This window comes from Cavia porcellus, unplaced genomic scaffold, assembly GCF_034190915.1.
Source record: "Cavia porcellus strain 051 isolate PalLab524CR breed Dunkin Hartley unplaced genomic scaffold, mCavPor4.1 scaffold_10, whole genome shotgun sequence".
Lineage (NCBI taxonomy): Eukaryota > Metazoa > Chordata > Mammalia > Rodentia > Caviidae > Cavia > Cavia porcellus.
Window position 1 is genome coordinate 65,874,876 of NW_026947493.1, and position 288,358 is coordinate 66,163,233.

Below are 288,358 nucleotides of genomic sequence, written 5' to 3' on the forward strand. Positions count from 1 at the left end.
AATGAAGGCACAGCTGGGGACTCTGGGAGAAAGGGGTGGGCAGCTTCTCCCTGGGCTCGGACTCTGAAGCCGCCCCTTGAACACCCAGTGATTCCCAAGGTTTAAAGCTAAGTGTACTTGATACTTAATCCGGTTAACTCTTCCCTCACTATGCAAGTTCTAATTATTTTTCCCTTGCAGTGCCTCTTCCCTCTCATTCCACAAGCACGATTCTGGTCCTCTTTGAGTATTCACAATCTAACTGCCACAACAAGCTTCCAGCCTCCTCTTGGCCTTTAGGCCTCTGGCACCAAGTGCATGTGGCCCAAGGCTTCCAAACCAAAGCTTCAATCAGACCTATGGTTTTCCCTAGCCTAGGCACAAATTTTTTCTTTCTTATTTAAAAGAAAATAAGTCTAACTAGAAATCTAATGATACTTTTTTTAAAAAAGCAATTTATTGTAAAAACAAAAGTATTCTAGTTTCTCAGTACTAAGAGGACAGATAAACAGCCCCACACTCAATCAGGGCACCTCTATGCCACTTCCCAACCCTGCGATGTCTCACAGGACACAGTTGGTAAAGTTTCTAATGTAAAAGATGAAACTTCAAAGCTGGGCATGGTGGCTGATACCTGTAATCCCAGCACTCATGAGGCTGAGGCAGGAGGACTGTTGCAAGTTTGAGACCAGCCTGAGTTACAAAGTGAGCTCAAAGGCCAGCCTGAACTGCATAGCAAGACCCTGTCCCAAAAAGGCCAAAATAAATAAATAAAATAAAAGATGAAACTGCAATCAAATGCCTGAGAGTCAAGACATTTATCTTTCTGCTCTAAGTTCCTACAATCACCTGAAAGTCTTTTCTTGCTGCTGCCACATTTATGAACATAGTCTCTGTCTGTCTGTCTCTCTCTCTCAATCCCCAACACACCCCCAAATACTCTATGTTTCCCACATCTGGGCTCTGGATGCCCCATCCCTATATTATGACTGCAATCCCAATACAATAGCTTTATCTTGATAAATCCCTTCCCAGGACAAATTGAAATTCTAATTCAGTCCCACGTCTAAGACTGACATTTACCATATCATTTAACTGGCAGCAATCAAGACAATCTCACCGACCATCCACCACACCACCATGCATCCCCCCATCCTCCCACCACACCCCCACCCCCGTCTTTGGAGCTATTTCCTTCCAATGGGCTTACTATTGCGTGGGAACTAAGTTATCTGCCCTGTATCTCTACTTAGCAATCCACTTTACACACAGTAGGAATATATTTATTAATCAGTTTACTTCAGATTCCCTTACAGGAATAAACATTTTACTTTTCTTTCAGACACTCAAAAAGATGTCTTTACTGGCTCTAAAAATGTAGCATGTGACTTCTTTAAAAGTCAAATTGGGTTTAATGGTTTGCTCATTTGTATCACTCATTTCTATTTCCCTCTAGTATTTTCATCCACTACTTCTCATCAGCTCAAAGCTTAACTTGGACGGGAGAATGGAAACTGATCACATTTCCTTCCCCTGTAGACCTGCCCTGACCTGCCCACCCTCATCTACACAAAAGAATGAGAAGTCATTGTCCAGGTTTGTTTCCCAGAGGTCAAATGTAGATCCCATTTCCAAATACATATAGTCAGAAGTGAGAATGAAAAGGTGTGACATACAGGCAAAGCAGCTGGGCAGGGAAGGGTACTACTGCCTAACACACAATAAAAGTTACAAATTGTAACCATCACTTAAAAAGAACACTTTCACAGGAAAGAAGGATTACTGTGTCAGGCTGGTGAACGCCATGGTTCCAGTCCCAGTATCATCTGCTGTTCTTCCCAGCTGTGTTTGCTCATCACTGTGTACATAACATATGCAGAGACTCAGAAAATAAACTCGCAGTCTTTCATGACCTGTCTTGAGGTTAGGTGAAGGAGGGCAGTGCTTCCAGATTTAACCAGCAGGATTAACCAACTTCCTAAGACTTTGTATGTAAATCACAATGTGTTTCACACCTCGCTTACAACCATGGGAGATAATTTCCCGATTTCTGATATTACTCTTGCCAAATCAAAAGGAAATGCATTAGAAATGTTCTCTGAAAAACTGTTGTGCTACTTCTCTGGCATCATTATCTGTGCAGACCCCTTTCAGGTATTATTACCCATTTTCCTTTTTTTTTAAACACAGGATCTTACTATAGAGCTCAGGCTGGCCTTGATCTTACAGCAATCCTCCTGCCTCAGCCTCCCAAATGCTGGGATTACAGGAATGTGCTAGCATGCCCAGCCCCATGACTTACTTTTCTAATATCATCAAGCTCTGATCTTCTACTGAGTGTTACTAATTCAATTCCCCCAAAAAGCCCAGAAGAGTTCTTGCAAATATTTTATAATAAAATCTCACAGCCAGTTCTACCTCCTGGTGCTCTGATTATGTTATCACCTGGCTACAATCTAGCTCACCACTGCTTAGGCAGGCAGACTTTCCTGATAATAATGGCCACCTATCTCTTTGAGTTTTCTTTTCCTTTCTTCTTTTTCTTCCTTTCAGAGCTGGGGATGGAGCCTAGAGCCTCATAGATGCTAGGTAAGTGCTCTGCCTCTTACGACATCTCCAGACCTCTCAAGCTTCTTCAGGCAAACTTCTATTCCAAAATATCACCAGTAATATTTCCTTTAGAATTTCTCTGATTTAAGTTGATCCAGTGGAGTCAAATTCACTACATATATACTTTGAGACTTGCCTTTATATAAATTTTAATTTGGCTTCTCACTGAACTTTGCATATCAATGCAAAAAAAAATGTCTACAACCTAGGAAGCAACAGTGATTCCCAGGCTTCCACTTTAACAACAGATGAAAATAACATTACTTCCAATCCCAGCCAAACAAAGATGTCCAGAGTAAAGAGCAGTTTCCTGAATGATGACAACGTGCTCGCCTTCCTCAAACCAGAAGAATGCAGCAGCTCCTAAGTCCCAAAGAAACCAAGCTTGGGTTCATTACAATGCTTTCATAAGTGAGCACCAAACTTCCAGTGATGTCTACATTTTATCCACTTATTGAAATTTTACAAAGTAAAGAAAATCAAAGTTGATAATTAAATTTTAAATATTTTCAGAAGCAACAGCAGACTTTCTTTAGACAAAGGAAAAGGACAATATTATAGTGTCTCCTAAGACCTGATTCCAGACAAATGACAATCTACCCTGATTCTTTTAATAAGCCCTTTACTAGGTTCTTTCCAAAAAGGGTTTCACAAGGTCATTTTCTAAATTTCCTAAGTAACTGAAACTGAGGTCCAAATTCTAAGACTGATGGTAATCGCAATGGACCTCACCCACTTCCGCCTCCCATCTGTGTGTGAGCGGAAAAGATAAAGACTACTTTCCTTGAACAAAATCTAAACTCTTTAGTTCCTCCTCACTGCATAAACACATTCATTCCTCCATCACTCACCTCTGAACAAATACAGTAACAACTAAAATGTTAGACAATCATCTCAGGTCTGGAGTGCCAGGAAAGGTTGGTTCCCTCTTCCAATGGAAAGACTGGGAAGACACTGATACCATATGTGGGTCCACCCAGGGCCCCTCTCCAACCCTCATCAAAAAATGTAATATGTTTCCACTCTCTTAACCACAAGAAATGTCCTCAAAACCCGCTCCCAGTGTCACAGACTCATCTACAAGATAGATTCCTCATGTTTCTCCTGAGGAATTTATCTGAGAGCTGTACATACCTCAAGCCACCCAGGAAGTCAGTGACTGAACTGAAGGGGAAACACTCTTGCCCACCAGGAGACTTCACACCCACACCAGGTCCTTAGTTTATACTACAGAGAGGGCCTCACACCACCAGCTACAAATCCTTTCTTTGCAGAGTAAATGATGGCGCAGTATCTAGAGAATCCTTCTTCCCTTACGAGGCTTCCAGGAAGTTGGGTCTGGCTAACAGAGATCAGAGATCAGGACACATAATAAATGACTGGGGCGGGACAAGCATGAAGATACTGGGTCTAAGATTGCTCCCATTGCTGGCTGGGTTCAAGATAGGGAACAGGTGGATCCTCATGGACTCAGGGCAGTGGGATGGAGGGTCTCTGACAAGGAAAAGGGGCATCGGGGTTAGAATACTCACTGACTCCTGCTTGGGGAGCATGCAAGAGTATGTTATCTAACCTTTGACTCTGATTCCTAGGTGGTTGGAAAAGAAGGAATAAGTAAAAGAAAACAATGGGTGCATAGCTCATGAATGCTAAAGAAATTACCACACTTGATGTTGACAGAATAAGGTACTAACTCTTAGAAGTGAGGCACAAGGTAGGTCATTAATATTGAGGACACAAAGAAACCTCCATTTTCTACATTGGGCCAAAGGGTTAAGCCAGAAAAGCAACTGTGCCCAGTCTTAAAGCTACAGATGACAGTTCTTTTACTAAAATTTGGATTAAAATGTATGGCTAACCCTAAAGTCAGACACATAGTGGGTCTCTACTAATGCTCAAATTCTCTCCTCTTCCCAAGACCAAACTGCCATGTGGCAGCCCATGAAAACCCACAACACACTTTGATGTGGAGCACAACCCAAGTCGGGGATATAGCTCAGCGGAATAAGCACTTGCCTGGCAAGCAAAAGGTCCTGAGTTCAAATTAAGGTACCAAAAAAAAATTCACTGAGCCAATCAATCATATTCCTCAAGACACTTAAGAGATGCTTACATTGTTGGAGACACAATGAAAAAAAAAGTACTTTACATTTGTGCCTTTTGCATTCCTCTTCCACAAAATCTGTATCTTAAAAGCTGTATTTACTCCAGTACTGGTCTATCTTAGAGACCCTGATCAGTACAAAATCTACAGACACAAATAACTGCTTTATACCTTCTTAAGTTATACTACATAACACATCACAGTGGGAACTACCCAAGCTAGGCATTTAATATGCTGGTCTCTCCTGGTCTCTGAAAATGTTAGTGGCTATACGCAGCACTGATGGTTTTAAACTTTTTCAAACCAGAACATCCTATGCGTCAAACCACCACCATACTCCATTATTTTATCAGAGGTGCTGATGTTAATAGCCTAGACATCACCTCATAAAGTATAAAGATTATGAAATCTCAGGAAGCCTTCCTTTATTGGGGCCATGTAAGGTATTGTGATTTCAAAAAAAAAAAAAAAATCCCAAATGATGGGGATTCTCTGTTTGTGTAAACTTTCTAACACTGATATGTGATTTCCTGGGAGTGACGGGGCACATGGTCCTCTATCAAGGAATACACCCACATGACGCCCAGATCTCTTCAGGCTGTGCCAGCACGACTTGTCACACTGGAATGCTGCTTGGCTTCAGCTTGGAAATTCAAACCTTAAGAGCACTATTTTTCTGCTGGGTATATACACGTAGTACATTTAATACCATTCTTTAAGCTACCTCTTATTTCTGAATCAGTGTTTCAGAAGAAATGTTGCATTTGTTAATATCAAAAGTTAACGTGTCACTATGTCTGTCTTTCCCTTTACCCATTCTTGGAATATTCTCAGTTTATTTGTAAAGACTATGTCTAACAATTCAAGTGTGAAGCCACAAGATACATAGCTAATTGATCCTAAGCAATGATCAGGTCTCACCCTGGATAAATTACTTTAGCCACAAGTCAACCCAAGTGCAATCAAGGATTGAATCAATATTGAACCTTATCCAGATTTCATCAGTCTTCCTTCTACCTAATTCTCTACGCCCATGCTTCATGGATAGTATTGCTATTCTCTTTATTACAGGGACGGAGTATTATTTTATGATTATTTAAGACATGTTAGCATTTGCTTTTCAACACCAGGTGATTTTCAAAGAACATGTCTTTCCCAGAAATGTCACTAGAAAAATGCATCCAATTTTTCTCTAATGTGGTGCTTTCCCTGTCCATAAAACTTATTTGATTAGCAGTACTATAGAAGCTAAAGCTTTTGTATGCAGGCACTCAAGCATAATTTAATCATTTTATTTAAGCATGAAAAAAATTATTCTGAAAGCCCTGTTAGGTAAAATATCCCTGATTAGTTTAAACTTACATTTGCAGGTATATTAAAGGTGAAATAAATCAAAGAATGCTCAGTATGCAATGGAATAGTGTTAACTTTGTTACAATAGTCAGCAGTATGTTAAAAATTGTAGTATTAGAGCATGTAAGGAATAACTATCTCATTTTAAATGAATGTATTTAAAAAGGTTATTTTAAAGTAAATTTTGTTTTGTGCAAACCCTTTTTACATTACCAGGATTTTCACCTATGGAAACCTCTTTTATAGTCAAACAAGATGAGGTCCTAATTGCATAATACCATTTATCTGCTGCAAATAAAAGTGCCAACAAATGAAAATGCACATGGGACAAGAGACTGTCAGAATAAAAAACTGGATTTTTCAAATGTTTTTTGTTTTTTTGTTTTTAAATAACCCACTCACATTAACAAAAGACTGCAGTAGCTTCCAAATTATAGGTTGTTATTTTTAGTAGAAGTAGTTCAATATTCATATTGGAGCAGATGTAGCAGTTTAACAAAACAGCTCTTCAAATCCTGCACAAATTGAAAACAGGAAAACTGATTGCATTTTCTCTTATCACTTTCCTTTTCTGAATTGACACTTTCGGCCTCCTGAAAATTTACACATGGCTTTCATCTCAACAGCACCTGCTGATCAAATAGAAACCTAACATTTTCATGAAAACTGTATAAAGGGCTAGTTTTGTTTTAAGCACGGTAAAGGGCATCAGTTGCCTGCTTGATGGCAACAATGTGTTTACAAGTCATATCCATAACATGTTCTACATTTTCACCAAACTTTAAAAGTGTGTGTTAGGTCCTTTCTGGCTTTTATCTATCTTCACTTCTCATATGGTTCATAGTTGACTCAATGTCTGCCTAATCCTTAATTTTATTATGTGAAGACTATGCAAAACATGTAGAATGCACTTAGAAGATAATGAATATTTAGTATTCTTCTCTACCTGTTTCAACACACACATATTTACACATATCACTGTCTACGCATGCACATGAGTATAAAACATATACACCCTCTTCATTGTGGAGTCCACCTGCCACAAGGATACTGGGAACAAGTGGAGTCAGGTCCTATTTTTGAAGGGACCCCATATTTTCCTTTAGCAAATGTAGATTTAACCGCTGCTTATCTTTTTGAATATCCCAAACTCCAGAAGAATAGATATCACCCAGATACCACCTGGTCACCTAAATGAGGTGACCCATGATGATGATGACTCACTATAATGCCTCCAGGGAAGAGTAAATCTTGAAAATGGGTATTCTCTTAAGTAAAACAAGACTGCAAAAGATTGTTAAGCAGGTCACTTCTCAGACTTTTAAATAAAAGTAGTAAGAAGCACTGTTCATATTCCTACATAACATCCAATTCTGGGTAAAATTAATGATGCTCCTAAGATACACTATCTGTCAGATTTTTATCCAGGAAAGTGCTGCCCCCTCTTCTAAAGGATTCCAGGCTGTCCTTTCCCATTCTGCCTGGGTGATAAGGTAACCCCGAAGGCAGAAACGACATACAGTAATATATGTGCCACTCTGGCCAGTTGGTCTGTGAATTTCAATGTTTCATCATGCTCACTGAGGCAACAGCAAACCTAAAATGTCAATATGTTCAGTCAATGGGAGTAAAATAATGGGACTCTATTGTCTTATTCAATCGATCCGATGCTGTCAACAAGGAAACATGCCCCTCTGGCTTTGAGAAAATTTTAATTAGGCTTTTAGTTACCGGATCATAGCTCTCTCTACCTATGAAAACACCTTTCTTGACAATGTGTAGGAAGCAAAAGTGATCATCCTATTTTTATTCATTTTAAGAACATTCTAAAATTGACACTAGACTGTTTTTAATAAACTCATGAGTCAAGAAAACAGTTTTTCTTAAACTAACTCCAAACCAAAAACAAAACAAACAAACAATCACGGTTCAAATCCTAAATACAAATCTGCCTAAGAGTTTTTTTGTCCCCTCTCTCTAGCAGAAATTGAATCACACGATACATCAGCTAATTCCACATTAAAAATAGTTTCCTTATCTCATTCAAGCACAGCCAGCAGCATCACTATATCACTCCTTCAAAATAAGTCACACAAAACCAAATATTAATGACGAGTCCCCAATGCCTAGAACCCTCTGCTCTCAGTTTGTCCTGAACAGGAAAAGTCAATGAAACTGCTTTAAAATAACACAGGCGCCTGGCGGGAAAGGAGCCCAAATAAGACCCTTGAAGACATTCAAACTGCACCTGAATTCTCTACCTTTCCTTCCTCCATCAGGACACTCGCCTTTAAAATTTTTTTTTTGAAAAAAATAATCAAGTTGTTAAACAGCTCTTTCTCTCTTCTTCATCTAAAGGCTTCCACATCCAGTCAATAAATAATCTATTGTTCCCCTTTATGGAGACTCTTTAAACCTATTCAGACTGGCAAAACTAAACCCAATTAAAGATTAGGCCCTCGGGTAATCTCACCTCGGTGAGTCCTGTCTGGATAGCAGAGGTGATGGGAGATAGCGTCAAGGCCAGGGCTGATGCCTCCTCCTCACCCCCGCACAACAAAGGCAGATTTCTCTTTCTCCCTCTGCTAATCTTTAAATGTAAATTCCCTCCGCCAGCTAAGAGGAGCGACAGATAACACGTTACATCTTCACTTCTCCTGGTCTTATCGACTTCTGAATCGCTGGGAGAGGGAGCGCGGGAGCGCGCGGGGCCGCCCCCCACCCTGCGTCCCCTCCCCTCCCCTCCCCACCCCTCCCCCTCCCCCTCCCCCCTCTCCCCTCCCCTCCCCTCCCCTCCCCCGCGCGGAGATTACCTTCTGGCAAAGGAGCGCAGCGCAGGCGGCCGCGGCCGAGGCGGCACCCAGACCGCGGCTTTGTATTCATTAAACACACATCGGAGCTTATCAGAAGTAAAAGGCTTGTCAGGATGGCACATTGTGTGTGAGTGAGTGTGTGAGCGCAGGAGGGAGAGGAGAGAAGCCAACGTGCATCAGGGTGATTACAATATCAGCAGGGCCCAGATGGAGGCAGGAAAATAAACAGAGGGTGCGTGTGAGACGGAGCGGGAGAGGGAGGAAGAGTGGGAGAGAGGGGGAGAGGGAAGGATGCGGGCAGGAGGGAAGAAATCAAAAGGGATGCAGGGGGCGGGGGCTCAGGCCCCGCCACAGGGCCACCCTAAGGCTGGCTGGAGGCGCAGGCCAGGGCTGGGGGTCGCCTGCGGGCCCTAACCTGTCCCTCTTCCAAGCCAGGGCGGGCCACCATGCCAGCACACTGCAGCCCTGCTCCAGGATCAGACTGCGGGATCACGTTAGAGGTCCTGTCAAGGTCAGAGAGGGACCACAAGCTGCCTCGGGCGGAGTGTGACTGGGAGACCTGCACCGTCTCACCTCCACCCAAAAAGCCACAATTTGCAAAACAAACCTAGTGGGTGCACACAGCTTCCAGCAGCCTTCCAGACCGAGCTCCAGCGGGACTCCTGGCCCCATTCTATGTCCACCGGAGACTCCGCCGTCCAGCCCCCTCCCACACACGCAACCCACACACAGGGAAACAGGCTCGGGCACATCTAAAATTCGCACCTCTGGGCTTTGATGGGTCCCAGCTGAAGACACAGGGAGCCGCATCACCGTGATGAGGACCACTTGTGATTGGTAGCTACAGGTGACTCCGAGACACCTGCTCCACCTCCAGAAATTGTGTGGGGGGAGGGGGCTCCGTGTGTGTACGTCTGAGAGTCTATTTTGAAGGTGGGAATCTGAAATTGAGGCAATCAATCTCGGCTTGAGCTGCCTCACAGCTCTTCAGCCACCCAGAGTCCGGGAATCAATCAGAGAACAAGCAGGAGCTAAGGCTCCACCGTCAGACCAGAGTTCAGCCTCCTCCCCTGCGGGTCAGAAGGGAGATACACCTGAGTAGTCCCTCGAGAGCCCCTTTTCACTTTTAAATGCACCCATCAGACAATCTGAACATCTGATCAGATCCTTAATGGAGTGCAGATAATGCAGCAAAGAAGTTTTTTTTTTTTAATTGGGGGAGGGGGAGTATCTGCTTGTGTTGTGTTTCAAGGCTGAAGCTTGGTTAAGGAGCTCAGAGTGCAGTAGGAAGAAGAGTTCAGAATGGAGGAGCTAATAAACTACCTAATTTTTCATGGCGCACACTGGAGCCCCAGCTGCTGTGAAACTTGGGGTCATAAAATATAGGATCTCAGTAGAAAGGGAAAAATATGGGGAGAGGGGAAATAGGGCTAATGAGTCCATAGATGCGCAAGAGAATCAGCAGTTGCCTTTTAACGGAGACGTTTTTAAGAGGCCCTGCAGAAAATAAGGAGGGGCATTGTTTAATCAAACATTCCTCCTCCAAATCACTTAGTCAAAAAAGTTTTATGTGCAGTGCAGCCCCCTTCCCCATCCCTCAAGCTCCCACCCCCAAGAAAAGAATCGAGGGAAATTTGATAGGTTACAACACAAAGTGAAGAAAGCTGGGCATGGTGGGGGAAGGGCATGTGTGAAAATCTTGTCATGCAATGAATGTCAGATAAAAAGGGGTCTGCTACAATCCTTCAGTAATCCAATAATGTGGAAAACCTCGTGGCATCACTGAGAAGAGAACAAGGTAACATTTCTCCATAAATCTTCAGAAAGTGACCAGGTTCAATGGCTAGAGAAGGGTGCAAGTGTAGGAAATAAACCACTTGACAGGCTACATTACAAAATCAGGTGAGCCCTAAATGGATAAGATTCTGTCACTCCTACATGTTTTAAATTTAATAGCAGATTTCTAGAGTATCATTTTAGCTCTCATAAAAGGTCCCCTTTCACCTTCTCTCTAGCTGTTACACAGAAAGCTGCACTCAGTAACCAGAAGCAACCACAACTACCATAACCCCTGTTATTACATTGAGGTTAGACCAATTTGGATACAGACTACATAGGAACACCCAAAAATCCAATGCAACTGCAGGAGAAAAAATTGCAACTTACAAATGCCCACTGATTTTTTCCCATTACATGCTCTTTCAAGAAATCCCCTAGGTTACAAAAAATTCCATAGTACTGTACTGCTTTTCAAACCCAGAACAGGCATCCAAACAGACATAAAGAAAAGACCAAAAGCTAATTTGCCAAGGTGCTTATTGTGTGAAGGTATAGTATTTCTACTACCTTGTTTGTTCATTGACTTTTGGCTCACAGTTACAGAAAAGATCAACTGATTCTCAAATGGGGCAAATCTATGACACGCTTCCAAAGCAAACACTTTGCTTCAAAGCTTTCAATTAAAAAAAGCAATACAATAATCAAGAAGCACAATCACAGAATAAGTGTATAATAGAAACTGGTGTCTATAATCACAGCTGTCTCAAAGTCCAGGCTAGAGACTAGAAATCTTAATTTGAACTGTTTCTTTTCTTAATAATAGGGTACCTTCCGATAAAAGCAAGAAGTCTATCTGTCCTAGGCAGATAAGTTTTGAAGCATTAATTCAGATAAAAATCTAGCATTTTCTTTCTTTCTTTGAGTATGTGAATTCTAGTGTGCTATAATGTGAGAATTCCAACATATGACCATTATGGCATAATATCTCATTGCTCAGCTTGTCATTATTTCATTTGTAATTCTTATGTTAATTATGTTCATAATTACTATAAACAGATGTGGTAGACATTCATGTGACCTTTTATTGCAGAATGCATTCCTCACTCATTTCGCTTTAATTTCTCATGTCTATGAAGCTGAAGCATAGAAAAAAGAAAAATGCTTTCTAATTTTCTGATGCTTTATATGCACAAGTTAAAACAGAGCTTACCTTCCACTTTATCTGAATTTGAGACTATCAAAATATTCTTACTGTTTAAGCTGCTTTCTAGCACATTTCTAAATTGCATCCTGAACCTCACTGCTGTGGGATGCCAAACAAAGGCTAGCATCCATGTGTAAGTTTTCTCTTTTTAATATCAAAGGTTAATGCAGCAGAATTGTGCTTCAAAACCAAGTAGCTAGCAGCTACATAGTGATTTATTCACTCATGACTGGACCATCATCCTCTTTACATAAAACACACTTACAATAAAATCAGTATGGATTTCATTAGCTGAAAACCTCCTCGAATTTCATTTCTTTGGCCCTAATCTATAATTAGTGTGGACAGACAGGTGCAAACCCTTCTCTTCTACAGATGGCTACTGGAAATGGTGCAAAGTAGCTCCTTCTGTTTAAACAACACGGAGATAACCTGCTCTGTCTTATCATTTACAATTACCTCCATTAAACTGAACTAATGTTTGCTTTAATAAAATGTTCACTGTTCTTTAAACATTATTTAGGAACTCTTATATTAATGGCTGTAAAAAAGTGAAGTTGAAAGGTGTCTTGTTAGATAATAATAAGTAACCTACACTGAATAAATGTCCCCACTGATGGGTCACAAAGGTTGTTAGTTAACTTAATACTTATTTGTTAGTTTGTATGAATAGGGTAAACTATAATTTTTCAAAGGACATTTAGGTGACAAACATAATTTAACAAGAAAAACGAGGGAAAATTAATATTTTCCTAAATTTGTAAGTACAAGAAGTTTAAATTTTTTTCTTATACATTGCATTGTTATTGAAATATAGAAGTCTTAAAACCCCAGATTGTTTTCAAAGGATTTTTGTGTTAACCAAATTTTATGTATTTTCTGATTATTCTCAAAGTTCCATGAATTCATTCAGTCACATTTTAAAAATTAATTGTGCCTCTAAGTGCATTCTGCAAGCACATGGTCAGAAAACAACTGCATTCCATAATAAATAACTTCTATAAAGTCAGAGCTCACTGCTCATTGCTTCTGCCATCAATAAAGTCTATGGATCACTATATGATGAATAAGGTGATCATAAAATAAAGAACCTTTAAACAATTAGCCTTTCTCACTGAACTTACATAACTTACAGTAATAGACTCCAGCAAAATGCAACTGACTTGGGTTTTTTTCACATGCAAATCCTGCAGGTGCCAATTTTTCAGACTGCTTTGCCATGAAGGGCTATGTTGCCTGCATAAAACCTCAATGAAGAAGGCTTTGCATTCAGTGCCTGTCAGCTGATGTTCATATCAAAGAAGTGAGAAACAGGATTTGACAGTGAAGAATGTCCTAAACTGACAACCACTGACCAGCATTCCTATTGGAAGCATTTCTTTCTGGTGATCCCTTTTCAATGTTTAAAAAATAGAGGGGAGAGATTAGCTAAGCTTCAATTTTACAATGAAATAAATTATAATAGCATCTTACATCTGTGTATTTCTTTGCAATTTATGAGATATTCTTTCATCTGAAAATATTTAGACTAACGTTTCAATGGGAGAGCTCCTCTATCAAAGACTAACACCAACAGCAATATTTTGCTTCTCTCAGAAAAGTAAAACTGTGAAAGTAATTTTTAAAAAAAACTATAGCCCTGTAACTGAAACATGACTGTCCTACTGTTCCCAGCAACTTGCTATAGTGGCATTTGCATTGTTCTGCAGGTCTAGGATTTATTAAGAATGTCTTTTAAAAGATCATTTTTAAAGTTAAATTATTAGCAAGTTTTAGTGGGTCAAAGACATTTAGTCTACCAAGGAAAATATCATTTCAAAGACTTCTGATTTGCTTTGAGTTGCCCAAGCATTGCAGAAAACATAGTTTTTTCCACTGCTTTTACTAAGTATAACCTGTACACTGGAGAAAATACATTCTGAAATTCTCCCACAATATTTAGCTTTTCAAATAAAATGACAGCTGTCTATAGGGTCTGTTATTAAATGACCAATGTTTTAACAAAGATGTTTAATATAAAGTTATTCTCTTAGCATAATAACCTCGATTCATTTTTATGTGCAAGCCTGACTGTGATTATTTTGTTGGAATTTTGTCTTTTGAAAAAGTAAACTAAATGAATATCAAATGCTGAATCTAACACAAGAAAGAATAGATTTCAACTTGTTCAACATCCATCCTTGCTAGAAAAAAAAAAAAAAGCCTGGCTCAAACTAAGATTGTTGGATTATATTAGGTGAGAGTTAGACTGCTTTGCAGAATGATAAAAAGAAAATTAAATCTCTCCACCACATCTCTATTATCTGACAGCTACCATACTGTTAAAGCTGGACTATAAGGATAAGCAAGGAGGAAATGCACAGAATTATAAATTTGCTTCTGTTTGTACATATCACAGCTGGCATAAACACCTAAATTGGGGCCATGCTGTTTTAAGAAACAATGGTATTTGTTGATCTTTTTCTAAGGCATCCTGTGACAGGAGAAACTGGACACAACAGAATACTCACACGGTGAAGGCAAACTGCTGCAATAAACTCAAAAGAGGCCCCAACACTAACAAACCGTTTATCACAGAGAAGCTGGTCAATTTGTATTCTAGGGAGTGTGGACTCACTTGGGCACAGACCCAGTTCCACTCCTGTTCTATGCAAACGAGGGGAATGATAATAAAAGCCACTGAGTGCACTTAAAAATGGTCCACATGTTTAAAAGGATACTAGGAGGGGGAAAACCCCTGTAAAACACATTTCAGTTCACACAGAAGGTAGAAAGAATGCTTTGGTCAGCAACCCGACCTTTATCAGGAGATAAATCAATTTGCAGCAGCTGTAGACAGCCATTTATATACAGGCCCTGGGCAGATTAATTAAGGGAAGCGAAGTTAAAAATTCAAGAGGGCTCAGAGTTACATTAAGCACAAGAAGTTGGTCTAGAGTGGCCTCTCCAGCTCTGCTGGTCCTCACTGCCTGGGTCCTGGCCTCCCGGGGTGCTGCAGGATCTCCTCCCAGGGAACACTAGCTACCCCGTAAGCGACCTGCTGCAGATTTCCCCAGGAAGCAGCAGCCAGGCTGGGACATACTAGGATTTGTGGTGTTCAATCCTGAAGGAAAACTAAACTCGAAAAAGATTTCTCCGCTATGCTGTGCAAGGATTAAGAGAGACCAAGGTTGAGGATATTTCTGCCAAGCCCTCCAAACTGAAAGGCCTGTTGGAGGAAGAGGACAGAAAACGGCTATTTTTAGTAACAGTCATGGGTCACAGCCTACTTTCCGGAATCCTAATACTCAAACTTTTCCAAGGGTCGACCACTCTTTTCCAAAAAACAAAACAAAAAAGTTTCCCCAAAAAACCGGATTTAAACGGCTTCTGCTGACACAATCCTACTGGTTTAAAGACCCCGGTCGGCACACAGTCCGCCCCGAGAGGGGTCTGGACGTGCCCATCAACCCGCGGTCCCTTTCGGTCGCCCTGGGAACGGTGAGCGGCCGGGTACGGCGCCGTCTCCACGAACCCCGGGACTTCACCGGAGAGGTGTCTGGAAAACGAAAGGAATTCTCAGAAGCGGCTTCGGGCTGGGATTCAGCTCTCCGGGTGGAGAGGCGGGCGCTGCCGACTGGGGCCGCGACGCGGACACCCAAGGGGGCCAAGGCTCCGGGGCCCGGGGCGCTCGGAGGTCTCGCAGCGGCGGCGCTGCCCTGGAGTCCAGGGCTGCCGGGCCCACGACTTGTCCCAAGCGGGAGCCGCCGGACGGCGCTCTGAGCGCAGCTGCCCGCCGTGTGTCCACGGGCTTTGCACTCGAGCACCCCAAATGCCCAGGAATAACAGAAAAGTTCGCAGGCAGCTGGGTGCCGCTGAGAAGACTTTCACCCTAGTGGCAGCAGGCCGGTGGCCAAGTCAAAATTCCGCCTCTCCTGCTCCTAGGGTTAAGTTTTCCACCATCAAAACCAGCCTTTCGCTTCCAGTTAAAAAGCACCACGATGAGGCTGAGGGCCACCTGCCAAACGCACCGCGGGCACCTCGACCAGCTGTTTTGTCGGTGTGGGGGGCGGCACACTTCTCTTCCTGCTCCCACGAGGCGATCACGGAGAGGAAAGAAAAAATATATTTAAAAGGTAATGCGGGAAACGTAATAGCAAAAATTGCATCCTTGGCCGACGCGCGAAGTTCAGTGTCACCGCAGAATGGAGCCACCCGCGCTGTTCCTCTACCCTGGCGCGTAGTCTACTCTAGTGGAGCGACAAGCACAGCCCGGAGCCTCTCGGTCGAATAATCCACGCGAAGATGACAGCCATCGGCACAGTAATTAATAGTAACAGCCCTGGCCCGTCCCCACCGCCCGCCTGCCCGCCCGCCCGCCCGCCGCCGGCCCAGTCTGTCCGCGGGCACTTACACTGCACAGGGTCGGAGAGTCCCACCATCCGCCACGGGCTCTGGGCTGCAAATAAAACTTCCTGTCGCCTGTGCCGGCCAGGGGGAGAGGGCGCAGCGCGGCTCCCCGCGAGAGGCCAGAGTGTCCGCGGCCACTAGCCACGCGCGCTCGCAGAAGGCCGCGGAGTCGCGCCGCCGAGCGCCTGCGGCTGCCCGGGCGCTGCGCACAGCGAGCCGCGGTGCAAAAAGCCCGGGGTCGGGGACGCCAGCCGCACGCAGCCTGCACGCAGAGCCCAAGACTTGCGGAGCTGCGCTCCCCTCCTCCCGCCTCCTTGCCTCCCTCCCCTCTGCCTCCCTCCCTCCGCTTTTCTGTTGTTGCTGCGGTAGCAGACAAATGTGATGTGGGGCGCAGGGAATTGCCACTGTCACAGGCGGCGTCTGCGTCTGCCTCGCCCGCCCTCGCTCACTCTCGAGGAAGGCGACGCATTTATCTGCAGGGCGGCCGGGCGTCCGCCGGGGAGCAGGAGCGCCGCGCGCTGTGCGCCGAGAGCGCCCGCGCCAGGCTGGCTCCGCGCGCGCCCGCTACCAGGTGCAGGGGGGAGGGCGCGGCGGGGAGGGGGTGCGGCGGAGGTGGGAGACATCTGTGTCGTGCGGGGGTCACGGAGGTCAAGTATATGTTAACAATAGGCAGGCCCGGCTCGCCGGGGCGCGCGGGCGGGCGGCCTCCCTCCTGGCCTCGCCCTCTCCGCGCAGACTGGACCCGGGGCTGGCTCCCTAATGATGCCTCCCCGGCCGCCTGCGCTCCGCCGGCCCTGCCCTGCAGTAACCCAAGACGACCACTTTCCCCGGCCATCTGGAGCGCTCCTAGCTGCCCTGCCTGTGTCTCATCACTAGCTGGAGAGACAGCTCTGCTAGGAATCAAGCCACTCTCAGATCTCCTCTCTAATCCCCTTCTGTTAGCTGATTTCCAGACTGACTATTTGCTTTCGCATTAGATAATAGCCTTAGAGAAAACAATTATCATTTTCTCTCTTTCCCCTTTGTTTTTCTACTTCTTCCATAGTATGCCATTAAGAGGGACCTCTTCCCGCGTTGGCTGCGTCCCCCTCCCCCAGACATTAATATCAATACTTTGGAGGAAGGGAGCGAGTCCCAGGAGGAAAAGATAGGGTGAAAGAATTCTAGATATTTCCAGAATAAATAAATAATATCTCAGCGAAGAGGGCTGACGATTTGTACAGAGCCTTTTAAAAAGGAGGGGCAGAGGGGCTTGAATGGTAATGAAAATATTAATATGTAGGTCAAATATGATCAGATAATGGCTTGCAATGATAAGTAAAATGAAATCTTTTTAAATTATTATGGACGGGTGCCATGACTGCAAATGTTATTCTATTTAGCGGAACAATTTGAAATCCTACTCTGAACCATGTTTTCTCCAGCCTATCTAAATCAATGTAAAATGTCCTGTGTGCGCGTGTTTTTAAAGCACATCTTTAGAAAGGAAAAAAAAAAAACACGTAAGAGAGACCCAGAGACCGTCTGATGCACTAAGAACGGATGAGACATTCGTGGTTTTGTTTTTTGAAGTGGTGTTTCAGATATTTAACAGTGAGTAAAAGCCCTTCCCCCATCCTTTTAAATCCAGCTGGAGCTCCCAATTCTCAAGTCTTTTCAGACTCTACTAATTTTTAGCAATTCATTTCCAGAAAACACTCATTGTACATTCTGCCCTCTCCTTGGGACATTTGTCTAATGAATTATAATGGATTAATGAACCGGAATGTTAAGTCTTGGTATTTGATATTATGATGCTCTTAATTTGAGTCTTCAGTTTTATCAAGGTGTTCTTTCTACATTAGCTGTTCTTTTCTGCTGAGCCAAATAGCATTAATAATCTTGAAATATGAAGTTTTATGTAAATCTACTATAACTCAATTGTGTAGAAAATTACGTCAAAGCACAGTTCTTAAAAGAATCAACAATATGTTGGCATTTTATTACTCAAATACTTGTATTATCTCTTCTGTGCCCCCCATTGAAAATGAATAATTTGGATTCTGGAATTATATATTCATCCTTATTGGAAAGTTAATAAACTTGTATGTGATTAGAAGTGATTATTAATTCTGAAATCATATTTTAAAATTTAGAATGAAAGTTAACAAGAGGTTGTTATGACGTATAAAAGTGGGGGAAGATAAAACATACATATTATGCCATACTTTTCTTCTTCCTGAAAATTGTGCCAATGTAAGTGTGAAATTATAATGGAAATTTTAAACTTCTAAATCAATGGAAAGTAAATTACAGGAAATCAAAATAGAGTTTTACACATTCAGCCTATACGCACACTAAGGCATATTTTGTAAGATTCTACAAATTTTATGAGATCTTCCCTTTTGCGAGTCATACTTGTAGAAAAATGATAGATTATTGTTTACTTATACTTCTGCTTAGAAAGTTTTTTATTTGGTTTTCTATCAGAATATATCATTAAATCAAAGAAGTTTTTTAAAAATTGTAATAGTAGCAACTGAAGAGCATACACCCTCGAGTTTATGTGGCAAGAATGACTCGTTGTATTCCTAAATCCCATTTGCCATTCCTTTGAAAGACCTGTTTTCTACAAAATGTAGAACATATTTTTGGTAGGGTTTATCCTCATATGATTTCCTAACTCCTTTATTTGGAGGAAATAGTAACTATAGGGGTCAACTCAAGCATGAGATGGTTCTTGAATTGAAAAAGCTAGGAAAATAAAACACATTAAATGAACAGAGAGAAGTTCATTGATGCTGTGCGGTGAGAGGGTGTGCGTTACCTGACAACAGTGCACGTCCATGAGCTATTTGGTTACCTCAGCCTTGGTGTGAGGCACAGGCACACGTATGACTTCACAGTCAAAACACAATATTAATTGATAGTTCTTTTTAGCCAGTCTAAGGAGATAGAGATGAATAAGCTTCCTGTGTACAATCGCAGGACAGATCAGATTTCTGTACCTTCAAGACTGGTTCGTAAGTATAAGAAGAAAAAAAAAAGATTTAAAAGAGAATGCTTAGAAATGTAGGCACTTAAAAGCAATAAATACACAATAAGGTGTTAAACTGCATAAACCACTTACTGGCAATTTTCTTCTCACACTTTAGATTTTTTTCCCCACACATCATTAAATTTTCATTATTGTAAGGGACCGAGTTCTTTCAATTTACAGGTTTAATTTTTCAGTAATGCAGCCTAAGGTTGCTTTTTGTTTTCCCTTAAACCAACTCTAAAAAAATAAATAAAAAAACAAAAAAGAGCAAAGCTTTCAATACAAATGTCAGATGAGTGCTTATTACCTTCTTTAGAGATGTGATTCACCTCTCACAAAAAGGAATTCCTCCACAAAATGTTAACAAGTACTTAATTAGCACATTTAAAATTCCCTCTTATAGATCTTAAAGTTTAAATGACTCCCAAGCTGTGATTTTCTATCCCTTGAAAAAGTCCTCCTGTTTGCCCAGGTTGAGAAAAATCCTTAATTACCACATTACTTACTTCTAACAAAAACTATTATTGTATTTGAGAAAAACAGAATATGATAAACATAAAGATTGGCAAGCCATAATTAAGTTTTCATAGATTTAGACTTACCCATTATTTTCAGTTTCTCTCCTTGTTATGCTGTAATTCTATGTAATTTTTTGAACATTGCATGAACACATTTTATTCCAAATCTTTCCAATTTTGTTTATTTGACTTGTTTAATGTTTTATATTAACAATGAATGCAAACCAAAAAGAAAAGAATAACTTTAAGACATCTTTTGTTCTATAATAGTTGAGCCACATATTCTTAGTATGCATTCAGTGTATACTGTTTGGATACTTTGACCCTAAACAACTTTTGAAAAATAAAGTGTGCATAAGTAAAACAGAAAATGCCTCTCAACATCCCCTCAAATGTAGTGATCCATGTGGCTTGGTTTACCTGAAGGTCTGCACACAGCGTTTTGTATGTATGACCCCTGCGTGCTCACACAGCCATGTGTGTTTTCCTGTGCTACTTCAAAATCAGTTTTTGAGCTGGGTGTGTGGCACATACATGTAACCAGCACTCAAGAGGCTGAGGCAGGGTCACCAACAGTTTGAGGCCAGACTGAGCTACATAGTAAGACTCTATTTCGAAAACAAACAAACAAATCAGTTTGCATCCAAACAGGCAAAGTTACAAAATTTCATTACTTCATTTTTTTATTTTAAAGAGAAAAGTAAAAAAAAAAAACAATAAAACTGTTTCAAAACAGTTTAGTAGGAGAGTTACATTGCATATTGTTGTCTTCATTGTAGTTATTCAGAGCATGATACCTTGTCCAAATTATATTAGCACAAAACTTTCCTTTCAAGGAACCAAAACAAACAAACTGTATAACTATCTTAACTATCATGTGTATAAATATATTTTTCCTTTCCTTCCTTTTCCCTTTCTCACAACATAGTCTTTTCTTTTGAACAGTTTTTTCCTAGTTCGCAATATCTAGGGTCCATTTTAGACCTTATTTACTTGTTCATTTTCTCACACTAGTGAGAAACGTGATTTTTTGCAGATATTAGTCTGATTTATTTCACTTAGAAGTATGGTCTCAAGTTACATCCATTTACCTATAAAAGTCTTTAGTTTATCCTTATTTATGGCCGAGTAGTACTCCATTATGTAAAAAACCCACATATTTTTTTTTTATCCATTCCTCATTTAATTGGCATTTGAGTTGTTTCCAAGATTTAGCTATTATAAATTATGGTGCTATAAACATGGGTTTACACATACCTCTGTGGTATGATTTTTTTATTCTTCTGGGGGAAAAGTCCACAAAAAAGTACTGGGTTGAATGGGACCTTTAATCCTAGCTTTTTGAAAAATCTCCACACTGATTTCCACAGCGGTTGTACTAGTCTACACTCCCATTAACAGTGGAGAAATGTTCCTTTTTCCTCACAACTCTGCCAGCATTTATTGTTGGTTGATTTTTTTTTTTTTTTTTTGATGATTGCCATTCTTTCTAGGGTGAAATGGGATCTCAGTGTTGTTTTAATTTGCATTTCTCAAATGACCAGTGATGTTGAACATTGTTTCATACATTTGTTTGCCATTTGTATTTCTTCATCTAACTATGTATTCATCTTAAATGCCCACTTTTTTGCATTGGGTATTTGAATTTGGAAGGCCTAGTTTTTTTCAGTTCTTTATATGTTCTAGACATAAGTCCTTTGTCTGATTAACAACTGGCTATAATTTTTTCCCACTCTGTGGGTTGTCTTTTCACATTGTAGGTGGGTTTTTTGTTGTGCAAAAGCTTTTCAATAAGGTAAGATTCAATTACTTCTTTAACTTACAAAAAAAAAAAATCTGGAAAGTTTTGGAAAATAATTCTTTTTAAATCACGGGCTACTCTTTAAACATTTAAATACTTACATTCATCAGCATTTAACACATTGATTTTTGCAAGAATACATTTATTGTGCAAAATAAAACCCTTGCATATTTGCCAAACGTATCAATGTGTCTATGTACATAATCTAGTAATTATTGCATCTGACCTTTTATAATTGTTCATGAAAAATAATGATTCCAAATATAATATCTTATTCATGCTTCTCACTTAAATTGAGTATTTCTTACCCCATTTTGGTGAGTTGATTTTTAAAGTACAAAAACAAGAATAAAATTATATAGTCTGCGTGTGTTGGCACTGCCTGTAATCCCAGCCCTCGGGAGGCAGAGGCAGCACAAGCCAGCCAAAGGTTAAAGTGTTTATACTTGGATGTGTTGTCTACTAGAGTAGAAATACCACCCAACTGGCTTCTTTTTGACTGAAGTGTTCAGAAACCTAAGATTTTGACATTTCCAAGATTTTAAACAATACACATGTGGCAAAAAGAGTTTTCTGTGTGGCTTATATGTGTTTATATTTTCTGATATGTGATGAATTTGGTGTGAAAAACATTCTGATTGTTTTTAAGTGTGTATAAAATTCCTTTAGATTGTACAATGAACCACATTTTTATCTAAAAATTTTATTTTCTACAGTGTTAGAAATTTTTAAAAATAGTGTGGAAAAGAAATTTAGTCCAGGGAACTCTCAGACATAATTCATTCCTTCTCCTCTTCAATGTAGTAGTTGAAACATATTCTTCAGGGCACACACCTAGATACAAGAAAAACTTGCAAACTGCTAAATTTGGGGCATACTTTCAGTCTTCCATTTAATTATTATGTCATTGAGAATTTATGTAACCTAGATTTTCTAAATAGTGTTCGTGTTTAGGAAGGGGGCATTTTTATTTGTAAATGTATGCCTTAATTATTATGCAGGATCAGTATCTATGGCCACATTAAATCTAGTCTTTAAAAGATGCATATGTTACAGGATTTAAATTCTCTCATTTGTCCTAATTCCCTCTAAATGTCACTGTACACCATGGAGCACTCCGGTCTGTGAAATCCCACATCCCCTCCTAGGAGCATGTTCACAGGGGAATCACCCCATCGCTGTAGCACACTCAATTGTGGGGAGGAAGACCACAGCCAACTAGCTCATGGCACAGTGGTAGGAAGAGAAGAAATTTTTGACCACAAATCTGAGGCAAATATAGGCTGCTGTTAATCACGTTCAGTCTGAAGTTGCTCTGCACAGTTCTGTCTTTCTTCTGGAGTGTCTGTCAGTAGCTTGCCACCAGCTGAGTGATCGGATTGTCCCTCGGGACGGGAAAACAGAAAGAAAGGCATGTCCACCAGCCTGGTACAACCCAATCCTCCTTCCTCAGCCAGCATCTCCCCAGTCTCCAGCTGGGCCTTTGGGGCAATCAGCTCTTCCGCATGCCCTGTAGGGTAAGCACCTATAAAACCACAAGAGCAATATGCCAACCACATGACTTGCTCTCCGTACAATTTGACCCAACTCCCTTGAAGGCAAAATTTTTCCCACAATTTTTACATGACACTGAATTTCAGTTATTCATATTCTCGGGGAAAAAGTCACAGAGTAAAATGTTTCTTTTATTTTTGATGACCATGTTCCTTCCCTATATATTTTCTCAAGATACACATATACGGCATACAATTGTCTGTGCTCTTAACCCATCTCAAAGAAGCTAGATACTCTTCTTTTTAATAGAGAACAAATATCTCAAACTTTAACCTAGATACTGTACCTGGGGATTGTGTTAAAATGCAAAGCCAACCGGGTGTTGTGGGGCATGCCTGTAATCTCAGCACTTGTGAAACTGAGGCAGGAGGATCTCCACAAGTTCAAGGCCAGCCTGGGCTATGTCGTGAGTTCAAGGCTGGTCTGAACTAGCAAGAAGACCTATTTCCGAAAACATAAATAAAATGTAAAACTTGGGTCAGGATTTGGGCTGAGTTGAGCACTGAGATTCTACATTTCTAACAAGCATTTGGAGACTGGTAGTGTGGCTGGTCCTCTTGGGTAGGAGTGAAGCAGCCGAGATCACTGTAGGGACCGAGAACATCCTGCCTTCCCAGCCTCCTTCAATACCCTGAGCTCCACGTCCACCACTGGCACAGAGCCCTCCTCACTCTTATGTTCCCAAAATGCACAGGACACCGTACAAGACCCTGTACCCGTGACTGGAGAAAAACACTGCTGACACATGAGTGAGGTCGCTAATGTCCCCACCTGCTGTCCAGGCACCTGCAATCAGCGATGGAGGTCCATTACCTGACAGGCATAAAGTAAACATCCACAGAGTTCATCCAAACAAGACTGGAAGCTCCCTAATGCTGAGCCTTGGATGGGTGATTACTGCAGAACGCTTAGGTCCCTTGTGACTTGTCCCCAGGGTCAGTGGTTGCTGTCCTTAGTCTGAGTCTATATTTGCCTAGTGTTTAGGAACATCTGTCATCTGTATTGAGTAACTGGGAGAAGGCCTTGCATACTAATGATTGCAAGGTGTGCTGTGTATTATGACTTCCTGATGCATGACCAAGGGCCACCCCATGCTCCATTGCGCAATCAAAGCGCTGAACAGAGGGTCTTCAGCTAGCCATTGAAGATTCCCCATCTTTTACAAAAGGCAGGGCTGGACGTCTGATCCCTCAGCTCACCTACTTATGAAATTAATGTGTTTCAACCTATTGACTAACAGAAAGACCCAGGGGTTAATAGTTTAATGATAGTTCAGGACTAAGAAGAATAGAGAAATTGATGTGTATTTTTTCATAAATGCAATCATGTAAACATTTTCATTTTTTAAACCCAGTGTGGTGATGCTTGCCTGTAATCCCAGCACTTGGGAGGCTAAAGTGGGAAGAACATCACAAGTACAAAGCCAGGGTATGTAGTGAGCTGGAGCCCAGCTCAAACTACAGGGCAAGATCCTCTCTCAAAAACAAAAACAACCTATTTTTGCCATGCATGGTGGCACATGCCTGTGACTCCAGCACTCAGGAGACTGAGGCAGGAGAATCACCATGAGTTCAAGGTCAGCCTGGCCTACATAGTGAGTTCAAGGCCAACCTGGATGATACAGTGAAATCGTGACTCTGAAAACCCACATTACGTTTAAGCAATCTACGGAGTCTCATAGAGGAGGCTGCAATATTGAGGGGAAGACCAAGCCAGATTTAATTTTTGCAATTGGTTTTTAGTCTTTTAAGCAGAGGAGCATCCTTTCAAAGCACTGGTGACTAGAAACAAAAAGCTCCTGTGATTTGACTGTGACTCTGACACACTCTCTTTCCATCAATAATTGGATATATTTTCATGCTATAAATCTCCATTGTTTTCACCTCACTGAGTACCTTAATACAAAAACAATTTTTGTCCAGTCTACCAAAATGCCACTTCTTTATCTTACAGCAAAAAAATTCCATAGCTAAAAACTCTTCATATTAATAACAATTCTATGCTTCTGCAATCTGATTGAATCCGCTCTTTCCCCACCTCTTGCTACTGTTTCTAATACTGGAGGAGGATTTATACTTTTTTCCTGAACAATAGATTTTAATTAAGAAGATTTATTAAAGACAGTTTTCATTCTTATGATTACATTTCCAGTTCCAGAGACATCTGCATTTCAAAATGTGCCACATATTTTCATAAATATTCCGTAATTCCCTGAGAGCTTTTTGGCATTGCAATTTTCTCCAACCTCTTCTTAACATCTTCACGTTCACTGTGGGCTCCATTAGAATCAGACGTTTCATACAGGTGTAAAATAAGATTGTATTAGGAAGCAGATTCAAAGCGATCCTGTTCTTTCAGTGGATCAAGACATTTAAAAGGAACAAAGGCAAATTAAGCCCAGTAACATATGTCTAACAGAAGATCTAGATACCTTACAGACATACTTAGAGTGGCAGGGTAAACAACTAGGCAGAGTTTACTTTGAAGTTTAAATCATTGTTATTTTAATGGAGTGGAAAATTCATTTAGATTGTGGAATCTGATAGTTACCCAATTAAAGCCCTTTTTGTCTATGTTAATGTAGTTTTATATTTTTAGTGTTTTGAAACCCAGTTTTGTCAGAGAATTATTTGAAGATAGCAGCAGCTTGAACAGTGTCTTCAGATGGACCCATGAGTGATGGTAAATTGCCGATTGTATCATTTAAGCATTTTGTGCAAAATTGTAAGCCGGTGTACTAAGCTTGTTCAAGATGCAAAGAGCAGAAATACACCTAGGTGATTTCACATAGTTCACCAAATATGTGCTTATATTTGTACATATATGAATTATCTTTCACGTGTTCTTAGTCTTTAAATAAAATTAGATTTGAACTGGGCTTCTCGACACATGCCTATAATCTCAGCACTCTGGAAGGCTGAGACAGAAGGATCACAACTTTAAACTCAGTCTGGACAACTCAGTGACTAAGCAAGATCCTGTCTCAAAATTTAAAAAAAAAAAAGGTTTTTGGTTATTGTTGTTGTTTGTTTGTGTTTTTTGAGATGGTCTCTTTATCAAGTGCAGGCTGGCCTCGGATTCATTAATAGCCAAGGATGACCTGGAACTCAGGATGATGCCCCTGTCTCAGCTTCCTGAATACTAGGATTATAGGGGTGAGCCACCACCTCCAGCTCAAAATGAAAATGGACCTAGCATGATGGTACATACCTGTAATGCTTGCCGTCAGGAGGCTGGGGTAGGAGGATCACTGCAAATTCAAGGACAGCCTGGCTATGTAGTTAATTCAAGACCAGCAAAAACTACATAGCAAGAGCATCTCTCAAAAATAAATGAATAATTAAATAAATAAACAAGCAAAAAAACCTTAAAAGTACTGGGGATGCAGCTCAGTGCAAAGGCTCTGGGTTAAATCCATAGCACTGAAAAGTTGTATCTGAGTCCTCGTCTCTATCTCGGCGGGTTGTCAGGAAATCCATTTGCGACAGATCCTACGCGAGAGGACAGAGTATGGATTCTGCAGAGTAAGTGTGCGAGCCTCACTGAGAAGAGGGTTGAGAAAGGCAGTGCATGCTTTCATTCACACAGAAGCATCTCTTGCCTGAATCTCACTGGCCTCTTGGACCCCACAGGCTATCCCAACCTTTTCTTGGCCAAAGTGGTGCTGCCCTTCTCGCCAGGATTTCTGCTGGGTGCTGGACTTTGTTCTAACCACCATTTTCCAAGTGTCACCTCATCCATTCCAAAAGCCCATCTGGAGAGAGGATGCCATTGTGTGCCCATGAGACAGAGCCCAGGACTGGAGTACCCTGCCTTCAGGCTGCAGTTTATAAAGGCCGAAACAAGTCTGCTGGCCTGGAGGTCTGGGTTAGGGTGAGTCCAGGCCAGGCTTAACCCTCATCCTGTGCAGCTCAGGTCTCTGGGATTGGAACTGTAAACATCCCTGGACATCTTATTCCTCCCTAAATTTCTCAGGGTAAGTGCAAAAGCAGAAAGACGTACAGAGGGTCTCCAAGCTCAGTTCCACTGATATTTAAGAGCAAAACCCGGCAGTCTGTGAAGCTGGGAGCTTTCTCTGTGAGGTCAAAACTTGCCCAGCATGGTGGTGCATACCTGTAATCCCAGCATTCAGAAACTGAGGCAGGAGAAGTGCCACTGTGAATTCACAGCCAGTTTGGGCTACATAGATTTTGTCTCAAACAGAAAAGAAAGAAATTTAACACCTGGACTCTCAAAAAATATTCTCAATCCCTCCCCCTCCCCTTCCCCCTCCCCCTCCCCCTTTTCTCTTCTACCTCCTTCATTTTTTGTGTGTGTTTTTTGTTTTTGTTTTTGTTTGGTACTAGGGGTTGAATCCTGGGCCTTTAAACAGAACTATGTTCTTTTTTATATTTTACTTTTGGACAGGTCTCACTAACCCTAAATTGTCTAGGATGGGCTCAAACCCACTATCTTTCTGCCTCAGCTTCTCAGAGTCCTGCGTTTATAGGAATGTGCTACCATGTCCAGCTAGATGCTGACTCAGTTTTTTAAAAGGGGGTTGGCAGAATGCCTCGAAAACAACTGTTCACTGATGGCTGCTAACCAGCAAAAGAAACACTTGGGGCTCTTCCAACAATGGAAGCGGTATCCTTCCTTTTCAGGGACTTTTAAGGAAAAGGATCACTGAGTTACGAGTTTTTAAAAATTACTTTTGCCAGGTATGGTAGCCCATGTCTGTCATCCCAGCACTCAGGAAGCTGACGCAGGAGGATCGCCATGGGTTTGAATGACAGCCTATGCTCCATAGAGAGTTCAACATCAGCCTCAATTACATAGCAGAGACTCTGTCTCAAAAATGCCGCTCTGTCGTGGTGGCCCATGCTTGTAATCCCAGCACTTGGGAGGCTGAAACAGGAGGATGTCTGAGAGCTTGAGGCCAACCCGAAGCGGATAGTGAGACTTGGTTCAAGAAGCAAAAGAAAAAAAGGAAGAAACAAACAGAGAGAGAAAGAGAGAGAGAGAGAGAGAGAGAGAGAGAGAGAGAGTCAAAAAACAGGCTCAGTGTAATGTAAATTCATGTACTGTGTTAACCCAGCCACCACATGGCCCAAGGTGATGAGTCTCACTCCTGATCCTGATCCTTCTCCGTAGAAGGTGACCCACCCTTCTCAGCACACCCTGTGGACAGGCTGACTTCTGTCTCCCTTTGTTTTCTGCTCACCTCCCTAGCAGCTGCTTGGGGATCAGGACCTTGTGATCTTCTCCATTTGCAGCCCTCATTCGCCCTCAGGGTTGGGCTTAGAGTCAGGGTTAGAGCCTTGGAAACATGTAGGAACTGGCAGCAGCGAGGAGCACAGAGGATGAGCACCCACATTTCCATATATTTTATTTATATATTTATCATTACTGTTATTATTAGCAGGAGTGGGGATTGGACCCAGGGCCTTTGCACTGAGGTATCCTCCAGCTTTTCTCAGGACCAGGTCTTGCTATATTTCTCAGGTTGGGTGTGAACTTGGAATCCTTCTACCCTGGCCTTTCAGGTAGCTATGATCACAAGCATGTTCCACCATGCCAGACTATACACATATATTTTAATTACTTATTTATTTATTCTTCAGACTGGCCTTGAACTCATGTAGCCCAGGCTGGTCTTAATTTCTAGTAATCCTCCTGCCTCAGCTACCCAAGTACCAGAATTACAGGTGTGTACCACCATGCCTGGCTCTACATATATTTTTAATGCAATTTCCTTTTTGTATTTTTATCATTTTCCATCCCTGCAATGTTACTTATTTTCCCTCAAAAGCCTGAGATACATAGCGAGTTCAAGGTCAGCCTCAACTGCATAGTAAGATTCTGCTTCAAACAGAAAACAAGTAACAAATATTTTCATTTTTTTCTAGAATACTATTCTAGCTAAAGGACCCTTTCTAGGAAAAAAAATAAGAGACAAAAAATATACTCAGAGATGTTACCTAGCATTTAGTCTCTTGAAAATGTACATGTTAGTAGTTAGAAACATATTTTTATAAAAGATTAACTGCCTAATTACAGATTTCACACATAATCTGTCAATTGGCTAAATATGTGCTGACTGTCACCAAGCTGTTCAGAGAAAGGGGTAGAGGTTTGGCCCGCTGCTTCTCCCAGAAGTATGAGGAGCTGTCCTCAAAAGGAAAAAAATTAAGAGTACAATTCATATTCTTATTTTTCAGAGCAGCTAAAATTAATCTACAATACAACTTCCTTTTGAGATACTAAAGTAAGTTATGTTAGCAACTGATTTCCTTAAAAAATGGCTTTAGCCTGGGTGGGATGGTGTATACCTGTAATTAATCACACCATGCTGGGGGTTAAGGCAGAGGAACCCCGCCTGGGCAATTTTTGACTTAGTGAGACCTTGTCTCAAAATAAGCAGAGTGTAATGCAGTGACCCCGCATTGTCTGGTGGTCATGCTGCAGCTGAGTACATTCCACCAGCTTTGATAGCTCACTGGGAGAAGGGCCTCTGGTCAAGGCGTGGGACTCTCAAAGATAACCTAGATTCAGGCAGGTAGTAAATCAACTAAATCAAGTCAAAAGAACAGGATCAGGGGAGGGGGCCTTTCATGCCACAACAATAGCATTTTTTGGTGGGAACAATGGAAATTTAAATAGTGCTCTTCAAGATTCAGCTGTAGCCAGGAGTGTTGGTCCTGTAATCCCAGCCCCGTGGGAGGCTGAAACAGGCGGATCCCATGTTACAGCTTAGCATATGGACTTTAGCAACATAGAGAGACCCTATCTCAAAATAGAAAAATAGAAAAAGGACTAGAGATATAGCTCAGTGCAAAGGCCCTAGGCTCACTTTTTTTGAGACAGGACCTCACTGTGTAGTTCAGACTGGCTTTGAGCTCACTGGTCACTCTGGCCTTAAATTTGTGCAGCCTTACTGTCTCAGCCTCCTGTTTGCCAGAATTATAAGCTTGTGCCACTGTGCACTGCTCCTATCATGGTTTGTGTTAGTGGCCCTCAAGTGTCATGCAATTATGGACTGGACCAAATCTAGCATTTGTGATTGGTTCATTGTCTAGCATTCGGATTGGTGGTGTGAGTGGTACACGCACCTAGGGGTGGAACCAATATATGATACAATGGCGGGAAAAAAATATTTCTGTCTCTTGCCTGTTCATGCTTGCTATTTGCAGCTGGTCATGAATGGCGGCCCCCTGTGTCACACTGCTGCTTGGAGCCAACTGAGTGTGGACTGAAACCTCCAAGAACTGTAAGAAATAAGCCTTTCTTTCTCTAACTTTGGGTGTCAGGTATCTTATCTCAGGGACCAGTAAAAAGTCACTAAGACAGCTCCAAAACTTTTTTTGACCCTTACAGGTTATTGTTAAATTGCAAAATCACCTATCGTTTCTGTCACTATGAAAATATTCCATATTCAAGTTTTCATCTTTCACAAGGTGGGCAAGGTAAAACTATGTACTCTACAAATGCTTCCTCAGTAAAATCAGATTAAGTCACTTTAAAACTGTGTTTATATTTATTTAAAAATAAATCTCTGATTAACACATCCTTTGGTGAATTTGACAGTATCTTTAAGTTGGTTAAAACTAACAGAAGCTGATTTCTATAACAAAACAGTTTTCATGTTGAAAGAAATAGAGGAACAACAGTTTCTTTCTGAAGCATGAAAGATAAAGGCATTTATGTCTGCAGAGATGTGAGGGAGGAGGACATTTTCCAGATTCTTCAGGAGGAAGGATCAGTTTCTACTCTGTCTTCCTGAGGCACAATCTCTCTCCAACAGAACTGCAGAAATCCTTAGGAGCACTATTCCATCCTGGTGGCAGGGGGAATCAGAGCTCCAGTGAGGGAAATAGCCTTACAGATCACTGACCAGAAAGAGTCCTTAGTAATTTTGTAGCTGGGCATCTTTGCATTGATGCCTGTGTTCATTTTGTGACCATCTCTGACTTCAGAAGTCCTGAAGATGTGATTTTTATAATCACTTATTGTTCTTTCTGGAATTATTTTGGTGGGGGGAGGGTATTGAGGATTTTACATAGGACCTTGAACTCAGGGCTGTCACACTGAGCTATTTTTTCTTTCTCTCTTTCTTTCTCTCTCTCTTTCTTTCTTTCTTTCTTTCTTCCTTTTTCTTTCTTTCTTCCTTCCTTCCTTCCTTCTTTCCTTCCTTCCTTCCTTCCTTCCTTCCTTCCTTCCTTCCTTCCTTCTTAGTAAGTCACTAAGTTGACTGGGCTCAAATTTGTGATCCTCTTGCCTCAGCCTCCCAGAGTGGTGGGATTATACGCCTGGGTTATCACACCTAATTCTTATCACTTCTTTATGTAGAGACAGTCTGAATTTGTGGACCACACAAAAACAGGTGCAAGGCCTGTTTTTTCCATGGTCCATATTTTACCAACTCCTGGTATAAAAGAAAAGACAGATATCAACATGAATCTTTTTAATAAATACATTAAAGAATAAGTAGAGGGTTTTTAAGTCCTCATATGTCAAGGTCATATATCAAGGACCTAGATTGGAAAGGAAAGGTGATAACCTAGTAACCTGACCTGAAGAATTAATGGAAATTGTTTCACTTTTTCAGCTCTCAGGGCTTTGGAGCATTTTCAAATGAACTTCTTGGCAATCTCCATCTCTTTTTGTTTTGTTTTTCTATAGTCCACTCTAACTCTTGGCCTTTGTCTGTGTTTCACAGAATTGGACTCTTTCTTCATGTTGTTTTCATTGCCAGAAAGCGGCATCTGTGTGTGAATAGCTGAATCGTAGTTAGGACTTCAGCAAAACCCACAACACAGCATTTCAGATTTCCATTGTTTTGATGGTGACTAGAAAATGAGGCTGGATTAGAATTTGTGCCCCAGTTAAATATCAAAAAGGATTAATCTGATCATTCCCCCCCCCTATAATTAGAGCACTGGGCTTGGTTTGTTGACTTTATTATTTCTTTTTTAACCTTTCTCCTCCTTTTATTTGGGTTAGCACTGGGGACTAAACCCAGGGCCTTCATACTGAGATGCATCCTTAACCCCTCCCTTTAAATTTTTTTTATTTTATTTTAAAGAGAATACAATAGAACAGAACCAATCAAAACAAACCAGTGTAGATTTAGGCCTCAACACATTACAAAATCAACAATAGTTACCGTAATATCTTTTGATGTCTTCAAACTAGCTGCAGATAACTTTGGATACAGTAAAAATCAAACAGAACAGAATAGAGTATAAATGATAAAAACAAGACAATGAGTGCAATAAAAGACTTTGAAACAAGCCAATAGTAAATCCAAAATTGCTACCATAATATATCTTGCTATCTTTGAATTAGCTGCTCCTGTCATCAGATTTGACATAATCAAACAAAACAAAAGAGAATAGAACCCAACCCAACAAAACAATGGAAACGGTATAGGACTTCCAAAACAGACGAAGATCCCCCATAGACGTCACACTGCATATCACTGTCCTCCGAACCTGTGAGCAGACCACTGATCCTTGACCTGCAGTGTTAGTGAAACACCAGAGCGCCACAGGCCTCCAATTGCATTTCACCTCCACAGCTATCATCACAGCCTGTGTTTCTTCAGATAAACAGGTGGCTTATGGGGTGGAGGGAGGGGGGCTATGAGATGGTACTTCTTGTCTGCCAGCCTGCACACTGGAAGGGGTTGGAGTCTGGCATGTTTGGTGAGCATCTGCACATGGCACTGGTTCCCACACTGGATTTCCTTGCAGATGTTCTCAACCCTTATTTTATTTTATTTTATTTTATTTTATTTTATTTTATTTTTATTTTGAGACAAGGTCTCGCTAAATTGCTGAACTGCCCAAGCTGGGTTTGAATTTGCGGTTCTCCTTTAACCTGCCAGAGTGCTTGCTGAGATTCTAGGCACGTGTTACTACAGCCCAAAATCCATTTGTTTTTTTTTTGAGGGAGTCATTTAGTGGATATGAACAAAAGCTAACATTCAAAATGGAGAATGACTACGTCTTAGTCACTTTTGCAGTGTCGAGACATGATACCCAGCACTCACATTTAAAAAATGAGAAGTTTTTATTTGGCTCACAGTTTGTAGAGGTTTCAGTCCATAGCTGATTCCATGTCAGAGGGGCCTGGTTGAAGACAAACAGTCCATGAAGGGCAAGCAGGAAGCAGAGAAAGAGAGATCAGGAAAGGAGACATAGAAGAAGATAAACCTTTCTTGGTCACACCCTATGATCCACCTCTTTCAAACAGACCACATTTTCTATCCATCAACCATGAGGTGGTGTTGTAGAGCCCAGGTTGAACTTTAACTCATTATGTAGCCCAGCTTGGCCTCAAACTTATGGCAATCCTCCTGCTTCTGCCTCTTGAGTGCTAGGATCACAAGTGTGCATCACTACATCCAGATAATTTCTAACTGCTTTAAGATCTGAACAGAATTACTGTCTGGAAGGGTAAAGAATGGGCTAACCTGGGATGGTTACAATGCCTCCGCCCTCTTCTCATGACAAGGCTGGCTGTTCTTTGGAGATGAGCACACTTCCAAGAGTCCACTGTTCTACCCAGCATGAGTCCCCACGCCAGCAGCCACAGCTGGGGCTCTCCCTTGGCATCTCCAGCAGTTGTCATGTATGCCTCTTGTTGTTGTTATTTTGGATCCTTTGAAATTGTGCTTTTATGCTGAAACTGTCACTGATTATTTTAGTTCTCAGATCATATAGACTAGTTATGTGTCCTGGAAATGTGTATGGCAATACGAGGGATCATTAGTAGCAGGTGGTGATATGCATCTTTACATGGATTAGCTAATCGGTCTTGAAATAAAGCATACTTTGAGAGTTATTGAAAAACAGGGACTAAAGACAGGGACTTTATTCTGGGCCACTGGATCCAAAGACTGGCTTTACCAACTGGTAGTTGCATGACTGTAAGTGGTGATATAATATTCTTTGCCTTAGTTTCCTGGCCTTATAATTTGGATAGTCCTCCTGGGCTGTGATGATTACAGCAGAGAAACAAAAAGTGCCTCATACAGAATCTGGTACAGGGAGCCAGCAATAAACACAGGATGACGACTATTATCCTCACTTAGATGAATAAGCTGAAGTGCAAAGTGTTTCCCTGACTCGCTCAGATTCACACAGACTGTAAGTGGAACTTTGCATGACTTAGTCCTTGCAGTTAACAACTACATTATTTACATTGTTGTCACTCTTGCTATTATAGTAAATGGTCTCAGCAACAGGCCAGAGGAAATCCTTAGCAGGCACAGACTGTGGGGTGTGTGAATGGGGTCACAGAGAAGAATTGTTTTTAGTTATAATTAAAAAACCAGGAAAAATCCCTCCTAGTAGATAAAATGTTACTAAGATCTATAACTTGCATTTATTTTGTTTTAACTTTTTGTTTTTGAGACAAGGTCTTACTATGTAGTTTAGGATGGCTTTGAACTCATATAGCCCGAGCTGGCTTCCATCTCTTGGCAATCCTCCTGCCTCAGCCTCCTGAGCTCTGGGATCATAGGTATATGCCACTGCACCTGGATAGACTGCACATTTTAAAATCAGAAATAAACCACAACTACCACATGGTCCTTATATCCTGGGAATAGCTGATTCAAATAGATCCATACTGAAATTTTTTTTCACGAGAATTAGGTACTGATGTGTGATCACAGTTTATGATAAAAAAGACAGCAAACACTTTGATGTGTAACTCCAACTTTCCTATACTATAGCCTTAAGACCTGTAGTTTATCTTTAAATGTGCTGTGGCTCATGAGCTCTGGAATTTGTGTGCAGCAGAGAGGGCTTTAAATTTCAGCAAATGTGTCTTAGGAGAGTGGCTATGATTATCATTAGATTCTCACAGGAGTCTGTGATACCCGAAAAGTTTAAGATCCACTGGTTTAAGCCGCGAGCTTTTCTTCTAGTCAGTGACAGTGGCAGTTCTCTAGAAAACCCGGTGAGCCATTGCACCAATTGAGGGTCTCATCCTCACCTCTACTTCCTGACATCACTCTTAAACCTGCTCAGTGCTAGAAACCCAGCACTGGGGAGCCCGAGGCAAGAAAATTCCTGCTTCCTGCAAATCCACTAAACAATTTTGGTCACTTCTCCACTGAAGATGCAAAGAGCAGGAAACCTTTAAGAGCCTCAGCTGGGCATGGCCCAGCAACAAGCAAACTCCAAGAATTTTCCTGTCCTCTTCTTAGACATCGGAAGGAGCAATGGGTGAGTCTGGCCCAAGTTGCCCGTAAATCTCTGAATTCGTGGTAAAACACAGTACTGTGATTAAGACATATACCACCTCTGAGGCTATAGCCAAAGGAAATAATGATTCTATTGACAAAAGAAGAGGATACAAACCCCCGAGAGGCCCAAGACATTTACAAAGATAACCCTAATTGCTTCCTTGAGTTGTTAGGGATAAAGGAAACAATATCTCTAAAATACATTTTGTACGAGTTGGGCGTGGTGGCACACACACACTGGTAACCCCAGCACTCAGGAGGCTGAGACAGGAGGATTGACTTAGGTTTGACTCCAGTCTGTGCTGCACAGAAAACTCAAGATCAGCCTGAACTACATAGGGAGACCCTCTCTCTCAAAAAAAAAAAAAAGTAAGAAAATAAATAAATACTAAAATAAAATATAGAATACAAAGACGTTTAGTTTAAAGGAGTAGGTGGAAAGGAAACTCAATCAGTTCTCTTGTAACCTGTAGAAATAAATAAAAGGTAGGAGGAAAAAGACTTCATCCCATTTCAATTCAAAGCATGGCTAAATTTTGTTGCATGAGTCACTAACTCAACACAGCTAAAAACCCAGGATTTGTCATGCCCGGTGTTTGCCCCGTGCCTACAGACCCATACTAGAAGGCAGGACCGCTGTCTCTCTCTGCCTTAGCTCTAGCAGCCCTGTAATTCCTGCATCCATTTAGAGGCAAGAAGGCCTCCAAAAACACTTTGGGCAAGTTTGCTGCACTTTGTCCCGTTGTTTGTTACATAAACAAGGCACTGCACTTATGGGAAAGCTCCAAAAGAATACTTGAAGCCCTACAATTAGAAATTACTGATTTTCTTTCAGTCCATCAGTTGATAGCATCAGAGAATCAGTCCACCAATGGGGCAGAAGAAAAGTACACCAGAATCCAGGATTTAGAGAGCATTAGCCCAGCCTGTACCCCAAACTGTTGAGGTGACTTGACCAACACACACAAGAAGGGGACCAGGCATCGCTTGATTTCTTTAGCATTTACTGGGTCTGAGAAGCTCTCCATTCAGTGTGTGCAAGGAGAGAGAAACATGAATAATACAGAAGCTGGTGCGGTGGCACACACCCCTAATTCCAGCACTCTGGGAGGCTGAGGCAGGAGGATTTTAAGCTTGAGTGCTGCCAGGGCAATTTAATGAGAGACTATTTTAAAACCACAAATTATGAAATGGGCTAACAATGTAGTTCAGTGGTAGAGCACCCCTTGAGTTTGATCTTCTGGTAATCCAAAAGAAATAAAGGCAGAGCAAAGCTCTGAAAACAACCTATTGAATAACCCAGAATTTATTTTAGGAAATGGCTTGACAGGAAAGCAAGCTCCATACACTGACATCTGTGGCAGTTTGTGCCACCTGCTCTGTTGCCTCTGACCCCTCTGTGGGTTCTTTCCACGGTTCCTGGATGAACACTTTAGGATCCCCGTGTCACCCATTTCCAGCCATCCTTAGCCCAGGGTCTGTGGAGGGTTTTATTGGGTTGACAACCAGCACCCCCTCAAGTGACTCCATATGCCAGCCCTGGCTTGGCTGCCTCTTTCCACCGATCCATTACCCGAGTTCCAAGTCTTCTTAGCCTTAATCTGTCTTCCTGTGGCTTTAACCCCCGGCTGCTGGTGGCCTAATAGCCTTTCTTCCTCCCATGGCTCTGTTTCATAGCCCTGCTCGAAAGCAGATGCCCTGGCTCCTTCTGCAGCAAACACTGCCAGTTTTGTGGCATTTTCTTGCTGATTTTGGCTGTACCACTCTACTTTCCAGGGCCTGATTGTAAGACACCATGTGGGACAAACCCGAGGGGAGGGGGGCAGCGGGAAAGGGAAGGGGAAATTGCGTAGAGGATGCAAAATGAGACAGGATTTATTCCGAAAGCCTAAGCAACATTTTCCTATCAGCTTGGTTTTCACACACTTCAGTGTCAGTCGGTTACAGGGTACACACTTCCTGTGGGACGGGAGGTATGTTTATTGGTGGAGATTGCCCTTTTAAGAATTGAAATTTGAGAAGCTTGCTCCTGGTCAAAGTTCTGCCTTTAATCTCTGCTCCTGTATGTCCTCGCATCCGTCCATTTGGGAGGATGCAGTCTGTCATCTCCCTGGGTATCATCTCCAGGTGTGCCCAGCAGTACCCATATCATTCAAAGTATGGACCATTTTATTCTTACCAGACCTGTAACATCTTTTAATAAGCTCTGTTCTGTGCTCTGTCCTCTATGCCCTATCCAGCCAGGCAACTGTCTCTTCTGTGAAGGCAGTGTGGCCCAGTAGGTGAGTCTGTAATTTTTAAAAAGTACACTGTCCCAGCCCATGCTAACTCTGAGAAATGATGGAGACCACCCACCGACTCTTTATGGGCAGCAAAGTGGAGATCATCATTGGTGGCCACAGGGACAGACAAGACAAAGAGTGGCACTTAGACTTCGTGCCGTTGGACAGACCCCTTTTTCCTGGTTTATAGCACTAATTCATGAGTAGAGACAGTTTTGCCTCTCAACAGTGATTTGGCAGTGTCTGGAGACATTTCTACTTGTTACAACAAGGAAGGGACATGTTACTGCTAGAGACCAGTAACACTGCCAGTGCCCTGTGGAACGCAGGACAGACCTCCATCATTGATTATCTGTCAATTATCTGGTACGTGTACCAGCTCCCCATGATTTGTGTAACAGGTACTGCAAATAGGTACTGACCAAATCAAAACAAAACAACAACAAAAGTACACAGAATTATCCAAACTCAAGTGTCATTAATAGCAATGTTGGCATCTTCTATACATACAGTTGTTTATAGACCTATTTAGGTCTTGAGAGACTTTGACCAAGAGACAGTCCTGCCAATTCTTTGGAGAACTTTTACTGCATAAATTGCATGAATTAACTCATTCATCATTCATGTTGTGAACACCAACCTCAAGTCAATTCTATAAAGCAAAACCCAAATCCTGTATCTTCTTGGTATTACTGTACTTGCCTGACTTTCTTTTCTAATACTTCCTGGAGCCTAGAGTGACTCTCATTAGCTTTCCAGAGCCAAAGGTGCCTCCTAAACTGCACTCTAACTCATCTGAACTAGCAAGTGCTGAGGTCTGGATGTGGCTTGAGTTCATCCTCCAGGTCATGTTCTGGAACCTGGTCCCAGTGCATGGGGTCACCGGATGGCGGATCTCTCAGAGACTTGCTGTAGTTTGCATGTTTAGTGACCCTTGAAGGCAAGAGCATACCTCCCCAGTGCCATTGGGAGTCAGCAGAACCTCTAAGAGGTGGGAGGTCTTTGGACCTGGGGCACATGCCCTCAAAGGGACTGTGGGGCCCTTGCCTCTTCCTGTTTGCGTCTGGACAGAGGATGAGAGCTTTGTTCCACTGTGTGCTCCTGCCTCGTCTTCATCCACAGATGCAAAGCAACGGGGCCAACAACCATGAACTAAATCCTCTAACACTGTGAGCCAAGCAAAACGTTGGTGTTTATGAGACGATAAACTGGGGTGATTGTTACAGGGGCCGAGGCATCTGACATAGGCCTGTTGGGAAGCAATATTGTCCTCAACTCACAACCCTGGGAAAGGATTCATCTGGTTCTCTCAGGACCATTCTCTCACAGTTTTCTACCATGTGATGATGTAGCAGGGTGGGAGTGGGGCTCTTGCTAAGTGCTGGCTCTGTGATGTTTAGATTTTCCAGTCACTTGAGTTGCGCACTAATAAACCTGTGTACATGCGTGTGTCCTGGGGATTGAACTAGGGCCTTACATTGAACTACATTTCCAGCCCTTTCTCATTTTCATTTTAAGACAGGATCTCATTAATTCCCTAAATTGCCCAGACTGGTCTCAAATTTGTGATCCTCCTGGATCAGCCTCCCAGAATGCTGGGATTGCTCCATGCCTGGCTACCTATCTTCTTTGCAGAATGTCTTGGCTCAGATAGTTTGTTATTGCAACACAAAGCATACTAGGAAAAGAAAAGAGAAATGTATATGTAGCTCATGGTTTTACAGTTCTTTTGGTGTTCTGTCTTGTACTCCCACTCTCCATTTTGTTTCCATCCAGTGGACCTCATCCCTCACCACTACCCAGTTCTGTTCCTCAATCCCAAATCCTGCAAAGTGGACAGAATTCTTCCCTGAGGCTGGAGAAAAGGAAGAAGTCATCCTTTCAAGGAGACAGCTCGTGTTATTCCGAGTAAGCCTGACATCATCTCAACTACAGAAAGGTCATTGGCTACGTGTTGGTGAGTATAACTGTAATTTCATTGTTTTGGTGTTTGGAATACCACAGTCAGTATTTTCCTGTTATCATCTCTAGTTCTTAGTTAAACAAAAATGCGGAAGATTAGGAGAAATATTGTTTAAAAATCCCACCGAGACAATTGCTCTTTGGACAATCGGTTTCTTCACAATTATGTTTTATCATTTCTACAAATAGGCCTGATTTTTTATGACATCACCTAAAAAGTTAGGGGGTAGGAGATTTGCTTTGAGTAAATGAAGATCCACCTACAAGGTGTCCCAGTTGATGACAGATGACTGACACAAGCATCATGTAGCAGGTTCTACTCCGGCCAGGACTCAGTCAGATGCTGTGACATGAGACAAGGTTTCATGTGTTCTCTGCAGCTTAGATGCCCTTCATTTATTCATTTGTGTCTAAGGAAATATTTAAAAAATAATGATGGTGTGGGTCTGATAACCTACATGTATGAATTTAGATTGAAATTATCATTTTAAACTCTAATTTGAGGAGAAGCCACATAGCTGCACTGAATGGTAAGCTGTTGGTGAGTCCTGTATCCTAGACTCACAGCATCTTCCCCTCTGTCCATCCCAAATTCCATTCATCCCATCCACAAGATCCTCTCTCACCATGCACCTGGTGTGTGAACACTTAACATTTGCCAAATGAATGAGACAAATCTCTGTAGCCACTAAACAAAACATGAAATTAATTTACATGTGCAGAAGCTCTGCGGTTTATGGTTATTATTTCGCATTTCTAGTACTCAAGATAAATCTGTTCCCTGCTGATAAATAATAACTAAATTGAGAGAGTGGACTACAATAGAAATAATATTGGATGCGGAGTTTAGAAATATGTTCCACGCTTCCATTACTTAGCTGTATGTCTGTGGACAAACCATTTCACTTTGTACCTTAATTTTCTCATCTGTAAAGTGAGGGGTGAGGGACGTATCCTAAAAAAAATTCTATAGAGATTTTTCAGACCATAACTTAAGAATGCTGTGACTTTATTTTGACTTTTATTTATTTATTTTTTTGAGCCAGGGTTTCATCATGTAGCCCAGCTGGCCTTCATCCCATGATCCTCCTGCCTCAGCCTCCTGGGATTAGAGGTGCACAGCCCACATCCTGCTAAATATACTATGACTTTATACTTGAAATACAAACTTCATAGGGATAGGACAGATATTTATAACGTTGGCTTTTGAGGAGAGAAAACTTAACAAACCCTCAATTACATAATGCATTTAATTGGTACACATAACATATCCAAACTTTGGGATAATTGGTTTCACTTAAATGTTCATCCATTTCCACATCCTCAGCCAACTCTACACCCGTATTATGTTTATGACTTAGTTTAAAGCTATTTTCTGTGTTTGCATCGGTGAAAATGGACAGAGGACAGTGCTTTCTCGAATCCACCCCTTTTGAATATAAAAATAAATTATTTTGTTGTATAAAACAAGAAAAAAAAAAGACGAGGTTTACCCAAGAAACTTCAACGTCTAATGGAAGAAGCAGGCAGGATGTGGTTCTATTTGTTTAAAATTGTTGAACTTTCTAGGTCCAGGGAGTGGTATGAATACCAAGAGGAATGATTTCCAGGAGGAGCAGAAACTTTTGATGGTTGGCCTAATAAAATAAAACTCCACATTAGCGAAACCGAACTCGGAGATGATTCCAAAGCTGCTGCTCGCAGATGAGCTCTCTCTGGCTCCCATCCAACCCCAACGGCTGCACACACTGTAGCCACCGTGTGTCATCTGCAAACCAGATAGTTTCTGTGCAGGAAAGACCAGCCAGCTTTCTTGGCCAAGCTGTTACCAGAAAACGCACAAGTGATTTGGATTTTCATGTTTTCTAAGGATATTTTACTTTGATGCACAAGATAGTTTAGTCCCAGACGGTCTGAAGCACTATCAGAAATGACTGGGTGATACATGTTTTAGCAAAATCAGGTCACATTTTGTCAAGTTGTTTTGTGTCGCTGCAAACTATTACTTTACCATTTAGATTCTTTTTTAAAAAAGTAACTTTGAATTCTAAGCAGAAGAATATAAAATGCAGTTAAACACTCTCAGACATTAGGAGTACTCTGTCTTTCACAACTTGCATGTATCAGCTGCCTTTTGAGATCATCTGCAAAAAGCAAAAAGCATCATGGGATCTCTTAAAAGAACTGGAAAACTAAATGTCAGAACTGCATTTTTACACTCTGCCAGGGAAATTCCTGCCTTGTGTAAAACACCTACGTTCCATCACCTCGTGTTTGCTTTGGAGACTTGCAAAGAGTTAATACAGCTTGTTTGGCATCAGATATCAGTATAATGGGCTTTTACTGAAGTAATTAAAATTTGTTTATAATTAATACAGATGAATTGGTTTCTGCACAATAATAGTTAGGAGATTAACAAAGGCCACATTTTGGCAACAGGACTACATTCTTTTCCAAGTGCTGTGGGACCTTATCCAATGAATGTCTGTCCAATCCGGCAAATTCTTCAGAGATGCCATATGGCACAGCTATGCATTATGACTTTTTTTTCTAAAAGGCAGCCATATGACATAACTGATCTTTAAAACGTTGTCAGAAGGCATTACCTGGGTAGGCTTCTAGCTGCCTTCCAAAACCTTAGCAAGCACGGGGGCTATTAATTATGAGCAAAAGAAATGTGCATGTGCACACTGGAAACTTGGCATTCTTTCCTCCCTAGTCACAGCTGATCATCTCTCAAGCCGTCTAGCTGGGAAAGCAGGAGGCTTTTTAGAAAAAAAATTCTCACAGTGAAAAAAGAACATATTCTGGTTTAAAACACGTACTTATCAATTTCATTATAAAGCGCCTGCACACTTGACCCCGGTATGCAAATATTTTGCCACCTGTATGTTCCTGAGGTCTACTGAGACAGAGACGGGGAAGAGAGAGAGTAAAAGAGAGTGAGAGAGGGAATACAATGCTGTTTACAATAAAAATTTTTCCAATGTTTAGAGTACTATTGCTGCAAGAAAAGTAATCATTCCGTTGTGGTGGTCGTTGATTTCTATTTGACATTTATACTCAATTTTAGATAGCAGAAAATGTAAATAGTTCAAATATTTTCTCTCTGATTTCCTCAGAAAATTAGATGGTGCAGGGAGAACACCCATTTTGAACTTCCCATTTTTGCATGCGCTTAGAGCACGTTGCATTCGTTTCTATTTTTAAATGCTCTGGACTGAAATTTGGAGAACCATCTGAGACCAAGAGAAAAAGAGTAGAGGGCAAACTTGTGCCATGGGGCACCCTGAGGAGAGCTGCCTGTGGGTTCCGTACCCACTCCTTGCGCCCACCTCGCCTCTGTCCCCTCCCATGCTGCCCATTGACCTCTCCATTTGGATTTCCGGGGAATCAAACCCCCTCAGACTCATCTCTCCCACAGTCTCCCTTTTCTTTGTTGATGTTTACTCCTACTCCATCCTTTTGGTAAATCAGTGCAAAATCTCTATAGTCATCTTCAGTTTTTTTCACCCTGGTGCTTATCTCATCCTCTAGAAGGTTCTGTGAGTGCCAAAGTCCTCCCTAATTTACCTGGCTCTGTGCTACCTGCACAGCTAGGATAGTAGTCCTAGGAGCAATCCTCCTCCTCCTCTGTTAGCAAAGCCTTCTTGTGGTCCTGGATCCGACTCCTCCTGGCCTATTGTGGGCTTCAAAGACAGCAGCCCAGAGATCTTGTCAAAGTAAAACTGAGATGGTGTCACTTTCCTGATCAAACTCCACCCACGGCTTCTGTGATGCTTAATCTGTTTGCTTTGGTTTGGGGTTTTTGTCTTTTGAGACAAGGTCTCACTCTGTAGTCCAGACTGGCCTGGAACTCACAGTGATCCTTCTGCCTCAGCCTCCCTGGTAATACAGGATGTGCCACCATGCTCAACTGTGATGGTTAATCTTGTTAAGAAAACCAAGCCTTCTAGATAGTGTTGAATTTTGCTTGAAGTTTTTTTTTTTTTTTTTCTTTTAAAATGAGGATTTAGTGGGGTGAGGTGGTATACACCTGTAATCCCAGCACTCGGGAGACTGAGGCAAAAAGATCACCATGAGATAGCCCAAGGCCAGCCTAGGCTAGTTCCAAAAGTCAAAAACTGTCCAGAAGTAAAGTTTTCAAAAGATTTCCTTCACCAGGAATATATTTCATTAATTTCTTTCTTGTTAAAGAAGATCATCTTGGCTATTGAGTGTGAGGGAGGAGGGAGACTCCTTTCAGCATGGTAATAATGGAGGCCAGGACTCAAGGCTGACGTTTAGGTCAGAGAAGAGAGCCGCATGGGCCTGGGAGGAGGCAGGAGAAGCTGATTTGAGGCACATTTGTGAAAGACAGAGTTTTCAGGACTTGCTAATGGAGGTAGTGGAGAGATATCAAAGATAACTCCTAGATTGTATCTTAATTTAGTCTGGGGAATGATATCATCACGCTCTTTTACAGGTCCTCAGAGATACAGCCCAGTTTAATAGCTTTATGTCATCACAATCTTTGTTAATTAGAGCCTTGCCAAATTACTTTATCCTTGCTAGATATAAAGGTTTTCACAAAAACAAGTGGGAGTACTGTGAGCAGAGAGAACTATGTGAAATCAGAGAAACTGATGAGAACACAATTTTCTTGAAAATGAGCTATGATGAAAACCAAACCAGCTCATAAGAACTCACTAATTAATTAATGCATCCTTTTTTCCACTCAGCCGGTGGGTATGGGCACATCTATCAGGCACTGTGTGGGTGTTAGGAGATATGCTGTAGAGCACAGTTGTGGGCTCTGTTCCTACAGAACTTACAGTCCAGAATGAAGACCAGTATTCACCACATCACATTCCAATGGAGTTCACGGCCAGCTGTAGGCACACACCAGGTTCCTTCTTTGATTATTTGAGATTGTTCTTTTCATGGCAAAAAAAAAAATCATGTAATCAACTATTTTATACTAATGTGTAAAGGACAATCTTTTCTTAGCTGGTGATATTTGTTTTAAAGGAGAATTGTTGAATTTTTAAGCGTCAATTGCCTTGAATGACTTCCCGTTTCTAAGTGTCCTTATAGAGATTAAAAGAACAAAATCCCTTATTGCAGAGTATATTTCATTTTCATTCCTTGTTCAAAATTTGGCCGAAAAGACCAAATTAAAATGATAATATATATTTTTAAATGACATTGTTGATGAGTTATAATCATTCCTGGTAAATTTTTAGAAAGACATTAGAATTAACCCTGCTGAGACAGGAGATTAGGGCGTGCCAGAACTGGTTGGGTACGTAATATGATCCGTTAATTACAAAATCCCAGACCGCATGCGCAGAGCTGTTCCGGAAGCCTTGAATGTGGACTGCTGGCGAGAACTGGAGCAGGATATGGCTAGCATGGCCCGGACTGACCTCAGCCTGAGGGTGGGTGATCCAAGAAGGGTGGTCCACGCTGAGATCTCCACTGCTGTGTTCTTTCATGACAGCCTGCTCTCTCCTTTGCTGTCATTTGCACTTAACAACTTCTTTAGCACAGAAAGAACCTGGAAACCCCCCTCCAGAAGGAGACTCCACAAAACGCGCTAACACTGCTGCCATGGAAAATATTTAGTGTGGTTTCAGTAACTGAAGATGGAAGCCAGGTCTCCTTACATACTTTGAATATAAATGTAAGAGCTCACTGATGCAGATGTTTACTCCCATGTGAACATCTGGACTGAATTAGATGCAGACCCATGCGTGGCCAAGCCGGTGTGTTTGCTGTACTAGCAGCATCAGTATTGTCTGACAACCTGTTAAAAGTGCAAACTGTGAGCTTTATCTCAGGTTTACTAAGTAGAAGCTTGGGGAAGGGAGATGGAAAGGCGTAGCAACCTGCGTCAAGACAAGTCGAGGTTATTCAGATGCTGGGTGAAGTTTGGAAAGCAATGGACTGAAGGATCTGTATTCCACCCATTCACACAGCACATTTTCATTGATAATATGTATCTGGTGCTCTTTTAAGTAAGCAAGGCAAGTTAGGTTCCTCTCTTAAAGGAGTAAGTATACAATGTCAGCTGGGTAAGACACAGACTGATTTACATACCCATCACAGGCTATGTGAGGTGATTGCTCGCCCATCATCCAGCTCTCTGGGAGGTGGAGGGATGCAGGAGGATCTGAGGTTTGAGCTCAGCTTTGTCAATTGAGTGACTGAATGAGAGATACCCTGTTTCAAAGTAAAAAAAAAATGCAAAAGGACTGGGGATGTAGCTCAGTGGGAAGGCTCTGGGTTCGATCCCATTAAAAATTTTTTTTTAACAAAGGGAATTAATACAGGAATTTATTACATACAACACAGGTGAAGACAACAGAAGAATTCATAGATTAGCAACAGCAAAATGTCACTTTTATCCTTAGATTTAAGGGCAAAGGGAGATGGTGTTGTCGCCAGTCAGGGACGAAAGCCATTGACAAGATTGCCAGTATTTTTTGTCTTTGTTTTGAGACAGGATTTTACTATGTAGTTCAGACTGGTCTTGAACTTTTTGCAGGGTGCAGGCTGGCTTTGAGCTCGCGCTGATCTTCCTAACTCTGCTTGCTGAGCACTGGTGTTACAGGTGTGCACCACCACGCCCAGGTGAGACTGCCTGTCGGTAGCTGGAGGGACAAAGGATTGGTAGTGCTTCTTGGCCATCTTCAGGCTACCTGGGCACAAAGGAATGGGGGCCATATCCTGGCTTCCTTCTTCTTCCTTCTGTCGGTACCTCTCACTAGTTACACCCAGGAGAAAGGCTGCTGTGAGGCCTGAGCGTGTAGCTTGCAGCTGAAGGACTATTCTGACACAGGGTGAAAAACCAAGAGGGGGCACCACCGGTAAGGGCACCTGCTCATCCTGGGGGATTCAAAGCAACACTCAAACTCTCTCCCCAGTGTGTTCTTCACATGTGTCATTTGCAGATAAAGCTAAGAAATATTTTATTTAGCCAGGTGTGGTAGTGCAGACCTATAATCCCAGCACATGGGAGGCTAAGGCAGGAGGATCGTTGCAAGTTTGAGCCCAGCCTGGGCTACAAAGTGAGCTCAAGGCCAGCCTGAACTGCTCTCTCAAGAAAGGCAACAAACAAACATTCTTTATTATTATTATTATTAGTCTTTTTGAGACAAAGTCTCACCATACAGTTCAGGCTGGCCTGGAATTCACTTTGTAGTATAGTTTGGTCTCGAATTTGCAACGTTCCTCCTGCCTCAGCCTCTTGAGTGCTGGGATTACAGGCATACAACACCATACCCAGCTAAACTGAGAAGTATTTTAAATTTGCACTCTCTTGAGAAATCTGGGAGCCTGGAGTGGTGGCACATACCTGTAATCCCAGCACTTGGGAAATTGAGGTAGGAGAATTGCCTTGAGTTCAAGGCTAGGCTGAGCTATGCAGTGAGACCTTGTCTCAAAAAAAAAAAAAAAAAAAAAAAAGAAAAAGGTCAAAAACTCAAAAAAGTAAAAAAGAGGTCTGGGTAAATTTAAAGCAAGAAATATTGCAAAGAAAATAAAGTTCCCCTTTTTTAAAAATTCTGTCATTGTAATAAATTTGTATTCTCTCCTAAATGAATGAGATATTTAGCATGAAAAGATGCTCATGTGCAAATAGAATAGGTGGATTAATTATACCACATTTACTATCAATTCATTTTTTAATACTGACTTCAGTGATTTAAGCTTTCGAAAAGCTAAGCACTCACACAAATCATGTCTCCAGAGACTGTGTACTTTGTGCTGATCAATAATTATTCTGTTAATTGTGGAGATATAGGGAAAATTAGGCCATTTATAATTCTGCATGCACAAGACAACTCTTTAAGGCTGAAAATACCTTTCTGTTTAGATTGGCTTAATGTTCTGGAAGATGATTAAACCACATCCTCAATTAATCTTTTTCAAATACTATTTTCTTATTTTCCTAATGGTATATTTTGATTTTGAAAAACTAAAAACTAAAAGCCACTGTTAACCAAAACACACTTTTTTCCTACTGGATTTACACTACCTTTTAAAAACATATCCTGTGGGGGCATTTTTCATTCATTCAACAAATACCTAGTGTGCACCAACCTAGTGCAACAAATGATCACATTATGAGGGATCAAAAGAACTTTAATAAGACTAAAGCTTGTATACAGAGAGTAAAACCAAGCCTGTGTACTGAGTAGTGTTCTGGTCTGAGAGGTTCCAGCTGTTAGATATGTGACTTCTTTCTTTCTGGGGAATGCTGAGCTACCTTTCCACCTTCCCTGTGTGTGTGTGTGTGTGTGTGTGTGTGTGTGTGTGTGTGTAATTTTGCCCAGGATGGGCTTGAAATTTCTACCCTCCTGATAGCCTCCTAGAGTGCTGGGATTGCAAATGTGTACCCCCACACAGGCTGTGATCTATTTTTAATTAGGTCTAAGTGTAATCACCGAGATGCAGGTGTGATGCCTTTCTTTCTCATCATAAGAATCACCACCTCCACTCTTAGAGTGAAAGACAGGCTAACCAGGGAGAAAAGCCCAACCAGCTCATTTAAGCTAAGTTTTATGTGACACAGAAGCCTTTAGAAATGAGACGTAAAGATGCAGGGAAAACTGACTATTGAGGTCATATTTAGGTTGGATGAGGAGGGGACAGCCGTATAAATGACGTGACCAAGAGGGCATCCAATAAGGCCTTTCTGCTTAGGTTCTTGGCTTCTGCCTGTCTTGCTCCTTTCTGTTGGGCATGGGGCCAGGCCTCTCTGGAATGAGAGGCTTCAGGGAGAGGGGACGCCGTGATCTTTCTAGGTTTTGTAACTTGCTGTGAGAGGAAGGGACTGTAGTTATGTAGCTTGAGAAAAAGGAGCTCTGGTCTCTCTGACTTCCTTCATGGGCAAGCGTAGGGCAGGAAGCCAGAGCAGGGAAGGTCAGAGGTTCTTTGCTTCTGAGGGCTTCCAGCTGCCTCTGGCTCAAAGCACTCAGCGTGCTCAAGGCCAGTGCTCTTCGGTTCCATTTTCCAAGCCCCAACAGTTAGGAGGTGCGAACTGACAGGCAGTAGGGCCCATAAGCATTGAGTCTAGAAGTCCAGGTAGGTACTCTATTTTTTGTTCTGTGTGTGACACAAAGTGAAAAGGTGACTTTTTTCTTTTGTTCTTTTTGTTTCATCTTTTGTGATGTAACTGTGGAACCCAGGACTGTGTGCATGCAAGGCGAGTGCTCTACCACTGAGCTATATCCCCAGCTCTGAAATAGTGTTTTTGACTTTATCTTCCAAAGGACCCATCAGGGGAAAAAGATCTGGAGGAGGAAGCAGGGATGGGAGCAGATACCAGGGCATAGAGCCGGTGATGGTGAACATGGGCAGGTTCTGGACAGGCTTTCAAGGTGGCACCCATCCCATGCTGATGATTACATATGGGAAGGGACAGGGCAGGCAAATGTGACTTCAAGGGTTTTGCTTTGAGAAACTGGAAAATTCTCTCATGGAATGTAAACGCTGGCAGGGAGAAAAGCAGCAAGAATATAATCCCAAATGAATTGTAGTTCCTGATTTAATGGGATTGGGAGAGTCAGGAATGCTTTCCCAAGAAATGAGAGCTAAACTGGAATCTGAAAAATGTCTGTGAGTTGGCCGGGTGAAGTGTGTGAGTGTTCAGGGGCGAGTTAGGGTGGAGGAGAAGGGGCTATGAATTTTTAACATTTGCAAAAATTCTACACAGGGAAGAGATTTATAATCATCTGACTTCAGAGTGAAGTCAGCAGGAGAATCCAGCTTACTTCGTTCACTTCTAACTCTTCTGCTGTGTTTTTTTTAAAACTAGGAATTGAACCTAGGGGTGCTCTATCACTGAACCGCATCTTGAACCCTTTTTACCTTTTTATTTTGAGGCAGGGTATCACTAAGTTGTCCAGGCTGGGCTTCAATTTAGGATCCTCCTGGTTGAGCTCCTGAGTATTACTGATTGCATGTGTATACTACCATGACTAGCTTTTTCTTTAATTTGGTACACAACTTTCTACTTCTCACTTAGCAGAATTCTAGTTATGAGTTCTTGTTATAGAGATCTTTCATTTAAAACTGATACTGTTTGCTTGGGGAAAAATTTTTAAAAAACCACTAAGATGCTCCTATGGTCACGTTCTAGAATTGATATTTATTAGTCATATCCATGTCCAGCCTTTTGAAAAATAGAAATAAACTAGGAATGATGGCTCATGCCTATAATCCCAGAATTTGGGAGGCTGAGGCTGGAGGACCAACCTGGGCTACAAAGTGAGCTCAAGGCCAGCCTGAACTGCATAGCAGGACCCTGTTTAAAAAAAAAAATTGAAGTAAGAAATCACATACAGAGCTGAGCTCTCTTTAACCACCTCCATATAATCCTGCCTCTTTGCTCTCAACACAAGAAGCCTTTCATGTTCATTTGCTGCTTTTTCTTTCATTTGATCATATATAATTTTATATATACACATATAGTTATGTCTGTTTATATAGACCATAGAGCATTTTTATTATATCTTTAAACAATTTACATAAATATTATCATACATGTATTATCCAGAATCTTATTTTTTATTTTACTTTATTTTTTTCAGACAGGGTCTTGCTGTGTAGCTCAGGCTGGTCTCAATCTCACAGTAATCTTCCTGTCTCAGCCTCGTGAGTGAAGGGATTACAGACACGAGCTACCACACCCCACCTTTATTTCTGATTTTAATTGGAGTAGGGAGATAGATCTTTCTCACATGGTAAAGAAATCAAGAGATGGAGGAAGGGAAAGGGGATGAAAAAGAATAAAGATGTGTTCTGTACATGTTATGTCTTCCCACAAAGAACCTAAAATTTGTGTACTGCAAACAGATGCTAATAAAAAGTTACTGTTTCTTTTTATCTCTTAGTTTGCTCTTTATTTATTGACTTCCTGCTGTAGAAACTGAAAATATTATGTTTTCTCTCTTCATCTTTGCCACATATGCATCTTTTCTGTTCCCCAACAGAAATTTATATTTGCTAAATCTATTGATAGTGAAATGTTATTTATAACCCATAACTATTGGCTACATCATATTTATTTTCCCCTGCCTTTCGACCACTTGCTTTTCCTGGAGTTAATAATTGCCTTTCGTTTTCTTGTGGGTATTTGTTACTAATCTAGCACCAATTTACTCAGTAATCTCAGGTTTCAGGCATTTAGGAGTTCATTCTGTTGGTTCTGTGGGAGTCACTTTGGAGACTTGACTGCTTCAGTGCTAGCTGACAGTCCGTGCACCCAGGAGAGAATAACATCCTGGAACCTTGATCTCTGTCACACTTAGGGATGCTTTTCATCTGCCTTGTTTCTCTGCTCCTGTAGTACACCTGCTTCTCCTTGCACATTGTGCCCCCTTCCTCTTCACCGCCTCATTTAAGTGACATTGTTACTCAGATGCACTGTGGGAAATGCACAGGAGGTATTTCCTGTGCTTCATTCTAGCTGTAAACTGGACCTGACCATTTGTGTATCTGTGTTCCTCAGCTGTGCTGGAACCTCTTTGAAAGCAAATCTTTTAATCATCCTTTTGGGTCTGCAAGGCAGAAAGTTAAGCAATTAAAAATGAGAACAAATAGGTAAAATATATAAAGTATACTTTTCACCTATCAATAGCCTATTTTTGGATAAAAATCATGACTCAAACTATCACAGAGATATTTGCAATTAAATACCTTCACAGATGGTGCAGTGGGTCAGCTCTAGTCTGTGTATCTGACAGGGATTTGAGTCATTCCTATGAGTGTTTATGTTATACAGATGGCTGGATATATAGTCAAATTCGACTTCAAGTTTGATAATTCTCACCGAGGTACACATAGTACATGTATTTCTATGCCATATTTTTCCTGAATTTTTAAAAATCATAAATTATTTTGCATGTATATAACCATATTTACATTCAGTAATATGCCAAGGATTTGTCCTTGGAAATCTAAGAATTTGTGGCAGTCAGTGTATGATCAGACTGATGAAGAATAAGACTCACAGGCCACCAGTTTCTCATGATAAATGTGATCATTATGTATTAGAAACATCACAATAAATTTTATAAATCAGTTACAAAAAAAATTCACAGGCAAAAAAGGAAAAAGAGCCAGGTGTTGTAGCACATGTCCATATCCCAGCACTCTAGGAGACTGAGGCTGGAGGATTTCAAGTTTGAGCCAGCCTGGGCAACACAGCCACTTACGGAGACTCTAACGCTAAGTCTCCGATTTAGAAATATTTGAGTTGAGCACTTTCCCAGATATAAACGGACCTGACATTATGATCACTCCTAAATGCGAACAAGTTGCCTAAGTAAGTCATGTGTCTACTTTACTATTTTTTGGTCAAAATAGTTACAATAGTCATAATGTGCCACCATTTTAAAGTAACTATGAAAATAAATTTTTTTTTTACAAAATGTGTGTGTGTGATTGTCTTTTATGTTTTACACGGCATATTTTTGTCAAAGATATATGACTGTCAACTTAAAAATGACTTCTGAACATTTTCCATGAACAGAAATCATTTGTAAGTCAAGGATTTGCTGTATCTCCAAATAAAAAATAACAAAAAAGACTGTAGCTATATCTCAGCACAAAGGCCCTGATTTCTATCCACAGAATAGGAAAAAGTTTTATTTGCTTTTAAAATAACAGGTATTTATTTTAATAGGAAGTAAATACAAATATGTGTTGCTATCAAATGATTGCAGAAAACTAATTTGAGTTACTATTAGATAAGCATTAAATAAATTAAACACAGCATATATTTTGCATATATCTTATATGCAGTAATTATAATTACAACAGAAAGTTACTGGGTTACTGGTATTTGCTGGCACTATTCTACATTAATGTTTTTTTTTGTTTGTTTTTCACAACAGGGTCTCACTTTGTGTTCAGGCTGGCCTTGAACTCATAGTGATCCTTTTAACTCAGTTACCTGAGTAGTAGGATTACAGACACGCACCAACATGTATGGTTATGTACATTAATTGCAATATGCAAAAAGAAAAATTTGCATAATACTTAGTGATCGACCCAGGCAGTCTGACTCTTGGATTCCTAACTGCTGGGCATCACAGACCATACTAGCATCAGTCTGTCAGTGCTTGTAGTGTTGGGATGACAAATTGATTGAGATTCAGATTTAGACTTGGGTTGAAATCTGAGCTGTGCTCCTCACTAACTTTGTAACTTTGACTTCAACTCACACCATCATCTCATTAATAAAATGTGTTTGTACCCAAAATACACTTGGGGATAAATGAAAATATATTTTTCATTATGACTCTGAAATTCATCTCACTAGAATAAAACTAATTGCCTTATATTTAAGCACTATATATATATATATATATTTTTAATTTTGAAGGTAGTAAAATACAACCAAACAAGACAGAGCAAAGCCAATCGAAATACTGCAGAGAAATTGGTACAGAACTTCAGGCAAGGATACTGAGATAACAGTAATAGGTTCCATAATATATCTTGTTATCTTCACAATAGTGGTCCATTCAATCAAACCAAAAACAGAACACTATAAAACCTATCAAAACAATATCAGATACAGCAAAACAATCAATCAGAACAAAGCAAAACAGTGCCTTCAAAGAGATGGTAGAAGGAATCCCTCATATTTGCTATATTGCACACTGTTGTCCTCCCAAGACATGCTCAGACTTCTGGCCCGGCCAGCATAATCAACACAACAGTACAAGCGTTTAGTTGCTTTATGTGCCCTGGTTGGGGTCAACTCCGGCTGTCCTTGACACCTTTCAACTGCTAAAGGTGGGGAGCAGATGGGACATTTGTGTCTCAGCTCTTGTGCAGTAGGCTCACGCGAGACACTGACGTGTTCTCTTCCGGGCTCGCACGCTGCTCTCTCGCACCTCCGCTTACCAGGAGGGAGGACTTGGTGCTTTCCTGTTCATCACCCTCAGCACTAGCATTTTAAAGTACTGATAAAAATTAGAAAACCAAGTTCTTTAGAACTAGTATATATTCACTTTTTGGAGGACCTAATCAACTGTCTAACAGGACAAGACAGTTATAAAATTAATTACATATGATTATCACACAAAAAGAGAGATTGTATTGCTTGGATGGCAAAGAAAACAGGTTTTTGTTTTTTTTTTTTAAGGCAAGGCCACACTATGTAGTGCTGCCTGGCTTTGAATTCGCTTATGTAGCACAAGCTGGACTCAAACTCACAGAGATCCTCCTGCATCAGTTTCCTGAGTGCTGGAATTAAAGGAAACGGTATTTAATGAAGACAAAAAGCACCAGTGTTGTAAACTAACAGGAAACAAGATTAACCCTGGGTAAATTAGTTTCTTTTCTTTTCTTTCTTTCTTTCTTTTTTTCTATCTATCTATCTATCTATCTATCTATCTATCTATCTATCTATCTATCTATCTTTCTTTCTTTCTTTTTGTGGTACTGGGAATCAGCATAGGGTCTTGGCATTGAGCTATGTTTCAAGTTCTTTTTATGTTTTATAATTTTTATAAAACATGAACTCATGGCCTTGAGCCACTGTATCCCTGGCCTTGTTTTTTTAAATTTTGAGACAGAATCTTGCTAAGTCCTTACGTTGCCCAGGTTGAGCTCAAATTTGCAATCCTCCTGCCTCAGCCTTCTAAAATGCTGAGATACCAGGCTTTTGCCACTACTGCTGCTAGGTTTGATTGCTGTTTGGATAGTGAAATTAAAACAGTGCAGTCCCATTTGTATCTTCTTTGTAGAAGCAACCTTCACTAGAGAAAAGAATCCAGTGTCTGGGAAGGTGGCACACACCAACGGCTGCGAGGTCCTGTGACAAGCATAATCTATACCATCCCCGCTCCTGCTCTCCGTTTCAGTTTAAATACAGTTTCCTCTCCACACACTGTCCAGCTTCCTAGGTTGCTAGCAACCACTAAGGAATCTGCTCTGGGAACACTCCATTCTTCCTATTTCACAGAACTTTGATCGACATCCATTTGCTCACGGAAAGGGTCGCTGTGAGATGACAGACTTGTTCCTCAATGCCTTGCTCAGGCCTTGCCCTGTGCCTTGTTTCAGAATGTTCTACAACTTCAGGCACTTGAGATGCCCTCCCAGTCTGGAGTATAATCTTTTCCTATTCTCTGTTTCCTGCCAATCTCCAGGTATCTAGTAGAGGGTTTTTCCTAACCTTCAAAAGAGCAGAAGAAAGAACATAAATCATGAAAAGATTTCATGTCTGAGCACTGCTTGTCCCACTGATATCTACCATCCTTAAGCCATTTGCATTCCTCGAGTTTACTAAAGTATCAGCCCTGGCAGAGAACTGTACCATTGCCATCAGCGGTTTAGGTTTCATTTCCTAAGTCTGGCACTCCACAGTTTTCTTCCTTAGTATTTTCTGTACAAATAAAATGCATTGCAGTGGCCCATGTGACTTGGTCATTGGCTCATTGGATATCTACTAGCATTAGAATCTAGCCAGATAGAGGTGAGTAAAGAGGGAAGTCAGCCAAGTGTTGGTGCACCGCTGTATTCCCAGCACTCTGAGAGGCTGAGCAGGAGCATCACAAGTTCCAAAAGCCTGTGCTACATAGTGACTTTGTAAGATCCTGTTTCAAAATAAAATATATAAAAAAGTGTTGGGGATGTAGCTCAGTACCAAGGCCGTGGGTTCAATGCCCAGTGCTGGAGGAACCGAAAGGGGAGAAGGGTTGTTGTGAAATCTTACAGAAAAAAGGAAGTAATAATAAAAATTGCAAAGCTAACGAAACAGGTATACATTTCTTTGCTTCCTACTTAGCAAAAGAGAAATAAAAGGACTATCTATACCTGCCCTCTCACCTTCTCCTTTCTCCCTCAGGCTTGCACTGATCCGGCTTTTATCTGTGTCACTGCAGTTAGAGACCTCTTACCAGGATCACAAATGACATCTCAAATAACCAAACCCAGCTGGCATTCTCAGCTGCCCCGAGCCCTCTTCAATTTTTTGTCTTCTGACACAAACAAACCCTGAAACGCTTCCTCAATTTGGGATCCGGGCCACACTGCCCAGGTGCATCTCGGACCGTCCACTGCTCAGCTCGGGCTCCTCCCTCTGTCAGGCTCCCCTGCAGGTTGTGGCCCTTGGTTTGTCTGCTGCTTACGACACCAGCCTTAGATTTGCTCTTTGCTCGTCTCATGGTTCACGTACCCTTGCCTAGAAAACACTCCGTGCCTGTCTGCAATGTATTTTAGGACACAATCTTCCATCGCCAGCCCCCCAAACTCCCCAGTCCTAGCCAAGTCCATCAGCTGCGTTTGGGCAGCAGCAGTAGCTTCCTCACCACCCTTAACCTGCCCACCTCCACGTCCCTCCACCTGGCGAATCTCAGGAGGAACCAGAAGGAGCCATAAAATCTAAGTCATATTTCATGCTCTGACCCAAAACCTTCCCTTGGTTCTCTTTGAAAACTCCACATTCTAACAATGGCCTAGAATGGTCGATGTGACCAGGTATCTGTCTTGTCTTCAGACCGTATTTCTTTTTTGTGTGTGTGTGGGAACTGGGAATCGAACTCAGGACCTTATGCTTGCCCAGCAAGCACTGTGTCACTGAGCTATATCCCCTGCCCCGACTAATTTCTGTGACTTTTTTTCCCCCTTGAGATGAAGTCTTACTATGCAGCTCAGGCTGTCCTTGAATTCACTGTGTAGCTCAGGCTAGCCTCAAACTCATGACAACCCTCCTGTCTCAGCCTCTGGAGTGCTGAGATTATGGGTATGTGCTACCATGTCAGCTTTAGGAATCTTTTAGGGCACTTTATTTCAGCTGCTACTCCTTAAACACACCATGCTCATTCATGTCTTGAGGCTTTTGCATTCGATGTTCTTTCGGCTGGAATGCTTTCCACTCAAATATTTGCAAGGCCACTTTCTCACATCATTTAGATCCCTGCTCAGACATCAGTTTCCTCTCCAAAACAGCATCCACTTACTGTCCCCTGTCCCTGTACCAGCTCTGTCTGCAGGGTACTCATGAATGCTTCACACGGTTTTAGACTTTCTAATATGTTTGTTTGACGGTTGTTTCTCCAGTAAAATATAAACTGAAGGATAGCGAGCATTTTGTCACTGTTTTCTCTGAATTCCGGCGCACGGAACGGGGTCTGGCAACAGTGTAGGTGCTAAGCAAGTTTTCAATGAATGAATAGATGAAGAACTTTGCAGAATGCTAGACATGGTGGCAGAAAAATATAATTATATTCGAAGTCCCAAAGAAAACATAAATGCCTTCATCCCACAAATCTATTTTGAGAGTCTGTAATGTGTCTGACATTGTGCTGAGTGCTTGGAATACAAAGTTGTATAAAAAAATTCCTGTCTTTAAAGTTCTTAGATTATAGAATGATAAATCTGAAAATGGACAGATCAGTCACCTAAGAGTGGGGACATAGTGCTTTCCCTGGGAATCTCCTCCCCTCCCCTCCCCTCCCCTCCCCTCCCCTCCCTTCCTCTCCTCTCCTCTCCTCTCCTCTCCTCTCATCTCTTCTTCTTTCCTGTCTTTTTTTTTTTTATTCTCTTTCATACAGGGTCTGACTATGTGGTCTAGGCTGGTCTTGAACTTAGAGCGATCCTCCTGCCTCAGCCTCTCTGGTGTTGGGAATACAGGTGTGTAGCACCACACGTCATAGCCCATTGGGATCTCTTACACTGCCCTTTCAGTTATACTTCTTTTTTTAAATACAGAATCATGTATCCACAATCAACCTGGATAAAACCAGGCATCTTATTTTATCCCCAAATTAAAGCAGTGGCCCTTGGGGCTGTAACTCTGCCTGCAGTCAGAGTAGAGGTAGAGTTTCAGTAGATGAAGTAGTTGGATCATTATCTGGGCTAACAGTTCAGACAATGTTTAACATGATTTCTTCATAGTAACTTTTCTTCCTTCTTCTCCTTTCCCACTTGTGCTGTCTCTCCTCCTGCTCTTCCTTCTCAGTTGGTTTTTTATATAGAACTTGAGAGACAGTTGAAATTGGTTTTAAACTCCTATGTAGTTTAGCCTCGCCTGGAATTCAGTATAGGACAAATTGGCCTTGGACTTGTAGCCATCCTTCTCAGTTACCCCAGAAAAAGTGTCTAATATCAAGAAGTCAACCAATAACAGATGCTGGAGGGGCTGTGGGGAAAAACGAACCCTTCTCCACTGTTGGTGGGAGTGCAGATTGGTGTATGTATAAATCAGTGTGGAGATTCCTCAAAATAGTAAGACTAGAGGTCCCATTAGACTTAGCTATCCTCATTCTGGGTATCTTCCCAAAAGAATTAAAAACATCATACCACAGCAATACTTGTGCACCTGTGTTCATAGCAGCCCAATTTATAATAGCTAAATCTTGGAAATAACCTAAATGCCCATCAATTGATGAATGAATAAAGAAGATGTGGTATTTTTATACAGTGAAGTACTACTTGGTTAGGAGATCTTTATAGGTAAATGGATGCAGCTTAAGACCATATTCATAAATGAAATAAATAAAATGTGTAAACATCATAGTATCTCACTAGTGTGAAGCTGAAGAAGCAACGTAAGTATATATGTATATATATATGTACTTACATATGTTATCTTAACACTATATAGGTATCTTAAGTACATGTGTGTGTGTGTGTGTGTGTGTGTGTGTAGCTTAGTTGAGTAGTTAAGATAGGTACACTACTGATGCCTCTGAGTTCACTGAAGTGAAGGATTTTTGCTGGTATTGTTCCAACAATCGAACACAGATGTCTTGCACTCTGGGTGAATGATTTGGGGAAGATAATGCACAATGTATGTACCATTGTTGCCCCCTGATTGATGTGTTTTGAAATTTAGTTTTAGTTTTTTTGTCTTTTTTTTTTCTTTTCTTTCTCCTTGAAATAAAATGGATTTTAAAAAAAAATCATCTCTTTCAGCCTCCAGAGTGCTGGGATTATAGGTATGTGCCACCACAAACAGGTCATAGTAATTTTCTTTAGAAAAACACTCATCCATGTCATTTGCTGATCAATGCATTTTTTGTTTGAAAAATTGGTAGATATCAGAGTCTATCTTAGTTAAAACAATGGTCAAAGAAAAGGCTTCACCCTACCATTGATGTGAGGAAGTTTTATATATAATATTTGGCGTACCCTTTACTGTTTTAAGGAGGGATTAGGTGTGCAGGTTTATCAGGAAAGGGATGGAAGACAGGACCTGGGCAGCCAGAATGAGTGTGAAAATAAAGACTGGTGGCTGGAATCCGCCCAGGCCTCCTACATTCAGAGTCCTGGGTAGGAATTCTGGCAGTAGTCTACATAGAAAGTCATAGTAAGTCCAAGTAACAAAAAATTCAGACAAAAAATATACTAGCATATATGCAAAATATATTAGCACTGCAATCTGTCACCTGCATCTTACTAGAATGTAAAAATGCCAGTTCTGTCAGTGGCCAGTTCATTTACTGAGAATAGAAGTTTATGAATCCTAAGTAGGACCTAGTCTTGAGTGAGGGTTTGGAAAGAAAAGTAATGGAAAAAAACAGGAAGCAACCTGATCTATAGCTGAGTAGAGTGTAACCTATGTGTTATGCTTTCAATCAACATTGGCCTTCAGCTGGATTTGCTGGCACATCCCTGTAATCCCCATTCCAGAGGTTGAGGCAGGAGATGCATGAGTTGGAGACTCGCCTGGGCTTACACAGCAAGACACTGTTTCAGTTGAAAAAAAAGCAACAAAACAAAACACCTATGCTTTAGTTTCCATCAGCACCTCAAATATCCCAGCCATTAACCCTGGGGCCAAAACTGTCTAACGAGGAGAAAATTGGTAGAGACCCAAGAACAAGAAGGAAAAGTCTTACGATACTTTGCCTTCTTTCTTATTTCTTTTGACTTATTATTGAACTGTAGAAAAAATTGTCTCATCTCTGTTTATTCTACAACTCCTGCAGATTAGGAATGTGGTTTTAAGCAACTATTAATTTTAACATAATTATATTTCAATAAAGCATTCTTGCTTTCCTATGGCGTTTATTACAGTAGGGGGTTGACTTGAATTAAAAATAGTTTTTTGGCACCATTTGTCACACTTTATAATAGCTTAAATTATATGATGGGATGCAAACAGTGAGAAAGATCTTCAAAGTAATTTATCCACCCCATGTTTGAATCTCCTTTGCAATATCTTTGTCATGCAAACACCCATTCTTGTGCTTGAACATCTTGGTAGTGGAGGACCCATTTAAAAGGCAATTCTTTCCATTTTTGGGACAATTCTAAATTTTATAAAATTCTTTTTGAAACTGAGCCAAAATTTATACAGAACTTTCAGCCAAATCTATACTGTAGGCAGAAAATGTTAGCAGAGGTAATAATATCACCTTAGAATTTTCTGGGATGTAACTTTGCTTCTTCCTGCAATTTTTATTTTCCCCTGGTTTTTGGTGCAATGGTGGCTTTCGAGTTAAAGAGAAAAACAAATTTGAAGTCTTAGACATTTAAAAATGAATGATAAATCAGAGACTATACATTATATAGTGTGTTATTCATGAAAAATGCTTTAAATTAATTTATTTTTAAAGATACCAGGAGTTAAAAATAAGGGAGTTATGCTTGTCACTCAAGAAACTATGTAAAGTCCAAAAAGTCTAGGTAAGTGAAAAGGCAAAAATGAAGATAAGATAAAACCATATATTACTGAAAAATAATGAAATTTCATCAGTAAATCTTCAAACATTTTTAAAAAGATACAATATCATAAAGAAAAGTTTTTATAAAACTTTTGTAAGATACTGAGAGCATGAAAAGAAAACCACAGAAACATTGCAATGTAGAAGGAAATTAAACTACAGATACATTTTGAAAATGAAATGATGGTATGTTATATATGCATATTTCACATGAATACTTGTTTGTGGTACAGGGCCTGTTCACTATCCCCAGCACCAGTTTTACACTTAGAGATATAGATAGAGATACATTAATACTTTTAATATTTAAACTTGTTTTTTAAACTGATGGGCAAAAACATAAACATTGTGCATATTTATAGCGTATCACGTGATGAGTTGAAAACAAATATACATTATGCAGTATCTAAATCAGGAAAATATATCAACTCAAAATATATCACATACACCTTAGCCTTGTATGGTGGGGCATATCTGTAATCCCAGATGTCTGGGAGGCTGAGACCATGAGTTCAATCTTAGTGTGGGCAACTTAACAATTTAAGAGACTATTTCAAAAATAAAAAAAGCTTATAAAAACGCTGAGGATATAGCACCGTGCAAAGCCAGTGGTTTATCCCCATTAGTGCAAAACGAATAAAAATCCTTAAAACAAAACAAAATGCTGACATGGTAGAACCATTCAAAATTCTTCCTTGAGCTTTGAAACCGCCCCTATCTCTGGTCATCCTGCTGTAGCATCCCGAGTGTCTTTCTCCTATCTGACTGTAGCTTAGTACCATCCATGCACTTCAACTTCTCCCCGCTTCTCTTTTCTCTACTCATCTCTCCAGCATCTGATGATCATTATTCTACTCTCAGCTTCTAGGAGAACAACACTTTTATTTTTTTGTGTTCCACATGTGATCGTGAAGTGCTTGTCTTTCTGTGCCTGGTTTATTTCATTTAACATAATGATCTCCTATTCCACCCTCGTTATCTCACAATTTCGTTCATTCTAATGACTAAATACTATTTTATGCTTTATGTATTTATCTCATTTTCTCGCTCTCTCTCTCTCTCTTTCTTTCTTTTTCTTTTATTTTCTTCTTTTGGCACTAGGAATCCAAGGATCGAACTCACAACCTTGCGAGACTTGCCAGGCAGATGCTCATGCCACGGAGAAAAATCCCCAGCGCCTCAATTTCCTTTCTTATCTGTTGATGTCACTTAGCTTGCCCCCGTCTCTTTGCTGCTGTGAATAGTGCTGCAGAAATATAGGAGAACATGTTCTCTGTTTGACAAAAGATTTTTTTCTTTTCTTTTTTAATTTAAAGGGAAAAAACAGTATAAGGGTAAAAGTAATACAGAATTACAAAAAAGAGGTAATAAATCACTAGTTAATAGATTACATATTGTCATCTTAGAAATAGTTGTTCAAGTTATAGGATTAAAGCATACAAAGTGGACATTTGAACAGTGAGACTGCAAACAGTTGTGTTCAATGATCCAACAAAAACTCAGTAATATGATCATCTATCTTAACACACCGAAACACACTTGCAGTTGTATCTTTTAGAGCACCTTTTTCCTCTCTTTTTTACAACAAAATTTACACATTTTGGGTTTTATTACTCCCTTAGTTCTGATTACTTTTTTTTTGAGGGGGGGAGAGAATAAAACCAAATGTGACAAACCAAAGAAGTCAGTCAAAACAAAGTATAGACATAGCACTTGATGTAAAAACAGAATACAAGGTTATCAACAGTGGTTACCATAATGCTTCTTGCTTCCTTAAAATGAATTGCCTATATCATTAGGTATAATAAAATTGAACAAAACAGTACAGAACAAGACCAACAAAACCTAAACATTGGAAACATTACAGGATTTCTAAAGAAGGTAATAGTCAAACCAGAATGGGCATCATAGTGAACCTTACTGCCTTCAAAGTAGTTGCCTATACCCTCAAACTTGATACTATCAAACAGAACGGAACAGAGTCTAATCAGTCAAAACAAGATAGTGGGAGTAATACAGGGCTTCAAATCAAGTTAATAGGAAATCAAAAAAGTTACTATGATATATCCTGCTAATTTTTTTTATTTTTTCCCTTAATTAAAAAAATAATAAATAAATAAATTTTTTATGAATAAGGGGGAGATTGAGATAAAAGAGGACATAACAACATAACAATACAGGTCACAGCATGACTGTTTCAGCAACCTAGTGCTTCACCACAAGATAACCCGATTTAATAGTAGTTACCATAGTGTCTCTTTCCTTGAAATACTTGAATATAACTTTGTATACATAGCATTAAACATATCAAGACAGTGTGAAACCATTCAAGTGGATGAAAGTATTACAGGGTATTTAGAACTAGCTAATGGAAAATGAACAATGGTTTCTATATTATCTCTTTGCCTATAAAATTTTTTGTTTATACTATCACATATAATAAAATCCAGTAAGATACAACATGGTAAAACCAATGGAGACAGAAGAGCAACAGTTTGGTGGGATTTCAAGACAAGATGATATTAAATCAGCACTAGTTATTATGATGCTTGTTTTCTTCAAAACAGCTGTTCATTTCATCACAGGCAATAATATCGAACAGCCCAGAATTAAGCCATTCCAATTAATGAGTGAAAACTTTATAAGGCTTCAAAGCCACATAATGTGGAGTCATGATTACCACATACTTTTATACAGTTGAATCATTTCTTATAATAGGGAAACTATTTGGTATTCATACATGTGAGTTTGATTTATTTCACTTATGATTATGGTCTCAAGCTGCGTTCATTTATTTATAAATATCTCAATGTGATCCTTCGTTATAGCTGAGTAGTACTCCATTGTATAAAAAATAACACAACCTTTTTTATGCATTCTTCAGTTGATGAACACTTAGGTTGTATCCAAGATCTAGCGATTACAAATTGTGCTGCTATAGGTATAGGTGCACATACATCACTGTGATGCTTTTAGTTCTTCTGGGAATATGCCTAGAAGTGTAACAGCTGGAACAAATGGGACTTCCAATCCCAGCTTTCTGAGAAAGCTCCAGACTGACCTCCACAATGGTTGCACCAGTCTACACTCCCACCTACAGTGTGGGAGAGTTCCTTTTTCCCCACAGCCTCTCCAGCATTTGTTGTTGGTGGTTTTCTTGATCCTGGCCATTCTTTCTGGAGTGAGATGGAATCTCAGTGTGGTTTTAATTTGCATTTCTCTAATGACTAATGATAATGAACGTTTTTTCATGTATTTATTTGCCATTTGTATTTCTTCATCTGAGACGTGTGTATTCATCTCAGATGCCCATTTTTGGATTGGATCTTTGAATTTTGGGGTCTGATTTTTTTTAACTCTTTATATGTTTTAGATAGAAGTCCTTTGTCTGAGGGAGAGTTCACTAAGATTTTTTCCCAGTTTGTGGGTTTTCTTTTCACTATGCTGGAGATTTCTTTTGACATGCAGAAACTTTTTAATAAGAGGTGGTCCCAGTTATTGATTCTGGGAGGTATTTCCCATGCAGTTTGAGTCCTGTTCGTGAATTCTCTACCTACTCCTATGTCTTCAAGGTTTGTACCCAATTTGCCTTTCAATAGATTTAGTGTTTCTGTTTTAATATTCAGATCTTTGATCCATTCAGATTTTTAATTTAATATATGGTGGTAATAGGCATGGGTCTAGTTTTAGTTTTCGGCAAATCGAGAGCCAGTTTTTCCAACACCATTTATTAAAGAGACGGTCATTCCTCCAGTGAACCTATTTGGCTCCTTTATCAAAGATAAGGTGGTTGAGTGTGTTTGTAGTTGTGGTTGTATCTTCTAATCTATTCCATTGATCTTTGGCTGTCTCTGTTTTGATTCCAGTACCATGTTGATTTTACTACGGTTGCTTTGTAGTATAACTTCAAGTCAGGGATTTTGATGCCTCCTGCCTTGCCTTTGTTGCTTAGAACTTTCTTTGCTATTCTAGGTCTCTTCTGGTTCCAGATAAATTTTAGGAGTGATTTCTCTAGATCTTTGAGGTATGTTGATGGTATTTTTATTGGTATTGCATTGAATGTGTATAAGAGTTTTGGGAGAATGGCCCATTTTCACAATATTTATTCTTCCTATCCATGAGCAAGGGATGTCTTTCCATTTTCTGAGAGCATCGTCAATTTCTTTTTTCAGTGTATTATAATTTTCCCTGTATAGGTCTTTCACTTCTTTTGTAAAAGTAATTCCTAAATATTTCATTTTTCGTTACTAGTGTGAAGGGTGTGGCTTCTCTTACTTCTCTCTCTGTGATTTTGTTGTTTTGTTAGTGTATAGGAATGCTATTGATTTTTGAGTATTGATTTTGCATCCAGCTACATTACTGAATTTATTTATTATATCTAAGAGTCTTTCAATGGAGTTTAGGGGGTCTTCTATATAGAATATTGTGTCACCTGCAAACAATGATAATTTAACTTCTTTTCCTATCTTTACGCCTTTTATTTCTCTCTCTTGTCTAATTGCTCTGGCTACAAAAGATTTTCTTTCCTGTGTGTTTATACTAAGTGATGCGATCATATGATAATTCTAGCTTTAATTTAACCTAATTTTTTACCTTTATAAACTATTGGACTATTCATTGAACCAGTGAATAGAGAAGAAAAATGGACAAAGAATGTAGCACACAATATCTTAATTGTTTTAGGAATCTCCATATTTTTACCCATAATAATACACACACATATACAGAAATACATCTATCTAGCTATCTACAGATAGGGTGTCAGCACCCAGTTCAGACTGGGCTTGAACTCACTGTGTTGCCCAGCAGGCCTCGAACTTGAGGCAGTTTTCTTGACTCAGCTTCCCAAACACTGGAATTACAGGAGTGCATCCTGGCTCCCCACTTGTACAAATTTACATTCCCAGCGACAGTGTCCAAGAATTCTATTTTTTCCACATTCTCACCAGCGTTTGTTATCTTTTTGTCATTTTAATAATTGTTATTATTACTGGGATGAGGTACTATCTCATTGCAGATTTCATTTATATTTTTCTGATGATTAGTGATGTTGGGCAGTTTTTCATGTACCTATTGATGGTTTGCAAGTCTTCTTTTGAAACATGCCCATTGTTTTTTAATGAGGTTGCATGTTTTTTGCTATTGAGTCTTCAGTGTTCTTCATATGTGTTAGATATTATTCCTTTCTCAGAAATATATTTTAAAATAATTTTTCCATCCCCTAGTTTATTTCTTTACTCCATCAATTTTGTTTGTTTGTTATCAGGAATTGAACCCAGGACTTCACACTTGCCAGGCAGGCGCTGTGCTGCTGAGCTGTATCTCTGTCAAGTGTTTCTTTTCCTGTGTAGGAGAAGCTTTTTGGTTTGATATAGTCCAATGTATCTATTTTTGTTTTTGTTTTCTTGCTTTTGGGATCTTATTCAAAAAGCCCTTTGCTCATTCCAATGTCTTAGGTATACACTAATAAATTTGAAAAACAAGATGAAATTGGTATTTTCTCTGGGAAATAGAAATGACCCTGACTAGTAAGACTTGGTAAGCAAAATGACTCAATAGACAATTATAGAATAATCTGCAAGGTTAGATAAATATTTAATTCTAAAATATATAAGAGAATTCATAATATATTCAATACTGACAGTGAAACATTTGATATTGATTTAGAAAAATAGATTTTTAAAGTATCTATATATTACACATATAAAATTCAAAGCAGAACAAAGAGCAATGTATAAAATAAACAAACTATATTCCCTTAAAGGTCCAACTATATACGATACAAAACCTATAATACATGGAGCCAATTTCATAAATGTAAATAAACACAATTAAAAATGCTTTCGAAAGATGTCTATTACATTATCAGCAAGCACTTTTTCTAGTCTGAATAACAAGCAAAGTTTATTATCCATAATATAGAAAGGTCACTCAAGGTTCAATAATAAAATGGTAACCTAAGTTTGTTAATTGGGAATTTATAGATGCACATAATAGATATGTCCAAATGAGAAGTTGTTCAAGCAAGGTGGAAATCAAGGAAATATACATTAAAGCAAGAACTTTATAAATACATTTGCATTCATTTTTATAAAGTTTACAATGTTTTAAGATGATTTACAGTTTTACATTGTAACAGAAAATGCCCGCCCCCAGCCAGTACACTTCAGTTTCTTAGCTTCCCAGGTAGCAGTCCCTGTTGCAGTTCGAGTTGCTTCTGTCTCGTAGAAACGCTGTAGCACAGCTGTCACTATGATGCATATTGTAAGAACCAATGCCCAACTGACAAGCCATTCTGCCTCTGTACTTCTTGCTTACTTATCCCATATAAGCCCTAGAGCACCAGAGATCAGGGCTTAATGTTTGGGAATGATCCTGATCAGTGCTTTCAAATCCGGGGTGTTGTTTTGGTGTTTCTGTTTGCTGTAGCAATATGCCATTGGTATGAAAATACTGGAACAACTTTAATGGCGGGTTATTTAGAACTATCCACTAACTTAAATGCTTACATACTATTGGCCTAGGAATTCCATTTCTACAAATTTATTCTTCAAAAATGTTTCCATGTAAATGTTTGGAGTAGATTCCATTGTGTAAATAAGCCTATGATTAATTTATTTGTTTATTTTTTAACAAATTTATTTTAGAGAGAATAAAATCAAGTGAAATAAAACAGAATAAAGCCAATCAAAACAAAACAATGAGAATGGCACAGGACTTCAAAGCAAAGTAATAGGAAATCCAAAAGGGCTATGTAATATATCTTATTATCTTTGAAATAGCTGCCCATGCCATCAGATATAGTAAAATCAAATGAGACAAAGCAGAATAAAATCTAACCAAACAAAACAATAAAAAAGATACGGGATTTTAAAACAAGATAATAAGGAATTAACAATGCCTTCCACCTTCAGAAGGAGATTCCCCATAGATGCTATGTTGCATATTATTCTCTAGATGATCAGACTGCTGACTTTAGGCCTGCAAAGCCAGTGAAACACTAAACACTACAAGCATTAAATTGTATTTTATTTCAGTAGCTCTAATATCAGCCTGTGTTTCTGCAGATCAGCTGCTCGCTTACTCTTCTGCTCGCTTAGGCTTTTCTGGTCTGCTAGTCCATGTACCAGAAGGGGCCGGCATCTCATTCTCCTCCCCATGGCCAATGAATGGTGCTGACTCACAGGAAAGGCTGGCATCTGGTTCTTCTCCCCATGATCTGCAATAAACCTATAATTTAAAGGATAATCCCTGCAGCACTGGTTACAGTAGTGAAAGCTGGCACAAAATAAAGAATACATAAGATGTGATTTGTCTATCTATGAAAAATGACGCAACCATTAAAAATAGTGAGGTTGGGTGTGGTGGTATGTGCCTGTAATCCTAGCACTTGGGAGGCTGATGCAGAAGGATCTGCAAGTTCGGGGCCAGCTGGACTACATAGCAAGGCCCTGTCTCAAACAATCAAAACCAACCAGCCAACCAAACAAACAGAACAAAAAAACTCATAAATTATGTAATCCTTATAACAATAGGAAGCCTAAGATAGTAGGTACACCATGATCACTTAAATGTTGATTATAGATGCAAATGTACACAAAATAACTGGAAGAATGGAAATTAATTAATTCAATGAATATTTGTAAACACCTACATGAGCTATTGATTGTTCTAGGTGTTGAATTTATGGCTCTGACAAAACAGGCAGACAAACACTGTTAATTTTACTTCTATGATGTTGGGTTGCGGTAAAGAAGGATTCTCACTATCATTATATATATTGTTGTGTTTTCAGAATATTTTGGGTAGTATACATTCTTGAACTTTTATGAATTCAAAATAAAATCACTTTTTATATATTTAAAATGAAGGCTAAAAAGAAGAGAAAATGTAAATCCATATGTAATTGTTGTCTTTTGGAAATTTAAGATTCCATTAGCATGGAATTGAATTTAACTAATCTGGATATTTATATATTTAGCTAACTTGTAGTCAGATTTGATGAGTTTACCAGCCAGGGACTCAAAGAGTGTTTATACATTCTGAGATATACATTATTAAAATGCAGTTTGCTTCCATACATTGTATTAGAGAAATGATTTCAGATGCATCCATAAATTGGTGTATGAGAGGCCACATGAATATTAGCAATTTTTAAAGAACTTCTCCATTTCCTTAGCTGGAGCATAAGAGGCAGGCAATGGGTGATAGTTCAATTTGAGGAAGAGAGAGCTCAGACTAGTAATTTGAAGTAAATCATTTTAAGTAGATGCATATTCATTCAAAATAAGTAATTATACTCATGTTTATACAACATTTATAATTTATCTAGTTTTCAGAGCGATGCGCTCTGTTACAGTACATAGTTAGTTTTATAGCCTATGTTCTGCAGAACATGGCACTAGAGAAAATAAGAGAATTTCATATGCTCTTCTTTTCTTTTTCTGGAGACAGAGCTCATGAACTCCAGGGACTTCAGGGGAAACTGGGCTCGCTTAGACTTGATTCCTTGATTCCAGGCAAATGCTTACTCCTCTGAGCTAAATCCCTGGCCCTCTTGTGCTTTTCTATTTTCTGTTGTACTTGTTATTAATATGAACTATTTAAGTATAAATAACTATCTAGGAAAAGCATAGCCCTTTTTTGTACATATTAATTCAAAGTATACAAGCTGCGTACCTTTTATTGGTACAGAGTTTGAGTTTACCTGGTTGATTTCAAATAGAAATATGGAGGAGTCATTTTGTGATAAGATTTAGGCTGGGTTTGGCAGGATGTACCTGTAATCCCAGCATTCTGGGTGGCTGAGACAGGAGGACTGCAGGGTAAAGCTCAGCCTGGGCAACTTAATGAGAAAATTAAAACAAATTTAAAAAAAGGCTGTAGCTGTAGCTCAGTGTGAGCATCCTGGGGTTCATCCTCAGTATAGTCGAGCAGTCAGTCAACAAAGTGAATGAGAACAGTGGAACACAAACCCAGAAGAGAAACCAGGACACGATGATGCTTTTTTGGGAATCTCTAGCACTGAAAAATCAGGTGCAGATGGGACCCGACTGAATGTAATCAAGAAAGGAAGGCTGTAGGGAGCAGAAGAGTTGGTGGTCGAGTCTTAGGAGACGACAAAGGTTACAGTTTGGAATGACTAAGGATATTCAGTGAAAGCCACCGAGTCTGGAGGCAGAGACAACAGCAAAGAGCCCTTTAAGTGGCAACTTGAAACCTGCTTTGAAGTAAGAAATAGTTATTTAAAAAAATTAATATCATCTTGACTTGCATTCAGTTTCAAGATCCATTTCTCAGCCTCAGAGTTATTTCTCAGATAAACATGAACTCAAAATATAACTGTATCCATCAGAAACCGAGTCTCCGGGCATGGTTCACTGGTTTTCCTTGGAAATGCTGCATCACTCAGGAGCTAGGAATTGGTTAGTGTTGTTGTACCTAAAGAGTTGAGAGGTTTAACTTGTCTATCAATTGAATGCCCTACTTTCTTGCAATTTTTTTCTTTTCAGGAGACATGATAACTTGTATCTATTATATTTGCTACCTAAGTCTATTTGTTGTACACAACTATCTTTTATTGATACACTTTTTGCATTTACTAGATTGATTTCAAAATTGATTTGCAGATCTGCTTTTTGACCATATTAAAAATGATATTTTTAAATATGTTTATATTCATGGAAATAAGTCACTAAAGCATTAATATTTCTTCTATACTATACTGGATTTTATGAATTAAAAGATTTAGAAATCCATTTTTAGATATAGTTCAGGATATTTACATTAACTTTTTTTGAGTTATTCCATTTTTATTGTAAGACCTTTTTAAAAGAAGGTTTACTTCATGTTTTTTATGGCTGATTTATATGGCTTCAGCAACAGAAGTGATCAAATTAATTCATGCTGCATAGATTCACTTGGTCTAAAAACATTGGTTGAATTTACATGAGTTTAGCAATGTGTGCGTTAAAACTGCATTTCCCCAGAATAAAGAGCTGATTTCTCAGACCTTAAAACACACCAGGAGTTAAATACCACTTATCCAGGCAAATAAGAAGTATTTTTGAACCACTACAAAAGCAAAGAATAGACAAATATTATGGTCCAGTGATTCTGATAAATACAAATGATCCAAACCTCCAACCCAGGAATCAAGTCTAAGCAAGGCCCAGCTTCCCCTGAAGTCCCTGGAGAAGAAATTATGGGAATAATTATAATGCCAGAGAAAAGCTTGGCAAGTCAGAGTCTAGGTAGCTTCTCTGGTACAATCTCTTGCAATGAAAAGAAAAAAAAAAAAAAGACTTTATAGCACCTCACACATAGTGTAGGTGAGCCCTGATTTCTTATCTGAACTCTCAAGCCTTTGGCTGCGTGCCCACCTTCAGGGCAGACCCTGACATTTTTTCCATGAAACAGAATGAGGTGATCTGAACCTAAGAGTCTATTTCTTCCCTAGATGCATGTGTACAGTTCCTATTAATTTTAATGAGAATTATGTTTGCACATTGAGGCAGGATAAATCCCTCTGGGAAGAATCTTGCCCTTGGATGCATACTCGTAATTTCCATTAAAGGGACAAAAGCCCAGGGGAGCCATACATGGGTGCCTGAGGGCAAAATCTGACCCTCTGCATAAAACACATGCACAAATCACCAGATCACTTTAGAACTTGTAGATGCTGAGAATGCAAGGGGTAGTGAGCATTTATCTCAGCCTGTGTTCAGATAATGTGGATTTCTCAGTTATGCTACCTTTAATTTAAGATTCTCATGAAGCAGAAATAACTACTAAGCAGTGGAATCCAGTCTTTTGGTTCAGATATTGCTGAAGAACATTAATACATGTGGGATGAACAGTATCATGTATTTTTAAAAGAGAAATAATGTAACATAAGTTGAATAAACAATTGCTGATAATTACACTCCTGAAGAAAGAGACCTACTTTCATACTGTTGCTTCCACAGGGGACATCAAAGATTATGGACAATTTAAGTCTTTTCATCAATGAATCCTGTGTGAAAACTTTTTTAAGTGGCCCCAATATATAATGAATAATCTCAGGGCAGAGATCTGTTTGAAGGAGATATGATTGATGGTCTATCATTCCTAATTCACTGTTTATACTGGTAGCCAGCCTACTGGGAAAATACCTCATTCATCAGGGTATTAGTGAATTCAACCAACGTATGGCACCTTCATTTTAACAAACTAAAGGAGAAAAGCTAAGTGGGGGAAATTGACAACCATCTCTGATTCTATGATAATGCAATTAGGCTGCTCCTCTCCAGAGCTTTTGCTAATTCACAAAACAGCTTCAGTCGGCAGGTCATAAATATATGATCATTTTTCACACTTTGAAAAGTAATGATGCCTTGACATGAATCAATAAATCTTGGTGAAGTCCTTTATACTTTTATGTTCAGCATGCAAGTCAGTTTTAAAACTCGTGTGTATTAAATCTGACTTGCTATCCAGCCTGTGTTTACATAATCTAATTTAACAAAGTCTCAAATAAACGTGTAAATGAAGTGTTTATAGTAAGCACAAGGAAAGTTTCCCTTTCATTGAGAAAGTGTGATATGGTGCATCAAACTATTTTAATTTGCACCCTGGAATACCCATATTTGCAAATGTGCCACATACAGAGAGCTGTTGCTCCTAAAATTTGGTAGTTTCTATATTGAGATTTGCATGTTATGCTCAATAGCTGAATAAAAAAAATTCTACTACATATGACACAGCGTGTGATGCACTATTTATCTACAATGAATCTGCTGCAAAACATCCAGAAAACATTAACCGCTGTCTCCTAGACTCTCCCCCAAAAGAGTCTGCGCATCTTTCTAAAACAATTGCAGGAAAATATGTAGCAAACATGTACGTGTATTAGGTAGCAAATATACACAGCAGCACAACATTTTTCTAGCAATCATAGTCCCACATACTCTACAGGGAATAGAAAGATGGACAGGCTAATGAATACAGCAGGTAGCAAGCAGTTGAGGTTTGCTTAAGAATGAATTATCAAACAGCTACAAATTGCCAATTTAAAGAGGTTATACTACACTGTACATAGCATTTTATTTTTTATTCCTGGAATGGTTGACAATTTTCCTGGATGAAAACTGAAATGATACTAAATCATAAACGTACCCGCTGTGCTGTCATTCCCATTAAACTCCCTCTTTGTTTTGTTTATTCACTGCTCATAGTTGCAAAAAATGATGTGCTTTATAACAGGGTGGACAAAGCAGCATTTTCATTGAAACCTAGGTGACAATATATCTTTATATTAAGAATAAAACAATCGTCGCTTGGCTCATGGGTCTTTCACAGTCATTTGAAATTGTTGATGGGAATAAATAGTGCATAGAAAATTGTTTTTGAAGTGTTTGTGCATTGTGCACAATCTCCATTATTTAATATTTGCTGTGATGAGTAATTGATATGATATACTATCTATAAATAGATTGTGTCTTCACAATACAACATCAAAGGGGATGGAACATCGATTCCGTTGATTGAAATTTCCATTTTGTCTCGAGCTCTGTAAATCTAGCCTTAAGCATACATATTCCCTACAGACATCATGATCCTGAGTGAAAGTAGGCAATGGTTAACACGTTGCAGGTTCACAGTAACTTTCATTCTTCAAAATCAATTATCAAATCACAGACCATCTCATAAAGCCTGGAAAGCCATTCTGAGAATGCTCTTCACATGTTCACAAAGAGACACCCATTGCTACTTGCCAACATACATTATATTCTTCAGATTCATGCCTAACACAATACATGCACCCGTTTTGGATTTCTTAGGGTAAAGGATCCTGGTTTGTTTCCAGGTAAAATTTGCAGTTTCCTCCAAAATCATATTTTCTTTAAAACAGAGTGTGAAAACTGATGTGAAACAGCCTCTCAAATTTACTGGACCAAATCCTGTGTGTTGGCCTATTCCTGACCGTGTGTACTGAAGGGCTGGCATCCCTTTTATGAAAGCTCCTGCAAGGAAAATATTTGGATTAATGATATAATTTAGTGACAATTTAGTGACAGTAGGTCTAACCTCAGCTGAGTGACAATAGAATTGAAAAAGTAAACCAGTGGGATAGACGACACAGTGGCCGTTGGGGCAGCAGCAGGAGGCTGCAGGGGTCACTCTGATTGGCATTGTCACTTTCCCCATTCATCAAGCAAGGCCAGACTTCCCGAATCATTGACCAGATGGGGCAGCTCGTCAGTTTAAACACCTGATATGAAGCCATCCGTCATCTGATAACATGATCGTTGGGCTGCAGCTGGCCAGGCGCTCTGCAGCCCGAGTGCACATGTGATGGACTCAAGCCAGAGAAGCAGGCTTCGCCGGGGTGCCCTCCCTTGATAGGATTTGCAGTCCTCCACTGGACCATGGAACAGGTGGAGGCTGAGGGAGAATGAAAAAATTACCATGTGTTGCAGGGATTAGAGCCTTACACACTCACCACTCCATTTGAATACCAATCAAAGCCGGGCAACTGACCTGAAGTCAGACCAACTTGAGATCTGACCAAAGAACAGAGAATTAGAAGAAATGCAGAAAAAACTGGGAAACCGTTTCCTGCACTAAAGAACAACTTTTCACATGTATAACTACCTACATTTTTTTTTCTCTGAAACCAAACTCTGGAAATATGTTTCTCTAAATCCCAACTTTCTTTTTTTTTTTTTCTTTTAAGAAATAAGCAAAGCAACTTGAGTATTTTTAAAAGAGGGAGGGGGGAAAAGTAATCTCCAAGGAATCATCACAAATCCTGTTATTTTATGCTCACCACGGAGAAAAACTAATGCAACAAAGAGAATCAGACAAAGAGACAAATTATGCGCACTTAAACTGAAAGTGTTTATTGCCATGTGAAATATAATTATGCTGATTTAAAATGTTCACTGCTCAGACAGTCTAGAGCTTATTGGAATAGGGCTAACCTTTCACAGCAAAACAAGGCTTTTGCTGAATTCCACAGGAGCACAAAAATGGGGCCATGCTGAAGGGTGGCTTCGTTTCTCTCTCGTGTGGACCGTTGTGCGAAACCAGCCTTTATTCATCAAAATTAAAATCCCTCAATTGCAGAGTCCATAACTGAGACAACAAGTTAACTAGGAAAGACTTAATCCTCTTATGTCCTTAGTGGAATAATATAAAGAAGTTTATTCTGCTTAGCATGTAACACTCTCATTGTCATAACTCCCAGGGAAGGTCTAGTCTAGCGTATTTGCCAGTCTTTCCCAACATTAAACAAGGTCTTTCTCTTTCTCATGCTCTGTCTCAGATGAGCGGTCTGGTGTCTCCACTCCAAGTGACATGAGTCTCCAGGGAATCCTGCTATGGATATGGCTCTGTGGCTGTGCGAGGGAGGCGTTGTGCTGCTCCAGATTCCACATCTAGTTTCCTGTTTTTTCCCTTGCATCTCTGTTTGGGGTTTTCTGTTCATCTCCCAGGGATGCGTATGGTGACACCTGTCTGCTCCTACTTGGATGGAAACTTTAAATGATTATGGAGCTATACATGAAAAACAAAAAGAGCAAAATTTCCAGCCATCTATATAGATAAGTGGCTTGGTCTTCCTCCTCTTTCTTCATCCTTGTTATTAGAATGTGTTTACATTCTGTGAGTGGAGTTGGTGCATGTACATGACCCATGCTAATTCCTTTTTCATCCCCTTTCCTTCCCTCTCTCCACCTCCTTTCATCTTTTGACCCCCTTCCCATTTGAGAAAGATGTACCCTCCTTTTTCTTATTATATTTTATTTTGCTCTTCATTTATACTTTGGGTTTCTCATGTAAAAGAAACCACCCAATATTCAAACTTGTGTGTCTGATACATTTCACTTAACATTATGGTCTCAAAGTGAATCCTCTTTCTTTCTTTCTTTTTTTCTTTTTTTTTTTTGTACCAGGATTGAGCTCATGACCTTGAGCTTGTTAGGCAAGCATCTGTGTCACTGAGCTAAACCCTTGTCCCTTATTTTCTTAGAAACAACTCAAGTTTATCTTTCTTCATGGCAGAGTAGTGCTCCATTCTGTCTTTATCCATTTTTATAATTAAGTTTTATGACTAAATAGTTAACATTTAAAACTATGAAGTTACTGAGAGGAAATGAGGGCAAAATGGGCAATTAAATAAAATTTAAAGAGTTATACATACAGCAGAGATTTAAGGTGGAGAAGGACTAGATTTTCTCATTTTAGTTCAGGGGCACCCATTGACTTATACCATGATAGTTGCCGTGCCAGGAATTAGAGAGAAAAATGTGTATAAGTCACAGTCCTTCTTTAGAAGTCAACGTAAAGTAACTAACACTGCACAACTTTTTTTTCAATGCCCAAGGGCCAGTGGTGGAAGTTAGGAAGTCTGTACTAGAAGGCTGAGAGATCTGTACTGGAAACCAGGAGACAGTGTCCAAGATGAAGACAAGCATTAAAGCTCTCTCAAAAGAAGACAGCAACCAAAGCTTTTTTGAAGAAAAATCATTGGTAAACAACTTCTTTATGAAAATCACTGCATATGGTCTTCTCCTCCTGGTCTCTTTTTATGCCATTCTGGGAACAATCCTCATGCAGACCTTCCACACAGAGAACCACAGTGATTCAGTTCAGCTGGATGTCCCCACTCTGGATGTTGACCATTAATTAGTCTGCCACAAGTATAGATAACTCCTGGAATGATGCGACAAAAAAATGTTTAACTTCACTGCTGGTGATCCGGAAATGGACATGAGTGGAAGAAAATGCAGTGACACATCTCAGGAACGGACAGATATAGAGGAATTACTGTAAGTATATGGATTTGGCTGGCTTTTGTCATCCATAAGAAGAAAGAAGAATGCTTGGTAGATCTTCTGGTGTTCTGCAGAAAGCAGATTTCACACTTCAGAATACTGCTCTGATCTGTTAATTTAGGGGCCCAGAGATGGGAGATCTAATGGCATTAAAGATAACTGTATTAGAGAATTCAGCAGTGAATCTGTCAGGGCCCGGGCTTTTTTTGTAGATAGTTTTAAACTTACATCTTCAATTTGATTGACTGATATTGGTTTATTTATAGTTTTTATATCTTCTTAGTTCTGCTTTGCTAACTCATGTGTATCTAGGACTCTGTCCATTTCTTCAAGGTTTTCCATTTTATACAGATCTTCAAAGTAGACACTGATGATTTGGATTTCTGCAGGATCTATTGTAATTTCACCCTTTTAATTCTCAATTGCATTCTCAATTGCTTTTCTTTTTTTTTTTTGATAAAGTTGACTAAAGGTTTGTCAATTTTATGTAATCTTTCAAAGACCCAATTCTTTAATTCATTGAGTCTTTGTATTGTTTTCTTAGTCTCCATTGCATTAATTTCTTCTCTGATATTTATAACTTGTTTCTTCGTACAAACTTTAGGCTTGATTTGCTCTTTTTTTTCTAGAAGTTTGAGATTCAACATCAGGTTTCTTATTTGAGCCCATTCTGTTTTCCTGACAGGGTATTACTCATTATCAGTTTCCCTTAGAATACTGCTGCTTTAATTTTGTAACTTGAACAAATATTTCTAAGATGACAATATGTAATCTATTAACTAGTGATTTCCTGTTGCTTATTATTTTTCTGAAATGCTGTATAACTTGTACCCTTTCTCTGCTTTTTTTCTTTTTCTCCTTAAATAAAATTTAAAAAAAAGAATACTGTTTTTTTTGATGTGTTACATTAGCTTTGTCATTTAATTATAGAAGCTAATTTCTTCTTTAATTTCATCTGTGACCCATTGGTTGTTCAGGAGAGTGTTAATTTCCATGTGTTTATGAAGTTCTTGTGGTTTCCTTTGGCATTTGTGGTTTCCAATTTCATTGAATTATGGTCAGATAATACACATGGGATAATTTGAAATTCCTTTTCATTTACTTACCATGTTCCATGAGCTGGTGTTGGTCTATTTTGGGGAATGTTTCATGTGCATCAGAGAAGAATATGCATTCTGATGTGGGGTAGAAAACTCTGCAGACATGTATTAAGTCCATTTTTTCAAAAGTTTGATTAAGTCCTAAGTCCTAATATTTCCTTGTTGATTTTGTTCATTTAATCTGTGACAGGGGTATATTGATCCCCCATTACAATTGTATTAGTGCTTATTTGATTTTTCATATGCATTAGTATTTGTTATATTTATTTGTGTGCATATATATTTATGATTGTTATCTGCCCCTTTTGGTGTGTTCCCTTTACAAGGATATAGTTACATCCTTTGCAGCGTATTGTTGGATCTTGCTTCTTGATCCATCTTTTTTTAAATTTTTTTTTTTTAGGTACAGTTTCTCAATATATTTCATGCTGGCCTTGAACTTACTATGGAGCCCAGACTATCCTTGAACTTATGACAGTCCTCTTGCCTCAGCCTCCTGAATTCTGGATTACAGGTGTGTGCTACCATGTCTAACTTTTAGATGTATGCTGCCAATCCATTTCTTTTGATCAGTGAATTGAGACCATTAACATTGATGGTTAATAACTGATATGTATTGACTTACGCTTGTTATATTATTTTACTATTGTGGGTTCTCTCCTTATTTAATTGCTTAGTTTGCCTGATGGATTCACTATATTGGGGTTCATGGAATTATAACCTTTGTTATATCTTTTTAAAATGTTCTTCACAATACTTTGGAGTGCTTGTATGATGGTTATGAATTTCCTTAAGTGGTTTTTGTCATGGAAGTTTCTTATTTCTCCATGGATTTTGAAAGATAGTTTTGTGGGACACATTAACCTGTGCTAGAAGTTATTTTTAGGGCTTGAAATATTTCTCTCCAAGCTCCCTTTGACTTGAAGGTTTCTGTTGATAAGTCTGCAGTGATGGGCTTCCTTTTATAAGTGATTTGTTTCTTTTCTCTATTTTTTTTTTTTTTTTTGTGGTACTGGGGATTGAACTCAGGGCTTTGCGCATGCTAGGCAAGCACTCTGTCACTGAGCTATATTCCCAGCTGTCTAACAGCTTTTAATATTCTGTTCTTTTGTTGAATTTTTGGAATCTTGATTATTATATATGTTGGTGTAGATTTTTTTTTATTATGCCTAATGAGATTTTATATGCCTCGTTTATTTGTATGTCAAATTCATTTTCCTCTCTTGGGAAGTTTTCTGCCATGACTTCTGTAAATAGGTTTTTGTTTGTTTGTTTTATTCTTTTGCTTTATTTTTTGTCTGTTTTATTCTAAAACCAAACAAAAGAAAACAGAATAAAGCCAATCAAAACAATACAGTGAAAGCAATATAGGAATTCAAAATAAGATAATAGGAAATCAACAATTACTACCATAATACATTTTATCTTTGGAATAGCTGCCCATGTCATCAGATATTGTGAACAGGTTTTTAATGTCATGTGTGGTGACTCCTGCTTTTTCATTGACTCTGCCAATCTTATGTTGTTCTCCTTGCATCATCTTTCAGCTGTTGGATTGATTTTTCATGGTCCTTTGCTATTTTTAAGAAATCTCTCTTTTCATCATTGCTAACCACAATCCTGTCTTATATATCTGATATTCTGTCTTCAAATTGGCTCATATTGCTGCATACACTTTCAATGCAATTTTGAATCTCTTGGATGTCTCTTTAAATGTTTCATGAATTCCATTTCTTTCTTACATTCAGCATTTATGGTTTCCATAATTTTCTTAAACTCCTCTGTTTTTTTAAATCTGTGTCTGCTCTAAAGTCACTATCCATGTCTTTCATTATGGTCATTCTAGAGATATCTGGGAGATTATTTCTGATTTTCTTTTTTTCTAGAGCCTCATCCATGTGCTTTGTTATTTCTGCTGTTACTACTTTTAAAAGTCCAGGTTGGTGGTTTTTGAATTGTCTCTCTTCATTGCCATTTGAGTTTAACTTTGGTGAGCTGAAACTTTACGGTTACATCTTGCTTAAGTGTCCTGTCATTTTGTAAACGTATATATTTTTAGTGTAGCTACTGGGTTGCTGCTTATAAATTGCTTAGGGCAGGTGGCTCTTTTGCTAGTATTCAGAACCCTTAGGAAATGACTACTTCTCAGAGATGTCTCCCAGGCTTTTGGAAGACTGTTGCAAGATCCTACCTCTTCAATTTACTGGGGAAGAGAAGTTGCTATGTAGCCTAGTCCCTGGTTCTTTGGCACTGTGTGTTCTGCTGGTTTGATTTTGGTTCACTGATCTCTTGTGGACTTTTACTTGTTTCTACCTCACTCTAACACTAAAAGTCACAAAATGGAGCCAACCCACAGTGCCTCAGAGTTCTGACCTCAACTGGCCCCTCTCCAAGATAGCAGCTGGCCAATCACCCTCTCCTGGGGGGTGTCTGAGCCCAAACACATAGTTAGTTTACTGGCCACCGCAGTCCTCTACATCCACTGCTCCTATGCTACTGCGCACTACATCCACATTGATAGATTTTTTTTGTGGAGGCCTCTGAGTTCATCAGTAATCACCACGCATCTGCAGGTTCACCACCCACACCCTCTTACCCGCCAGTGCAGTCAGCCAGGGCTCAGGGAGAAAATGCAGCTTGCCATTTTCTTCTATGTTAAGATCCCTCTCTTCACTCTCCCCATGGGCTTTAATTCCTAAATCCTCACTGGGTCCTGGGAACCTTCTTTCTTCCTTACCTTTTCCTCATGTTGCTGCATTTCAGTGTGTGGACATGAAACCTTGGAGACATTATTTCCCTGCTATTCACTGCTCTGGCCTGATTTAGTAACACAGAACGCTACAAAAATCACCTTGGGACAATGGGTCTGCTTTGTAACGAGGAAGTGTGGCTATGGCACAAGGGCAGGGTCCCATCACATGACTGTACCTCCAAGAAGGTGCTGGCCTGGTAGAGAGATAAGCAGTATTGCTGACTGCTTTTGCATTGGATTCTCATATTGTCTGTCTATAATATAGTGGGATTATCGCTAATATTTTAAAGTCTTACAAATAGAATTTCTATGAACTCTTCGATAAATGTCTTTGTGTAGACTTATGTTTTTGTTTCTCTTGGGTAAATTCCTGGAAGTGTAATTACTTAATTGAGTGGGTAGATAAATATTTAACTGTAAGAAACTTTTACAATACTTTCCAGTATCTCTGGATCATTTTGCATTCCTAAGAGCTCCATATAACAGTTGTGGTTGCTTCACAATCTTGCTAGAATTTTTATTGTTAATTTTTAGAAAAACTTAGTCATTCTAGAATATATGTAGCATAGTGGTATTTCACTGTTTTTAATTTGTACTTCTGCAGGTAATAATAATATTCAGCATCATTTCCCTCTGTGTGTGTGTGTGTGTGTGTGTGTGTAGTTTTTGGTAGGGGTACTGAGGAATGACTCCAAAGACTTTGTACAAAGAGACATCTCCAGCTCTTTTCATTTCATTTTTTCTTTTGAAACACAGTTTTGCTAAGCCATTAAATTACCCAGGCCAACCTTGACATTGTCATCTTGTTTCAGCTTTCCACAGTTTTGGCATTATGAATATAGACTATGTACCTGGGCATATTTGTTATTCTGCATACTTCTTGAGGGAAATATCTATATATTTTGATTACTTTAAATAATTTTTTTCCCTATTCGGTGAATTATAAGAATTTCTCACATAGCCTGGATTCAGGTCTTCAATTAGATATCTGTATTGCAAATATTTTCTTTGAGTTTGTGCTTTATTTTTTTGTATTTTAATATTGTGTTTTGAAGACTAAAAGCTTTAAACTTTGATGAAGTCTGATTTTCAATTTTTTAAAAACCTGTACTCTTTGTAAAAACTTTTTTTCTATCTCAATTTTTTGTCCATGTTTTTATTCAGAAATTTTACAGTTTTCATTATACATTTAGATCTGTAGTGCTTGAGAAATTAAGTATTTTTATTATATTGGTAAGGATTTCAATTCATGCTTTGAATATAGTTATCCTAACACCATTTGTTGAAAACAATATCATCTCTTATTGAATTTACCTGACACCTTTGTCAGAAACAAACCATATGTGTAGATTTGGGTTCATTAGAGGTATAACTTTAATATAAAATATATATAAAGTTATAAAAAGGAAATCCTGGGCAGTGGCCACCTTTGGAGTCAGGAGTGGAAAAATGCACAGTGGCTGTTGAGGTGCTAAAGAGCCAGAAAGTCCAGCTGAAGGGTAAAGCGTGGGCCAGCAGTCTGAAAGGTTGCACTGAAAGACTGAGGAGACTACGCTAAAACCCTGATGGGGTGGGGTTGCATTTGCCCAAAACAATGGCAAAGATAACAGCTCCTCTGAAGACGGAAAAAGGAAAAGGAAAAGTGAAGACTTGAAGATTTCATTTTCTTTCTCTCTTTTTTGACACAGGATTTCACTGTGTAGCCCAGGTTGGCCTTGAACATCTTCCATTCGATTGGATAATAAAAAGCCTAAACTCATGTCAATGACTGACTTTATGAAGAGCGAGAACTCAGAGGGCTTCAATTCTGTCACAACTGTGCAATTTAAATCAGAAGCAAAAACAGCCACAGTGAGTACTGAATGAGTTTCTGCTTTTTGGAAGACATTCTTCAGGTATTGAGCATACTGGGATGGGTCATGGTCTCTGCCTTCAAAATACCATCATTTCAAGGGATGGGCCATGAGTGTATCTCATGTAGACAATATAAGGAGTCTTAGTGATTCTTATTTGCGTTGCTACAAAGACAATTACACTAAATGCTCCATAAGTGTTGGTTGCTATTATTACTTTTATGGGAACTGAGTAACTCATATGGACATTACTAATATGATTACACATAGAACATCAAATGCTGCTTACATTAGGAGAAAAAATATAATCTTTCTAGTAAATCTGCTTCCCTATAAAAATATAGTGTTTTATTTGTTGGGCTCCTTGAGAACATTAATTCATAAATAATGAACTGTAGTATTCATGATTCCTCTCTCAGCTTTTAATATAGGCAAATAGCCTTAGTACTCAGTACAACTAGTTGCAATGGTAAAATCAAACTCTAATTGGTTTATTATGATACGGGTTGAGAAGCACAGGCTCAGAAAGTACGGCTAGGGCCTGGGAGCAGAATCCAGGAAATAGAGATACAGACAGTGTCAAAGGGCACTAAGCCCTGGGAAAGACTCCCCCAATTTCCAAGACTGAAAGTGAGAAAAAAAAATTGTGAACCTTTTCTTTATGTCATGTATAAGAAAATCTTCCTCTTTATTTGCTGAGACATTGATTCTTTTAATGGTTAAGTGTTACAATTTAAGTAAGATTCTTAGAAGTATTACAAAACACATTTAGATATTTTCCTATATATAAATGCCCTAAAAATCAATTTACAGTCCTTAAAATGATGGGTTACATTTACCTGTCCTGTTCTTTGCTTGTTTTTGTTTTTAAAATATTTCATTAAGAATAAGGTTAGGGGGCTGGAGATTTAGCTCAGCGGCATAAACGCCTGCCTTGCAATCAGGCAATCGTGAGTTTGATCCCAGGTACCAATAAAAAGGAAAAAGACAAAAAAAAAAAAAAAAAAAAAAAAAAAAAAAGAATAAGGTTTACGACAGTCACCCCTAAAGCACAGGGCTCTACTTCTGGGGGTGAGTGAAAAGCATTGGATTAAAAAGTGCAGCCACAGAGAACTTGGAGCACTATCCCTCTGCCCTGCATGCTACCCCATCTGCAGCTGGCACATAAATGAGAGGTGCTCAGGGGTGCCTGTGCTCCTCAAGTAAGAGGCTGATACTCCTCATTCTGGCCTCCTTCCTCACCATCAGGGAGGACTCTATCTTGCAGCTTATGAGCAGTAAAGGTTACCTCATTTTGGCCCTGGGCTGGTCCCCCAAAGTGCAGATCACAGTGGAAGGGATAGGACAGGGCATTGCCCCCTGGTCACTAGCTGGCTCCCAGAGTGTATGGAGGCTCCATCCACAGCTCTCTCTCCTGGGTCTTTCCATACCCGGGGGTGGCAGAAGCCCCACTGGATTCTGCATATCCTGTCAATGTTTTGAAGGGAATATAGGCAGTAAAGAAGAGTAGAGAAAAAACACCTCTTTTCCTTCGCAGTCACCTGGACCTTCCAGAGACTGGGCAGAGTGGCTCCCCCAAGCCTGGCTTTGTAATGGTCAAGGCTGAAGCTGAGAGAGAGAGACCTCTCCCAGTCCCTGAGGTTGTGGCTTTGCCTGCAAGCAGGTGGAAGGAGTCTCTAATCCATTACTTCCAAGAGAAGCTAGGAGGAAGGGCATTTCTTTTCTTTTTTTTTTTTTTCTTGTGTGTGTTATTAAACAGGGTCTTGCTATGAAGTTCAGGCTGGTTTTGAGGTCACTTTGTAGGCTAGGCTAGCCTTGAACTAGTGGCAAACCTCCGGCCTCAGCCTCCCAAGTGCTGGGATTACAGCTATGTGCCACCACACCTGGATGGAATTTCTAAAATTAGAACCCTGTATCTGCCTTGCTCTCCCCATCCTCTCCCGTGGTGGGGAACGGTTCCTTTACTTCCTTTTTCAGCCACCCCAATGCTCCAAACCTTTCATCTGGGGCATCTCTAAGCACCCGTAAGCTAGTCTATATCTTTTCTATGTACGTCAATGTTAAAAAAAAAAAAAAAAACTGTATAGATTCTCATGGGGTATTACAGAATTTAGGATGTTTGACCTGGAGTTTAGAAGAATGAAAGATTATTGTGAGAATATTTCCTATTTCCACTAAGAGCAAAGCAAAAGGAATAGAATTTAAATTGTATTAAAAGAGGCTGAGTCAACAAGGCTAACTTGAAGATCATTTTGACTGAGTTGACCAGTTTACAGGGTTCCACTTACATGACTGATTGGATCAATTCAGCAAACAATCCATCATCAGTTATTTTGGCAAAGGATATAAATGCAAAGCCTTTGATTAGAAGGAACTACTCTTTTAATTAAGACATGAATTCATGAAAGGTTATAGATTAACCCTAAGGGTCTTTCAAATTAGAGTAGACAGCTATGTAGATTGAATAGCTCAATCAGTCAGTGAATATTTATTTGGTACCTACTTTGTTGCTAACACTGAACTATTCAAAATAAGGGACTATATAAGAGAATCAATGAAAATAATCTGCAATCTGTTAAGGGTTGAATTGTGTCCCCAAAAAGGTTTTTTTTGAGACAAGGTCTTGCTGTGTAGCTCAGACTGGCCTCAAACTCCCAGCAATCCTGCCTCCGCCCCTGAGTGCTGGAGTTACAGGCATGAACTACCACGCTTAGCTCCCAAATGATTTGCTGAAGTCCTAATCCTCTGTGAATGTAATACTAATTGGAAGTAAGGATATGATCACATTATGCAGAGATCGTTAGGGTAGGCTTTAATCTGTTGTGCCTGGGATCCTTAAGAAGGGGAAACAGGGTCACATGAAGACGAAGAGGGAGAATCCCATGTGAAGGTGGGGACAGAGATCGCAGTACTGCATCTGTGCAGCTAAAGAAAGCTATGGATTGGCAGCAACCACCAGAAAGTAGGAGACAGGAATAGAACAGATTCTTTCAAACTCTCAGAAGGAAGCAACCATATTGATGATAAATTGATTTTGAACTTCTAGTCTCTAGAAATGAGATAATGCATTTATGTTATTTAGGGTCACCCAGGTTTTGATACTTTGTTATGGAATCCCTAGGAATTAACACAATATTTAAATTGTTTTTCTTATTTACTGTAAAATATAGAATGATTTATGTCATGAACTCTTTTTAACCAGAAATATAACAGGCTTTACTGAGCTATCATTCACATATTGTACAATCTACTAATTTAATGTATACAGTTAAATTGATTTTAGTATATTTATAGAATTATGCAATTTGTGCCACAGTTTAATTTTAGAATATTTCTAACATTCCATTTATTATTTACTCCCCTGTTCTCCAGTATTTTTCAGTCACTATTCTCTCTTTATTTGCTTCTGTGAATTTATTTTGATACATGGTATTTTGTGATTGTTTTAGTTTGATTAGCATGTTTCCAAGTTTTATCTACTTGATATTATACATTAATACTTCCTTTTTAAATCACCAAGTAATACACTACTATATGTTTATATTTGTTCACTCATTCATCAATGAGTGGATATGTTGTTTATATTCTTTGTCTAACCTAAATAATGCTTTATGAATATTTGCATGAGTTTCTGTATAGACACGTTTCCATTTCTCTCACATATGTATCTAAGAGGAGAACTGCTAGGTTGTATGGTAACGGTAGTTTAACATTTTGGGGAAACATCAAGTTATTTTCTGAAGTGATCACACTATGGTACATTCCCACCAGCAAAGTATGAAGTTCCCAATGTCTTCATATCTTTGCTAATACTTGTTACTATCTTTCCTATTATAATTATACTAGTGAGTATGATCCAATTTACACTTTCTTAATGATGAATTTCTAGTATCTTTTCATGTGCTTCTTGGAGATTTGGTTGTTTTTTTTCTTTTCTTTCTTTTTTTTTTTTTTGAGAAATGCCTATTCAAGTCTTTTGCTTACATTGGACTTAAGCTGTCTTTTTATTGTTGTTGAGTTGTGAGAGTTTTTGTATATTCTGGATTTGCAGAGATTTTTTTTCCAGTCTGTGGCATATCTTTTCACAGTTTTCATGGTATCATTTGACATAGAAGTTTTAAAATTTGATGAAGCCAATTTCTTTTGTTAATTGTATCTTTGATGTCATGTCCAAGACACCTTCCCTCAATTCTGAATGCATGTTGTATAGTAGTAGTTATTATATTTAGTTCTATGATTCATTTTTGTTTTGTTTATTTATGGTCAGAGGTAGTGGTCTTCATTCTTTTTCATATATATATATACATATATATATGTATATATATATATATATATATATATTTGTTCATTCAGCTACCTCAGTACTCTCTGAATTATACTGGTATCTTTGTCAAAAATCAACTTTTGTATATGCAAGGGCTTTTTCTTTTCTTCCCCCTCCAATGCTAGGGATTGAATTCAGAGATTTGTGCACGTTAAGTAACCACTATACAACTGAGCTAGACCCCCAGCCTATCGGTCCCTCTTTAGAGATTCTCAGTCCATTCTACTGATCCGTATGCCTATCCTTACATTAGTGCAACACAGTCTAGGGAACCTGCAGAGGTGCATAAGCAAAGCTTCAATGGGAAAGTTGAAGCAGATCTTGATGGCTCTGACAGCTGGGGCTGTTAACAAATTGTACTCTTTATAGTAGGAAACTTCATGACTGCCACACTCTATTTACAGATAAGCAATATGAGACTTAGAAAAGCACAAGCTGAATGTCATATGCAAATCATAGATTTAAATACAGGTCTGAGTCTAGAGCCTATATTCTGAGCTGTTATGGTAAAATACTGCCTTTTCATCAAGTATATGGCTGGTACATAGCAATTTCTTAATAAATAATCATTTATTAAACAGATAAATTCACTTCTGAATTACACCATCATTTTCTCAGTGGCTCAATCCAGGAACCCGAAGTCTTCTTTAAAATTCCCTTTCTTTACCTCCTTTTAATTGGTGACCAACGCCTGTCCATTCTAACACTATAATATCTTTATAGTTAATTCATCTTTTCATCTTCAATGCTGCAGTCTTCATTTGGAACATCTATCACCTAAACCACTGTAATGGTTTCCTAACTGGTCACTCTGCTTCTAACATGAAGATTACCTAATGTGAAAAAATTATCTATGTCCCCCTTATCTACATGAAAAAATTACAACATTATTCCTTTGTGTAAAATTTAAGATTGTCTCCTATTTTCTCATTTCTTCAATCAGAACTATGTTGTTAAAAACATTCCTTTACGCACAAAATGAAGCATTTATTAGCAGCAATGTTTTTTCCTTTCTTTTTGTCTAGTGCATAGCTTTGCTTCACATTCTGTATTCTCTAGGAATTATTTATAATTTATTACATATATCTGTGCTCAGATTAACTACTTAATTTGATTTTAAATAATTCATTTCCTATTGTGGTTTCAGTTATTATAAAATAATCCTTTTCTACTTTTACTATACATGAATGTTTCCATGTATATTTCGCAGCTAAGTGAATATTTGCTTGTATGTTTAAATAATTTAGCAAATAGGTTGGTGAAGTAGCTAAACAGAACCTTCAGACTAGCTAATAATTGTTTGGCATTATAGTAGATTTATGTTGAAGCAAGTGGTGACATATCTCACTAGACATTTGTGTAAAATAATAGTTAAAGCTTTAATGTTTAATGATAATTTATAAGTCAGAGTGAGCTCATAATAATGTAGTGCTCACATTCTAACCTTCAGATATACTTCTTAAATGGGAATGAAAGCTGGTGCATGCCAGTAATTCTAGGCTTCAGGAGGCTGAGTCAGGAGGATCACTGCATGTTTGAGGTCAGCTTGGGCTCCATAAAACCAAAACCAAAATAAAACTAAGTGTGAATGAAAATGCTGGAGTAGTGGCTACTAAATTGGGAATTATAACCATGAAAATGTATTCATGTGTATGTGTTGTGGTAGAAAAAAAAATAGTGAACAATGCAACCTACAAAGTTTGTCCCACAGTTCGCATTGTTGGGTAATCTACTGATGATTACATAAGAACACCTCCAGGCACTGCTGAATCTCCTGTGATTTCTCCTTCTGACATTTCCCTGTTTGACTAGGTTTATGTCTGGACTGGGGAAACCTTTGCCAGAAATCAGTGCAGCAGCTGTGAGAATAATGTTCAGTGCCAATTACATGAAGTCACTGACTCTGACCTGGCTCGCCCTGATTAGATTTCCTTTGAGGGCTGTGTGTTTGAGCCACACAGAAGTATAGTGGTCCCTACACAGATCCTCTCTCCTTAATCCTTAATCACTTCCTCTGCATGGATATGCTTGAAAGAAGCTAGATCGCTTGGGTAAAAAACAGGAAGTTGCCCAAGAGTCTCTGCCATTAAAATTGCAACAAATTCCTTTTTCATAGGCAGCCTGAATCTTCAACACTAAACATGCAAAGTCCTGCTTCACAAGTCTTCATCAGAGAGCCTTTAAGTGAATAGGTTTTTGAAAACCCCTCTGCACTTGGCCCACTATTCTCCAGAAAGCACAACCTCTCCTCCTCTGCTCATACTGCAGACATCTCAGCTGTTCAGTTTCTGCGTAGCCCTGGGAAATAGGACTCAGGGTAGGAGGGTACCAGTCTCACTGCAGGAGACTGGTATATTCAACATAGGAAGATAGTGAGGGGTTTGGACATGGAGAATTGAGATCCCAAATTGTTTTTATTCTCCTGTATTGATTTTGTTTTATTTGAACACTATGTAGGATCCAGAAGATAATTTATTTCTCAGAAACATTAAAGGTAACTTCTCAGGTCGAGGGAGGAAATTGTGTTTCCAATGGCGTAAGCAGGGTGCACAGCACTAAACTGATTACACTACGAGCTAAGAAATCTTTCTTAGGGATTTGTGTGGTTTGAAATAACAAAGGAAAAAAAAAGATTCATTTCAAAATCATGAAAGACAGGGTAAACTGGTTTTGTTTTCATCTTCAAAGACCAGTGAAAATGCAAGTGATACAATTTCCATCTGAAGTGAGATATCAGGATTGAAATATGAAGTCTCTTATGATTTCTTCTGCGGTATGTATTACCTCGTGTAAGCTTCGTGTAACAACCTATGACAAACCTGAGTGGCTAAAAACAATAGAACTGTATTCTCTCACAGGATGTCAAAAATCTGTTCTCAGCAGGACCACGCTGTCTCTCCTGGCTTTTACGGCTGTCAGTAATCTTGGCATTCTCTACTTGTGGTTGCATAACTGATCTCTGTCTCTAGTGTCCTGTGGTTTTCTTCACTCTGTGAGTCTGTTCTCTCCTTTCTGTATCTCTGTGCCTTCTCCTCTTCTAATATTGGATTAATGGCTCACCCTACTCCAGAATGACCTTGTCTTAATATACAATTTAATTATATCTACAAAGATAATTTCCAAATAAGTCCTCATTCACAGATACAAAAGGTTAGGGCTTATCTTTTTGGAGGACAGAATACCACCCACAACACAAAATACAGAGGTTCAGAAAGGACATTTCCATTGGTGTCAGTTTCCAATGTTCCTTTGGGGATTGTGGTATGATGAAAACAAAGTGCCAAGATTGAAGATACAGCTTAGTGGTAGAGTGGTTCCCAGCATGCTCGAGGCTCTGGGTTCAAATCACAGCACTCAAAAAGAAAAAGCAAAGAGTCAGATGTGATAAATGCTGAAAATTATAAATTCAAATTATAATTTCCCCTTTCAAATAACTATACAAGAAACCAAATTCTTATTCCATGAATGCTTTCATTACTTAATGTATTTTGGGGAATCTTTTTTTTTTTGTAAAATGATTTAAGAAACAGTGAATTAATTAAACTTCTCCAAATTGCACATATGCACATTCTTTGAAGGGAGAAAGAGTAGATAGACTAATTTGGACAGAATCTGGGTTTCAATTTACTGAGTGATGTTTAGCTCTAGTTACTTACCTCCAGCCACTGGAAAACTGGAGGATCTTTCCATGCCAAAGACTCATTGTTACAACACAGGAAACTGGTCACTTTACCCTTATTCTTTTGCTGTCCTGCCCCTCCGTCTGTGGTGTCCAGTGTCCCCAGCATAGGACACTGGTGGTCCCCACATAAAGGAATAGTTGATTGGCCTGGCCCCTTACAGAAGCTAGTGGGTTTTCTTGGGTCCAGGAGCAAAAGAAATTTTCTTTCTTGAGGTTTCTCAATTCTCATGGGTTCGTTTGCTACTGTAGTGTGTATTCAGACAAAAACATTACCAAGAAATGCAAATTGAATCCATAGTGAAATACAAATACATACCTATTAGAATGCTGAAGTGCAGAACACTGGTAACATCAAATGCTGACAAGGAAACTATAGTTTCTTATAAAACTAAATAAACTTTCAATCCAGCAGTTTTGCTACTTGTTACTTACTTCCCCAAAATACATCTATGTCCACAAAAAACTTGCATGTGGATATTTATGGAAGGTTTATTCATAGTTACCAGATCTTGGAAGAAACCAGAAACGTCCTTCATTAATTGAATGAATAAATAAATCATGGTACATTCAGACAATAGACTATTATTTAGTGCTACAAGGATGAAGTTTAAATGCGTATTACTAAATGAATGAAACCAAACCAAAACGTTACATATTGAACAATTCCAACTATATGACATTCTGGGAAGGCTAAAACGTAGAGACAGTGAACCAATCAGTGATTGTGAAGGCTAGCAGGTAAGCAGAGATAAATAGACAGAATGCAGAGGATGTTTGGGGTAATGAAGTTGTCCTGCTTACTGTTCTGATGGCTATATGGCACTATGCATTTGTTCAAAACAATAGAATGCACAATTGTAAGGAAAAGCAAGTATGTTAACAATGAGTTTGGTGGTGATGAGCCCATGTGGGTTCCTCAGTTATGAGAAATGCGTGAGTGTGATGCTGGAAGCTGATTATTAAGTAGGCTGTGTGCGTGTAGGGATGGTGGGATACAGGATACCTCTGTGGCTTCATCTCAGTCTTGTTGAGAACCTAAAATCACCTAACAATATTTTTTAAAATAATTTAAAATGCACATTATGTATTCAATTTCATAGCAAATAATTGCCTTAGTATATAACTTTCCCAATGTTTCAAATAAAAATGACCTATAATGATAATAGCAAATAAATGTTCAATTACTATTAGCTTTTTTAAATTTTTCTTCTTTTCAAAGACAAGGGAATTTGAGAAACAAATGTCATTCCAGCTCCTATAGATGGACATGCATAGAAAAAGTCTGAAATATACTCAAACCATTGGTAACATCCAGCGAGAAGGCAGGCTGGCAGCAGGAAGGTTTCATATTTTTGTTCTAGTTACTACGGTGACATTTATATATAAAAATGTTCACATATTACATGTGTGATTAAGAATAATGCAAGAATATAAGCAAGGAAATAAAATAATTCCATTTAAAAATAAATAAGAAAATGAGAAAATGAAAGAAATTTAAGACTAACATACAGCTAGTAGATAAGAAAGTGACTTTTGATAAGGCATTGATTTTCTTCTCTTTGATTCAAAGGTACACACTGTGTATGATATACTTAAAAAATTTTTGATCTCTTTTATGGTTGCAGTTTACTCAAAAAAAAATCTAACAATATAGCAGCTAGTTGTTTAGAGCATGTTATGATCCATAAAGGCCACGGTTAATTTATGTGTTTATTTTCGCTTATTAGAAAATTTAATGGTTTAAATTCAATTTCATAAAGAATATTCTCTAAATGACTATAATTTACAAGTAGAGGAAAATAATTTCCTGCATTTCTACAAATAAGTGTCTTACATTGTGTGTTTTAATATTTGTACTTGGATAAAAGCATGAAAGTAGAAAAGTGACCAGGGTATTAGGATTGTATTATTTTCTTGACTGTTTTATTTAATGTTATTATATTCCAGTATTTTCAGAAGGATCTGATTATTATACAAACATTTGAAGATTGATTTATTTTATGTTTCTGGTTTAGTTTTTCTTAGTTTTGTAGTGAAGCAATTTTTTGTTCTAAAAGAATTGAGAATAAACTACATACCCCACATAGTTTTGTCTTTATACTTTTTGGTTGTTCTTAATTTTTACAGTATTTTTATTTTTGCAAAGCAAATGTTCTTTTTTTCTTCACCTTTCTGCTAGAAATTATAAATTCAAAAAATAAAGATTGTTTCAGAAAGAAGAAAACATTTTAATTGTTTTTTTAGAATCAGCATTCTAATGAACATGAATAGTAAAAGCATGCCTATTCTTTTAGTGGAATACAATAATCCATGTAGAAGCCACATGGGGACAGATGCTCTGAGAAACTGCTATATTTATATGCAAGATTAGAATTTCTCACACTGTAAGAATAATTGATCTATGGTAAGCAATTCAAAATTAACAACACAGCAGAAATCATGCAATTAGTTATACCAAAAACACATAAAAGTTGTTCAATCCAAGAACAAAAAGATTCTGGTTAAAAATTAAAGAGAAAATATGATTAGTGAAGTTTAAATATATTATTCAGTCATTAACATTTATGTTTCCAAATTTCAAATTGCTAATAAAATTATTATGATGTAATTATTATGATGGTAAGTAATTATGAAATCCACAAACTTATACATTATAATTATTGAAAATATAAGTAATGAAGTAATTACTTTTGTTCATAAGAAAATCATAATGACTGCTGTTTTAATTTTGGCTACAGTAAATATTATGACTATCGGTAACAATGGCAGTTTTCTGTATAGTCTTGAAACCTGAAATGTGATCAATAAAACCACAAATAACCTTACATCATTCCCCATGAAGTGTCATCTAACATGAGAAATCAGTCATATTTAGAGCCTGCACTTACAATGAGGAATGAATAGATACTAAAATAAATGTCTACTACTATACTTATAAAACTATTTGCTGTGTAAAATCACAAATAATCTTACATTATTTTCAGTGAATTTCCAACATGAGAAAGTAGTCATATTTTCAGCCTACACTTATAACAAAGTGTGAACAGATATTAAAAATAAATGTTTACTATTGTAACTTCAAAAGTATTTGCTGCATATGGATGTTCAAATTGTTTCACCTTATGTAGTTTTATGTACAAAATCTTGTGATATCAATAGGGCAGATCCAATTAGTCGTGACTTCATAGAAGAGGTAAAACAGGGAGACTGTGAAGGATCTGTACAAGAAAATAGCTACTGAATAAAGAAGGAAGAACTAGACGCCAATGCATCTGACCTTCTGTGTAGGAAGTTCTGTTTCATTATTCCTGCAACCGAAGTTTGTTGGATGATACAAACCAAGGAATCTGTGTTTCAAAGTAAAATTGAAATAAAATTCACAATTGAGATAAATTGAATAAAGTGTACCTTTTTTGGTGGATAGTCTCAGGATGAGCTCTGACGATGTATACACGATAATCTTGGGCCCAGTCAAGATGTAGAAAAACATGTCATTTGTTTCCTTGTGGCCTTTTGCAGCTAATCCCTCAAGTTTCTAGCAAATACAGAGTTGTTGTTTGTTTCTACAGTTTTGGCTAATTGCATTAAAATGCAATGCAAATGAATCAGTCAGACAGCGCACCACCATTTGTGTCTGCTTCTTTAACTTGCAGGGGTATACTGAGACCTGAACTCAGAAGTGTTCTTTCTGAGCTACATATCTGTCCTCATTTTTTGAGTCGCAGTCCCAGGGTGGGATCGAACTCTCAGTCTTCAGGGTTCAGCCTCCCAGAGTGCTGCAACTGCAGGCGTGTGCCACCGTGCCACACAGGATAGCACTTTTGATCCTTATCCCTTTGCCTGTGTATAACAGTCCTTTGTGCCCTTACACTGTTGAGTACTAATCCATAGTGTGGATATAGCATAAATTGTTAATACATTCTCCAGTGTTGGACATTTGGGTTGCTTCAAGTTCTGGGCACTTTTCTATTGGAAGGACACATTTTTTTGTGTGTCTTGGATAGACATAGAAATTATTGAGTCATATGATAAATGTATGTTTCATTCTATAAGAAAATGTAAAGGTATTTGCCAATGAGGCTGTATTATTTTTTGCATTTCCAATAGCAGTAATGTGTGAAACTTCCAGTTACACAAAATCTCACCAATACTTGGCACAGTCTTTTTTATTTACTTACATTTGTTTGTTTATTTATCTTTGTCTCTTTTATTTTAGAATTTCTAATGAATATATACAGTGAACCCCACTGTTGTTTTAGTTTGTATTTCCCTAAAAACTAAGGACGATGGATGAGGAGTTTCATGGTTATCGCTTATTTGTTTATCTCTGTTGGTGGAATGTTCATACTAATATTTTGTTCATTTTGCAAACTGATTTTGTCCTACTATTGGGTTTTAAGACACTTGAATGTATTATGACCACAAATCCTTTATCAGACATTTTTTACAAATATTGTTTTCTACTCATAGATTGTTTCACATTATCTCTGTGTCTGTATTTGTGGCATTGAGTCTTGAACTCAGGGTCTTTACATTGAGCCAGTTCCTACACCTTTTTCTACAAATTTTTTTTTTGACAAAATAACATTAAGTTGCCCAGGCTGGGGTCAAACTTTGTTATCCTCCTGCTTAAGCCTCCCAGAGTACTATACCACGAGGACTGGCTGCTTTACGTTATTTTAACAATGTTTTTGGAAAAGCAAGAGTATTTAACTTTAATGAAGGCAAATTCTTCAGTTTCTTTCCTTTCAAGATTTATATATAGCTTTTTCCATTCAATTTAAGAAATTTTTACCTAATATAAATTTGCAAGAATTTTTCCATTGTCTTTTTTTCTTTTTTTATTATTTTTAATGTAATAAAATACAACAGAACAAGACAGAATAAAGACAATCAAGACAATGTGGTGAAACTGGTACAGAACTTCACAGCAGTTTACTGGGATAACAGTGAAAGGTACCATAGTATATCTCATTATCTTCACAATAGTTGTCCTTTCAATCAGGTGAAGAAGGGTTAAACCAAATATAGAACATCATAAAACCTATCAAAACAGAGTATTGAATAGAGCAATAAAATTAATCAAAACAAAGCAAAACAGTGATAACAATATTTGCCTTCAAAGAAATGGTAGAAGGAAATCCGCTGTATTTGCTATATTAGATACAGTCATTCTCTCAAGAGATGCTCAGACCTCTGGCTCCCATTTGCTAATAGCCCACGTGCCGGTAGGCTCCTGGCTGACCACCAAGGAGGCAAGCGGGTTCCTTTGTTGCCCAGTGCCCTAAGTTCCAACATGGCACAGATCTCGGGAGACACTGGCTGGCTGGTTTTCTCTCTGGGTTGCCCGCCACTTGCTTGAGCCATGACTGCTTACCAGGAGGCAAGCCCATTGTCTTCTTAAAGAATTAAAAAAATCAGTTTTAGCTCTTGTATTTAGTGCCATATTCATTTTGAATTCATTTTTGCATAAGGCTTGAAACATTTGTGAAGAGATTAGTTTTCTCATATAATTATTTTGATACTTTTGCTGAAAATCATATTACTATACAGATTTGAGTCTGTTTCAAAATTTTTATTTTCAATTGATTGAGTTTTCTATTGTCTAGAGATACTACATTTTCTTACATTTTTACAACAGTGTTATAGCTTTGGAGTAGGTCATGACATTGGAAAGTTTTAGTCTTTTAACTTTGTTATTTTTGAAAATTATTCTATTTATTCTATATCTTTTGCATATGCGCACAAATTTGAGAAATGGTTTGCCAGTTTCTTTAAAAGTATAGCTAGAATATTGATTGAAATTACATGAAATCTGTAGATCAATGGCAGGACAATTGATGACATTATTGAATTTTCTGACCCAGAAGGGTATCTTCTCATTTATGTAGATGTATCTTAACAATTTTTTTCCAATTTTCAATACATAGGTTCTAGGCATATTTTGCATAATATATGTAATTGTAAATGGTACACATTTTTAAAATAAATTTATTTCAAAATTATTTTATTTTATTTTGTATTTAGTATCTAAAAATACAACTGAGTTTTCTATATTGACTTTGAATTTTTCTTTCTTAAGTGTACTTTTAGTTATAATAGTTCCAGTAGTTATAAAAGTTATACTAGTTATGTAGTTACAAGAGTTACATGGATTTTGTAGGTAGATTTCTTAAGATTATATTTGTAGACAATTTTATCTCTGATAAAGATGGCTTTACTTCTCTGTTTCCAATCTATACTTTTTTCTTATCTTATTTTGGTACAGTAAATGCTGGCTAGAAATTGTGACAGAAGTATGCTTGCTTTGCTTCTTTACTTAGAGGGAAAGCAATTAGTTTTTCAACGCTACATATGATGTTCCTGCATCCTTATTCATGGATTCCTTTTATGTAGTTGAGAAACTTCTATTCCTATTTTGTGAACAGTTCTGATGTTAAACGAGCATTTAATTTTGTCAAATACTTTCAATACTTTTTCTTTTCTTTTTTTTTTTGGTCTTTTTCCTTTTTATCAGTACCAGGGATCGAACTCACGACTGCCTGCTTACCAGGCAGGTGCTTATGCCGCTGAGCTAAATCCCCAGCCCCACTTTTCCTTTTCTTACTGAAATGATCATATGCTATTCCAATGGTGAACTGTCTTTACATTCAGAAGAATTATACTTAATCATATGTATTAATTCTTTTTCTTTTAAATCAGTACCAGGGATCGAACTCATGACTGTACACTTGCAAGGCAGGTGCTTATGCTAAATCCCCAGCCCCATGTATTAATTCTTTAATGCATTATTAAATTTGTTAATGTTTTATTCTATTTTATTAAAGATATGCTTATGGGATTTATTTGGCTATTCTTTTCTTTTTATTTTAATGTCTTTGTTTTGTATCAACGTAATGCTGACCTCATAAAGTAGAAAATATTTACCTTTCATTTTTTGTGAAGTTTATATAGTAGTATGATTATTGTTTTATTTTATTTTATTTATTTATTTATTTATCTATTTATCTTTTTGAGACAGGATCTTGCTATGCCATTCAGGCTGGCCTTGAGCTTACTTCGTAACCCCAGGCTGATCTCGAACTTGTAACTATCCTTCTGCCTCAGCCTCTGGAGTGCTGGGATTACCAATATGCACCACCATGCCTGGCTAATTATTGTTTTATTAAGTGTATGCTTATAAAGACAAATCTTCATGAGCATTAAGTTCCCACTGTGTGTGCACATATGCGTGAGTGTATGCGGTGTGCCTTTGTGTGTGTCTGTGTTGCTGGGGATCGAACAGAGGGCCTTGCATGCACCAGGCAAGCTCTTGCCCACTGAACTAAACCCCAGTCTGAATTCTTTTTATAGAAAAGTATTTAATTAAATTTAATTTTCTATACTAGATTTCTTTAGGCTTTCTGCTCCTTTACTTCCTGGAACTGAGGTAATTTATTTATGTACTTGAACTGAGGTAATTTATATCATTTAGTGTATTGTCGATTCATTCATGACCTACAATTTGCAATCATACCGTGTTCCACAGTATTATCTTATCTCTTTATGGTCAAAAAAAACTGTAAAATTTACTCTTTTCCATTCTTTACATTGATAACTTAGATTTTCTCTTTTTTTTTGCATACCTGACTAATGTTTATTTATAATTTCTTAGTCCTAAAGAATCAAATTTTAGTTTCATTAAATATTCACCTTTTTTAGTTATTGGAAATAAATGATTTTTTCAAATAATTGTGTGCAATAAAGGATTGTAAAAAGTCATATCTATCTTCTCCAAATTGCAAAGATTTAGGTCTAAGTATAACTTACAAAAACAACTGCTTTCAAGTTTTTAGCTGTTTTTTCCATTAGCTACATTAAGACTTAACAGTATTTTTTAAAAAGCCATGCTAATACATGAGAAAACACTGTTAAATCTAAGACATTTCACTGACACAGAGCCAGTGACCAAGAATATTGTTATTTTTATAGATGTGTTTATCAATAAATTTTAATAAGATGTGGTATTGAACAACACAAACTTTTTGTACAGAATTTTTAATCAAATCTTCTTACTTTTACTGACAGCAAAATTTATCTCTATCATATCAGAATAATCAGAAAGAATTATGTACATATATACTGCAGTAGGATTATCTCAGCAGCACAACTGCCTTTTCCAAATCACATAATTTTTAAAAAATGTCAAATGAAGAACTTCATCTCAATAAAAACACTTCTCCAGCCATGCTGCCTAGTTATGAGCTTGAGACGATTAGAGACTTAGTAGACCCAGATCCTGATCTTTGTGGGTGAGACTGCATATTTCGTATTTTTTGTTCACAGAGAACTGTTCATTGTTAATGGGTACTCAAGAGACCCACTGGGCAGTGTGAGGAGGAAGTTCTTATACTGTGTTTGGCTTATGTCTTCTGCACACCATCTCTAAGTTGCATCTGGTGGGTAGAAACTCAGTTTCAAGGAGTAGGTTTTATCTTGTAGAAATCCTACTATTACTATGTCCCTTAAAGTCTCAAGAGGCTACTGTGAGACAGATAGAAAATGTTCAGGGTAAAGTGAAGGAAGGGAAAAGGAAGAAAAAAATAGAAGGAAAAATGGAAACAAGGCTTTTGTAAATAAGGAGAAGGGGCTGGGGATTTAGCTCAGCAGCAAAAGCACCTGCCTTGCAAGCAGGTGGTCGTGAGTTTGGTCCCCAGTACTGACAAAAAAAAAAAAAAAGCCAAGCAAATAAGGAGGAGAAGAGGAGTGGAAGGAAGGAGAGGGAAAGAGAAAACAAACGAATCAAGATGTATCATGTATAGGTACAAAATCCATATGATGAATGCTATGTTAACATACATCTAAAATGCACCAATAGAATTAATTTTTAAAAACCTCAAGAAGCAAGAAAGATGAAGCAGAGATCACTTACTATTTTTACAACCATGTATTAAAATGGATCATTAAGCCTCATCTTATACTCAAGATCATATGTTAGAAAATGGACTGTCAAGGTACCCAGAGATCACAAAACGTAAAGAAAACAGTAGCTTACATATAGGATGTTACTGTGATGCACACAAATTTGGCTTTATTAAAGTAGTGCAGAGAGAACTAGACTTGCTTAAACGATGCTGAAAAGACTGCTTAAATAATTGGCAGTGGCTGTCAGGAAGAAGGCCACAGAATACCAAAACTCAGTGGCTCTTAATCTGGGTTCAGTGATAAATGCCAGGCTCAGTTCACTCATTCTGTGCCCCTGTAAGGATATGCTAAAACATTAAAGTGGATTTCTTCTTTGTCTACAGTACACCATATATAGCTAAAGTGAGTGGCAGTTTCCCACTCTAAGTTACTTCTTAGAGTATTTTTTAGTAATTTTTATGTGAACTTGGTTGATAAAATTTGCTATGACTTTACACACTTTCAATTTTGAAAACGTTGTGGGACTAACAAGATTAGCCAGAATACTTAGGGTACCTGCCACTAACTAACATGTGAATTAGTTAATTAGTAGTCCCTCTAACACTCATTTTTCCTGATTGTGAATCTGTAATGAAAATATTTTTCTTATAGTAGACTGTGAGAATTAAATAGAATAGATTAGTACAGATATAACACATAGTATGTCCTCAGAAATGTCAGTCTAAGTATTAATGCCTTTAAGAAAACAATTAAAATGATTGTATGAAATTCATTTGAAATTTTTCTAAATGAATCAGACCAAACATTAAGAATTATTGATAGGCTGTGGGGTAACAAGATCACTCAGAATATTTTTATTTTATTACTTTGGAAACACTCTGATATTACTTAAAGAATGTGAAAAGAGATATCCTAAAGTCCAGTTGTCTTGATCTGAAGTTTATTTTTTAATGATAGAAATATTTGTCATTTGTACTTATGGGTATAATTCAAGCAAGATTTTAGTGCATTATAATAAAAACAAAACTAGAATAACCCAGATATCCAGCAGCAGAATGAATAAACAATATAATGAATAAGTGGTAAGAATAAATGACGTGTCTAACTCAAAGGAAACTCATAAACAGAATATTGAGCCAAAAGACAAGTTAGAAGAGTATAAAGTGTATACAATGTTCATTTTATAGAAAATACAAACAAGCAAAACCAATGTTTTAGATTATCATCTATCAGATATCTAAATATTTATTATTTATCTATCTATGATAAAGTAACAAGGTAAACGAAGGAACTGACAGAGATTTGACATGGATAATAGAGAAAGAGCCACATTGAAACTGCTCAGAGAAAATCAACTCAAAATACAAGTAATAGGAGGAAAAAGAGGGACACATATTCTGAGGCCCAAATCCATCTGAAATAAGAGATTAGAGATCAAACAGAACTTAGACATACGACCTCACAAAATGACAATTCAGCACACAGGGCTGCTGGTGGCACTGCTGCTTGTGTGCCGAGCAGGAGTCACTGTAGTGTGACATCTCCAACAAATGGATTATCATGGTTTATGTCAGTGGGCCCCAGGTGTCACGCATTTACATTACACATCTGTGATTGGTTCATTGTATAGTGCTTGGATTGATGCTGTCAGTGTTACACCCACATAGGGGTGGAGCCAGGATGTGATGTAATGGCAGGAAGAAGGTGTGTCTTGCTCTCTTGCCAGTTTCTACCTTGCTATTTGCAGCCTCTATGAACTGTGGCCCTGCCATGCCACCCTGCCTTGGAGCCAACTGAGTATGGACTGAAACCTCCCAACTGTAAGAAATAAACCTTTCCTTTCCCAACTTTGGTCATCAGGTACTTTGTCTCAGCAATGAGTAAAAGGTAAAAAGACATAGATGGACCATAAAAGTATGGCTAGCTTAAGCCAAATAAGACAGACTTGTAATACAAGACCCCCTTGCCTCTTGTGCTTCCTTCTACACACAGGATGCGACAGCCTGACAGTGAACTTTGCCAGCATTGTTCCCTCCCCAATGGGCTGCTAATATTGTTTTGGTCTTGTAGTGCATCCTAATAACTGGATCCTCTAATGACAACAAAGTTAGGGACTGCAACAGAGGCGATCCCTAACCACTCCTGCCCTGCAACCAGTAGGAAGGACAAAAAAACATAGGATTTAAAGAGCTGTGGTGGCTGTTGCCTTTGGGAATGATGTCTGCATCAGTCCACTGACATGACAAGTTTGCCGGCCTAAAGGTTAAAGGCTGCTTTCTTATGTCCTCAGTGCAAGAAATCCTCCTTTTGATTTGGGAATTTTTTCGCAACATTTCTGGTGTGCTGGCCAGGAAAGTTCCTTGATGACCACTTAGGTCACTGGTTTAGGCCCTGATGGCTGCTGCTGGGGTTTCCCCCATCTGACGATAAGACGCACCATCTGACTTTTTCTGAGTCTCCTCAGCAGTTGAGGGGAGAAAGCCCCTGCACAACAGTGAGGACCTTATTGGACCCATGGAGAAGTTATGCTGAAGAAATAATCATATAGCCATTCAGATTTTTACACATTCAATCCAGCATCATTAGTCCAGCATACAACGAAAACAACTTAGTTTTCCAAAATTAGGATAAATTAAGTATCTTTTTGGAGTTCCAGTTATCTACTGTTAGGTAATAAATTACCTCTGAAGTTTGTGTTTTAAAACAAAATGTATAATTACATCACATGAGTTCACATGTCAGGACACAGTGCGGATAGACTGTCTCAGTTGCATGATGCATGGACTCAGGAGCTGATCTCAAAAGCTGAGGGTGGATGACACTTCAGGAATGGCTGGCGGTCTGTCCTTTCCCTACCCCATTCCTTCTTGATGGGACATTTCACACAGTGACTCGGGTCCAAAGCTGAGTGGTACAGCGGAGGAGAAATTGTAACTAGTGATTTCTTGCAGCTGCTTCAATCCTGGCTTGGGGGCTTTCGCTTCCTCCATATTAGCAGAGTCACCCAAACTCGTAAAGAGGAGACTCAGACCTCATTTATAATGGAAGGTGTGTCAAAGGATTTGTGGAAATGTTTAAACTGCTATATTTCATAATGTAATGATAAATATTAAAAAATGTATCACACTGTTAATTATTGGAGAGTAAAGAGGTTGATCAGTCTGAGCAAGAATGGTTTGGCTGTGACTATGAGAAAATTAGCTGATTTTCAAGGAAATTCTAAAAGAGGAAAAATACTTTATAAAATGTAATTTTTGAACCAAAATAAAAATCTTCAATGGAAATTTCTTTGAAGATTGACAGGCATTTATATGCAATGTTTTGAAAGTTTACACAAACTGTTACCATTTTTATAGATTTATTTTTCTGAGCATGAGAGTAAACTGAACTTCAGATAGCATCAAAGAGAGAAATTAGTGACAGATATTAGTTGAGGACAGAAGGAAATGATGACAAGTCTCTAGGGAAACTACAGACTAAAGTGATGGGAAGCAATAAAGAGTTAGTGGAGAAAAATGCATGAAGACTTATCAAGAAAAAAAGAAAAGCTTCAAAAAATTTAAAACATACTTTAGGAAGAAAAATACGGTCATTTACTGAATATTACACAGCTTAGCTGAATGTTATGTTGTTGTATTTCCTTTGTTTGGAATTTAAGTAAATTAGTCAAATCTTTGCTATTCTCAGAGCTATATCTGGCTGTGAAATTTTAAGTATGAAAACAATTGATAAATGGAGCAATATTTGGAGTAATAGTCAAATAAATTATAGAATATCAATTTATTGGAATGTTATCATAAAATTTGAACCCTTAAAGAGAAATAATAAGAAAAACTACTTTTATAAAACAAGATTAATTGGAAAAGTAGAATATAAAGTATAAGCATATTAGAATTAATATTTTATACAAATACAATTAATAAAGATTGGTAGACAATTTAAACATGAAAATACAATGGAGGACCATGGGTTAATAATTTTAATAATTTTATTTCATGTCTCAAATTTTAGATTATGATGTAAGAAGGACTTAAACCAAGCTACTAAATACAGGCTGGCAAACCATGACAGTTAAAATTTAAAGACACTTTATGTTTTGGTTTTATAATCAACTGATTTATACTTTGGAGGATTATTTTAATATGTAAGGATTGGAAGATACAAAATCATATTCATCCAAAGTGGTCACTCTCATTCTTCACTAGTCACGGTTTTACAAACTACAATGTCATAATTGTGCAACAAAAGTGTCCTCTTTTTACAGATAGATAGTTCAGGTTAGTACCTTTCAACTACAAACTATAATTATTGCCGTTGCCTCAGAGAAAAAAGAGTAATTGTTTATATGTTTAATACAAAGCAAGAAAATCAGGTTAACAAGAATTACTTTTTAATCATGATAATTCATAAATAGAAAAACTATTTTGGAATCAATTTTTTCTCAAGTAACGGAAAACGAAAGTATTTGTTGCCCATCTTCAGGCCAGTGAAAACTAAACAAAAGCCAAATTTCTTCATCCATCCATCCATCCATCCATCCATCCATCCATCCATCCATCCGTCTGTCTCCTCTATCATCTTCTTTTTGCTCTTTTTCTCTGGAGAACCCTGATACACAGTCCCAGGAGCCCAGTAATAATATGTGATGTGCTCAGGGCCTCAAGTTATTCAGTAGGTCTAAGTTCAGAGTTTCTTGGTTGTACAGGCATCTCTTATATGCTACCTCAGATCATTGGAGCCTTCTCTTCTCTCAGAACACTGGCCATGTGTTCTGCTCAGCCACTTCCTTGAAAACTGTCATGTCTGCTTCTGAAAGTTAACACATTCAGAGTCATCTGAGAACCTGGCAAAGGAAATGCTGCCAGACCTCCACCATCATGATTTCCAATTCAGTAGGTTTAAGGTGAGTTTGAGTGTTTGTATTTCTTACAAGTTTTCCAATGATGCCCACCATTCAGGGATCCGATCCTTAGAACCATGGATGTTTAAAAAAAAAAAAAGTGGGTGTGAATGTGAGTATGTGACTGTGCTCAAGGAGTATTTTTTGGAATTAAAGTTATTCCTTATTTCTTTTGCATTCTTTCCCTGAATACTCAATGGACTTACAATACCCACTTGCAAGATGGCTGGTCAACCTTTACCTCATGGACTGGTAGAAAGCTTACTTTGCTAACTGAGCTAATAAATCCTCCTGTGACAGCACAGCACCTTTCCTGTTTAGGCTGAAAATTGCTCTTCTCTAGAGATTTCTTAGCCCAGTAGATTAGAAAATTCTTCACACAATGTCATGATCTAATGAGATTACTCCTTAACCTTCAATTTCCAGGAACACTCCAAATGATAAGAAACTATTATAACCACAGTACACTCATAAAATGGACACTAATGATCTTTCAGTGACAAATGTATTTGAAGTAGAAACCATTAGATAGAACAAGAATTTTTGATACATTATTCTGATTAGTTCTAAGAATGTGTGGTTTATCCCTCATATGTGTTTCTGCACTTGTGTTTCCATATATCATTTTTAAATGAAAAAAATCAATATGACAGCATTGGGCTTTCCAAAGAGGTTACAATGAAAACCAGAGACAATAACTTTAATGTTTGAGAACAGTAGAAGTCAACCAACAGGAAAAGGTAATGGCTGCAAAATTAGCTAAATAAGAGCTTTACCTGAATTACCATTATCATTTTCCATATTCTTGTCTCTGCTCTAAGATAGAAATCTAGATCAGAGAAGCATTATCCTGTGGCTGTATTGTAATGATGTAAACAGGCACATCATAGTACTTACTGGGACATCTGTAGCTTTTTTTTCTATAAACATTACTTGCTCTTGTGTTGAACAAAAGGTACAGGACAGAGAAAAGTTATTCATGCAGCCTACTTGATCACATACTTCCCACTGACTGGCTAGCTTAGAAAGGAGTCTAATTTGCTGATGATTACAATTAGGTCAGAATGATCCATTACATTAACTTTAATGAGCTACAGTAGGTCACTTGGTTACGGATGGTACCATGCAAAGGTTGCAGCTCAGGGTGATATAAAATCCATGACAGCATCCTCCTGACATTTGTGCAATGGCCATAACGAAGGAAGGCTGACTGGTTAGTAGTCATAGACATGGCTGAACTCTACTGCACCTTTCCATTTGGACAAGTTTTAGTGTTGCTATCTAACGTGCTTAATAATTTATAAACAGAGCTTATGTAACTGGAAGTTATGATGCACAGCATTAACTTAGAAGTGGTCTTGTAGTTGGAGGGATGATAAAGAGTTTCTACATTTATTCTATTTCCTCTTGCTTGATTTTAAGGGTACATTTAAACTTCAGCCAGTAAATCTAGGAGCTCTGAAAACCAATTAATGATTTAGTTAAAAAGTCTGCAGCAGAATATAATAGACCAACTTGTTTCAGAGCATCAGCAAGCCATTTCTATGTGGAAATTTCCATTTTAACATATGAATGTTTTAACCATAGATGTCCTTTCAAATGATAGGAGGGCAAAAGAGGAAGAGTTTTTCTTTTTCTTATATTGAAAGTATATTTTACTATGATTACAATAATTTGATCTTGTTGTATTTTTCTAGTTAAGCAATAAATAAGTAGAATATTAGGGCTTATGTGGCATTTAGTACAAATAAAAGAATATGCTTGAAAGACGTAATTTTTTGAGGGAAAGTTTTTATCAGAATCAAATGAAAATGAAATCTGAAAAGCGTGCCTTCTTTTCTAGAGCCTAACCTATGTCTTAAGAAAGACCTTTGGATTAACTGTGGGCACATTTGAACTTGTCACTAAAGAAGCTGACTTTCTCATGGCTAAGTAGAAACATCTGTATTTTCAAAATACATGGGTGAGGGGTGTCCCAAGGGAAAAGGCAGGGGTTAAAAAAATATGAGATCAAAGTCTAGAAAGGGAGTCCACTGGATGTCAGCTCACTGTAGATACAAACTCTCAGCTACCTCCCCATTCAAAAGGATAAACATATCATAGGTGAAGAGCAGTCACCTAATGATTTCAAGCTCGCAGCAATCTTCCCCACGCCATTATCATAAATTGCTACCTTGGCAAGGGAGACAGACATAAGGAAGAAATTCATTGTTTGAAGTAGCTCCTTTGACAGAGTTTCTTTTCTGGCACATATTTATACATGTATTGCTGCTCTTATGTGTATTGTTGGCAACATAACTTCTTCTTACATGGCCTTTATCATGATATGCCTAATTGTGCCCCCTCATTTCTGTTTATCTGCAAAAGGAAGAATAGAGAATGTAGAAAAAAAAGTTTCATACCTTTGAACAGAATCTCCTTACTATGGCCACAAATGATCTAGCCAGGGCTAATTGTGGGCCAGTCACATATCCTCAAATTTAAGTGTCTCATTGTTCCCACAATGGCTTAATTGTAGCTGCAAATGACAGCAAGTACAATGTGTGCACCTACACAACTAACAGAGGGACTAAATCTAGACTACTAACCTAGACTAAGTCATTGTGCTATTGACCTCTACCAACACTTGACATCAAAGATGCCACTTAGCAAGCATCCTACATTGTGGCTAGAACTCACTGTAGCCTGTCCTTTACCTTTGGTGCTAAATGCATATGATTTCTACACACTAGAATGGTATAAACCTGGACATTTATATTTTTTCTTAATTTGAACAAAATCTTTGTTGCACTCCTCAAAATTTCTCATTATCTTTCCTGGATGTAAAGCCTTAGTTTTGCAAATAGTGGATATGGGTGTGTGGAGGAAAGTTCAGAGGTTTTATCTTATGATCAAGAACCATGGTTTGGAGCTCAGTTATCTCAGGTACCTTGTTGTTATAGCCTGTTCACATAAAATTCAGCAAGTGGAAGTAAGTCTTGTGGTATTATACAAGCATCTGGCTAGCAACTGTACTATTTTGTTTATTTTAATGGCTCAGCTATATTTCCTAAGGCACTATTAGTACCTTAGTACTTAGTTCAACTCCTTTCACAGATTCTATGCTTACCTAACATCTTGCAGAAAAAGGTGGAGGGTACTAAAATGTCGTGGCTTGTATGTCACATATATTGTTTTAACTAAGTAGATTTGGCTTTTAAATTTTTTTATGCCTTACCCTCCTCAGTTTCATGTCTAGCTCTGAGAGTGCTAGGATATCTGGGTGGGAAGTGATATTGATGTGGTAGCCTTTCTGAAGCATCCAGCTGGTCAGTAACATCAGACAGAGTCCAAGGAGTATAACACGAAGTCGAAGAGAGACAGTACTTCCCTGAGTGCTGGGCTAACTGGAGGCGGCCGAGATCAACTTGTGGCCTAATTATTAGCTGGCACTGCCTTTTCTCCCCTTGGATCCATTTCACGGTCACTGAAGCTTGTATCAACTGACTTTGAAAGGTCGAAGACATGGATATTTCCTAATTATTTGACTTCTGACCTTCTGCATGAGCTGCATTTCACTAGCTGGCCACAGGCTAACAGGTCATAGCACAGCAGAGCCAGAGTTGGACAGCTTAAGGCCTTGCTGGGGTCTCTCAGCCTCTTAGTGGATCACAAACTAATGGATAAGGAAACATGATACAGACCTGAGGTTAGAGGTCAACAGTCAGGATTTTCACTTACAAGTTTATTAGGTAATTATTTATTTGGTGGTACTGGGTATTGAACATAAGGATGCTCTACCATGAACTACATCCCCAACCTCTTTCCCACTTTTAAAATTTTATTTTGAGACACGATCTTGCTAAATTGCTGAGGTTGGTCTTAAATTTGTGATCCTCGTGTCTCAACCTTCTGAGTGGCTGTGAGTGAAGGTTGGTAGTCATTGATTACTTTATTAAGAGAATACACATTGTCATTACAAGTTTAGCAGAGTGATCCATTTTTGATTTTTGGAACTTTTGTCATTAATGGTTTCCAAAAAATTATCTTAACATTCAGAAGGGACAACAATTTTTTGAGTCTTAAAAACTCCGAAATACACTTAAGTAGTAAAACTACTTTGAAATCTTGAGAAAAATGAATATAGTTTGATCCTAAATTATTGGTAAAAATTCATTCATTAGTTCAAGGAAAAAATTACAGCCCTTTTTATTTTTTTAGAGCAGTGTTTTACTTTCTTACTTATTTTTTTTAGCAGTGTCTTACTTTCCTTGAAAATTATATTGCATATACAACATAAAATTATAACTTTTTGTGCTAGGAAGTGTTATTATACATTCAGTGTGTAAATCTTAAAATCTGACTAACTCAACCTACTAAAAGCTCAGATGGTGTCTTATTACTACAAACTCTTATGAATCCTGAGTACTAATTCCAATTTCCTATGACTGAAGGAGTAATTTTACTAAAGAGATTTTTCTTCTTCATCTACAAAAGACCCTCTAAGGCATTTTGCTTTCTTTCCTGAAGGGACACCAGCAATTGTTGAAGCAATCTATGTTCAGTTGTAACTTATTTATATACACTTTTCTCAGTTTGACTAAGGTTGAGAAACTAGACACAATCATTGTTAACCATAAAACGATTATTAAAATAGCTTTTCCCTATCCAGTGATAGGATTGGTACATCATATTTAGTTTGGAATTCTTTGCTTAGGTAAAGACATTAAGAAGTTTAAGTCAATAGCTCTGACATTTCCAGAGAGGCTAATTTCCATCTAAAAATGTTTTCCTTATAGTTTGGAAGAGCACAGTTGTGGTATTTAGAGACAAAAGACATGCTTTTCAGTGGGCTATTATATGTAAGTATGTGTACCCCTAGAAATGCTAGATCTAGGATAACTCTGATTCATCGGCATTTTTCTTCTTCCAGAGCAAGGTGCTCATTTTCTTGGTTTCCCAGAACATTTGACTGCTGTCTCATTGGAGCACATGTCTCTGCCACAAGGACCTCCTTGCCCTTGCCCAAGCAAGGTCACACCCTTTCCAGGGGCCCCACACATTCAGGGAATGAGAATATACAGACAACATGTCAGATCCCTTTTCCTCAGCGTGGGGTAATCTAGTTAGTTCCACCTTTCCTCAAGATTGGTTGAGCTCTTTGCCACTCCACCCCTCCCCCTCTACCAAATCCTCCTCCTCAGCTCCTCAGGCTTCAGTTCTGGAGACTACTCCCATTAAAATCTTGACACTTCCATTATTAGGAGCTATTGTCAAAGAAAAACAACTCAAGAACACAAAGGGTAAGAGAGTATACTAAATGTTAGATGCTTCACGAAACTTTATTTGCAAACACTGCTCTTTCGTTCTTTCTTTCTCTGTGTATATATGTGTGTGTGTGTGCTTAAAAGCCCGCACATTCAGGCTCTGCAGATGGGCCATTTTAGTAGAACTTCTGCTAATATATTTGTAAATGTTTTAGTGCTAAGCCAAGCACCCAATACTAATTCTACTAGGCTATTGCCAGGCCATAAGATTATTGCCTAGAACAGACTTGGAAACAGCATGTGTTGAGAGTCGAGGAGTTAATGGAGAAGACCATCTTCGTGAGCACACACACTAGACCATCTGCAAGACTTCATGTCTCAGAATGTAAGTGACCGGGTGACTGCACTCTCTAAACACAAAAGGAAATGTTTCAAAAGTCAGGCGCCAAGAATGATTTGTTTTGCACTTAGTAAATCCCTTACAAAGCAGTCAGATGTATGGATTGATCTCCTGGAAGGTTAGCCCCTCTGTCATGCATGTACAGATATATGGCCCTGGAGGATTCTTCCATTTCCTGGGAAGGTAAATGGTATGTGCTATAACCAAAGTTTAGCATTTACATGGTCTTGGTTGATAATTTGAGGTGTTCTGTGGGGCAGCTTCAGAGATGTTATGAGGCAGAAATATGAAAGAGATGGGCAGAAGGCAGGAAGGCAACAGAAAGAAATCATGCCCCCGTCTTAGTCCACATCGGCTCTCTGATTCCATCATCTATTCATTCATTCATTCATCCATCCATCCATCCATCCATCCATCCATCTAGTTATGCCATACATCCTTGGCTGGGCTGGAAATATTGGACGTTGGTCCTCAGTTATTGTTGTGTGTGCTTAAAGTGCATAGTTTCACAACCTGACCAAAGTTCAGCAATCTACCTGACTGATTTTTAAAAACGTCTACCATACTTAGTAAGACATTGGAAAGGAGAAAATGAAATATTAATTTTGTGACAAGTTGTGGGAAGCTCTGGCAAGCTCTCCCCTGGTGATTTAGAGTGAGGATTCAATCAGGCAATATGACTCGCAAAACTCCAGGAGTGTGGTTTGCAGACTATGCTGGGGCCACAGGCTGCAGCACAGTGGGGAACTTACAGACTAGAGTATGCCCTGAGAATCTTCCTGCTCATGCACAACTGCAAACAATTATTATCTTCAGCAAAACTTTAGAAGACTTTTTGATTTATTGCTGTTGCCTTTCTTTCCCTGTCTTTTCTCTGCCAGCGTTCAGATACATTTCTATGCCAGCAGTGGTAGCAGCAGCTCTGGAAAGCCTAGAAATGTGTTCATTGATTGCAGCCACAGTGCCCACACGACTTTAAACAACGTGCACAGAGGGAGGAACAAGTCAGAGAAACAAAGTCCCTGCTTTCAGCCGGAGTAACATGCTGTTTTCTCAGAGAATTAGGTGGAACAAGACCACAAACCAGTGTATGACTGCGCACACTGGCCTGTGGAGTTTGTGTTAAGTATTGTGTGACCACTTAGGACAGCATTTGATAATATCAGGGTCTTGTATTTTTGAGTTACTGTAGTAGCTTTACAGAATGCATGAGAGGGCATGCCCGACAATGGTGTTCTCATATCGTAGTTAGAGAAAAGCGATTTGTATGAGCTTGTTGAAGTTTGTGGTTTAAAAACGTAGTGCTACTCAATTTTATTTTTAAAATTTTCTTTATAGGATATGTAATACAATCTATATATTAGTATTTGTGATACAATCACTGTGCAGAAATACATATCCATAGAATACCTTTTTAATTAATTAAGTTTATTGGTACATTTTGTGTTATTATAATGATCACATTCATCATAGACACTTTGTGCCTGTTCTTGATTCTACTTTTGTTCCCAAGAAATCATAAGATATTTAACCTTTTGTGTCCAATTTATTTCACTTTGCCTTACACCCTCAATGTACACCTGTTTTCTTATGGATTTACCTTTCTTGATGGCTGTGTAGTACTCCATTGTACATATATTCCACATTTCTTTATCCATTCATCTGTTACTATGTGATCAACTTAATAAGGGTCAATAAATGATTTTCCTATGTAATAGGTATATTAGGAATTTGTGTATTGTGAATACCATCATGTGAGAACTAGTTTAAGACTGTATGGAAACAGACTATAGGCCAGTTACTCTCAGCACCAGGGCTCTTGAAGTAGATTTCTGAGTGTACTCTCAAGAATACCCCTAGTTGGTGCCTCAAAATTGTCTGGAACCATGTTTTGACTGGAAGGCTCATTCTAAGGGTTAAGGAGGGAAGTCATCAATATCTGAGAAATTTGTTATTAAATGACTTGGTCCTGCAAAATCCTGTAAGAACACTTTGTAGGGTAGGACAGAGCAGCTTCCAGGGTTGGACTTTGCACTCAGACTGGAGAATGTTTACTGTATTATAATTGACCAATGCTATAGTCATCTTCCAAGACCAAGGTAATATTTCTGATAGAACTTTAGAACTGTACAAAACTACATAAACAACACAATGACTCCGATTAAGTTTTAAAACTTATACTTAAATTTTCTCAGTGTAAGAGTAAAATTTATTCACCATCTACCTATCACTTATCTTTACAATTTAACAGATTTGCATAAAACTGGCCTACAGATTTATGAAGGTCTTTTTTTCATATACTGAGTATTATTTGTTTTAGCAAATAATCGCAGGGGAACCTTGGTTTACAAAGCTTTTGAGCTACGTGAGACAGTGCATGCTACTTAAGATGTCAATTTGTGTTCTGTGATGAGGATGATGTTTGACTTTGATGGTCAGACACATAAATAGGAAGAGGTAGTATTATTATTAATCCTTGTCCCATAAGGATCCTTCTACCTGATGGTGTTTGATAATGGTTGTAGAGCTCTATGGAGAGACCTTAAAGAAACAGATGAGTGGCAAGATTGTAAGACATGAAGTTCAATGCAGGTCTTTTTTGCTAGCTAGTTAGACCTCAAAATGTCACATCACAAGAAATAAAAGAATGCCTGATAACTAGTATTTAACATGAGCTATTCTTCAGGAGAGTTACTAACTGATGAACTGAGGTCCAGAAAATATGTATTTCGGTTTTTTTTAGATCTGCATTATTTTTAGGCAGCAAATGAGGACATAAAGTACACCCAACATCCGTAAGAGGAGATAAACAATCATATTGGGTAGATATGGGCTGTGTACTTATAATGACATGCAACTCCTTAGATTTTAAGTATTTCTAGAGCATGATCAATACAGAGATAGAGAGCAATACTAATTTGAATTGGGAACTGAGCACGCAGTTTTTGAGAAACCTTCACATCTCAGATATTATTAGAATTTCATTTTCCCCAGAGAATTCCTTAAATTTTTCATGTTTATGAATATTATTTGCATCAATTATATTGCATGAATCAGAATTCTCAGTCAAGGCAGCAGTAAAAACCAAGTGAGTAGTCTCTTCTAGTTGGCCAGGAGTTATCTTGTGCCTTGATTTGCTTGTTTTAGGACTGGGCCAGATGATATCACCCTTGAACATTACAAATGCAATGTTTATGTTCAGTAAAAAAGGTCAGACACACACAAAAGCTTATGCCACTTAGTAGGACATGCTTACCTAGTTTACCTAAATATTTTAGCAAAATAATGATTCAAATGTCAGTTTTGGTAGAGATAGTATGACTCAGTGATTAAGATTATGGACTTTACAAAGTGCTCTAAAGGATATGACTGTATATATGTTTAAGTGTGTAAGATAGATGATCACATTAATAAGTTTTCATAAGGTCATTGAGGAGAATAGTTTGCACTGTCAATGTTTGAGTATCTGTCCACTTTTTATGCTTCGATTTTGTAACTTGAACAAGTAGTTCTAAGAGGACAATCTGTAACTTAGCAAGTAATAATTTCTTATCATTAATATTTTTCTTTGAAATTATGTATTGCTTCTGCCCTTTTAATCTATTTTGTCTTGTTTTTTTCTTTCTTTTTTCTTTAAATAAAAAAAAAGATTATGGACTTTACATCAGACACACTTGGATACCCCATGGATTTGGTTCAACTCTACTACTATCTATTGCTAGTCTCTGAACTTGGATACCCTTAAATCTGAATAGTGGTTGCACCACTTTCTAACAGAGTAACAGAAAATTATTTAATTCCGAAATAGTAGTATTGCTTCTATTACAGAGTTGCCAGTAAGACTGAATAAGATGTCAGTGAAGAGGGTGGCATAGTAGTTGGTGCACAAAGAAATTGCTATCTGCTGAATACAGTTGGTTTCATAGAAATCTTTTTTTCTGGAAACTAAAAGAATATTTTCCCTTGGGTTCTTTTTAAGTACCACAAAATGATTATTTGATAATGGAATGAAATATACATATATTTGACTACTGTCAGTTTGAGAGTGTTTAGAGGAGGGCCCAGGAACCTCCCACTCCACCCAGTCAATGTCCACATCCACCCAAGCCCCATGCAGAGCCAGGAGGACCTGAAAACATGCTCCTTATACACAGCCCCTGGGTTCTCTACAGCACAGGGCAACAGGGGTGACAGTGAGCAGGCTGACTTGACTGACGCAGAGGCCAACACCCAGAAGGAGAGTTTTGCTTCAGGGAAAAAATGATAGTCTACTAAAGTGATTGGCTAGGAGACAACCTTGGGCAATAGGCTTGGAGAAGGTGATAGGTAGGTAGGGATCTCCTGGAATTCCCTGGGAAGCCCAGGATCAAACCAGGAAGGGCACAGGGTCTGTATTCTGTTGTGGGAGGCCAGGTGCAGTTGGAGAAATGATCAGAGAGGGAGATCCTGAAAATGAATTAATTTAGTCTAGTAGTAGGTTTGAGCTGTGTCACTTCTGTCTACATCCAGCAGAAATCAGTGTTCTGAATACAATAGGTTAATATAAATGTGACCTAACTGTCTATATTAAAATCACAGTCCTATTCTCTTTGGTTAAGGGCTGTTCATGAGTGGTTCCCAGGGCTTGTCAGTATTCATTGCTATTTGATAGCTCTATTGTTGCTGAATTTACTACTGTAGTCAAAGTAACATGGTAGTGTCAAAAGACATAATTAGCAGAAGGTATCAAGAAATAAAATCCAACAGTGTGCTGTATACAAGAAGCACATTTAATACATAAAGAAATTCATAGACTAAAAGTCAAAGCAGTAGTCTATAAAACAGGAACCCATAAGCAAGCAGGAGCAGCTATCCTACTTTCGGACAAAGTGGACTTGCACTCAAGGTTGATCAAAAGATTCAAAGAAAGACATTTCAAGTTGGTTAACAAAACTATTCAACAGGAAGAAAGGACAGTTATAAACATACATACACTAAACCACAGTGTACCTAACTTCATAAAACAAACTCTAATCAATGTAAAAGATCACATAAATAAGCATACAATTATAGTGGGGGATCTCAGTATACTATCACAAACAGATCAACTAAACAGAAGAATCAACAAAAAAGTAGTAGAGTTGAACCAAATCTGTGAACAAATACATAATAAATTTGTACAGAGTGTTCCACCCGATAATAGGATACACATTCTTTTCAGTACTACATGGTACTTTCTTAAAAATAGGCCACATACTATGTAATAAGACCTTCCAAGTAAACGCGAAATTTTACTATGTATATTGTCAGATCACAGTGCAATGCAGGTTAATGGATGTCACCTAAGAACATAATGTTAAGTGAAATAGGTAGGACAAACAAATGAATATAGCTAGGAAATAGAGAAAAGTTCAAACATTACCCCAAATTACATATTCCTTTGTTTAAAAAATAATTCAATATACGTGATAATTTGTTTCATTTATACCACTGGCTTATCTTAGTTCATTGAGAAGAATGCTTTGTGGCTTTTTGTAAGAATTTATCAGTTTATATGTTGTATTCTGAGTAGCTACTTTGAAGATAATATAACACAGTGTATTAACTATGGTTGTTCTCATGTAGTTTTGAAATTTTGTTTTACTTTTCATAAAATATAAAAGATAAGTAATATATGTACTATTGTAAAGTCTTTAATACAATGGTACAATGGATTTCTGTGGGTAAAGTTGTTAAGAGAGCAAACTCATTTTCATGCTAGCTAAAATTTATTCCTTTTTACACACACCTAGTACTGTTTCTTTAAGTTGGTTCTCCCAATTTGGCTTCTCATCGTGGTTTGTCTTTGAATGATGACTTCCTGGTGTCAGCATTGATCTTCCAACTGCATGGAGGTCTCAGACTTACTGCTCTTAGTTTAGACATCAGAAGATAAATGGGTCTTTCTTTCAACCACATGGAGCTCATTGACAGATTTATCTTTCTATTTGCTTTAGCAAAAGTCTTTTGGGTACTAAGAAAAAATGACACATACTGTGATCCACTAAACTTTTCTCTTTATTTGTCTTTTCTTTTAGTGTTTTCTGGATTACTAATATGTCATAGGTCAGTGATGGAAAACTTGAGAGTTTTCAATGACAAATAGCTGGCTGTGGCATGTGTGCCACCATGTTGTCACCACTTTTCTAGGTACTATGTTAAGTCTGGGGAAGGAAATCTGACATCATCCCTCCATGGTAGCTTACCATTGGATAGAGAGGAGTCAATGGGTAATTAGAACATAGAATATAAGAAATTTCTCTCCCTCAGTCTTGAGGTGGAGTTAACACAGTTCTGAAAAATGTTCTAAATGACAGGATCTGAGGATGAGTTAATATACTTACAGGAATGAAGAGGTGTAGAAAAGTGTTCTTGTTGGGAGAATGGTCCATAGTAACATACCATACAAAATAAGATGGTTTGCTTTAGGAATTACAAGTAAAGAAATCTGGAGTGTAGTTTTAAGGGTGGGAGGATATAAGCAGGTGCTATATTGTTTTCTCTTGGGTAAACATATCATGAGAAAAATACCTTATGAGTGATTTTATTTCATTTATTATATTTATTTTAATTTAATTTTAAAGAGAGTAAAACCAGTCCCCCCCCCCAAAAAAAAACAGTGAAAGTGATACAGGACTTCAAAACAGAATAATAGGAAAGCAACAGGCTACAATAATGATTCTTATTTAATAGATACTCGGACAGTTGGCCTGAGGCCTGAAAAGTCAATCAAACAATACAAACATTAAGTTGTTTCATATCTCAATGGCTATCAACTCAGCCTGTTCTCCAAATCAACAGAATTGCTTACAGGTGTGTGTGTGTGTGTGTGTGTGTGTGTGTGTGTGTGTGTGTGTGTGTTTATCTCCCAGGCTGCATGCCAGTTGGTCCACAGAAAGGGCAAATTGGCTTGTTTCTCCTTCGAGGCCCGGCATGGCTTGTGCTGGCTCTGTTATGAATGCTTTTAAACTAAGATCTGACTACTTGAAAGCAAAATGTCCATCTGCTGGCTTTTTGATGTCCCATCCTGGCAGTTATGACACATGTGTACTCTCTTTTAACACAATTTACCCTTCTCTGTCCCACAGTTGCATCCACTACCTTTTCCACAACCTTCATTAGAGTCCAGGGAAACTTGCATCAACCCTATAGGCTTGTTCCTATCCCAGGGATCTTCACAGTGGGCTTGGCACTGTCCCTGCTGGATGCCAGCTTTTTACCAGGTTGGTGGGAAGTAGAATCCAAAATCATTTGCTAAAATCATGCCTGTTGATCATCCCACGATTGTGTATCTGTGGAGACACAAAAAAAGACCAATCCATGTAGCAACAAGCTCTATAGTTGCTATATATTATGCTATATACATGGCCTTTAGCCTCAGAGGAAAGATATTCAGCATAATTTTTTGTTTGCTTAGGGTTTCTCTTTCTCAGTACTCAGGATTGGAGCATTTTTTTAGGGTACAAGGCTGATGCAATTATGTAAATGATCACTATACTTGATTTTCCTCCAGCTTCAATTTAATATTTAGAATAATATGAACTCTTTCTAGCAGTAGCTCTTAGAACAGTGATGCTAGGACTATGATTATGAGAATGAATTCCAACCCTTTGAATTCCATCATCAGTCTATGAAAGGTCAAGCACCATATCAAGAACATTCTCAAAATATTTTCCCAATAGAAACAACAGGCATGCTGGCTTAGGTTAAAAACCAGCTGAAAAGTCTGAAGCAAAAGTTGTTTAATTGGCTTTTGCTATAGCCTAGATCTAACGCAGTACAATGCCATATGGGGAGACTGAGTGCATGGGAGTTTCCTAATGGCTTGGCATTTTCATCTGGAAGTCAGGAGATGAGCTGGGTAACAATGACTGTGAAATTGCTGAAAAGCAGAAAGCAAATGGAGAGGAGTTGGAGAAATTCCCTACCTGCTTTACAAGGGTCTTCAGCCCCTGCCATCAGTTTGATGGGCGATAGAGGAAAAACAGGGGTGAATATTTCAGCTGCTTTCTGTCAGTTCTGCTAAGTCTGATACCTCCTTCATAATCACTGTACGGACTCTCTCATCGTTAGGTCTAGTGACAATAGGAGGTGTACAAATGGATGGAATCATGTGTGAGAAGTATTCTGGTAAATTTTGCAATTCTGTACTAATAAGAATACAAAGAAATATGTGCAAAGTACTTAGTTCAGGGACTAGCAATAGATGCTTACTCTAATGAATATATTTGTTACTCAGACTCACTGTGGAAACAAACTCTTTCCCATGTTGTCCTTGACACCTGGGGTTAGCAGAACAAGACTTTTAATTCATAAGAGAGGGGGGAAAAGTGCTCTAAAGGATACAACTGCAAGTGTGTTTAGGTGCGTTAAGATACATAACCATATTACTGAGTTTTTGTTGGATCATTGAACACAACTCTTTGCAGTCTCACTGTTTGAATTTCCACTTTATATGCTTTAATCCTATAACTTGAACAACTATTTTTAAGATGACAATATGTAATCTATTAACTAGAGATTTCTTACCTTTTTTTGTAATTCTATATTACTTCTACTCTTATATTGTTTGTTTTTTTCCTTTAAATAAAAAAAAGACTTCCAATTCAAATTTGATAAGTATATTTTCACACTCACAAAGTCTTTGCTAACTGGAAATCGAAGACAGCAGTGCCTTTTGCTTGGCTCTATTATTGGAATGCTTGAGTTTCCCCAAATTCATATGTTGAAACGTGGCTACAAAGTGATGGTGTGAGGAAACTGAGCTTTTGGTGGGAGGATGATTAGATCTTGAAGGTTTCACCTTCATAAATTGGCTCAGTTCCTTTATAAAAGAGGCTAGAGGGCGTTTATCTTGCTCTTTGCCATGTGAGGAAATGTAGAAGTTTCCGTCTATGAGGAATGGGTTCTGACCAGATGACAAATCTTCTAGAGCCGTTGCCCTGAATTTTCTAGCTCCTAGAACTACGCGCAATGCTTTTCTGCTGTTTGTTCACTGCCCAGGCTAAGGTACTTTGCTATAGAAGCCTATAGAGTAAACACTTGCCGAGTTTATAAGACAGTACCCTGGAAAGGACATCTGCCTTTCATGTCTGGCATTGGCCAAGATGGCAGTGGGAAGCCAGGCATCACTGTGACCCCCTCTTATGCCTGATTTCCAGTTCCTTATCAAGTTATTGTCAATTATTGTTAATTCCTTCTGTTATTGTCAATTATTTTATGTGAAGAACAAATAAGACTGAGTTGAAAATAAGCAGATACTATGGCTTCTGGTAGTATTTTTAAGTTTCTTTTATTTAAATCTCTGCAGGTTGAAACTTTGGTAAAAGTACTTTTGTGACACTTGTGAGGTCATTATCGCTCAAATCACTCTCTGGGCTTTCAGGTAGGAAATAGACCACAGGATGACTCATTCATTTAATTGACAGATATTTACTCAGCACCTACTATATGCTGGGTCTTGTGCCAAGAAAAAGAAATACAGCAGTGACTACCAAGACAAAAATCTTGATCTTCCTGAAGGTTAAATTTTATGAGAAAGTGTATAAAGAAACTAAATATATATAATATATAATATATAATATATAATATATAATATATAATATATAATATATAATATATAATACATAATACATAATATATAATATATAATACATACCATATGTAAAAAATAGATGATATTAAGTGATGTGGAGAAAAAGAAAGAAAAGTGATGGAAAGTGGAGGTTGCATAATTTGTGGGGCTTTAAAACAAAAGCAAAAGCATTTGTCATTTTTTCTTTTGTTGCACATAGTTATGATGTGTGTTCTGTTTTGTTGTGCACAGTATGTGTGTCTTGGTTTATGCCTGTGGCCCCCAGGCCTCATGCGTTTGCATTATGCATTTGTGATTGGTTCATTGTCTAATGCTTGGATTGATGGTGTTAGTGTTCCACCCACATAGAGGTGGAGCCAGGATGTGATGTAATGGCAGGAAGAGGGTGTGTCTTGCTCTTTGCTGGTTCCTGCTTGCTGTTTGCAGCCGCCATGAACTGCGGCTCTGCCATGCCACCCTGCCTTGGAGCCAACTGAATATGGATTGAAACCTCACAAAACTTTAAGAAATAAAACTTTCCTTTCCCAAATTGGTACTTCAGGTATTTTGTCTCGGCAATGAGTGAAAAATAACTAAGACAATGTGTGTGCATGGTTGTGACGAGGAGAGTATTAACAGTAGACAGCATTCCAGGTCCCAGCAGTGTGATCCTCCTGCATGGTGAGAATTCTGTCTTCCAAATCTAAGACTGAGACTATCCTGCCTTCCTGGGATTCTGCCCTTGAAATGTGTTTCTTACTAAGTGTTAGAGATGCTTTTCTTCCAGTTCCTGTCCTGGCCCCCTAGTCATGGTCTCTCATCTTTATTCGATGTACTATCAGCTCCACTGCCATCTTAAATTTTTTTGGAAAGAAGCACATAGGTATATCATGACAAATACAAAGCCTTTCTGCATGACTACATCACACAATACCTGACTGACAGAGTCTAATTGCTATTATAGGACAATAGGAACAAATTCCTCGCAATGAGATAAACTGCAAATCCAGTTCAGCACAATATTTCAATATCATTTTTTTTATCCAGTGTATTAATGAGCATTGCTAGTCATTTTACTGATAAAAATTTTACTTTTAAAATGTTTACTTCCCTATCTCTCCATTTGGTGCTACTAAGCAGTGAAAAATAACCAAGTTTGGGTTTTTAAAAAGAGAAAGAATCCAAAAAAGGTAGGTATATTTCACTAAAGAACACTAGAATTTTAAATCATTAAGAGCTAATTACTTTTTTAAACTTATGACAATTACAGCAACACGGTCCGTTATATATTGCACTTCTTTTTAAACTGTCTGAATTTTATAAAGATGGTGTAATCTTTGGCTCTAATTGCCAGTACTTCCAGAAAAAATTATTGATATAAGAATATCATCTTTTCATTTTTTCCTAGTTACTCCATGCCTCAAATTATACACAAATGTAATGCAGGGTAAAGCACACACTGCAAACAATATTAAAAGCTTCCCACTACAGTGGCTGTGCATAGGACTAAAATTTACCTTCACTCGAAAATCATTTATGATCCTGTGGGACTGGATTTGGGGTGGGTCACAAAGGATTTAGCAACTAAAATAGTGGGACACACTCCCAACACATTTGGGAGATATTATTGAAATTTTTTATCATGGCCTTTTGCTAGTTTGTTTAACAAATGTTTCCTTCAGTGAAGAAAATAAAAATTAGAATTTGTTTAAATAGAATGAGTTCTTCACAAATTGCCTTTGAAATAAGAAAACATTCAGTTTTGTTGGCAAAATTCTATACTTTAATAGCTCAGTTTTTAAATTCACTTCATTTTCTGAGCCAATTGTTTTTTAGCTATTCAAAAATAGAATTCATCATATCATCTTTTATAAAGTTGTGAGCATTTAATACTAAGGGCTCACAATCTTGGAGTTTTTTCAGGAAAGTAGAGAAACTATAGAATACCTTCTTTGTTTTTATTAATTCATGTGAAATAAGAGAGTGTCAAATACCTTTCTAATTTCTTTTTTATAGTGTGGAAGATTAAAAGTAATCATTTGCAGTCTTGCAACAAAATTTAATTCTAATTTTTAAAACTATTGCTTTAAACATTTTCTAATTACAGAAAATAAAGTTGAAAATACTTTAATGCTTAAAGTTGATGTTAGTGTTTTTCACTTTAATAGATGCTTAATCAGTTCTCAGAGGTCAAGAATATACTCAGATTTGATACTCCACCAATATTAGTATGTTCTTTGTAGAGTTCAATACATGTGAGTGTGATCTGCTAAAGGACTTACTCAACCTCAGAGAGAATCAGAGTAGAGCCTGAGTGGAGAATAAGCACCATTTCACCGAAATGGAAGAGCACCAGACTGAGTGTATGTAAAGTTTGAAGATCTAGGTGCAGTGAACACAGTCCTCTCCTTAGTCAACTGTTTTCCTAGGACAATAAATTTGTTACCTTCCAGAGGAATGCGCACAATAATGATCTCCTATCTCATAGAGTTATTTTGGGAATCAAATGAGATGAAGGAATCCATATAAATATAAACCATGAACATTACTTAAGAATGTCTTATCCACATGTTGTAGAACTGGTTCTGTACTAAGACACTGGGAATTGTTGCTTTGGTTTTTTGAACCAGAGACTCATTGGGAAAATGAAGGAGCTAGGCTTATGCGACAAACTTCAGGGTCTTCTGAGGTACAATTGATCGTATGACCATTCGGAGTAAGTCAGAAAACAATCTCCCTTTAAAAAATGTAGTACGAATCAATTAGAAGAAGCGATTATGCAGCTGGTTTTAAAAGTTATTTTCCCTCCTAACTAAAATATTCTACTGGTTACATCTATACCTGGTTAATGAAGATAATTAATTGAGATAGTAGTTCTTTAAAGAGCATTAAAACAAAGATTTTCTGTTAGCTCCAGTTGTAGTATACACTTTAAAATCATTTATTAAAGATGTAAAAGATACATCTCAATAATAAATATTGCCATAGACCATTTGTGAAATTGTGATTTATTTATTTATGTATACAATTACGTATATTTTGAAGCATAACTTATAAATTAGAAAAAATACGTGAAAAATGATACATAACATCTCAGAGTGTGATATAAATTTAGGGCATATTTCCTCATTAGTAACATGGATTTATAGCGTACATTAACTAGTTCTGTTGGTAATTTTGAACACTTACCTCTTTTCATGTCTGTTTGATGATCATTATCTTTTATCTTCTCATGACGCACATAGTGGGCTCATGTCATAATAGAGAGAGTATTAAGTCTGCCTGTTTCTTGTTTTTTGTATCCACTTGGCAAAATACCAAGCCTGTCAATTTCTTGTCTTTCCTTGTACTTTCAGAAAGAAAGCTGCTCATCCATTCTTTTGGGGTAAACCAGGTCTTTCGAGCCAAATGACTGAGGACAGGCATCACAGGAAGATTCCACTGATAAAGACAAATAGGATAGAGTAAAATTAAATTGTTTCTTATTTATAGATTAAAAATAAATATTAAAAGACCTTAAAAAACTCTGAACCTAAGTGGTTTACAGTGTGTTTTCTTCTGCAAAGTTTGGGATCACATATCATATGTAAAAGTATTCTAAGCTAACCAGCCCTACCATGTTTGTGCTTTTAGTATACATGCACATATTATTTTTGACAAGTCATAGTAGCCACAATTTATCTGCATTCAAGAGCTCCAGTAGGTGCTTGAAATGGAGGACAATGTCCAGCCCGGTGATACTCTGCTTTTACTTACTCATTCTTACCAGAGATATAGCAACCCCATCATGCTGGGATTTTTTTTTGTCTCTTATTAAATTGGGGACTTTCACCTTTTCACTCAAAGGAGGTGCTTTGCAGCTTCTCTTTGGTATATCTGAAATTGCCAGCATCACTACTCTTGCATCTTGGGACCATTATTAAGTAAAACAAAAGTCACCTGAACACAGCAACTGTGATGCTGGGATAGTGGTTCTGATAACTGAGATGACTGCAAAAGACTAAACGGTGAGCAGTGTAAAAAGCAAGGAAACTCTGGAGGAGATGATTCATTCCCAGGCGGGATGTGATAGGATGGCACAACCTTTCATTAGCTTATTGAAGGTGACATGCAATTTAAAATGCATGAATTCTTTATTTCAGTAATTTTCCATTTATATTTTTGGATGGCTGTTGACTGAAACAATGAAAAACTGAACCCATGGAAAGGGAAACCATAGATTGGGAGGTGTCCGTGCATGCATATTTATTAAAAACACATGAAAATAAAATATTTGAATTGAAAGGACAATGTCAACACGTACTGGAGGAAGCTTTCAAATTTTATTTCCAGAACCTTTGTGAGTTGCTTTGTAGACACTTTGTTGTTTTGTTTCTTTGGGAATTACAGATTGCATTAAGGTCTTCACATGCTCTGCACAAATGTTCTATCGCTGAGCTACCCTCCAAGCCCTGTGTACATCAGAAAACAATTTTCTAGAGACTAAAACCCAATTGGTACAAATTTGCACTTTATTTTTCACGCAAGGGAGGAGAAATATGAATAATTCAGAAGAAGTAACCATGATAGGTGACCACGTTTCTGACTCCTTTTGTCCCACCTTCCCAGGAGCAGTCATGCAGAGAAACGTGGTGGGCGGGACCCTCAGATTCTCTGGGCTCCACTTTATCAGCCAAATTCTCAAGCCCCTGGTGTTCTCTTATCATTACCCAGGACCTCAACTTTTATTGACAAATCCTGGGGGGGGGGACACTTTGTCTTCAAATCTGTCACTGGAGAGGAAGAGCAGACCCCTGCGGAATGAGCTGAGGAATAGGGTCACTCTGTCAGCGATGGGTGGTGACTTGAGGGCAGGAGTGTTGCTGAGTGATGATGAGTTTGGTTTTCTGAAGCGTAGGTTGTGTTGGTAGCTGAGTAGGTGGTACTTTTCTATTGTTTCTGTACTTTTTTAATACTTCTCATATACAGAACATCTGTAGATTCATGTGTCCATTCAATAGTGTTTATGTGTTTAAACTTATTTTTTATGTGTTTAAACTACTAGATGATGAACTATTTCTCTTACAAATTTAACTTGCTTGCTATAGCCATTCCTACATTTGCTCCAAGAGCTTATATAAATTTAAAAGTTGAATATTATTTTCCTTATTCTGTTGTATAAATAAACTACTGAATACCTATGGTTTTTGGATGAGCATGGTCAAATGATAATTGCATTCCAATTTTGGTATTAATTTTCTGCTACTCTAATTTGTTCAAACACTTTTGTATGTGTGATAGTCTTTCATTAAATCAGGCATTCCTTAAAAGGTATTAATTAGCATGTATAAAATCTACCTTGAAAACTCATTTAATTTTACAAATTATACTACTCCATGCTAGTATCCCTGGAGCTTCAAGTCTCTGATTTCTAAATAATTTTGAAGTGAAAAGGATATTTAATAAAAAAATACACTAGACTTCTACCACAATTAGCAGAAAGACATTGCATTCAGACTTTCAAGTATCTCTTTAAGGTTTTATCTATGCAAGCTGCACTGTGCCTATGAAGCGCCAGGTATTGTGCTAGCACAGGGCCGTAGGACAAGATCTGTACTGCTAAAGAGGACAGATTTAAGCAGGGAATGCTAAGGTGCAAATAAGTTTAAGGTTGTTAATATAAAAATATTTAAACCTTATCAAAACCCAGAAGAGTCGAGTCTTGGGATAGAAGTAGAAGATATTAACAGGATCTTCACAGTGTATAAAATATTTTAGCCCTACTTTGAAATCAAGAGGTCTGCACAATGCATCAGAGGAAATTTCAGAGCTGTTCCTATGGTGAGCGAGGTTGAGGGAGGGAAAGTTGGTTCAGCGTGGCCAATTGGTGAGAGTCAGTGGGACACAGAGAAAAGGACAGAAAGTGAGACTCAATAGTTAACTGGGATCCCAGTATGAATTTGATGGTGGAGATAAATTTAGGAAATAACGCAGCATCTATTTCTGGCCTAGGAAAGAGATAATTTGTATTACTGAGACAGAATGCTTGAAAAAGACATATAAACACCCTTTGTATTCAGTAGGAAAACTTATGACTATGACCCATTATGAGAAAGATGAAAAAATAGTGGCTGTGATTTTGCAAATACTAATTTAAAGTTTCCACGCAAAGAAAGAAGAGAGATTAGAGAGAAAGGGAATTAAAGGCCAGTTTGAAGGTTATTGTAACAATGCTGATGTGCAGTGATAGAGTAGGACTTGACACAGGGATAGAGAAACCGGAAAGCAAGGAGGCACCGAAGACATCAGGGCAGTCTAATAAACGTGTGTTGATTGATTAGCTGTGGAGAATGAAAACAAACAAACAAAAAGACTCTAAGCCAGAATCTAGTTTGGGATTTTGAGCGGTTGTTGAGTCCATTATTACTGTGTATCAAATGACTGCAAAATTCAGTGACTTACTCATCATTTGATAACCGTGTGAATCTGTGTTTCAGCTGGAGATCTGGTGGAGGCTGGGCTTGGGTATGTGGTGATGCCTCAGGTTGGGGTTCATTCCTTGCACTGTCTTTTAGCCAGGTGTTATGATTTAGATCAAAAATGGTCTCCCAAACCTCACATATTTGGAAAGTGACTGGGTTATGATCAGTCGGTGGTTCACCTGCTGTTAGGAGGTGGGGTCTGGTTGGCAGAAGCCAGTCCCTGGTGGGTGACCTGGAAGAGTGATCCCCCTGATCCCAGCTCCTCTTTTCATTCTCTGCATCCTGGTCACCATGACGTGAGCAGCTTTCGTCTGCCTCCGCCCTTCACCACACAGCTGCTGACCATTCAAGGGCTGAAACTTCTACAATGTGAGCCGAAATAACTCTAAGTTGTGGGTGTTAGGTACCGTGTCCCAGTGCAGAGAAGTGACTAAGACACTAGGGATGGTCATTTCCTAACAACGACATGGGCATGAGCATCAGTTCCTGTGGCTGCATAGTGGGGAAAAGCACAACGTGAGGCTTGTTATATTCCAGCTGCAGAAATGGTATTGCAGCATTTCCTGCCACTCGCCACTCTTATATTATGTCACACAGCCAGACACAAATGAAAGCATGAGAAAATTCACCTCACCTATGACAAAGCAGTGACAAAGAGGTGGACACTGGGATGGTCAAAAATGGAACAATCATGCAGTCTGTGACGTGTGGGGTCAACATACTTTCAACTGAAAGAGGAGCTTTGGAAATAAATCTTTAAGCAACAGAAAATGTTTTATTTTATTGTGTTATACCTTGGGAACTGAGGAATGAATTTGGAGCCTGGAGGACCAGCCCAAGGATAATTAAACTTAAATAACCCATTCTAAATGAAGGACTATGGCTCTCTAGGTTGTTTGTCCTGGACCATTTCCAGGCACCCCCTCTGCAAATTATTTTCAGCCACTAAAACCAGGAAAGGAGGCATGGGAATTTATCCTGGAGTGAAAAAGCCATCAAGAGGAAATTATTAAGCTCTCCAAATGAAAATTTATTTATTTGATGAAATAACCGTTAAGTCATGGTTTATTTACATAGTTGCAAATTCTTGCTACCTTACACTTATTGAAATTTCAAGCTCTTTTTTGTAAAATATTGAAAACATTTAACATTTTTAAAATATAATGAGTGATATTTTGAGAAAAATGTAAAAATAGAAATAAGGAAAATAAAGTACGTAGAGCTTATATTGTATCTAATTGTATGACAAATATACAGCTTGACCCTTCATCTAAGAAGAACTCGAAAAATTCCTGAACTTCAATAATTTTGTGTTTGTCACTGGTTGTTGAACAGTTTACTTTCTACAAGGATTGGTTTTATGGTTGGTTAATAATCTCCCTAAAAGGGGGAACCATATTACAGGATAGTAAGTAAAAGGATATGGGGTACATATAAGCCAGATGAAAATGCCATTAAACTCCTTAACAGTATCTATCTATCTATCTATCTATCTATCTATCATCTTTGATAATGATAAAATAGAATATACAATAAGCAATTTGCATGAAGAAAACTACACAATGTAAAAGGAGATTTGAAGTAGCTGGAAGGTTCTATATCTTTAATGTGAGATTTAAAGACTACTGCTCAATGGAAATCTCAAATCTTATCGGTCCATATCATTTGACTACAAATTGATTTAGAAGACTATGAAGACAAGAACATCCAAGAAAACCTTTGAAAACAGGAGCAATGAGAGGAGCTATATTTTAGATCTTTCAGAATTAAAGTAGTGTATATTGTCTCATAAATTAAGAGCCAAATTAATGTAACATATTGTAAAATTTAGAAGTAGTTCCAACATTCTATATGCAAGTTGATATATAATAAAGTACTATTTCAAATTAGTCAGGAAAAGATGAAATTTTTATTAACTGATGGTAAGATGGTTATATAAGAAAATAAGATTAAATCTAATTTATATATCTGTTATGCTAAATTCCGTGTGAGTCAAGAGACAAAAATGTTAAGAATTAACTCACATACGTACTAAAAGAAAAATGATTTCTTCTGTGGTTAGATTCAAAACTCAAAGGCAATATCAAAAAATGATTGTATATATTGTAAAAAAATCTATCCAAAAATTTTTGTGTAGCATAAAAAATAAAAAGTAATCTATAAAGACCAGTGGCAAGACTGGGCATGGTGGTGCACATCTAGGAGACTGAAGCAGGAGGATTGCTGTAAGTTTGAACCAGCCTTGGCTACATAGTGAGGTCAAGTCCAGTGTGAACTATACAGAAGGACTATGGCTCAAAAACCAAAAGCCAAAGACCAAAGAACAACAAATAAAAAAGACAAAGGACAAACTGGATGAAAACAATTTGAAACTCACATCACAGTCAGAAATTTAATATTTCTAATATAATAAAAGTTCTGAAAAAATCAAGAAAGCATTTTATAGAGAAATAGACTAGAATTAGGAAGAAATAGTCTTTAGGAGTAGGAATAATCCTTAAACATGTACAAACATGTTCAACTTTACTCATTCTAAGAGAAATGTAAATTAAAACTTCACTGAGATATCAGCTCTAACTGGTCAAGGAGAAAAAGTCCAGAAATTGACAACAGAATCTTTGAGGGAGATAGTAGGGGTCGAAAAACTCAGATGTTATCGATGGGAATTTGAAACTATCTGGCAAACTCCAATACGAATTTATCACATGGCACAGATATCCTACTTCTAGAATAGGTTCTAAAGACACAGTAGCAAAAATATGAAAGACATAACATAACTATTGATTTTAGCTAATTTGTAACAGCAGTGGAAATAACTTAAAAGCTTATGATAACTGAGACCAGGTCAATAAATCATGGTTTTTCTACACAGTGAAGTACTAGTCATCTATTAAAAAATAAAGGATATCTCTATGTATTATCAGAAAGTGATTTTCAAGATATATTAAGTGTAAAAAAGGCAACTGAACAAAGATACTCATCATATTTTCATATTTATCTTGGAAAATATGAACATGTATTTTCTTAAAGTTGTAAGGATAAGCCATAAAATCAAGTCACTAGGTCTCTGAGGGGAGAGAGAGGTAACATGGGTAAGAGACTGGTGTAGGAGTTTGACTTCTAGGAATGTACTTTATCCGACTGATTCGATTTTGGAGTTGTGTTTTATGCAAATATATAACAAAGTCATATTAAAATGGAAACAAGGGGAATTTCTAAAAGTTAAAATTAATATTAAATGAATAAGTCAAACTATATGTTAGTCCATGACAAAATGAAGATCTGATCAATTTTTTCAAGTCAAATTCACTAATTTACCTATCTATTCTTATTCCTGGTAGAGTATAGTCTAAGGCTACCCTAAGGAGAAAAATTAAGTGGTTTTCAGTAATATTATGGTTGTTACTGTGAAATTATTATATATGTAATATAACACATAAGTGCACATTTACATGTGACATATCAACCTACTGAGCAATTAAAAATTTTCTGCAGTATTGAATTTGAACCCAGGGCTTTTGCACTGTGCTACAACCCTACCCTGTTATAATTAATTATTTATACTTTGAAACATAATCTTGTTGTTAAACTGGCCAGACTGGATCCAAATTTGTGATCTTACTGTCTCAGCATCCTAGATTAAAAAAAAAAAATTAAGCAAGATTTTTCTAAAGCTTCAGTTACTGAAAAGACCTAGAAGAAATTTCCAACCCTAGAAACATGAGCATTCTCCCCTTCCTCCCAGTAAACTGTGGCCTATGCTGCTTTTCATTTCAAAACAGACTTGAACAAAAAGCTGACTCTGGCCCAGGCGGTTTAGGATACACCGAAACATCTTGTGCCAGAAGATACACAAGAGGGGCTCTGAGACAGGGCTTACTCGCAGCCATGAAAGTTTACACTTGCAGGATGAAGAAGGGAAAATTTAATAGATAAAGAAAAGAAGAATAAACACAACTAAACGTTCTCTTCTTACAAAGTATGAAACAAAATAATCCGTGAAAGAAACACAAAGGGATCAAATCACATGCCTAGATTTGTCTACCAGGTTAGAGAAAACAGGAAGAACACAGGAGCATATTAGGTAATGCTGTGGAGATGCCATCAGCAAATTCTATAATGAATAAAATGGTATAGGCTAAGAGACTGAGTTTCACCATTTTTTTAAAATTTTATTTTAAAGAGGACAAACAAGGAAAATAAAGCAGAGAAAAACCAATCAAAACCAACCAGTGTAAATGATACAGGACTTCAAAATATTACAAAATCAACAATAGTTATCGTAATGTCCCTTGTCTTCAAAACAGCTCCAGATACCTTCAGATATAGTAAAAATCAAACAGAACAGCATAGAATAGAAACAATAAAAACAAAACAATAGATGCAATGAAGGACCTCAAAACAAGAAAATAGTAAATCCAAAATGCTTCCATAATATATTTTGCCATCTTTGAAACAGCTGCTCATGCCATTATATATAACAAAATCAAACAGAACAAAAGAGAATAAAACCCAACCCAATAAAACAATGAAACTGATACAGGACTTCAAAATCAGATGATAGGGAATCATCAATGGCTGCAACCCTCTGAAAGAGATCCCTGCTAGATGCTTCACTGTGTACCACTATTCTCTGAACAGATGGTTAGACCACTGGCCCTAGACCTATAAGGTCAGTGAAACGCCAAATCACCACAAGCATCAAATTGCATTTCATCTCAATGCCTGTCATCTCGGCCTGTGTTTCTCCAGATCAGCTGGCTGCTTACAGCTGGGGGATTGGTACTGCTTCTTTGCCAACCCATGTGCCAGAAGGGACTGGGGTCTGGCTGGTCCCCTTCCAATCAGCTCGCGCATCGCAATGGTTCACAGTGGGGCTTGCTTCTTGGTAAGGCCTGTTCTCTTCCTTAGCAGTCCGTGAATGGCACTGACTCCTCGGGAAAGGTTTGGGTCTGGCTATACCCATGCTGGCAGTCCGTGAATGGTGCTGACTCACCAAATTTTTTCTAATTGCAAAAAAAGGTAACATATAGATTCAAAGAGATTTAGAGGTACAATGAATCGAGTGAAAATTTTGGCCCTTTTTCAAGTACCAATTAAAAAAAAAGCAACTCTATGTGTATATGTATATGTGGAAAACTGAAGAAATTTGAGCACTGAATAATGTCAGTAAGGAATTACTATTAGTTTTTTAAGTGTAGATAACAGTATTTGAAGAGAGTTAATAGTATATTGTGAAATGTGTATGAATGAAATGATAGATCTAAGATTCTCTTCAGTGTAAGCCAATAGTGGGTCAAATGGAAAGTTACAGGTGGAGTGAGAACGAATGATTGCTACAGTCTGGGGATAATGCATGAGAGTTCATTGTTGTCTTTACTTTTATAAATATATGAAATTGTCACTAAAATATTTCTGATGCAGGTAGGTCAATTAAAATGGTGATTCTATTTTAGGATTTCTCCCAATATAATCAAGTTGACAAGATGACTCTAAACTCAAAATAACTGCATGAGAATGGTGTGATAATTCAAACATTGGTGAAAATCCAACGAGTTTTTGCTGTTGTTTTGAGACAAGATCTTGCTGTGTAGCCCAGGGTGGCCTCAAACTCCTGCCTCCATCTCCACAGTGCTGGAATCATAGGCATGCACCGCCATGGCCGTCTCCAACAAAATATTTTGCAAAATATCTTGAGGGTCTTATATGTGCTTTTCTTGGTCTTAAAAGTCAGTTACTACCCTGGGAGATTGAAGCAAGAGGAAAGCAAGTGAAGTGTGAACTCAGCCTGCAAAAAAATAAAAATTTAAAAATTTAATAAGGCACAAGTGATCAGAAACATGTGTTTACCCAGGGAGATAAATAGTTAATTGTTGATTCTGAGAAGCAGCACTACTGCTGTGGTTAGGAGCAAAAGCATTGAAGTTACTTCATTCACTATTTGCTATTTTCCAAGCAAGGGAATCCACTATCAGCTTCAGCTTCTGTAAGTCAGGGCTAAGAATGCTTGCCTATAGGATTCTTGTGATTAAAGTTCACAATCAGAAGCATTCTGCGAAAATTTCCTTCAGTTCCCATCAGATCAGGAACCTAATCATAGTCATCTTCCCCAGAATCCTAGAACAAGTAAGTTCATGAACCTAGGCACTACTGCATTCAATCAGTACAATACGGTTATTATTGGTGTTATTAGGTGGTAATGACTGTTGTCTGAGAAGCTAAAGTAGAATCCCAAATTCAAGAGGAAAGCAAAAAAAAAAAAAATAATTTTTTTTTCAAAAACTCTCTATAGGAGACATATAACTTGGGTCATCTCTAACAAATGACACTTTGTATTTTTTCCTTGTTGGAAAAAGTCCAAATCCCTTCTCCTCTAACCACTTTGTACTTTCCAAATAGGACACGTTAGCTGATGACTGTCTGCCTGACTTAATTCCGATGGAAATAGCTTGCCATGCGGTGCAGTACAGTGTGTTTGAAATAAGACTGACCGAGAAAGACCAATCACACCGTCAGATTTTCAACTGTGTATTCTGTGATTAAAAAATCCACTGGTTAAAAAAAAAAAAATCTGGCAACCTAGTATTTGTGTCACTTCATTTGCCTTGTAAATGGAAACACAGGCACACACAAAATGAAGTGTGCATAGAGGAAGGAAAGATCTGAAATTATCAGGGAACGTTTCACAGAGCAGATGACATTGAACCTTGTCTGGAAGAATGAGTAGGAGTTGTCAGGAAGACAAACCAGGACAGTGCTCTCTGCAGGGGCAAAGGAAGTGGGCGAGGATGTGGAGACAGGACCCTGGGGCCAGCTTCCTAGTTCTCCAGGACTGGATGGTGGCCTGGAATGTTGTAGGAAGGTGACAGAGTGTGACTCTTATAGGACTTCATTTCCTAGGTAACATTGGATGCATTTCAAGGTGAAAATTACCCATGATATGATAGTGACTGAGAGAGGCACCTGGTTTGTGGTAAAAGACACAAATTCTAGGAGGATAAAATCAGGGAAGTGAGTTAGAAAAAATTTTTAAAACATTCTAAAAAAAGATTTTATGAGCATCTGGTGAGTGAAGAGTTGCTGTGTGGAGGTAGTGACAAATTCAAATTCGAGAGCTTCTTGGGAAAGAGGATTGATAGGACTTGGGTACAATTCATAAGAGAATAAAGCTCGTAAATTGGAGGAGGGAAAATCACTTTACTGATCCCGATAGAGCAAGGATGGGGTAAACACACGCTTGATAGTGGACATGTTGGGTTTGAGCTCACATACTTTCTTTACCCAGAGTCATGGCCTCACTCCCAGGCAAACTGGACAAGGAAAATAGTGCGGAAGGGTTAGGCTGGAAATGTCCTATTGTCTCCTATAAGGACTGGGAAATATAAATTGGGGAAGGGCAATGGAAGCCTGGGATCTGAACCATACAGTATCATATCCAAGAGAAATTCCTAGAAAAAACTCAGGACAATAAAATTCTAAGAAGAAAGAAGGAGGCATACAAGCAAAGAGGCTGAGCCTGCTTCCTTTCCACTTGAGTTCCATCAGGAATGAGATGGAGGCCCTAGACCGAGGGACTGGTGGAGGGGTCACCAGTTCTCACCTGAGGGAACTGGTAGGGACACTACAGGACCATTGCACCATGGGTTCCTGGGCCTTGCTTTACCACAGGTTCTTAGATATACACACTGCTCACTTCCCAACGTTGCTGGCCAGTGTCAGAGAGCCACTAAGGTATCCTGGTAGGCTCCGTTTATAACCAGTGTTCATTTTGTTATTACTATTTTAAAGGAGTAAGGAATTCTGATTGATTGAAGGTGAGAATTGAAAGTAGAAAAAATTGAAGCCATAAATGGAAAGGGAGGCAGTTTCTAGGTCCTAGAGAATATCTAATGCTAGATTCAGAAATATGGATGATGAATTTTAGTCAATGAATACTGTTGAAGCATTGATCATGGGTTGCTTTGGTGTGTTTTAGAACGCTTGTTTAGGACAGTCATTGACTGCTGAAGGAACATGAGCTTGCCTGTAGGATAAACAGTAACTGAAAGAAGTATGTGAAGCGATGCAGTATACCAGTAGACCATTGAGAGCTCTATGTAGCCACAAATCAAGCTGGCAACAAAAGATCTGGACAAAACTGTTTGTGGAGCCAAAGGCAAAGATGCTATCAATGACAGGCCTTGGAAGCTGAGGCCAAGGGATGGAAATAACCTCTTGGTTGTAGCCTGATACTCTCAGTTCATTAAAAATCATTGCCTGGAGCTTCTAAATACAATATGAACTAAAGACACTATGCACCATGAAACCATTCTTTGGTGTAAGTTCATCAAAAAAGATTTTTTGATACTTAACTATATAATCTTGTTAGAACTGAAATCCCCCAGATTTTAGGAGACTTTTTCAGTAGAGTAAGCGACACTACACCATTAATACTTGGATATTTGATGCAGTTTTTGTACCTACATCCTCTTGAATATTAATAATCAGCGAAATAGAGCAAAAAGGAACCAATGCAAAGAATTCAAGTTTAGAAACATACCAAGTGATTGGTATGTTACTTCATGTGGATGGCCACAGATAGTTACTTTGAAGGGTATTTCTCTCCACACCATTTATTCTTTTGTAAATTGGACATCTGTCCATGTAACCATTAAATACAATCAAAAAAGGCCATTAATAGCAAGGGGAAAGTACTAGAAAGTTTTAGATTTGATAGTAGAATCAATCTTTTGACTTGAATAGCTCAGCCCCTCTATAAATAGCTTTGTAATTGCAATACACTTAGAACCCAGTGATGGCAATCTGAATGAGCAAAGGTGAGAAGGATGTACTCTGCAAATCCAGCCCAGAAAAGATGCACAGGAGCAACTTGGGCATTCTGCCAGTGTTCTGTAATGAGGAAAATGACTATGAGATGTGCATAGTTTTAAAAATTAGCAAATAACTGTTCACGAAGAAGAACATTATGTAGTCAATAAATAATTGAAATTGTACTTCCTCTGTGCTTGTACTGACCTTTTAGTCAGGAAAATGAAAATTCTTTAATTAAGTTTGTGATCTTTATCAGTTGTTTAATTACCTTAAGAGAACTTCTTAGGGCTAATGTGTCTAAAGCTCTCTTCTTCATTGGTGAACTATCTGCCAGTTTCAGGACAGAAAAAAATAAGATATGCAATTAGAGACAACCTTTATTGTTGAAAATTATGCCCAAATGTCTAATCATCTCTTTAAGGGTTTATATATGGATATGCTTCCAAAGTCAAAGAACCCAGCATCCTAATGCATCTCTAGCATTCTCATAAACAGGGCAAAATGTTTGATTTTTCAGTGTTTCAGCTCATCTGTAAAAAAGGATTAATGTTTGCATTACAGGATAGTTTATGAGGATTAAGTGAGATAGTATACATGACATACTTAGGATTATGTCTGGCTTATATGTTAGTTACTATAAATACTGCATAATGATAATATTAAATCTAAGTTGGAGTGGGCATGGGTGGAAGACTAGGTGAACAGGCTGGCCTACAAGATGTATTTGGCACATTCTTCACCAAGGGTGGCCAAGAAGGCATTTTTCTTTTATATAAGAGTAACCAAAGAGTAACACTTGATTTCACCAGTTTTGTTAAACACAGATCTTCCAGTGTCACAAACAGTAAAAAGTAAATCAATATGTGCATGTGAAAGAAATATAAAACAGAGGCAAGATTAATTACTAGGCAGTACAGTATGTCTCTTAAACAGATTGCTGTAGTGTAACTGAAGGATCACTCAACAGGAGTAAGAACATGTGACTATCTCCCACTAGTCTGGGCACTGTAGACTGTTGCGGATAGAATTCTCCATACCTACCCCAGTGATCAGTTTACACTAGGTGCTCAGCAATGGCTGAGAAAGTAAATGCATGGGCCCAATAGCTAATCTTACACAACTCACAGTTCATATGAATCCCAGTATGATGATACTTTGCTTCTTAAAGCAACAAAGTTGTACAGTAATTCTTAAAGTTGCACAAGATCTTCATATAATAAGTATCTCAATTAGAAAAAAATGAGGAATTTACTGAGAATTAGAATTGTCATATTGACCAGTGAGTCTCAAATGTTAATGTTCATTAGAATTGAAGATCTTGTTTAACGTGGATTCAGATTCAGCAGACCTGGGCAAGACTTAAAATTTCAAATTTCTTAATAGTTTCTATGTGCTATTGATGCTTCTGTTTCTTAGAGTACACATTTTGAATAGCAAGAATTTAGGGGTTGCAATGGAATTTTCTCTTCCATCATAAAATTTAAGAGAAAACTGTCCTAAGACATACACAAATACATTATCATTTCAATTCAGTGGAAGGAGGGAGGATTCTTGTTATTTAAAGACTTCATGAAAGAATGGCATTTGGCCTTCAGTTGAACTTAAAAAGTATTTCTCCTTTTGTATTTTAATGATTATTTACAGTGACTATATACACTAAAAAAAAAAGTCTCAGAATGTTATGACTTAAATCTATGTGTTCTCAAAACCTCATGTGGTCACAGATCAGGCTATTCAGAGGTGGATGGATCTAGGGTGTGTAACACTGGGATTAAGGGTGTGTGGTTACTAAATTAGTCCATTGATTGGTCTGGAATAGTTCTGGGTGATGAAAATGGGAAGGCCCTCCATGCATGCGGGCTGCTGCTGCTTGTTACTTAGCTGCTCTGCTGCCTTCTGCCTGCCATGAACTGTTTCTCCTGAGCTGTTTCCTCTCTGTTGTGCAATTGCCTTGGAGCCAGTCTACTATGAACTGAAACTTCAACAATCTGTAAGCTGAAATAAGTCTTCCTCCTTTAACTTTGGGCATTGGATATTTTGCCTGAGCAGCTCAAAAAACTGGATGTGGATTATAAGCTCCTTTTTTTCCACTAGAAGGAAAAAGACCTGTGGTGACTTTCCTAGCCAGTGAAAGCCATTCTGAACAACTAGACAGGTCTTTTGACTCGTAACCAGTGCTTTTGTTCAAGCCTATCAAATTTCCTTAAGCTTACAGTGCTATGCACCTGTCATTCATGAAATTTAACGTTGCCTGCCAGGACCTGAATTGTAAGAAAGCCCTAATAAACATCACCACCATATGATATGCAGAAGCTACAGGTAGTTACTAGCTATTTCTTTCCTTTTTATCTTTCCTACCTTCCTTCTTTCTTTCTTTTGTCTTTTTGAGACAGGCTCTTACTGTGCAGTTCAGGCTGGCCTTGGGCTCACTTTGTAGCCCAGGCTGGTCTGAAACTTGCAAACAATTCTCCTGCCTCAGCTTCCCATGTGCTGGGATTATAGCGGTGTGCATTGTGCCTGGCTTCACTAGCTATTTTCAAAATTCAAAGCATTAGCTTGAAAATTGCCAAATTAGGTTTTAAAAGGACAGAATCAACAGGTTCAGATATATCAATTTCTCATAGAGAAAGAAAGCCACGAAAAATATCAGTATGTTCAAGACCTAACAACCAAGAATTTGGCAACAGATTTATTCTCCAGTTCTTCCTCTATTAATCACACTCATGCCAAGGCAGTCATTCCAAAAATCTTGACAATATTTTGCATTTCACTGTAGTGTGTTTTTCCTTCTCAGCATTTATGAAGGTCAAAGACATAGAGATAAGTATGACTGATAATCGCACATTAACCATGTGTTAGTAAAGCATCCTACCTCAAGTTGTAGGCTTTACTAAAATTTTAATAAATGCTTTCTTCAAAACCTATTGTTCCACAGATTGATCTTAAACAGCTTTGACTAAAATGTAAATTTATATATATACTCACCCCCCCCCCCCCGTGGCTCCTGGCAAATTTCTGTGAGAAAACAAGAAAGATTGTACTAATTCTTACAGTTGCAAAACAGATCCCATGTTCCTTTGCTTAATTCTAATTTTGGTTTGTTGGTTGCCAATAGAAATCATCCCTGAATAATGATTTGTTCAGCATCATCTACACATGGGTATTGTCCAGGGCAGAAGTTCTAGGATTTCAGGCTCTTGGTTTCTGATACTCAGAAATACACATTCAATGTAAATTTCTAATTGCCTGATATTTTTCATTTGTACCAATTCCACTTTTGTGGGTTTGCATGTAAAAAAATAATCTGAGCAGCTTCTTCAGAAGTTGAGAAAAATCTTCTATCCTTACAAATGCTCTCTGAAGCAACAGGGATGGTACCACAGGCTTTGAGACAGATGGTAGCCAATCCAAATTCAGTATGGTAAGCAGGCACCACTCAATAAAACTTTAATTGCTGCATATGGTATCTGCTAACTTGTTTAGAAAATGGATATGCAGCATTAGCTCAAAGCATTTAAATGGCCTGATAGCACTGGACAGCATGTTGGGCTGCCACCTGGAAGACCCAAATTTCATAGCAGATGTAACACTAGAAGAATAAAGCTGGTGCTTGATAGTCCTGGAATGGAGATGACATAGTCAGCACCCAGCTGTTCCCCCCACGCGTGCTGACTCCTATTGCTTTGGTGTCACTTCCACCAAGTCCTGAAATCACTCATGTATTGTATTCAATTCTCAAGGAGAGGGGAAAAATAATGAAGCTATACCATAAGGCTGAATGGGAAAGGGTTTATGTCCCCACTATAGCCTGGGAAACGTGGAAGATGCTTTGAATGCAGTTTCAGGGAGGGAGGGAAGATAAAGATCTGGAGAGAGAATGCCCGACATATGTGCAAATTTGTGCCAAAAGATGGGAGCCAAGACAGAAGAGAAGGTTCCTTCTGAGCATGCTGAAGAGATCCTTGCAATTTATCATTTGCGTTTGTCTTGCCCTGGCAAACAATAACCCTCCACACAGACCAGGGAGGTCAGTTTATCATTCCCCTGGCTTCAGACACTGGGGAAGAGTGAAACTTAGCATTTCTTCAAACAGGGACGCTTTAATTCTCCCCCGTCAAGTTAGGTGGCAGTGTAAAGAGTAAAAAGAAAACAGAATCTCAGGATCTCAGTCTATTTAAAGACAGAGGATATTAAAGGAAGGAACAAAACTAATTGTTTTTCAGGAAGACTGTGGAGGAATATTCACTTTTGGATCTTAGTGCTCTGATCTACCCCATCCCAGTCTAAATTAAGAAAACCCACAAATGCACTTTCCAGACACACTATTGATTTTTGACCTGTAAATTACTCTCCATCAAAAAGGTTTTGGTGCAGACTAGGGGTTTGAAGTAGCCTGGGTACTTCTCAGCTGCAATCTGCATAATGTTTAGTATTCAGTGAGTTAAAGCAGGCAATGAAAGGGAACTGTCAACGCAATCTAGAAGATATAAAGAAATGAGGGGGGAGCCGTATGCTAATAATCCACTCAGTAATTAAGTGAAGATCGCTGCCAAGCGCCACTGCCACTTTCAAAGGGTAATTTGTACAGGAAATCATAGAGTCATTGTCAAATCATTTCAGGATAAAAGGAAAGTCATCAACTGAGATAAGATAAATGCTGGGTGTCTGGCAGCATGTGCCCTAGGAAATGCCTTTGCTTTTTAATTTTTTTTTCCTTTAAAAAAAAAAAAAAACCTTGCAAAAGTGGGGCTAGAAAAACTTGACAGGTTGAAATGTACATTTACTATTAATAATAGGGGCACTCTATGCATGGATGCATTTTTAAATAGGTTACTTGAACAAAAAAATCGTAAAATAAATCAATTAGGAGAACTTAACTCGTAACTAGTATCCTGAATGTGATTTTTCTGTTCCTCTTCCCCTCTTTTTGAGCCATGGAGAAGTGCTTGATCATTTCCATTTTGTTCCTTTGTTTTATCTGAATTATATTATTTTAAGAGTATTATTAAACATCCTGTTCTTTTAGAAAGACAATGCTTCTGTCTCTAGAAAATTAATTTTAAAAAAAATCCCAGGGGGAAGAAAATAACATTTCCCTATTATTTTTCCCTTTTATGCTCATAGACTGAGTATTTCAATGTCGAATGTTGCTTTGTCTCACAAAAATATTGCAAAATTAATGTTTGCAGTTTGTGAAGACTGTATCTTCCTTCCATAAAAATGGTGAGTACAGTAGTTTAAAAATATTATTCCTAGGGAACAATCTCTGCAAAATGAGCTGTGCCCTCTGCACTTGCCATTCAAATTCACACGCTACCTCATTGACTTATTCTGACTTAACCTGTGTTACACAAATGTCTCCAAAAGCATAAATTGATGCGTGCATTTGTGGGTAGCTATTTTTATGCAGCTAAATTGATTCCTTGGATGAAGTGTTTCACCCAAATATTTCCTTAAAACTGATGCCTTCTGTCATACTGAAAGAAAAGTTTGTTTGCTCTTGGGAGCAAAATGTCACCAATTTTGAGACTCACTATTAGAGGATTCTCCCTATAATGGCCCTGCTCCATCCAAGAAAGCATGATGGAGATAAAATCACGATAATAGTCCTTCATGGGATGACTGAGCATGGGAGATACGTAATGTTTGTTCTTTCAAAGTATTTTTTTTTGTTTGACTTTTGATTGCTTGGCAAATTTTGGGGGGAGCATAAGACCATGTATTTTATAATACATAATTTATGAAATTACTCACTTCATTGACGTACACTGAGCACCTGCCTTTGTACAGGCTCTAGGTTAAGTAGAATCTGTAAACAGTTTATGAGAACAGATCTTATGACACATGATGAAATGATCAGATACTTTGAAGAAAAAGAGACACTAAAATACCCAGTGCTGATGCTGGGTGTCGTAATGTGAAACCCAGCAACAGTATTATTCTTTGTTCAGAGGGATATTAGCCTGCTTGGGTTTATTCAATGTCAACATACTTGAAGATATGGATAACTGCATGTATGTTTAAGTGTATAGGATTGACAACCATATTTCTAAGTTTTTGTTGGATAGTTGAACAGAACTGGTTGCAATCTCCACTGTTTGAATCCCCACTTTATATGCTTCACTTTAGTATCTTGACTATTTGTAAGAAGACATTCTATAATCATCAACTAGTGATCTCTTACTGTTTATTTTTCTTTGAAATTATGTATCATTTTTACCCATTTTCTGTTTTGTTTAGTCTTTCTTTAAATTAAATAAGAAAAAAGACATTACATTTCCCAGCACTGATCACAGTGTCATGATGTGAAATCCAGCAATACTATTATTCTTTGTTCAGAATGATTTTAACCTGGGTTAGTTTGTTTAATCTAAACATAAATGAAGATATGGATAACTGCATGTATGTTTAAGTGTATAAGATTGACAACCATGTTACTAAGTTTTTGTTGGACAGTTCAACAGAACTGTTTGCAGTCTCGCTGTTTGAATTCCCACTTTACATGTTCCATGTTTGTACCTTGAACAACTATTTGTAAAACGACAATATGTAAACATCAACTTGTGATTTCATACTGTTTATTTTTTTCTCTGAACGTATGTATTATTTCTACCTATTTTCTGTTTAGTCTTTTTTTTAAACAAATTTTTTTTAAAAAAGACGCTGACTTTCCTAGCAGGGGGATTATTTTGATGACCGAAACACATAAGCAAGCAAATAATCAGTTTACTTAAACATTTTCATTTTCTAGACCTTTCCTTAATTGTATCCATTTGCATCATAGGATTTATTTGGTTCTTAATTTAAAAGGACATTTGACGAATTATTGTTGAGGTCTCTTCAGAACAATTATGAACTGTGAGTTTGTCCTTGTCTGTCCTTCGCTCTGTCCCTCTCTCTCCTTCCATCCTTCCTTCCCTCACTTCTCTTCTGAGTCTGTCATCCATTCAGCTAATCCCCTCCCTATCAGTTCAGTTTTACCCAGCAGCTACAGTGTAATAGAAATGGTGATGTCAGCACTTGTGTTTTTGAAATTATAACTTAAGAAATGAGTGGGAGGAAAAAGGATATGAAATTAAGAGAAAAAAAAGAAAAGACTGTCATAGAACTTAGTGTTCTAGTCTAAGGACTTAAGGAACTACCTTCAGGGCAGAGTTTGTAGGGTTCATTTAGGACCTCCAATTAAGTCTATTGATTGAACAAAATTGGTTATCTGACTCTCTAGGAAATCTTGCCCCTTTTGTTAAATTTCAGTAATGTCAGTGCAGTTGTACATCTAAAACCGATGTACAAAGAAGGTTTCTGAGCTGACAATGAAATAAAAAGTTTATCAACTATTAATACAGCATTGCCCGGATATTTTAGTCTAAGGAGAAAGAATTTTATCCTTTGTTTTCTCAATACAAAGACTGATGAGTTTAATAACGATCCTGAATTGTGATGAACCTTTAAAGATACATAAGAGTATTAGCTTTTTATTGAAAGGTGGAGTTTTTGAATATTCATATTTTCGTAGTGCTGTCTCCTCCATGAAAAAAAGAAAGCAGTGACAAAAAGTCCTTATTATATGTAGATTATTTAGTGAGTTTTCTTTGGTCCCATGTTTCAATTGAACAAATACATTTAGATTTTATTGAAGTTTGAGAAATGCTAAGCTAAATGATTTGAGAATTTTCTTAATTTTATCCATCATATATCAGAACCTTTAATGTATACTATGGTATTCTATAGCAGAAGTGAGAATACATAATATTTCTCAAATATATCTAACTAAAACACCTATTTAAAGAGCATTTTGAGTAATTATTGACTTATGAATGCATCATTTCCAATTAAAAATAAAATTAATCAAAATTAATTTTTTGAGATTTCAGAATGCTGAAACAGTCATCCTTTTACATCTATGTGTATGAGAAGCAAACTGATTAAAAATAAGTCATTTATTTAAAAACTCCTGACTTGAAGTTTAATATTAAGTTTTATTCATAGAGTGCTATGCCCCAAGAATGAACTAAGGGATTTTATCTGTCCCAAAACTATATAGCAAATGAGGTTTTATTTTTTCCCATTTGAGAAATGAGTGTACAGTGACTTACTTTTAGGTATCTTAAAGAGCATCTTATAACTGGTAGAACCAGGATTTTAAACCAAGACCAGTCTGTTGGCAAATGGATTCTTTTACAGGGTTTCTATAATAGTTGTAGATGTAGCAAAAATTGTTTCAAAAGTGAACCTGAAAACAAATATTTTTTATTAGCATATTAACTTTTTTAAAGAGAAAAAGACACATAAAATCAAGAAACAAAAAAATAAATAAAAAAACAATAAAAGCAAAATGACAACAACAACAAAAAACAATAGTGATACAGGACTTCAAACCAAGTTGATAGGAACTTAACAATGGTTTTTATATTGCGTATTGTTATCTTCAAAATAATTGCCCAGGTTACCAGATGCAGGCATGCAAAACTGATCAAACAATATAACTTTCCTTTGAGCTGTTTTTTCCCCTTTTATTATGTCTATTGTAACTTTTGGATCTTCTTTACCCTTTCATTTTCTTACATTAGACAGTATGGTGTTTACACATGCAAATCTGATTTACTTCACTTGAGAGTATGGTTTCTAGTTGTATCCATTTACCTGTAAAAGCCCCAAGTTTATCATTCTTTATGAGCATGTAGTACTCCAGTGCATAAAAATATCACATTGTTTTTACCCATTCCTCGGTTGATGTGCATTTGGATTATTTCCAAGATTGTGCTATTACAAATTGTGTGGTTATAAGTATGGGTGCACATATATCGCTATGGCATGATGTTTTCAGTTCTTCTGAGAAAATACACAGAAGGGGAATAGCTGGATTGCATGAGACCTCCAAGTCTAGGTTTTTGAGGAATCTCCGCAATGATTTCCACAGTGGTTGTGCTAGTCTACACTCCCACCAACAGTGGAAAAGGGTTCCTTTTTCCTCACAGTACTGCTAGGATTTGTTATTGGTTGATTTCTTGATGTTAGCAATTCTTTCTGGAATGAGATGATATATCAATGTTTTTTATAATTTGCATTTCTCAAATGACCAATGATATTGAACATTTTTTTCATATATTTATTTGCCATTTGCGTATCTTCATCTGAGAATTGTGTATTCATTCAGATGCTCATTTTTGGAATGGGTCTTTGAATTTGGGGGGCCTGATTTTTTTCATTCTTTGTATGTTCTACATATTTAGAAATGATTTTGAACCTAATCTATAGGAAAGGATCTGAAACACCTGGAAAGACTGGAATATAGAATAACTTAATAACTTCTTGCATTTTTGAATAAGAGAGCAGCAAAAGTCCAAATATATTGTTATAAAACAAATGGATTCTGATACTAGGACGCCATGCCATGAACTGTTGTACTGTACGTGGCTGAAGGAAGGTGTCTTCAGCTACTTAGAAATGTAGGCTCTGGCAAGGTTGTGGGAAAAAGGGAACTTTGGAGGTGATAATGTAAATTAGTACAACCATTATGGAAATCTGTATGGAGATTCTTCAGAAAAGTAAATATAGAAATTTCATTTGACCCAGCTATAGCTCTTCTGGGCATCTTTATTTATTTATTTATTTATAAAATTTTATTTAAAGAAAACAAAACAGTAAAAGGGTACCAGTAATACAGAACTTCAAAAAAAAAAATAAACAGTAAGAAATCACTTGTTAATAGATTACATATTGTCATCTTAGAAATAGTTGATCAAGTTACAAAATTAAAGCATACAAAGTGGACATTCAAACAGTGAGATTGCAAACAGTTGTGTTCAATGATCCAACAAAAACTTAGTAATATGGTCATCTATCTTACACACCTAAACACACTTGCGGTTGTGTTCTTAAGAGCACTTTCTTTTCTTCTCTTTTTTACAATAACATTACACATTTGGGTTTTATTACTCCCACAGTTCTTATTACTTTTTTTTTGGAAGAGAATAAAATCAAATGTGACAAAACAAAGCAGTCAGTCAAAACAAAAAATGGACCTAGTACATGATGTAAAGACAGAACAATGGTTACCATAATGCCTCTTGCTACCTTAAAAAGAATTGCCTATATCATCAGGTATAGTAAAATTGAACAAAACAGTACAGAACAAAACCAATAAAACCTAAATATTGGAAACATTATTGATCTTCAAAAGAGGATAATAGTCAAACCAGAATGGGCATCATAGTGAATCTTATTGCCTTCAAAGTAGTTGCCTATACCCTCAAAATTGATAATACCAAACAGAACAGAATGGAGTAACATCAGTCAAAACAAGATGGTGATAGCAATACAAGGCTTCAAATCGAGTTAATAGGATATCAAAAAAGTTACTATAATATATCCTGCTAATTTTTAAAAATTTTTCCCTTAGTTAAAAAAATAATAAAAAAATAAATAAATTTTTTAAAAAGGGGGAGATTGAGATAAAAGAGGATATAACAATATAACAATACAGATCAGAATGTAACAATTTAAGCAACATAGTGTTTCACCACAAGATAATCCGACTTAATAGTAGTTACCATAGTGTCTCTTTCTTTGAAATATTCGAGTATAACTTCATATACTATAGCATCAAACATATCAACATAGTGTGAAACCATTCAAGAGGATAAAAGTATTATAGGGTATTTAGAACCAGCTAACGGAAAATAAACAATGATTTCTACATTATCTCTTTGCCTACAAAAATTTTTGTTTATACTATCACATATAATAAAATCCAATAAAGATACATCAATAGAGACAGAAGAACAACAGTTTGATGGGACTTCAAAACAAGATGATATTAAATCAGCATTACCTATTATGATGTCTTGTTTTCTTCAAAATAGATATTCATATCATCACAGATAATAATATCAAACAGCCCACAATAAAACCATTCCAATTAGTGAGTGAAAACTTTATAAGGCTTCAAAGCCATATAATTGCAAATCATGATTACCACATACTTTTATGTATTTGTATCATTTCTTACACTAGGGAAACTTTGGTATTCATACATGTGAGTTTGATTTATTTCACTTATGAGTGTGGTCTCAATGTGTGCCCATTTATTTATAAATATCTCAATGTGATCCTTCTTTATAGCTGAGTAGTACTCCATTGCATAAAAATACCACAACTTTTTTATCTATTCCCCAGTTGATGGACACTTAGGTTGTTTCCAAGATCTGGCTATTACAAATTATGCTGCTACAAACATGGGTGTACATATATCACTGTGGTATGATGTTTTCATTACTTCTAGGAATATGCATAGAAGTGGAATAGCTGGAACAAATGGGACTTCCAATCCCAGCTTTTTGAGAAATCTCCAGACTGACCTCCACAATGATTGCATCAATTTATACTCCCACCAACAGTGTGGGAGAGTTTCTTTTTGCCCACAGCCTCTCCAGCATTTGTTGTTGGTGATTTTCTTGATCTCGGCCATTCTTTCAGGAGTGAGATGGAATCTCAGTGTGGTTTTAATTTGCATTTCTCTAATGAGTAATGATGATGAACATTTTTTCATGTATTTATTTGCCATCTGAGAAGTGTGTATTCATCTCAGATGGTGGGCATCTTTATGAAAGAGTTAAAATTATATTACAGTGGTATGAGCAAACCTGTGTTTATAGGAGTGCAATTCACAATAGCTGAATTATGAAAGCAGCCCATAAATCTATCAGCAGATAAATGGATAGAGCAAATGTAACATATATGCACAATGGACTACTACTCAGCCATAAAGAGATAAGTCGGAGTCATTTGTAGGAAAATGGGTGATCCTGAGACCATATAATGTTAAGTGAAAAAGATCAGACGCAGAAGGTTAAATATCACATGGTTTCTGTTATGCAAGAAACCTAAAATATAAGTAATTTAAAGAGCAATATGGAAAAGAGATGGTAAAAAACAGGGAGGTAGTTTTGGGGAGATGGGAAGGGACCCTAGGAAAGAGAAAGAGTGGAGGGCACAGGGATTAAGGAGAGTGAAAATAGTACAGAGGTGATAGATAGGTGCATATATTGATTCCCAAGAGAAATGTGATGATTATGCATGATGAATATATACTAATTATAAAAAAAGTAATAAAAATAAAAAGAAAAATGACTGGATTCTTAGAATAGAACTTAGTCAAAATGTATTTCTTAATACAGTCTTTTCATTGTTTGGTTTTTGGAGATAGAGTCTCATTATGTAGCATAAACTGATCTCCAAATTACAGCGATTATCCTGCCTCAGCCTCCCAAGTGCTAGGATTACAGGCATGTGCCACTGTGCCCAGCTTTAAATATAGTCTTGAATTTTTTTGTTAATGTGTTTTCTAATTCTAGTGGCTGGTTTATTATTTTTGCATAACTATTCCTGAATAACAGATATAAATTTTTAAATTATCAATATAATATTTATTAAAGAAACAGAATAATCTTCCTAAAGATCAAAGGAAAACTACTTCTCAAGAACATTAAGGTCAATGTTCTTTATCCTGATTAGCTCCCTTATAAACATTGTTAGAAATCACTCTTCATAGATAAATTTTACTGTATCTTTTAAAAAGCAAAGTCATTAAACACATTTGTCAAGAAATATAGTTAGGTATAGTTATTAAGGATCATGCAGATGGACACAGAGTCTACTATGTTAAGCAAATATCTTTGCCATCATTCTTTATGATGTTAACTAGTAAGATTAAGGAAATTGATGATCTTTTTTCCGACTGAAACATTTTTGCATCTCCAGCAAGCAGTCAGATGATTTCTTAGAAAGCATGGACATAGCTTCTAAGGATGGTTGCCACCAATTCCTCCTCCCTTCATATCTCAGCCTCTTCTCTCATCCATCGAGGTGAATTCTACTTCTTCTCTGGTGGAACCAGATGTGGCCTTCCGGCTAGTCTAGATCAACAGAAGGTAGAGAATGGCATTTGCCAGTGTGGGGCCCTATCTTTATAGGGATCAGAAGCTTCCTTTTCAGGAAGCTGGGCCACTGCAGAGAGAGGAGAAAGAAGGGGAAAGGGAGAGAAGGAGGGGAGGCAGAGGGGAGGGAGGAAAGGAGGGAGCACACTCTATGTGAAGAGGCACTCAAATGTCAGACTTGTGGGGCATCCGGGTTAAGCTTTTTCAGATGCTTCAGCTCAGCCTAATGCCAACTAAAGCCGCCTGAGTGAATGATTTCATCTATACCAGATGAGATAGAAGAACCATTTAGAAGGGTCCTGCCTAAGCTCTGGAGCCACAGAACCACAAGACAAAGTTAAAAGACTTACAGACTGCAAATGATTTAAATTCATAACTATATTCTGTAATTTGAATGTCTGTTCGAGATCCTCCAATGAGATTAAAAAAAATTAACCAAATTCACATTACCAAAGGTACTGCAAGTTCCCCAAATTAGTCATTTTTTTCTGCCTCTGCTCCCACATGGGAGGTTTTAGATGGAAGAAATTAACAGGAAAGGAATTTGGATATTATTAATCCAGATATTCCAAACCCAGATAGCTACAAAAATTAGACAAGTAACATCATTCTGAATTTATCCAGGTGTAAGAAAATAGGAGGTGAAAAATGAATTTTGACAAAATATTAGAGACACATCTCACAATGTTATATGGCTCTGTTTGCACCTTTAAAAAGTAAACTACCAAACTGGTCTCTCTTAACTGATTTTAATCCCCAGAACAAAACATTAAGTTTTAGAATCATCAAATTCATGAAGTGTTATCCTTAGCAGGAATATGTTTGCCTCATAGTTTAAGTGACTCCATTAGATTTAAAAACATCTCAGTATTATATCACAACTAAATTTTTTCAAAGAACTGTAAGGAAATACATTTAATTTGGATTAATTATGGTCAATTTTCTTAGCTAACATGTAAGTTGTCAGCTTTCTGAAGTATAGTTGTGTTGGTAGATGACAAGCATATTTGAGAGCAATGATTTTCAGAAACTAAAAATCCTAAGCAATTACTGTGTGTTCCTAAATAATTGCAATTTCCCCAACAGATTTTATTTAGTGTGGATGGTTTGTAGTCACTGGAAGGTCAGCCAGCAGTGTGGCTTCCATTTCTTCATCAGTAAGTCATGACCCAGATCAGTAAAGGAGAAAAGGTCTGCATTTTTGTCAACTCTCCTGGACTCGCAGACTTCTCAGTCCATGGAAATAACTTCTGAAGCTGCATGGTACCATGGTTCAGTCCCAGTCCTTATTTACCCAGTTAGAAGTTAAAATGATGTCCCTAAGCCTCTTGGAAATGCAAGGTCTCCAGCTAATACCAAGTATATTAGAAAACATGAGTTGGTCCAGCACTTTTCTTTGTTTAAGTAGAAATTGATGACAATTATTTTGCTTAACTCTAATATTAAATAAGAGTAGGATTTAAATAGCACCTTTTATTCTCAAGGTATCGTGGAAGAGGTTTACAAAGTAATGAGTTAACATAGCAGGAGCAGCATGACCGTGCTGAGCAAATGGATCAGCCATTATGCGCCCAACAATAGCTCATGCACGTATAAGTAATTAATGTCCTTCAGATGTACTTTATCATGCTTACTTTCCACAGTGTTAAATTATTACCCTAATTTTTATTCCTAAGACTTTCCTATTTATCTGGTATTGAATTATTTTATTGAGCATATTACCATTTATTTTAAAAAATCACTATCATTTCAATTATTCTTGAAAGAGCTTTCTAGTTCATTGCCCTGCATATAATCTCATGGGCCACTTCTTGGGTGTTATAAAAAAATTAATTTAAGAGTGGTATAAAATTAAAAACCAAAGTAGGATGAAATCTGTTAGTTGCTTGTGTCTGTATACACCACCACAAAGCTAAATAGGTCTTTTTAAATTTAAAGCACATGTGTTGTGTGTGTGAAATGTCTGTAATTATTTTTTCATTAAGCTATATGCTTGAGTTTACACACATGGTATTTTATAAAAGATTTACAAATTGGATCATTTATTAATGTATTTTTAGTGAATGAAACATGTGACTAGTTGGAAGGCAAGTCACCAAATGTTAAGGATTCATCTTTCAAAATGGATGCAGTAGATTTCTGCCATCAGTGAACAGCCAACGTTTCACAAAAGTGATCACTGAATGCATAAAGTTGGAAACAAACCCCAATACACAGAACAATAAATGCTGTGGCAATGAATAATTATTGGTCTCACGAACTCTAATCGTTTTATGGTCTATCTTAATAACAGTTAAATAGGTTCTTTGAATTCCTTTATCTGTAACAATATTTAGATTTTCACTCCCAAGCTTCTGATGGTGATATTTTCCAAATCAAGTGAAGGAAAAGAAAACTCAGTCATTAGAAAACATAAAGCAATCTGTAAAATCATAAAGCACCCCCCCCACGCTTTCCTCCTCACATCAAGTGTAGACCATATGCCAAGGCCAGTCCTTAACTATAACTGACTGTTGTTACTGTAGTAATCAGTCTCTGTCAGAGCAATTACTTAAAATCATCCGTCCTGGTTGTTTTTCACAATCCATAGCACACTGAGCAGAACAATACTGCTGACAATCCAAACGGTGCAGATGGAATTATCATACCTCACACCCTGCCTGACTGACAGTTACCTGCAGGAAGGGGGAAGGACCCTATCATCTGGAGGGGCAGCTTGCTTGTTGTCAAAGAGCGGGAGAGAGAGCCCTTGCGGCACCTTTGTCATCTAGGGAATCAGCAGACACTTCCTCCTGGCATGTGCAAAACAAACAATGACATTATTCTCCGGGACAGGCAGTAGAGCGGGCACTATCCATGTTGAGGCGCTGGTTTTATGATATTAAACAGGTTAATCAATAGGTGTTCCAGCCTCTGCAAGACCCTCATTAACAGGCCATATGGACTGCAATTCATTAGTTCGCCTTACCTTGAACCCAATCAATATTTCAACCAAGGATCCCAAAGTACATTGTTTAAAACACTGTTGCTTTCTTACATTTGCTAATCAGTAGTGTGTGTGTGTGTGTGTGTGTGTGTGTGTGTGTGTGTGTGTGAGATAATCATGAAGTGAGGGCTTAGGAGATTGCTGGAATCTGACCCAGTTGTATCAAATGGTACAACCATAGTGTATATAGACACAAATGTTTTTGGATAAATGTACTTTTAACTAAACAAATATTATTTTTCTTCACTCTGTCTTTTATTAAAAATCAACTAACCCAGCAAACAAAAAGGGAAGGAAAGTATTTGGGAGGGAGGGTGTGGATGCAGGATTTTTACCAGGGTAGAAAACAGAATCAAACAAAACAGCATTTTTTCCTCAAGTGCTGATGTTCCTAAAAATACCTGTCTCTCTCCAAGTGGTGCCGGCTTCAATCAGCCTGCTGGGAACCTGGGGAGTCAGGCGGCTCCAGGCGTGGCATCTGCTTTAATGAAAGTCACGGCAGGCTTTAGGCGACTCCATAATCCTGAAAGCTAGAAATGTATTCATATTCATTCTCAGTGAATGCAGCTCAAAATAATTAGAGAAAAGAAGGGGGGAGAACTTCTGCGTTTCCATCCTTTGCTCTTGAACTATCTATACCAAAGGAAGCAGAGGGGCACGTAAGCTTAATGAGGATAAGTTTATAACACAGAGACATTTTGATACATAACACCTTCACACATGTATATTCTTTTCATAAATTTCTTTGATTGACAAGATTCAAAACACTAACAGAGAAGGAACTCATTCGTTTCAGTAGAGCAAAAAAGCAATTGAAAAGAACTGAATTCTTATGGTATGCTGATGATCAAACTTCCACTCATCGTAAACATCAATGGGCCACCAACAGGGTATTTTTAATCATTTTTAACCAGTTATGTGACTGGAAGATACCCTTCTGCTAGACTTCTTAAGAGTATTTCCTTACTTAAAGTTGAGATATTAAGGTTATAGGATACTCCTGAGTAATCAGAATTTACAGCTTAGTTATTCAGAAAATGGCTCAAGACAGAAGTTCCTAAAGCAGCACCACTGAAGATAGGTCTTTTGGCTTCCTTTGTTTCTTGGACATCAGGGTTTTTAAGGTAAAGCTATTTTAATTTTTGTGCTCAGTTAAATTTGGGCAGTATAGCAGGGGAAGCACTTTAGTAATTGAACTCAGAAGTTCTGGGAAACTCCCATTCTGTATGGGTAGGAGTTGTGCCTATCTGCACACTTAGGAAAAGGGTAGCTGGAAGGATGGACGTCCTACAATGATTAGGAGTCAGTGACCTGTTGGGACAAGAACAAATGGAAGCTCACAGTCCACCCCATGATATCTGCCACTAATTACACGTGACTGTTTAACACTGAAATATGGCTAGTCTGCATGGAGATGCGTTGTAGAAATAAAATACCAAATTTAGATAATTTAGAGAAAAAAAGAATCAAAGATATCACATGGATAATTTTTATTTTTATTTTGATACCAGGGACCGAACTCACGACCATGTGCTTGCAAGGCAGGTGCTTATGCTGATGAGCTAAATCCCAAGCCCCAAAATGGATAATTTTTGATATCGGTTACTTCTTAAAGAATTAGAGTTTGGAATGTACTCAGTTAAATGCAATGTAAGATTTAATTTTTCTGTTTCTTTTTACCTTTTATTTTTTTTTAGTGTCTCTAATCAGATAATTTATAATTTTACATTTGGCTCAAATTGTAATTGTATTGGATTATTTCTACACATTGTGTTTCTATACAGTCCATGCCCTATGCTGGTGACTTCAGATATAGTCTTTCTTTAAATCATCATAGCAACTTTATGAGTTATAATTATTCCTTAATAATTGATGAAAAACAAAGGTTTAGAGACATCAGGGAGTGTATAAGTAAGACAACAGTGTGAAGAGCAGATTGGTTTCATTTCAAAAGTTCTTTTTTCAGAAAGTCTTGCTTCTTTCTATGTTCTGTTGCCGATTCCTGTGAGTTAGAATAAGAATAAAGTTTGGGTTTTTAATGCATATGTGTTTCACCTTCGCCTAATCCAGTGATTCTCAATGGCCAGACTATTGTCATATGAGGCATGAAATTCTAGTTTAGATGAGTCTGCTGCAGGATTGTTAGCATCCCTGGCAGAATCTACTAATTGCTTCCACCAAACTTCTATGACTGTTATAATTTTAAAAACTCCCCTCCTCATTCAACACTACCCCTAAGGGATGGTATCATGCTGTGTTTGGAAACACTGATCTAGACCAGGAGTCTGTAGGCTGTGGTCTTAGACATATTTTAATTCTGTATTTTAAATAGAATTTTCTCAGACCATGGCTGGATGTGTGTACTTATTTCCATCTATTCTTGATTTTGGCCTAAGTTGGGGGCAGAGTTTGAGTAGTTGAGACAGAAAGACTGTATATAAAGCTGAAAATATTTACTATCTGAGTTTTTAAAGTGCAGGAAAAGGTCAATCTAGATCCAGTCCCATGTTTTGTTCTGCCTTAACTAGTATCCGTGATTTAGAACTTGCTTATTGTCTTTTTTAATTCTGATCCTTTGCAATTTACACTTCCATGTCCCGTATTCCCTCTCCTACAGACATGGAAACTTCTAAGCTGCTTCTGTGGTGGCGTGGTTGGAAAACCTGCATTCTAACTTGAATACTGGTGCTTATTGCTTGTGTGTTCTTGAGAAAGGCTTATTTTTCCCCTTTAAGGCTCTCTTTGCTCGCTGTTATGGAGGATTAATGGTTCTTACTTCCACAATTTGTCCCAGTGATGAAAGGATGCATATTATTAGAGCCCTAAGCAATACCTGGAATATGCCCAGGTTTCTCTTTTTTCCCTGATCTGGGTCCCAAACAAAACTGTCAGATCCTCCTTTTGTGGTCATGAATAAACACTTCTGCAAAACTGTTTCTCATGTCTTCCTCCTCAGCTCTGCTGCTATTCCTAGTGTTTCTTCTCTAGCTTTCAAGAATGTCATGATAACGTGCTAGATGCATCATTCACCTAACATACAGTTCAATGGCCACTAGTACCAGTGATCTAATGGAAGGGTCGCTGAAACAAACCCTTGGGCAAAGAAGACAACACTGAATTCAATTTGTAGTTGACCAGATGCTTAGAAATCAAAGAGGTGCCATGTTGCTTTCTAGCTTAAAGCAAGTAAATAACCTTGCAAAAAAGTTCAGAATTAATTGGAGTTGAAATAATTAGAGACGATGATAAGCCAGCCACCAGAGAAATGCAATAGTCTAGCTGTGTGGTAACAAATGCATTGATTAACATATGTTAGGACAGCACAGAATGTAGCCGAGAAACAGAAGTATGAAGGTGAAAAAAAAAAATCACCGGCTCCAATAGCAGCTTTTAGTTATAGCTCCATTCTTTATTTCCGAAATGGGAGAGACTTCATTTTGAAATTGTTTTGTGAGAGAGAATGTTAGCCTGAATGGCCAGCATTCCACTTGGCTAGCTGAGCCACTGATTTAGAATAAACAAATGCACTAGAACATCTGAGAGATGTTTGATTCTTTGGTCAGCTGATCAGTGAACCATTCCCAGCTCCTGTATTTGAACGAGGTTCAGAAGGGTCATCTCTCTGCAAATGAGGATCTCTTTACTCAAAATGATCTGTTACAGCTGAAATGCCCTTAGCTTTAGAACTTCAGGAAAACCACTTCACCTGAAATGAGCCTGGCGAGTACAAAAGGACTGGCATGTGGCCCACTTGTGGCCCATGACTGAAAAGGAATCCTAGAGCAACGCACATTTGCATGGTGTTGGAATTTTCAAAGCTTTCCCCTGCATTAACTCATATGTGAAGTATCCGGGTGGATGAACCGATGGAGAGAACAAGATCACTCCTCAGAGCTAGACCTCCTCCCACCCTCCCGAGTTTTTCCACAGAATTAGGACATGACTCAGTTTCTTAACACATTGGGGGAAAATTTCTTCAAAGAAAGGAGTGATGTGTGAAATTAAGAAACAGAAGGAGCATAAGGAAGACAATATGGTAACACACAGTTAAGTTTCCAAGACTTGAGAATATATCTCTTGCAAAATATCCCTGTATGCTAAAGTGCATTCTGTTTATTCTAGCTTGGTGGCTCAGCTGGTCATGTAATATGTTAGCAAATGGCAGACTGAAAATGTAGTGCAAGGTTGGACTAACAGGGGTTTCATCAAGAGGAAGTGCTGGGGCTTGGTGGTGGTTTGTACAGTCCAAGAGGGATTAGGGTTTGGCTAAGAATTCACAGTGGGGAGAAAGGGAAGGGAAAACAAAGAGAACAAAATAGCTCTTCAGATTTAATCAATAGTTAGCATCCGTAGCCCCTCACAGAATCCTCCATATTATTAAAACATAAATAAATTGTCTGAGAATTGCAGCTTAATTGGGCCTCTTATTATCTTAGCCAGTGTGGGCTGACCTTGGAACAGAAGTGTCCGGGTAATTGAACAGTCCTTCAGATTCAGACTCTGCTAGAGGAAGGGAGGATGCTGTTCAACACACAGTGCATTCAGGTAAGAAAATGCCAATTGGGTCGAGCAGTTTCTAAAGCACTGAGCAAGCAACACCATTTCATAGCGAGTAAACTCACTACTAGAGAAATGGTTAGCAACATTTCTTAGATTTTGCAAAATAGCCTTATAAGCATTTGAGGGAATATGCCCTCATCACTCTCCTGCTTTTTAAAACCTTCTTCTTTAGATTAGGAAAGTGAGGTTTGATGACTCTGAGAGACTTTCCAGGGTCAGTAGTAATTCAGCAGAAAACTTTCAAACTACCACACAATCACAATAACAGAAGGATTTTAAAATAACCTTCGGATACATTTGCAGAATGAATTATACCAGCAAGGATTCTTCTTGGCTTGAAATATAGATGCTTTTCTCTATTTCCTTTGTGCCAATCTCATTGCATTTTTAAGTTTTTTTTAAAGAAAAAAAAACCGATAAAAACAAGGGCACAAAATTTCAAAACAAGATTGTAGGAGAGTTAACAATGGCTAGCACATTACGCTTTGTTATCTTCAAAGTTGTTACTCATATTACAAGATATAGGCATGACAAATTGATTAAACAATATAGGCACAGACCTTTCTTTTCAATGAACTAATAGAAATTAGTAGTATAAATATCTTCCCTATTTTTATGTATATATATTTTTTTCTTTTCCCTTTCTTTTTTTCTCCCTTCCCCCATCCCAATTTCTTTTTCTTTTTGAAGAATTTCTACCCATTTCATAATATCTATTGTACATTTTGGATTTTATTTAGCTTTTCAGCTTCTCACTCTAAGGAGACAATGATGATGTTTACATGTATGAGTTTGACTTATTTCAGTTATGAGTATGGTCTCTAATTGCATTCATTTACCTATAAAAGTCTCAAGTTTATCCTTCTTTATGGCTGAATAGTGCTCTGTTGTATAAAATATCACGTCTTTCTTATCTCTTCTGTGGTTGCTGGGCATTTGGGTTGTTTCCAAGATTTAGTTATTACAATCAAGCTGCTATAAAATGGGGGTACACATATATCACTGTGGTATGATGTTTTTCTTCTGAAAAAAAAAAACCAGAAGGGAATAGATGAGTCAACCTCTAATCCCAGTTTTTTGAAGAATCTTCACACTGATTTTCATTGCATTTTTAAGGTAATAGATCTTTAGGGGAAAATATTTCAGATCACTTATATAATGGAAATTCTATTTTTAAAAATCCTATAAATCAAGATGAGTATATTTCAGATATTTTAATGAATTTTCTCATCTGTGATTAAAGCAATTTAAGAAAAATAGGAATATTGCCAATGTTTAGCTTTCAGATTTGACTTAACTTCTATTTGATAGTTGACATCTAACTATCAACTTCTGTTCAGTAGAAAGGATGGTAGGTTGTTAGTTTCCTTTAGGATAAATATTCTATAGGCTGTCCTAGAATTATCTCTCAATAACTGTGTTTTAATACTGTGAACTTTTAAAAAAATTTTCCCAAAATACCTGAATACTCATAGTCAAAATATATGATGTTAGCACTGTGTGTCATTTGGTAATCAAATAATTGATTCTCTGTACATCTAAATAAATAAATAAATAAATGGCATTGTTTTTGTAGACCTAGGAATCATTCTGACAAATTGTAATCTCATTTTATTTGTGTTAAGAGCCACTTAACTACACATAAAATTTTATTACATATCTGGATTCTCAAATTATATGTAGCAGGTCTCTTAACTTTGTATTATCTCTTGGTTGAGTAAGGGCTGTAGGTTTTAAAGAAAACATTACAGTTAGGTATGGTGATATACACCTGTAATCCCAGCACTCTGAAGGCAGAGGCAGGAGAATCCTGGAGAGTTCGAGACCAGCCTGGGTTACAAAATGAGCCTAGGACCAGCCAGCACTGCATAAGGAGACCCTGTCTCAGAAAGGCAAAGCAAAAACAAAACAAAACAGAACAATGAAAACCTTTAGCGAGCATTTTAGAGCTCTACTGTCAATATAAAGCAAAAAACTTAAAACCAATCTCAATTAAATAGGTGTAAAGAGTAAATCACAAAGAGAAAAAGAATTACTAAAAAGGAAAAGTATGGATCAATTACAAGATGTCTTTTAGCTTGAAATATCCCATGTACAGGATTCTGGAATATTTCGATAGCCTCATGACTAGATTTTAATTTTTGTTTTTAATGCACCCCTATCTGAATCATCTTTAAAATTAGTAGTATCCTAATTCTTCCATTTTATTCTCCTTTGTTCTTCCTCTCAGAACATTCAGCTGTTCCCCAGAGACTCACAGACATTCAAGTTCCCAGTGGTTCACTACTTAAAGCTCTTAATTTTTAGGTTCTTGGTTCCTTCAGTGATGAATCTCTTGTCTCTGTCTGCCTGTCTGTCTGTTTATCTTTCTGTCCCTCTCTGTCTGTTTCTCTTTGTGTTTCTTTCTCTCTCTCTACTGCCTTTTCTCTGACTCTGTCTGTATTTATGTGTATGTGACGGCACAACTGGTTTATTCATTGTTCCAAGTATATCCAGTTAACATTTCCATCTGAAATGCTCTTCTGCTTTTGTAATAAGTATTGTCTAATCTTCAAAGTCTTGTTTAAACCCCACTTTTACGTGTGAAAATTCTCCATTGAGAAATATCCTTAACCAATGGCTTCCTCCAGTGGAATCACAGAATTTATTTTATACATTTCTGTAGTTCATAATACCTGGTGGCATCAGTGATGATTGCTAGCAGTGAACACTATGTGCAGATAAGCCAAGTAGTCTAAGAACCTAGCAATAATTAGCTCATTGAAATCCCACAATAATCCTGAGGTAGACATCATATTATTATCTCCATTTTAAAGATGACAAAACTAAGGCACAGGACAAGCAAGTGTTTTGCTGGGTGCCACCTAGTTGGTAATTGTTAGAGCTGGTACTTGAGCTCAGGTGGTTCAAGTCTAAAATCTTATTGCCTTAGGTAATAGCACCAATGATGGTGATTAAAAGAAAAATTATGAAATTTTACAATTAGGAGCTAAAACTTCTCATAGTGTAAGAGATAAACAAATCTAAGTCATGCCATATTTGAATTTAAAAGGGTATTTCTTTAATGTCTTCAGTTTTAGGAATTTAATTTTCTTGAATGGATAAAGATATGTTAATGTGCACAAAACTGTGTTAGGAGTTGGCTCAGGATCCACATAATTCATTCAATTCTTCACACAGCTGCCCTCCTTCCCGTCCACGTGTTCTTTTCCTCCCTTCTTTTTGTTCAGGTTCCCACGACTTCAGGACAAACACCGGGAAATTACCGAAGATGTAGAAATGATTAAAGTCGAATATATCCAATGTATCTCTTTTTCAAAATGATAAGGATGTCTTCATGCACATAGGATAGGTTTATGCAAAACAATAGATTAAAGATGAGAAATGAGCAAGAGTTTTCTTTTTTCCTTCCATTATCAAAAAACATATATATTGGGTGTGTTATGCCCACTTAGTCCAAACATGAAGATATAAACCTATTGGTAAATGAAAGCCGTCATTCATGAGTCATGTTATTAGAGTAAAAACTAAAAATCTGTCGAAATTTTCTATAAATTGTTTATCTTATAAGCCTTTAGGATGTAAACTCATAAATGACATCTTTATTTAATATTTTAAATTTTACTATAGCATTTATAAGTACTTAAGATTTTATTATAGTTCTTAAGATTTAAATATAGGACTTATAAGTCTATAAGATGTAAACTCATAAGTGACATCTATTATAATTTAATATTTTAAATTTTATTATAGATTGGATAATCAATATTTCCTTTAAAATGTAATCATGTAAATTGTTAGATACCACAGCTTGTTTGGGAAATGATAAAACATTTGTACCTTGTGACCATTAATGCCACTTTTAAGAATGTATCATTAGGAAATAATTACAAATGCAAAAAAAATTAGAAGCAAGAATGTTTACTGCAGCATTATTTATGCAGTGAAAAATAAAATCTCCTTAAATATCCTGAATTAGAGGAACTAAATTATGGTACCATTGCACAATAGAATATTTATGTAGTAATTAAAAATGAAGAGTGCTTTAATGACATGAAAATGCTTTTAATAATCAGTAATGTTGAGCAAAATGCAGCACACAAAATTATATATACAGTGTGATTACAAATATTAAGTGAAGAATAGATAGGAAAGAATTCAGAAGAAGATGTGCTGACATATGAATAGTGAAAGAAGAGACCTGTAAAAAAAAAGACAAATAATTATACAACAATGTTTCTAACTGTGTTGCTGCATAAAATGATTAGTGGTAGTCCATTAGTTTCTTCTTTGTATACTTGTTTATTTTACGTGTTTCAAATGTGAGTTTATTACTACTGTTACCGGAAAATCTTTATTTCAAAAATGTTAATGCTAATTGCAATATGGTTCAGGAAGAAGAGATAATAAACTGTGAGTTCTTTTGTTTTATTTTTTTGGAGTGATCAGTGATGTTATCGATAGTCACATTCCTTCAGAGATATGGTAAATCTTGAAAAGATAACATGTTGAGTAGTAAATTTAAGACTGTATATGGGCAGCCTCTGAAGGTTTTGAGCCACTATACATAGGACTCCAGTATGTTTATTAACAACTAGGGCTTATGTCATAATTTCTTCTCAAAACATAAAGACTTTGTGCAACTCTTTTGTGAATAAGCATCATCAGATTGGTCCTGGATATCACCTATAAAACAGGACAGAAGTATTTAACTACTAAAACATCATGGTAGTGCTTCAGTAGTATTTGAGCCTTTGTTTTTGGATTAACATATAATTGCCAAAAATATTTTTACATAACTATAGAATTCCAATCCATTTTTGATTACTAACTGCTCAGAGAAGAATTAATTCAAAAAGATTTTAAAAACCCAAACTGAAATATTCCACCGAAGCTCAGAAAGTAAATCCAACAAGAAGAGGGACCTGGTTCTACTTCTGAGCATCTGAGTGGAGCACAGGAGTCACAGACCTCTTAGGTAATGATTTTGCTTTTGCACAACTGTTATAGAGAAACCCATGTGTCACCCATGGCATCTTTTCCATTTCTAATTGGCTGCCAATGCTTTTGGTCCTATGGAGAAGTAGTGAAAATAGATTTTTCCGTGAGTCTTTGAAGCTGCTTCTCAAGTATGTCTTCATATGGAAATTTATGGAAACATAAATAAAAATTTGTGGGCAAGATGTTCTTTTCAGCATTGTTTATGCAATTTATAAAGGTGAGCCACTTAAAAACTCAGTGTGGGAAGAAGTAGAGTCCATAAGGACTTTAAATTACCATTAAAATGTTTATGGACTTTTATTGAAATGAAGAAAAAATTTCAGTAAGTACAAATGGTAATAATGTCAAGCCAGCAAATAAAATTATTGACAATAGTTAATTGTTCGATAAATTTTCAGATCTTTTAGTCAGAAAAACGTTTAACAGAATCTTTTAACAGAAAAACAAACGTTTATTTTGTTTAAACACTTTAACACGGTGGTAATGCTCTAATGTTTTCTAATGGTCTGAATGTTTTGATCTGCATTTCTCAATAATAAAATGACCCAAAGTAACAATTGCAAAGAATTTTTGCAGATCAAAATTAAATATAATCCAAAAGGCTAATTTTTAAAAAAAAATTCCTGCATACATGTCAGTAGAGGAGAACTTGCATTTATCTAAATAACTCATCTTACAGATGAGAAAATAATTCCAGCTACTTTGGGAAAAAGTCAGAAAGATAAGCCAATCTCTTATCTCCCAGCTCAGGCTTCACTCACTGATACAGATACATTCATCCAGAGGAATCTGTATAACATTTCTTAAACTGAGAAGCTGTTCCTTTAAATCTACTGCTTTTCAACTCTGGCTTTAAAATAAAATAATAAAGTAAAATAGAACCAAACTGCAAACACCATGTAAAATGAAATTACAAATGTAGCATTTGATTATTTTGATTTATTTTTAATTATCCTTCCTACCTTTGTCTTAATTGACAAAGACAGTATAAACTTCTTCTATGCAATTAAGAGTAGTTATGTGCAAAGAAAATAGAGTCCTATTTTAAATCTTCCCTGAAGTGACTCATAGCGCAGTGTGTTACATGAAAATTAGAACAAGGATAATATTTAAAAACCTAATGAGTTTTAGTAAAAATATCTTCACAGAATGAAGTGCTAAGTAATTTTATACATTGAATTTGTAGTCTATTATATTTCTTTTGTTCCCGCATAAAAAGAATTTGAGAAAAACTAGAATATTTTGAATTCAATACTCTGAGCTGTCATTTCAAAGATGTACTTACAAAAGTCCGTGGCAGAATGGTGTGGAACTTTCCTTAGAAGGAACTAGAAGCACATGAGAAATACTACGGTGCAAGAAATTTTCTAGGAGTTAAAAGAAATCTGATCATGCTTCATGAAATCAAGGACCAATTCTAAAGTCCTTTTTCTCATTTAGTTTTTGTAGGAATCAGCTTGTGAGGTTCCTCTTATTGTTTTTCTAACAAATCTGTTTTCTAATCCAAAATATGAGCAGAAGTGCATGAAACAGAGAGGGGAGGAAACTAGTTTGTTGAAGTACTTATCCATGCACCAATATCACATTGGGTGTCTATATTATATCATTTAATATAAACAGAGAAGAAATCACTACTGCAACTCTATATAAAGTGTACACATAATAAAGCAAATTCAACATTGACCACAAGAGCAATAATTCAGATATCTCCATTCCATCACTCAGTTGTGTAAGGAACTCCATCTTAAAAAAAACATGTACATGAGGCATGCCATGAATGTTTAAATTTTTAAAATGTGTTACAGTTAGAGACACCTGCAATTAATGACCCTTCAAAATATTTACCCTTGCTTCAAAGACACTTGGTTCATCATTTTTCCCACTTTCTGAAGCAGTTCTGGACGTTCTCTTTCATGTGTGTCTTTAGTGGTGTAATTATGGCTGTGTCAATGCGCTGAGTGGATTTAAAACGTTCGCCTTTCATGGTCATTTTTAACTTCAAGGAAGAGGCAGAAGCTGCATGGTATTAGACTCCGGGAGCGAGGTGGATGGGAGCACACGTTTCACAAGCTTGCCTATCCGTGGGATGGCACTCCACAGGGCCAGTCATGGTGTTCTTTTAAATTATATGTCACTAAGACACTAGCAAAAAATACTTTCAGAACTGTTACAGAAAGTGGCAAAAAAGATGGGATACGTGTGTTTTTTATTGTGTTAATTTTTTGAAACTAAATATTCGCCTTATATTTCGATAGCAACACACACACACACAAACACACACACACGCCCTGTGAGTTTAGGAGGAAGGGGCAAGAAGAGAATTAACATTTAATAAGCATTTCATTTTCATCTTTTCATTGGATATTGTGTAAGCAGTTGGTACATGCCAAATGTTGCATATAATAGGGATGCAAAGGGAACAAAGTCATTGTTCTCTTTGGGTTTATAATTTGCTCAGGTGACACAGATATAAAACCAGTCAACAAACATGATAATAAATGCAAAGCAAAGACTTAAATGAGAGAGGTGAATACAAAGGGGCTGTCTAGATTGGATGGGTAGGGATAATTTTCTTGTGCAAAAGATCTGTCTCCCTGTAATGCATTTTATTTTATCTTTAAAACAACAACAGAGAGCATGATACCTTCCTTATTTTCCAAAATAAGTTTAGGGACATGTCAAAGGTCACATAGGTATTATATTTTTTTCCTCAAATTTGCGTTGGATTTTTGAAATTTTAAAATGCATTTACATGAATACTGGAGGCTTATTTATTTATTTGATTTTCTTTTCAGGATGCTAAGTTTTAAAAGAAAATACAGCTTGCAGGGAGGGAGCAAGGCGGGCCTCCCATTCTGATTACCAGAAGATGTCAGGAAAAAGTGGTGGGATCTTTCTCTCAATGTAGCAAAATAACTAATGGGGGGGAATGATGCTTATCGCTACCCTTAAACTTTTCAGCAGATATCTTCCCTGTGGTAAACACTTAAAACAAAGATCCATTTTTCTGGCTGGCTGATTTGTTTGTTTGTTTTGAAAATCTTTGCCTCTTTGGAAAGCATGTTTGTCCTAGAATGTAGGAGTTTTTGCCAAAGTCCCACACTGAGACTGCTCCTCAGGCTGGCCTCGTACAGAATGTGTGAATTTCCATCATCAGCTAAAATGTGAACTTGAACAATAGACAGTTGGCTCCCCTCCAGTCCTAAATAAAGCTGTGTAAGAGCCACATAAAATTCTCCTCGGAACCACAGGGGAGGCAAGGCTGAAAGCTTACAATTCTGATGTGGTGTAGGGCCTCTCTCTTTAAGAAATTCACCTTTTTCACCTATTGCAGAGAACTGTGGGGACTCCTCTTTTCCCCATGTGACCTCTACTTACCCCTTATTGTGGAATGCAGTAACAATGAGCAGTATGTTTCCCTGCAGGCTCGGTGGTAGCCTCTACATTTCCAAGCCTTGAATTTCTCCTGGGAATTCCTATCCATTTGGTTCTTTTCAAAAACGAACTCAGCATAATTTCGTCCCACTTGTAGACTACTCTGCAACTGCTCCTTTGTTTCTTATTTTGCCTTCTTCTACCAGAGACTGCCACATTTCAAAGGTCAGTACTTTACCAATACCTTTCTCTATCAAAGCAAGCCCCAGTGCAGGGAACATTTGGTTTGCATTCATGTAACAATCCCTTATGGTAGGGTTCCGGTTCCTGTGCTTGGGATGGGGGTTCTTCAAAGTGAATTGGACGAGTATGTTATCCCCACGGCTCTTCTGGTCCCTAACTTTATCTTCAATCTTCTTGTCTCTAACTTCTTCAATGACAATCTTGTGTTATCAACTGTCTATAGGTTCTCTTTATCTGATGTCTATTTTCTCATATTTCTAACCACTCTCCTCATTCACTTCCTAAATCTATTCTTGCCTGGCACTCTTTCTAGTATCTGTCAATGGTGCCAGAGTCCTTGTAGTTGTGCCTGCCTATTACCACATCTTTAAATGTTGCCCATCATCCTTCCTTACTTATGACCATTAATCATGCTGTATCAACTTGCCTGATAAGAAACACTCAGGGATGTAGTGAAGCACAATTCTGGGTGTGTCTGGGTGGGTCATAGAGGTGAGAGCTGGGGCACTACACCTTGTCCCTGGCACCTTCTCTGGCACTGTTCCCTTCTCCTGGTATAAACTGAGCAGCTTTGCTCAACTATGTTCTTCCTCCTTCTGCCTTGGAGCTTCTTGACTCTAAGCTGGAACTCTCTGAAACTGTGAGCCAAATTAAATCTCTCCTTTTTTATTTATTTTTTAATAATTATTTTTGGCCAATTTACACAGTATAGTGAAATTGATACAGAACAGCACAGCAGGTTTCCGGGATAGGTACCACAGTATATCATATTATCATCACAATAGTTGTTCTTTCAATCAGGTATGGCAAAATAAAACAAAATAAAGAACATTATAGAACTTATCAAAACAGAATATTGAATAGAGCAGTACCATTAATCAGAATAAAGCAAAACAGTGGTAAAAATATTTGCCTTCAAAGAGATCGTAGAAGGAAATCCCCCGTATTTGCTGTATTACATATGGTCAACCTCGTAAGAGATGCTCAGATCTCTGGCTCCCATTTGCTGATGGGGGGTGGGGTGGGAGAGGTGTGTTTGATTCTCTGCCTGGGCTGCAGTAGGCTCACTACCGCTTAGCAGGGAGGCAAGCTGATTGCTTGGTTTCCCAGCGCCCTAAGTTCCAATGTGGCACAGATCTCAGGAGTTGTTGGTGGTTTGCCTGCTGGGGCAGCCACAGCCTGCCACACCACAGTGGCTTACCAAAACCTCTCCTTTTTTAAATTGTGGGTGCTGGATATTTTGTCTCAGTGATGAAGAACTGACTAATACAATAATGTTTGCTGTTGTCTTTGCACTCCAGCAGCAAGGACCTTGGTCACAGGCCTCACTGAGATAGGAGATATAGCAAGGACAGGAAAATAACAGAAAGCCATGAGATAAGACTTGAAAACCAAACTGGGCTGGGTGTGAGCATATGAGAGGCTGAGGCAGAAGAATCACAGTCAATTCTAGGTCATCCTGAGATATACAGTGAGTTCAAGGTCAGCCCAAATTGGACCTTGTCTCAAAAAAAAGGAGTGAGATATAGCTCAATGGCACAGTTCCTGCCTTACAGGTGCAAGGTTGTGAGTTTGATCCCCAATACAAAACAAAACAGAACAAAACAAAACAACCAAGAATTAAGAAGCCAGACAGAGTAGTCAAGGCTATGTCAAATTATCCGAAAATAAGAGATAAAGTTCATAGTGTTCCCACAAAGACCCACAGGCATGTACAAACTAAGAATGTATCACCCTGGCCTACGTATAAACTTATTTGCATTGTTGGACCCAAGGACACTTCTTTTGAAGATCTTGTATGTTCAAAACTCTCCCTCCTGATGAGTGGGCCGAGTTAGCTACTCTGCTGGGCCATAACTCCTGGGCTATAGAATTTTCAGTAATTCCAGAGCCTTAAGAGATGCAGCACCTGCCCCTCGTAGAGCCGTGGGCTTGTCTCCTCGGTCCATCTCTACCCTGTGGAGTGTACTTTCACTTCATTTAGGTGCTTTGTGTTTTACTGTTTTGTAAATCTTACTCATTACTCCTTTTGAGTGTTCTGCTCAATTATTTGCTCAGCATACCCAGAACGAACCAAATCCTCTGAGATCCCATATTCAATAACAATGAGATCATCAACTTGACTGTTACAACCTTCTCTCAATTTGTCTTCCTACCTCCGATCAATTTTTCTTCCATTTATTCTAAACACATGCCACCATCATCTTCAACTTTCCAAAGCACTTTATTTTCCATTGAAGACTATTCATAAACCTATGTGGCTGTGCACTAGCTTGGTCTTCACAGTCTCCCATACTGAGCCTGCCTTTCCTCCAAAGTCTCCTCCCAGTCATCCTTGAAGAGGTTTTTATGACAGCCAGATTGGCATAAATCAAATTTGCTCTTTTCTTTATAATACCCCCCATAACACATGCATTGTTTGTCTTTTCATTCATAACTCGTGGCTTACATCTGACTTGTTCTTCTGAGTCTTCCTAATGGTGCCTGCTCTCAGTGCTGCTTCCCTTCTCTCGGCTCCTGTGACAGTTTCCCTTGTTTACTTTGGAAAGCTATCATTATGGTCCTGTAAGTATTTCTGATATCCTTTTCTTCCCTCTCACTTTCCCAGCCATGTGGGGTCTTTCCACTTTCTGGGACACGCTGAGCATGCTCCTGTCAGGGCAGGGCAGTTGTTCTCCTCTGTCTGGGACACTCCTTGAGAGATGCACTAGAATCACTCCCACACTTTCTCAGGATTTTACACAAATTGCATCCCAATCATCTTAGAAAAATTAGCAACTTCCATCAATATCTCTGCCTTTGTAGTGCTTTGTCTTCATAGCACAGATAGTATTTAGCATTATTATTATTTATTTGTCAATCTATTCAGTGTTCCCACAATAGAATGGGGACTCCATCTGGACAGGAATTTTGCCTACTGAGTATATTTTTCTGTCTGTAATGCTTAAGGAATGTCTGACCCATAGTGCATATTTATTGAATATAGTGAGTAACATTTATGGCTACGTAGTTTCTCCAGAGCCAGAAATTTGCCTGAAATGGGGGCTAACACCCTGTAACCAGTACTGAGCAGAGACTCAGAGCTTCTTCTGCCACTATTGATGCAACTGAAACCTCTCCCTGACAAGTGACTGGTAGAATAGACACCTCACATTGCCTAGGTCTGGCCTCACTGTGTGGCCCTGACTGTCTGGCCTGTGTCCCCTCGCAGTGTATACTGTTGGATACATACTGCTTCTCAAATTTCTTCTGTCCACTGGCCTCCATCTCTTCACATGCTCCTTCTCCAGCTTCTTCTCTTTCCTGTCCTCCAAGTTTTATCCTGCACACAGCCCCAGCTCTCTTATCCTTTGAGATGATATAAAGTACCATCAGTCCTTTTTTGTGCTTCGTATTTGCAATTTTACCTATACTTGGTGAAATTTATTTACAACCCCTGACTTGATACTGGCCATGCTTTTCCAGTTCATGGCGGGTATGCACAAAGTAGCATAAATGAGAAGCCCCTGACATGAGTGTTGCCAGCTGAAGTAGAACAAGGCTACAATCTATCTTCCTGTTTCGGCTCTCGTAGTAGATGAAATTGCATTTTTATAGCCCGGTTAACATCACGTTCTCAGAATAGCTTTTGATGATTTCCTTGTTTAAAATGGTCTTCAAATATGGCCCTCCTCTGCTGTGGATTCTCCAGTACATAAGACTCTGGTGTGCCTCAGAGAGAAGAACACATCAGATAGCCTTTCAGTGCTAGCCTTTCAGTGTTAATGAGTCAAATGCCTGTCTAGTAAAGGGTCTTTAAACAGAGACACATAAAGCATGAATCAGTTGATGAAAATGGTGTGACAAAGAGACTCTCTGGCACATAACCACATACATCCCCTAGAAATAATGTTGTATTATTTGCTAATTTATCCTTTCTTTCTGGAACAGGATCTCACTGGATTCAGTGTCAAACTCCCAATTCTCCTGCTATAACTTCCCAACTATGGGTCACAGCATCTGGCTATGTTATTTTCTAATACAGTATTCACATTGAATTTAGAGAACATAATCATAGCAAATAATGCAAATCATCTATAACCTCCTCCTCCTCCTCGTCATCTTCTTCTTCTGCTTTTTCTTCTTCCTCCTCTCCTCCTTCTTTTTTAACTTGGCTATGACCCCCAAAGCTCTAGCCCCAGTCAGAAGGATGGTTTCTCAAGTGCCTCAGTCAGATTTTCCCCTGGCTTCTCACTGCCATTTTCTTTACCTTTGTTCTGGTTACAGATCTCAAATGATCCATCCGATCATGTCACTGTTCTGTCTTAGTCCTCCCCTGGCTCTGTTTGGCTTACGATCATGCAAACTCTGTGACCCAGAATATAGTTCCAGCCTCATGTTCCAAAATTCTCCCCAAAATCTTTTGCTCCTCTCAACCTGCTCACGTGCCAGATTTTCTGTGTCTCCACACCTTTCTGCATTTCCTCTTCTATCCTTGAAGCCCCCTCTGTCCTTTCTTAATGTGCAGTGCTCTTTATTACTCATTAAGAGGAGATTCAGGTGTCACCTTTGCCCCAGCAGTTAGTTGCTTCCATGTCTGGCCTCTGACACCTTGTTGTAGGATTTGCGTTGTGTGTGTCTTAGTTTTTGTATGTTTGTGGTTCGCATTAGACTCCAGCAACTTCCTCAAGGACAGCAGCCAGGCAATTCTTCTCCAGTGGGCATCAAACACCAGCCCCTCTGAAGTGCTTAGAGTGCTCACTGAGTAAGCTGAAAGAAAGAACATTTGTGAGTGGTGCTGGGTTATACATCTGCTGTAAAGAAACATTTCCTTCGATCTGAATAAAAGAATTCTATTTGTAAATTATCATTAAATGAAGTAATTACTATCAATTCTCTTTATCCTCAAAATCAGTCACAGACAAAATTCTCTGAGAACTTAATTTACCGCATGAGGCCACAACCATAAAAAAACTTTAGTTTCTTGAACACAAAAATAGAATAATATGCCTAAATCTGAGGGTTAGGCAAATATAATGATATAATGATATCATTATATTATATGCAAATATAATGATAGGTACTAATAAATTCTTTTTTTTTTGTGAACAACAGTAACACGTACTATAAAAACAAATAATTGTTTAAGCAGTTAAGTTTAAATGAAAGGGACAAGTGTACTTCTAATGTGATAAATATACCGATCCCCTTCATCCTAATATCGTAGCTGCTTCATAACTTGGCTCAGAGAAACAATTCCACCAAAAAGACATAGCCTGTGTTTGGTTTTGCGGAAATCTCTATATGCCGAGCATTTCATAGATATTTTACACAATGACAAATAGTTATTCACAGACAGATGCTGGCCATGTGTTTCCCAAGATCAATGAGAAATGCCAGCCAATGGAAACCTGGAAGGAGGCAGAAGGGATACTTCCTGAAGCAGCACACCTCCCCCCAGGAACCTCACAATCTTTGTGAATCTCGACAGCAGAGCTGCGGACCCGCCAGGGCGCGGGCGTGGCTCTGAGCAGCTGACTGCCCTGTAACTCAATTAGAGAGTGCTTGGTGGCTGGGCATCTGGGTTCTAAAATGGTTGTTTATGTTCTCCAGATGGTCATGGCGAGCAGAAAGGATATATTTTAAAGGAAGCAATACCGAGTGGGGAAAAGAGTTAGAAAATTAGCTAAACTGTTTTTGTCAGTTTTTGTCTTATTATAATCTGATCTTGCAGATAAGGTAATAAAGCGACTGCTCCTGAGAAAAATGCTTTCCAGTTATTTAAAAGTTCTCAAACATTCTGAATTGTTTCCTTGTTGTCAAGGAAGCTGTCCTGTCTTAGATATATCTGGCCTGAAGAGGATAACGGAGCAGTTGCTTTTAGGGAAACAAAAATGCTTTGGATTGTGCAAAAATGATTAGTTTGCACAAGCATACCTTAATATTGGTGACAATTTTTTTTCTAATGAGAAAGGGTGGTAATTAAAGATTGTGGAGCTGTTTTCATTGGCGATTAAATGAAACAAAACTGAATAAAAACAAACAACAAAATGCCAGGATCTAGTGAGAAGCTTTGAGATAGAATTTTGTGATCTGTTACCACAGGCTCAGTGCCTATCAAATTGAAAGACTCTCAAAGTTGGTGAGAATGTTTGAGGTGAGGCATTCTGTGATTGAACAAGGTGTTTCTCTGAAGATAAACATTGTCATTCTTTGAGGAAATTGATTCCCAAAAAAGTGTTTATCTAAGATGCTGTATTAAGTGATATCAAAGCTCAGCTCTGCACTCTGAAGCGGCCAGTCCCCAAATAAATGCTTTTCCCTTTGAAATGATCATTCGTTCGTTCACTTATTTGTCAGATATTCATTGTCCATCTCCTATGTGCAAGGCATTGTTTCAGTTTCTGGCAACAAAACAGAGAACTTTCTCAGGCTCAGGAAACTTTCATTTTAGTTTAACTGGAGTAATAATAGCTCCCTTTACTGAATGGCTGAGGCAGTTTATAGATTTTTCTCTTATTCTTGTAGAACTCCTGCATGATCTGTGCTACTATTACAGTGGAGAAAGGAAGCAGAGAGAGATGAAATAACCTTCCCTGAATAAGAAATTACTGTCAGAACCAGTTTCTTCCCATAGGTGTGTCTTGCTTTGAAGTTGTACTCTTTCCCAAATACACCTCTACTTTATAGTCACCAAGGGTATCTCTCCAGTTATGGAGATTTTTAAGGTTTTATGACAAGCAGCACATACTGTGCTACTGTTATGGTTTGGGTCTAGATGTCAGCCCAAAGCCTCATGTGATCATAGGCGGGGCTTCTTCAGAGGTGGCTGGATCTAGAGAGAGTGATGCTGGGATTAAGTGCATGAGATTACTAAATCAGTCCACTGATTGGTTTGGCAATGCCCTATGCTGATAGCATAGAGTATAAGAGGGGCAGAAAGAAACTGCTAACGTCCATTGCTTGTTTTGCTGCCTTCTGCCTGACATCAACTATTTGTCTTGTGATGCATCTGCTGTGCCACCCTGCTTTGGAGTTAGCCAGCTATGGACTGAAACTTCTACAAACTGTGAACCAAATAAACCTTTCCTCTCTTAGCTTGTAAGTGTTGGGTATTTTGTCTCAGCAACAAGGTAAGCAAACATGACAGCTACTTTTAAAAATGACAATGATGAACCTTATAGCTCCTACCAAATTATCATTATCTCTTACCCTTTCTTGCTGGAACCCAGGGACTCTGGAACTGTCCTGCACATTTTTATCCATCGGCTCCAATATTCTGCTGAGGGGTTATCTACAGTAATGCCATGATTTCTTTCTTTTTCAAACTCAATCACTATTTATTAAAGGCCTGCTATAACCTAAGCCCTGTCCTAAATACTGGAGGAAAAATGGTGACTGACTAAGCGACTGATCAATTTATTATTGATTGATCATCTTTTGGAGATACTCTCCATATGTAGTTCAGGCTGGCCTTGAACTCACTACGTAGCCCAAACTACCCTCAAACTCATGGTGGTCTTTTTGCCTCAGTCTCCTGAATACTGAGATCACAGGTGTGTACCACTCTACCCAAGAATATTTTTTAAAAATGAAATTTTATCAGTATATTATATGGCTGCAGTTTAAAAAGCCAAATAATACTACAAAACTCAATAAGAAAACAGAGTGGTTCTATACCTATGGCCTTTGATTATTAATCAGATCCTTTCCCTGGCATTTATACACTCACATATCTAAATAATATGTATGCTACCATCCTTGTCTGTTATAGCTTCTGTTTAGTTTCTAAACTTAGTTTTCTTCCACTAACCACTTGGCTTTCGCATCCTTCCAGCATAGCTATATTGTAATTTTTATTGAATCGCTATTCATTGTTTAATATTCATTATTATTCATATGCAAACATTATTTTCAAGGGAGCATTGTCACATGATTACATTCGCTTTCTTAATTTTTGTTACTAAAATAAATCTTGTTTTTTATTTTACTTGCAATTTCCCCACATGTTTTGTTAGTTTCTCAGCATCATTTTCTTTAACATTAGAAAATTACTTTTTTTATTTAGAAAAATCCTTCTTTGGAAATTCCTAATTATGTTACTTCTAATCCTTGCTAGCAACTTACGAATTTGTTGTTATTATTGCTGCTTGATTTTCTTTCCCCTTTATTATCTACGTTCATAGCCCTTCTCACTAGGTTTACATGACAGTTTTGTTTTGTTTTGTTTTTTAAAGCAAACAATATCAAGGCATTGATCTGTGCCTAAGAGTCATGAGCTAGCTGTCCAGTGGTGGAGAGGTGGCTCCTGAGATGACAAGATTAGCTGCTAAACCACTGGAATTCCCCCACACCAGCTTTACCTGTTCACATAATGCTCACACATAGAGAACCAAAACACATGATTTCTTTTGTATTCTTGGGGTGGAATTTGTCTCACTTGCAATGAATTCTTGAGGTCTGGTGCCCCAGCCTTGGGCTACTAGTCAAAACTTAAGTTCTCATTCAGACTACGAACTCACATTACTTGGTTCAACTTCTATTTTAAAATAAAGATCGAACTCAATATTGTATTAGTTAATTCAGCTGGCTAGCAGACAGGGTTTTGAATGCCTGAGGTGACAGTGACAATGAGGTGACAGTGGATTAGGTGACATACACTACTTACTGGATTTAACCATTATATGACGTGTGTATGTATTGAAATACCACACTGTGCCTCATCATAGGTATAATGGATATATGTCAATTAAAATTAAAATAAGGCTAGCACTAAATCAAATTGTATTTACAGATAACAAATGGGTAGTCACAAGGTTTCTAAGCAGACAAGGAAAAAAGGGGGAAAGGAGAACACTCAGTCCATGAATCCCAACACTATAAAATAAACACACATGTGCTCCCATATGGAGCGACTGTGGGATTCTGGAGCAGTACAAACAGGCACACAGCTTTCCTAAGCTGCCTGGGTTGATTACAACTGAGGAAACCAGGCTGGATTCAGGGAACCTGTGTCTCTATTATTCAGGAAGCTTCCTCCCCCACTCACCATCAGCTGTATTAGCATTCACTGCTAGGGTTCCCAGGTGAATAGTGTGAATGTAATTACATTTTGTGTAATCTTAGCGAAACCGAAAGAGCAATATACTCAATTCAAATGCAATGGGAAAAATGCTATGCTTTATGATAGCACCGATCTTTGTTCCTTTTCTGAGGTGCTTTCATCCCCTGCATCAGAAGACGGAGGTGAGATTTCAGCAGAGTACGTCTGCTGCTCAAGAGGCGTTTGAAAAGAGGTCGTGCTCTCCCTGTAATGGTTCTCTCTTCAAACCCCAAGCAACAGCACCTCCAAGTTTCCTCCTTAAACCATTCCTAAATTATCCTGCTTAGGTTATGCAGGTGGATATTGTTGGGTGGCTCCTACAAGATGAAAAGGAAGCTCAAACCAACCCAAGCGGGCCGTCTCTGCCCTTTAATATGTAAAAAGCAAACATTCAACAAAACAGGTGCCTGTGTTAATTGCTACTCTCGAGGGGTTGAGCTGGGGGCAAGAAAATGAGCAAGCTTTAAAACTGTAGTCAGAGCAAAGACCTTGAGCGACAAGGTTAGCCGAGAAAGATTAGAAAAAAATCATCTAGTTAAAACCTCACCAGTTGAATGGGATGACAGATGAATGATGGATGCAGGTGGGAAAATGGGATTCCCTTCAAAGGAAAGAGTGTGATGCGCAAGACAATGAGGAGACTGGAGGTCTCGGTGCGTGGCAAGGGGAGCAGATAATGCCTGTCTGCGTGCTCACTGCATTGTCAGAAGCTGCTGAAATAAATCCTCCGGGGAGCTGCTATAAAAGAAGGCAAAAACCAAGAGCAGCTTCCCATTTTGGTATAAATTTAGAGGAATTGTAATTGTCATTGTGCTGCTGCTTAAGGTCAAAGTATATGAAAGGAGGAACAAAACAAGTAAAACAGGTACAGGCTTTTGAAGCAGGTAAACTGAAACCCTGTTCTACTATTAACTAGTTATGGCGCTGTTTTGAACTCCACTGAGCCTTGGTTCTTTTAATCTGTAAAATGGGAATAGCAGTTCCTTGTCTCACTTTTTGATAATTAATAGGATAACAAGGTTTAAGTCACTAGAACTGTGTCTTGACCTGAATAAATGCTCCAAGAATGGGGAGGTATTATTTGAATACTAGAAATAATAAAATAATACCTTGGTGAAGTGTTTAAAATACGTGACAGCTAATGTGCCCTACTGAAAAGAGCAAGCCTTTGGTATGGCTGGGTGAATGCTATGGATTATACCTGAAAAACAAACTAACAACACACATGCATCAAGAACAAATCTCTCTATGCAAAAAAATAAATAAATAAAAAATAAAATTAAAAAGATCTGAGGAGCTGGTTATTTGCAATTTGAGTGGGGAAGGTATCAGAATCAAACTCAGGACCTCATGCTTGCCAGGCAAGCACTGCACCACTGAGCTAAATCCCCAGCCCTGAGGAGCTGGTTATCCTTGTCCTGGTTTGAGTGTTGTACAATGTTTCCATATCTTAAACCATCACAGGATGCCCTAAAAATATGTCTAATTTTTATGTGTCAATTTTAAAAATTTTGATAAATACTAAAACTTTTTTAGTTTAAACAAAATTTGTGGGAGTTGGAAAGCTATTAGAAACTCTACTCTGGTTTAAATATTTGTTCTTGTGAACCTAATTATTTAAATAGTCCCCAAACTGATAATTGATACAATGCCTCACACTCTATGAGTGAGTGAATGGAACGAGCCAGTGCTGAATGAATGGACTGGTAAATCCTCATGCTGCTGGGTTAACTTTCCTGAACGGTTATCATCACGTCAGTGTCCCCTTGGTCCAGAGCCAAGCACCTTCTCTCTCTAGGATGCGCAAGGATTTCCAGTACTCCAGGTCGCTATGATAGAGTGCTTGGAGTATAGAGGAAGAAAACCCAAATCTAAGGAGTTCCCGCTTCTTTTCATCAGTGGAAAACACTCTCAGAACATCTCCTAGGGAAGAGATCAACTGCATCGCTGGCATCACTTTTAACAGATATGTTATTCTCTTCTTTAAACCAAATTATTTCTAAGTTTGCAGCTACGCTATTCAGAAACACTGAACTGCCAGCTTGGCTTTCTTCTCTCGCATCAGGGCTTTGTCCTGCCATTCCTTAATGTACAAACTTGACTGTCAGTGAGTCTGGCTGCATATGAAGCTGTCAGGAATTTCCACAAATAATTAAAGCGTAAAAATAAATAATAAATGACCAGTGCAAGGGAACGTGGCTTTTCTCTCCATAATATGCTCAGGGAAGGAAGAACACTGGAGATCCAAGGTAACCCAAAGTCAACTGCTGGCTTTCTCACACACATATGTCATTTTTTCATTTTTGTCTACCATAATTATTGTCGTCATCAAAAAAGATAGAAACAGTAACATTTTTGTCTTACCAGCATATCTGTGGAGACACTATTAGTGGACTTCTTTTCCTTTAAAGGAAGAATGAGGCACATAGGTTAATCAAAATACAGTTTTGGCATTTAAAAAATCTATCTCATAAATATTGTGCCTCAATCCTGGATGACCCGCCCCCGCACCGTCTCTGTCTCAGAACCCGCTTCCTTCCATGTTTCTTTCTGTGTTACATAGTAGAGAAAAGTTAAGTGGAATGGAAAAGGAGACTGGCAGATAGGATGGTAGGGAATTAGCTAAGCTTGTGAAGAGAACTGGAAAGGTACATGCTAATGTTTTGTGGGTCATTTCAGCTCACAACTTCAGAGAGGGGGACAAAGGTGTCTTTTTGGGGGTCCCTTTGGTTGCCAGGTCAGCAACACAATAATTATTGATTCAGGATATATTTTATATTGTCTATTTGCCTGGTCCTTTTGTGTTGAAAACCCCACCAAGGCAGAGATCTTACTTGCTTTTTTCATTAATGTATTTCTAATAGTTATCAGTAAGAGGTACTTAATATATTTACTGGGTGAATAGCAATAGCTGTACTGTGGATTAATGTCTTTGTGTCAGGAACAATTGTGAGGATCCTGCACACCAGTCGGTTCAATCCTGTATGGGTGACACTGTCAATCCTAATATTCTGGGAGGAGGGGAGAGGGTGCAATGTTGAGGCGCACACCTCAATAACTTGCCAGTGTTACTGCCTGGCCAGCCACAGAGCTAGACTGAGACTTGGACAATGGGGCTCCACAGCCTGGTACTAACATCTGCAGTTAATAACACCTGAAGGCTGATTAAAGACCAAGGAAGGTGTTTCCCTAACTCTGCACTCTCTTACAAATACTTCCCACTCTGATGCCAGGGTTTTTGTGACGTACCCAGAGGTCTTCAGCAGAGTCTCTAATGTAGTTCTGCCCGGACACTCTCTATGTGGAGATAACACCAAATGTCACAGGTTGAGTCCCATACATGTTACTTCAGGTGCCAATACTCAGCACAGGTCGTGGCCTGTGTTTCTGACCACTGACTATTAACTGGGTTTCCACAACCTCCTCTTCAGGCTTGATTCTCTTGCTAGAGTGGCTCACTGAATTCAGGGAAGGACTTGCCTTATATTTACCAGTTCAGCCTAAAGGGCATTACAGAGACACAGGTGAAAAGCAAGAGAAAAGGACGCATAGGCTGAGCGTTTGGGAAGGAGAGTGGGCCTCCAGGTCCTCTCTGGGTTGGCCACCCTCTGGAAACCTTCATGGGTTCAGCAGCATGGAAGTTCCTCAGGATCCAGACTGTCTTAGATTTTTAAAATTGTGTTTAGAACAATTAATATGAACTTTAGGGGAGAAAGGGATGAAAAAAAGTATTAAGATGTATTATGTACTGCACATGAGGAATGTATTTATATACTACAAACACATGGCAATAGAAATAAAAATAAAAATGAATAAATGCATAAAATGTTAAAAGAAAAATCTGTACTCCCTCAGGAAATTTTAAGTAAGTAATGTTTTATGAGACAATCTTACTGCTTCCTTTTCTAGATTAGTAACTTTCGTTTTCTCACCTAGTTATTCTAAGTCTGCTACTAGCTGAATAGAAGTGATAAGAATGGGCATTCTTTTCTTGTTTCTGATCTTAGAAGAGCAAGATGAGCTTTCAGTTTTCTGCTGTTGAATGTGATATTATTGGTGGTTTAGTATATATGGCTTTTATATTGATGTATTTTCCTTCTATACCTAACAGTGACTTTTTTTAATCTTGAAAAGAAGTTAAATGTTGTGAAGGTTCGTTTTGGCACTTATTGAGGTAATCATATATTTTTATCTTTAATTCCATTAATATAGTAGGTCATATTGATTGATTTACTGAAGTTGAACCACCATTGCATTCCAGGATAAAACCACCACCAGGTTTTAATGTCTGATTCTTTTAATGTGCTTTTGGGTTTGGTTTGTTAGTATTTCACTGAGAATTTTTGTATTCAGTTCATCAGAGATAGTGACCTATAATTTTTCTCTCTTTATGTCCTTGTCTTTCTTGAGTCCCTTGTTTGTTGTTTGTGTTGGGTAAGGCTAGCCTTATAAAATGAGTTTAGAAGTCCTCTCTCTTGTTCAGTTTTTTGAAATAGTTTGAAGATTAGTAATAGCCACAAAATGTTTGCTAGAATTCACAAATGAAATCACCTGTCCCTAGACTTGTCTCTTCCTTTCCAGTTTTTACTTTTTCATTAGTGTATTTTTATAATAGTTCCTTGTGGAGAGTTGGTACATGTATATAACCTTCTCAATTCCTTTTTCACCCTTTCTCTCTCTTCCCTCTATCTCTTGTTCCTTTTCCCACTTGAAAAGCATTTATCTCTCTCTATTCTCTAATATCTATGTTTTATTTTGCTCTTTATTTATAATTTGAACTCATATAAAGGAAATCACATGATATTTAAGCTTGTATGTCTGATTTATTTCACTTATGGTCTCAAAGTTCATTCATTTTTCTACAAATGACTCATATTTACCATTTTTAATGGAAGAATAGTACTTCCTTGTGTATATATATTGCATTTTATTTATCCATTTATCTGTTGATAGATGTATCACTCATATCCAAGACTTAACTTGTGTCACTATAATATGATGTGTTTATCACTTGCAGAAAGATAACTAGAAGGGGAAGGGAATAGCTGGGACAAATGAAATTTTTAGTTTCAATTTTCCAAGGAGTATCCATAGACTTTTCTTTTTGGGGAAATTTAAAAAAATTATTATTACTGATTCAATCTGCTTATTCCTTAATGGTCTATTCAGATTTTTTATTTCTGACTTGCTCTTGGCAGATTGTATGTTTCTAGAAATTTTATGTGTTTCTTTTAAGTTGTCCAATTTGTTTGCATGTAGTTGTCCACTATCCTTTGTATTTCTATGGTATTTGTTGCTGTATTTCTTTCATTTGTGATTTTATTTAGATATTTTCCTTTTTCCTTATATCTAAAGTTTTGTCAACTTTGATTAATAAGAAACTTAGTTTTATCAATCTTTTCTTTTGTTTCTCATCTTTATTTCACTTTTTTGTTCTGCCAACTTTGAACTTGAACGTGTTTTTGTTTTTTGAGAACCTTAAAAATATGACAATAGATTATTTTAGATCATTCTTATTTTTTACGTAGCCATTTGCTATTAACTTTCCTCTGAAATTGCTTTTTCTAAATCTCATAAACTTTGGAATATTTTCTTTCTATTGCTGAATGTCTCAAGATATTTTTGACCACTTTTTAATCTTTGGCTCTTGTTACTATTTTTATTTAAAAGTCTCTTTTGTCTCATATAATTAGGCGGCCATTCCTCTCTTTTGGTTTTCATTTGCATAGAGTATCTTTTTCTGTCCTTTAACTGATAGCCTGTATGTGTCGCTAAAGTTAGAATGTCTTCTGTAGAGAATGTGTAGTTGGATATTGTGTGGTTATTTGTGTTTTAAATCTATTCAGTCACTTTCTTCTAATAGAAGAAATTAGTTTATAAATATTTAAAGTAATTATTAGTAACGAAGGAGTTAATATTGACATAAATTTGTTGTATCACTGTTTTGCAGTTCCTTTTTCCTTTTTCCTCTCTTCTCTGAATTTGATTTTCGATAGTGATATGCTTTGATTCTTTCACGTATTTACTACTATATTCTTTTGCTTACCATTAAAATAAGACTTACCTAAAAAAAACCCTTACAATGATCTATTTTAACTTTGTTGACATTCTGAAACTCCTCTAGCAATGTTTTTACACTTCCAACAATATTTTTGAGGTTTTGTTGTCACAACTTTTTCATTTATATTATCTATTCATTAAAAATTATTTTACAGTTCTTTTTCAATATTGTTGTCCTTTTACTTTATACTAGAGCTGCACCCTTCATCCCAGTATGACAGCGTTTCGAATGACTGTTTTTCTGTACCAGTGAGTTTGTCTTCTCGTATTTTCATAATTGTAATTAGTGTTTTTAGTTTTTTTGTTGAAGCTGTAAGAGCTCTTTGGCTTTTCTTATAAAGCAGGTTTAGTGGTTGTGAATTCCTTCAGCTTCTGATTATCTGGGAATGTCTTTATCTGCCCATTATATCTAAAGGGCATCTATGGGAAGTAAATTACTGGAGTGTTTCTTATTTTGTATTTTTTTCAATACACTGTCCTGTTCTTTTTTGGATTACCGAGTTTGTGCTGAAAAATTCACTCCATTGTATGTAACACATTTTGTATCTCTTACTGCTTTTAAAATTCTCTCATCTTTGATTTTAAAAATTATAATGCATATAGGCGAAAACTTGGGAATAAAACTTGGGTGGCACAATTTCAAATAGTTAAATTTTGTAAGCAGCCTATATGTCCATCAATAGATTAATGGAAGAAAATACAGTATTTATACATAATGGAGTACTAATCTGCCACAAAAAACCATAAACAAGTCATTTGTACGAAAACTATATGTACCTTGAAACTATAATTTTAAGTAAAATAAATCAGACACACATTTAAATATCAAATAGTTTTTCTTCTATTAGAAACAAAAATATAAATAAATGACAAATAAAAGATAATAGAAAGTAGGGAGAAAAACTTTCACAAATGGTAAGGCAAATCACAAGATAGAGGGAGGAAAGGGGAGGAAGAGGAGATGAGCAAAGGAATTAAGATGTGTTATGAACATATACCAACTCTTCACAAAGAACATAAATATGTACACAAAGTATTAAGAGTAATTTAGATACCCCAGGCTTTTCCCATGAGTCAGTGCCATTTGCAGACTGTGGGGGAAGAGAACAAGAAGTCACCAAGAATGAAGCCCTTCCTGTGAATCAACACCATGCACAGGCTGCTGGGGGGATAGCCATATCCCAGCCCCTTCCAGAGCAAGAAGGGGCAACCACACTATATCCCTGGTAAGTGGCTGTGGTGTGGCTGACTGCAGCCTCTCCAGGGGGAGAACCACCAGTGGCTCCTGAGATCAGCGCCATGTTGGAACTTAGGATGCTGGGAAACCAAGCAACCAGCCTGCCTCCCTGCTAAGCAATAGTGAACCTACTGGTACTTGACTAGAGTCAAACATCCCACTTCCCTTACCCACCTCCCCTGTCTCCCCATTGGCAAATGGGAACCAGAAATCTGAGCATCTCCTGGGAAGCTGACCATAGCAAATAAGGGGTACTTCCTTCTACCATCTCTCTGAAGGCAAATATTTTTATTACTGTTTTGCCTTATTCTGATTAACGGTACTGCTCTATTCAATGTTCTGTTTTGATAAGTTCTATAATGTTCTGTATTTCATTTTATTTTGATATACTTGGTTGAAAGAACAACTATTGTAAAGATAATGGAATATACTGTGATGCCTATTAGTGTTATTCTGGTAACCTGCTGTGAAGTTCTGTACCAATTTCACTACATGGTCTTAGTCGGCTTTATTCTGTCTTGTTCTGTTGTATTTTACTACTTTCAAAATAAAAAAAGAAATATTTTCTCTAGTTCTGTGAAGTATGCTAATGGTATTTTGCTCAGGATTTCATTGTATCTGTATAACAGTTTTGGGAGTATGTCTATTTTCACTATGTTGGAGTCGCTTATCCATTAGCAAGAGATATCTTTACATTTTCTGATATCATGTCTGATCTCCTTTTTCAGAGTGCTGAGATTTTCCAAATACAAATCCTTTACTTTCTCTGTTAGAGTGAGAGCCGCATTCAGCATGGCTCTCAAAGTCCCTGGGGGGAATGAGAGCGAGAGGATAGAGAAATAAAGATGAGACAATATCCTGAAAGCTGAGGTCAATGGAGCCCTCTCTCCTAATGAAAGGAAGGAACTGCTGAACCACTGCAACACATTTATCTATACATTTGGCCCCTTTGCCTAGCAACCTGTTTTGGGGTTGCAAGAATGCTTGTTTGTAGCTTGCATTGCATGCTCCTTGATTTTGGGCTAGAACGCCTCACCCAAATTTGTGTGATCAATTTCCATCTTTAGCCACTTCTCATGTCTCCTTCTTTTATAGCTGCAGTGAATTGGCATTCAAATGAAGTTGAAGGATTTGTGTTTGAAAGACTCTGCAGATGATTTTCTAATTCTTGAATCTTTTTATTCTCACCTTTTTTCAGTACTGGGAATCAAATTTATGACCTGGCATTTTCTAGGAAGGTGCTGTGCTGCTGAGCTATGTCTTTGGCCTGGAGTATATCTATTCTGAGTGAACTTAATTGTTTAGGTTAAAGGTTTACAGTCGAAGGATTTTAAGTCCCTGTATTAATAATTTAACCCTGTACATTACATTAATCTATAACTACAGCCAACTATCAGTGTAGCTGGAAATTGTCAGGTGTTAGTGACTTGAGTTTCTTTTATAGCTAGCATATTACTATGGGATTGTTTAATACCTCTTTTAGTTATACTTTTCTGAAGGATGTTCAATACCATGTTAAGATGAAACCTGCATTAATTACAATCAATCTCTTGCTATCTATAAAGGTCAGTTACGTCTCTTCAGGAATTACCTTGGAACAATACACACAACCTCTTAGTACCTTATCAGTGGTAGCCATTTAGATGATTAATGGCCATTACTTGATCAAGTTGTTTTCTGTGACAGTATGGGAGATTTTTCTCACTTGATGACTCTCTTTAGGCACACTACACATCACTGATCACTTTCCTCTTTGGTTCCACAATCTCCTTGGTCGGAAGGCTGGGGAATTACTATTATAGATGCTATTGTGAAGGATGTTGTTTCTGTAATTTCTCTCTCAGTGAGTTTGTTGTTTGTGTACAGAAATGCTATTGATTTTTGATTGTTGACTTTCTATGCAGCTACACTACTGAATTTGGTTATTAAATCTAAAAGTCTTTTGGTGGAGTTTTTGGGATTTTCAATGTAGAGTATTGTGTCATCTGGCAGTTGAACTTCTTTATTTCCTGTCCTTATTCCTTTGATTTCTTTCTCTTGTCTAATTGCTCTGGCTAGTGTTTAAAACTGTATTGAATAAGAGTTGTGATAGTGGACATTTTTGTCTTCTTCCTGATTTTAGAGTGAAAGCTTTCAGTTTTTGTCCATTTAGTATGGTGTTGGCTCTTGGTTTGTCTTACATGGATTTCAGCAAATTGAAATAAAGACCATCTATTTTGATTTTCTGTACTTATTTTAAACATGAGTGAGTGTTGGAATTTTTCAAAAGTCTTCTCCATCTACTGAAATGACCATATGGTTTTGTCTTTGACTCTGTTGATAAGGTGTATTACATTTATCGATTTGTGTATGTTGAACCAACTCTGCATTCCTGGGATGAATTCCACTTATTCATGGTGTATGATCTTCTTGATGATTTGCTGTATTGTGTTTGCCAGTATCTTACTGAGGATTTTTTTTTTTTTTTTGTATCTATGTTTCTTAGGGAGATTGGCCTCAAGTTACTTTTTTTGGTTAGGTTTTTCTCTGGTTTTGGTATGGGGCAATATTTGCCTTGAGGAATGAGTTAGGGAGTATTTCTTCCTTTTCAATTTCATTAAAGAGTTTGAGAAATATTGTTGTTACATCTTCTCTAAATTTCTTGTATAATTCAGCAGTGACTCCATCAGGATCTGGGCTTTTCTTTATGGCAAGTTTGTAATTACTTTTTCAATTTCATTGACTGGTATTGGGTTATTCAGAATTTTATATCTTCCTGTTTCAGATTTAGGAATCTGTTCTTTTGTCTTGTGTTTTCCATCTTATGAATGTAAAGATTTTCAAAGTAGATATTGATTGATTTTCCTTGGAATTTGTAGTAATTTCACCTTTTTCATTCTTTATTGCACGAATTTGAGTCTTTAGATTGGCTAAAAGTGCATCAAATTTATTTATTCTTTCAAATAACTTTGATTCGTTAATTCTTTGTATTGCTTTCTTCGTCTCAATTGAGTTAACGTATGCTCTCATCTTTATAATTTTGTCCCTTCTCTAGACTTTGGGTTTGACTTGTTCTTTATTTTTTTCTTAAAAATTTTGAGTACAACATTAGGTTATTTATTTGAGCTCCTTCTGTTTTGTTAATGTCATAATTCACCACTCTAAATTTCCCTCTTATGACTGCTTTCACTGTGTCCCACTGTGTCTGGTATGCTGTATCTTCACTTTTATTTAATTGGAGATATTTTAAAATTTCTTTTGTGACCCATTGGTTGTTGATGAGGGTTTTAATTTCTATGTGTTTACGGAGTTTTTGCAGTTTCTTTTGCCATTAACTTCTAATTATATTGAACTACTATAAGATAATATGCATTGGATAATTTCAATTTCTTTGCCTTTACTTCAGCAGTTCTATGAGCTAATATGTGGTCTATTTTAGAGAACATCTCATGTACAGCTGAGAAGAATGTTTATTCTGGTGTTGTTGGGTGGAACACTCTGTAAATGTCAACTAAGTTCATTTGCTCACAAGTTTGGCTCAGTTCTGATATTTCTTTGCCGATTTTTTGTCTGGTTGATCTATTGATTTGTGACAGTGGGATATTAAGTTCCTCCATTACAATTGTGTTATTGCTCATTTGGTTTTTTACATCTATTAGTATTTGTCTTATATAATTGGGTTATCCCATATTTGGTTCATACAATTTAGGATTATCTCTTCCTCTCAAATTTTCCTTCTAATAAGTGAATAATTATGTTCTTTATCTTATTTGATCATTTTTGGTTTGAAGTTCACATTGTCTGCAAACAGAATAGCTAACCCTACTGTTTTCTGGGTTCCCGTTGCATGGACTATTGTTTTTCATCTTTTGACTTTCAGTCTATGAATTTATTTTTGAGTTAAATATGTTTATTGTATATAGCATATTGCTGGATTTTGTTTTTGATTCATTCTGCCATTCTCTTTCTTTTGATTGGTGAATTGAAGCTACTGACATTGATGGTTATAACTGATATGTACTGACTTATCTTCATCATGTTATTTTTCTGCTACTGATTTCCTGTTTTCCCCTTCTGTTTAACTGTTAGCCCTACTTTGTAGTTTCTTTCTGTTGTTGTTCTTAGAATTGTGGTCATTTTTATCTCTGTTTGGACTATCTTCGAGTATTCTTTCTGGAGTTGGTTTGGTAGCCAGGAACTTCTTCAATTTTTCTTTGTGATGAAAGTGTATTGTTTCTCCATTAATTTTAAAAGATAGTTTTGCAGGGTACCTCAGCCTGGGTAGGAACTTGTTTTCTGTTAGATCTTGAACTTCTTCATTCCCAGAGCTTCTTGAGAGTTTGTGGTGAGAAGTCTGCCATGATTCTAATGGGCTTTCCTTTAGAGATGATCTGTTTTTTTTTCTGTAATAGATTTTAAAATTTTACTTTTATGGTGAATTTCTGTGATATTGATTATTATATGTCTGTGTGTACATTTATTTTGGTGAGGCTCAGACCTCTGGCACCAAGTCAGCTTAATCAAGCATTTAGTTGCTTTATGTACCTTAGTTGCTGTAAACTCCAGCTGGCCTAGACACTATCCAGTTGCTAATAGGGGCAGGGAGGATGGGACACTTGATGCTCAGCCCACGCACCAATAGGGTCACAGGAGACACTGACTTGTTCTCTCCCTTGCACACCTGCTGCTCACTTTCGCCACTGCTACTTACCAAGAAGGAGGGCTGTTGCTTTCTTGCTCAGACCCCCAAGTTCTAGCATGGCTAGATCTTGGGAGGTGCCGACTTGTCTAAGATCCTGTCTTGAAGGTCTGACAGTTCAGTTTTGTTCATCAGTTTTGCCAGTTCACAGTGGAATTTTTAACTTCTTGGGTATCCATTTGAACTCATTTTATGCATTGTATTTCTTTCCTATATTGGTCATTCATGGTTTCCTTCTTCCTTTTATCGTCTACTTTTTAAAAAATCTATCTCTATTTTAGATTTGTTCAGAAATTCTTTTTAAATGTTGACATCTCCTTTTTATGTGAGAGATCATCTCTGATCTGTATAGACTCATGTATTTGTTTCTTCACTTCTTTTGCTGTCATTTCAGTAAAGTCAGGTGTGTGAATTCCATTTTCCTCTATCTTGTTGTCTTCTGGAATTGTTACGGGTGGGTTTGAGTCTGAGATTTCATTTTGCCTCTATATCTTGTCATTTTCTATTTAACATTTTTTTTCTGTGCTGACCCTTGCACATTTTTGTGGTAGGTAACTTTATTACTAGTATCAAAACTTTTCTAGGTAAGGTTTGTTCTTCAGGAATATATTCTGTATATAGGAGGTTCTTGGTTTGTGTCTGTCCCAAGATCCTACGTTTCCAATTAATTAAGAGTGAGATGTTGGTATCTGTTTGACTCAGTTCCCAGTTCTTTGGTGCTGGGGTGTGGTGAAGTTATTACCCTAGAACATCCCAATATTGTTACAGAAATGAGAACAACTGATTAAAGCAGATATGACACTCTAGCTAAAGTAGTATAATTAGTAATAGCACTAGAATTAAGCTACAGTTTCGAAAATAACAAACTGTAATTAACTATTAATTTTGTGTCTTTATCCATAGGAGAAAAAAATCTATAATTATATTACAAAAGCAATTGTAAATTGGGAGCTTGTATGCTAAGTGCTTCCTCTTGATAGAGTGGTCTTATTCTGTGGGAAAGTTTAAGAAAGATAGTGGATGAAACAAAGAAAACCTAAAAGAAAGTAGAAGCCAGGCTACACTACACAGGATGATCATGCAAGCTTTGGGAAACTAGAGAATGCAGAAGAGGAAGAATGAAGGGATAAGGAAGAACTTGGTCTCTAGATTTAGAGGATGGGATTAATTTTCTGTGACTAGAGTTCTCCTCAGCCAATTCAAAAAGAAAAAAAAAGAGATAAGAAAAAAGAAAAGAGAAAAGAGAAGAGAGAGAGAGAGAGAGAGAGAGAGACCCCACTTGCCCGCTTGCTTGTATTTCATGTGTCTTTATTCCCAAGAGCAATGCTGATTCACCTAATTTACTACTTGTTGATTTGTATTGTTACTGTTGCTTCCGACAGTTTGACACTGCTATTCCTGCCTGGCCATCCAGTGCACCCTGGCTGGGGACCTTACTGTGTGGCCAACATTCCTACCAGTTTCTGTATTTTTCTGCATCATTCACCTGGATCCCAGCAGCAGAAAAGTGAGCAGCTGGTCCCTGGGCCTTCCCACACTGTTAACCTGAATCCCAGCAGCCACGATGGGAGGGGCCAGTCTCTTGGTCTTCCTGTACTGTTAATCTTAACAGCTGTGAAGGAAAAGGACTATCTCTAGTTCTTCCTGCACTGTTTACCTGGATCCCAGCAGTCACAATGAGAGGAGCCAGTCTCTGGGTCTCCCCATAGTGCTAGGGATGCTCACCTGGATCCCAGCAGCCACCAATCGCTCTCCCGGTGCCTAATAATTTTAAGATTCTATTCTTGTGTTAAATTTCTTGAATCTTGACCATGATATGCCTTGCAGTAGATTTTTTCTTTTTCTTTTCTTTTTTTTTTTTTTTTTTTTTTTTTGGATCTTGGCTAAGTCTATATGCCTCACTTATCTGTATGTTGAATTCTAGTTCCCTAATAGGGAAATTTTCTGCCATAATGTCTGTGAACAGATTTTTTAAAATATCATTTGTGCTATCTCCTGCTTTTTTAATGACTCTAATAAATGTTAAGTTATTCTTCTTTACCTCGTCTAGCAGCTGCTGAATTGATTTCTCATAATCCCCTGCTATTTTTAAGAAATCATGCTTTTCATGTTCGCAGACTGCAAGCCTGTGTTCTATATGTGAGATCCTGTCCTCACACTGGTTTATTCTGCTGCAATTACTGTCAATGGAATTTTTAATTTCTTGGACATTTGCCTGAATCTCTCTTATGGATTCCATTCCTTTTCAATGCTGAGCATTCATTGCTTTGATAATTTTCTTAAGTGCCTCTATATTTTTTATCTGTATCTGCTCTAGAGTCACTAAGCATGGTTTTCATTCTGTACAACGTCTCTGCAGTTATCTGAGAAATTATTTCTGTTTTTTTTCCTAGGGCCTCATTCATTTGCATTGTTGTTACCACTTCAGAGAGGTTAGGTGGGAGGTTTTCAGCTTGTTCCACCTCATTGCCCCGTGAGTTTGCCTTTGGTAAACTGGATGTCTGGGGTTGCATCTTGTTTAAGTGTCTCTTCATTTTCTTTTCTTTTCATTCTTTCCTAAAGGTTCAAAATACTAGCAAGAAAAAAATCCTCAGGAAATGACTACTTCTCTTAAGTATTTTTTAATATTCTGTTCTTGTGTTAATTTCTGGAATCTTGACCTTGGTGTAGACTTATTTTTGATCATGGGTACTTGGAGTTTTATATTACTCACTTAATCATATGTCTAACTTTTCTCCCTGCTTGTGAAGCTTTCTACATCAATTCTGTGACCAGGTTTCTTTAATGTCATTTTCATATCTCCTTTTTCACTGATTCTGATCAGTTTTATGTTTTTCTTGTTTTTCTCATGGAGGAGCTTTTGGAATTTTTAAAATGGTCCTTTGCTATTAAGAAATTTATTTTAATGTTCACTAACTTAATCCTGTGTTCTATTGTCTCATTTTCCTATGTAGACTTTCAGTGGAATCCTAGATATCTGTTTGAATCTGTTCATGGATTCCATTCCTTTCCTATGTTGTGTCTTCATGGTTTTCATCATTTTTCTAAGTTCTCAGTTTTGTGTGTATGTATATCTGCTCTAGAGTCATGAAGCATGTCTTTCATTGTGGCTACCATTTGTGTAGTTATGTGAGAAATTATTTCTCATTTGAATTTTTTCTACAGCCTCATTCATCTGATTTGTTACTTCTGCTGTTACCACGTCAAAGATCCCAGGCTTTGGGACTGTTATATCTCATTGCCTCTAGTGTTTGCCTTTGATGAGTTGGAAATCTGGGGTTGCTTCTTTTTTTCACTTTCTTCACATTTCCTACCTTCCTATCCTCCTTCATTCCTTCCTTTCTTTTTAGATTAATTCCTGGGTTAATTCTTACAAATTATTAGGCCATGTGACATTATTACTAGTATTCTGAGTCCCTGGTAAATGGCTGCTTCACAGAGATGTCTTCTCGGTGTAACTGGCTTTTGGGATTTGAATATGTTGCAAGACACTGCATCTCAAATTTATTAAGTATGAGAGTTGCTGCCTGTTTGACCCAGCCCTGGGTCTTTGGCACTGTGCCATAGTATTTTTTGTGATTCATAGTCACTCTCAGTCTTGGAATACTAGGAGGAAAAGCTACTTAGAACAATTCTGTCATTTTTGGCTAAAGTGGTGCCATAACTTTCACAGCCTAGAATCAAAGACAGCCTAGAATATTCAAATGAGAGTAAGAATTAATTTGCCACTTTTAGCTGTGTAAACTAGATTTGTGGTTATATAACACAATCCAAAATAAATCAGAAAATTATAGACAGTATATAAGTCCTTAATATGTCAATTTTCCTTCACAGTTTAAATTTTAAAAGGGATTAGGGGAAAATGGAACAATAGAAGAAAAGGAAGAGATTAGAATTAAGGCTGGAGAACAAAGAGGGATCATGCTAACTCTGGGAAACTGGTGCAGAAGACTGAAAGGAAGGAGAGGAGGAAGAGATAAAAAGACAAACAGAATAGAAAAAGAATCAGAAAGAGGCTAGAACCACATTCACACTCATATAAAAACAAGATCAAACAATGAAGGAGAAAAAGAAAAACAAAACCACTATCATACCACAAAAACTAAAAACAAGAGAGCAAGAGAAAGAAAAAAAAAGTACACTTCCAGGTTTGTTTCTGCTATTACTGGTAGACAATGTGTGGACAAAGAGTCGCAGTCTGTGTTGATTTATCCCTGCAATCCAGGAGTGGCTTTTTGATGGGGTAGTGTATAATCTCAGTGAACTTGCACTTTCTAGCTAATGAGGTCCAACTCATTCAGTCTGCAGCTGTCAGCATACCTTTCACAGGTCTAACCCTGGCCAGGTGTTGCCAGATGGAGCCAGTAGCCACTCTAAGTTTTGAGCTCAGCTGACCCTTTCCAAAATGGTTCTTGGCCAATTACTCTCTCCTGTGGGATGACTGAGCCTTCAGCACCCACAACCAGCAAATGCAGTCCTTCATATCCACTGTTCCCCTGCACTGCTGCATCTTTCTGTAGAGGCCTCTGGGATCACCAGGAGTCACTGTGTATTCCCAGGTTTGAATCTCTCCCTTGCACAGTGAGTCCTGTCTTAGGGAAAAGATGCCACCAGCTACTTCCTTCTACTTCACTGAAGTTTTTCTCTTCACTATCTCCATGGGCTTCAGTTTGCACTTCGCACTCTTCCCTTCCCAGGGGGTCCACTTCCTTCCTTTTTGTCTTCCTCAGTTGCTATAGTCCAGCATCTAGATGGTAACTCTCTGATCAGGTCTTTCTCTGGTGTTTACTATTTTGCCATCTTGGTGCTCCTCCTTATGTCATTTTTGTAATGTCAGCCTTGAAATGAAAAATTAAAAAAAAAAAAAAAAAAAAAAAAAACAACCCAAATGTTCCACTCTGCTCCTTTTCTCAATTTGTGCCAATTTTTTGCTGATGAAAATTCTTCTCACATTTTACATTGTGTGGTTTGAGGGTCTCCCACAGTCCTTCTGTCACAACCTGTAGCCAGTCAAAATCCTAAAGCAAGAAAGTCTAATTAGCTGGGAAGACATTTACTATTGTGCTCAGGATCTAGCCAACCTCGTATATTTGAATGTTCATATCTCTTACAACATTTTAAAGTTTTCAGTCATTATTGACTTCAATAAGTTTTCTGAACTTTCCTTAGAGTTTCTATTTCTATAAATTCCATAATCCTTATTTTCCTTGATGGTAACCTACAACCTCACACAAACTTTCTTTATTATTTCTTTATTTTTCTTTTTTCTTTTATTTTTCTGACTGGACAAATTGAGATTAATTACCTTTCATTTTACATAATCATTCTTTTGTTTGATCAAGTCTGCTTCTCAAGTATTCTATTACATTTTTCATTTTATTCTTTGTATCCTTTAGCTCAGAATCTCATTTTTTTGAAAAAATGATTTCTATATCTTCGTTGCTCTTGTTTTGTTCATGTATATTTTTAAATTTTCTTATCTATGTTCTCAAGTTGCTTGATGAAATCCTTTGAGACAATAATTCTGTCAGAATAATTTATGGATCTATATTTTTGTGAAGTCAACTAGCCCCTGAGCTTACTTTGTAACCCAAGCTGGTCTCAAACTTGCAACAATTATCCTGCCTCAGCCTCCCAAGTACTGGGATTATGGGAGTGTACCACCACGCCTGGCTTCCTTGAATTGTTGTACAGCTTCTTCATATTGGAGAAATTATCACTTTCTACAGTCTCTAGTGACTGGTGGTAGGAAATCAACAGTTTCATCAATCAGGCTAGGTGAGAAATTCTGAAGATCTCTAAGACATATTTTATGGATGCATCCAACCCAGATTGCTTGTTGGCCTTTGAAGGCTGAATTTCTAAAGATTGTGTGCTTAACTTTTATCTACTTTTGAAGACCTACAATGTCTCCAATGTTTTGGTTTTGTCGGTTTTGCTCTTTACTGTTTTGTTCAATTGTATTATAACTAATGATATAAGCAATTCTATTAGAGATAGCGAGAGGCATTATGGTAACCATTGTTGATCACCTTGTATTATGTTTTTATATTATCTATTATGTCCACCCTTTTGACTTGACCGATTCTGTTCTGTTATGTCACATTTGGGTTTACTCTCTTCCAAAAAAGCAATAAGAACCGTGGGAGCAATGAAACCCAAAATGTGTAATAGTCATTGTACAAAAGAGAGGAAAAGAAAGTGCTCTAAACTATATAACTGCATGTATATTTAAGTGTATAAGATAGAAAATGATATCACAGAGTTTTATTGGATCATTGAACAGAACTGTTTGCAGTATCATTGTTGGAATGTCCACTCTACAAGCTTTAATCTTGTGACTTGAACAATTATTTCTAAGATGGCAATATGTAATCCATTAACTAGTGATTTCCTACTGTTCATTTTTTTCTTCTGTAAATCTGTATAACTTGTACCCTTTCACTGTTTTTTTTTTTCTTTTCTCCTTAAATAAAATTAAAAAAAAAAAAAGATTGTGTGCCTTCTTCCTACAGTGTAAAACCAGGCCTGGTACTGAGGATCTTCTGTTGATTATCTCTGTGAGAGTGCCCTGAAATATCCACATTCATCTGTCTCCTCCCAGTCTCACAGAGTTAAGTCACAGACAGTGTATGCTAACATGGTGCAAAGGTTTAACATCCGGTAGATGAAAATGAGAAGCCAACCACAAGGGATATGAGAAAATCATGTCAAGTGTTGGGCATATCTGTAGCCAGCTGAAGGGGGAGGGTGTATGTAAGGCATTCCAAGTAGCTTGTGAAGAGGCTTCCTACTGAAGTCCATGAAAACAGTAGGATATGTGCACTTTTGTTGAATTTTAAGTCCTGGCTTATGTTTTCTGTCTCTCTCACTTACAGATGGCCTTCCCTAGCCACTCAGCCATGTTGACTCCTTAAATGTTCTGGCTGTAATGCAAAAGAGATGGAGCACTTTGGGTAGCATCTACAATAGCGGGAGAAATCAGGCTCACTATGATTTTACTTTACTTCATGGAAGAAATCTCATAGCAAGGAGGTCTTTCTTGGTACTGGACAGTGCACTTTGATGGATAGGTGACAGAGGTAAAGTGAAATTATTTTTATTATTTGCTTATTTGTTTTTATCTTTGATTTTCCTCTAAGATATGCTGGAACTTTTCTGCTGGTTTTCTGTAGTCTTACAAAGATTCTCTCATTTATAAGTGTCAAAGTTGCATCACAGAAAATGATAAAAATTTCTACTCTACAGTTTTCTGACATCATTATCCAAGATGATGACATTTACTTAAAAAAAAGCAGCAGTGAAAAAAAGTAAAACAACTATATTAAAAGGACAATAGTTGTAGCATACTATTCATGATTGTAAGCAATTATCTTAATATATTGTTTCACTCTTGTTGAGTAGCCAGTAATCACAAAATATGCTGGCCAAGAAAGAGTGTGTCCATAAATATTTATCTATCTGTTTATCTAAATATGTAGACCTATCTATCTGAGTAATAGTTTGGGATTATGTTTTGCTGGTGAGTTAAGAAAAACAAGTCCCAAGCAGTCAGTCATTTAGAGTCCAAGTATAGCCTAATGGAAGGAATTACAAACCATACTTGCCAATTGGCCTGTCCAAAATATCTGTGATACAGACAGCAAGCAGGCACATTCGCCTGTTTAATAAAGGCATTTTCTATTGTATTTTAGGTTATTAAATTATTCTTCAACATAGTTCACAAATAGTTGTGATTATTTTTAAACATTTTGGATTCTCTGTGGTATTTTATTTTCCAAATACTTAATACTATCTACCTCTCTAGACTCATGTTGACTTTTTTAAGACAGAAGCTGATGGGAGCAAGCATCTTCATGAAAGGTCCCTGTGTCATTTTTCATGTTTCCCCTGTAATTTTATGATTCTGCGGCAGCCTCCTGGTCAGCCTGGCCCCTCTGTTCATGAATTCCATTCCACAGCTGTAAGCTGAGTTTTCTCACAGATTATTGGTGAACAGTGTGCTGACAATGAATTTGTTTTCTGGAGATAAAAGACTGCAGTACCTCCATGAAAACTTCAAAAGTCACATGATAACATGAATATTACATATACATGTATTTTTTAGTTTTGGAAATCTGCTAAATTCTATCAAATAATAGTAGTTCATTTTGAAAGTTAAACCAGAGAGAAGGTAGAAAATTCTACTGTAATTTAAAAAGTAAAGCTCACTCACCTACTAGACAGAGTGACACATGTGACTTTGACCTCTGAACTTTGGATATCCCCAATTGTCTGAATAAAAAGTCCACTTCCCACTTTGCTTTGCCTATCTAAACAACTTCTGAATACTTATGGAAAAAAATAACTAACATTTGTAATGTTGAATTATCAAATGCAATTCTAATTGGTATTTTAACGACTTCCCTAAATGGTTTTGCACTGTTTGGCTTCACCATATAGGTTTATCGGTGAAGTAATATAAATCATGAGTGTTGAAAAACAATTCAAAATAAGTCCCATTTCTTTATGCCTTATAAATAAGACACTGACTTCGCATTGGTGCTTTATATTTAGCAATGTTTGTACAGTGAGAATTCCTGGAATATCCTCAGTATCCTCCTCTGGAGGAAAATGCAGATAGGCCTGCTGCTAATTTCAGTGCACTCCAGTTTCTTCAATGTGCTCCTTTCCTGAATGCAACTCACTGTGTGTGCAGGGATCATCTGACTCTGTGAGTCGGAGAACCAGGTCAAAAATGCTGATTCTCTCAATCCCACGAAGACTGAGTAACAAACTTTCTTTCATCCCTGACCCAGGATTTGATGTGTTTTCTAGCATCATTCATAAAATGCATCAGACCAATTCATTGGTGAATAAGTTAAACTTCAGCTACTTCACATGACTTAACAGTAACATATCTCACAGAAGATGTGCCTCAAACAACTACTTGGTGTTAATATAAGAATAACGGGCCAGACAGTAAATACTTTAGGCTTTACAGGCCAAACATTGTCTATAATTAATCACTTCTGTTGCTACATTACAAAAGAAGCCATAAACAATATACAAAGGAATGAGTGTGTGTTCCTGTAAAACTCACCTACGAACAATAAAATTTGAATTTTATATAATTGCACATGTTATGAAATAATATCTTTTCAAATTTTTTTCAAGTTATTTAAAAATTTGCAAACCAAAGTTAACTAACGGGCTGTGCAAAACAGGCATCAGACAGGTTTTGGTCCAGGAACCATGGTTAACCAACTTCTGTGTAAAAAATGTTGTCCCAGTCCAAGTTAAGCCTATTAGTTTATTTTGTGCATTTTCCATTTGAGGTAATCCAAGAGAACGGTAAGGAAGGGGTGGCTTTCATACCAGACAGAGTTTGTTGGTCTCTTATGCTATTGAGGATCAAACCCCCAGGGCAAGCCCTTTGAGCCTGAGCTGTACCTCCCATTCCTCCCCAATATAGTACTGTAAACATAAAAATTTGTGTGCATATATAATTTGTTTATATATACAAATTTTCTGTCTCTCGAGCTTCTTTGTTCTAAACTCTTATTCTCATGGTATTCATCTTACCTGCTGTTTTAGTATTTGGGGAGCAACATGAGTGCTAAGGAAATGTATCATTAAGGGGACACATACTAGTGGGAAAATTCAGATTTCTTTAACGCAGTAAAGATTTTCACTATTTTTACATTATTCTTCTGGCTGTTTTTTGTTTGTTTGTTTGTTTGTTTTTTGTACTCAGAATAGAATCCAGGACTTTGCACTTGCCAGGAAAGTGCTGTGCTACTGGGTGATATACCTGGCCTAAGAGGACTCATTTTTTATATATCAAAATGTATCTCTTTTTTAATTAATTAAGATTATTGGTACATTTTAGGTTTACATAATGATCACATTTATCGTGGAACTTGTCCCTGAGCGTGATATATCTTGACAGTTTCCCCATTCCCTTACCCTCTCTTGAACTCCTCTCCCCCTCCCTAGTTACAAAAGCTTTGTTTTTGCTTTAGTCTTCCATCAACCTGTCTCTTACATAAGCATGATAACTGTGATTCATTTGCAAACCCCCAAAATTTATGTCTATTAAGATCAGCATTTTAAGAATGAAGTTCTCTGCCATATTACATTATACTAAATTTTATGACTTAGTGAGAAACAAAAGATCATTTGAAATATTTCGATAATGAAAATGCTTCAAAGCTTTATAGATTGTATGCCATAAACTGGTAAATAATATAGGCCTAAATAAAATATTGGCTATTATTAATATTATTCTCTTTTGAAGTTTGACCCAAATTCACCTGAAACAAGTTATACAGGATTTTCCACATCTTTCATTTATTTACACAAACAAGAAAGCCAAGTATGCACCAATTTGCATAATGCTTAAGGCTGAATTTGGATTGACACATGTGAAGTTTGCCTTGGTGGAAATGGATAACTCTGTTCCTTCTCAAAGGAAGGAATTTATAAATAATTAGTAAACATTGAATGAATGTGTAAAACTGTCACAATCAACTTGACATTAAATTTCAGTGGTTACTCCAGAATACGGGTTCCAGAGGGGAGATTTTATGCAGATGCTAAGCCTGCTGGATTTTAATTCTGTTTAAATTACTATGGTATTTTTTTCATCGCTAACACACATTAGAGAATGACCCAGCAGAGCAAGACCCTACAGTTTGACCCTAATCAGGCCTAGATAATATCCCTGAGTGAACCTGTGACTTCCTTTGCTGGAGAATAACCATTGAGCAATACTCAGCCCTCAAGTAAACACAGCTTTGCATTCTTTGCACACATATTCTTTCAATCAAGGCAGCACTGTTGAGACAGAATGTAAAATTTTCTGCAGGTCTGGAAGAAACCTCTCCTTTGTAAATCAATATGAATCTAATAGCATTAGCTACTTGCCAAGAGAAAAGTGATAACCCTATTGTAGCTTGGTTGACAACAAACACTTCGGTAATTTCTCAGGAAAAGTATTTCCTGTTGATCATTAAGAGCCAAATTTTGAGTCACTTCCCTCTCTGGATTAAATAAATAGTATTAGTTTTTCAACTGTGTACAGTAAATATGGATTTCAAGACTTGTTTGTCTGCAATTCTTAAAACATTTATGAACCTTGAACAGATGAATTTGTTTTAAGCATATTTTTTCATTTGAACACTTTTCCCAATGGTTTTTAATATGGATACTGTTCATCACATATTGAATAAAGCAACTTTTACTTTATTTAATGTCTTGACCCAAATCACATTGTCTCCATAAATATTTTACAGTCTGTGTGCACCAAAAGCGTGATTACCAAAGTCATGTCTGCACTTGTAGGTAATATACTATAAAAAATGGATTATTTTTCCCTTCTCTTGTTTTTCAGAAAGGGAATTGGTGCTTGTATTTGCCCAAGTGGGTTTTTTTTCTTTTCCTTTTCCTCTTTTTTTACACTAACTAGCTCCTAAGGGGTAAGATGTTGGAAACATGAGTCTGTGCCAAGTTACTATCTCTATAAAATTCACAAAAGAATAAGAAAACATTGCTCACTTCTCTCCTTTCCTGCTGCTTTTCTGAAAGAAGGCATTTTGAGGCTTCGATCACCCTAATCAGTAGAGTAATGCTGCTCGATGACTGATTGGGAAAAAGTTACAGTGCTTTTCGAAGAGGCAACATGAAACAAAATGAATTAAAATAAAATTCAAATATTTATTTCTCTTACGAGCCACAAAGCATCTTGCTTTCTTTTAACAAAGGATTCGTCAAACACTGAAATTAGAGTATTTCATATACCTCAATACATTGGAGCTGTGTTTTACAAAATCAGAAAAGATAGTTTATATACTCCTTACACCACCTTTTGCTTTCATAAGGGAAGATAAATTCTGAACTTATAGTGAAACATAATTATTTCGAGTAGTTAAATCATATGGATATTTAGCTTATTGCTTTTCCCTCTCCTTGTACTTAGATCCCAATGGTGTAATAATTTGATCCTGTTTAACACTTATCTACTGAGATAAACTAAATAAAGTTTGTATACACAACAGTGAACTTTCCTAAATTTCCAGGATCTAAACAGCCTTTTCACATTGGGATCTCTTTAACATTTCTGTCAATTAATTATGGTGAGGGTTGTCAGAAGCAACCCTGACTAAATGGTGTTTAAAAAGAATAGAGATCAAGCAGTAGAATGACTGAACATTTATATGTTTCTGCCGTTTACCTCATCTCAAAATAAAATAGCTATGTTACATTTGTATGAGCTAATCATAAAATAAAAAGTGATATAGATATTTATATCTATATAAATAAATCCACATAAAAGTGATATAGATATTTATAAAAGATATATTTAATATTTCTGCTTAGCTATAAAGAAAAACAAATGATATCACATGGCTTTAGGAAAATCAATGTGAAAGCATCTCTACACTGCCTTTCAGTGACAATGTAATTTGCGCAGTAGCTATTGTTTGTGGCTTTCCCGTCTTCACTCCCTGCGCTTGCTTCCAACCATAGACATTGCTTCTCTTTGATACTGCTCAGATGTGTAGGAAGGCAAAGCCAGGCTGCAGAGAGAGCTCAGGGACAGTCACCAGTATCAATTCAGTTGCCTCAGAATTGTTCCCCTGGGATTTTTCACACTGGTGCTGACAGAGAAAAATAGTCTTTTCTTTGATGCTCAAGATACTGTAAAGATGCAAGTTTGGAGCTACCAATCACTAAATTCTCTACAGTGGATTCACCCATTCTGAGCAATTGAAAGTGACATATAGAGGGGGAAAAGACGAAAGAGGAAGCAAAAGAAAGCCTGATGGCAGTTAAGTCCCGAGTTTCAATTTTCCACAAAGTCAGCTCCACCCTTGACCTTTCCATAATGCAGCCATCAGGAAGCAGGAGATCCTTCATTCCTGCTGACACATTTTGATTTGGATTTCTCTCTCAGCAAAAAGAATCTTGACCAATACATTCGGTAGATGAATAAATATAATTAGTAGCCTCTGCTAGGTGTCAATTTAAAAAGGCTGAAATTGCCCTGGTTTAAGTATAAATGTTGTCAGATTTAAGCTGGATTGTCAACCTGATTGGCTTTGAAGCCACCCAGGGGATTGTGAAAGCACACTTCTGAGTGGGTCAATGTAGGTCACAAAGGCCGGACCTTGTGCTTTACATCTGGTTCCTGGCCACTTCCTCTCTGATGCTGTTTCCTGCCTGTTGTGAACTAAGCCAGTTTGCTCCACCCTTTGCCATGATGTTCCTTTCTTGGATCCAGCCAGTCATGAACTAAATCCCCTGCACCTATGAGCCATTTGGGGCATTCTAGCTACAGGAAAGCTAATTAATTTTCCCCATTCAGAGACTAATATAATGATATACAATATAACAATGATAATGATAGAATGATAATACAATGTAATAATATGAGTATACATTATAATATAATGATACGATATAATAATGATATAATATAATGATAATGATTTATAGCGCTCCTCATGTTTCACAGTGTATGCTGAGTTCCTTATAGTTTCCTGAGAGCAGCATGTTGTATCCTGTCCCCCTGTCTGTGTGCATGATTGTTAGCTCCCTTTGAGTGAAAGGCCATTGGTTGTCTGGTAAACTTCTTTCTGTTCATTCTTGAAAGCAGCACAACTCAAACATTGTCTGTTTTTGGAAATGCCTGCATGACAGTCTCCCTGTTTTCTTCTCCTCAGTGTCAAGCAGTCTGCAGTATTAGTGACTTCCTCCTCCAAGGAGCATCCAGGGCACTTCCATGTGGTTATGCTTCTCATGGTACTCATAGTATGTCATAGTCCATCTCTATCATGGCACTGAGGCTCTCAAGGTCAAGACTCTGAGCCCTGTGTTCCTACCACACAACCCAATGTGTGAAGTGGAGTAGGAACTTGGAGAAGGTAATGAATGAAAAGGGCAGAGAGAGAATGAAATATACATTGGTGAATGAATTAATAAACTTTTACTAGTAATGTTCCAAAACTCAGGTTACAGATGGATAGCACCTAGCTTATTCCACAGTTAGAAACTTCACTTCTTTTCTTGAAGTCTTTGTTCTTTAAATGTTTAAAGCAGGTACTCTTAAACTGGAGCCCACAGAAGCCTTCAAAAATTAAATCTTCCTTTCCATGAGCTTGTGGCAGTTATGTGGGCCAGGAAAAGAATCAAGAAGTCAGCCTGCCCTTCCTGTGAGCCAAAAGCAGTTGTGGGCCAGAAAGAAAACCAAGAATCCAACCTGGCCTTCCCATGAACCAGAAGCAGCCATGCAGGTAAGGAAAAAAACAAGAAGTCAGCCTGCCTTTCCCATAAACCAGCGGGCACACAGGTTGGGAGACAGAAGAGTCTCTCCCTCCCCCAGTGTAGGCAACCAGCTAATTTGGAGGAACACAGGCTAGGATGATAGCAACTGAGGTACAAAAACAAATTAATGGCTGTACTGATTGGTTGACTTTTCAGGTTGGGGCAGGTAGTCTAAGCATCTGATTAAAGAATAGCAATGTGCAATATAGCAACTATGAGGATTTCTTTCAGTCTTGTTTTTGAAACCCAATGTTGTTCTTGCTGTTTTGTTTTGTTCCATTTTATTGTTTTGTTTTATTCCTTTCAAAACAAAACAAAAAAATTCAATCTTTGGGGAAACTGTGACAACTCCCAAATTCTTAGAAAACTGTTGTGTGAATGTCTTTATGAGCTTAACTGTTCTGGATTGAAGACTCTCAGCTTTCAACAAACTGACATCTATGAATTTAACAAGGCTGGAGAGGTACTACATTGTGCATAAGAAGTTGTTTGTAAAAGTAATTAAAAACAAGTTTAAATACTAAAATATTAATATTTAATACTAAAATATTAAATACTAAAATATTTTTATGCTTTCTTACAAACTTTTTTGCCTTTTATATTGAAAAGAGCAAACCTACAGTTAAGTCACTTTTGTACATTTTTCTGGCCTAAAGAATCCGGTTATGAGAAAGAAGTGCCTGCTTAAAAAAGGATAAAGCAGGGGTTCCAGTAAAGATGGTGGATAGATAACAGCAGGCTAAGAGGCTCCCAGATATAGTCAACTTAGATTTCAAAATATCACAGCGTGGGGAGTCCTGAGCAGAGGGAGATGAATATTCTCGATCCAGAAAGAAACTAAAATGAGAAGAACCAATGAAACACACAGTCCTGGTGCTACTATTGGGAACAGCTAAAGGCTCGGTGCCCACGCTGCAGTGCTGGTACTCACACAGCCTGGCCATGACTTAAGGAGCTGCCTGAGATCCCGCCACTTGGAACCACCAGAAATGCAGTCACACTGAGGATGGGGGTTGGCGAGCCAAAAGGAGAGCTGAGCTGGTGGGGAACCTGCATCAACCTGTGGTGAGTGCCGGCAACAAAACCATTCCACAGAAAAAGGGGCTCCAATAGGGGACATTCTGGGACTGGGCAGACTGGCAAGAACAAGGAGCAGCAGTGACTTCCGTCAATTGCTCCCTTACCAAATGGAATTGGTGTGATGGGCTTGGCCTGGGTTACGTCCCTGGCCAATTTTGGGGGCATTCTTGACCACCAATCCAACTCGACAGAGAATACTGCAGGACATTCTAAAGAGAGAGAAAAGTACCAGGATTCCAGGAACAGTACATAGCAGCCTCAATGAAATGGAGCAGAAAGCGAAATAAAGAAGACAAACAGACAACTAATGACAGAAAAGTAGCACAACAGAAATGAGGCAGAGAAGGTTGGCTATAATCTCTAATATAGATGGCCTTGATACACTAAATTAACAAAAGAGAGAAAATCACAGACAGAGTAGATCAGAAGGTAGGGTCCACTAGGATGCTCTTTATAGGAAATATAATTAACCTGAAAAAGGGTATATGGACTTAAATATGAGAAAACAATGCCCTAAGTGACAGGGAACCAGAAAGTAATAGGGGCAGCTAGGCTAGTATTTGAGGATAGGTGGGAAAGACAGGCTTTAATAGGTAGAAGAATACAACTAGAGATCAAGTCCAGGAGGGAAAAGGTTTGGAACCACTTAGGTAAATAGCAGGCTGACCCCCCAATTTAAAACTGAGGGTATTGGTGAAACCCAGAATTGCACAGTATTCCCTGGGGGAGTGAAAGGGGAGGAATAGTCTTAAGAAAGACAGCAGAAGATAGTATTAATAGTGTATCAGGAATCAAAACCCATATTACTTGCACCGCTCTGCTTAGATAGAACTTATTCTGTCCCAGTTTGTCTACAAGCACTAGATCTGAGGGTACAGAAAACCATCCCCAAAATGTCAGGATATACTGCAGTAATCATCTTTAATTTCCTATTAACTTAATCTCGAGCCCTATATAACTTATACTGTTATATCATGATGGATCTTAGTTAAATCTGGTTTGTTTCATTGCTGTTTGTTACTGACAGATTTCATTCAAAATTGTTATGATTGATAGTATCAATTCTGAGAATATAGACATCTATACTGAAGATGACAAGATTCACTACGATACCCATTCTGATTTGATTACTACCTGATTTGATTACTACACACTATCTACAAAGTTGTGTTTCTATCAACACTGTTATGTATTGATATATTGAATTATACTATAGCTGGTGATATAGACAATTCTTTTGAAGATAACAAGAGATTTCACAGTAACCACAGTAAAACTCCTTGAACAGTGGTTTTATAAATTTTTCATTTTATGTATCTATAGGAATATGTTTTGTTCTGTCCTACTTTGTTTTGTTTCCTCTTCTAATATGGAAAGGATAAAAATACATGTTAAGACTCATGCATGCGTAGAACCTATAAGCAGTTTACAAGAACTGATCTTACAACACACGATAAAATGAATAAATACTTTAAAGGAAAAAGGACACTACAGTACCCAGTGCTGGTCCTGGAGTGTCATGATGTGAAATCCAGCAATACTATTATTCTTTGTGCAGAGTGATTTTAGTCTGCTTTGGTTTGTTTAATCTCAACATCAATGAAGACATGAATAAGTATATATATATATATATGTGTGTGTGTGTGTGTGTGTGTGTTTTTAAGTGTGTAGGACTGATAACCATATTACTAAGTTTTTGTTAGATAGTTGAATAGAACTATTTGCAGTCTCGCTGTGTGAATTCCCACTTACATGTTCCACTTTTGTATCTTGAACAATTATTTGTAAGAGGACAGTATGTAAACATTAACTAGTTATTTATTGCTGTTTTTTTTTTACTTTTTCTTTGAAACTATGTACTATTTCTACCTGTTTTCTGTTTTGTTTAAATATAAAAAAGAGGGTAAGGCAGTAAGATCACAAGTTCAAGCTCAACCTGAGCAACTTAGCAAGACCTGTCTCAAAAAAAAAAAAAAAAACTGCAAAAAAGGGTTGGGGATATAGCTCTGTGCAAAGGTGCTGGATTCAACACTTAATACTGTTTTTTTTTTTTTAAAAAAAGTGAAGTCATAGGACAATCAGTGCTGCTCGGAGCTGACTGTCCTCTGGTCATGCTGCACTTTGGAAATCCACTTCTGGAGTATGGAATCTGGAAACCTCACAAGTCTTTGACCCTGTTTCCTCTTTTTCCTCTCCTTTTACCGTATACTATTATCTGAGAAATAATAGTTACTTAGCATGGAGAATCAGCCCCACTTTCCCAATCAAACCCCCCCCCCTGCCCTGTCTGCCAAGTGCGGGGGAGGGAGTGCTGGGTTTGGCAGCTGTCAGCCCATCATTATGGGCTCACTGTCCCATCTGCACTTCTCAGATTGATGTAGTCACAGGGGGCTTTACCCCAACAGGCTCTCAGGGGAACCGTAACATACCTCTTGATTTGGCTGTGAAGTTATACTTGTGATTATTAATAGACAAGATAAGAGGCTGGTGCTCTATTCATCCATGTTCGAGCTAATTATTCCATTTGATCAAAGCTGATTATGATAGTGATAGATAACCATGCTACATTTAGAAATGCAGCAAGCAGTGGCCAAGAGCCTCAACGCAGAGCTGCCATTGGGTTCATCGGATAAGAAGCGGAGTGTAGTGACGGAGATGAAGAAGCTGCTTTGGTTGATTAGCAATGTGCTGCATGGGACCATTTATAATGAAGCATATCATTTAAATTTTCCTTTACAAATGAGTCCAATGTGCGTTGCAGGCTGCAGGCTCTGTTAATTGTCACAAACATTGCCTATTTTTTTTTTAGCATTATTAGCTCTTTGGCAGGATCTCCATTGTTGACTAAAAACTTGGCATGATCAGGACTTGCTGAATAATTTAGGTGGTTGGCAGCTGGAGAAGGAGAACACACACATCTAGGCAGACAGACATGCTGCTTGAGCTCTTTATATAATAGGATTGTATACAAAGCAGAGTACAGTCAGCAGTGACTTCTGTGTCTGTTTATAGGTAAACACTGATGTTAGTTTTATAGGAAAACTGGAGGGATACTTCTCACAAATTGTATGTGGCATATGAGACAGATGCACTGGAGGACTGTTCAGATGACTCGGATCATCACTGGCTCTCACAGAACCCGGGTGCTGGAGTTTCCCAGGCTCTCAGGCTGCCTCCTCAGCGGGGTTGCTGGAGAATTTGATCACTGTCTACCGTAGGACTGATGGGAGGTGGAGCTCCCAGCTGCTTATACACAGCAGATCAGGACACATAAGTTGCCAATACTATGAAACATGTACACTTTGGAATCCCACATACATAACTGTGGAAGGGCATGATATGGAAGGGCAAGGAGGAAGTCACAGAGAATATGGCAAATGCTTAGTGCCTGTATACAACTCTTTAGGACATGAACCAGACCCTGTCTCCCCCTTCAATGGATAGACTGTGACACTTAAGACTAATCAAGCTTCAAGGGAACAAAACAACCCAAGTTTCCTGAGGCCAACAGGATTTAATACCTGAGGAAAGGGGCAAGCACAAGCGTAGAGTCAGCCAGATAAAGATTCCAGCGGTGTCAACAGGATAGTGCACTATTGCCTGTACAATTCATTGGCTTCTCAAAAAGGCTCACTCTCATCTTGGTGACAAATTAGCCAGAGCTCCAAAGTTACATGACTCTTGCTCAAGACTAGTAAAAACAGATGAGTGAGACTGCATTGACGGAAGTTCTCAGATTGAGTCTTGATGGTCTGCTGAGCAAAGAGCGTGATGGACTCCTTCCTGAAGCAATTGCCCCAGAGCCAGGGATAAGTTGGGAGAAAACGAGTACCTATGTACAAATGAGGCAGTAAAGGTACTAGCGGCCAAACAAAAAAGCCAATAAAAATAAAAACAGGAACACAGTTAGTTAGCCTCCCTTTGCTTGTTTAACCTGAGGTCAATTTCTGCTTACCTGTCTTATCTATTAGATTAGAAGTAGTTTCTGAAAAATAAAATATTTGAATGAAATATGTGGCCAGATATGTAGCTATGTTCAGGCTTACCCCTTCTCTGTTTATGCAGCAAGAGTTAAACTCTGGAGCTATGCAATTGTGGCCTAGTAGCAATTGTTTTATACAGGAATTAGTTAAGCCCTGTGTGTGGACATAACTGGGCCCTCGGTCTATAGGGAGTGCAGTCAAACATCTATCCCAAGACCCCCACTGAATTAATATATCTATGCCAAGTGCACTAATCACTGAATTTTACATGCTTTTCTGAAAGAACTAGAGAACCAATGAAAAGCTATGGAATCCATGTGTACTTTTTTTTCTTTTGTAAGTTTCATACTGCTTGATTTAGCAGCAAACTGAGGCACAAACAACATTTATTAGAATCTAACCCCAGTTCTGTCAACTTTTATACTAGGCGCTTTATGGTTTATCTGATTCTATGATATAAAATATCACAACAAAGCTAAGTCAACTGACCCATAACACAACAGAATCTATGACCATGTTCAACCAAGTAAACTGCCATTTGGGAATTTTCATAGTATAACGTATGAATATTCAAATCATACCATTTGCAATAAATGGATCTACTGCATGTTCTTATAAGCAAAATCATGCTAGCTCCTAGCCTTTCAAAAGTCTTCCTTTTTTCTTAATTTTTTATATATCTTTAAAAATTCTCTTTCTCAAGGAGCATCTTTGGTGACCACAGGACTATGACTTAGATCCTAGGAATGTCTTTCAATATGTTAGTTCTTTCAGATCCCTTTCACAGGTCTTTGGCCCCACAATCTAATTTTATCATTAAAGATTTAATAATCTTCTGATAAAAAAACTGACATGTAGATACAGTGGGATTTGATAAAATAAAAGTGAGAGCTAAATCTCTATTTAAACCAATGACAATTTGAGTTTATCTTGTTTATGCTAATTCATCACAGAGACACACTGACTTCTTTTTGAAACGTTTAATTCAGATTTTATTGAAACATTTTAGAAATACATAGTGGTCACCCTCATCATAGAGAATTTGTACCTGTAGATGATATAACTTTTTTACCCATTTCCCTGCTCTCCCTTCAACCCTCCTGCCCTCCCCATTTACAAAAGCTTTAATTCATGTTTTTCTTTTCTCCTTTTTTCTCTTTTTACTTTTCCCTTCTTTCCTTTGCCCTTCTTCTCTCCCTTGTTCTGTTTCTCACTTGAACAATTTTCTCCCTACTTCACAATGTTTATTATACATTTTGGTCCCTATTTACACTTTATGTTTCTCACACTAGTGACACTGGTTTCTTTTAAAAGAGCATATTTTTAGTTTAGAAGTAATCTGTTATATAGGAACATGATTATTATGCTTCTCCTTCCACTAAAAATTAGCAAATGTCTTAGCATACTAATATAAACTTTAAAACCAACTATTTTAGAAGATATAAAAGGAATCAATGCAGTTATTGTGAGATAGATATGTGATATGGTCAAAATATACAGTTAATGATTAAACTTTTAAAATTTTATTACAATAAATCATTGCCATTAACCACTCTCAAAAACTCCTCCTCACTTCAAACATGTTTATTTCATCATTTTTGCCACTTTCTGAGGTAGTTCTGGAAGTCTTCTTTCATGAGGGTCTTTAGAGGATGTTATCAAAACTACAATAAATGCTGCTAAATTCCATCCAATAGAATGGCAGAATCATAAAACAACTATTGTGTACACTCATCTACCTAGACCTGGCACTGCGTCGCTTCTGACTGTTCTCTGAATCCAAATTAACCATGAAAGGTAAACATTTTGAATCAATTCAAGACATCGACACAGCCATGATAGAACAATTGAAGACACAAAAGAATACTTACAGAAATACTTGTTACATACTCTGTATTGTACTGGTTTGAAACCAGGGGAGAGAAATTTAAAATGGTGTGACCAGAATTTTTTAAAAATTAAAACTTTTCAGCTAAGAAATTTTCTTTAAAAAATTGTCTTAAAAAAACTATTTTCTCAGAGTGCAGGGGAGAACAAGAGGTCAACAAGAAGCTAAGACCACCTGTGAGTGAGGGAGAGCCAGATGCCAGCCCCTTCCAGCATGTGGGCAGGGAGACAAGAAAAGTCAATATTCCTCCCTTCCTCCATAAGCAACTGGCTGATCTGGAGAAACATAAGCTGTGATGATAGTTACTGAAGTAAAATACAGTTCAATGCTTGTAGTGATTAGTATTTCATTGAAGCGTCTCTAAAGGAATAGCTTTTTCCCATGGAACATGGAAGAAATGATACAGGCAAAGTTGGTGGAAAGGCTTTAAGAGTCATCTCATGAATTGTTCCTGATTGTCCCTGCCTCTCTTCTTTCACCAAGAAGTCATGATAAAGGTTGTTTTGTAGCCTGGTGACTATCCGATTACCGTCGCAAATCAAGACAGCAGTTAAAGAATGAGTCTTGCTGAACTAGCTCTGCACTTCTACACTTTATAAATAGCTTTTCAATTTACAAAAAAAAAAAAAAAAGGAATATATTTCAAAAATATATTTTGAAATTTCGGGGGTTGTGTTGGAGACAACTGACGTTTTTCCAGTGTTAAGGCATCTAATAATAAAATACAAGTTTTTTGTGAAACTCAATAATACTTCACAGGTTTTCCCATGTATTTTGATATTGCTGGTGCTCTTTAAATTATAAATTTGAAATATCATATTTCAATTATTTATAGGCAGTATATATAAGTTTACTGACTTAAAAAATTGAAATACACATTTTACTACATATATTTTTCTAATATAACTTATTTATAAATTATCTTACAGTTTTCCTGTGTACAGTCTGTCTCTCTCCCTCTTCCCACACATGTAAAATGTTGAATAGTCTAATTTGGGCCAGGTGTAATATTTAATAGAACAAAGTACTAAACCAGTGTTTCTTAGCTAGTGTTGGAAGTCTTTTTTAAAATATCCATTACTATATCTCATCATTCCATAAATTTGGGCTAGGGTTTAAGTGTCTATTCTGAAACATTTCTTAAATGATTCTGATGTAAAAATCTGGCTGTTCTGTATCAATTAGATGATGTGAATTATAAATTAATTTTCTGTATAATTCAAGGCCTAAATACATTTCATTTTCAACTGTCTGGATAACTGAGGCAAAAAGATCTACTACTTTGGACATATTTGCTTGAATTTTCTTTTACCTTTTATTTGATAAAGGCCCATTATAAATCAATCAACAGAAATTTAAATATTAGGTTTTTTTAAAAAAGAAAAAAAGATGTTAAGAAGTGAGATTGTTTCAATTTTATACAGGGATTGTGGCAGAGCAAGCTAGGAAATGAATGTCTGAAGAAGAGGTGACTGTTTTCTCTCTTGCCTAAAATCTTCACAAACAAAAAGCTACAGTGAGTAAATCATTTTTAAATGGATGGGACTGGGAATCCAGATGTTTGGAAGCAAGATACGAGCTGGTAACGTGATGTAGCCCATCATCCAGGCCTTCCTGAGGGAAATGATTGCAAAGTCAGGCTCTGCTTTCTAAATATCCTCTAGAAACCAAGCTTGTCACCAACATCACAACTTGTTTCAGCTGGCAGTTTACCAACATCTGCTTGGCAAGGATTTTTTTCCCTTGACTCTTAGATATACATTTTCTCATTTTGAGGCACTGAACCCAACACACAGTTAGAAGAGAGTATTGGAATCACATCAGCTATATTCCAATGCATTTTTAGGAAAACCTCCAATCTTCTTATTTAAAGCATTATTTTTACCTTCAAAATCTTGGCAGCATAAATAGTCAGTGTGTGTATCCAAAAGAGTAAAAACATACAAGTATACAGTTACCTAGGTAGACAGTCATAGTTCTTTTGAATATTGCAAAAAAAGATTTAAATGTAATAATTTTAAAATGCAGAATATGAATATGTGAAACTGCCACTTCAACTCGAAAGTTCTTTATGGATTTAAAAAAAATGAAATTAAATACTTAGCAGATGAAATGTTTATTAAACATGCTAAATCAGCAGTTACATCCACTACATTTTGGCTGGAACAGGTTCAAAGGTATCTTTTCAGTTCTTTGACTACTTTTATGATTGTCAAACTTACCCCATCATTTGATGAATGCAAAATTACATTTATTAGGGAAGCGCCAGAGTGGTTCTTTGGCGGCTTACAGTCCAAGTTGGACAGATAAATCATTTCGGCAGTGCACAAGCCAGCTAAGAGATAATTAAGTCATTTGAATGTGAGGCTTCTTGGCTTCCCTTCCATGTTTTTTTTTCCTTGTCTCTTCTTGGATGCAGTCACCATGGATCTTGTCCCATGTCCTTCCTTTGACTGTTCTGACCATTCCTTCCTCCTCCTGGAGGTCAGGACCTAGCATCTCCTCTTTTTGAAGAAAACGTATTGAGACCAAATGCTAGTAAAGAGTCATAAAAGAAATCTGACATTCCTATAGAGCCCTGTAAATATATCTCTCTTGTCTTCATATTATCTGAAATTGATCTATTTATGTATTGCTTCTCCTTTAGACTGTAAATCTCTCTGGGGCAGGCATATGTTTTATTCATCATTGTATTCCTAGCACCTAACACAATAGGTGAGAAAGAAATGCTCTTTGAACAAAACCAGAGTAAAGATAATCCAGTAGAGCTTCTGTATTTTATGGATAAGGAGGGAGACCCAGAAAATGAAGTGATTTGCAAAAATTCTCAACATAATGGTAATATGATTCTCTTTTGCTGAAGCATTTTTAAAGCCCAACTTTATCTATCTATCTATCTATCTATCTATCTATCTATCTATCTATCATCTATCTACTCATCTATTTATCCATCTATCTACCTATTTATTTTGCCACAGACTATTTGCTCACTCTGTAGCTTATGGACTGAACCAGGCAGGAACACATTAAGCATATGAGGCCACTTGGAGACATTGTAAGATATTTTGGGCAGTGGGACCATCATTTGGCTGGTGATCCTTGGCTCTCCACATTTGGTTCCCATGCTCCCAGATGGTAGACTAATTTCACATGCCCAGTGCCTAGCTAAACAATTTTGCCCAAACCCAGTATTATGAATATAAAATCATGCAATTTGGGTGGGACAAATAATTTGAAACCCTACAACATGCTCTCTATTCCTTTAATTAATGAAATGCATTTATATCTGGGTATACAAAGACTAACTATAGGTCAAATTTATGTTTGTATAGCCTTAAATTTAAGTCATTTTTAAAATGTAGGCCTTTGGGTATTTGAAAGAACTTAAAGCCTTTTTCTTTTACTCAAGGATATTCTATTGCTTTGCCCTACACACAGCAAGTCATCAGCCACGTAATGATGTCTAGGTCAATGATCAACTACATATATGATGGGCTCCATAAAGCCTAGATGTGTATCAGGCCACAACCATCTGTACATGTTTAAAGACACTGTATGGTGTTCACACAACAATAAAATTGTCTAATGATGCATTTCTTTGAACATATTCTTGTCATTAAAACACGCATGGCTGTATATACACATACAAAAATGTTAACTGTACAAGCAATGTTAAATGTCTTAAAATTAATGATGTTATTTAGATGTTTCTTATATATGTATAATAGAATGATAAGATTTCATTACTCTCAAAAGGATACTCTCTTCTAGGGAATTATTTTGAGGTATTTCATTACAAGTTAATAACCTTTAAATATTTGAAATGGTTTTCCTACATAACTAAAGGTTTGAGTTACTTTCTATAAAAATAGGGTGTATTATTTGAAATAAAAGACATTGGTTATTTTCCAAAAAATTGGTATCAACTATTGAGTTCACATCTGAGCTATAATATAGCATTGTTCCTGTTTTGACTGCTGTTTTGACTTAAACAGAATCATTCCCTATTTAATCGCCAACAAATGTTGAATTTGGAGATAGAATTACATACATTGGATGAAATGCAGTATACAAATAAATACAGTATGCTGCTGTTTAAGGACTGCTGGTACAATCTGCTGCCAATTCTTGAAAAATTAAATCCTACTACTCCTCTACTAAATAATAATGCAGTCATGAGGTGCACCGGAGAACAGGAGGTGATGCAGCTATTGAAAGCGACTGAATCAGGCATCCAGTCACCAATTTGTGCTGGAAACTTGCCAGGGTAGATTCAATTTTATTTCTTTTACTACTGCTAATGCTGACAGGATTAAAATTTACACACACACACACAACACACACACACACACACACACACAAGCATACTCTGTGACTAGTAACACAAATACCAGGTAGGGAGCCAGAGATTTCAATTTGTTCTCATGCCATCCTGAGCCTCTCTTTGGATCATGCATTTGTCCCAACCGTTGAGACATATACTTAGGAACAAAGGAACTATCTTCAGATAGTTTTACAGAGAGCTACTTCTTTGAGCTAAGGCCAATACACACACCCTCTATATGACAGTTACAAGGTTGATGATAATCAATTTTAAAATTTAACAATTAAAAATCAGGAGAAACTTTACAGAAATAAAGTTGCTAACTTACGCTCCCATCTTTTCCCCCTTAACAGCATTGGATAATAGAATTGAAATGAGCTATCACCTTGGTGCTGTGGTAAATGGATTTTGTGCTATTTGGTAGGATTTAGCAAGAGCAGAAATTCTTGGCACTTCTATGAGATTTTACTTTCATTATCACCAATACTTTCAGATTTCAAAGAACAGTTTTAGTGCTAATTATCAGATTTTGACTTTTATGAAAACCCCACACCACATGTCCTGATTTGGTACCCAATTGCATGTGGAATTTGAAATGTGATTTTATCAAAATAAGCTCACACTTTGGTGTGTGGAATTTCACTTGTAAAGTAGATATCATAATTTCAAAAACAAACACAATTTGGACTTGGTTTTGGTTGAAAAATAAAATGCTTGGCTGTGATTAGCTGAAAAATGTTTTACTCAAGTATTGGATATTCTCTGGAAAGCATTTGTGGTTAAAGCCAAGTGGTCGTGAACAGCATCTTCTTCCACATAAGCACGCTGGCATCTCCTTATTTCACTGCTGTATTTTAGAGGAGGTTTTCTTGGACCTTTACTTAAAGTCATTTTATTCCTCTTTATTAAAGCCAACCTTCCATTTGAATATTTCCTGCTTATTTGGGTCAAGAGAAGTGTTGGTAAGGACAAGTGATAAGAAGAGAAAAAGATTCTTAAGTTACTAAAGCCAAAGAAAAGATCACATTGCTGGCTAATGCAGACATATCCCTGGGTGACAGCTGATATAGCAGGAGACCAGTCCGTGGTTGAATTCTAGCCCAGCCACCTGGCAACATGTTTACCTTGAGCAAGTTACACACCCTCTCAAATTCCAGGCTTCTTCATGTAGCACAGCAATAATGAACAATAATTTTAAAGATGAAATGAGACGTGATACAGTTAGAGTATCTGGTTAAGTGTTTGGAACAAGGTGGATGCTCAAAGAAGCTGCTGGCACTGGTGATAACATTTCAAGTTCACAGAAAAGGAATACAAAACAGAAGTCATCAGAACATGTGAATTACTTGGCTCTTTAATCACGAAATTGAGAAAACAGTTTGTGCCAGTATTATGTATAATCAACCGTATCAAAAATTTCTGATCATGTTGGATATTCAAGTAATTCTAAGAATTAGGCCTTGTGGTTTAGTAATGCCTTGGCCTGGTACGAATGTAAGAGTGCCTTAGCCAGGAAAAAATGTAAGAGCAGCTCTCTGGAACATACATTGGGAATGTGATTTGTAACTCTCAAGGTACCTGAAACCTCCTAGCAGGCCTCCGAGGACAGTGTAGAGAGGAGAAAGGGGAAGAGCGTGGTCCTTTGTCAATGAGGTTGGGTTGAGAGCCACTTCTACCACTTATTGTTGTAAACCTTTCACCAGGTCGATTAACCTCCTGAAAATGAAGTAGCATTTATCTCAAAGTTACTTTGAGAATCAAATGAAATAATAAAAACCATCTTAGTATGCTCATTGGCACATGAAAACCATTCCAGTGATGATCTAACTCTCAACAGAGCAATTTGTCCTTCTTTCCTTTGCAGAGTTCCTGCTCAGAGACATCGACTTACTTTTCTGGAAGGCAAATAAAATGAAGTAGAATGTACAATGTTGCTTTTGAAAGCTCTTTTTCTATTTGAGACATTTGTCCTTTTAAATTAGCCTCATTCTAGAGAGCTCATGGCTACGTAGACTATAACCTTCCATTTTGAGAGGAATTATTAAATCTTAATTCACTGAATTATTTGAACATGATAATCCACCTCTAGTTTCTGTATTTTTTTATTTGGGACTTGTGTGTCAATGTGTATATAAGTTTTCATAGGCTTTTGGACTTCGCCATGAAAAACCTTTTTATGTCTCTTGTTAAATCTTTATCTTTATGAGATTCGTCACAGTAAATGACACTGTTGGTCCTGTAAGAGTCTCTTACTCCATGAATGATTTATGACAAAGAGAAGCTACTTTATTAAAAGTTTCTTGCACTCTAGAGGCTCTTGAGAGCTCAAGGAGCTAAGAATCACCATTATTACATTAGAAGAAATACATGTTTATTCATGAATTATAAAGAAGCTATAGGAAATTTGTCCATTTGTTGAATAGAACCATTTATTCCTTACTTTCTCTTTCCTTTGTTTCTTTCACTGAGGTATTGTTTACTATACATTCATTGACTATTTCCTATATGTTACAGTACCCTAGACCCTCTAGAAGGATGAATGAAGCTAACGGTTTCTGTCTTTCTGGTGTTCATAATAGTACCCAAAGTGAGCCGGAATGGAGATTTGTTGGAACCCACAAATCATCGTAACCAATCATTATATCACCCACACCCAAACATTATATCAGAGTCTTCTGGGTGTGAGTGAAGACCCCCAAGGCAGAAAGAGCCTATAACTTTGATGGTTTGGAAAGGAGTTCGATGAGTTTTCATGAAGAAGAGGTAGAGCACGGGTTAGGGAAGTGGAGGCCTGATGTAAGCCCAATTGCTTCAATTTCAAACGTTATTACCTGAAATAAAACCAATGAAAAATCATCGTGTTAAGAAAAGTAAGCCAGATTTAGAAAATTAAACTTTTACATGTTTTCTCTTATGTAATTAATCTGAAATAGAAGAGAGATAATGAGACTCTAGAAGGTAGATTTATAGAAATGGGTGGGTGTTTGAGAGGGAAGGAAAGAGAGAAGAATGTCATGGGGTTGAAAACAATCAAAATGTGCTTTGTGCATGTACAAATAAACCAAAAAAAGCTCACCATTCTCTATTTCTAACAAGCACTAGTAAACAAGAAACTGGATTTCATAAGACAGACAATCAAGTACAATCATTTTTCAATTTTAGAATAAGTATAGGACATGAAAAAGATTTTGGAAGAACTCATGTTTCATTTGAAATATATGCTGCAATTTGAGGTCTGATTAATGTGGTCATCAGTTTTTCAATGTGAGGCAAAGGGACCTCAAGTTTCTATGGTGAAAACATTTTAATCACTTTACCTATACAGGCCAATTCTTTCATTTCCTAAGTTTCCTTACAGCATTTTATTCAAAATGTGACTGATTATTAACTATAGGTTAGGAAAATATATTTCCATTTTGTTTGGTTGTTTATAGTTTTTAACTCTATTAGTTTACTTATTGTATGAAGTCATGTCCTAATTTGTCACTAAAAAGATGGGATGTCAGATTGGAATAACATGATAGTAGACAGCATAAGCATAGGATTATTGTAATGTATCAGTATCTTTTTGGTTTCTATATTTCCTGAAACTTATTTACAGTTATATCTGGATAAAGTTATGAGTTGTAATACTTTTAGTCTGCAGTCATGATGTGGATCTGGCTTCATTTGATTGCATGTTTAGAAGGATGGTTGGATAGATGGATGGATAGATGGATGAAAAGCCATTTAATGGACTATTAGAACACTGATTTGTTTGATTCATTAATACATAATGAAAAGCAGAGCATAAAGAATTACTGAAACATATTTTCACTATAACTCAAGAATGCTTACAAGATTGAAGATAATTATTTTTCATGAGAATACAGTTTAATACAAATCAGATGTTTATTCTGGAGGCATAAAGATAGTCATAATATTGTTGAAAATGATGGTCAGATGTTTGCTTTACATTCAGCCTAGTGAAGAACATAGTAATGTGCAGAATGCGTGGAGGAAAAAATTGTGTCATTATGTGCCTTTTCTAGAGTCTGAATGTTAGCTCTAGAAGATGTAATGAAGTTGTACAGAGAAGTCTAATTCACTGTTGGAACATCCTGAAGTGCAGGGCAGGACAGCAGTATTGCATGACTCCATGCAACTATATCTGAAGGATGATCCTACTGTGTCACCCAACAGTTCACTTTAAAAAGCATTTTGCTTCTACAGCACATTGAAATGCATGATTTTCCACATGAGTGAAGAGTATCTTTAATGCACTTTTAAATATTGTACTACAGTTGATCAGGTATCAGGCTAATGTATATTTCCTCCATTTTAAATGGTTAAAATGTAAAAAAAAAAAAAAAGAACATACTGTATCTATAATGGAGGGTATGATAGGCTTTAGAAAATAAATAGCAGAAAAAGGGAAGAGACTATCTCAGAGAAAGTTAACAGATTATCTGTGTTGAAAACTGCCAAGGAAGAATGAATTAAGCCCTCTCAAGTTTATATCTTACATTTTTTTCTGTTTCTTTCCTATTATGGATTGTGTCTAGATGTCTCTCCAAAGTTTTACGCAGTCATGGAGACAGGCTTTTAAGAGGTGACTGAATCTAGAGTTTGTGACTGATTCATGGTTCAGTGTTGGATTAAGGGTATGTGTGCTACACCCGCCATAGGGCAGGTGGTCTGCACACAATATGAGACAGAAAGAGGCTTGTCCCTCTTCTTCCCTTGTTGTTTTTTCTGTCTTCCACTTCCATGAACTGCCTTCTGCCATTTGCCACCTGCCTTGGAGCCAGCTGATTATGGCCTGAAAGCTCTAAAAACCATGAGCTAAATAAACCTTTCCTCCCTTAACTTGGGGCATCAGATATTTTGTCTCAATAGTGAAAAAATTAACTACATACCTGCCTACCTTCTTGCTGCCATATCTTAAGTGTTTCATAATTTCTGTTTTTCCTGTCTGTGATAGAAATCAATCATATTCACTGTACCTTGCTTCAGAGTGATATTTTATGATTAAAGTCTAGATACATTTGGATTCAGGTTTCCTTAGGCCCAGCTCTGCTAACTTTTCATTTATATACTCCTGGCATGAAGGCTGCAAACATTCTATTGTGGACTTTTTCCACACTGATTTTCATCCTTCTCTATGTCTCTTTGCAAACTTCTTACCATTAGTTAATATATACAGCTCTAGAACATGGCTTTGACATTCTTCTTTTAGGAAGTGTCCTTTGATATCTCCCACTCTTCCAGAACTCTGGGGAAACCTTACTGGGCTCTTATTAAAGGACATTTGAATAATATGCTGACTTCACTACATTTAATCTGTTAAAGACTGGGGTTGTACTTTTTTTGTCTTGTATTATCAGGACCTGGCATAGTGCTTGACATCTATTACTCACTTAAAATTCATTTATAGAATGAACCAATGAATGAATAAATAAATAATTACAAAGTGACAGAAGGAGGAAGACAGGAGAGTCTAAAAAGTAAAAAGAGAAATAGACTAGTGTTTTTAAATTTTATTTTAAAGAGAATAAAACCAAACAAAATAAAACAGAATAAAGCCATTCAAAACAAAACAGCAAAAGTGATACAGGACTTCTATATAGAATAATAGAAATCAACAATGGCTACCATAATGCCTCTCGTTATCTTTAAAATTGCTGCCCATACTATCAGACATGATAAAATCAAACAGAACAGAACAGAATAAAATTAATCAAAACAGAACATTGAATAAAACAAAAAAAAAATAAAGTGAAGCAAAATAGTGATAACAATGTTGATTTTTTTTTCTTTAAAAAAAAGACATAAGGAAATCCCCCATATTTGCTATATTACATATTGGTATCTTCTAAATAGATGCTCAGGCTACTGGCTTTAAGCCTTCAAAGCCAATCAAATAATACAAGCATTAAGCTGTTTTTGTAGCTAAGTTGCTATCAACTCAGGTTGTGTTCCTCCAAATCAGCCAGTTGCTCAGTGGGGGTGCGTGGGGGAGTCTTGTCTCCAAGCCCATGTGCTGGCTAGCTATGGGAAGGGCAAATTGGCTTCTTGTCTCTCCTCTGATCCCTGCATGGCTGCCACTGTCTCGCGGGGCAGGGTGAATTGGCTTCTTGTCTCTTCTCCTGAGCCTCACATGGCTGAAACTTCCTGACCTACAGGAACGGTAAATTGGCTTCTTGTGCCCTGCATGGCTGCTGCTGGCTCATGAAAAGGGCAAATTGGGTCCTTATGTCTCCTCCTGGGCCCCACATCACTGCCACAAGCTTATAGAAAGGGAAAATTGGATTTTGTATCTCCCACAGGACCCTGCATAGAATAGTTATTTCATTTCACTTCATTTTATTTCATTTTAGAGAGAATAAAACCAAGTAAAGTAAAGCAGAATACAGCCAATCAAAACAAAACAGTGTAAGTTACACACAATTTCAAAACAAGATAATAGGAAATCAACAATGGTTACCACAATGCTTCTTGTTGTCTTTAAAATAACTGCCCATACCTTTAGACATAGTAAATCAAACAAAACAGAAACAGAACAGACTAATAAAAACAAAACAATGAATGCAATACAGGACTTAAAAACAAGATGATACTAATTCCAAAATGGTACCATAATATACCCTTGTAACCATTTACAATGAGGCTCTGCAAGTTTTATAGCAAATAGTAGTAAATGTTGAGAACTGAGACTTGCAGAAGTCAAATAATTGGTGATGCAAATACATTTCTCTCTTATCATTATTACTATAGGGCAGGCAAATTTTGAGATGCTTTCAATCTCAAAGCATTTTAAAATATACTGAATTACAGTTTTGAATCATCTTGGTGACAGTGTTCTGAGCAGATTATACCATCAATCTAAGAAATTTAATGGCAAGAATGGCTTCTGATTGGTTCTTGGGCACACTGGGAGGTAAGGGGATAAAATTAAAGTATTCCACACCATAGATTCTACTTGGGGTAGTTTTAAAATCTTGAAGTTGTAGGATGTCATTTGTCAATTCAACATACATAGCATCTTGTTTTTTGTCTTAATAAGAATTTATGAAGCATTTTCCAGTTAAATATTCACCTCCTCCAACTCTTAACAATCCTGCCCCTACTTAACTGACAGATAGTAAACACAAATGATGACAGCTTTGTGTATTTCACCTTCCAAATGATAGAGAGTGCACTTCCTGGATGTTGCTACCAGCATCTGTAACTTCATCTTCACTCAGGTTTTATTGGAGGGATGTCAACTTGAGATCAGTGGTAATATGGAGAGTTTCAGGGACTACAGAATCAGTGTTTTTGGACGCTTATTTGGTGTGGGCTACAAAGTACACATTAACATCCAAACCAAATGAGGATTCATACTAGTAAAGGATACCACATTAGTAGACTGTGATACAGGAAGGCCAAATAGATCCTGTTTTAGTATTAAAATTGCTATGAATTGCAGTTTAAATATGATATCATTTTAAGCTTTACATTGAAAATTCTAAGATTATCAGTGATTAAAAAATATTTAGAACCTGCACAACTTGGTCTGGGTAGGGCTCTCTTCTGCACATGGTGGAATGTTGGCTGTTGAGTTTGAAATATGTGTCTGTCATTATTCTGCAAGTTCAGCCTGGCACATTCTCAAATACGGGTCAGAGGTCCAGGATGAGAAAAGAAAGCATGCTTTCTCTGACCTTCTTGTGACTGCTGAATTTTTGTTATGGTGTCGTGGGCCTATCCAAATTGAATGACCGTGCTCAGGGGGTCATGATGTGAGCACACCCACAAAGAGAATGAATATAGGAAATCATGAAAATTTAGGTCATATAGTCCATCAATTTAACAAATCTATAACTCAAAAATACTCAAAAGTCAAAACAATTTCATGTATTACAATATGATATAATAATATTATAGCATTTTCAAAGAAAAAATGACTAGAAGGATATATACATCAAGGTGCAAATTGTAATTATATTTTTGTAATTAGATATAAAATAGTAGATATATTTGTATTGCTTTTCAGCCCTTGAAACATTTTATGAATCAAGTTTGTATAAGCATGTAATAAAATTCAATTTCAAAATCCCACAAAATATTTGTTTTGACATAAGGGTAGAGATTAAGGAATAAAGAAGACGAAAGGAGAGACATTAAATTCATTTTTTACAAGTTTCATAGGTCAACCTGTGTTCCAATCATACACTTGATTATTTATCTGTTGAAGTAATTTGAGGTTGGGTGCTTTAGTATGTTGGTTTCTTATTTCCCCCAGATAGCTTTAAAATCTTCTCAGACAATAACTTTTTAGTGGAGCAAAAGAAGCACCCAACTGTGTGCCTTTTTTTTTTAACCCCTTACCTCCTTTCAAAGTTACTCCTGCATGGAGTAACATGGATTACAGTGTTAGACCTCTTTCACATTGGTGAATCAATTTTTTCATTGTGTGTTCTTAAGTAAGTTGTATCATGTGCATTAGTGTCTAGAACTGAACTTCATAGGAGAATAGGCTGGTCAGTAGACAATGAGAAAAGCACAATTTTGGGAGCAAGATGGTCTGTGTTTGAACTAACTGACCACACAGACAACTGATTTTATTTTTCACATCTCAGTATCCTTATTTGGAAAAATGGAGATAAAGAAATAATTACACTGTGAATATATGGTTACTCAAAAATGATATCACATATAACAATTTGGTTTCAGCTACTATTTTAATTAAAATAGACATTTTTGTTGAGCTCTTTTAAAACTTCAATACTCCTTAAGGGAATGTGACCTTATGATAAATTTCCCCAAAGAAAGATGAAGTCTCTGCCATGAGAAAAGGGAAAATGTACCATAACACCTCGAGTATAAAGATTCAGGAGAAATTAGGTGTGATGGCACATGCCTGCAATCCCAGCTAGTTAGGAAGGTTGAAGCAGAAGGGTTATGAATCTGAAATTATCCTAGGCAACTTGGAAAGACTCTATCTCAAAATAAAAAATAAGAATGGTTGGGGATTTAGTTCAGTGGCAGAACATTTGTCTACCATGTGTGAGTCTATGGGCTTAAACCTCAGAACTGAAAAAAAAATCATGGAATAGTTTCTACTCTCAAATGTAAAAGTAACAAGACTTGATTCTCGTGTGATTCTGCTAGAGGAAGGAAGGTACAGATGCTGAAGATAAACTTTACCAGTTTTAAAGTCTAATTGAGGCTGATCTCCATTTTTTAAAAATTGAAACCTTAGATTGTGCATGGGAATACACTCATTAAAAGAGGTCAATTAATTTGTTTCTGGAAACCTTGTTCTTGGTCAAGGTTGTCTTGTTTTGTGATTCAAAAATGTAACTGTGAATGTATTTACTAGTAAATAAAAAGTCTATATAAATGATTGCCAATAGGATTTTGATATGAACATGCATATATCTTGAAGTTTGAGCCATATAAACAGAAATGATATGAGGTATACAACATAGCATTAAATATACAGTCTCCAAAAAGATACATAAATACTTTAGCAAGAAAAAGAAAAATGTACAAATACTTTAAAAATAAATTTATTGAGACATCATGAGATTCATGCAAGTTACCTTTGGCCTCTGCAACTATAAGAGGTACTCAACATGGTGGCCATTAGCATCCAGACTTTCTTTAATCAGGCAAACTGTTGCTTGGGTAACTACACAAGATTGTTGCATATGCATTTTCTATTTTTTCTCTAAGGGCCAGCCAGTAGTGGAGAGGATTTTCTATGATATGCAACATCCTTCAGGTTTCCCCACAGATAAAAGTCTAGAGATGTTAAGTCAGGAGAACATGTACTTCATACAAATTTTTCTTTCCCTGAAGTGTGCTTACATTTTTTTTGTAAGCTCTGTATTTGACCACAGTTAAGTCAAATAAGGACAAGCCCTGTAATTCCCCATCAGTTTAGATAAAATGATTGACTTCTTTACAGCTGAAATGAACTTGTTTTAATTAACTACAAAATCGTTCAGATGGTCATGACTGTCAAGTTATCAGAAAAAGTATTACTGTGACAAGAAAAATAATATTTAACAGTTTTTCCATTATAAGCAAGCAGGTACACTTTTGCTGTCACAGGGCAGAAAGGAGGGCAGAAGTAATCCTGGCAATTGAACATATAAACTGCTGATCTAAACCCAAATTAAAACGTCTCAGTGAAGTTTTGGAAGGCTGACTTTTTGCAAAAATTAAATCTCCATGTGAAAATTTCATTTTTGAAAACTTGCTGCCTCACACAAACACTATCAGCACACTTTTTCCTGGTCCTTTGTTACAAACTGACATCATTTTTTGGATTTTGTTATTTAGTAGTTTGGTGATCTGGCAAGTGTTTAATCTCTGAAAAACTCAGTTTTCTCTTTTGTGAATTCTACTTCACAGCATTACAAAAATATACTTTGATGAATACCTATGAGCTAGGTCTATAAGACATACCTTCTTTAATTCTCACAACTGTCCTATGAGCATCGAAACAGGTAGAATATAGAAGAAGCTACTTGTTCAAAATCACGTGGCTCATGTATAAGTGGCTAAACTGAATTAGTCTTTATCTGAATTATACAGTATTCTTATAAGAGCACATTGTTTCTCAGGACATGGCTTAATTAACCAGTCTGCAAATGTTAAGTCTCCTTTTGTTGTTTCTTCATGCAAAGAAGTACTGATAATAGAATGAGATTCTCCAAAAAACTAAAGAGAGGGCTGAAGATGTAGCTCAGTGGCATAATTGCCTATCTGGCAAGCCTGAGGTCCCGAGTTCAATCCCTGGTGTCAAAAGAACAAACAAACAAAAAAACCAAAAGAAGCAAAAAATTAAAGAGAACGTAGGAAAAGGTGATACTTGCCACACATCTCCATGGCTTCCTTCATTAATAAGCAGTGAGGGGGTGGGGACTGAAGGCACCACCAGACATCCCAGGAGCTTTAGGAGTCCACTGGGCCCTGTGGGTTTGTGAAGGCGGTGTTGGAGAGAGCCAGGAAGGACAGGACAGAAGGAGTAGGTGGAAGGACAAAGAAAAGGTGATAAAACAACACTGTGGAGCATTTGGGCCTGAGAGGAGAAGGTAAAGAATGAGAGGAGGTTGCAGCAGGAGTCCTGAATTTGAAATTCTGGGGGAAGACAGTGGTGTCTAAGACAAAAGTCTAAAAAGTTCTACATGAAGAAGTGGATACAACTTTGCCCCCTTTCCCTTCAAGAAAATTCAAAACAAGACCTGGCTTATGGTTAGTTACAGTGTGGATTGGATTTGAATTGCAGTTTCTCTCTTGCAGTTCCCCCCTCTTTCCTCCCTGCTCTCTGTCTGTCTGTCTGTCTTGCTATCTCTCTGAAGTATTATTCATACATCAGTCCAGGCTATTTATGCACATGTCCAGGAGACAGTCAGTACTCTGTGACAGTACCCAAAGAACCCAGAAAGAACAGTGGGGCCATGGGAAAAACATGAAGAGCAGGGGCTGAGTGCCTGTGATTGATGGCTCCTTTGTAAGTGGGGCCAATATCTGTCTCAAGGAGATGTGCGGTGCAGGTGAGACTGTAATGCTTTCTAATTGTTACATGAATATAAGTTATGGATATTATGCATCACTTAGAGTTACTAATTTCAAGTTAGTTCTATAATGGGCAAGAACCGTCTTATTTAGAAATGCATTTAGATTTTCTTCTTTCTTGAAGTTGGTTTTCCATAACTCACTGGGGTTTACCTGCTTCTGTCTTGTGTGATACGCTAGAAAAGGAGGGATCATTGGCAATCATACTTCAGGTATATGATTTATGATGAGTCAGATAGTAATGGACATATTTTCAGAGTCTCAACTAAGGACGTATGATCAGATAACATGACAAAATATTTGAAACAAGTTGTATCTGAAAAAAATTTATGATTTTTGGTCACCAGATAAACTGGCATTGCCAACAACAGTCTACAACCTTAGCAGTTTCAAGGACTTTTCTAGAGGGCAAACTTCCAAGATCATAAAGGAGTGTACTACAAGGCTTTCAAATTCTCTTCCTGCACCCAGGGGGACAAATAATTAGCACATCCCTATGCCTGAAGAGGAGTCCAGAGCCCAGAAACTCTACTATCAGTGCTTGCTGACTAGCAAGAGGCATGGTTGTGCCATGCATCACTAAGGATTATAACAGATTAGCAACTAAATTTGAGTTAATTAAAAATAATCAACTATAATAAGAAGAGAGTTTCCAGAAAATTACCATATTGATCAAGTTGCTGTCTAAACAACTTGAAAAATACAGAACAAATTTTGCAGGCCCAATGCCAAGTGTCTGAACAGGCTCATTAAAATTTACTGTAAAAAAAAAAACCCACACTATTCAATTAAGTTTGTTAATAGCGATTATGAAAATGGTTAACAAATAAATAGTTAGGGACATTTAAACTTAAGAGTTTAGGAAATTATGAAAAGCTCAAATCAAAGTACAACTTATCTTTTAAGAGGTTTGGAGTGAATGTTCAAAGGTGATTTTTTTTTGAAAGAATAAAAATAATATTTGAAACTAAATAAGACTGTAAAATACTGTGAAATATTTGAATCCTGACCTACACTTGAAATTGATAATACCACATTTTAGAAATATATAATATTATATTTTGGACCCAGATCCCCTTAAATTGACTACAGATCTTAGCACAAGTTTGTTTAGGGGGAAAACTTAGAAAAATGTCTGGGGTAATTATATATCAGTTGAGTTTAGATCTAATTATAATCTGGTTAAAGACTTTAAAAAGATCCCTCTGAAGTTACTTTATTTAAAACAGTCACTTGAAGCATTCTTAATTTATTACAGTAAATATCTTCTTGGCAAAATAAAATATTTATTACATAATAGCTTTCAAGGACTTTGGCTAAACTGTAAGTAGATTTGGTGAAGTAATTTACCTGGCTATTTTCCATAATTGTCATAAAAAATAATAGATGGCACAAACTGATGAAATTTAAAATATTACTATTTGTGTGAAATTCATTTCATTTATTCAATTTTGTCTTATTTCCCAGAAAGATTTGCTTGTTTCCTTTGCAGACATTTTCTGAACACTGTTGTCTGTTGTGCTGTTTCATTTTTGGGGCTCCAGATCTCTTGTTTAATAACAACATATACATGGGAACTGTTGATTAAGAAAACCTGTTCAGGAAAGAAAAGTAGAATCCAGACTTGGAGGATAACCTTTGCCAAAAGTTATAAGCCAGCTTCTTCGTCCCAGTGGCTCTGCACTCACTTATAACTTGTAAAGTGAAGATATCCATCACTCAGTTAGGCAGCACCTACACCGGTGGGAAGCTGAGAGTGATTGCTATGCTGGCTGCTGAGCTCCGACAATAAACTCATAACTGTAATGGGAGCGAGGTGCCCAAAGGAGAAAAAGACAAATACAGGCCCAGGGCTCCTTAGTAAGTTATTTCAGAAATAGAATGAGAGAGATACAGAAATTAGGACCCAATATCATGAACAGACAAACAGTCGGTTCTCATTCCTTCTAAGTTGTCTAGGTGATTTGCAGAAGACTAGGGAATTACTTGATTCCCCTTTACTTTCAGAAATAGATGAAGTAATTAAAAATCTTCCCCAAGAGAAAGTTCTTGGCCCTGGCGGAGCTACAGGAGATTTCTATAAAACCTTTGGCTTAGCTCTTTCTGTACATTTACTTGATGAGCTCAATCCCAAGAGGGACTCAGGTGAATTCATTCCTGCCAGCCCTTATATCCAGATTATCTTAATTGCTGAAAAGGATAAAGAGGCAGAACACTGTATAATATTTAAGAAGTTCATGCTTCTGATTAAAGTAGATTTCAACTTTTGCAATGAATCTTGGCAATTTTTATCATTTGGAATCAGAGGTATTTTCATCAGGCCATTGTTTGGGAACTGGTAATTCTTTGGGTAAGATGATTTTTTTAAAAATACATAATTCTAGCTCTGATAGAATCATTTCATCTCCATTTATTGTTTTTCTTTAAAAAGGACAGTTTTTCTTTACCAGCAGAATGATATCAGGGATGCACTAGGGACTCAACAACCCAAGATCTCTATTATTTAATATGTTTTTATTCATGTGCCAGTTAAGCAGGATAAAGTGTATTTCTCTATACTTCAGTGTACTCTGGGAAATCTAAATTTCTGTATTTTTCAGTGTCTCAAATGGTAAAGAGAGGAGGCTGGTTTTATAGTGTTTAATGGGCTTATTGCTAAACAAAAGAGGGGAAAGCATGAAGAGGGGTTGAAACATACCTCACCAGAGTAAAACTTCTCTTATAAACATGAACACTTATTATGTATGAAATAAAAAGAAAAAATAGGAAATAGTGAGACAAAAATGTAAGTAATGAGTGCCAAAATATGTTTGCCAACATTATCCAGATGATTGTGGCAAAAACTTTTTGATGTGAAATTCTACCTTCTGCATTTCTCCTGGGCAAGGTACGTTGACCAAGATGCTCTATAAATGCATCTTTAACTGAAAAGAGGTCTTTAGCCTCCTATTCCAGCAGCCTTTTCTGAGGGAAACTGTGCCATCTACCCCAAAAGAAGCTGTGCTATTCCATACATGTGGGCTGTAATCTTCTGTGCCAGGTGGCCCTCCATCCTGAGCAAGGCTTGATTAAACAATGAATGGTGACAGCTAGAGGTATGAGGACATTCAATGCCCAGTGTTTTAAAATGGAGCTCAGTGTGTAAGGTTTTCTCGGGAGACAGTAAGGGAATGTAAACACAAGAAATTCAGAGAGGAAATGAAGCGATCACAGTGGAAGTATAAGACGTATGAAAGAGACCCAATGAAAAGAGACTTGAGTCAAGTTAATAACAGACATATGAGGCCATTTAATTCCAGCTGCTTCTGGGATGAGAAAATAACCAAACTGTTAGTTATGGTGGATTTTCAGTGGTATTCCTTTTACCAAAACATATTTAGGTTTTTATGAGACCAGTTGATGCTATAATTCTTATTTTTGTTTTAAAGGGCCTGTCGGGTAGCTGCCCTGGTTACTTATTATGCTATCTTATTATTCATTAAGTTATTTACTCAACTAGTAATAGTAATAACAATTATTTTTATTATCATTTTGCTTGAGACAGTGTCTCAATATGTAGTTCACCATGTAGCCTAGACTGGCCTTGAGGATCATGGTGATCCTCCTACCTCAGCCTCCCGAGTACTGGGGTCATAGGTGTGAACCACCATGCCCAGCCAACAAATAATTATATAGTGCCTCCTGCATCACAGGAATTTTATTAGGAGCCGTGGAAACAACAAAGAGGAAAGAAGACATGGTCCCTTTCTAGTGGAATTGATAGTCTAGCAAGCTTTAACAAGACACATTATTAACTAACTAATTGATTCGAGGCAGTTCTATAAAGGAGAATTACAGTGACTATGAGCTTCTTAGTAGTAGGGTGCACTAGCTTAGGAATAGGGGGAAATTTTCCTGAGCTTGAATTCTTCTCCCTGGCCTTTACATGAGAATTTTAGAATAAACCCCTCATTATCCAAGTGCTGATAAACACAGCAAAGTCATTGTATCTGTAAATAAAATCACCAGTCAATATTTAAAAAGCCCAAATTGGGATTGCTGTCAGCATTCAATGTGGCAGAAACCTGGTGGGCAGGAAGCTGTTGAGAACAAGTCAATGTAGGTTTGTGAGGCTTCTTCTCAACCACCTCCCACCCCCTTACCCCTATAATAAAAGTGTTCATGTTGAACTGGAAGAAATAAGTGACAGTCATACCAGTATCTTAGACACAGTAGGTGGGGATCGGAAGTATTCAAAATAAAGCACTAAAACACGAAAACGGAGTTGGAAATTTTTGAGCACTTAATACATAGAAAAGATATGAGTACAATTCTCTCCCTGTTGTCTTGTCTAAATATCCTGTACCTACAGTGAATTTTATAATCTCAGATTCAGACACAGAATTCTACCAGGTACTCTTTATTCTGATGAAGCTCTAAATACTACACTGGGGACAGAAATTTAGAAGACTGAGATATTACCCTTATTTATTAATTCATTCATTCAGTCACCACTTCCCAACACTGGCTCTTCCTATTGCACACTACCATCAAGGAGATTAAAGACAAATAATATTTGGTGCCAGCCAGATATATTTCTTCTTGGCTTAAAGACAGGTACAGTGCAATCGTGCATGCATCTTATTTATTGAATTAAATGTTTTCCATCATCTTTAGGTTCTCTACCCTAAAGTGTTCCCTATAGCACTCTGGTTCCTTGTTCTTATAGTGGGTATCCCATAAGCATCCATCAAATTAAAGACAAAGCAAATGACCAAAGATGCACATTGTGTGCCAGTCACTTAAAGTGAACAAGATACACATCACGCTGACCACATCTTACAGTGTAGGGAGACACAAGTAAACAGTCACTTGTCACCGAACACAAACTTAGGACGAGGAGACACTGAGTTGAAAGTGTTGACATAACTAAGCCAGATGAGGGGGAAAATCCTTGCAGTGTAGACTGAGATAAAAGTATGTTCAAAGACCCAGGAGCAAGAGAGAATAAGATATCTTTTTGTGTGTGTAGGAAGTAAGAGAATCCTCAGTAAAGAGACAATGAATGAATGATAAAGCATTTTCTTAGCTAAAAATAAGGCCAACACTGCCCACATTTTAAGACCCTTAAAAACCAGATCTATTACCTTGGCCTGACCTAGTGTTCCTGGAAGCCCCCATATTTCTAAATTCCCTTTGCCTACACTTGGTTCTCTCTTACATTATTTTGTTTCTATCATGTAATATAGTAGAAGAAATGCTTGTTTTTTATGATTCTTAGATAATGGTGTATATATAATTATCCAACTCATATTGCTTGAAGTTACATAGTACTGTGCCTTACTGTGAGAATATTAGGGTAGATCATTTTACCTTTACTAACACTTTTACTCAAATACCCAATTACTCATTCCATTTATTTGAGATAAGAAAGAGTAAATCGCTGCTTTGGGGCCAGTATAGTACTACAGAATCAAATGAGATCGGACTAGTTAGACATGGGCAAGGCGCACTGCAGATTCATCTAGTGGAACGTCGCTTACTCTCCCAATGGTTTGGTCAGGGGGTGGCACAAGTGGTTGTTAATCAGTGGAACCCTATTAGTGCTGCACAGATAGACAGATGGACCAGGACTGCAAACTGCTGCAGGTACCCATGAGTAGAACCTCTTTCTCATACAGCTGTCTTCTTTGTTGTTGCGTCTGTGGTTAGGTAAAAGGTTGTTGTGTGGTCTTTTATCAGCGTCACTGAGACTCTAGTAACTTTTTAAGGATGACTTGTTTCTATGCTCCAGATCTTATTTCCTTGTGTTCAAACCCAACAGTGAATATTCTATTAATGACTGTTCTGCATATTGAATAAAAGTGTTTTGTGAGACCTATTTTTCTTTCAAATCAGTACAGATATCATGTGCCAGATGGTTAATTCTCATGGGTTAATGAGTGTATGCACACACGTCACAATTTAAAATATCCTGCAGACATTTCCTTTGGTCAAAGGATTGCTAGGTTTTTAATTTACATTTGTATGAAGTATGTATTTGCTGTTTTCTGCTGATACCTAGAAAAAGAGATTTTTTATCAGAGGGTGTGAAATATATGCCACTATAGTGCTACACTTTTCTGGTGTTTGGAATTTACAGAAGTATAAGCCCTGGTAGACCTTTAAGATTACATTTTAATTACCAATTACTTTTAAGTTAGAGAGTAAAAATCTAACTTCCTTATTCAATACTTGACAGTACTCGAAACATTTTGTGCCCTCATTTCCAGCAATTTATATTTTTGAATGATGGGAGATATTTACTTTATTATATAATATTAAGAAACTAATAATTTGGGACTGGGGATTTAGCTCAGCGGCATAAGCACCTGCCTTGCAAGCAGGCAGTCGTGAGTTCGGTCCCCGGTACCGATAAAAACGAAAAAGACAAAAAAAAAAAAAAAGAAACTAATAATTTATAGTCATTTAAGAGGAACAAGTTTATTGTAAAACCGTAATACTAAATTGTATAAAAATTGACAGAAGCAAAAAATCAAATTTGAATTTGAAATACCAAGATAAAAAAGTCACAATTTTAGTCACAATTTGGATATCTTCAAGTTGATATATAATGGTATTTTTATCTCTATAGTGAAATTTATATAATAGTTCTGTTTCAGGAGTTATTGGATATATAGGGTGAACACAAAAACCAAAAAAAATGTATAATACACAGATTATAACAATAAGAATACATTTATATTTTTTAATAAATGACAAATGCTATTTTTTACAGTGCCTTATAAATGACCATAATTATATACACAACAAAATTATATGAACTGATAGCCACCCATTGTTCATTGAGCCTGTAGTGACCTGAATAGGTGAACAGAATACCCCAAATTTTCACAGATTCAAGGTCAGAGGTCAATTCTAAGTACTGGTGTCATTCTGGGTTTTACTATGGAGTCTGTTCACAGGAACTTGGGCTGGAACAATTCCTTCTTTGTTCAGTGAGAATTAGGAAGCACTAGTCTTCCAGCTGGGTGGGAATGGGGTAGGGAATACACTTGAATTCATCTCCATGGCTGCTGGTAAGATTTCAGAAAACCATGTAAGGGCTATAGGCCAACTAAGGTCATTACTGATAGCTGCAGAGCAAACAAAATCTTCAGGAATTCTTGATAGGCAGCTGGTATGTGATGTTCCCCACTAATTTGCATATGCAGAATAGGACAAACTTAAAATAATAAAACAATAAAAAAGAAACCCATTGCACCTTGTGTTTTGCATATCAGAAAGTAAAAGACAAGAATTTGAGGACAAGGTCTGAGTGGGAAAATAAAATGTATTAGGACTTTGTTGGTAATAAAGAAAATAGCTTAGTGAAGACTGTTTCTCTTAAGAATTTTAACATAGTCATGTTAATGGAGTCATTGAGGATATTTAATGAGAAAAAGTAAAATCAAATAATGTTTTGACTAAAGGAAAAAAAAGGGTTCAATTTACAGAGACTTAAAGTTATGAAATGTCATTCAGGGTAACATAATTAGAACTAGGTTAGGATTTTGATATCTATTTAAATTGGACTTTTAAAAAAGATCAGTTAATAACTTGAGAAGATTTTTATTTTAGCAGAAGTTATGTGAGTTTTTTTTGACTCCTCCAGATCTCTCATATTGTACAAGAATCAATTCACATACCTGCAAAGAAGACACAGTATGATACCAATGGTTTTTCTTATATTTTTCCTTTGTGTTTTACCTCAAAAATCAGATGACGGCTACCAGGTATTACATGAAAGAATCCATTTCACACTGAAGTCTGGCTATTCCACTCTAACATTTTCATCTGCTTGATGCCTCTTGTATTGTATTTCACTTTTCCTTCATTCTTTTTATTTCAATCTATACATTTTCTTGCTTCATCCAGTTCAATTTACTCTGCTAATGTTTGGAAAGAATATTATAACACAACCTTCATGTAATGGTTTATAACCTTCTGATTTTGTGATCTTTTTAAGGGCTGTTATATTGACAAGTAAATTATACTTACTCCAGCCAATTGTATGTATTTATGTCACTTTAAATTTAACTTTATCACTAGTTGTCAAATTCTCCCCTGTGGTCTTTTTAATGCTCCCATGTATTTGGCAATATATTTTTTTATTGACATTTCAATTTTGTTTTGCAGTGTGCTAAAGTTACAAGAAAACAAATGACTAAAAGTTAAACTTGAGCCAAGCCAGGCTAAAGATAATCTTGAGAATTCTTAGCGAGGGAATTACTTTTACTGAAACTTCTGAATCTACTGAGAGTTCTTCAATCAAAAGTTGGATGTTGAACTCTCTCTGCTTGGTAGGGTATAACAATAAGAGACTATCACCAAAGAAACTGGATATTTAGATTTCCTGACTAGCTTTATGGTTCCATTGTTTGTTTTGTGGTCAGGGAAGGAAACCCCAACTCATTTAAATATCGTAGCTTGCAAGCCCCTAATATTCTTCTTTCATTTGTTCACTAGTATTTTTTAATTGTTTGCCATCTTGTTCCATGATCAATTTTTCCAATATGCTCTTAATTAATTTTCACAACCTTGTGTATATTGATTTCTGTTTCCTTAGTGCCCACCAGGTATTCAGGACATGTTTGATGACCCAGAGTTGCTGCGTCTCTCACCTGACTAATTCACACAAAAATATATATGTGTGTTTTTCATTTAATTTTATTTATGTTGGGAAATAAAAGCAATAAACCTGTGATTTGTTACGTCCACTGGCTAACTTTATTGCAAACTGCGGAGAGCCACACTGGTCAACACAGCTGTCACTAGCTATGCATGGCCACTTAAATTCAATTAAATTCAATTTAAAATCCAGTTCTTCCACCACCATTTAAGATGGTCAGTATGTAAGTGTGGCTACTTTAGTGGGCAGTGGGCATTTCTATTATTTCAGAAACTTCTTTTAGACTTTGCTGTCTTAGAATGACATCCCAAGTAGATCATTATACAGGGATGATTAAAAGTCTTTTTTCTTCATGATTTCATACTGCTGTGGGAAAAGTCTGCTGTTCAGACCTACAAAAATATGCGTAAGGCCATTCGTGGTGCTAAATGATTAAAAATAACATTAAATTGACTAAACCAAAATCACAGAGTAAGATTAAAATGCCAGTAGCAATTTATACCAAATGACTTTGAAGTGGTTCCTGCCTTTCCTCAGGACTCTAGACATTGATTTGGCCTACTGGTAAGAGACTGCCATAGGGCAATGGCAAACTTTATATCTATAACATGTGTTCTCGGCTGTGCTGTCCTCAAATAAAGACCAAAATAAAGAAAAAAAATCACTGGCATCATCTTCTTATTTTACCCCACCTCTCTTAGCTGCTACACCACGTGTCCAAAGGGAAGTGTCCTGGTATCCACGTCTCTGCCTAAGGAGAGATCAATTTTCCAGTTTAAATTATATCAGGAAGTTATGCTTCCTGCCAACAGGAGGTTTGAGGGCTCCATTTTCCTTGTATCACAAAGAGAAAAACAGATCATCCAGAACCCAGACAGTCGACAACAAACAGATCACTCTAATTAGAAAAAAAGAGACGAAGCTTACAACAAACAGAGTCCATTCACCTCTGGGCATTAAAACCAGAGCTTTAAGAGGCTCTTATTGATGTCCTTAAAATAAGCTTTTAACAAATTATACATGGAGACTAAGGTTAAGGGCCTCCATAGGAAACAGTGGCTTTCTGTGACAGACAGGAAAAGACCTAGAGAAGTGTGAAATATTTTTTAAAAATCCAGAGATTTCCTGAACATGAACTGTTCTATTTTCCATACTAACTGGAGGATTTTCCCAAGGTCTTAGTGAGGAGGAACCGGAAGTTGATATCAGAATCCCACTGTCCTGTTTATATTTAGTCCACTGTTTCCAAATATCTTCTGTAGAACTATTAACGACTACAGGGGGAAAAAAAAAAAAAAACCCTTCCATGCTAAATAAATTTAGGAAATATTGGACAAAATAAGATTAAATAAGCTAAAAAAATGTATAAGACTGATCAAGATTTTTACTCTTTGTGTATGCTGCAATTCTCAAAGAGGCTGTGGGTAGAGAAAATATCTCTTAGGCTTTTGTAATAAATATTTGCAATTTTAGATAAAGCCCCACGGCAGAGGAATTGATGTAAGCAGCTTCATATTACACAGTTGCTAATAAACACACTGTTAACAGGAGTTAACATGATGGTAATGACAGAGTTAACATTTAATGAGTGAATACTTTAAAGCTCCTAACAATGTCTTGCACATAATGTTTAAAAGTAGTAGCTGTTGTTTAGGGTTTGCTGGGTCTAAGGGAGAAAGATACAGTGAGACATTCTTGGCCCAGAAGAAGCAAGGATGCTATATAAACCCAAATGACAGGAAGTCAGAATCCTCACAGGGTCTGGAGGATTGATTCATACCCTATCCTGTCGCACGGGGAATGTTCCCACCCAGCAGTGAGACTCAATGATGGTCACGGATCAAAGTGTCCCGTGTGGAAGATCGGTTGGTGGCAGAGCAACTAGCTAGTGAAGAAACAAGCCAGAGGCTGCATCTAGAGGTGGACTAAAGGTCAGGGCAGGGCTAAGTATCGAAATTGCAATTCAATTCATCTTTTGGCAGCAGTGATCATGCTTTCCCATGGTGGTTTCAGTATTAGAGCAAAATGAGCATGCTAGGGTTTGTATTTATTTATTCAACGATGAAATCACAAGAAAAAACAATCAAAGACAATCTCTACCATTTTGTACACAGATTTGCTTTTTAATTTCAACTGCACTTTGAGGAAGGTTCTGCACAGGACTCACTGTTGGAGGCCTGACTGTCCCTGAGCATCCCCAGGTAGGAGGAGTGGCGACAAGTTTTAGTTAAGATAAATATTCTTGAGGAAGGAGAGGTCATGTCCTTAGGAAGAGAATGAGGACCTAACATAGAAAAACGCATGAAGCAGAAGGAGTCCAGGAGAATTCAGTTTTGGAGGAAGGAGAGAGAGGGTATTAGCCTTAGGGGAAGGTTGAGCATTGGGTCCTAGACTCTGCCTCTTCTCTTTCCTCTGTTCTCTTATCCCTGTCAAAAACTGCCCTCCAGCAGAAACCTTGAAATTGATAAAAGCCCAAATTGACACTGGGGAAATAAAAATGAATTACAAATATAAAAGCTTACCAACCAACCAACCAAGCTGAAAGATGGAAATTAAAATAATAAGATAATTTTAAGAGTTTAAATACATGAGGGATGTATTCAGAATGAACAAAAGGAAATTTCCTGGAATTAAAATTTTATTGTAGCATTGATTCTTCAGGTGAAACTCAAAGAATAAATGAAATAGGTTTTAAATGTTTTAATACACAAATGTACACGATAGCACTAGTTAAAATTACATTTTAGCATTTGACATGAGTATAGCACAGTGAAAAAGAGCACTGTGTTTGTCTTTCTACTGTCACTGGATATTTCAATAAGTAATAGTTAAATACATCTGTATTTTCCATAATATTTTTGATCCCTTTATCAGTTATCTCTTGGTGCATAACAAGTCAACTTAAATCCTAGTGAGTTAAAAAAAATCAAATTATTGGCTGTGCTGCATGGGAAATTACTTTGCTATAGCTGCTTAGTTCATGCATGAAGTTTTAGTCAGCCAGTGTTGGTGGTGAGAAATAAAGTTACAGGGCTGGGTTAGTTTCAGTGCCTGGTTTTTTTTCTCAGTGGTCTGGTGTCCCCACAATTTTCACAACACGGTGTGGAATCAGATTCAAAGGCAGCAAGCAAGAAAGGTACAAGGTAGACCAGAGGCTTGGTAGTTGTGGTGTGTCACTTGCCTGAGATTCATTAATCAAGGGGATTATAGAGCAGCCCAATTTCAAGCGGAGGGGTTTCAAGTCTCCAGCTCTTAATGACAGAGGTGACAAGGACACATTGTAAAAAGGTATGTGCATAAGGAAGACAGGAATTTTCCAGTCATATTTGTAAATAATCTGCCAAAGTCTCAACCCATTACTAAAGAGTCAAATAGGGAATTCATAAATAAGGACAGTGGACTCACATGCATTTTCCTAAAGAATATTTTGCTTCTGTTCTTTTTTAAAGCCTGAGGCTTTAAACATGTAGACATGCATGGGGCCATCTGCCCGGTAATGTTGACTATAATCCTTATATTGATGTATTAGTAGCAAAACTATATTATATGTCTCTATCCAGGAGCTAAATTAATTTCTTCAAAGATTGAGCTGGTTTTATATTAATAAGTTGACTTTCAACCTTGTGATTTGTAAACTTAAAAGGAATAATTTTCAGCTATCTTGCCCTGTTTCCAAAAATATAATCTTTTGTAATCATCAAAGAAGGCTTTATATTTCAATTCTAAAATTGTTATCTAATTATATTATCTAATTATGTCAACATTGTTGGCACTGTGAGCATTTAGACTGTGAGTCCGAGAAAGCAAAATAGGTAATGTCTGTATTTTAATTCTTTTTATTCCTGTTCCAAAGGGACAAATAGACTGTAAATATTGATGTTTCTTGTTCTTATTCTGTCTTCCTCCAGAAATCAGAGCATCAAGTAAAAAAATTCTTTTTAACCAAAAGTCTTTATTACTTTACATGACACTTTTGAATTTAATGGGTAGAGAAACAAATCTATAAATCTAATAATGAAATCTTCTAGCCTATTATTTAGAAGTTCTTTTGCCAATGTTGATGTCACATAATCATTTTTTAAAGTTCTCCTTTTCTTGTGTTCCTTGATTGATAAACAGGTAAAATTGTGTTGTGATATACATGTCTACGAATGCTTGAGCAAAAGAAGACAGAAGATAATAAAATGTCCTATTTATTCTGCATCTTCTAACTCCATCTCTGTGTTGTTTACATTCTTCTGGCTTTTTGGATCTTATCAAGCCCAAGTCAATTATTTAATTTTGAGTGTTCTATGTTTTTAACAAAATCAGCTCAGTGACTTCAGCTTTCTTTTCTGGAAACATCTCTGATAATTTAAACAAATTTAAAAATTATATAGCAATCAATGAGAAAGATAATGTTGGTGAAATTATTGGCCTTATTTATCCATTCAGCAAATGTTTTTGAGCACTTCTTTTATTTTATGTACTTTGCTAAACACTGAGGCTACAAAAAATGAGATATGTTAATTTCTCCTAAAGAATTTTTAAAATTCAGGAGTCAGAGCAAACTTTTTCCAGAAAGCACCAAAGGAAATAACCAGGACTTTGCTGGCCATAAATCACTCTATTACAATTATCTGGTTCCATCTGTGCAGCACTAAAGTAGTCACAGAAATATATAAATGAACTGATGTGACTATCTTCCCATAAAACTATATTTACAGGAACAGGGAGTGGGTCGTATTTTGCTCCTGACCTGTCATTTGTTGACCTTCATTCTATATAATGGGGGCTATTTAATTCCAGAGTATAAAGTGTTATGTCAGTTATCTTTTTGTCACCATAACAAATATTCGTGTTAGCTTTCTGTTACTGTGACAAAATAACTGAGAATATTAACTTTGAGAAAGAAATACTTATTTTAGCTTATAGTTTCAGCGTTTTCAGGTCACTTGCTTTGGGGTTATGGTGAGACAGAACATCATGAGTTTACCGGGGAGCATGTGTGGGAACAAAGATGCTGAAGCCGAGCATCCAGGAGGCAACAGAGAGTGGTACTGGGAAGGAGCAGGGAGGCTCAGTGTGCCCCAAAGGACTTGCCTCCAATGACTTACCCTACTTCTGCTGCCTTTAACACATAGTGAGACATTCAAGATCCAAACTGCAGCAAGTGTTATAAAATCTCATGCTAGTAACAATACAAGTGCATGAAGGAGAAAGTACCAGCTCTCCTGTTAAGGAAAGTCTTGGCATGGAGGATGAACCATTTTCTATCAAGTGTGCTAGAACAGGCAGCCTGATATTTCCATGGAATCACAAATGATTTGGGGGATAAGGCCAAAAGTTCTAACACCATTGGCTACCAGACCAATCAGGAAGTTTTAAACTCAAAAGAACCTTAAAGTTCTGAATTACTCAACTTAGTGATCTTTATACAATGGTTAAGAATTTATGAAAATAAACTGAGATCAGTAATTCAGGATACTTCAAACCTTGAGTATATAAAGTATTTATTAAAATATGTATTTTGGGGGCCAGGTATTTAGCTCAGCAGCATAAGTGCCCGCTTGGCAAGCACAAGGTCATGAGTTTGATACCTGGTACCAAAAAATAAAATACATATTTTTATTTAGATGGTTAAACATATGTGGTAGTGTAATTGATTAAAAATTGTGGTCAATTTAAACACCAGCTGAACAGAATCAGCATAGTGCTGAGTGTAGATGGCCCACCTGAGGAAAGTTGCTAGCACAAAAAAGAGACTTTGAGAAGAAGAGTGACATCGTGGGTTCCCCTCAGTGTTGTTGTTTGGAACTGTTGGTTCAACTGGAGGAGCATGTCATGTTGGCTTCCTTGATATCAACTCGGCTATTATCAGAGAAGCTTGGGAGCTTCTTGCTGAGAATGGCTGTGGTTCACTTTGGGGGTGCTCTGGTTCTTTGAGCATCGCTTCTGAGGTCTGGAGGGGAAGATATGTACTGTTCAGTCTTCAGGAGAAGCTTGTCATGCTGGCCTCCTGATATGAACTCAGCTGTTCTCATCATTAGAGGAAGTCAGGACTTAATTGTTGCTGAGAATGGCTGTGGTACTTTGCAGGGGAATCCCAGGTCCTTATTTAGAGCGTCACTTCTTGGCTCCAGTGCAGAACCCTCAACCTACCAGCACAGATCCTTTATTCCTCTGACACAGATTTTCTGGCTTCCACTGCTGACCTTTGAGTATTCTCAGTGCTTCTCCATGAAACAGACTTGCATGAGTCATTGTTGTGGGTGCTAGATCTTCAGCTGAACTCATGCAGGTCATTGCCATAGGATCCAGGCCCTCAGCTGGATTCCCTAAGTCTTTAGTGTGTGGACAGATTTCCTGTACTTCTTGTATTTGACTCCTTTGGTGACCATAATACAATATTATTATAAATTGTATGTTCTGTATATAATTGCTTTCCTTGCAAACCCCTGACTACAACAGGTAGCTCATTTATTTCAAGCAAATGCCAGCTCAATAACATTTCCAACTCCCTCCCCCATCGTGTTTATGCTGCTCATAGTCATTTGCCCTAAAGATCCAGATTTATAGTTTCTGAAGCTTGTACTTTGGGGATCTCCTTATGAAAAGAAACACCATAAGAAATTTGTTAGATTAGCTTTAGGGGTCTTGGAACAAGCTGCGTGACTGAGGAATCCTGAAGCTGTGTGGCAAGTCTGCCTCTGCTTAATAAGTAACAATCTAATTTTCCAAGTCACATCTAACTGCACACATCTAAAAATAAGCCTCACTCTTTCCCCTCAAAGTCAAAACCTACATTTGGCATAGACTGGATCCTTGCAACGAATGTATGCTAAGAATCATCCTGTACATGGAGGTCCCCATTACACCAACATATCCATTAAGTCAACTTCTGTGGCTTTCATCTTGCAGGTAACTCAGATGCCTGTCCCCACCACATTCACTGCTCCCAGTTGAATGCCTTTGACCCACTCTCAGTCCTAATCTGTCCCTGTCAACTCAACCATTGCATTGCAGTCTGACTAATCTTTCTTAAAGGCAAACCAAACAAGACTATTCCCCTCCTTCCAACCTTCCTGGAGCTCTCCATGGTCCCTCGGAAATACACATAAGGTTACACTAAGTCTTCCTTGACCAGTCTTTGCTGCTCATTCTCATTCTATCTTTTCTATACAGACTCACTAGAATAGCCCTTCTGTCCCCCACCAAATACAATGCTATTTTGTGCTTCATTTTTTTTCAATATTTCTCCATTTCAATAGCAAAAATTACTTAAACTTTTTTGTATAATGTGCAAGAACTTCCACAAGATGGTTCTACTCATTTCTTTCAAACTTATCTCCCATGAGGCCTCCAAATATATCGAGTTTCCTTGTCCTCACAAGCTATTAATGCTTGCTGGCACAAATTCTGTCTCTCGTTCACCTGCTCCACTCCACTGAGTTCTTTAAAACTTCCTTTATAACCAAACAACAATAAGACTTGAATCAAACCAAGATATGATTCCCTTCTATGCTCCGTCTAGGTCTCCAAAAAAACTATCACTTTTAAAAGCAATCACTGCACTTGGTTTTAAAAATGTCCCATTTTTATAATCTAGATATAAACTGCTTTAAGAGAAATCATAATTTGTTTTAAATTATTTTTCCCTGAACACTATTTCATGTGTGGCAGCGCACAATACTCATTTCTTGAACTAAAGGAAGAATGAATGAGTGAATGTTTTTGAGTGTATAACAAAGCGTACACAAATCAATTACTCTAATAATAGAAACATTAACATAAATAAGATACTGAGATAGATTGACAACTGATGGTCAACTTGTAACACCCAGCTGAACTGAATCAGCGTAGTACTGGGTGTGGAGGGCCCACCTGAGGATTGTTGCCAACAACATAAAGAGGAGACCTGGAGAGGAAGAAGTGACGTTATTGGTTCTCCTATTGCCATTGGTTGTCCTGGTGAAGCCCGTTGAACTTCATTCCTGATAAGAACTTGGCCTTTCTCATGATCAGAGGAGCTTAGGACTTCGCTGTCACTGAGAATGGCTGAGGTTCACTTTGCGGGAGCTCTGGGCCTTACTTTGAGCACCAAATTCCTGGCTCAGAGGGGAAGATGTATGCTGTTCAGTCTTTAGGAGAAGCTTGTCATGCTGGCTTCCTGCTATGAACTCCGCTGTTCTCATCACATGAGGAACTCAGGACTTCATTGTCAATGAAGGTGACCGTGGCACTTTTCGGGGGAGCCCTACTCCTTACTTTGAGTGTCCCTTCCTGGCTTTAGTGCAGATCCCTCGGCCTGCTGGAATAGATCCTTTATCTCACTGGTGCACACTTTCTGGCTTCTGCCACTGACCTTTGAGCCTTCCCATTATAAATCTGTGAAACAAACTTGCAAGAAACATTGTCTTGGGCTCTAGGTCTTCAGTTAGATTCATGAAGGATGTTGCCACTGGATCTAGGCCCTCAGCTGGATTCTTTGGGGTCTTTAGTGTGTGGACAGATTTCCTACACTTTTTTGTGTGTTTGGGTGACTATTATAAAATAATTCTGTAAATTATCTGTCCTATATTAAGTTATTTCCCTTGCAAGCCCTGACTACAATAGATACTCTCATTCTCGAATATTAAATGGTTACAAGATGTCCTATTCTCTTCTCAGTGGTAGCTTAGTTCACAATAACCAAGATATGGAATCATTAAATGTCCATCAGTGAATAAATGATAGGGAAAATGCATTATTTGTATGTATACATACACAGTGGAATATTATTTATCTATAAAGAGGAGTAAATCCTTTTATTTGTGAGAACATGATTGGAACTAGAGCACATTATGTTAGATTAAATTAGCAGAGTGTCCAAAAAGACCTGCACATGATATAGTTGTGTGTAGAACCTAGAAAATTTGAATTCACATAAGCAGAAAATATAATAGTGGTTGCTAGGGACTGAAAGGGAAGATGGGGTTCAGAGGTTGACTTATCCAGAATAAGTATATCCTGGAGATCTAATGCACCACATAGTGACTGTAGTTAACACTATTGTATACTAAAACTTCCTGAGATCTTAAATGTTCTAACCACAAACGAAAAAGTATGTGAGACGATAAATATATCAATCAGCTTTTTAACGATAGTGGTTTCATTATGTATAGGTTTACTAACAACATTTTCTATCTCAAATACAGTTTTTGTCAATTATACTTCATTAAATATTGGGATCGGGAGGACTCCTTGTCTTTGGTGTGTGTGCATGCACACACATGCGTGTGTGTGTGTTGCCAGAGTCTTGTGTATACTAGCAAGTACTCTACCACTGAGACACATCCCCAGCCCCTCCTTAGAATAGAACAGATGATATATGTATATTTCCTTCTAAGTCATGTATAATCTATAATTTGGCCCAGAATGAGCCAGCGTCACTTGAGTGTTGAAGCCCTGAGGAAACTATTAATTATATTAGAAATTCAACTCAACATGTTTTTGAAATCAGTATAACAGGAAAACATTTCATTAACCAATGATGTCTGTTCATTTCCTTTTTATTCTAAGATTGGATGGGAGTGTCCATTATCAACTGGCTTGGTAGCCATGGCTGGGCAGACTCCCCTCATAGTTACTTACTTTTACATTTAAACTATTCGGTCTGCTTTCTTACTATGAGTGGCTCTTGAATTCTTTTATCTGCTTAACTTGTATCTTTCACTTCAGATACATTGCTACATTTGTCACTGTTTTCTTCTTCTTCTTCTTCTTCTTCTTCTTCTTCTTCTTCTTCTTCTTCTTCTTCTTCTGCTTCTTCTCCTCCTCCTCCTCCTCCTCCTCCTCCTTCTTCTTTTTTCTCCTTCTCCTTCATCTTTATATATTTTCACTAAAGTCTCTCATCTTAAAGTAAAAATCTTTGTTAATGTGACTTCCCTTTACATAGCAATTAGTGCTTCCATAGCATTTGTGTGAATGTTGGATTCAACAGGTGATACTTTACCAGTCGCATTTCATCAGAACTAGTACAGCAGCAGAGTGAGCTCATTGGAAGGACAAAGGACAAAATCAGTGCTTCTCAAAGTGAGGTCCTCATCACAGGTGTTGGAGTCATTGGAAAGTTTGGTGCACATTCAGATCTTTGGATGCAACTCTTAATTGTTCCATCAGCCAATGAAATTCAGACAGAAAAGTTGGAATATAGAACATTTTTAAAGTGCAATATTTAATTTTAATTTTATACAACTATGTTTATGCAGAATTTGCAAAACAATGAGTATGATGAAGATGCTTATAAAACTATAGGCTAGTGAATTTCATGACTGCAAATTTCTTGAAGGAAAAACAACAAACCTTAGCATTCTAAGCTTAACTACATGTAAAACAATATCTTGCTTATCTTATCAGGGCAGCCAAGAAAATAACCATTGAACTAAATTGTATTTTGATTTAGTAACCTTAAAAAAGCAAAAAACCTAGGCATAGTACTTGCAATTTACACATTAGATTTTTATTAGGGCCCTAAAGGCAATCCCTGTAACATTTAGAATTGTCTAAATGTTAGAACACAGAAAATTCCATCAAGTTCTGGCTTTAAGATTAATTGCATGTGTGGTTTAGTTAAATTTTAGCATTTCTGTGCCTCAAGGTTTTCATCTCTCAAATGGGAAGCACACTTTTGGCAATTTCTGTTTTAAGGCTGGCTATAAATACAAAGTATGACATAGAATGGGAAAACAATTAGAGAGAAAACAGACTTTAAGTACATTATATAATAAAACTTGTAACAGAATATCACTTACTTGTTTGTCTCTTATTCAGTAATATTTAGTTATTTGGGTGTTTGTTTAAATTTCTTCCTCTGTTTCAAATCTTAGTGACTCTCCTTAAAGAGTAAGTTAATAGATGTTGGACCCATTACATGTAAAATACGCAGCCTTTTAAACTGGGATTTTGAGAATTATTTTATTTAGTTCAGTTTAGTTTTTGATTTGTTTTGAGAGAGTTTTGCTATGTAGTTAGTATAGACTGTTTTCCAACTTGTAGTGATTGTCCTGCTTTAGCCTCCAGGTGTTAGGGGTTACAGGCATGCACCACTACATCAAATCTAGAACCATCTCAATTTTTAGAAAATCTGCTCTATCGGTGTTTTGATACTTTGTCTTTATCATGAGAGTAGCAACATTTTAAAAGTTATCTACTATTATTGAATGTTAAGCTTATGATCTTGTAGTTTATTAATGAATGCATCTAATCTCAATATTTTGTAGTCTTTACATTTCAGGTTTTTTCTTACATCTTATTTTCTATGAGTGTTTGTGTGTTGTCCTTGTCCCTTTTGTCCCCATATTTTTCCCAGGACAAAGCTGAAGAGGATTTGATATTTTGTGTAATGCCTACAAGGATCGCGGTTTTGATGATGTGGAGCCTGGACACAGTCCCGCCCCTTTCACATTCCTAAACTATGGGGCTGGAGAGAGAAATTGGAAAAGGATTTAGCGGGAAGCAGGAGGAACCACAGCTTCTGTGGTGGGTCGAAAACTGATGATCAGCTTAAACAGCAGGTGAATTGAATCAGCATGGTGCTGAGCGTGGATGGCCTGACTGAGGAAAGTTGCCAGCATAAAAAGGAGACCTGAAGAGGAAGAGTGGCACTGTGGGTTTCCTCAGTGTTGTTGTTTGGAGCCGTGGGTTCCTCTGGAGGAGCATGTCATGCTGGCTTGGTGTGAATTTGGCTGTTAGCACAGCAAGAGCTAGAGACCTTTTTGCTGAGAATAGCTGCCTTCACTTTGGGGTGCTCTGATCCTTACTTTGAGCATCACTACTGGGCTCTGGAGGGGAAGATGCGTGCTGTTCCATCTCTAAGAGAAGCTTGTCATGCTGTCCTTCTGATATGAACTCAGCTGCTCTTATCATTAGAGAAGGTCAGGACCTTGTTGTTGCTGAGGATGACTATGGTATATTTTAGGGAACCCTGGTCCTTATTTTGAGCATCACTTCTTGGCTCCAGTGTAAACCCTCAGTCTACTGGCACAGATCCTTTATTCCTCTGGCACAGACTTTCTGGCTTCCATTGCGGACCTTTGGGCCTTCCTAGTGCAGATCTATGAAGTAGACTTGCATGAATCATTGTGGTGGGTTTTAGGCGTCCAGCTGAACCTATAGTAGGCATTGTTGTGGGTTTGAGGTTTTCAGCTGGATTTATGTGGGTTATTGCCATGGGATACAGGTCCTTGGATGGATTTTCTAAGTCTTTAGTGTATGAACAGATTCCCTATACTTCTTGTATTTGACTCTGGGTGACTATCATAAAATAATACTATAAATTATGTGTCCTGTATCATTTTGTTTTCCTTGTAATCCCCAACTACAATAGCTTCCTACACGAGTTCCGCACTGTTCCTCAGAGTTGAACTTCTGCCCTGTCTTTGAAAATACGGAAATGTTTCTTTTTCCATTCTTCCTTCTTGCAACTGAGGCACTGAACTCCATTCTCAACCTAATCACTATGCAAAACTTGATTAATAAAAATGGATCTCCAGTAATAGAGGAAGGTACCTTGTCTACCTCTGATATGCTCTGGACTGAAAGGAACAACAGGAAACTAACAACAGGAAACTTCACTGATTTTTGTATTTTAGGACACATACCCTGCATGTTTACATAGTTACATAGTTAAGTTTACGTATTTTTGTCTCAGAGCTGTGAAATACATATTCTTCATTGGTAAAAAGAAAATTTAATTTCAGAGTTTAATCAACTTGTCTAAGTCACATAACTACTAAAACACAAAAATATAATTAAGTTAAATCCAAGAACAAGATTTAAATTCAGTGTTAAATGGCTCAAAATCCATATATACAAAAACTCTTGGAAAGACCCAAGAAAACCAAAGTGTAGATTTGCACATAAATTGTTAGTAAAATGCTGATCAAGAGTACAGGGACCTCTCTTAAAACAGATCTTTCAAAGTGAGGAGTCTGGGGATTGCTGGGTATGTTTTCCACTTCAGAGGAAACATTGTCCAAATAATGCTTTTTATTATGCTTAAATACTCAAGGATTAGCAAACTAATGCCCCCAGTGAATATTGCAGAGTATGTTTACCTAATACGCCCTCCCAAGTTATATTAAATTCACTGTACCAAGTCAGAGAATTCAGTTTAAGGATCACCGTGTAGACACTTCTTTTGTTTCCAGTCTCTGGATTCCTAAACTCACCTGTCCTATAGTTATCAGTGTGTCCTTGATGATTAATGTGAAACAGGAGTAGCATTTATGGAGTGCAAAAAAAAATTCATTCTACTTGTATTTAACTTTAACAGTAAGAAAATTATCCAGGATTACACAATTTGGACCATGCTGAAGGTTGACCCTTGGGAAAATAATGAAGGAAAAAAATGTCCATACTTAAACTCTCACTTTCTGGCTTTTCGACACCACACCACATTGTTATTCTTAATGGCTGCATGGAAATTAACAGATCACAAAGTGTTGAACTTCATCAGTAAAGGAATAGTGAAGGACATGTTTAGGAGTGGACTGACTTGTTCTGAACGCACATGGAGGTAGATTTCTCCACCATCGGTGAGGAAAGGTGTCTCCCAAGAGTTGCCTCACAGGTCCTAGAAGTGAGGTCCCAGAGTAAGCTCTTTTGTGTATGTATACTGGGGTTTGAATCTAGGGCCTTGCTCATGATAAACAAGCGCCCTACCAGTGAGCTGTATCCCTGGCCCACATTTAAATGATCACAAAATAGTTCTCAAAAAAAAAAAAAAATGAAATCAAGCTACATAGATGACTGATATTGACTCCCAACACATCTAGGGAGCCAAAAGCCCCTCCCACTTTGGGTCTGATCAATTTTAGGACAAGTTAGTCATAACAGCAAAAATGCATGAGAAGAAATTCTTGCTTTTCTCCAAAATTTATTGCTTCCTGCCAAGATAAGAACAGAAATCTTATTAGTTCAAGGTCTTCTATTAATATTCTGGAATAAGCTGGCAGAATTGTGCAAGATTCTATAAACCTTTAAATTGCCATTAGCTAATCAGAATCATTGTTCAGTGATCATTATCTTTTATTAAATGACCACTGAATCAGACTGTTCATACTGCTTTTCAATTAAAATGTAGAATAGCCAGAAATGACTCAATAGCATACAGAGCAGCAGCAAAATGACCAGGAAAGCAGCCATTACCCAGAGGTAATTGACCACTTAAGAACTTAAGTTAACTTCTTGATGCCTCCAGTCATTTCTCCTAATGTCATTTCTAAAGGCCTGTCCTACAGAAAGAGCCCAATGCACCCTGTAACAGGGTGGTCAAGATAAAACTGCTCATGATCTTTAAAACTCTAGCACAGGATCGTGCTATTTTCTCCACTTGTCATTTGTTAGAAATTCACACAGCATCCCCAGGGGGACCAAATAAAGCAAATTAGCAGCAACAAAAAGGCAACAGGACAGGATTAGTAAAGGCTTTTATTCTGAATTAAAAGGTACTGATACGTGTGCTTAGACTCACAGCGCTGTCTGAAAGATGAAAGAAATTGATGACAACATGAAAAATTCAGCCCATCAATTAATTCATACAGGATAGTAGATATTTGGCTATTTATCATTCAAAATTGTTAGAATTCTTCTTTAAATATTTTTCATTGTTATATTCCATGGAAAGTAAAAAAAAAAAAAATCTAAATATACCAAGGCATCCTGGACTAGCTACCAAAGAGTTAAGTTTTCCATGAGAAAGAGAAACACAGTTAAATACTACATCACAAATTACCATTTTTATGTCACCACCCCACCATGACTTTAGCACTAAGCCTGTTACTTCTTCACACTCTCATTAGGATATAATGCATATTCATGGTCCTGATTATATAGCCACTTTCTTGACTTGTTTTAATTGTGCATAAAGACACTGTGACAGGAGACCTGACCTTTTCAAGATCATTTTCTCTCCATTGCTTTTCACAAAGCTATTAACTTGTCTCCTTCCCAAAGATTGCAATAATTTATTTCCCATTAATAAAAAATTCCTGGTGCCATGCAAATTAAAATTTATTCAGCAAATAGAATTCTTTGGATTATTTTCTAATGGCTTTAAATACTTCCAGCTTAGGAAGAAAAATAATATTAATGGGTACAGGCTGAGTGGATAATTGCATACATTGGAGAAGAATGAATATACAACTGATGCTGTAGCTTACCTCACATCAATTACCCCAAAGAGTTGCTTTACTTCTTTTTTCAAAAAATATATTAAATAATTTATATCAGGGGGTATCATTATGGCCTTGAAATTATCCCTATTGTATGAAAAGCTCAGTAACTTACATGTATAAACAACACATGTTCGTATAAGAAAACCAGACCAAGTTAAAAAAAATGTGTGTAGGTGTAAATGAGATTATTTAAGGGGGTCACTTAGCTAAAGTGGCAACTGAATTGCAATATAACATGAATAAGGGCATTACTAAAATGTAGGGAATTGGATTTCTTTTCTTATTAAGTGGGACCTGTCTTTCTTTTTCTAATCAAGGGAACCCTGGGAGAGTACCAAATTTCTAGAGGATATTGCTTTTTGACCTTACTATCTTGAGAGTATCTTCTTTATGCTATATGTATTGTTATTTTTACTTTATACTTGATGTTATCATGATAAAACTGAGACATTAAAATGCTTATACACAAACATTTCAGATCTAAAGTGCCAGGGTAACATAATAATTACTATTAACCTGCTTATTCCATATAAAAATGATATTGGTACCCACAAGACAATATTTCAACTTTGATCTATCCTAAACATAACTCTACTTCTGGACTTATTAGTTGTATTAGATCACAGAGATTAGAAGAAAGCCATAGAACTGGGGGCTTTGTTCATGTCTAGGGCAGTGATGGGGAACATTTTAGAGATGTACCCAAATTGCAACCCATATACTGACTTATAAATATACTGACTTATTTATCACAGAGTGCCAGCAATGCAATCAAATAAGATTTTAATTTAGAAAAAAATATATTAACAGATTGTCTTAAAATAAATAACATGCATATCATGGGTTTTCCACCACTGGTCTAAGAAATTAGAAAGTTAATCTGCCACGCAGGGTAATTTTTTCTCTTAAATAGAAAATTTTCTCATCCAACCTAATTTTAAAGACTTTTCTTGTCCCCTTCGATAACTCACATGGAAAAGAAATTTAGGGGAAGAAATCATTTTGGTGCTTTGCCTTTCATGGTGTGATTTTATACACAGGCTTTCACTGGATCCTCAAGAGATTTTTTCAAGCCAGGTACGGTAATTCTTACCGCTCCATTCTACAGATGAGGAAACTGAAGGCTTGTTGCAGTATAACTGTGTTAAAGGTTAGAGGCTAATACATTCAGGAGCCAAGACTTGAGCCAAAATTCTATGGCCCTTCTTAAGGGGTATGTGGTGTTTGCTTTTCTCTCATTGCTGAGACAAAACATCTGATGCTCAAAGTTAGGGAAGGAAAGATTTATATAGCCCACAGTTTGTCTATAGTCTGCTGGGTCCAAGACCAGGTGGTGTGGCAGAGGGCAACAGTTCATAGCAGCCAGAAGACAACAAAATTAGCAAGAGCAAAAAAGAAAAAGCATGAGAGAAGACTCTTTCTGTCCCTTATACTGTATGTAGGCTACCTGCCCTGGGGTGAGTATAGCACTCACACCCATAATCCCAGCATTGGATCATGAATCAATCTCAAACTCTAGAAGCCTGTCCCCATGACTGTGTGAGGCTTTGGGGGGATATCCAGACACAAACCATAACAAATTATGACAACTTGTTTCCAATTAGCTGGCTTATCAGGCTCTTGTAACTGTTCTTACCTGGGTAGCATTTCCTCCCTGAAACATTAGAGATTGCTTGAAGACACTTTTTGTTGTTAAGACCACTATGTGTATTGGGGTGGGGGTAGTCTGTTGGGAGCCGTGGCACTGTCAAGTCATCAGACGCGGTGATTGCGAGGCCTGTGGGAAAGTACAAAAGCCTGAGCTAGATTACCCCTCTCATCGAGCCCGCCTGTGTGGCACCTGTTTCTTATCACCCCACTAAGTTCCCGCCTCACAGGGTAGTCTGCCTAGCTATTAATCCTATATATGACTGAAGCACGGAGGGAGCCGCGGAGAGCGGACCGGTAGAGGCTTCGGAGCGAAGCACGGAGGGAGCCGCGGGGAGCGGACCAGAGGAGGCTTCGGCTGGGAGCGATCCCAGGGCAGGCTGTACGGAGAGAAAATAAAAGAAAAGGTTGTCCACTGCCAGACTTTGTCGTGTGTCCTTCCTGCCGGCCGGGAGCGACATCGACATTTGGTGGCCCGCACGGGGATTGATCAACCCCGAGACGCGGCGGTGGACTGCATTCTCCTACACAGTGCTGCAGCTGCAGGACAGGTGAGTAGAGGATAAGCCTGGGCCCTGGGTGGCGCGCACCTACAGGGTTTGTAGACTCCTCTCAACCTCACGCGTAAGTGGCGGGTTTCTTGGGCCTCACGCGGTGAGTATGAAACATAACACCAGAACTTAAGGTAATAAAAGAGTGTAAAACATAAACATAGAAGTAAAAATAACAGAAGATATATTAAAAATGGGAAACATGCCAAGTAAAGATACACAGCCTTGGTGTTGGTCCTTCGGAGACTCCTAAAGTCCAAGGACCTCAAGGTGGGGCGTAAGACTTTAGAAAATTTCCTTGCAGAGATTGACAGCTTTGCTCCCTGGTTTCTGCCTACAGGGCATGTAAACCTGCCCTCCTGGGAAAAGTTGGGCAGAGACCTTTCCCTAGCAGAACGGGAGGGTAGAGCTTCAGTCTCTGCTCGTCCATTGTGGGAAATGATACACACGTGCCTAAAGAGTGAGGGTAGTTACGGGGGGAGCTCTCAAGAACTTGTAGAAGTACGCGAGGTGTTTGAACAGGCACAGTGAGGAAGCTCCCGAGAAGGGTCCGTCAAGGAGGGCAGAGATACAAAAGAGGAAGCCGAGGCGCGGTTTGTGTCTTTCCGCAGGAATCGGGACGAGAGCCAATGTGGGTCCCAGAGAGGTTGACGCGACAAGTCCCTCGACTGAAGATCAGGCCTGTTCCACCAGAGGCCAACCGCAGACCCAACAACAAGATGAGCCCTAAAAGAACTGCAGGACAATCCCTTTTTGGGGGCCTGGAACGGCTTGCTCCCCTATGTGCTACCCTTGTATACGCATGGCTCGCTCACATGGCCTACGACCGCGTTTAAAAGTGACAGGCTTCCCACATTCTCCTCCCTAGACAACAACATGTAGCAGGGTGGGTGAGTCAATGACGGGTAAGAGCGTGCCTCCCCAGCACGACTCAACCTAAGCCAGGCCCTACCCCGTTCCGCTCGAAAGCCGCTGGATTGTTAGATAAATTTCTCTCCGAGGGGATTCGTGGAGAGAAATGAGTGCATGCCTATGTGCAACCAGGTTCCGTCCGGTTCATTCCTGGCCCTAGAAAAAAGGACGAGGGCCTCAGGGCCTTGGTGGACCCTGGGACGGCCGACCAGGGTCTACGCTAAGGGCCTACGGTGGGCCTCAGTTCGGGGCATAGGCCTCTGCACTCTATCCAGGACGGGCTGCGATGCGCGTAGCCATCATTTAAAATAAAATAGGGGGAGATGTTGGGAGCCGTGGCACTGTCAAGTCATCAGACGCGGTGATTGCGAGGCCTGTGGGAAAGTACAAAAGCCTGAGCTAGATTACCCCTCTCATCGAGCCCGCCTGTGTGGCACCTGTTTCTTATCACCCCACTAAGTTCCCGCCTCACAGGGTAGTCTGCCTAGCTATTAATCCTATATATGACTGAAGCACGGAGGGAGCCGCGGAGAGCAGACCGGTAGAGGCTTCGGAGCGAAGCACGGAGGGAGCCGCGGGGAGCGGACCAGAGGAGGCTTCGGCTGGGAGCGATCCCAGGGCAGGCTGTACGGAGAGAAAATAAAAGAAAAGGTTGTCCACTGCCAGACTTTGTCGTGTGTCCTTCCTGCCGGCCGGGAGCGACATCGACAGTAGTCCACTATTGTTATCCTGTGGGTACAGACCAAAGATGGTACTAAACATTATACAATGCATGGAACAGATTTCCACACTAAGTTATTTGGTTCACAATGTCAGTAATGTCACTTTTGAAAATTTCTTTACTATATACATGCAATAAAGAATAAAGTGAAAATAGCTTTCTGAATAAAATACTCTATGGAGTCTTATATTTTTAGTTTGATGGTAAAGAGTTGATAATGGGCCTGTAAAGCAATGAAAATAAAGAGAAAAAACAAAAGCAGAACACTAGAGCCAGAAAATAAAAGCAAAAGCAATACTGAAGATAAAATAAAATTTATATAAAGGAGTAAAAAAGAAAATGTTTTGATAAAGTTTAAAGTAATCTTGTAAAGCATACAACAGATAAAAATATTCATTTATCCAGAAATAAAGATGAAACATAATGAGGATCACTGGATCCAGAAAATTATGTCGACCACCTGAGAATGTAGATACTGAAATTCTTGAAGTAAACAGTAACAGGAAGTACTATTAGATGAACTGATCTGAGAAATACATATGAGGAGAGGAAAGGAAAGAAACTCTAATAAAAGATCTTTAATAAAAGATACACAATCAGTGTTGCAATTGCTCTAAACTTGAGAAACAGAAACAGGTAAGGGGAAGGACTGGATGGAATATTACAGAAGAGGGAAAAGTGAGCAAAAATAGAAGATTAAGTTCAGCACAGAAGTTGTTTTCTCCATCCTGAAATCTTCTTAGAGTATGCATTGAGATGTTTCACTAAAGGAATATATTTTACCTATTCAATCATTTAAATAAAGTGAGATATTACAGGATATGCTGATGTTTTGTGAAACTTAAATCAATATTAGGAGTTCTAATTTTACTAGGAAATTAAAATTAACAGAGTTTAACAATAAACATGAGATTGTGTGTGTCTGTGTGTATAAACAAGACAGATCTAGTTTTGTTGAAAGAAAGACATTCTCAACAATGTACATCCTCAGACTCTCATCATCTCTTCCTATCTGGCTGAATGCCATGAGCAAGGATTGGCAAAGACCAGCAGTTGAAGAATTAAAGTCAGGGGGGAGAAGCCAAGCTCTATCTCTTATTGGCTTATATACTGCAAACATTTTCAAACATTAGTTTTGTATTCAGTAAACTAAGAAACAGGACACCAAAATCAAGAGATGGTATTAAAAATATTTCACCACAGTATGAGTTCTGAACAAACAGAATGGGTGCACTGTTCAACCAGCACAACCTAACTAACCATCCAGACCAGCCATAGTCAGTGCTGCCTTGCTTGCAGAGTTCTAGAGGGAATTGTATAACTTTATTGGTTTGTACATTTGTTTATCTTGTTATACATATGCTAGGCTCAGACTGCTGCACTGGGGATACAAAGGGTAAAACCCAATTTGTGCCTTTGAATGATGCAAAGTCAAGTGAAAGGAAAATATAAATTAAGTATATAAAACCATATATATGTGGACTTTCTTTCTTTCTTTCTTTCTTTCTTTCTTGACACTGAATGTCAAACTCATGACTTCACATTTGCCAGGCAGGTGCTGGCCACTGAGCTTATCTCCAGCCCACACTGAGGAAGTTTTAACACTGAGTTTATCAATGATCACCTGCTTTGAATTCCACATACCTTCTAGTCCCTAACCTTACCATTTCCTTGGAGATGTAGTCTTACAAGTATTTCAGGCAAAATTAGATTTACCACCATTAGATTACCATTGTCTATAAAATCAGTTTGTTGCATTTAATTTCTTATAATGCCACAAATAAATAAATAAATAAATATGCATATATATATATATGTATATGTATATATACATACATACTCGTGTGTGTGTGTGTGTGTGTGTGTGCGCGTGTGTGTTTTGCCAAGGACTCAAAGTATAAAGTTATTATTGGGTCTTCCCTCTCATTTAGCATTGCCTAAATGCCTATCCAGTAAAGGTTTTCCTATTCCTCTCCCAGTCCTATAAAGATTGCAATCATATTATCTTCTACCTACTTAGCTTTGTCCAACAAAGACCTACTGGGTTTCTCTTCTTAAAGTATCTTCCTCAGTGGGTTCAGATTACTTGTTCTGAAGTATAGCTCTTTGGTCAACCATTTCTTCCAAACTCTTGCTATGTAAATTCTAAACTCATCACTTTGAGTTGAAGACTCCCACCTAAAATTCCTGCATTTTAATCATATTCTGACCCTCCCTCAAATGCTAGCATCCAGCAAATCTATCTCGGTTATGTCCTGCCTCCTTTTCGCAGGTCCTCTGCTTTTGTACCTACTGTCTGCCTTTCCCAGCCCAGTTTCATTCACCTACTATCTCTAAATTTTTCCAATCCTGCGAGATACTTGATATCACCTTGTATTTTCTATGGATTGTTGCTTTCTGAAATTCACTTGACCACGTATTTTCTTGCATGGTTGTAAAATAAATCTCTCTTTGCTCTCTTACCCCAATCAGACACTAAGCTACCTACAGGCAACAGTTAAGCATATGGTAAGCATTCAACACACATGTTTTGAATTAATGGGCAAATGAAAAAATGAGTTACAGTATTTGCCACACCCTTTACTGGCTCTTCAGATGTAACTGTTTGAATTTTCAAACCATATTTTCTGTGCTTGCCTTTTGGCTCTGAATCTACAATGTTTTGTTCCTTTTTCATGTCACTCATTATTGCTTCCAAGAGCAATTGAAGACCACACCCAAAAGTCAATAGCACAAATCATCTACGCATAACCAAAAATTGTGATGAAGGTAATTTTGCCTGACCATGGCTCTTTTCTACTTATAGAGTTTCAGTATCACTGTTTAAACAAAACAAGTTTTTTTTTTTTAACTTTTTAAAGTAAAAAAAATACCCATATTATTAAAAACAAACCTTGGAGTTAGTCCATTAGCTGAGAAACTCATTTTCGTCTGCACCTAGATGAAAGTAAATTAAAGAACAAAGATAAAACTGAAAGTATGCAGATCCTGCTGTTTCTCATTTGCTGTGTTAATCAAGGCTGCGGCATGAAGTTTCTGCCTCCATTAGCCTGTGTTTTCATTTTCTGTTTCTTTCTATTTCTTTCTGTCTTTCTTGTATTCACTTCTGAGGCTCTGATACTTTTCCAGGATAAAAATTAATTTTATTCAAGCATAAAACACTGATGTTAATTGAAGCACAGTGAGTCACTGCAAAGACACACATATCAGCCTGTTTTATTTTTATTAGTTTTGTCCTGAATTTAAAAAAAGATACATGCTAATTTTTAGCAAATTTGCCATCTCGTCACAGGGAGCTATGCTAGGTAGTCTGTGCTAAGTGCCAAATTAGCTTTGCTGACAATGTGTAGTTCACAGGACTCTAATGATTGATTTCCAAGTGAATCAGGCATGAGTTAATGCTGTAGAGTTCAAGGGAAAAAGAACTCTGACCTGTATTATCCTAAAGGAGACACCTCAGCCCTCACAAATCTCTTTAATTTACCTACACTTTTAGCGCGCTTCAAAATGATTACTTTATCAGCTCCTTTTTTATTCTTTACTTTTCCATAGTTTTTTTTTAACTCACTGCTAAATTTTATATTAATGTTTAAAAAATTCCCATCATTGAAATGAGGAAGAGAAATGCTGTAATGACTTAGCAAAACTATTTGGAGAATTTCATTCAGAAAAAGCAGGACTACTATCACTTAGTTTTGCTAAAGATGATTTTAGTAATCACACTTCTCAAGACAGCCATAGGATCTTCTCCCCCTCCCAGAAAGGTTCTTGTTGAAGCCTTAATTTGTGTGGCCATTTAAAAATATTGATTATTTTCTATTGGTAATAGAGATATGGATGCTGAAATCATGATTAAGTTGTGGACTAGTTAAAATTTTGTGCTGGGGATGCATATTTGCATAATTAAATAGAAGTCAAATACTGTTTAAGTGAGACGCTTTGCTTTGCCTATGAAAATAGTAAGAAAGTGAAAATGTTCGCTTGTGAACAAGAAAGGCAGTGCGTTTAACAAGACTTAGCTATTGGTCAGCCTCCTGCACTGACACCCTGTGTAATCTGATGTACTCAACTGAGGTGCTATTGTTTGAGTTGCACTTTTACCTCTGCTGAGAATTGCTTTAGTGCTTCCATAGTACCTGAATAATGAGGCGGTTGCACCTGGTAAATAATCACCCCACCGCCCACCACAGCCCCTGGGACGTTCAGTGCTGCAGATGCTCGAACTCATCATCTACTGGTGAGCTTCCCTCCTCCTTAGACCTTCTCTTGCTTCTTCTCTTCAGTGCAAACATGTTATTTAATCAAATGAAGACTAACTCAGCAAACAGCATAAAATTCATCTGCACTTTCTTCAGACGAACACTGCATATAAATTTCCTCATCTCCAGGTTTCTATTTGAAATATGAAATGAATGTAAGAAGGTCAAACTCATGGGCATTAAAGCTGCACTGCCAAAGAGACATGCATGAGACTGACAGAAAGACCCAGGTGTCAAAAATCTCAACAAATAATAAAGTATTTTTTTCTATTTTTAATTTCTTAGAAAAGAGTAATTTCCTTTACTGCTAGTGATATAAAAATTTCCTTTTAGGTGTGTGGGAATTCTCAATGTACAAAAGACACATACATATTGAGATGCCTTAGCATTTTAGTGCAACGAAAACTTCACTGTAAAATGAATTTTTATGTATGCATGCATAAACCATACAAATATTTCATATCTGTAGCAATTTTAGAACTTTTACAATAATTGCAATACATGTAATAGTTTGATTTGGTGAATGTTAACCTATTTTTGGATTGCTGAAAATTTACTTGTAATAATGTATCAATGGTTTTGTGATAGCCTTGAGTGTTAAATACTGAGGGGAGCTCTTTCATCTTCATTATGACCTTCTTCCTACTATATTTCTTATGGTGTCACAGAACGTTGGTTCTGGTTGCAAATCAGTTTCCACCCATTATACTCAATAAGAATTTGGAAGGTGGACATGAGGAAGGCTGCTTTCCCATATCTCGGCCAATGGTTATTCAGTGTGGTACAACATCATCTGGGAACTTGTAAGAAGTGAAAATCATCTATCCTACTCCCGACTTACGGGATCAGCAATTGTCCAGCAGTTGCTGGGTGTGCCCAGCAGTCCATGTTTAAACAGTATGATCCCGCCGCCCGTACAAACTGAAAGATCACTGTTAGGTCTTTGCAGCTGAACGCCAAGAAGCAGCACATGAGAACCCCCTCCCCATAGAATATTACACCCTGTCACTTCCTTTGGAAGTGAGAAGTGGTAGTAGAAATAGTAGAATTCATTTCAAAAGGTGGGGATCCACTGTCACATGCCCGGAGAGAGAAGAAAGTGCTGACCTGCAGCTGCTACCAAGCCTTCTTCTGACATGCCTTTTGTACCCCTCCCATTAGGACAATCAGTCCTTCCCCCAAGTTCTCTTTCTCTCCTCTAGTCCTTGGGGATCCCTGGCCACCTGTCCAGGGGTGTACCCTTCTCTTCCATGCCCACTTTGTGGCCAGCCTGGCTGTTTTGGTAAGATACTGGGTTAGTGCACAGTGACATTTTTCAGTGTAATTTAAATAGGTTCACATTGTTGGTTCTATTTAGTGGACATGAGATAATGTTAGAGGCTTTAAAGTGACTAAATGTACAGACTACACAAACCAGAAAAAACAAAGGGCAGTTATATCCCCTTTCCTAGATTGGTGTCTTGTCCTCCTCAAGTTCTTTGAACAACCTCAAAGGTAGGAGAGGCCCTAGAATCACCTGTATCTTTCTGGAAGTTGGTTGACCAGAATGAGGATAGAACTCGTCTCACTAGTTTGCTCTGTAATCTCATGAGCCTCTAACTATACTAAACACCTACTATAAAATGGGATCTGTGGCCTGAGCAATCACTGTGGCAGATTTAAAACATGGCCCCCAAATTCTTTGAAAGGTTTTCACTGAAAAGTGGGATCTATATACCCTCTTTTGGAATCTGGGTTCCATGACTGTGTGACAAGTAAAATAGAGAAATTATGCAGCCCAAGTTTTAAGAAATTGGCAGCTTCTACTTCCTGTCACTTGTGACACTAGTTCTTGTAACCCAGATAGTAGTCTTCAAGGAAGCCAGACAACAGCTAGCATTGCCTTATCAAACTGTAAGTCAGCCATCTTGAAAACTGATTCTCCAGCACCAGCTCCTGACTCAGAGTAATGCTTCCCTACTCTTCTCTGCTTAAAAAAATGACTGACTTGAAAATATACTATTTCCTGATTTCACAATCATCTCTCTAATAAGTGATTAGGTATATAGTCCTATTTTCTCTCAATCCTAAGTAATAGTCAATCCTACAAAATCCAATGAAATAGAGACTTGGTCATTTTAATTCAAATTGTAGACTTTCATTGCTTCCTTGTGTGACAAATTAAATTAGATAATCATGGGTATAGTGATTAAATTCTTCGTAAAGAATTACTGTTTTAAACATTTTACACACACACATATCTGAGAAACTTTGATATAATAGCACAGAGATAGAGCTTCATTTTTTAAAAAACATAGAATGTATAAACAAATATTCAGTTCAATGTTTGACCAAATTATCAATTTTGATTACAAACATGAGCAAATTTCCTAGATAATTTCAAATTTTTGACTATGAAGGAATAGCAGAGGTCATTTTTTTATTCACAACTTATTTTTCTGTATTCTAATGACATTTTCTTTTGAAACATTTTATGTAATTTGTATCTCTATTCACCAAAGTCAAGGATTTAGCATAATAATTTTGAATTCCATGTTAAAAAGTTGTAGAACCATAGTATATACAAATACTCCATGAGAAGATCTATTGCAATATTCATTTTTAGGAATAAAGCAAGTAAGATCAGAGAAATGAAGTGACTTTTTTGTAGGTCGTGGCTAATTTATGCAAAATGGGATACAGGACTCATGATTTCTCATTGCTTCCTTCATACCAAATTCCACTGTCTTCTGGTCTACTTAGGATCCACCACAGTGGCTGCCACAGTGTGGAGCCTCTAATATTTATTGAAACATGTGTGTCAGCACGGACTGTCTTTTTTTCTATGATAAGCCACTTGAAGGCAGGGATTATTCACTATGTACTTCGTATTTTCTGCAATGTTTAAAACAGATTTTAAGCCCAAATCAAACACCCCAACAGACGGGATGAATTCGGTTTGGTTTGGAAAGGAGAATGACAGTATCAACATGTGGTACACAATAGTAAGCAGTGTCCTCAGATCTTTCTGTCAAAGGACTTGCATTTTAATGTTCACTCTCTTCATGAGCACTTCCGGTTGTCACCAGACAGTAACAACTAAGGCTGCTTTGTTTCCCTCCAAAATTCTTACACACATTGCTTTTATTTGATTCTGTTATAAACACATGAAGGTTTATGTGTGCTTTGGAGAGGTTAATGGATTTGTTCAAAGCTGTACAGGGTATATTGTAAAGCCAAGCGTTTGAACCTAGGCTTCATGTTCCACAACTCATAATTTTTTAGTTCTTGTCTGAACCAAGGATCACCTTGAAGATCATCCACTAGGACAATGATTGAAGAAACAAGCAGTCATTTAAAAAAAATATAATTTACAAAACATATTCTGTGACTTTAAATAATCTTTGATGTTCCTAATTTGTTCAGAGAAAAATCCCATTTAAGACAATTCCAGAAGAAAGGAAAGTTGTAGAAGAGATTCTTTCTCCCCAATTTTTATGTAGTAAATAGTACCCTTTGTTCTTAAACACTTTAGTGCATATGGGAAATCTTAAGACCTTTAAGTGCGTTGACAATTCAAACTATATCATCAGTGAGCATAGACATTCAGTTCAATTTGAAAGAGGAGATAATATTTTACGTATTATATTCCAGCCAGCTATTGTTTTCACAAAATAAAATGTGAAAATGCTGGTTCACAGTTTGTGTTGCAGGAATATTGCTTTCATTTCTTCCAGAGAATAAATAGGTGCACATCCATTTTTCATCTATTATGCTGTTATCACTTTATTTGCAGTATATAATAAAACCCAAGGAGACATCTCTTTTGTTCCCAGTGTGACGCTCTTAAAAAGAGAGAATGTATCTGTTGGCTAGCCTGGTATTCCAATAGAGAAGGGCTGTCATTAGAATCTTGCATACTATCAAGTGGGAAAGCAGACTTATATTGCAATTACTTCCCTATTAGCTGCTGCCCATTGCTCCTGACAGGTATAAATTAGATCTCGCTAGGTTGCCTACAGATTAATGAGTTCCAAAATTGGCATTCAATTGTTTGGGAGTGAAAGGCAAGAAAACGGAGGTAGATGCAAAATCTTTATACACCTGTGATTAGAGGATATTTTCCTTCATTTCATATTTTTCCTCTCTTCTCGGTATCGCTTGGGTGATAACTGACACTTCTATCTGAGGATTCCTTTCTGCGCAGCAGAAACTTGCAGCTGAGGCGAGGCCAGAATTAATAATTTGCGTGAGCAAACACACAGCTGCTGTTTGTGGAGAGAGATTCTATTAACGAACATTGAATTCTCATAATTAGCCGAGCGGTTTCTGCAGCTGCCCGCCTGACCCCCAGACTACACAAATTGTGGGTGGTGTTCGGCCTCGAAATCCATCTTACCTAATTACTATAAGCATGTTCCTCTCGTCCTAATGACTGCAAAAAATTAGACATTTCTTACACATTCAAATGCTCTTCTTATTAGATTTTCCTTTGTACCTAAATTTATATTTGTCTATTAGCATTTCTAAGAGTGTACAGGTGTAGTGACAAATCAGGCGCAGAGAAGTATAATTCATGTTCCTGTGAGTGTGCACTGGCAAATGTCTGCTCTGCATTCAGGAGCAACATCCACACTCTCTGAAAGCATCATTTCGCAAATACATGGGGAGAGCACACTGGGTCAGCAGCCAATGAAGCCCTGATTCTCTTGTATGTTTAGGTCCTTTTTGGCTCAGCTGCCAACTTTTGTCTCTTCCTCTATCCAAATACCCCAAACTCTATTCAATTAAAAGAGAAGAAATTGTGTAAGCCACAGTAAGCCCTAACCTCTTGGGAGCTAGTTTCCATTTGTCATTCTGTCACCCTGCAATCTAACCAACTGTTTGACATTGATTTGCTTGTCGAGGGTGTGGCTTTGCAGCCCACTGTCAATACTGCCCACCCACATGGCACCAGTTTGCAAGATGTGCCTAGTTTTAGCTTGTCTCTGAAGAAGCAAGTTTTGAATAAAGTCTCCGTACTGCCTTGAACATTTCTGGCCTTCAGCCCATGGTGACTAGGTGCTAGATTTATGTTTGCTGCTGCAGGAGGAGTACGTACCTGAATCTTGGATCCATTTCAGCTGCACTAGTTCTCATGGAACCTTAAGAAGTGTCAAAGTGCTTATTTTGAAGTCAGGTTGGTGCCCACAGGCAATGTAGCCTACAAATTGGGTGTATCCTCCAGTCTACCCTTAGAGAATGTAGCTGCGTATTTCTCTTCATGAACATTACCACTCAGGTCTGAGATTTAGCTAATGTGAGCACTGAGTACCACAGAAAATATAGCATCTGCTTGATCATGTATCAGATCATTCACTGTTGGTTTAGCTTGTTCTTCCTATCACTTTGGTGCTGCTTGTCTGTATCAAGTGCCTATTGTCTGCCAAATTCTGTCCTGGGGTTCTAATGTCACAATGGTGAACAAAATCAGTATACTTGCTCACTCATGGCAATTCTACAGGAGAAAGGGACACAGGCAATAAACAAATAAATTGTATACATACACATATAATTTTTAATTGCAAAAGAAGCGTAGTGTTATTTAGAGTATGATCTCTGGAATCAGACTTGATTCAAATCCTGGGTTTGAAGTTTGTGGATAAATTACTAAGCTTTACTCATTCAATTTATTCATTTTCATCCTGGCAATAATGAAAGCACATAAGCCAGATGTGGTGGTGCACCTTATAATCCTACCACTTGGGATTACCATGAATTTAAGGCCAATCTGGGATACATAATGAGTTCAAGTCCAGCCTGAACTACACAGCCAGACCCTGTCTCAAAAACAAAACAAAAGCAACAAAAACTTACTCCTTAAAAAACCATGTATATTTATCCGATCATCATAAGAATGAGAAAATTTATACTTCCAAAAATTTGGAGCATGGTCTCCTATGTGGGAGGAACACAACCCATATTAGCTACTATTATTATAATCATCATGAACAAAAATGAAACAAACAAACAATCAGTAAATCCACGAAACACAAATAAATAACAAATTAGGCTTTTATGAGAAACAATAGGGGAAGATACTTACACTGGGTGCCGAGGGTACCTTCCCTTGCTGCAGACATTAATCAGAGCCTTAAAGATTGTCTCTTGAAAGTGGCTGAGCTGACCAGAAGGAGAGCAACACTTTTTCCCAGCAGTGAATGCAGCTTACACATAGGCTCTGAGATAAGACAAGCTCAGTGTATTCCAGGAAATAAATGAAGGGCTTTGTGGTAAGGGATACAACACAGCATAGATTAGAATAGTTAAAAGATTAAATGATCCAAAGGATAAGCATGAAGAATGCTTGTAAATATCCTTTTAAGAAAACAAGTCACAATTTCCTGGTTATTGCCAATGGTATTAGAATCTCGGGGTCAAAGATGAGAGACAACAGAATCCTGCAGAATGGTATTCTGAGAAAAATCAATGTGATGAGAGGAATCAGGCAGTCAAGTTTTCCTCTCTACCCTTCTTTGATAACAGTAGCTCATAAAAAGAAAGCTTGTAGAAATGATGTTGAGTTGAAAATTTCACCAGAGCTTTAAAAAGAACAGAAGGAATTATGTATATTCGTCTTGAACACTAGAGCATAAGTGATAAAACATTCCTACCCCTGTCCACACTCCAAGACATAGCTAATACTTTGATCTTGAACTTTTATAGGACTTTGGCTGGTGTAGGCCTAAATGGATATAAAAAGGGCCATCTCACACATTTTGGCTAAGGCAAAGGAGATTCATACCTCAAATGGAAGAACCAAAAAGAAAGGATGTTGACTATCAACTACTCCAACTGGAGGCAACATGAGGCTAACAAATGCTGACACATAACTACTTTGTGAGCAAAGGCTATGGTACTAGAGCTACTTAATGCATCTTTCTCCTAACCTTAGTAGTTGGGGCACCAGTTGAGGTTATTTCCTATGGCTTCATGGGCACAACGCATTATATTTTAAAACAGGCTAAAGCCACTCAGCCAAGGTATTTAATTAAGCATTAAATGAATAGGCAATATCATGTAGTTTTGAAGTATATGAACATTCTAAAATCATCAGTTGATATTTGGTCTGAAGCCAAGATCAGCTCTTTAAAATAGAATTTAATTAGCTTTTCAGTAAATAGTGTTAAGATAAAGGAAATTAGTCCCAAGACTTTTGTCATAGGTAACCTGGGATCTAAGTTGCAGTATGGTCTGTCTTCTGTCTACCCAAAGTCTACACATGAGTAAGGGTGAATGACAACTATCAGGGGTATGACTGAATCCCAAGATGTAATGGAGAAGCCATTTAAAAGGATTTTAAATTGTTTTTATTGCAAACTGTTACACCTGGAATTCATGGCTACTTCCTAGAGTTCCAAGGATGAGTCGTAAAGTGTGGTTCCTACACTTCTGTTGAAATCACTTGAAATGGATGTGGTTAAAGATGCAGATGTGGTGGCTTGCTGCTCACTGAAGCACAATCTCAGAGAAGGGTGACAGGAATTCCTAGGTCCAGGAATTCCAAGGGAGTTTCATCTCACTAAATTTCAAGGCTATCGCTTATGTCTACAAGATTGTGCCATAGAGGAAATTCAACCTCAGATTTAAGGGGTACTTTACATGTTATAGAGGCTTTAAAATTTTTATTTTAAAGAATAGATTTCAATATATAACTTTCCAAATTCAAAATTGAAACTTACCTAAACTTATCTCATGTGAGGGACTGATAGTTTAGAGAAAAATCATCAAGCTACTCAGAAATGATTATTAGGACTTCACAATTTGAAGCATGATATAAGATGTGGATTGTGCCTCAGGCTTCATACTAACCCCTAATACAGTGTCCTGCACCAAGTGGTCCTTAGCAAGCACCAGTTAAATTGAAATTAATGTTCAAATCTGTGATTCCTTAATATCCATATTAGAAACTAGGTATTTTATTGCTTCATTTATTTTGTAACTTAGATGCCTTTCCACAAACTGAAGAAGAAATGCTTTCTCATAAACTGAGTATGTCTTTGGTCAACTTATTCATCCAATCCTGAGCCTGAATTTCTAATTAAATAGGAAGATAAATGGAACATGTGCTGACAGCAAGAAATAAAATAATTTTGCAAATGTATTGGGCTGAACACATATAAACACATCTAATATAAAGTTAATGAACTTTAAACATATTTGGTGGTTGATTCCTTATAATAAGAGCCAGCTTGATTTGATTAGGAGCAGAGAAATTTATGTGTTGTTAATACTTTCCTCAATATATTAACCATTGGTATGAATTTTTGGAAGACAGTTCAGGTTTCCTATATCCAAACCTGAGGAACAGAGTGAACTTAATATGTCTTAACTATTAAGAGAAAAAAGAGGAAAATTTGCTGAAAACTATGATCATTCTTCCCAGGAAAATGTGTGTATGCATTCCAGATGTCTACAAAGATTTCGTTAAAGTATTTCAGAGAGCCTAGGTGAAGACATTTGTATTTAAATGTAACTGTACTTCTTGAAGTATAGTTGATGGGGTTTATTCATTCATTCAATCAGCTAGTATTTAGTAAAATACTTCTTAGTACAGGGAATGCTAAATTGTTACAAGGCAATAAGATATGGCCCTTTATTCTAAGAGTGAGAGTTTATTTGTAAAGAAAGATGATAACATTTTAGAAAAGGAAAAACTACAGAGGAAAAGGTGAGAGAGTACGGGATCTGATGAACAGAAGAAACTTCTACAGAGGAAAATCTACAAGGAGTGTTTTGACCGATGAGTATAAGTTGTCCCCAGCAGCAGATGAAAAACTATGGTGAAACAAAGAAAAATGAATCCTAAGGAGAAAGGTTACAGATGGAAACCACGGTCAAGGTTAAGGTAGGCGAGAGAAGGGCTATGGTAGGGGATGGCTCAAAAGGCAGAGACCAGGTTGGAGAAATTAGAAGTTAGTGAAAGACAAATCATTCAAAATCCATTTTCCATGCCAAGAATCTCAAACTCCATTTGAAAGGTTTATGTACACAATGTGATTTTAAGCAGCAAGCAAAAAATTTAAGGTTGTATTTTAAAACACAATGTAGAGTATTTGTGTAATATAGTGTAGATTGGAATGATCAAGATTAAGAATCATGGGGCTGGAGGTTTAGCTCAGCGGCATAAGCACCTGCCTTGCAAGCAGGCAGTCGCGAGTTCGATCCCTGGTACCGATAAAAATGAAAAAGACAAAAAAAAAAAAAAAAAAAAAAAAAAAAAAAGAGGAAAAGATTAAGAATCATTTGACTTCTCTTGAAGCAACTCAGTTTGTTATTTCTTCAGATTCATTATTATATTTTAGTATTCTCTCATGTCCATATGACTTTAATAATCAAGCACATACCCTAGCTTTTGGGAAAAAGATTGAATTCTTTTTAATACACAATCTTTACTGAAAGTCCAGGTGACTTTTAAAAGTTTTCTTGTGTGTTTTTATTAAATTGTTATGGAAAATACTGTTTTGAAACTGTCTAATCAGAGTCTTTGATTAGGGAACACTAGAATTTAAATGATGTTAAAATGACTTGCAAAATTTCTTTTCCTTTGTTGTTTAAAATATACTTTAAAATAGCTTTGACAGACATTAAATAAAGGATTACAGAATTTGCTTCATAAATCTGATGTTTTGAACCCTAAAAAGTTAGCATTTCTTTTAAATAGCAAATTGACCTAGAGACTGTTATGATAGTTTAAGGAGCTTTTTTCAAGTTTAGATTGATTTATGCAAGGGCACCAAGATCTAAATGAACAATTATTTCAGATATAGCCAAAGATCCAAAATAACAACAGTAAAAAAGTAGAATGATAGTAAGTGTACAATTTTTGATGAAAATACATGTATAATCTTTGATGAAAATTTCACAGCAATTTGTTTTGTACTTTTCCTCATAGTATTAATTGAAGGTCACTAATTTTTCCCCTTTCAAAGATTACAAACAGAAGCTTGACTTAAAAGCTATATTTATCTGATTTCATATGTCTTCAGATGGCGAATATGGACCCATGTTTATACAGAACAGCTGCTGCTATTTTGGGAGCCCTTCTGTTCCCCCATCACCAGTGTCTAACTTCTCACCGACTGGACCTGGTAGGTCAACGGGGTAGGAAGTTCCCTAAGAGAAAATTCTTAGGGATAAATAACTGAGAATTTTAAGAAAGTGCAACTACTTGGACATCAGTCTTGGAAATGCTGATACATTTAGTGTAGGTAGGACTTGACCATTGTAATTCTTTAAAAGTCTCTAGACCATTTTAGACCATATTTATCTTTTCTTCTCAAAGGGAAGGGTTTGTGTCCATAGTGATGTCAGTTGGTTTGAGATATAATTGATAATTTTGTACGATGTTCAGTTTTGATAATAGTAGCAAACATGCTTCAGAGTTACACAACCCTTTTTCACTTTAAACTTTCAATTTTTTTCAATTTCAAAATACAAAGTAGGAAAAGACAGGCTCTGAGAAGAACTTTTGTTCTTCTAAAAAAGATATTATTTTATTAGAATCAATTGGTTAAAAATCATTTAGGTGAGAGTTTTTCATCAGTATTAAAATACTAGAGTATACGTGCATCCATGTGCGTTTGTGCATAATACATATTATATACATATATATATATATCTTACATTATGGTGCATATTTTTCTGGTACTGTTTCTGTAAGAGGAATTTGGTAAGTGGATTGAATACCAAGGGGCTGGCATTAATTCAGTTAGTTGTTGTTTTAGGAATAAAATATCCAGGTTTTAAAATATATTAAAGTCAATCAAAAATTAATAATCCATGGAGGTTGACTTGTGTCTTTTTGAAAGAAGTCACTGGGAAGCAGCTACTTCTCTTTGTTTGATTTTCCTTTGTCTGAGCAGAAAGCGTTTTGATTACCTCAAAATTTTCTCATACAAGGAATGGGTGACGTTTACTTCTAGAGCGGCAAGAAAGCTCCTGGAGGCATTTCAGCCCATTGCTCATCGGAAATCAGGCAAGAAAACATTTCCTTTGCCTTTTTCCATGTGAATCAAGGCATCAGAATGTCCCCACTTCTCATTTTGGGGACCGAGTTCTACATGTTTCAGAAACCCTTAAGGGGCTCCGATGTAAGGAAATATTTTGCACAGTAAAGACATCTGTAACGCAGAAATGTACCTGTTAATTTAAGAGTAATTTGTTGGGCTAGATGCAGATGTTTGCTTTGCAGATGTGTACACTGGGCAGACATTTGTGCATGAAAATCAGTTCACTGTGATGTTTCACAGCAAAGAAAAGGAAAAAGAAAAACCCACATTTTCTCTGATGATGAGGAGATGGATGCTAGCTTTTATGCACACTCTGCTTTAGGCTCCAGGGCAGTTTGGGTTTCACAAGATCTGTGAAATCCTTTTTTCTTCACTCGCTATTCATGGAGACTAACTCATCGGGGCCTCATCTGATAGCCTCTCTTTCAGTGGGGGTATTAAAACCAGTGGTGTTTGATGATGGCATACATTGCCTTGAGCCAGAGTATTTTAATCATACAGTCAGGCCGACATTTATCATTCATTTCCTTCCAGTTCATTTCCAAGAAAAGTTAAGCAAAACAAAGCGAGGGATCTCCCTTATGTATATTTCAATCTAAAACTCCTGGGTTCCTTTGTTTTTTAAAATTATGTAACAAGACTTATAAATACCCATGTAAACTTGTCCCTAATAAGTTATTATTCAGCCTCAATTTGGGGACCATTAGATAAGCAATAGGATTTTCATGACTAGGGCAGTCATGTCCTTTTCCTTTCCTTTCATCTTCAATATGTGCACATCTCCCTGCAAAGGCAGGTTTCAAGAAAAGTTTTGTTGATTTTATCTCCTGATTAAATTAAATTCAATATAAAGTATTTTTGGATTTCATAAAATGTACTCATAGTGTGATTCAGGTTGGGTTTGAAAGGAAAGTCATGTAAATAAAAATCAATCTGAGCTCTTTGAGCTATTATACATGTCAGAATTTCCCCTGGGTAAGGGAAATGGGTTTGAATGAGTTAGCACCCACTCAAATCCTTGGTATATGGAGCATGAATCTTTAAGATCCATGTTTGTTTACACATGAAAAAACAAAATACTCTTTCAGAGGAAAAAATCACAACCATCAAAAAGCTTTTGGACATCAAATAGATCTTAAAAATCAACAATTTGATGAGTTAACTCAAAATGAATCAGAAACATATGGATTAAATTTCTCTTACCAAACACATGGGTTTTAAAGGAAAAGAACTTAGAAAATGTGTTTTGAGTTTCCTCAAACCCAAAATGTTTGCAAAATAACTTGAAGCAGTCAGTGGAATCAGAATGTGCTTAACTTTCCCCACTTAGCCGTCCCATTTACTGGGTGGATGGTGGTAACATTTCGTTCCTTAAATGAACAAATACAAAAAAATTGAACTAGATTTGTTCACACATCTGATTGAAATGTGTCCAGCCAAGTATTTTTCTATAATGACCAGCCATTGTTTGAAAGGTCCATAGGCTATGACTCATAGTTTATTGTGAATGCATTTTATTTTCTAACAGTAATCAGCATAAAAGGAGGAGTAAGATCTTGCTAATGGTGCATACTCTTCTTATTGTTCTATGGACTGGTAATCAAATTACTTTTAAAAGGATCCTGTGCTCAGGTTGTTTGTGTAAGTACTCAAAGTAATAAACATATTTTTGCATGCTAGGAAATATTATGCATTGCATTAAACATGAAAGAGTATAATCACATTTTTATATCATTTTGAGAATTATTAGGTTTCTGAACAAATACTAACCACATGAGATTATTTAAATTGCATTTGGTACTTGCTTATAGCTGATATTTGTAACAGTATTGGACCAAATAGAGATGGACTTTTTTGCCTTCTTACAACACTACTGAAATCATCCAATCTCTTTCACATTGTTTACCTTTACAATAATTATGGCTGCTATCCTAGATTTGCAAGAGTCAAAGGGAAATCTTGTATTCAGATTATGTGTCTTTACCCCAAAGACAAATACTGTCATGTTTCTTTTCACTAACTGTGGCAGAATCTATGTCCCGGCATGGACTGTGAAGACACAAAGCAGGACAGATGGGCTGTAGAGTAACAGCAAGATCTTCAAACGCAAATGTTGGTTCTGTCACTTACTAGTTGTGTGACTTGCTTTGATATCTTTAACCTTTCAAGTTTTTTTTTTTTTTTCATCTGAAAAATGTGAAAGAAATGTTATTTATTGCATGGTGGTGGTTGTATCAGATGAGGTAACATAAAAAGTGCTTAAAATAGCTGTGCTGATAGTAGCTGTGAAGTTAAGAGATTAGTTGTTAATACCACCAATAATGAACAAAGCCTGTTTGGTAAGAATTAAATGAGTTAACACATTTGTTAAAAACCAGATTGAAATTTAAATTACTATACAAACTAAGAATAAATATTTCCCAAAAATTATCTAGAAGCATAGCCTGATGTTGGAGGAACAAAGGAGAAGGAGTATTAGAAAAAAGAGCAGAAATTTCTGGTATTATTGAATCAGTTCACGCATCTCTTCTAGACTACTTAATACAAAACACTTATCTGTAGAAAGGGTAATAGAATTCTGGTGTAAATTTTAATAATTGCAGCAGTGATTACCTTTAGATCCTGTGAGTTCATTATTGGCTGAACAATTCCAGAGACTCTTGTTAAATGGCCCATGGAATGAATCAGGCATGGAATTAACCTATCTTTAGTTCCCTAAAGCTTATGTCCCATGAAGGAGTACTCATATTGCTTTGTGCCTCTACCTTGATCTTTAAAAAAAATTATTTAAAAGAGTTAAACCCAGAATTCTAGGTGAACTGACCCTTAAGTAATTAAAAATGAAAAGGGAAAAATTCCAGGGGCAGAAATTATTTTAAATGACTACCATCTTTCTCTTGCAGCTACTTTAACTGCAAGTTATTATTGGCTATGCCCTGTGGTTTGGATGCCAATTGAAAGGCAGCTGCCCTGTCCCAGCCTGGGAATTCTCTGCAGGGGATTCTTCAGGAAAAGAGGCATTTTGTGCAATGGAAGGATAAGTACTGGGTTAATAACCACTAAATATATCTTTTTCCAAAGCTCCAGTGAAACTCAAATAGTGTTTTAATTGCTTAAAGTGTTGCTCTCTAAATGGGGACACTGAATTGGATTTGCTGAATTTGTGAGAATATTCTTTTGCTATATAAATTTTTTCACCATGGAAAAAGTGGGCATTACTACTTTAGAAGTGTTGTCTTGGAAACCTCTTTGTATAATTTCTCTTTAAGAGTCTTCTTATTTATGTGTTCTGGAATACCCTTTTCTTAATCTTCCTTTGGGATCTTTAAAAAATCATAGATGCATTGAGTTTGAAGGATTGCAAGCCATCCATCCACAGTCTTTTTCCATATGTGAATCTTTTACCAACCAAAATCATTTTATAATCTGTACTTCTAGTGTCAGAGGATTCATTATATCCTGTGGTAGCCTATCAGTCTTCATAGGTACTTGCTATTAAGCTTTTCTTCGTATTTTGGCGAAAACCAACTCCTTTACAATATGCATCCAGCAAGTAGCCTCATGGTATTAATTGGTACCTCAGAGTTCAGATCTAATCCCCTTTCCAACTCCAGTACTCATTCCTAATCCACTTTAATTCACTTACTGAGCACTTACTGTGTGCTGACTGCCATTGATCATTTGATATCATTTCAGCTGTCTCACCATCTGGCTTCAAAGAAGGCTCAAATCAGCTCTGCCCTTTCCAAAGAATAGTAAACTATGTAGATAAACAAGAAAGTCAAGAAGTAGTGTGACCAGTGTGTTCTACAGGCCAGATTAGCATCTACTATGGGCTAGCTTCTATGTGGACCAGTTAAAAATAAGATTACATTAGATTTTATTGGCAGTCTTTGTGGAGTTGACTCATAATAAGCTTGAGGCCAATCAAAATCTGTTTATTTTACTCAAGGTAGAACTAAGTCCATGTTTTGTGTATTACTGGAATTGTTTGTTCAATTCTGTGGTCTAACTGTGGTCTCAAAATACAGAAGCACTTAGAAGCTAGAGGTGAAAAAGTATTTGTGTCATCTATGTCTGTCCTAGATAGACTGACATAGTTAGTCGAGAAGTTTGTACATGTAGCCAAGGGGCTTCTCTTAATTCCCTGCATTACTCGCTAGATTACAGAGCCTTTCTGCCTGTTTTAATTTTATTCCATCAAAGCACAGACCTGCCGCCACCTGCCTGCATCTCACATGCTCATTTTATCATTAACCTTTCTTACAGACTAAAGAATATATAAAGGCCATGGTGAACTAATTGATACCCAAACTTCATTGAGAAATGTATTCTGCCCTTTACTTGCTTTGTATTTTCCCAACACTATTTTCCTACATAATTTCCTCCAAAGAATCAAATGTAAGATTCTGCACTTACTGCCATTTTCATCTTATTAGATTCAGGCCATTGTGCTGTTTATTAACTCTTTTGGGATCTTTATACTGTAAGATCACATATGCACAGCATTTCCCTGGGTTCTGTCACTCACTAGTTTCATCTACATTTTATCAATTAGCAACCATGGATGTATATATTTAACTCTGAGCAGCACTAAAGGATTTATTTCTATTTCAGTTACTGGATCTGCCACCTGTTTTGATGATTTCAGAAAGAACAACAAGTTTCTTAAGACTGTCCAGTTCTTTCAATTTAGTTTCCAAACTAAAATTTCTGAGGTGTCAACACCTGACTTTATTAGTATTTCTTAGAAGTCATGTAAGAACTTTCATATCAAGTTAAGTTGATATAAAATAAACACACTTATAATGCATGGATAATCTACCACCAGCAAACTAGAAACACATCTCTGCTTCAGTGGAAGATTTGGCAAAGACATCTTTTATCTTATTTGTCATGGTTTTTGCTCATATGCGTCAAGTAGATAAAAATGGGACAACAAATTAGCTCATAGTTTGAGGGACCTCATGCATAATCTCATATTAGATTGATTTTATGGAGGATAAGTAAATAGCACGCTATCAACATATCTTCTTTGAGAATCAGGAAAAATAAGTAGCAATGAAATTAGAAACTTAAACACTTCAGAGGATTGACTGGAATAGCTATTGAACCCAAAAAGACTCATACACTCCCAGTCACTAATCTTCTCCAGGCATTGATTTATTGGATTCTTACTACCAGCTGTTTAGAGGTTACAGAAAACACATCAGGCTTTGCCAGTGACCCCAAGTGCTTTAATTCCTATGCATGCATATTTTAACATTATTACAGAAAGGTTTCATTGGCAATTTACAGGCTGAGTAGCAACGAGTCCGTTTCAAAGAGGTCAGTGCTTTCACCATGCCTCCTAGTGATGGAATTATAGTTTAAACAGCTGGAGCTCGGTCCCAGGAGGGACACTGGGGTATGGCTCCTTAACGGCAGAATAAATCCATCAGACATATTTCATGTGTCTGATAACATTAATAGATACCAGGGCTGTTTAAATATTTAATGAACTCACTCAGAGGCTGTTTACCAAGGGGGGAGAAAGAGCCATCAGAAAGGATGATCACATCCTTTTGATCTACAATGACAACAACAAAACTGAAATCTCAGCCAATGATTTTTCTTTCTTGCTGCAAACTCCGTCAGGGGAGCCCGTTTGCTACATGACATGTTTCATTTCCACAGTGTGCAAGAGAGTGTTCTCAGTTTTGCAGTTCAAAAGTTAATCATTTCCATGCGGTTCGCTACTTAATAGAGATGCCAGAAGTCATAGAAGAGCTTTCAGTCGCGATGGAGAAAACAGGAGAGCAAAGACAATCAGAGACACATAGAGCAAACAAATGGTGTGCGGGGCACACAGCCATGGAGGCCTTGGGTGTGCTAATGAGTGGGCCACCGACTAGAAAGACAGGAGCCAGAAGACTATCAGCTGCCAGTCCTGGCTACCTTTGCTGGGTGTCTTTAGGGGCACTGCTTGCTAGAGTTCTTTTTTTTTCCTGGGAATGGATGATGATCATTAGAAAATAGTAAAAGAAATCAAGATCAAATATTTTGAGTAAGTTTATTTTAACGCAAGAGTAATTTTGTTTTGATTTACAAAATTTCACTAAAAGCAGTTTGGCTAGTCAGAATAAAATGATTTTATTTTGTGGTTTCAGATGCCTGTTTGGTCATGCAAAAATGAAACAATAGCTAGGTTTCAAATGGTGGGAAATTGCTGGCACAAACTTTACTGTTTGTTGGCACCAACAATCATGCTTGTTGGAAAATGGTCTATTGCACATTTTCCAGAGCATTTTTTTCCTCAGTTATACTGACTATAACCCAAATCAAGTTGCTTTAGAGGATTAAGGTACACCGAGGCCTGGTGTGCGCCATCTTGATCTGTCCTAACACCTGATAAAGACACCCTAGATTAGAAGGAATTAAGGTGGCTTGCAGACCAGGTTGAAAATATCTGACCATTTGGCAATTTTAACCTACAAGCTGAGTGTAACTAACAATAAAATAGTGCAGTTTTCTTTGGGGACTAAGAGACTATCTTGGCTTAATTAAAAATGGATACATTTTGAACATCTCAAATGAATACCATTAGCATTATTTATACTCTGTTTTCCCTCAATTCTGTTTTGCTATAGGTTTGTAATTTGTTATAAGAGCATAAGAAAGCAGATGGTGAATTTCCTGCATGCATAGTGTTGCTGTACTTTGTGAAGGGCTGTCATCCTCAGAAATGAAAGACTTACACTAGACCATACCTTTCCAAACAAATCATTTTCAAATATATAAATAGCATAATTAATCACAATGGAAATATAAAATGTTTAATCAGTAACAGATGGACTGAAACAAAGAAATCTTAGTATAAGGCCATTGGAAATGTTCAGCATTGTATATTTTTGATAGGTTTGTAAAAATGGATTTTGGAGCCATGTTTTATCAGACTTAATTGTTAATATTTTGTCCTGTATCTTTTTTTTTTTAAAAAAAGGGGAGGAATTTAGTCAGGCCATCTAGATGTTGTTCTAGGAAAGCAAATGAGTCTTTACCTGGCATTAGAGAAAAATTGACTAAAATAATCATCTTCAGAATTGAAAACTTCTCCAAATTCCTCTTTTTGTAAAATCTGATGGTACAATTTCTTCATGTCCATAAAAAAAAGCAACCTGGGGAAATACTATGTGGGAAAATGCAGTTGGTGTAAAAAGATCTTTGATTCTCATTCTCATTTAAATCTTTAAATGAGTACACTTTAGAAAAAGAGAAATTTCTGACCGAAGGAGCAGGGACCTCCTTTTGGAAATCAGGCCTGGTTTGGACTAAATTCTGCAGCAATAAAAGCTGAAACTAATTTCCAGATGGGATAAATTGGTTCCAGGGTTTCTGAAATTTTGGCCAGCATGTTGCACAGCTGAAGTTGATCCTTTCTCAGAACTGTTACCAAGGGGGTGCGGAGGGAGTGGGAAGTGCTCAATGGGGACACATTTCACCAGAGATCACAGGGTGGGATGTTCAGTATGGTTCTGCTGGCTTGGTTTTCCGTTTCTCTGAGTTGGAAAGGTCAGCAGTTCAGATCATGTCTCTGAACATTTGTGGTCTCTACCTCTGTCCTGGCAGTGGAGCCTAAGTTGGGAACACAATTCTCCTAGTGGGTGAAATGCTATATATTTTAGATATGCTCCTGCCTTGCATTTTGGCACTTTCTGAGTCTGTTATGGTGTGTGGGGGCCTGAAAACAGATTGATCTTTTCTTTCTTTAAAAACAAAACATACCGGAAAAGGCAGAAAGTATATTGTTAGATACATTAGGAAGTAGTTTTTACAAACCCTCAAGGAGACATAAACTGTACTTCCTGGTCTTAACCATTTCCTTACAACGTCATTGTGACGAGGAAACCTAAAGAGCATCTGATGACCCTTGTCACCACTGGGCCCCTAGGGAGCGGCACCATGAATTGCTGACAGTGTCCCAGCAAAAGGGAAAGATTTCAGGGAAGTCTTTTACAGTCCATCCAAATAAGACCCCTCCCCTCAACTCTGATTTGTGACGTGTGCGTTCCTATTTGGAAAATTGTTAGAGTCTAGATTATCTGAGGATGTTTCTGAATATTTTAAATATTCTTTCATGGTTTTCCTGGGGTTAATTCTCTTTTTCTGTCAACCTTCTTGAATGGTTTGGAGTGGTCAAAATCTAATCCATTTCTATTTTTCATGTCCTTTCTATCTATTGTAAAAACTCCTCAAATCTGGACTTAGTTTTTTTTTTTTTTTAAACTCTATAGAATGTAATTTAGAATGTTGTAATATTTCCTCCAAACATATGGCAAAACATGCTACTTGGCTTTCACATTCTGGGCTGGGATCTCGCATCCCTTCTCATGGCGCCTCTGCCTGCAGAATGCTTCCTATCCTTTTGGTCTAACCCACCAAACCAGAGCTAGGTACCTCTCCGGTGTTTCTCGAATTTTCTTTTTTTCTTATCTGTCTCTTCCTGAGAAGATATCAAATTCTATGAAGTTGGTGGGTGTAGTTTGTTTGTTTCTATGAGCTGCATCCATAGTTCCTAGCCAACTGCTACATAAATAATAGCTGTCCAAGTAAATATTTATTGAATGAATGAATTCCAAGCTCTTTGGGATCTGTCTTCATCCTGTCACATTCTCCCACATGACTTCTGTTGTTAGTCTCCTTTCTCTTCCCCAACTGTATCTTGTTCATTCTTGTCTCTCTGCCTTGTATTTTCCCTAAATGAAGAATGCATATCTCTTCTCCTACCCTGCCCCATCAGCACACACCGTGGGTATCGGTGGGAAGTCAGGAAGTACCCAAATTCTCCATTGTGGAGCCATTTCTAATTGAGATTTTTGTGGCAAAGTTCTCTTGCAGTGTTTCTTGTTACCACTTAACCAAATCATGTATCTGTGTGTGTTTTAACTATCTTTTTCTGGGGAGGAGGATGAGGAAGGACCTCAGGTACAGAAGGCTGAGTTAATTATAGTGTTTTAACTGTACATGAATTCACTATTTCTTAACAACATTGCCAGATTCTTTAAGGTAAGAATCCTATGTTTATTTCTAACATCCACAGTCCCTAACATGATGTTAGGTATACAAGAAATAAATATTTTTTTATGAATGAAGTTATTTTAATTATAAATCCATCAAAATTATACTCTATATTAGGGAAGACACTACACAATATCCTCATATAAACAAAAGTAATTAAACTCTTGCCAGTTGATTGCAAAATACTTGATCTAGGTTTAAACTAATGGCCACATTGTGGTTGAGACCAAGTGACCTGTGAGTCTTGGTCTTCCAAGTAAAACACTTTCCCACTTAAAGAGAACATTAAAGTCTTTGAAACCACTGAGGCACTAGGGCCAACAATGCGCTACCCGAAGTTATAACACACTGAGTTGTATACAAGGAAGCTTAAATAATTCATATTGCTTGCTGTGGTTTATTTAAAACAAACATGTAAATTATTCACCTGAAGGATATAGAATGATCTACTTCCCTCATCTCCCCCCTTCACTCCTTTAAGCACTTATAAATTATTACATTAGGCAAACATGTCTATATAGTTGTCCAGTGGTTTCTTCCTGAGAGAGCTGCATATTTCTATGCCACGAATGAAAGGAATAAGAGTAATCTGAAGAAGTGAATTACTTAATGTTAATGACGTTTACCCATCTATCCATGGATTTTCCACTTGCAGTCACATTAATATAGAAACATTCTAAATTTGGTAAGTATGATTCTATAGGAAATACAATCATTAAGTGAAGGTCTATAATTTTTACTTTATATCTTTCAGTTGTGTTCAAAGAAGATGATGATTTCCCTCCTAAATCATGTTTTATGAACACATACCATCTGAGTTCTACATAGTCACATACAGATACGACATAATTCATACTTATATTTAATAAATCTTGACCTAAATTGTACCTGTCACATTTATTATGCCACCTTGTTTCTCTCTGCTGAGAGATTGCTTGTTAGCATACACATCTCAGATGACCTCTATGTAAGTAGGCAAACCAGTAAGAACACTGACCTCAACTTATTAATGTGAATTTCATTTTTAGACATAGCCATATCATGTGTTTGAAACTATTCTGTTAGTGTTCTAAATAATGATTAACTTGTTATGCCACTTGGCATAATAAAGTAATGATACTAAATATATACATATTTAATATGTATATATATGTATATATGGTCATTAGTAAAATTATAACTGTTAACTCTATTTATATGATTATTTTAATTTTTTTGAGTATTTTAATTTTTGATGGCAAAAATGAGAGAAACAATATGAAGAAATTACGGTTATATTATTTATTATTCTGTTTCAAACCATGTTTTATTTTCTTCTCTTTTCTGTACCTCTAAATCTATATAATATACAATCTTACCTGATTTAAATTTTTTAAAAAACTAATAAAAGTAAAATTTTTAGGGTTGAATTACTTATTAAATGTTCTTGGATTTAATAACTCATGATTTTAGTTTTTCCCACAATTATTTACTTTTTCATCCAATTATCTTCCTATTTCATAACCCAAACTCCCATCATGTTTCCAATTTGTGAAATCAGTATACAGTGACAATAGATTACATCGTATCACTAAATCAATTCTGATGCTGAACTTTAGAATCTGAAGCCAGGTCTTTCCCTAAGAAGACACCACATGGGTTTGTTTAACTTTCAGTTTAACTGGAGGAAGAACAGGAGAGCTACAGGACATATATTAATAATCTTGACGACAAAATCATTTAGGCAGGAAAATAAAACACCCAGCCAAGAGACACTGTCCTCAGAGAGCTGGTGAAGCAGAGATGTTAAGGATACTGGCCTTGTAATTACCTTGCCTAGCTTTGAATTCTGCATCTATCACCTCACAACTGCTCTCTCTCAGTAAGCAACTTGATTTTCATTTGTATCACGTTGTATTTATAAAATGGTCTTAATACTTAACTCATAGATTAGTTGTGATGTTTGAATGGATTAAAAGTTTATAGAATATGCCTACTTAAATCTTATGAACAAAATAAACTATGCCAAGTAAAGGATTATTTCCTAAAGATTTTCAGACATTTCTCAATTTCAGACATGGACATTGTCTGGCAGATTTCCTGTGCCTATTAAATGTTATCAGTTATTATTTTGAATGCTCAGGTGATAAATATATATTTTGCAAGTGACACGTACATCTATTAAATATTAGCAGTTATTGTTTGTAATTTTTAGGTAATAAATATTATAAGAATTACCAGTAATGGCTTACACTATTTCCATTTTTCAGCTCCTGTAGAAGGAATATGTGTTCCAAAATAGAATAATTGGGAAGAGAGAAGTTTTGTCTGTTCGTGAAAGCTGGCCTCTCACTAATAAGTAGGGTGGCTTTAGGGAAGTGTTAGTTTGGAAGGGTCCTGCCCTTTTGGTGTCCTCACATAAAAATAAGGATAGACTGGTCCCTGGTGGGTGACAGGACTGTTCCTTAGTTAAAGCTAGATGAGGCCCTGTCTTTCCTGACGGATGACACAATTGAAATCAGAAGAGAAGCAGATTAGAACTATAAAATTACAAAAAATAAAATTGATTACTGGTGCAAGCAATTTAATTTTTCTTATTGATGAAATCTGAATTTTATGTGCATATGTGTATGTGTGTTCTCTTACATGCATGAGTGTATCTTCATATACCCTCAGAATAAAACTTAGGTCACATTGAACTTTAATAAAAAATAAATACTCAAGTATAGTGAGCTCTTAAATACTCCTATTAATCAGGAAACGTTGTATTTGCTTACTGGATGAATGAATGAAAAAATAAATCAGTAAACTAAGTATATGAATTAAATAAATGCAACTGTAATGGAATGGCTGAAAGAAGGATTTCACAATTCAGCCGAAATGCTAACCTTGTCATCTTATCCAGAATCAGGGTCACAGCTCTTTTGGACAGGAAAGCATATTGCCTAACAGATTAACCCAGAAAAAAGGAGTCTACTAAGTCACTAACACATAAAGCAAAGAGCAAAGGCTAAAACGGAGGGATTTGTTTCTGTGGTTCATGACAGTGAGGTCGGGCATTTCTTTTGCTAATAGCCAGCAAACCAATGAATGGCAGACCATTAATGGATGTCTTAAGTTATGGGAAAGAAATGAATGTTCTTTCAATGTACTAAGAGGAAATGATCACCAACCTAGAACTAGAAGAACTCTTAAGTTAAAGAGCTTCCTTTGCATATGAAATGTGCACCATTTGTTTAGTTAAAGGGAAGAAAAACTCACTAAAACTCTGAAGCACAAGGAAGTTGTATGTTCTCGATGACAAGGTGGGACAAATCCTCCTTCCCAACCGATGGTCAAGTTCCTAGCTCTAGAAATAAAATTCTAAAGTCCAAATAAAATAAAAGTGTTATTTCTAATTTTTGTGAAGGTAAGAATGGTGTGTGTGAAGTGCTGGAATTCACTTGCATAAATTCAATTATGTGAGTATCTGTAGCTGAAATTTACTGCTGTGTGTCTTAAGAGAAAGGTAACAATTTGGTTTCTTGGGCTTCTGCATGTGTGGTATTATCATAATACAGCTAAACAACAAGGGTAAAGCTATAGAAACTCCCAGGGGTTCGAAAGGGATTTCTGACCTTCACATAGGATTTCTTGGTTCACTGGATATGTGATATTATTGTGAGATTTTTCTCTTAACCCTTAAGTACCTATCTGTATTGTGAGCACAATAAAACTTAAGAGCTGTAACTGGGTGTACAAAGCCAAATCTCTCGTACCATTTAATCACAACAGGGTTTCCATTGTGGAGTATCAAGTCTCAATCCCTTTGTCAATTTTTTCAGCTGATAGAAAATGAAAAATATCTTAGTGGAGGCTATTTATTGCATTATAGATTAATGGTATTTGTCCATCTTTGATAAAGAAACTGCTTGCATTCTGGGGTCACTGTTCCGTCTTTCCCATGTCCCATATTGCTGATTCTAGTACAGGAACACTTAACTTCAAAGGGAATTTAGTAGTGCATGCAGAAAGATAGGAAACATGGCAGGAATATTTTAGTGAGTACTTTACAAGGTCAGTTTTTCTTTTCATGATTCTCTCATGTACTTCTCCAACAAGTTTGTTTTTCTATTTTCAGGAACCAGTGTATGTTTGTCTCCTTTTTTATCCATAACCTGATGAAAGTTATTAAAATGTTTCATTTGAATTCTACAGATAATATTATTAATATATGGGCTCTTCTAGTCAATGTGTGCAATTCATATTGCCTTGCTTGGAAGCCGTCTCATTTGCACCCTGTGGATGAAATTAGAAGTTTTGTACCAATTTATAATATCCTCCTCATATGTAAATACATTTGTGAAGATCATGAAAGATAGAAATTAAAACATCGCTTTTTCTTCAGAGGCATCCATGATGCTTCTTGTAGTCATCCCTGTTGTGTGCATTTACTAATGCGATTATGTTGGTAATGTTTGAGAGTGAAGGGATTTCTTTATTTTCCTTTGAGCCTTAACATAAAGGGCTCCTGAAAAAATATTTCATTTATAAAAAAATGAGTATGTATGCATGCACAATGTCTACCTATGTCAGAGCATTTTCTTTATCATAATGAGATGCATCTTTCTGGATTTTCTGCACAATCAGACTGTAATTAAGCATAGCAAGATGCAGGTAAGTGCATGCAATGCATGCTTAATTAAAAGAGAAAATGCTGGTTAAGTATCATTTGTATGGCATTCGATTTACAAGGAGGATTCAAAAAGCAGTGCTCTCCTCCTATATTTCCTTTTATCTGTGTGTATTTGCACACAGGTACATTTTCACACTGAAATCATATTCTCGTTTCATATGCTAAAGTTGGTGCCACATGTCCTGCCCCCATCCAAGAAAATGTTGATATATGTTGAGAATTTCCATGAAAAATAAAATACTTGCATAAATTTCATGTAGGGCAAATAAAAAAAGCAGCCAGGACCCAGCAGGCTGAGTCAATGTATAGCTTACATATGGAAACAATGACATGATTGTTTACTCACTGCTTTAATGATATTCACTTTCTCCTAATGGCAACGTGGAAAATGTGAGTACCAGATGCTGCGCCCAGAGCGGAGGAGAGAGAACAGGGAAGGGCTAGAGTAAGAATTTATCCTGACACGAGAATGTAGAGTAAACTCTTCAGTTTATTAACGCCGTGCTTTTTTAGAAAAAAAAAAAAACTTTGATGTCTGCAGCTTAAATTTCCATATTTTTATAACAGTTCAGCAACACATTTACATATTTCCTGGAATCTGCAGATATAAATGCGGTAAAACACTCCAGGCATTATTAGACAGTAGATTATAACCCATTACTATTGTTTCAATTAGCAATGTAAAAGGGACCTGCAGTGTTCCGATGACCCACTAATGGATTTAAATGCTTTCAAATATTAATGCAGGTTTTCTAAAGATGAATCCCAAACCCATTATTCCTGGAACAACTATGAGCTGAAAAGCTGGCAATGATTGTGCATTATGTGGAAAGGCTCATGGTTAATTAAATGAATACCTAGCATTACACTATTCACTTTAGTGCTACAAAATTATTTCTCATTGATTTTTACATTCTGAGTCCATGATTCAATTTACTTCTGCAATTTGTGTTGCCGTGTCAATAAAAGAGAACTGCTCCGAGATGGAAGCATTAGAGACTGATAAATACATTAAGATCCAATGAAAACTGCAGTTTTCCTATTGTTTTCCACTATTGAAATATCATTTGTAGCAGCACTTTGTTATGTATTATTAATACAATTTTTGTTTGCTTCCATCTGCTCTCTTCTCCCCTTTTCTATTCAATAACTGGAATGTTAGCAATTGCTTGAGGGTGAGCAGCTAATTTTTCAGTAACAAGTTCTCTCACTATCAAGAACAAAAGCACCATCAACACAAATCTGTTATTTCATGTTAAATGAACTAGAAGGCCAGATTCTTCATCAAAGGCAGTGTGGGGAGTTGCTGCGTGTGTGTTTTAATTTCAAGGAGCAAATGACACTCCTGTGTGCTAAGCCATGAAAGCTAAAAAATAATAGATAGGTCTAACCTCATTGTCCAGCTTATGTAATATAGATACAATCTGGTATGTTACAGAAATGCACATCTTATTAAACAGCATATTATATATTTTACAATTGGGTTTTTATATGCCTGTTTCCTTTACAAACTCCTTTGACTCTTTTCTGCAGAAGTATAAAGTTGTAAATTGAGATTTGCTTTAACACCTCTCCTTACTTCAAAATGTTGCAAACTCAACTTCATAGTTATTGGTATATGTGAAATTTTAGATGTTGTTATTTTCATGTGATTTAGGCTAATAATCCAGGATGTTTTATGGTATGTACTGTAAATTTAACCTTTCCATGGGAAAATAGGATTACTCATCAAATGCAACCTTCAGTATATTTTACCTAGGATTACCTCTTCGGTATTGACTATGTTTAAGTGATCTTCCTGAAGACTGTCACCCAGTGACATCTTGAATTTATACTCTGCGTTAGACATAGTGAATCCTAAAATCTCAGCGAAGTGTGAGTTTATCCTTGAGGGATTCACCTTTCAATGTCTATACCCTTTTCATAAAATCCTTCTTCAAGAGGTTACTTTTCAGCTTGAGCAGAGTTGCTGATGAGTTTGACTATGGCTGTGGTATACAATGCATAAAAACAGAAGACAGTTTATGTGGAAAATCATTTCACAATTAGTCTTAAGAAAAGATCATTCTTTAGACCAAAGATAATTAGCGAAAAAAATACAAGTGACCAGTACGTGGATGTTTATATGCAACTTCCTTATTAATATATAACTTTGTTATTGATTGATGAATACTGATTGAAAGGAATCAGGTATTTTATGCCTATCAAATTGTCAAAGATGATAAGAAAGTGTAATGGTGGAAGAAAATGAAGTATGCTTAAATTTAAAAGTTAAATACTTGCATGTTTAAGTTTTAAAAATGTATTACATAAAGTCACACCACTGCTAACTCCCCCTCAGAATCTTCCCCCTCACTTTAGACACACTTCTCCTAGCATTTGTGCCATTTTCAAAGCAGCTCTGGATGCCCTTTTTCGTAAATGTCTTTCATGGCTACACTGATGTTGTGAATCTGTTCCAAACATTTACAACAATTTATGTCAAATAAAAACATTATGACGTGCTGTCACCCACTGTATTCACTGAATCTGGCGATGTATGGACACTAAAGTCAAAATGACCGTGAAAGCTAATTTTTTTTTTTTTTATCGGTACCAGGGATCAAACTCAGGACCGCCTACTTGCAAGGCAGGTGCTTATGCCGCTGAGCTAAACCCCCAGCCCCAAAAGGTACATGTTTTGAATCGATTTAAAACGTGTAGGTGACCATGACATCTCAACTATAGACACTCACGAAAGAGGACTTCCTGAACTGCTTCGGAAAGTAACAATGGGCTGAGTCCTAAGCAAGGGGAGTATTTTGAGGAAGTGAAAGGTAATGCATCTTTTACTGTAATAAATTTTAAAATGTAAATATTAGCCATATATATATATATATATATATATATATACACACACACATGTTTTTAAAGTTTAAAAATGTTTTTGTTTTTTGTGGTACCAGGGATTGAATTTATGACCTTGCTCTTGCCTAGCAGGAGCTTACACTGCTGAGCTAAATCCCCAGCCCCCAGCATTACCTATATTTTTTGTCACACCTTCATGCAACTTGACTAACTGTAGTTTGAATATATATGCTCTTAAATTTTGAAAGTTTTATGTACCTTTGAACAAGACTGAAATTCTACTTTTGGAAAGCTTAAGAAATAATTGTGAGTGTGTACAAAGATTTAGCTATATAAACAGTTCATCTATATGATATTATTTAAGACATTAAAAAATTAGAAATATATCAAATGTATGAGATGAGGAATTAGTTAATAATTTGTGGTTATTAATATAATTAAATATTATTTAATTATTTGAAATAGTATACAACAATATTTAATGATATGGAGAGACATGTATAAGGTATCATAGTTTAAATTCGCCTCAAACACCTTCTGTGCCTCCCACACAAGGAACTGTGTGACTGTGACTTCTTATTTAGTGTTTAATAACAGAATAATTTTGAAGCTATCACAATGGATTAGAATTATGGTTTAGAGTAATTTTTTATAAAGTAGCTCATGTTCACTGTAGAGCAATTTAAACTGTTTTTAAACAAACAAATAAATATATACTCTATATCTATAAATCCACACGTAGATATATAGAAAGAGGAGGAGGATTTAGCTCAGCTGCTTAAGTGCCTGCCTGGCAAGCATGAAGTTGTGAGTTCAAGCCCCGGTACCAATAAATAAATAAATAGATCGATAGATAAATAAAACAAAATAAAACAAGTTAAAAAAAAAAAGAGAGAGGTAGACTGGAAGAATATATAGCAAATTGTAAGCAGAGGTTTTTTTATCAGTGAAATTTCAATTCTTTTTTCCTTTTATTTCAACTTTTATTTTAAAGTAGTTCTACAAATAAGTATTTTTTAAAAATAGGAAATTAACACTAGTGAACATATTGCATGTTGTTTCCTTAAAAGTAATTGTTCAGTTAACATGGGTAAAACATTTTTAAAATTTTCTGTAGCTCTGAGGGCTGGAAAGATGAAACAACTACGTTTTAAATTTTTCTTTTTAATTTTTTGATACAGGGTCTCACTATGTAGTTCAAGCTGATCCTGAACTTCTGTGGAGCCCTGACCGGCCTTGAACTCTCAGCAATCCTACTGTCTCAGCCACCCAAGTGCTGGAATTCCAGGCATGCACCACCATGCCTGTCCAAGACGGAACAATTAGAAATGACTATGACACAGAGAAGCATACTGATTTACCCATAAAAACACTTAGATTCACACTCTAGTTTTTTTTAACCAGCTGAGGAACTCTGGGAAATTCATTTATTTCTCTGAGCTCTAATTTTCTCAGCAGAAATTGCCAAATGGGAAGAGAAAATGCCCAGGCTAGTTACATCTGAATAATGAGATTTCACAACTTCAAGTTCACTGCTAAATTCACTAACCGAACCCATATACACTTAAACTCAATATGACTTTTTTCCTTAATATGACTTTTACTTTACATCTTTTGCTTTAAAGAATTATTTTTTCTCATTAAAATGGAACATATCTTTTTAGAGGAGAAGAAAACAGTAAGTAATAGAGCTATATTTATTACCCTTGACTTTTAATAATTAGCAAAATATTCCCCTGGGATTTGTGGCCCTTGGCTGAGTGGAACCCACACCTTCTTGTAGTCATCACCCATTTCTGGACCTAGTAGGCTCATATTGTCAAATGAATTAATAAGGCACAATTCAATAAGTGTTTCAAAATTTATGCACTATTAAAAATGAATACTTACCTTCATTGCAGTCACAGTGAAATATGTAATTAATATCTGATTATACATATTTTGCTAATTATTTAGCTGCTAAGTAAAGACATAATATTAGAGATGAAAGTTGCTGCTCTTAGATGCTGGGGGCACCATATTGGATGACCAGCCAGAAACTAGCTCTTTCCCTTGGCAAACTTCCACAGCCACCACCTCATCAGTGCGTCAGAGTTACACAGCTCCTGACTTATTCCCAGACAATGAAGACGCCCAGAGCAGATCTCTGAGATACATACAACTCTCCTAAGTCAATGGGGAGGGAGAATTTCTTTATAGTAGAAGTCATCAGCCTGTCAATGGTCCCTGAGTGACCACTGTGGCTGAAGTTAGACTCCAAGGCTGAACACCCACTTGAGTTTATGCTGGTTCTCAGTCAACACATTTACAGAAGAACAAACCTTAGGCCTTCAGTGCCTCGGTGTACTCATGTTCAGAATGGAACTCCTCACACTATATGTCATGAAGATCCAATTAGCTAATATACAGAAAGCATTTTAATGAGGTAAAACCCAAGTAAGCTTATAAGTATTAGTTGGTACTGTTCTTGTAACTGCTGTATGTCTCCTGCAGATGACTTGGATGATTTTTCAAAAGACTTCTTAAGATGAGACAGATTAACTTGGAATCTTTGCAAACTAAGTGGCAAAGTAAAATAATTTTTTAGATTACTAAAGCCATGAAAGTATTTGACTAAAAGCCCTTTACCAATTCCTTTTTTCTTTACTTGTTAGGCACAAACAGCTCTAAGTATTCAGGAGGGATAGTTTTATAGTTCAAACAAACCTAAGGATATCTGGTGGCCTCACCTTTATTTTTTTTTCCCCATTAGAGGCGTGGAATAAAATTACTGAGAGTTACCCAGCTGGATGTCAAAGTTAAACCTTGTTTTCTTACTCCGTGGTCCTGGACTCTCTATTGTATCCATTTTCCTTATCTAGAAAACACCATCTTTAAACTGAACCAGACAACTGTCCCACTCTTTAGTCTCAGGCATTAAAAGAGACACATTTCCTACAATTCTATATTTTGTAACTCACCTTATGTTTAAGATCACACACATACATACACGATTACTCATAATTTTCAACCATTAGGCTCTAGATCCAGAGCTTGCACATACAGTTTTATAGGGAAATTCAAGCTGCCCTGTGTAAGTGACTTTTCAGTAGTGTTTTGCAGAGGAATGAGCAGAATGATAATGTGGCCTGCTAGGCTGGGATCAACGCATGGCTGGCTGTCTGCACGGCAGTGATGTTGTGCCTTGGCAGAAGCAGCAACAGAGAATATCACTGTCTGCTGTAATATGAAAAGAAAAATTGATTAGAGTGTGTCACTCATTCATTCATTTTGAAAATAATATACAGGGTTAAGTGCACACAGTGCTGATGTATGTGATTCTCATGCTGCAGAAGGTTTGAACATTTGTTCTTTTAGATGGGCAGTTCAAGACAGTGTCGTGAACTTTATTTTTCCAAGTTAACTTTATAAGAAATGAGGCACTCGTCACATTTGTCCAAGATTAATATGACATCAGTTTTGTTTTTGTTCTCACCTTGTCTTTGTTGCACCGTTCCTTTGATAAAAGCACAAGCAGATAGTAAGATATACACATAGAAATAACTGCAACATAAGTAACTAGGAAAAGTAAGTAGATGGAAAAAAAGCATTTCATAATGAAATAGACAAGGAGCACGTTTTAAACATGTTTTCTTCTAAACATTTTCACAAGATTGATAATTATTTTCATTTCATTTAAAGTTACCTAAGATTAACTTATATAAGAAAAATATATCCTCTGTACTATACTATAAAAGCTATAAAATCTAATTGGATAGTGGAATTTGCTAGAAATTATTATAGCAATAAAGAATTAGAACACAATAAATAGTATAGATTTTAGGAATTTATTGTTTAAGAAAGATAGTCCATACATTACTAAGCTCTGTTGAAGTCTTCTAGAGAAATATTTATTCGGAAGTGTATTAAATGCCAAAGATTATTAAGATCATCATAAAGATATTAAACTAAGAGAGGAAGAGGAAAGATTCAGAAAATAGAATCAATGGAATGCTTAGTGTCAGAAATTCACAAGAAACAGAATACTTGTTTGTCAAGACCCACTGCATAAAAAAGAGTGTTTGAATGGTTGCATAAATAGCTTCATTTTTCAAAAGTAATGGGAAATACATTTCACATAATATGATCAGAAAAGGAAAACTGCATTTTATACAGAGCTTGATGTAAACTCATTTTCTTTGTTATGCCTTAACTAGCCCCAGCTTCTCACCTTTAATCATAGCAAACTCCTTCTGGTTTAATTATGTTTTAAGTTCTAAAGATGAGTTAACCACTTACACAAAGAATTTGACTTGCATTGATCAGGAAAAAAAAAAAGAAGGCAAAGGAAGAGGTCAGTATTCTGATTAACTGTTAAACTGCCTAACACCTTTACTTCTTGAGATGATTCTTTCAGGCGTCAGAAGGATGGAAAGGATGCAAGAGAATCATCTCAGTGAGCAAAACACAACAGCCAATAGTGTCAAAAATTGTTCTTTAATAGCTGAGCATGGAAATTTAATAGCCAGCACTTGGAAGACTGAAGCAGGAGGATCACCATGCATTGAAAGCCAACCTGAGCTGTGCAGTGAGTTCAAGGATAGCCTGAGCTACATAGCAAAGCTCTGTCTCAAAAACAAAACAAAATTATTCTTTAAGGCACAGCAGACAGACTGAGAACTAAAACAGAGCTTTCACTCCATTGCAGGAAACTGGAACTTTCAAGATTGGTAAAGAAAGTTGCTAGAAAAAGCAATATAATTTAACTGAAAATGCAGCTGTAAACCATATCTATTCATCCAGGTAAAAATTAATTTTTTAGCTTAACCTTGGATCTTTAAATGCAAGAGTAATTATATTACAGAACAGCAAAGAGGAAATTTACTTTGGTGATCAAATAACAACAAAACTATTGAAAATACAGCATCTTTTCATTCTCTGAGGTTAGACTTTCAAATATACTGAAATGCACACACACACACACACACACACACACAGAGTATACACTGACTCTGTAGTTGAAAAACTGAGTCTTTATTTGTTCTAAATATCAAGATTTGGACAAGGACCACTGAATTTCATACTGCCCTTTGTGATCAACTGGCCATCTCCTTTTCTTCCATGTGTCTTTGCTTCCTGGTTCTAGGGACTGAACATAGGGCTTTGAACGTGCTAGACAACTGCTGTGTCTCTGAGCAGCATCCCTAACCCTTGGGTTTAATATTAGTTTTTTCCTACTCTGAGAATGTAGGAAAGCAAATGTTGGGCCCAGCATCATTACCTTTCTTAGGCTTGATATACTAAAGGAAGAGCAGTGATGCACCAGCATGAAAGAGCTTGCTATTTACCGGATCATCATATTTCACAAGTGCAAATGTTAGTGCTAGCTTTAATGAGCTTTGTGGAATTAACTGATGTTTATTCTCAATGACGACTCTATACTTTAAGACTTCCAGGATATGATTTCAAATGCTGAAGTTCCCAGTTTTCATCAAGAAAGCACAATTTTCTACCATCAATGATATGGCACATTCTTAACACAACCAAAATAACTTGTCTGTCTTTAAAATGAAAAAGACAGGAGACAGAAGGTTTAAAAGCAGGGAAAGAAAATCAAACTACAAAACGATACCATTTTCTTCCCTAAAGGATGTGTCTTAATGTTTAAAAACTGAAAGTAAGCAGAAATTCACTGTTGATGAGAAAAACTGAAAACTGGACCCTGCTTCTTTGGAGCCCAGTGTATCTGATGCAATAATAAATTCACACTTTTCTATGTTAAATTCTTTCAGACAATAGAACCCTATAAAAAAGAATATAGACTAAAGAGTAAGTTGCATAATGAGATTTAATCTATGTAAAATATGTCCCAGAAGAAATGTCCTTTACTTTGATCATATCCCTTGAAACAAGATCCCCTGCTGGAAACCACAATAAAATGAGAGCTTGGGAAAAAACTCATCTGGCAAGCAAGCTTGCTTTTTAAAGTAAAAGTTCACCAAGCCCACCAAGACCATGATCCTGGGGTGGGCTTAATTAATGTCAATGAAGTCTTAAAGGTTCCCTGAGGCTTTAAGGAGAAAATAAATCTCCCTGGGTTCTCTGTTTCTTCCTCTCTGACATACTCAGGATTGGAGACAGCCCACCATCACATGGGCACACACAGTATGCACATCACACACATGCACACGCACTATACGTGTCTGCTTCACCATGATGTGTTCTTTTTAAAAGATTTATTCATTCAGAAAGCAAATATACATTAGTGTGGTTCTCAACACAGCTTCAGCCCCTCAGCAGTTAGCTTTCTTTTTGTCATCTGAAGGATTTAACTTATTCCTTATTTCTCTAAGTAAATGGGCACAGTCATTTCTATCTTGCATTTGGGTTGTGTCATTGACATGATTTTTCATTTTTTTTGAGACACACCTTGCTAAGTTGTCCCAGGCTGGCCTTGGACTTGTGATTCCCTTGCCTCAGTGTCCTGTGTGCTGGAATTACAGGCATGTACCACCCTGCCCGGTTTTCCTTTGTATATTTAAAGCATGGTGCTGCCCCTGTGTCGGCTCAGTTGAAAACATATACTTGAACAGAGTCTTCTGCTATTTTTCATTAAAATTTAACTCCATATTAAATAGGTCCTCAATGAACTGAAGGAGTTTGTTTTTTTCCAAGTATGCGTTGCGTTTCATTTCATTCAGAGTCGGTGAGATTCTGGACTTGGGTTTAAAAGCTTCTACCAAATATAAATGAATACAAATGTCAAGGTAGTGTTTAATTTTATTCTTTGCTGATTATGTGTAAGAAGACTTACCAAGAATAGGCTCACAAATCACAGTAAACCATGTCATCCCTGGAAAAATAAAGAGGCTGGAAATGAGCCTTTCTTGCCACTTTGATATATGGTAAATGTTGATTCACTGGCTTGAGAGTGACAATTCTAACCTATAAACAAGCATGTTATGTTTAATGTGAAACACACACACGCACACAGTTATAATGGTTAAGCGGCTACACCACACCCAGGAAAACAATCATTTTCATTTCCCAATGATCATGAAAAAGTATCATTTTGACTTCTTTTCCAGTTGTTTTTCTCCTGTCTTTCCAATCATGCCAGCTGCATCATGTTGAGCCTCTGAGTAACTTTAAAAGTTTTATAATGCAGACTTCAATTTTCTGAAGACCTCAGAAATACACAAGTGGTCTTAACAAACATAGTGTGACTGCCGTGCGGTTTCGTATTGCCTTTGTAGTTTCTAAGACACTCTAACATTATTTAATTAGCTAAAATTTCTCCTCTCTTGAGAAATGGAAACTCAATGAAATGTCAACAATGCTGTCAGTCTGCTTCAGGCTAAACTCATTACACAAGAACTAAAGGTAAAAATAGTCCAAGGCAGAATTCTTTGTCATAATTTTGAGGCTCACACCTT

At 37.3% G+C, this 288,358-nt stretch overlaps 1 protein-coding gene and 2 long non-coding RNA genes across 3 annotated transcripts in view; 2 read left to right on the top strand and 1 right to left on the bottom strand.

The window, feature by feature from the left end:
* Runx1t1 (RUNX1 partner transcriptional co-repressor 1) overlaps window positions 1-9,401 on the bottom strand; it is a 130,875-nt gene extending 121,474 nt beyond the window's left edge. The window contains 4 exon segments of the mRNA XM_063257548.1: window positions 8,520-8,576; window positions 8,579-8,662; window positions 8,860-8,884; window positions 8,886-9,401. Coding sequence (XP_063113618.1) covers window positions 8,520-8,576; window positions 8,579-8,662; window positions 8,860-8,884; window positions 8,886-8,981 — 262 coding nt within the window. The 5' untranslated portion in view covers window positions 8,982-9,401.
* Window positions 9,402-74,488: 65,087 nt separating this feature from the next.
* Window positions 74,489-199,058, top strand: LOC134477913 (uncharacterized). Its single transcript, XR_010050217.1, has 5 exons — window positions 74,489-76,092; window positions 77,602-77,712; window positions 81,639-81,801; window positions 191,162-191,365; window positions 198,363-199,058. It is a non-coding gene; the product is annotated as an uncharacterized LOC134477913 (long non-coding RNA).
* Window positions 199,059-245,148: 46,090 nt separating this feature from the next.
* On the top strand, window positions 245,149-249,040 carry LOC134477914 (uncharacterized). Its single transcript, XR_010050218.1, has 2 exons — window positions 245,149-247,463; window positions 248,075-249,040. It is a non-coding gene; the product is annotated as an uncharacterized LOC134477914 (long non-coding RNA).
* Window positions 249,041-288,358: the final 39,318 nt, after the last annotated feature.